The 252721-nt window shown below is 44.1% G+C and overlaps 12 protein-coding genes and 3 long non-coding RNA genes across 18 annotated transcripts; 10 read left to right on the top strand and 5 right to left on the bottom strand.

Annotated features, from left to right (window-relative positions):
- The first annotated feature begins 23504 nt into the window (after window positions 1-23504).
- On the top strand, window positions 23505-35067 carry C4H4orf54 (chromosome 4 C4orf54 homolog). Its single transcript, XM_065837587.2, has 2 exons — window positions 23505-27974; window positions 32911-35067. Exon 1 carries the CDS (start codon window positions 23571-23573, stop codon window positions 27963-27965), a length of 4395 nt encoding a protein of 1464 aa, XP_065693659.2. The 5' UTR covers window positions 23505-23570; the 3' UTR covers window positions 27966-27974; window positions 32911-35067.
- A 6423-nt stretch (window positions 35068-41490) lies between these two features.
- MTTP (microsomal triglyceride transfer protein) lies at window positions 41491-67446 on the bottom strand. Its single transcript, XM_065837768.2, has 18 exons — window positions 67292-67446; window positions 62564-62751; window positions 61847-61990; window positions 59834-59941; window positions 59235-59351; window positions 58407-58546; window positions 57504-57654; window positions 54133-54290; window positions 53079-53247; window positions 52568-52675; window positions 51388-51600; window positions 50511-50722; window positions 49774-49871; window positions 49551-49672; window positions 48607-48834; window positions 44510-44634; window positions 44053-44223; window positions 41491-43124 (listed from the first exon to the last, which is right to left on the bottom strand). Exons 1-18 carry the CDS (start codon window positions 67350-67352, stop codon window positions 42956-42958), a joined length of 2682 nt encoding a protein of 893 aa, XP_065693840.2. The 5' UTR covers window positions 67353-67446; the 3' UTR covers window positions 41491-42955.
- Window positions 67447-72294: 4848 nt separating this feature from the next.
- TRMT10A (tRNA methyltransferase 10A) lies at window positions 72295-85752 on the top strand. Of its 2 annotated transcripts, none has more exons than XM_065837003.2 (8): window positions 72295-72365; window positions 73972-74273; window positions 75289-75451; window positions 77292-77363; window positions 77830-77904; window positions 78890-79039; window positions 80220-80325; window positions 84065-85752. In XM_065837003.2, exons 2-8 carry the CDS (start codon window positions 74053-74055, stop codon window positions 84241-84243), a joined length of 966 nt encoding a protein of 321 aa, XP_065693075.2. In that variant the 5' UTR covers window positions 72295-72365; window positions 73972-74052; the 3' UTR covers window positions 84244-85752. The 2 variants fall into 2 exon arrangements, with proteins under 2 accessions (XP_065693075.2, XP_065693073.2); XM_065837001.2 differs by lacking the exon at window positions 72295-72365 and adding an exon at window positions 72377-72537.
- Window positions 79158-90385, bottom strand: LOC139827858 (uncharacterized). 2 transcript variants are annotated; one of them, XR_011738948.1, is made up of 3 exons: window positions 90087-90385; window positions 86016-89163; window positions 79158-84190 (listed from the first exon to the last, which is right to left on the bottom strand). It is a non-coding gene; the product is annotated as an uncharacterized lncRNA (long non-coding RNA). The 2 variants fall into 2 exon arrangements; XR_011738947.1 differs by having other exon boundaries at window positions 86016-89198.
- Window positions 90386-90422: 37 nt separating this feature from the next.
- Window positions 90423-103292, bottom strand: C4H4orf17 (chromosome 4 C4orf17 homolog). The gene is made up of 7 exons (XM_071808369.1): window positions 103203-103292; window positions 101542-101688; window positions 97922-98144; window positions 93971-94177; window positions 93347-93399; window positions 90946-91027; window positions 90423-90591 (listed from the first exon to the last, which is right to left on the bottom strand). The coding sequence occupies exons 1-7, from the start codon at window positions 103290-103292 to the stop codon at window positions 90431-90433; spliced, it is 963 nt and encodes a 320-aa protein (XP_071664470.1). The 3' UTR covers window positions 90423-90430.
- LOC136101138 (alcohol dehydrogenase 1) lies at window positions 102750-113402 on the top strand. The gene is made up of 10 exons (XM_065837000.2): window positions 102750-102848; window positions 103596-103677; window positions 105857-105958; window positions 106954-107092; window positions 108620-108707; window positions 108816-109035; window positions 109741-110001; window positions 110488-110623; window positions 111709-111847; window positions 113025-113402. Exons 2-10 carry the CDS (start codon window positions 103660-103662, stop codon window positions 113056-113058), a joined length of 1137 nt encoding a protein of 378 aa, XP_065693072.1. The 5' UTR covers window positions 102750-102848; window positions 103596-103659; the 3' UTR covers window positions 113059-113402.
- On the bottom strand, window positions 106092-168452 carry LOC139827857 (uncharacterized). The gene is made up of 3 exons (XR_011738946.1): window positions 168352-168452; window positions 167221-167274; window positions 106092-106406 (listed from the first exon to the last, which is right to left on the bottom strand). It is a non-coding gene; the product is annotated as an uncharacterized lncRNA (long non-coding RNA).
- Window positions 113694-120574, top strand: LOC136101137 (alcohol dehydrogenase 1-like). Its single transcript, XM_065836999.2, has 9 exons — window positions 113694-115257; window positions 115986-116087; window positions 116283-116424; window positions 116727-116814; window positions 117791-118010; window positions 118127-118387; window positions 118700-118835; window positions 119385-119523; window positions 119993-120574. Exons 1-9 carry the CDS (start codon window positions 114790-114792, stop codon window positions 120015-120017), a joined length of 1581 nt encoding a protein of 526 aa, XP_065693071.2. The 5' UTR covers window positions 113694-114789; the 3' UTR covers window positions 120018-120574.
- Window positions 130967-136306, top strand: LOC136101328 (alcohol dehydrogenase 1). Its single transcript, XM_065837380.2, has 9 exons — window positions 130967-131351; window positions 132080-132181; window positions 132377-132518; window positions 132821-132908; window positions 133882-134101; window positions 134218-134478; window positions 134791-134926; window positions 135476-135614; window positions 136084-136306. Exons 1-9 carry the CDS (start codon window positions 131334-131336, stop codon window positions 136106-136108), a joined length of 1131 nt encoding a protein of 376 aa, XP_065693452.1. The 5' UTR covers window positions 130967-131333; the 3' UTR covers window positions 136109-136306.
- On the top strand, window positions 146944-152549 carry LOC136101487 (alcohol dehydrogenase 1). The gene is made up of 9 exons (XM_065837653.2): window positions 146944-147442; window positions 148176-148277; window positions 148484-148625; window positions 148928-149015; window positions 149997-150216; window positions 150333-150593; window positions 150907-151042; window positions 151601-151739; window positions 152209-152549. The coding sequence occupies exons 1-9, from the start codon at window positions 146957-146959 to the stop codon at window positions 152231-152233; spliced, it is 1599 nt and encodes a 532-aa protein (XP_065693725.2). The 5' UTR covers window positions 146944-146956; the 3' UTR covers window positions 152234-152549.
- LOC136100974 (alcohol dehydrogenase 1-like) lies at window positions 157699-163012 on the top strand. Its single transcript, XM_065836623.2, has 9 exons — window positions 157699-158006; window positions 158741-158842; window positions 159035-159176; window positions 159515-159602; window positions 159718-159937; window positions 160052-160312; window positions 160612-160747; window positions 162064-162202; window positions 162672-163012. Exons 1-9 carry the CDS (start codon window positions 157989-157991, stop codon window positions 162694-162696), a joined length of 1131 nt encoding a protein of 376 aa, XP_065692695.2. The 5' UTR covers window positions 157699-157988; the 3' UTR covers window positions 162697-163012.
- Window positions 168453-168526: 74 nt separating the features above from the next.
- Window positions 168527-176979, top strand: LOC136100810 (alcohol dehydrogenase class-3). Its single transcript, XM_065836200.2, has 9 exons — window positions 168527-168601; window positions 170672-170773; window positions 171385-171526; window positions 171640-171727; window positions 172507-172726; window positions 173250-173510; window positions 174226-174361; window positions 175132-175270; window positions 176668-176979. Exons 1-9 carry the CDS (start codon window positions 168590-168592, stop codon window positions 176690-176692), a joined length of 1125 nt encoding a protein of 374 aa, XP_065692272.2. The 5' UTR covers window positions 168527-168589; the 3' UTR covers window positions 176693-176979.
- Window positions 176980-178951: 1972 nt separating this feature from the next.
- METAP1 (methionyl aminopeptidase 1) lies at window positions 178952-201884 on the bottom strand. 2 transcript variants are annotated; one of them, XM_065836199.2, is made up of 12 exons: window positions 201694-201884; window positions 192278-192329; window positions 190206-190318; window positions 188990-189050; window positions 187790-187881; window positions 187128-187211; window positions 185480-185618; window positions 183834-183965; window positions 182364-182507; window positions 180976-181041; window positions 180633-180810; window positions 178952-180523 (listed from the first exon to the last, which is right to left on the bottom strand). In XM_065836199.2, exons 1-11 carry the CDS (start codon window positions 201805-201807, stop codon window positions 180650-180652), a joined length of 1158 nt encoding a protein of 385 aa, XP_065692271.1. In that variant the 5' UTR covers window positions 201808-201884; the 3' UTR covers window positions 178952-180523; window positions 180633-180649. The 2 variants fall into 2 exon arrangements, with proteins under 2 accessions (XP_065692271.1, XP_065692270.1); XM_065836198.2 differs by having other exon boundaries at window positions 178952-180810; window positions 201694-201883.
- Window positions 201885-201896: 12 nt separating this feature from the next.
- LOC139827859 (uncharacterized) lies at window positions 201897-206573 on the top strand. The gene is made up of 2 exons (XR_011738949.1): window positions 201897-202086; window positions 205004-206573. It is a non-coding gene; the product is annotated as an uncharacterized lncRNA (long non-coding RNA).
- Window positions 206574-208575: 2002 nt separating this feature from the next.
- Window positions 208576-231538, top strand: EIF4E (eukaryotic translation initiation factor 4E). Its single transcript, XM_065836695.2, has 7 exons — window positions 208576-208680; window positions 217272-217378; window positions 218486-218581; window positions 220565-220628; window positions 222462-222575; window positions 225012-225151; window positions 226593-231538. Exons 1-7 carry the CDS (start codon window positions 208663-208665, stop codon window positions 226705-226707), a joined length of 654 nt encoding a protein of 217 aa, XP_065692767.1. The 5' UTR covers window positions 208576-208662; the 3' UTR covers window positions 226708-231538.
- The last annotated feature ends 21183 nt before the right edge of the window (window positions 231539-252721 follow it).

A 252721-nucleotide genomic window follows, 5' to 3' on the forward strand; every position in this document is an offset into this window, starting at 1 on the left:
AAAAGGGGCTCCCAAATCTGATCTTACCTTTCCAAATCCCATCTCACCCTTGAGAACACTAGGTAGGCTGCTGTGTCTTCACATTTCTTCTGAAAGATATAGAACTAAGTAGCCTTTCCCCCCTAGCAAGGAGAGGTGCTCGAGTGTTGCCAGAGCAGATGGGAAGAAGCTCTCCTAAACCAGCTATGTGCTTTTAAAACCCCTATTTGCATGAGAGGTTCTTCCCTGCTTGGATTTTATTTCCAAGGTCTCATTTGGGAATAGAGAATTGTAATTTATCTCTAGACAAGAAAGAAGTCAACATGCAAAGCTTTTATTTCAAATTCTCACTGATTTCACTGCTGAAAGTCCCTTTTCAGTCAGCTGAAAATACTAAACGTTATAGCTGAGAGATGCACATCCAGGAGTTTTTCTGAAGCAACCATTTCCATTTCTCTCGCATTTAAACAGGAATATGTTTCGAATAGGAACATGCCATGAATGAAACAGGAATATGCCGTCTTAAAAGCCCCGTGGGTGGATTTTGGGGTGAGAACATAGATCTCTCCCCTATTTCTGTCCCAGCCCCAGGCCTGCCAGGGCAGGGCAGTTTCTCTGTGCATGGCATTTCCCCATCTGTAAGACAGGGATGACAACGCCAACCTCATCTGCTGAGTGCTGCAGACATTTTAGAAGAAATCATTATGTGTTTATTACACTCTATATAATAATGCAAAATGCAGTGGTCGGATACTCGAATGAGGAAACTTGTGGGCTCAAGGAAAGCATAAGAAACAGGCTGTAAAAGGGGCAAGAGGATGGGGGAAATAAAAATTGGTGCTTTTAACCTCCCCGACCTCCGCTGTGCAGCAACGTGGTGCTGAGGACAGCTGAAGGAGATGCACTGAATCAGCAGTCTCTCAGCTGCTTTGGCCACTCGCCCTCCTCGCCCACCCTTCGGGCTTCCCTGGCTGTGGCTCGGTCTGTATTTATACTGCGCTCCCCAGATACTGCAGTGGCCGCTGTGGTATAAATACGGCTAGACAGCTATATATCACTCTTGTCACTGAGAGTGGCACAAATACGAGTTAGCAATGGGTTTCTGTGGTGGAAGGGAGGGTTTGGGGCTGCTTTCTGACACCGCGACTTCTTCCGTCACAGAGCTACTTCTTTAGGACTTTATGCATGCATGTACATTGAGAGGAGTTGGGAAAAACTTGTGGCAAACTGCTTTTCTTACCAACAACAGGCTGCTGGAGGGGTGGTGGTGGTGGTGGTCAGGACAAGGGGGTTCAGCAGAGGGTACCCTGCTTTTAGCTGCGGAGCCACTGGTTTTCACACTTGGTGGGTTCAGGGTATGGAGGGATTGGTAGCACAGGAAAGTTTAAATAAGTCTAAGGTGCACATTGCACGTGTGCTGAGCTTCTCATCTTATTTGGTTTCATCTTCCAGGAAAAAAAAAACACTTTTTCCATTATGATATATGTGTACAACTTGGAATAGCCTTATCAAAATGCTTGGGCTACTTTAGGAGTCTCTACATAGGAAAATATGTAAAACTTATAGTTAGAAGAGAAGAAATAATACAGGGTTCTGCTTTAAATCTCCAGAAATATCCCCAAGGGAAGTGAATATAAAACACTGGGTTTATTTTGGAGGAAAGTTTCAACATCAGACCTGTCAAACGCAAAAATTCAGGGTGTTGGTTCTTCCTTCATCAACTAAAGGTCCGACACTCTCCCCTCCAATATCACTGAGTTTCTTCAATTGGTTCTGTTAATTTAGTTGAGCAATTACACAGTACAAGCAAGGAATGAAGGCTATTTTTAGGGAGGACAATTATTTGTTGAAGAAGCTAAAATTTCTTCTGGTGCTTCAGTTATTAAGCCAAATGCAAAAGCGCAGGGGTGAATAATCCATTTGGGTTTGCACTGAGGCATCTGTGGGGGCAAGTCAGTGTGGTATTTTAATTTCTGCTCTCTGAGCTCCTTTTGGGGGGCTTTAATCAGAAAGGTAAATACTGCATGCACAAATGAAGACACTATTCTGTGAGTAATCCTGAGTATAATTTTAATATAGTTATATGGAATATAATAGAGAGTAGAGGCAGCAAATACAGTTTGTAATTTCTGTGGAGGGTATGAAAGAGACCTGAAGCTCTTCCAGGTGATTCCTAAAGTCTCACCTATTAAGCGATTGCTCTGAACTCCCTCCTTTCCACTTGGGATTGCCTCACAGCTGCCCAGCTGAGCCATGAAGGTGGCCTGCCACCTAAATTGAAAGAACAGATTTAAATTTCTGCAGGTGGGGTTAACACAAGATATCTCAACCCAGAGGAGTGGAAAAATCATTTATCCTTCTTGACATGGCTTTGTGTGACAGCTGTGGAGTTTATCAAACCTCATGAGCAGGAAGAGAAAATAAAGGACACGTACTGCAGATTGAACTCCTGAGGAAGGGGAAATACATTACCCTCTTGCTCTTGCACATAAATTGTCTTAGAAGTAACCACCTAACAGGTGCTTCAAGAGCAGCGAGAGGGTGCCAGGGTGGGATTTTCCCCATTGCATCCCACCGGTCAGCAGGGCTTGCAGGAGCCTCTCTCTTCGTCTTGCTCCCCAATAAAGGTGGCACATGTTGGCATCTACAGGAGGTTTCACTCCTGCAGCACCACAGGGTCAAGCTGGCTGAAGGAAGATGTGTTTGGAGAAAAAGAGCAGGAGGAACTGGAATCAAAAGACTTTTCAGCTCAGTCACGGTTTTACAATAGAATACATATTTTTTTCTTCTTTTTAAAAAAAAAGGTGGTAATGTTTTTACCTCTTCTAGCGACTAATTTCAGCTTCAAAAATCAGTCTTTTCCCCTACACAGAGGGCATTTTTTTTGCATTGAAGTGTTTTCTTCCAAATGTCTTCCTACTGGTTCTGTTGATTCCCTGCAGGCTTACACCTCGCCAAGACCCTGCAAACATCTCCAGCCTCGCTGGATTGCAGGTGCGGCCACTACCTTAAAAACCAGCCGTGCTTTGAACTCCTAGCAGAGCCCAGGTTTTTTGGAACCAAGTGTAAGGTGTTCTCCACCGTTCAGGTGGATTCGCAGCATAAGAAAACAAAATCAAAGCCTTTGAGTATTTCTGTGGCACTAAGAATATAGTAGTCACATCAGAGGAAGTGCAGGAGGGGAGGGTAGAAAATACTGTTCTGAACATACTCCTTTTTGAACTTCTTAATTAACTCTTTCACTGTATTTTAAATGCTTTTACCACACCCACCTGAAGTAGTAGTGAAGGAGAAAAATTGTTGAAAGAAAAAAGCAAGCAATGGCGTACTTCCTTTCTTAACTAAGCATCAGGAAAGTACTTTGTTTGTTGCTACATTAGAGTGGATAAAACATATCTGATGGTGAAACTGTTGGGTAGAAAAAATTATGTGTGATTGATTTGTGCTATTAGATACCACTGGGGAAAATCTGTCTGAGGTGAGGGGGAGAAATGATGCTCTGGAGATGTGTTTCTGTAACACCAACAGAGCAAAGACGAACAAGGGCAGCCCCAGGTGCTGAAGCAATGCACCAGTTTGGTTGGGGGGCTGGGGTGCTGGGGGTGCACGTCAGGGCAAGGGAAAGTTTGGGCATTTTCTTCCAGCATAGTACACGCACTGTCAAACTCACAAGCAAATGAGCAGGAGCCAGATGAGCTGGCAAAAGAATAATTACAGGGTAGATAGGGAGTTAAAGTGCTGAAGAAGGAATGATGGAAGGAACTAAAAACCTAGAGTGGAGAGGTGAGAGGTAGAGAGCGAAAACAAAAGTCCAGAGCCTAGTTGTAGTCCCACTAAGCACTTTGTCTCAACTATATTTGAATAGCTTTCAGTATCTGTGGGTCATGGTATAAACAACTGCTCCTCCTCAAGGTTAATGTCATTGAAAGAAAAATAAAATGGGAATTTCTAGACACATGGCAATCTGGGGTTTCCTAGTGCAACCTATATCTTAAGAAAATCAGGTGGATTTGCTTCTGGTTTTGAGTAGGGATTAGTTAACACCATTTCCAGAATGGTGGTAGAGGTTATATATTTTCATTAGATTGAGAATAAAAATCTTCATTTTAGGCTTAATTAAAATTATATAGCTCTTTAATCATAACGCTAAGCCTCTCTGGAGCAATATACAATCTGCAGTAGAGAAACTGGGCCTCCGTTGCAAATTCGTAGCTGACAAAATGATGTTGGATAAGAAAGAAGTCCCCATGTGGGTGTGCGTGTGTACTTGCATCCAAGAGGAGGAAAACGCCAGCGGGCAGGGGCGGTGGGAAGCTGTTTGAGGTACCTACAGGCATCTTGGCCTGGCTGCTGGGCAGGTAGTAAGCTGGTGGATATTTGGAACATGTTGATTTTAGAATTTGTGTGTTCCAAATGGACTGTGCCTTGGAAACACAGGGGCCACACAGAGCTGTATTGCTTGCACGGTTAGGAAGCACGACAAGGATGGCATTAGCTTAACACAACACAAAACCAGTGCCCATCTATTCCCTGTGTCACGACGAATCCCAGAATGTCAGGGGTTGGAAGGGACCTGGAAAGCTCATCCAGTTCAATCCCCCCATGGAGCAGGAACACCCAGCTGAGGTTCCACAGGAAGGTGTCCAGGCGGGTTTGAATGGCTGCAGAGAAGGAGACTCCACAACCTCCCTGGGCAGCCTGGGCCAGGCTCTGCCACCCTCACTGAGAAGAAGTTTCTTCTCAAATTTAAGTGGAACCTCTTGTGTTCCAGTTTGAACCCATTACCCCTTGTCCTGTCACTGGTTGTCACCGAGAAGAGCCTGGCTCCATCCTCCTGACACTCACCCTTTATATATTTATAACCATTAATGAGGTCACCCCTCAGTCTCCTCTTCTCCAGCTCCAGAGCCCCAGCTCCCTCAGCCTTTCCTCACACGGGAGATGCTCCACTCCCTTCAGCATCTTCGTTGCCCTGCCCTGGACCCTCTCCAGCAGTTCCCTGTCCTTCTGGAACTGAGGGGCCCAGAACTGGGCACAATATTGCAGGTGCTGCAGAAGGGCTGATCTTGGAGGAACGGCCACTTTTAGCAGACAGAAGTGATCTTCTTGTTTTTTCTCATGAGCCAATGTGCAAATGGCTTCTGTCTGTTGTTTTAAGGGCTGGAGCAAAAGGATGAAGGATTTCAGAAACGTGAAGGGGCCAGAGATGCTCAGGCTCCATCAGAAGGGTGGTGTGGAGGCCACTGACGGTGTAGGGGAGGCAAAGGGCGGACACAGGAGGTTACAATGGGAGGGGGAAAAGGAAGTTGGTGAGACCCTCCTCAGCATTTGGTACCCCAAGCATCCCCGAGCATGCTGGAGAATTCCACTGCGGGTGGGTATACGGATGCACAGCAGCACCGCCACAGAGGTCCTTGCCCTGCAAGGAGAACGTGAGGCTCGGTGTTTGGAGGAACCATCTCCCTCTGTGAGTCATTTCAACCCAACAGCTGCCATGTCTGTGTGTGCATCCATCCTCCCAGATGCCCCCGCCGCTGAGGTCCCCAAGGATGGGGCTCATGTGATATTTAGAGAGCGGCGTATCGCCTTTCCTCAGAGCTCGGGCTGGCAAGGCACAGGAGGTGATCTAGCAGAGGAATTTCAGCCTCCAAGACCTGTCTGCCCCGTGGGGGTATTTCTGTTTGCATGAACTGCCATGCAGAAGGGTAATATTCAGTGCTGGCAGATAAGTGTGTGTGTTAAAACACTCTAAGAAAGCTGAAGTCCAAAGGGGTCCCTGGAGATCGTCTAGTCCAAACTTCATCCATAAGGCTGTTGCCAACCATCTGTGCAGCTCTCAAGGGCTCTTGTATGAGTTTTTCAAAGGTTTTTGTAAGTGCAGTAATTGCATCGTAATTATCTCATTATGTAGGTATAAAAAGCAAGGGTGATGATAAAAATTGGGAGGAATGAGAAGATAAAATTACATCAGAGCTCTAAACTCTTAATCCTCAGCAACACTTGAGTTAAACCATAGCTTGGAATGCTTAACGCCAGCCTCTGATAAGTGCGGGTTTACATCTAATCTTTTGATTAAGTATTCGAAATACGTTATGTATACAAAACTAGTTATGTAGTCAGAAAGCGTATTGCCTTGATGAGTTAAATCACTCAGTCACACTGGATTTGCAGACCTTATTTTCCAAATAGTGAAGAGGATGTGGGAAAATGCTACTTTTTGTGTGTATGTGTGAGAATAGTGACAGCATAATTGCACAACCTTGCACCATGAATAACACGGTTATTTTAGGAAAGAACTGAGGGTCAAACAGCCTTTTAAGACAGGAAATGTGAGACAGTGGATAACCAGTACTGTCCATAAGACATGACACAAGAAGAGGAGAAAACATTATAAGGAAGTCTTGCAGAAACTTATTTCTTTCAGCATAACCCTTCTCTATTTTTATACACATATATTCACACATCTTTTTCTAAGAATCCTGTGTTTGCTAAGTAGTACAAGCTTTGTTGCTGATATAGGAAAAGTTGGGGTTTTGTTAATGATCCAGGAGTGAATAATGTCACACGGTTGAATGCAGATGTTAGTGCAGTGACGAGCCAGAGCCCAGCAGCTGGAGCAGAAGGGGGCTCAGCACAGTGTGGTTCTGAGAGCAGATTGGGGGGAAAAAAAGCCTCAGAAAAAATAACCTGAGCCACAACCAGACATAATTCAGACAACCCCGTGCGGACCTTTGCGCCCTTCCAGTGGCTGATCCATTACAGAGGTTAATGAGAATTGCCTGCTGCACAACTACCCCAAATTGCCACGGCAGGATTGAGCATCCATCCACCTAAATCCCCAATACTCCTGAATCCCCCCTGTTGCATTATGTGTTTTAATAGACCCTGAGGCCAGCACATCAATCCCCTTCCCTTCTGCACTATTCACCCAACAGGAGAAATGTTAAAAAATAATAATAATAATCATAATGACACTCAGAAAGCACAAAGCACTCCTCAGGGAGCCAAAAGTGCACCATGGAAAGGTGCTGAGGAGGAAAGGGTTGCACCCTCGCTCTCTCATATTCTCTCTTCCTCGTCCAGTGAGCATTTTGCTCCCTGAGAAAGCAGGTAGTTGGAGGTGTAAATTAAATTTTGGATACCTAATAGCACATCCTAGCTCACCATGTGGCAAGGAAAAATATAGCCCCAGGTTTGGGTAGCTAGCCGTTTGAGGCAGCACTGTAGTGAGCTCTGTGATGGTACCAGCAGGTAGCTCTGATTTATGTGTGACATAACCGGCGTGGTTTCTTCCCAGAGGGATATCTGGATCTAAAATTAAACATGGCACGGTTTGTGTTTTTGGCAAGATGGCACAAATACTTTTCAAATTACTCTGTTCACTAGAAAACAATTGCGCTTCGTCCTCTGACGAGCGCCAGCACCTGCTGCCTTCTGAAGTTTATTTGCAGCGTGAATCATCAGCGAGGCCTTGAAGTGCCATCGGTCCATGTTAGGCTCTGGAGACCCAGGATGCGCGAAGGGCTGGCCTTTTATGGACTCCACCTGGAAGCCCATCTTCTGCTGTAGCATCTGAATCTTTGTTTTGTTCCTCGCCCTGTGTCCCTCCCATGGGAAGGGAATAGAATCTGTATATCCAAACGATGGAGCACATGGTGCTGCCGTCGCGGTTTCAGTTCACTGAAGGGCAGTGGGAGCTTCATAGGGCTCTGCCCATCTGGGTGCTGAGGACACAGCTTTCCAGCTTGTCATCTCGCCAAGCACCAAGCAATCTTTGCCACCCTGCGGTCTGCAGAGGAAATGAATGAAACGTGATCACATCCATGCTCTAAAAGAGCAGTGAAAGGATGTTTCTGTACAAAGACATGTAAGCTTTTCTTATAGAAAATGTGGCAAAGGCTCTTCTGTCCTGCTACTTTCAAAGGATGTGTATGTGTTACATTATTCCCCAAACTGTCAGTGGCTTTACAGCCATAATCTGGTCTTTATTTCTACATGCATTTCACCATCTTAAAAAACTATTTACAACATAGAGCTGGAAGCATCATAAATGTCTCTAACCCAGAGCTGCAGAAACTTAATACACCCAAATGCCCTTTGATGTGAACAATGCTGTACAAGAGGCACTAAACGTTATTGTAGTAGCAGTTATTCAGCTAGGCTAGCCTGTTGAACGAGGGGCATGCTAAGAAATATATTGGCACTATGAGTTCCTTAGGAAAGGGAATGGAAGGCAAGTCATGATGTGGCGTGGTTTCCCAGGCTGTGGGGAGAAAAGCTGCATAAATTCCCCGTGCTTGTGTGCCTGTCTGTGGCTGTTTGCACTGGCATTGAATTCCAGGTTTCCTGTGAGTGAAGAGCACACGTGCAAGGGAGCAGGGTGTCGAGATACTAAAGTTAACACCAGATAAGCTAATTCTGGAGTCAGAAGCAACATAGCCACCACACCAAAGCCCTGTGCTGGAGGTGACTGCCTTGGCCGAGATGCAGGTGGTTACAGCCCGATACGGTCCTTGCTTCTGGGGTCTGTGCCGCTGTCCGTGTGCGAGGTATAGATATCTGTAAGGATCAAGGGGTTGGTCTCATTCTGCCCTGCCTTGCACAGTGTGGGCACGTTCTGGGTGTCCTTGCAGATGTCTCGTTACACACACTGCTCCTGTGTCCAAAGCTGGAGCTTCTCAAATAGCCCCCCAAGAGCCGTGCACACACCTTATGCTCCTGAACCGAGACAGACAGCTGCAACTCGTCTCTCTTCCCCTTTGCCACCTACGGCAGCGAGGCACGGCTGGCAAGGGTTTAGCTCTCCTTAAAATTCCCAAATGTCTTCTGCCTTGAATGAATGTGACCCATCTAGACCTTGATTAGACATCTGTTGCCCCCGATCCTCTCATGCACGGCATTTCAATGTGATTGACTTAAACCCTGAGGGCTTCGAACCTGCTCTTCCTGACGTGGATTAGTGCTGCTAAAATATGGGCACAACAGATGTCTCTTCTATCCCACAGGTGCCAATCTGCCCCTTAGGTGCCTCCAAGTGCATCTCTATATGGCATCAAGGGACTCTGCAAGGTCCCTGCAAGACACTGGCCCTGTCTTAGAGAGCTACTAAAACTACATAATTAGGCATTAGCTTGTTTAAAGTGTCATTGCACCACGTGGCATTGCAAGCACTTGTCTGTAAAAGACAAACACCTAAACGTAAGCCATAAGGTACAGCTGGGAGACAAGAAGGTGTTGGAGAAATCTGCAACAACCTGAATTCCTCCAGGATTTCCAATGAGGGTATCAGACCAGTTTGAAAAAGTTCAAATAAAGCACGTTGCCGTCCTTACCCAGCAAAAGCAAAAGGAGCCTGGCTTTGCCAAAAGTAGCCAAGCTTTTGGGCAGAGGTCACTTCTAATCCCTCAGTGGCACATGGCACCTTCTGTCTCTTTGTACTGTATGGAAAGTTTTAATGTAATTAAGCAAAGGACTCTAATTTAGGGCCAGCACAGCAGAAGGGTTGTGACTGGCTGATGAAGGGTGCTGAAGCCTCACTGGGACGTCCTAGATGGAGACATTTCATCTGCCTTCTTCTATGACCACACGAAGGACCCAAGCGTGGGACAGCAAGACCAGCCACACTCACAGCCTTGAAATGCAAAAACAGGGGTAATTACGCTAATCAGCGGAACAGGTCCTGCTGCTGTTTACAGATGCAGATGGGTCTTTCTGGATGAAATGATGGAAATGTGCAGGAAGCTTCAGAATCTGAGAAAATTGTATTTTGCCTGAACACAACATACACTATTGCAGCCTGCTGCTCAAACCAGCAGAAAAAGCTTGTTTTCTTCGAGTGGTTTAAACAAAACTGTGTTTCTTACAGGCTTAATTGAAAATTACAAAGGGAGGAACTGGGTCAGACAGATTAAAGCCCAATTTAAAATAAAATGTCCTCAGAGCTGCCTGTTTGATGCCTTCAGTCTAGGAGAACATTTGCCAGGTTTACTCCAATCATTTTCTCTCTTCACCACCTCCATCTCAGCCCCTCAGAGCGTTTTCTGGAGCTCTTCTGTGAGGTTTGGACTCTGGTTTCACAGCACCTGGCCTGGCTGAGACCCTGTCCTGAACAGAGCCTCTGTGGGCAAGGACCACACTGTGGGCAAGGACAACTCACAGCAGGGCACCCGTTCTGCTTGAAACAGCGAAGATGCTTCATTTCAGAGGTCTGCCAACTTGCCAGTTGCTCATCTAATGTGCAGAGATACTACACGATTTTGATGCGCTGCCATTCAGGTTAATAACTTTTAACAAAAAGGAACAGAAAATCGTAGACGGCGTTTTGCAGAACGCCAACTCCGCATTTCAGGCATCACAAAACTCAGAGCTATTTGGACCCTGTCTAATGACAGGATATTCTTCTTGGTGGTTATCTGTGCTGCTAGTCAGATGCAATGACAGATAAGTGAAAGCACAGGCTCTGTTCTGCTCCACGTGCTAAACTGAGAGTGGTGAAGGTATTGTAGCGGATATTTCCTCCCATCTGGCAGCTCTGAGATCATGCTCTCTATGAAGAGCTCCCTTTCCACATGGAAAGGTCACCTGAACTTCACACTTACTAGGTTGTATTAGCCAATTTTTGACATCCTTCCTGATGGCTCTGCCGCATGCCTGGCTTGAATTCCTCATCCTTCATTAGCAGCGATAATTATGTTCACTTTCACTCTTTGCTCCCAGTCACTATGAAAAACCCTTGACCCTGTAGATGCCTGGTGACTGCTCAGCCTGCACTGCTTACACCTGCGTGCAAACACGGTGCATATGCTCATCCTGAGGATTAAAGCTCTCTGAAATAACTTACTGCTTAGACAGTTCACCCTGGAAATTAGGCGTCTGTAGCACCCATAAAGAGGTCTGGGTAAAATAAATCCAACCTCAAAGATCAAGCAAATAATCTCACTTTTATACTGACTTTAATTAAACTTGCCTTGGGAGTATTTTGCAGTCAGATTCTCACTGGAATGTGCCTTATTTTCAAAGGGATACTTGGTATTTTGTACTTGGTGTGTATTTTAGTAGAACCCCACAGCTTCATTTTAACTTTGCGGTGAATCAGTGTTGTATTTCAGTTTATGGGTTATTTTTCAGTTTCAGCTTTTATTTAAAAAAATCACCTCTGATTTAATGCAATCTGAGAGTGACCACTGGAGGCTCCAAATCAGTACATCCATCTACACTGTCTTCAAAAAACCTGATTAATTTTGAATTTTCAATGCTTGGTATTGGCAATACGATTGGTTTTTAATCTAGTGCCGCTAATTTAACATGTACCGTGTCGTTATGAATTACTGACAGCTTTATGACCTTTGGCTGCTTTTACCACACTTTGATGTTTTAAATTGATACTGATCAAAGACAGACGCTGCCCACTGCATTTGGACTTAAACAGCAATTAGCCTCAATAATTCAGGGCTTTTATTTTTGAGCTTCTGCATTACAGTTTTTTCTAATGCTCCGACTTCTCTAGTGGAATTTTTTTGCAAGTAACCATTGAAGTACGTGGCTGTTTTGAAAACATCTGTTGATCTTTATACCTCTTTATGCCTCTATAAGTGGCTGGTGCAGCTATTGCATCCTCATCTTAACGCTTATGTCAGTATTAATGCGGCAAAAAATAGTGTCTGTGGATGATACCAGGTTGTTAAGGCAGAAAAATTCAGATGACTGACTTCACCTTCCTGTCTCCTACTGAGACACATTTTAGTCCTGTTCAGTTGAGAAGAGATGATGTGGATTATTGCTATGATGCACTGCATTAAAATTAGGATGAGGAAAGCTGTTAATATGTTTGATCAATACAAACCCAGCGCGGCATGTTGCCATGCTCTTTTGCTTAGAAACTTGCAATCCTCTTCTGCTTTTGGGGGGCCAGATAACGTCCATCTGGGAGGAAATCTTCATCTTGTGGCTGGTGAAGGTGCTGGGGTAGCACTGTAGGTTGTTCAGCAGGTAGAGCGAGCCTTTGATTCTGCTTTCATGCTGGTGTAAATCTGGAGAGATGCGGTAAAGTCAACAGGCCAGCTGCTCCCCTGGCCAAAATGGGAGAAGGTTCACCTTGTACTGATGTGTCAGTGGTGCCCAGTCAATGGGAAATGACCAGATGTGAGCCCAAGACCGGGTTTTATTTCTCTAATTTTGCAAACAAAAAATTGGGCAAAGTTCTTGCCAAAAGGTTGTTGCCTCCTCTCTGTGTGTTCTACTTCTAAATACTCAATCGATTGTGTGTTATTTTCAATGTTAATTTTTATTAACAAGTCTGCTATTTCGTTCTACCTCGCTGACCAGTGGTTACAGCCATAAAGTACTGACAACCGCTTTGTGTTGAAGAAGATCAGATAATCTGTATTCTGGTAGGTCAGCTGATTGGTCAGGAAAGTACAGCTTTATTCTCTTGGGCGTTATTAATATTCACATCCACATGAACAGCAGCAAGGTTATACAATTGCAGAAAAAATTGTAAAGCATTACCAGGAATATTAATAGCTCTGCTGACTTTCTTATTGCTAATGGTGGGGGGTGTTCCCCCTTAAACAAAGCCACTGTATTCAACTTAAGTCATATCCAGTATGATCTTACTAAGTGTTTGTTCACTACTTCCACTAAAATTTATAAACACGATGTCTGAAAACCAAACGTATGCAGAATGCAGTAGAGGACAAATATGTATTCATCTCTTGCAACAGGGTACTGTGACATTACTGAAATTTCAGCTACCCAACCATTTCCTGAGTAACAACGCTTGGGAACCAAATTAATTTGTTAAAAATGAGGATGTAATGGACTTCCTCCACACTCGTACCCAGAGACCCAGGTCTCTGTGAAAACCCGGTGTGACTTGTCTTCAGAGGACATTGATGCGTGTGGGGGCGAGAAAGATTCTGTACGTGTATCTATGTCTTGTCTGTTTGGCTTTTGTGCCAACTTCAAAGCCATCTGCTCTGGGGTGGAAAAGCCTGCCTAACAGACGAAGGCAGCTGCCATGAAAGTTTTAGCGTGCTGATCTCTCAGCTACTTCTCCCGTAACCTTGGATGACCATCTTTTCTAGGTAAAGAGAGAGAACATGAACCTCTGGGTTAGGATCTGATAAATCGTGCCTTTCCCCTAAACATATGTGATTAGTTATATCGCTCCTGGTAAGCAACAGACTAAATCGTGTAACTTGAGAGCCTGGCCACGTACATTGGGGATTGGCGTTGGTCTGCTCAGCTTAATCTATGGGCTATACTCTGCATCACCACACAGATCTTCTCGGGTTGCCACCATATCCCTGTAACTGTTCTTTGCTATATCTGACCAGAAAAACAACGGTGTAGCCCAAACAGGATATGTGTTAACTAGGGCTTTATCGTCAAGTGGTGCCTGTCTTTAGCCCCGATTGCTTTAAGTGCCCACCCTCTTCAACTTATTCCCGGCAGGAGGTATGGAGGTTTCAGCTGAGAGCAGTCATTTGTCCAAAAAGATCAGCATATGCTTCCTTTTATCAGCCAGCAAAAGAAAATCATTGCCCTGTGTTCTCTGCCTGCTTTATGTTCACTCCATATGATTTACTGCATGGAAAATCGAGTGGCTGGGACTTCTGGTGTACCAAAATAAGACCTTCATGGACTCCTCTTTTTCCAGCACGGAGATGAACGTGCACTAGTTGAACACATTCGAACCAGGGCTCAGGAGTTCATTCAAGCTAAATATATCGTTGCAGTGCTGTTCAAGGTGTCAGGCACTAAGCTTATATATAGATTATTTTTCCATACAAACTCACTTGAATGGTTCCCTACGCTTCACAAAACCAGCCCAAAGCACAAACTGGTTTTCATTTGCTTTCCCTTTCACCAGATAGGCTCAGCAAGACCACTGATCCCAGTTCAGGTGGAGCTACCCACCTCACAGATCTTTTTACTGGGTTTCTAGTACATCACGTATCTCTCCGAGTCCCTAAAAAAGACTTGGGGCAGCGGTCCCTCTGGAAACCCCACTTGCTTTTCCTCGTAAATGGGAAGCAAGGCAGTTCTGTTATGGCCAGATGGGGAAGTTTGTGCTGTAATACAAGCCTTTATGAACCAAAGTGACTCACCCGAAGTAAGAAGCCAATTAGTGTAGGCTGATGACAGAGTGATGGGGACTTTTGGTGGGTTGGATTCCCCCTTTGCTGGCTCTACAAGGAGCCTGTGCTCCCAGTCTGAGCAGCCTGAGTTCCTGGTGTGAAGTGAGATGAATTACAGACCAGCGAACCTGAACCCTTGGCCAGAGAGGCACTAAAGTGGAGAAGTCTCCCTGGAGTCTTTTCAGCCTTAAAAATTGGGCTGGGAGATTTCTTAGGGTATGATACCTGTTTGTTTTGAATCAGGTGATTTTGGATTTAGGGGTTGGAGAGGTGGTTGTTGTTTTTGTCTTTGTTTTCTGTTCTTCAGGTTTTGGGGAAGAGCCTTATGCTAGAAGCATTTTCTTCCATGAAAATACACACAGTAATTGTAAAGGTATAAAACTCGGAAAAAGCTTCAGCTTTCCAGTCTTCTAAAACATAGAGCAGAAGGGGAGAAACAGGTGTTGTGAAAAAAGTCTAGGCACTTCTTTCCCCCAGCCTTTTTCATATCACAAATGCTAAAACAGACAAACAAAAGCACTCTGATAAGGAGGGTGTTCTTGCATTTGACCCTTGAGGGTCTTCGCTGTTGCAGAAGTGACTGCAATGTGGTAATGAGACAAAAAATCCCACAAAGGTACCTAAAGGCGAGATGTCCCAGCCCAACTTAACCTCTCTGCTTTTGCAGGTGAATGAATGGCCAGTATCCCTGCTAATTTAAAGCTAGCTCAAGTATCTCTGTGCTACATGGTACCCTGCAGCCAGCCTCAAGCTAATACAGTTGTTACTCATGTCACTGCTTAGCAATCTTTGGTGTCATCTAGGCTTGTACTAATAGTATAGGAAAGAAACAATTATACTAGAGTGTGGCCAAATGAAATTTCCAGCTGGTTGCTTGTTCACTGAAGGTTTCAGATCTATTTATTAATTTGGGGTAAATTCAGCAAACAGTTTAAGTTGGAAAATGAGGATGGTTAGTGTTTAAATTTTCTGAAATGGATGGTCTTCTGGATTTGTTTTCTCAATCTCGATTCACAGTGAGGCTTGGAAACCATTCACAGACAGGAGGGGGAAGCCTTTCCCTCCGATTTCTCTCAACCTAGAGACTCACCCAAAGCAGAAGACGATCCGTGCTCATTTGCTTGATTCCTTGGGCACAGTGTGCTGGTGTGGGCAGAGGGGTAGGAAGCTGGGGAGATGTGGTGAGTGTCTGCGTGGCGTGGGGATCCGAATCGCAGGGATTTCAGAGAGCTGGGGATCCAAATCGTGGGGATTTCAGAGAGCTGGGGATCTGAATCGCAGGGATTTCAGAGCACTCATCGCTCCCCGGGAAGCGCTCAACACCTCGCAGGACCCAGCCCGCAGGCTCGGTGCAGAGAGTCCTCCTAAACCCAGCTGAAACACCACCCAGCAAAGGGAAATAGTAGACCTAGTCAGAGAACCTTGGACTGCTTGGAGAAAAGGGAACAAACAGTTTTTACATTGAAAATATTCCTATTATTCCTAAATCACTGTACATTAAAGGAATTGTAGGAAACAGGGAACTATATAAGCAAAACCCTAGCATAGCTATAGATAGATACTCTGCTATAACATATCTATAGCTCTGTAAAACACAGCTACTGTATGTTTTGAAGCTGAAGCTTGGAACTGCAGTTTAATGAAAATGGTATTATGCTTTGGCATGGCAAGAACTGCCTGGCTGGTGAAGGATGTGTCCAAGGGCTTCTTACAATCCTCTAGAGGCTGAATTAACTCATTGCACAAAGATTAGGACACAGTCAAAAAGAACCCAGACTGGCCGTTGACGCTGCTTTTTGAAGAAACAGTATTAAGATGAGAGAGATTATTCGTTTGCAAATGAAAAACTGCTTTTGCTCCGGTTAGATACAAAAGTGTGTGTTCTTAGTGTGCGCAGCTAAAGTTGTGGAGGTTATGTTTGTATGCATCTTTGTTAAAAGTGTACATTTGGCTATAAACCCATTTGGACAGGCTGTCCTCTTGTACTGCAACAGAGAAATGCAGTTTCCCTAAGTTAAAACTGAGTTAAAGTTTGTGTAACAACCCTTCCTATTTCTGTTTCTGAGGCTATCTATTAAGAATCAATGATTCATTAATTTTTTTGCAAAGTATAGACACTGAAAAATTCATATAACTTTTCAATTATATATACTGCAGAAAAACATGTAAAAACTTTGGAAGATAAGATTACAGGATAATGTCTCACATAAATAACCTTTTCTTACCTCAGTTGTTCAGCTGAATGTGGGAGGCTACTTACACAAGTAAGGAATTCTCATCTCAGCGAGATTTGGCAGGATCAAGGACAAAATTAAAATGAAAAAAAAAAAAAAAAGTCCAATTTAAATAAATCCCTTGCTCTAGTATTACTCGGCTTCAGCTGAGCTATCATCTTCCAACCTCATAAAACTGTCATGTCATTAGCGTTTTGGGATGGTCTCCTTATAAACCTGACCTTTACAATGGATTTTACACCTGGTGTAAAAATCTCATTCTTACTTACCCCTGCAGTTGCCTCTTGTACGGACTAAAGGGTTTGTTGGACGGGGGCTGCTTGGATTTATAACTCCTCATAACATAGCCAGCTTCTCACCTGGGATTGTTTAATCTGTAAGCTAAGCAAGAAACATATACAAAACTATGTATGTGACCTTAATTCTGGGCAGGCGCATCGCTTGTGGTTCATAATGGTGTTTATTGAGCTCCCCTATATATAGAAACCCCAGGTCGAGAGAGGTTTCGCTCCGAGGGCTGCTTGATCCTCCTTTTCATCGCCATGCGGTGGGAGGCACTTTAGCTGCCTTTTACTGTAAGCCCGGGGAGAAATACCCACAAGACGTCTGCCGCGGGAACTTCTGGGTGACCAAACATAGGCCCCGTGGCGGGGGGACGCGCATAACCAGCGGGGATCGCTTTTCACGGGGCCCCCTCGAACGCCGCGAGCAAATTAATCCCAATCCAGCGCTGGCTGCTCTCCAGAGCACGGCGATTTCACCTGACAGCCTCACCGGACCACATTTGCAATTTACTGTAAGAGAATTCATCTTTAAGAGAATTTCTACATCAAGAATCTGTTGCCAGAATCCAAAACCCCTCTACAAAGCAGGTGATTGCATAAAGAGATGGCATTATCCAATATAAAACCCAGCCTGGCTGTTTGTGTTTCTAATCCTAAAGTAAGTGAAACAATGGTGCCACTTTATGTTTTAATGTGATGGCCCCCAGGCAGTTAAAAACACAGTATTTTTAAATAGATTAAAATAATAAAAATAATTTCATGAAATCTATTAACAAAAATAATACAGTAATAAAATAATAAACTATGAAAAATAATCAAAATTCTTACATATAAATAATAAAATCTATTCTAAAATCTAATACAAAACATAATAAAAATATAACAAAATATAATCCAGTCATATTCACATTACTTCAAGAGATACTTCCTTTTTATTTCATATGCAAATACCCTGAACTATGAAGAAGACAGGGGTTGAGCCTGAACCTTTCAGCTCAAGTCTAACTCTATAAATAATCAGTTTCATGTAATTTTCATCAATGGTCATAAATCAGCTCTCTTGTCCCCCCACCAGCTTGGCTGATAACACCTCAAGGAAAGGTCATGGTTTCAGGTTTTGTGGCAATCATGTCCGCAGTTCCAATAATCAGATACATCTGTAGTTCTCAGGTTACCTGATAATACTGTACAAAGAATGGGGTCATTGCAGAAAGTTCATTTCCAAAGGCAGGCCCGTCATGGGAGACTTGAGCAGACCCAGTGACCTGTGAGAAGGTGGTCCTGGGCAAAAGGGACCTCGAGAGACCTGGGGGAAGGAGCAGCAAAGTTGGAATCAGTTGGCATAACTTCAGTTCCTGGGGAAATTGGCATAAAAGTGCAATCTGTAGGCCCTCAAAAGATAATATGTAAATAAGAGGCAATGTGAGTTGGGTGGAGTTTGTTCTTGATGAGTCCCTCTAACTTTCTTCTAAAAGAAAGCAATGGTATTTGTAGTGAATTCATGGTAGTCAACACCATTGCTTGTGTCCAGTATTCTCTTTAGGAACTGGAGGATGAATGCAAAACGTGCTCACAGTAGGGCGGGAGCTGAAGGACACGGTCATGCCAACGACAGCAGATGTTACTCAGGGGTCTATGAGCAGGACACAGTCATCCTTCCCCTGTTCTCACCAGGGGTGAGGTTCCACCTTGTGTCTCGTGGTCACTTCTTTGTGCCACACACAGAGACTTGCCAAAGAAAGTCTGAGGAGCAGTGATGGGAGATCTAGCAGGTATGTCCCACAGGTAAAGTGAATTAGGGCTATTACACCTAACGAAAAGATGGAGAGTGAGGGAAAAACACTAGTCACCCTTAAATATGCAAAAACTTGCGGCATGGAAATCATCTCTTCTTCCAACCTGTGGCAGCAAGAAGGACTCAAAAAGACCTGAGGAAGACTCTTCTGATGGTATATGGATAACTATGTACCAGGGAGGTGGCCTGGGGAACCTGTGAAGTCTCTGCAAGCAGACATTTGTCAGGACAGGCTGGAAAGGCACCTGCCAGGATGTTTATGAAGGCAATAAAGTGTTTATAAATAGTCTTATTCATTCCTGCATTCCTTATTATTCCTGCAGTTTGCATGTGCTATTGCTGTCTACATGTAACAGCCACCAGAATATTCTCTTGAATCAGTGACATTGTAGACACTGTTTAACCTGACATATGCAAAATTCAGCAAGTATTTAATTTATTTAGTCTGAGTAGCAGACTCCCCATATAAGTACACTAACTCATATTTAGACTGTATTTACAGCACGACTGAAAAGTACCAAAGAAATCTAAGCTCGTTCTGGGATTACATTCACGCCTGTTTGTTTTGGCATGAAATTTTGGGGTCTGGAAGAGAAGGATGGGTAGCGAGGGGGAGGATCTGTTTTAAAAATATATGCATCTTCTGCAGACCTTGTAAGGCGTCCAGTGGGAGCTGCTTATAGCGGGGCCGGAGGGAGCTGCGGGGTTGTGGGGGTTTTTTTGTCATTTAACAAGCACTTGAGCCACCGATTCTCACAGGGGCTCAGTTACACAGGAGCTCACTGCAGAGCATAAGGCAATGGCCAGAACATGATCCCATCTCATCCTGGAAGGAAAAGTGGCCTCCCATTCGGAGCACTGCGCCAAGGCCTTTGACTCCTGCAAGCTCAAACACTCAGGTTAAGGTCCCGAAACCCACCCAGCTCCAGAGTTTCTTTCCTTTGAAAGGCCTGACTTTCACCAAAACGGGTCTGCCAAGGAGGAACCCGCATATGGTTTACATTTGCAGGTTGAGGGTTTAGAAGAGCCCCTCAACCTCCCCAGCAGGCTCAGGGTGGAAAAGGAAAGATCCCCTGGGCTGGCGTGGTCTTCTCTGTGCGGGGAGGGATTGACCTCTTCAGGTGTTGGGTTTCACTTAGGACTTTGTCAGCCAGGCCCTTGCTGAATCCCAGAAGAGATACTGGGTTAGTGCAACCTCTGAAAACCTCATTTTGTTTCTACTTGGGCTCGTTAGAAAGTTTCCATACCATAGTGCATTCGTGGGTATTATATTTTCTTCCAGTATGTCTGGTAGCACTCAGAGATTTATAATGTGTGCTGGGCTTCGCTGTTTATTGCTAAACCACGAGTCCTATTTTACTTTACCAAAGTGGCTTTTGCCTCCCCCTTCTCAAGCACTATTCCTGAGAGCAAATCAGGGTGCTGGTTATGATTTTCATTTCTCCTTAACACACACATCTAAACTCTTGCCAGGTATTTATTTGCTTTGATTTCAAAGACAAGAAAGACAATGTCTACCACAAAGCTCACTCTCTCTGCTGAGAGAGAAACTGAATCCAGCAGTATTCAAATATTATTAAAAGGAGACTAATTGGCCAAAATTAAAGCTTCTTCCTATGACCGTATCAGTCTTCATCTCCCTCTGAACCTATAGCAAAATGAAGCCTTTTGCTGTGTGCACAGAATGCAGCAGAACCCTTCTGCTGTTTCCTTATTTTCTGCAAAAGTCATCATTTCTTTCCATGCAAAAAGCCTAACCTCTCCAGCAGCCCATTTTAGTTATTGGAACCATGTCTGTCTTCTCTGTGCAAATAATATTTCAATTTTTCTTTCTGTATCGGCCTGATTTTATTAACTTCTCTGTGATTTTTTTTTTTCCAACTTCAGTGTTTAAAAACTGTGACCCGGCACCATAAGAACTGCAATGTGTATGGTGGTGCTAATGTTTGTTAATGTAAATTAACAAATTAATAATTTCCCTTTCCCTAGTCAGAGAAAGCTCAACTAAATCCTTCCCCCCTGGTATTCCTCTACCAGTTATTCACTTTTCTGTCCATGTCCTAGGTAAAGGAAAAAACTCTTATGCCTTCTTCTGCATGGTTTCCTATGCAGACTACAGTTACCGTCTCCTTAACCTCATCCTTCAGGTCTTTATTCTGCTTTTAAGTCCTTCTTCTCAAATCCCTTTTAAATCCCACTTCCCTGCTGCTTCCTTTGAGTGATGTATTTTAAGGTGCACAGATAATGCAGTCTGTCTGAATTTTTCCCATCACCTTTACCCATCTGATCTAACCTTATGTTAGCAAAAGGCAGAATATGGTTAAACAGTGTGGTGTCATTTTTAACAGTAAGAGCTTACAAGTAGAGTCCCTGTTATGTTATGAAAGGTATTCAACATACAGACTTTATACAGTTGTCAGGACAGCTTCAGTTACACTTTGTGACAGATTTAAATGCAGAAATTGTAGACATCAGTGGTTTCAATGAGAGATACGTAACGGTGGAAAACACAAAAAAGTAACTGCTGTTAATGAATGCCTCAATGGAATATTACTAGGAGCTTAAGGATGACATGCATTTGTTACCAATTTCCAACATTATTAAGTAAAATGATACTGATCTGATTATTAATCGAACAGAGATGCTTTGCTAGAGTAGAGCAAGAAACTGCTATTTTCAAGAATGTGTGATGAGGCCACTGTTTTCCTGTGTACTTTGGTTGGGAGCAAACAGGTCTGTCACTTTTGCTGTAGGGTTTGTCTGGCAACAGTAATAGATGTAGAAAAAGAAGCATCCACACCTTTGCAAAGCTGTTGGAGAACTCCGATCTGTCACAGGCAGCTCAAGCTTTGAATACGATATATGGGGGTTATTAGGCACCTCTGAAACAGGCTCAACAAAAGCTGATACTAAGGTAGCTAAGAGGAAAGGCTGAGGAGAAGGAATTAAGGCTAAACCCCGGTGGAATTTTACACTTCGCTCTGGGCCAGACTCGCAGCAAAGCATCTCTGACGGGCTGGCACCATGTCCGGGCAGAAATTTCTGATTAAAAAAAGAGGAGGAAATCCGTCTCGTTTTTTCCCCCCTCCTCCAACACGTGTGCAGTGATTAGTAGAGCACTTAAGCTGGATATTCCAGGTTCACTGTTTTCAATGGGCGTTAGGATTTGGGTGGCTCTGTGCACCATGGTGACATCTCAGTGCCCTGGGAAATACGCTGATGTGACTGCCTAAGGCAGGCAAGGCCACTAGGGCCAGCTGTAAATGGAAAAGCAGAGAAGAGATGTGATTTTCTGTATGTATTATTTTCATCGTAAACATAAATTCCCTGTGGTGAGGATATAGATAGGATATAAACATAAATTTGAGTGCTTCCAAGGAAAAAACATCTCTGGAGTATAGCTGGAAACTAGATTGTGGAAATAAGTAAAGAGTTAAGTTTCAATGCTTGTTTTGGTGGGGATCTTGTCTGGGGATCTTGGCAGGAATATGTGGACAACTGTTACAACTTTAAAAAAAAGCACAACACTTAATTGTCGGGTTTCATGAGCAAAGATCTGATTTATTGTGTTATTAATGCAGGAAAACCAAATATTATAGAGGAGAGTATGTAATGAGAGACTTGACACCTGAGACCCTGGTTTGGTGGATCAGAGGGTGGGGGCAGCGAAAATGTGGGGTGGGGATCTTGTTTGGGAGTAGGCGTCTGGTAGAAGAGAAGAAGCACAGAAGGCAGGGATGCTGCTACTGCTGGTGCTCACAAGGTTATCCAAGTAAAATGAATTATCAGGGTTTACAATCTATCTCTGCATCCCAAGCGTTTGGAAAGGACTGTATTTGAGGATCTAATCTTCTCCCATTGCCAATTAAAACCAAGATCTCTCTTTCATAAGGCATTAGAAATACTGCCTTTTTCCAGTAATGGCCTGTTTTTTGTTATGGATACTTGGGACAGAGGCGAAATTTTAAAATGTGTGTGACACAAAACTTGGTGAAGTTGTGTTTAGGGAATGCTGGTGCCATTTATCACAGCCCCAGGGAGGACTGTACAGTTGCTGCCTGTACAGGGGGAGTAGAAGCTACGTTGAACTTGAGCTAAGGAATGATTAAGGCTGGGTAGGCCTAGTACTCCTGAGAGGTGGTGCCTAGTTTCTCATTAAAAGCATGCTGGATGTAGGACAGCCCCAGCAGCTGCAAATTTAGGCTGTTACCTCCATTGTATACCTGATTGCTGCTTCTCAACATTGGTTGCTTCTCTCTGTTTCTCCTCCTTGGTGCCTAACAGCTCAACTTTTCCTCCCGTGGCTCTGGGGCAGTGTTTGGTGTGTCTTCTTGGAGATTGCTCAGTAAAGCCCTTGGCCACCAAAGGTCAGATGTGCCATAGAAATGCCTATTAATAGGTCTTAGGTGCTGGTTATGTTTAAAACAGTGTTTCCTGGAAAAAGGCAGCTTGAGTCTGCTGGCTGGTGTTTTCTGGGCTGCAGCAAAGGCATGGGGTGCACCCCTGCACTGCACCTCTTGCGAGAGGGGACATGGGGCTGACAGGCGGTGGTTTAAGGAAGAAATAAGCTGCTTAGCCACTGCTGCGTGTAAGACAAGGGTGCATTTGGTGTAGGCAAGCCTGCATGCTCAGCCTTGTGAGCTGCCTCTTCCAGACAGTGCCGCTGGCCGGCAGCGGCGTTTTTGCGGGCAGGGACGGCTCTTCCCTTCCAAGGGGTGGCCGGGCGCCTTTATTCCAGCAAACACAGACGTTTAAAATAGGATTTTGTTCAACCGGCCGAAGTGACGCCACCTCTATGAATAGTTCGTGCCTGGGGCCGGCCAAGTGCCACCCTTCTCGGAAAAAGCCGGAGCGACCAGAGACCCTCTGCTGGGCCACTGGCCACCCCCTCCTGGCGACCAAACGGGCCCTCGCAGGCCCGGGGCTGGCTGCGGGGCGGGAGGAGCCGAGCCCAGCACGGCCCGACCCCTCCGCCCCCCGGCGGTGATGCGCGCCCGGGCCGGGCGGAGGAGGGGAGGGAAGGGGAGGGCATGGGGTAGGCGGCCCGCTGCCCCCCCGTCCCCGCAGCGCTGCCCGGCCCGGCCGGCACGTGCCTGCCCGCCCCCTCGGGCCACTGCCGCGCCCCGACGGCTCCGGCATGGACGCGCCCGCTCAGCCGCCCGCCGGCCCCCGAACCGGCCCCGAGGGCGCGGCGGCGGAACGGGGCCCGAGCCCGGAGGCGGCCATCGAGAAGGAGGAAGCGGCGTACGTGGAGATCCGTGGCTCGCCGCAGGGGCCGGAGGAGAGCAGCCAGCCCTCCGACCTGGCCCCGGCTAGTGGCGCGGAGCAAACGGCCGGTCCCGCACCGGAGAGCGGAGCCGGCGGGACCGGGGATGTTGGCGGCTCAGAGAGCGGCGGGCCGCCGGGATCAGCATCCTCGGACGGCGGGCGGGATCGCCCGCCCTCCCCGGGCGCGGCGGCGGGATGCGGCGCTGGCTCTGGCCCCGGCCCCGGCTCCCGGGGGGCAGCGGGGAGCGGCGAGCCGCCGGAGGCGGGGGGCTGCCCAGAGTCCTCCTCCTCCTCCTGCCCTTCGCCGGTGAGCAAGGCGGGCGCCTTTCCCGCAATGGGCGACCCGGTGTCGACAGAGGGCAAAACCTCCTCGTCCTCTTTCGGCTACGAAAGCGAGGAGGACGAGGACGCGAGGCGCAAGGCGGCGCCCACCGGCGCCCCCATGGGCATCCTCCCCGGCGGCGGCCGCGACGAGGCGCACTATATCAGCACGCAGGAGATCCAGCTGAGCGAGGTGGACCACGACATGGACTTTGACGCGGGGCTGGCCGCCCGCTGGGACTTCGAGGACAACAACGTGATCTATTCCTTCGTGGACTACGCCTCTTTCGGGAGCGACGAGACCCCGGGGGACACGCCGACGGAGGAGGAGGAGGAGAATAGCTGCTACCTCAGCACGACCACCAGCGACCCGAACAACCAGACGGACAGCATCGACAACACCAGCAGCACCGAGATCGTCAGCGTTACCTCCGAACACGACACCCCCGGCGGGGACAAGCGCGCCAGCTCGGGAGAAAGCCGGTCCAAGCAGCCCGGCCGCCCCGGCGGGAGCCCGGCCGCCCAGCTTCTCCTATCAATCAAAGCCTCTTCCCGGGCTATAAATGAGTCTAGCAACGTGCGCGGAAAGCAAAACACTATTTACCCTGCCAAGCATGAAGGCGACATGAGCCTCCGTGCACCCGCGGCTCCTGAACGCAATGAGAGTTTAAAACCGGACGCGGTCCGCGACCACGCGAAAAAATTCATCGCGGTCCCCGCGCGGCTGCAGACCCGGTGCGGGGCCGCCAGGGCGGGGGAGCACTCGAGCGGTGCCTCCAGCGCCGTCAGCGAGCTGGACGATGCCGACAAAGAAGTGCGAAACCTGACGGCCAGGGCTTTCCGCAGCCTGGCGTACCCGTATTTCGACACACTGCACCCCGGCTCCCGCGCCTCCTCCGCCTCCCTGCCCGACAATGCCCTGGGCATCAACCGCTGGTCCACCTACCTGGACCTCAAGTGCGGCAGCCTGGGGCCGAGAGCAGAGCCCAGCCTGCTGCGCTCCGGCCGGTCGCAGAGCAAAGCCCTCGAGTTCGTGGTCAGCAAGCTCGACGGGGAGATCGCCCACATCGAGGCGCCGCGGCGGCTGCGGGCGGGCTCCCGGGTGGTGACGCTGCTGGACCTCGGCGATGCCCCCGAGGCCGGGCAGCCCCCCGAGGCGGGTGGCAAGGAGCCGCCGGCGGCGGAAGGCGCTGGAGGGAGGTCCAGCAAGATGTCCAAGTTCGCCTCCAGCCTCCTCAAAAATGTCATCTCCAAGAAGATGCAGCTGGAGCACGAGTTCAAGATGGAGCGGGGCGAGATCATCGACACCACCTTCACGGGGCTGAGCACCGGCCGGGAGCCGGAGCCCGCCGGCGGCGGCGGCCGGGAGCGGCTGCGGGAGGGCGGCGGTGTGCAGCGGCAGAGCTCCCGGCACTCGGAAGGCGGCTCGGACAGCACCGCGGCCACGGCGGAGGAGGCGGGCGAGGGTGGCCGGTCGCCGGCCTCCAAGGCGTCGACGCCCCGCGAAGGGAGCCGCAGCCTGGACCAAGCGCTGTCGGAGGAGATGTGCGAGGTGAAGCGCAGCGCCTCAGAGGCCATCAAGGCCACCTTCCTCCGCAGCCAGAACAGCGCCTTCAGGTCCTGGAAGGAGCGGGAGGCGGAGAGGAAGGAGGAGAGGGCGCCCATCGGCAAGCTGAAGCTCTCTCCCAGGCACGACTGGCGGGCCAACCTGGGCGAGATCTCTGCCGGCAAGTCCACCAAGATGTCCCGCCTGTTCGTCCCCGCCATCCAACACACTCCTCGGGAAAAGGAGCCGGGCAAGCAGGCGACAAAGTGCTCCGCCGCCGCCCCCTCGTCCTCGCCCCCCGCCGCCAAACCCAAAGCCCCCGAGATCAAGATCAGCCTGGGCAGCCTGCAGCAGCCCCGGGACGCCGCCTTCAGCATCGCCCAGCTGCTGACACCGCAGATCGCGGGCCGGCCGCCCGAGGAGAGCAGGGGCCAGCAGCCCAAGCCGCTCAAAGCCGGCGACGGCCCCGACAAGGTGCCGCAGTTCCTGGTACGCGACGTGAGGGAGGGCAAGCACAGAGCCCAGGGGCCGCTCCACCAGGTGCGCGACGTGCGGAAGCTCATCAAGAGCTCCTACAGCTGCGACTCGGGGGATAACAGCAGCGACAAGGGCAGTGTCGCCTCCGACCAGGGCGGCTCCGAGCAGAAGCCCCGGCAGCAGCTCGTCATCGCCGGCGTTCCCAGGTCCCTCTCCCCCGTGGTCATCACCTGCCAGGCGGTCGGTCAAGCCAGCACCAAGCCCACCGAGGCGGGGGCCAAGGCGGCGGGCAGGGCACCGGCCTGTCCCCCGGAGGGCACCGTCCTGGTGCACCGCACCTCGGGGAGGCTGCCAGTGGCCACCATCGCCCCCAACAAGAGTGACCCGCGCCAGCCCGCCGTGCTGAAGATCGTCTCCAAATCCGCCGCGCCCTGGCGGCACCAGCCCCCGCCGCCGCCCGCCGAGAGGGGCCGGGGGCCCGAGGAGGACCCGCGGGAGGAGGGCAAGGCGGCGCCGGTGCAAAACGCGCTGGAGAAGCTGACGGCGGCGGTGCGGAGCATGGAGGAGCTGTATAGTTTCAACAAGCGCGAGTGGAAGCGCAAAAGCGACCCGCTGCCCATCACCGACAGCCACGTCCTCTCCCTCATCGCCAGCCAGGAGCGGGGCGTCGGGCCCCGGCCGACCCTGCCCGCCACCGCCGCCGCTCCCCCCCCGCCGCCGCCTGCGGATAAGGCGGAGGAGCCGTCGGGCAAGGGGCCAAGCAGCGAGAGGCTGCCCCGCCGCCCCTCGAACAACGCCGCCGATAAGGTCTCGGCCAAGGCGGCCGCCTTCGAGAGCCTAGCCCGGCAGCGGCAGCGTGGCCCGCCCCCCCGCACCGAGCCCGCCGCTGCCCCCCGCGCCCTCCTCACTCTCCGAGGAGCCGGAGCTGGAGCCTCCGCGCCGGCCAAGGCCGCCTCCGAGGGAGGCCTGCGGGGCCAGGCGGCGCCGCGCTCCTCCCGGCTGCCTGCGGGTGGCAGCGATGCGGAGCGCGGCCCGGACTGCGGGAACTACCTGGCCCTGCCCCTGAAGGCGGCCGCCGAGCCCGGCTCTCCCCCATCCCCGGTGCCGGTGTCGGCGGCGGCCGGCGGCGTCCGCCCCAGCCAGGTGTCGGCAGCAACGGCGGCGGCGGCGCTGTGCAGCCTGCAGCCCTTCGGTACTTCCAAGCGCCCCGGCAGCCCCGGACCCCCGCCCGGACCCCCACCCGCCGAGGAGCCACCCGCCACCGCCCCGCCGCCCGCCGAGGGTCCGCCCGCTGCTCTGTACCGCCCGCCGCTGCCCTTCGCCGCCCTGCCCGGCACCGCGCCGCCGCTCTTCTGCTTCTCGCCCTCCGTGTCCGCCGCGGCCACAGCGGCCGAGCCCTTCCCGCAGACGCAGCGGAAGGTGCTGCTGGACGTGAGCACCGGGCAGTACTACCTGGTGGACACGCCGGTGCAGCAGCCCCTTAAGCGGCGCCTCTTTGACCCTGAGACCGGACAGTACGTGGAGGTGCCAGTGCCCCAGCAGCAAGCCATTGCCTCTGTCCCGCTGCCTCTCTCGCCCCTGGCCCTCAATGCTGGAGCCTATGGCACCACATACATGCTCTATCCTGGCCTCCTTCCCGCTGCTGCCATGCTGCCCGCCAGTGCCCTGCCACGGCCGCTATCCCACCCGGGGAGCGATGCCAGTGCCCCAGCTGAGCCCAGCAGCCCCGCAGCAGCAGAGGCGGCCTTCACCGAGAGCCCCTACTACGTGGCCACCGGCAAGGGCCCACCGCCACCGGGACGCGGGGCAGCCGAGGCGAAGCCGGTCATCAGCATCACGGCACCAGCCACCGGCCCACGGATCGTCGCGCCGCCCTCCTTCGATGGCACCACCATGCGCTTCGTGGTAGAGCACCGGTGAAGAGCGTGGGTGAGTGAGTGCAGGCTGTTAGGCATGCCGGTTGCCGGTGACAGTTAAGGGCCAACCAGGTTACCTGCCAATTTAGAGCTATGCCGCAGCTTCTTCTTGAGGGGGGTAAGTAATGGGCCTGGGGGCCACAGGTGGGCCCTCACCAGGACTTAAAATATAGGTGTAAGAAATGCAAACATTACACAGACCCGTTGGTGTAGTTTGGTATCTCTTGGAGCAGGTAAATAACCCGTTTTTTTGGCTAGGAGCTGGTTTTAGTAGAAGCACATATTAGTTCCTTGTCATGCAGCCTGTATTTGCACAGCCCTGTCTCACACAATCACAGAATGTCAGGGGTTGGAAGGGACCTGGAAAGCTCATCCAGTCTGATCCCCCCACCAGAGCAGGAACACCCAGCTGAGGTTCCACAGGGAGGTGTCCAGGCGGGTTTGAATGTCTGCAGAGAAGGAGACTCCACAACCCCCCTGGGCAGCCTGGGCCAGGCTCTGCCACCCTCACTGAGAAGAAGCTTCTTCTCATATGTAAGTGGAACCTCCTCTGCTCCAGTTTGTACCCATTACCCCTAGTCCCATCATTGGTTGTCACCGAGAAGAGCCTGGCTCCATCCTCCTGACACTCACCCTTTACATATTTATAAACATTAATGAGGCCACCCCTCAGTCTTCTGCAAGCTAAAGAGCCCCAGCTCCCTCAGCCTTTTGAGTGCAGCCAGGGACCTCCTCTGGATGCACCTTGCAAGCCATGAGCCAGTTTCTCCACCTTGGCAGCACATCCCCTCATTCTCACTTCTCATCTCTTCCCTGCAAGGGAAGGTAAGCACCCATCTTTTTGCTCTGAGCCCCTGTTTCTCCTCATCCTTGGGAAGAGCAGGAGAGGGGTCTGATGGAGGCAAACCCTTATTTCGGGTACTTCTTGTTGGTGGGAAGAGGGAGCAGGTTGCCATCAGGTAGACCCTGGCGTGTTCCCCCGATGCCGTGGGGCTGTGAGCAGGGGTGTCCGCAGCTGCCTGCGCCGCAGGAGGGTTCCAGTGCAGCCTGCGGGCACCGCTGCAAATCGCGATTTTGCACGGCTGCTCCGAGCTTGGCCCGCTGCAGTCTCGCCAGTGTCTGGTTACCCAGGCTGGAGCTCAGGGCTGGCCTCCAAATTTGGGGATGTGTGTGGGGGCATTGAGTGCTTGGTCTGGAGCAAGGAGGAGGGCATGGTGCTGGGTGCATGGCATGGATCAAAGCCAGGGTGCAGAAAGTCTTGTGAAAAGTAACTAAGGAACAATGATACTTCATTTAAAAATACCTGAAATTAAGAAAGCACCTTCAGGATTGGTGTTGTGGCTCCTTTTGCCTCTTGCATTAAAACACGTCTCCTCTTTATCAAGTGCAGTGTTGCATAGAGATCTTTCATGGCTTACCAAAGACTCATGGAGTTTGTTCTTGGTGTATATCAAGAGGTGAAGAGGAACAGCAGTGACAGGTGGAGGTCTGGGTTTGTCACCAGTTTGCGCTGAGTTTAGTTCCATTGCATGCTTGAGGGTAAATATTTTCTTCCAGCGTTTGGGTTATCCTTCTTTGCTTCTGCAGTTCTTCTAATTTGCATCATCTATGAGCCATAGTAGATTATTTATTCACTGAAACCTTACTGAAATGATTTATGCACTTACTTCTTCTCTGTTTGTAAATATTTTCTCTTGAAAGTGCTATTCCTTTACCACGGATATAAATGAAGTTGTTTTCATTGACCCTTATGGAGTCACTCAGGACAGGCAAAGTACCAATTAAGTTGAGCTCTGCTATGCTACTTGAGTTGATTTTGTCAGTAAAGTCTTCAAAACAGAAGACTAAACTGAACAGTATCTAGATAAAATGGCAAAAGCTGTTTGATTTTTCCATGTGCTCTCAAGGCCAGATTCAGACTGCTAGTACAAGGAATCAGTTGTTTGTGAGATTCAGTTAGGCACTTACCCTTTTAAAAAAGGATATATCTATCTTACCTCAACTATTTAAACAAAAAGACCTATCTTCTCAATCTTATTTCACTCTTTAAGAGTGAAAACCATCGTATTTCCCGTTGTGATTTCCCCCTCATTTCCCATTTCTCTCAGCAAATCGCTCTTTCTTATTGGTGACATTAAGAACTGCATCGATGCTCTGCTTCTTTTTGCATCATGTCAGAGCTCTACTGTTGCTCACAGGTGTGAAAGCTGCCCCAAAATATTGGCGATACAGAAACTTTTATACTTTTTACTGGAGGTCATTCAGCAGTTTGAAGACTTTAATCTTTTACCATTCTTGATGCCAAGGTGCCCGTTGTCTGATATGGACAGGGGTGCCCCCTCCCTGCCGCCTCAGGCGTGCTGCAGTAGGTCCTGCAGTATATGATGGATGTGGTGCAGGGGTTTATTTCTGACCTGTTCTGAAAGTCAGTAAAATAAATCATTTTAACTGTGTGCTGCAGGATGCATTTAGCTTCTTATCAGACTTGGGTTGTTTGTATAGTTCGCAGTGGAAAATAAGGTGTATGCCAGGGGTGAATCAGATCTGCAGCCTTCTTAGAATCACAGTCATTTTGGTTGGAAGAGACCCTCAGGATCACTGAGTCCAACCATAACCCAACTCCAGCACTAACCCATGTCCCTAAGAACCTCGTCTAAATGCCTTTAAAACCCCTCCAGGGATGGTGACTCCACCACTGCCCTGGGCAGCCTGTTCCAATGCCTGACAACAGTTTCTGGGAAGAATTTTTTCCTAATATCCAATCTAAACCTCCCCTGGTGCAACTTGGGGCCATTTCCTCTTGTCCCATCACTTGTTACTTGGGAGCAGAGCCCAACCCCTCCATGCTCCAAGCTCCTTCCAGGCAGTTGCAGACAGCGATCAGGTCTCCCCTCAGCTCCTGTTCTCCAGGCTGAACAGCCCCAGCTCCCTCAGCCGCTCCTCATCGCACTTGTGCTCCAGCCCCTCACCAGCTCCGTTCCCTCCTCTGCACTCTCTCCAGCACCTCAATGTCCTTCTTGTGATGAGGGGCCCAAAATGTCCTCTTATCCTTTTCTGTCCTTGTACCTACTTAGCATTTTCATTCCTCTACACAACTTCCATGTCCCTGTGGATTTTTTCTCTTGTTATCTGCTTTTTTGTGTGTTTTCTCTTCTTTTCCTATATCTCTTATATCTTTTTCTTCCTAATTAAATGCATTTACTTGGGGTAGCTTTTTATCCCCTAAGTAGGGCTGGAATATAATTTCATATACATCAGAGGGTGAACTACTGGTCATTTTCCATTCCAACTGCTTTCAGATCAGGGTTTTTTTTGATTGCAGCAATGCTATGCAGATCCTAAAATGGATTTGAAAACAGCAAGATTTCATCACACGAGCGCGAGTTTTGAATAAAATACTGTCCTTTTCGGGTCTCATTTTCTCACTTGCCAAAATAAACGGAATGAATGGTCTTTCTTTCCACTCCTGTACTTCTTTACATACTGCACATCGGCCCCTGCTTCTCCTCTCCCAGTGCTTCTTTTTGTGGCTGGTGCTCTCTTCTGCATAATCAATGAGATCAAATGGATAAATGAGATAAAATAGACCGTATCAATTTGGGTTCTGGCAAAATCCAAGGTGTGATTTGTGTGCAATTCTTAAATTTTTGTTACGCAGCAAATATTAGGGGATGTGCACCTGTTTCTGAGAGACACCACCAGGTCGCTTTTCTCCCTCTTCTTCACTCACAGTAGCTGGTGAGCTTTTAGCAATGCTGTTCTTGCCTGCTGCTCTTCTTCCTTCACATGGAAAGCAAAAAGGATGCTAATTTTCATTTTTAGTCACCTTGCCAATCTGCCCGCATGCAAACCTGGGCAGCGCCAACCTGTAGTGAGTGGAATGACTGAAAATGTTGGGTTTCTTTAACTTTTGTATCTATTTCCACGTTATACTCTGGGGAGACTGAGGGGTGACCTCACTAATGTTTACAGATATGTAAAGGGTGAGTGTCATGAGGATGGAGCCAGGCTCTTCTCAGTGACAACCAATGATAGGACAAGGGGCAATGGGTTCAATCTGGAACACAAGAGGTTCCACTTAAATTTGAGGAGAAACTTCTTCTCAGTGAGGGTGACAGAGCCTGACATGTGTGATTCTGTGATTCTGTAATTTCTACTTTGTGTTAGGTAAAGAAATTAGAATATAACATGTAGCAAAGTCAAAAGTAACCATAATATATTGCACTGCCAGTCCTAGAAGGATGTTTTTCCTTGCTCTGTTCAAATGTGCGCCTAAATGCCACCTTAGAGCTACAGGAATAAGTGGGCCATTTATTTTTAGGTAGGATAAATCAAATATGAGCAATTCCGTCACTAAAGTATGCAAAAATACTTACTGGTTGTGTTTCTTCCTACCTGTTCAAATGCATAGCTACTTAGGAAATGTTTATAGTGCTTAACCTTTCCCCAGTGAAAGTTAAGCGTGAGCTTAATTACCCTTCTTGCTGAGGATGCTTTGCTGGGCCAGTGTTTAACGCCACAAATCTTGGAGCACGTGGTTATGGGTTGTTCTCCTTACATATGCCTTGGTAAGTGAAGTGCTCAGGTCTTTCACTTCTGGATGGATCGCTTAAATCCCAGATGGATCGCTTAAATCCCGGATGGATCGCTTTGCCCTCTTTCTACCTGTGTGCGTGGGGTTCCCCAGGAGCAGTTTGGGGTTGTAAGGCACCGCACGTTTCACACCTTAAGCAGCAAGGATCGATTCTGCTCATAAAACAAGGCTGCCCAGCCACTGACTCAGTCTTAAAAGTCCAGTGCTATTGTTTCATTCTTGGCACTAGCTTAGGAAATTAATAGCAAGAATAGTGTGATAATGAAGGAGATACTACACGTTTCCCCAGACTAATAAAGATTGCTCTCTAAGAATCTACTTTGTATTAATGATGCTTTTCTGTCTGTTTTCGCAGGGATATGGAAGAAGAATCGCACTCCTTTAATCTGAAATACACTCGGTAACTCTAAACATTCATCCTAAAAACTGCTTCTACAGCTTTTTTTCATTTCTTTTTGCTTCACCTTACAAACCAAGCGTGTAAGTTTCTCATTTTCTCCTGCACACCCCCCGGTTTTGGAGTACGCGTGCACCTCATTGTGCCAGCCACGCTGAATCACTGCTTTATTTTCCGCCAAGCTGGTTTTGTGTTGAAGCTTTGGGCATCGCCTCTGTGGTGGTGGCTGCGGTCTGTAAATCGCAGGAAAGGAGGGTCTTCCCCATCGGTTTCGGTGCCAATTTTGCCATCAGATGTCTATTTTGTACGAGATCTGTAGCGTCAGGGTTATCTTCGGTGTTTGATTCTTGGCGTGGTTCAAAACGGATCATGTAAATGTCAGGAAGCGCACTCGATTGCTTTCATTTTCCGTTTGCTTCTCTGTAGTGTGTTGAACATCACAAGTTGCCTTAACTATGGCCGTGTTTAAATACCAAAAGGCCAGAAATTGAATGTAATATTTTAAGATCCTGGTTCTAAAGGAGAGGGCAGCATTTATTTTTCTTTGAGATGGCAGACTGTTCTTCCTTATATTGCAAACATTGCTCAAAACATAATCATAGTGATTCCCATGTGAGAGGAGTTTTTCAGTGTTACAGCCCCAATTATATATAGTAATTCCTTTAGTCTGTTGTTTGGCAGGTTTATCTGAGGGCAACGTCTGTATTTTCTAAGAAAATATTTCTCTTTTGAACAAGAAAATATAAGATTATTCAAAATGCAGTGACATATACATCCAACTCTACTTAAACTGATTCTCTTGTTGCCGGCAACCGATTTGTCTCAGCAAAATAAAATTGTTATCATGACAGTAAAACTAAACTACAATAGTGTTCCCTGCCCAAAATTGCAGTTTAGTGCGACACTTTGGGCAGCCAATAAATATAAGGCCGAGCCTAAATTATTCAGCATAAAACTTAAATGCAAACCCCCGAAGTCTGTGTTTAACCATTTGCTCACAGGCAGGGTTTTCCTCGGTCTGTTCTCAAGGTTTCCAAGGAAGTTTCAGGGTTTTCCATTCGTAAAGAAAACCCCAGGTCTTCATTTCCATTAGTAACTCTCAAGATAAAGAAACCTCAGCTACAACTGTCTTGAACCATACGTGCGAGATTGTATTTCAACGCAATTTATGTGTTTACAGGCACAAATAGACGTTGTCCTCAGGATGAAATGCACTGCAGGTGTACAGATAGCGAGTGATTTATGTCTTCTCGTTTATCTTCATCGTTGTGGAAAACCAATGAAAAAATACTATTCTAACCCTTTTAAAAGAGCTCGGCTCGCTCAGCTAGAGCTTATAACATGTAAAATTAATGCTCTTCGGTTGCACAGTCTACACTTTATGTTATCAGGATTCAGGTTGAATGCCTCTTGAAGAAAACTAATGCTTCTTCACCATTTTCGTGGTTGATGAGTCTGTAGACATCACAACTGGAGTATCAGCGTTAAACAGGACGCTATTTCGGACTGCAGGACAGTGCAGGTACCAGAGTAGCTCATCCCTGTGACATACACATGTATGGTACGTACGGTATAATACTAGCATCCACGTTTAACAATGTTCCTGTCCTATCTATTCCTATATCGGTGCTCGGAGCGCAGTTTCACGTTGCAGTTTACAAGATATAGGTTTGCACACACAAACTCAGGGTTTACAGTTTCACCCGCTGTACTTGAAAGGGGAAAAAAAATGCGTAGAAAACAAGTGCCCAATGTTTCAACATTTATTTGTTGGAGGAAAAAAATGCAGGGTTTTTTTTTAAACTGCCTGTGGAGATGAAAGCAACGAAACGAGGCAATACCAACAGCTCTTTATTTGCTCAGGGGAGATTTCTTCAGTGGAACGTCAAAGTCTCATGTCAAACGGTGGTTGCTTGATTTTGTCTATTACGAACGAGCCCCCATGTTCGCATCAAGGGGTCAGTTTCAGAGCTTCACTTCACGGATCCAGCCCAGCAAAGCCTTCGTGTGCATCTCTAACTGCAAATGCCAGAGGAAGTGCAGTTTCTTTTGGGTTGTTTGGGTTTTTTTTTCTTTATTCTTTTTTCTCCTCCCTCCCTCCCTCCCTCCCTCCCTCCTTCCTCCCTCCTTTCCTCCTTCCTCCCTCCTTTCCTCCTTCCTCCCTCCTTTCCTCCCTCCCTCCCTTCCTCCTTCCTCCCTCCTTCCTCCCTCCTTTCCTCCCTCCTTTCCTCCCTCCTTTCCTCCCTCCTTTCCTCCCTCCTTTCCTCCCTCCCTCCCTCCCTCCCTTCCTCCCTCCCTCCCTCCCTCCCTTCCTCCCTCCCTCCCTCCCTCCTTTCCTCCCTCCCTTCCTCCTTCCTTCCCTCCCTCCCTCCCTCCCTCCCTCCTTCCCTCCCTCCTTCCCTCCCTCCTTCCCTCCCTCCCTCCCTCCCTCCCTCCCTCCCTCCCTTCCTTCCCTCCCTTCCTTCCCTCCCTCCCTCCCTCCCTTCCTCCCTCCCTTCCTTCCCTCCCTCCTTCCCTCCCTCCTTTCCTCCCTCCTTCCCTCCTTTCCTCCCTCCTTCCCTCCTTTCCTCCCTCCTTCCCTCCTTTCCTCCCTCCTTCCCTCCTTCCCTCCCTCCTTTCCTCCCTCCCTCCCTTCCTTTCCTCCTCCCTTCCTTTCCTCCTCCCTTCCTTTCCTCCTCCCTTCCTTTCCTCCTCCCTTCCTTTCCTCCTCCCTTCCTTTCCTCCCTCCCTCCCTTCCTTTCCTCCTCCCTTCCTTTCCTCCTCCCTTCCTTTCCTCCCTCCCTCCCTTCCTTTCCTCCTCCCTCCCTTTCCTCCTCCCTCCCTTTCCTCCTCCCTCCCTCCCCTCCTCCCTCCCTTCCTTCCTCCCTCCCTTCCTTCCTTCCTTCCTTCCTTCCTTCCTTCCTTCCTTCCTTCCTTCCTTCCTTCCTTCCTTCCTTCCTTCCTTCCTTCCTTCCTTCCTTCCTTCCTCCCTCCCTCCCTCCCTCCCTCCCTCCCTCCCTCCCTCCCTCCCTCCCTCCTTTCCTTCCTTCTTCCTTTATCTTTTTCTCTTTCTTTTCACCCATCAACACAAGGTTTTGCTGAACTTGGCCCAGAGCGCTGCCTGCCTTGCAGAGATGAGTCCCGAGTTCTTTAGTTTATACATATATATATATATGTACACACATATATATAACCAGAGCTCTGGGCTCAAGCCTAGCCGGACCCAGCAGATAGCGCCACGAAAGGTGTCCACAAAAAAAAACCCGTTCTATGGTGCTCCTCCATGTATATACCCAGCGGTGAATTTCTCCAGCTGACGGGGTGATGTGTAACCACGTATCTTGGGTCAGAGTCAAGCCCTCCGTGTCGGGGTGCACAAGCTGCTAGTATTATATGTTTCGCCATAGGGCACAAGCCTACGCCGCACTCGAGTTCCCTCCCAGCCCTGCCATTGGGTTTTGGGGTCTGCAGCAGCCAGCCCGTGCATTTGAGGTCAGGATCCACTTCAAAGTGTGAGCGGGACGGGAGTGATGCACCAATGTCGTCCTGGGCTTTCGCAGCAGGGTCGGTTTCGCTTAGTTAAATTTAATCCTTGGTTGATTCACTTGATGAATGATTTAAAATGTATTTATGGGTTGTGTGGTGGTTTGTTGTTTTTCTCTTGTCTGCAATCAAAGCTGCCTTTACTCTCTAATGTTGATGGCCAAAATGTCGTTCCTTAGGCTTATAAACTACAATTAACTTGTGGCTACCTGAACACATACACTACTTTGAAAAGGCTTGTGTTTTTTCCCCCCTTTTTCTGGTTGTTTTTTTCTCCTTTCCTTTTTCTCCCTTTTTTTTTTTAAGGGGACGGCTTATCAGTGTAAAGATATTTAAAACTGCAAATGTGAAGTAAGAATAACGATTGTTAAGAGGATGTGGGTGGTGTGTCTGATGAGAGAGCGGTGGGCTACGAGGCAAAAGGGAGAATGCCGTGAACGCATTGTGGCCATGACTGTGTGTGGGGGGAAAACTAATTAAAAAGACACATAACTGGAGAAAAATGGACTCTTGGAGCTGCTCTCAATGTAGACGACGCTGTGGCAAGCGCGGAGCCGAGGTGACCCCGCTGCGGGATGCGGGGAGACGGAAGGCAGCACTGGAATTACACTAGCAGTGTGTTGCACGTCGGGAACGCTCCGGCACGGCCACACGGGAACGGACTGTCTGACACCGCTGAGTACCAAAGGTTGTAGCTGAATAAGTTAGCATTTGTATTACGTTGAGGTTTTTTTTTCGTTTTGTTGGGGTTTTTTTTGAATGTTATGATAAATTAAAAAATGTATTTTTCAGTAAAAGACACACTGCAAGTTACGCCTGCAGTTCCCTGCTTGTCGTGTGTTTACGAACTTCCCTTCACTGTCGTGCAGAACAAGTGGTGACGTTACTTGGTTCAATGTGTTAGGCTAACAGAAGAAATCACCAGAGATCAGATCCAAAGCCCCGCAGAGTGTCCCCGAGTTTGTCCCAGTGTCGTAAGTCTCTTTCTGACCTGATCTCACTCCCTCTTAGGACAAAGGGAATTTGGGGGCATCGCTTTGTTTGACTCTCTTTCATTATAATGTTTTTTAAATGCAAAAAGAGCTCAGTTTCGGTGGACTGAGTTTGCTATATGGGTTTGGGTATCTAAAGAACTGCGTCTTTATCTGTTGTAATGTGTTCAGAGAGAGCAATCGATGGGGTGAATAACTTCTTTTCTGCTCATTCTCTATGTTATTTTCATTGTCTAATATTTTGATACAGCCAAAAATAGGATTACTTCTTTAGTGGTTAGCAGTACTTCTCGAATTATTGCTAGGAAAAACCCTTTGCTGCTTTCATGTGTTCCTTCTACCCTAATGGAGCTTGAGTACCTTTCTGATGTTAAGTCAGGTCTAAATGCTTGAAAAAGCACAAGTCAGACACCAAAAACTCACAAAATGGATTTAAAAACTGAAATATTAGTATTGCAGTTTGAAAGAACCTTTACTTCTCAGTGTTCAGTATGCAAGGGGCGCATTATAATCATCTTCCCTTTGATCACATGCCCTAGGTGCTTAAAGGAAAAGAGATTCTCACCTCATTATTTATCTGCAAGTAATACGATCTGAAGACTTCTACTGTGAATTTACAGTATCACACCAAGACTTGGTTACACTGTTCTGGATTCTTTGAAATGTGTCCTCTAGCATTGCATTTAGGACATATCATGAGTGACAATGTATAGTTAGTGATTTCTATACAGAGATACAGATTAACTGGCAGACCCCAAAGCCTTGAAAGAGGAGTGAGAATCGATGTTGAAGGGAAGAACTGGGGAAAGGGGGGAATGAACTGGGGAGAGCACAGCTATACAGGCTTAGCACTGATGTTTTCTCATGGTAGATGGACCTTTGAAGCCAAAACCTCTACAAAAGAGAGGCCGAATGTAAAGATGCTGAGACTGAACTGTAACCTTTCCCTAAGGGTCCCGCTCTTGCAGCCAGTGTTTGTCCAACAGCAAGGAGCCTCGTGCAACGTGGATCCACTGAAATGGAAAGGAGAGCGTTTCTTATGATACCGTAAATTAAACTCAGAAGTCAGGTGAAATATGTCTGGGATTTTCAAAGGCTGGGGGAGGAAATCTTATGAGCTTCTCAGTAGTCTTTAAAACATCACTGATAGAAATGATGAGACCAAAAGGAAGAAATGCAGCATTTTTTGTCAGAAGGCAAATGAGCAGCAAATGCCAGATCTAAGCAAGCTATGCAGGATGAAAGAGCACTTTTTTCTTATTTTTCTTTTTATCTTTTCTTCCTTTTCCTTGTTTCTTGTTTCTTTCTTTCTTTTTCTTTTTTTTCTCCTCCTCTTTTTCCTCCTTTTCCTTCTCCTTTTCCTTCTCCTTTTCCTTCTCCTTTTCTCCTTCTCCTTTTCTCCTTCTCCTTTTCTCCTTCTCCTTTTCTCCTTCTCCTTTTCTCCTTCTCTCCTTCTCCTTTTCTCCTTCTCTCCTTCTCCTTTTCTCCTTCTCTCCTTCTCCTTTTCTCCTTCTCTCCTTCTCTCCTTCTCCTTCTCTCCTTCTCCTTCTCTCCTTCTCCTTCTCTCCTTCTCCTTTTCTCCCCTTCCTTCTTTCCCTTTCATTTTTCTTTCTCTTCTTTCTCTTCTTTCTCTTCTTTCTCTTCTTTCTCTTCTTTCTCTTCTTTCTCTTCTTTCTCTTCCTTCTTTCTATTTTTTTTTTTTTAAAAGAGGCACCTATTTCAGAATCACTGTCATCTTGCATTGTTGCTATTGAGAACAAGTAATCCGCTTGCCAAACCCAAACCGTGTCCTTTGCCTATCCAGCGGTTTTATTTTTGAAGTCCTTACCGTCTGGTTACCAAACCAGAACCCGATGCCGCAGAACGGTGCCAGCCCCGCTCTGCCACTGCCCCGCTTTCCATTGACCTCTGGTGGACGAGTCACACAGTTTGAGTTGAAAATGGGCCTAAAAACCTTGCTCAACCAGGGCTTCTGTTGATTTTGCTATTTTGAACAAATCCTCCTGTGTTCTAAGGTGCAATTGCAGCATGTGTTACATGGGCTCGTGGCTCCTAAAATGTAGCCGTACTCAAGCACTGCAGTTCCTTCTGTGCTGTGTGGCCAGATATTCCCTCTCAGATACTCTCAATAAGTCAGAGTTGACTTTATAAGTGACTTTTTCACTGGAAATCTGGGCTGAGTATTTTACAAGTTGTTGCACGTGTGTTAACCCTAGAACATTTCACCAAGTATCGGTTAATTTTATTAAAAGAATTAAAATTATGATCTTTTTCCCACCAACAAAAGGAAGGGAGATGCTGTCAGCATGATATCAGGCTGTTCCGAGATCACGCTGATTCACACCCATGCAGCTCCAGTTTGCATTTGTTATTGGTAGGGAAGAATGCATTTACCAGCAGTTATTTATGGTCAAGTGTTACAAAAATAATGATGTTTAGTCCCCGTATCTGCTAACCTGTACTGCATGGATGGCTTAATTCACAACCTGATGAGAAGCTCTGCCTTCCACACTGTTGATCTTTATATTCCCCTGTGCTTTCTGTACCAGAATATGCTTAGGAGGGGGTGAGAAAATGAGTCCTGTAATTAGAATATTTTTTGAAGAGTATATTAAAAATACTTTTTAAAATTAGCACACCTCCAAAGTTTAAGGCAAAAGTTTAAACATCTCTTTTGCAAGTGGGTTGCTTTTTGGACTCAGCTGAATTATCACTGTACTGCTCTTTCTATGGCTTCCAATTAGAAACAACTGAGCATTTGTTTGCTCCTTTAAACTTCACGTATGAAATATTGTTTAATTGCTACCATTGCTGATTATTTAAAAGTCTGCATAATAGCCATTTTTAAAGATGTATGTTGTGTATTTCATAGATCATGGAATCACAGAATGGTTTGGGTTGGAGGGGACCTTAAAGCCCATCTCATTCCAGCCCCTCTGATTGATCCGCACTGATTTGATAAACGCTCATAGTGTTTGCTTTGGTTGTAACCCCACGTGTGTTTTCATTTCAAACGCGGGCTTAAGTGATGTATTAATTTCACCTTATTTTTAGAAGATTGTTGGTCTTGTTGTTTCCGTAGCTATGGAGCCCACGCAGGGAAGCCGTGGCCTTCCATTGCCCAGCTGTTGGACTTAACCCCTCCTGGAATCCCCATTATGTCCAGCTGCTGGGGCCACCTATCGCTTCTGAAGGAGCAACATGGGGGCTCTATTTGATTTAGTTTCCAGGGATGTTGTCAAAGCCCCAAAATTACCCTTACAAGCTGGTTGTCCCGGTTTGAAAGACCGGTTTTACGTAGTGCAGATGGGTACGTGATTTTCCTTAACAAGCTGTGCCAGGGCTTGATGAGTAAATAAAAAAGCAAATTACACAGAGCAGTATCTCTGTGAGACTTGACGTATTTATATTAAACAGACTTGTGCGTTTCATGTGAAAGAGAAGCACACGTGGTGTCGTTGGCCAGATACTTGGCAATAGCCAGATTATCTTTCATAATTGGAAAATATTTTATGTTATACTTTTTAAGAAGCGAGCACTGATGTTACATTGGTTTTATGTACCAAAGGGCCCCGTTTTACAGGTGCACATCCTGAAGGTTCTTAGATTTGCTAAACTTGAGAAGGGTAACCCTTGCAGTGGGTCTGCTGGTATCAGACGCAGATCATAAGGATACAAACTGCGCTGTCTAGAACCTTTTCATTCTGATTTTGGGTTGTGAAGTCAGAGGCCACTCTTTGTCCACCTTCTATCTCCAGAGTGTCAGATCACTACAAGAGGAGACTCCCTATTTCTAGGTGTGTGAATACTTCACTCTGACCCTATTTTTGTTACATCTTGCAGACTAGAGGAGGAGCCCAGCACAAGTAAGTGTCCGGTTCATGTTATTGGTTCCGATGTGTTGGTGAATTAAATGGTTCCTCTTGCCCCTCTCAATACCATTCCTTCCCCAACAAGAGGTTTTCCCAACACAGAAGGTAACGGACACAAACCAAGACTGAAAACAAACCAGTTTTTTCCCCGCTGTATTTTCACCTGTTTATTTATGCTTCGACTAGAAGTGTGGCAGCATTGTCAGGTAAAACAAGAAAAGTGTTTCATCCCATTGATAGTTTGATTTTTGCAGATTTCTGCGCTCTTGTTTTTTAATAACACAAAATAATTTGGAATTAGTTTATTCTTGTAATACTTTTTTTTTTTTTGCCTTGATAATCTATGAGTTTTTCCTGCCTGGTGTTTTTTAAAAACAAAACAAAACCAAACCCCACCAATTATTCCTGGCTTTTTATTTTACTTGTTTGTGACCAGCACTCACCCACCTTGTCCTATAAAAATTAAATCAGATCATGTCAGAGATCAGCTGAGCCAGGATGAGGTATATTCTTTCTTAATCTGCAATGCTGTTGTAAATGTAAAATGTATATTTTCCTTTACAGTTACTATAAAGATACCACTTGAACATGCAGAAGGGCATAAGTCATTTTAATTGGAGGACTTGTATGAGTAGTGATTATTTTTTTGCCTTGAAGTATGTGCCTAACTTACCTAGAGGAAAATGCTTGGGCTCTGCACAGGCTTTGCTAGGCTGTGCATTCGAAGCGGGTTTATTTCAGGACCTTTTCCTTTATCATGGTTCAGAATTGCCCTAGTGGGTGCTCATTTATAGAAATAGACCTGCCTTGATGACACACAAGGACACAGATTTTTGGGAGGCAACGTTGAAGAGCAACCAGTGTTGGCTTAACACTACTCTTGGTGATAACTACAGAAATTATACCATTGATTTCAATGGGAACAGAATTAAGGCAACTGTAAGTACTTCTGGAAATGTCACCCTGCGTTTTTAATGAATTGTATTTAACTGTAGCAGCTAATAAAAAACCCCAAAAGATAAATAATAAAAATAGTCACACTCTGACTGCTTAAAAAAGGGGAAAATCCTTTAAAATCATGTAAAATAAAACCTGTTTTTTTGTAAACAGGCAATACTGAGTAAGCAGGAATTCATGGTCCTGTTTAGATGTTAACTGGACTGGGATATTTGAATGAGGATTGATCATAGGCCTACAATATGCAAATACTTCAAAATACATTCATAAATAATCATTCTTTATACATCATAATTGTTCTTACTGCACGTCAAAAACCTGGACTTCTGTACTCCCCAAGAAAGAAAAACGAGGGATTATTTTTGCTTTTGGCACAAAAAAGCAAAAATAAAGAGCTGGCACCACCCTTAAGGGAGCGCGTGGAATCCTACCAAATTGGTCTTTATTTGCTTTAGCTTTATTTTTTTACAAAAGTCTTAAATATAGGTTAATATGTAAACACTGTGCACGCACTGAGAGTTTGATCCTGGCCTGTTGAAATCAATGGCAAATTTCCCATCAACCGCAGTAGTGCAAGATCAAGCTCCCCGTTCGGATGGTACATACAAGCCTCGAGTCATTGAGGGAGCCTCGGATTCAGGAAAAGCTCGGGTGCTTCTTTTAAAACCAGTTGCTGGATGAATCAGACTTTGCGCCGAAGACCTTCCTGCACATGTTGGAGTTTTCTTGATGGAGAGGGTATTCGTTACCTGCCAACAGTTCTGCTTTGCCCCTCCGCGCAGTGTAGCGTCTGCCGGACGGCAGGCTTTCGTACTTGGTCACATAGTGCCTGTAAAGACACGATGTGGGGGTCTGGGATTAACAAATGTATGCAAAATCCATACCCTGTGTATGGGACTAGAGAGAAACGCTTTACATACAGATGAGGTTACACTTCCACAATGTGTAGGTATAATCAGAAGGTAGTTTAGTATCTGCAGAATAACAGATGCTGTTTTCCAAGGATTTCCTGGAGATCCTGGAGCTCTTTAATTCCCCTCAGACTTTGCATCTTTTGGAGCAGAAAAGTCTGAACGGATATCTGGCACAGGCTCTGCAAATGTTATCACCCTTAGGTCTTAGCAAATAGGGATTAGAAGGGCCTAGTAAATCTGGCTTCTCACATGGCAATGCAATTACTGCTCTTTGCCTACCAGAAAGCATCTTTTTAACCTTATTTGCACTTTGTTTAAACCTTGTTTAGCTTTCAGGAAAGTTGGTGCCTTAATAAATTATGATAGAACATGACGGTTGCAAGAACTTTACACACCGGGTACTTTTGTTGACGTTAGTAAATAGCAGATGAAGAAAACTTTCAACTTCAGCAGGTTTATGTCTACAAACTTCCTCTTGCAAGAGGGTAAGAGAGAACTACAGCGGGCAAAGGCTCAGGTCGCCGTCAGAACTGACCATACACAAGGGGACCAGTGTCTTGCCCCTTCAGTTAGTTTACTTGCAAAACTAAATTAGAAAATTGGACTGAAGTGCACATTCAGAGCAAGTTGTGATCTTCAAAAAGGTTCTTTCTGACCCTCAGGGGTGAGGGACAGAGAAGAATGGGTTAGCAGAGAGTTTGGTGTGTGTAACAGCCTGTGCTGCGCCTGACAGTGTTAGGCTGAAATTTGTTGTTAATCTCTCATGGCTGTGAACACCACAAGTTCCAGATTCAACAGCCGGCTGGAAGGACACCTCATAAATTGTATGTTCTTATATCTTACCTGAATGGAGACTCAGCTCTGTCCATCTGCATACAGACTAGAAATGGGTACTGTGAAAACTGCACCGTGGAGATGAAGTCTAATGTCGTTTCTACTTCCAAAGTGGTTTCCATACCAGTTTTCACAAAGAAGGAATCCACCTCAGTGTTGCCAACTGTAAACATAGCTACCCTGCAAATAAATGCAGGCATTACAATTAATTCAAAGCACATTAAGAGGAAAATAAATTAGTCATACCATCCGTATATAAAAGCTGCCCTGTTCTTCAGGTAAATGTATATAAATTCAGATGAGATCAGTGGGATCTGGTATTACCCAGGTGGAAAGGAAAAGAGAAGTACAAATGTTCTCCAATGTTCGTTAACTGTTATTTAGGGTCTTTAATATTTAAATTCTTCTAATTGGGACTGCTGGGGCTCAGGAGCCTGAGCTATAGCACACGCTGGGAGTATCTCACCGGTTCTTGATGTTGGTTTTGGATTCCCTGTACCACAGGCTGAACTCCATCCCTCCCGAGATGTCGATGGCCAGGCCACCCAGGAACTCCATGCTGGCCCTCGGCCCGGACTGCAGCTGGATCTCCTGGAGCCATCAGAAAGCACAGGTAACCCCGTTACTGACCACACACCTCGGGGGTTCCCTCACCCCCCTTGCGCTGCCGTCACACCACTTGTCATTTTGCAGAAACAAAAAGGAATAGGGGGCTTTTCTGAAAGTCAGATTAAGCTCCTCACTGGAGCAATGTGGGCCAAACCCATAAGCTAATACACCTTAATTGCCACTGTGAAGTTGCATTTAGTGCATTTTACATCAACCATCAAGCGTGCTCGTAGTCTCTTGAAACCTTTGCGGCTGGACTGGAAACGCGTCATGTGGAGTCTGTTTCGGAAGTGATAATGTAGCTCAGGGTCATGGCAGCTCATTACTTTTGACACACAGCCAAGATTTTAAGGTTCGCTCAGCTTGGCAATCTAACTCACTTTATATAGTTGTCCTGCTTCCCTAAGAACTAGCGGATTACTTCATTCTTTTAAAAGAACCATTAATTTGGGGAAAGTTTATTTTTATCATGCCCCTTTTGTACGGGATGCTCCCTCCTCTTTCTCAGGGGGTTTTCTCCCTCCTCCCGAGTTTCTGTGACTGTGGTATTCTCGGCACCTGTAATGCTGCAGGCATTTGTAGGACACGTGAATAACCAATTTCCTCCCCCTTTTTGGTGTCTACGCACCTTAAAAGCACAGTGGTTCCAGCTAATGCTGTCGCAAGATTTAAGAAAGAAGCAAGCAGAGACAGTCTGGTTTCCTAATCCCTATGGCAAGGAGCAACATTTGGGGATGTTTTTACTCAAAGCCTTAAAGTTATCCTGCCGTAAGTGAAGACCTGGATAATTATGGTGGCTGTGTATGATTACTTCATCTTTTAGGGTAAAGAAACGATCTGTGAAACAATGTCTTTGGAAGAACCAACTTGGTAGTCAGTTGCTGCTGAAGAGGGCTTGAGATTTAATGTAAGAATGCAGTGGGCTGGCTGTGGTTATAAATCCAGCACGCCTGCAGCAAGTGGGGTTAAATTGTGCTCTGATTTCTTGTTTTCACTCAAGTAAAAATCATGTGTTGGAATTGTGGTCTTTCTGAAATCAAAGGGAGTGTTTCTACTGACTGCAATGAGGCAAGGAATACTTTCCTTGTTGGTCTGTTTAGGTGTGGAGGTAAAGCTTGTTTTACTTTCTTTTATTTTGCTTTTAATTGGGACTGCATTGGTGGGTAGCTGTTAACAAGCAAGAAGGTAACAGTATACGCTCTGGCAGAGACATGTACATGCAACCAGAGGAGCGGATATTTTTAGATGCATTGTCAAATTGCACCTAATAATATTAGAGTAGGCTTGGTTTCCAATGGCTGCACAGCTCAAGGATCTAAAGGCTACCTAGAACTAAGGCAGGTTGGTCACATAAACCAGCAGAGAAGCTAAGGAGCACTTGTCTTGTGTTTTACTAGCTCATCTATTTCCTTATTTAGCGCTCAGTCCTGTCCTTGGCCTGGTGTGCAAATCCAGTGCAGGCTGATGGGAGGTGTAAATCACACTGACCCAGCCTCCTCAGGAGCAGTATTTTGCTTTCCCTTCCTATTTTAAGCTTTGTGTGTCACCTGCAGTGGCAAATGTGATCTGAAAGTTCAGAATGGGTAGTTTGTCACTGTTTAAAATGCTGAAACATGCTATCAGTAAAAAGAGTTTCTTTATGTACTGCACTGACAGTACTACTGTAATGTAACACAGAGACAGCTGAACCAGGGACTTCTTTGGGAACTGGCCATCTTCCACTGGGCTCTGGCTTCCAAATGCTTTCTCTGAACTATTAATACAGTATTTGATTTCTCTGTGCTTCTGGCAGGTGTGTTGCCTAGGAGAAATATTAACACTGCTGAACTTTAATGCAGGTGATTTAGGAGTCTCCAAAACAGTTTCATGAGAGCTGTTTATTTTACAGAGGGAATTGTAACTTCTGGACAGTTATTCTTAGCCCTCAAACACCACTTTGAGAACTGGCAATGGCTGTAAAATACACTCTGATTTCAGTTTGTGGAGTTATGCAAGAAAATAGTTACACGTGGTGGGTGGGAGTTTAAGCTTTAGAAGCAATATTATTAACTTGGAAATCACTTCTTGAAAATGTGGCTGTTGTGATTACTGCAGTTGTTAATTAAAGGAAGCTATTTTCAAGGCGGGGGAGCTTCTTGGTAGATTTGACAGCACTTTGAGTGTAACTCAGCTTTGATTTCTCTGTGCAAAATGATCCTTTCAAACAGCAATAGGGGAGCAGAACTTTTCTAGTATTTAAGAATCACTTTTCTCAAAATTGGGCTGTACCAATGCAAAAATTGCAACTCAAATATTTCATAAGCTCTTTGCTGACAATTCATTTGCCCCATTTTTAAGCTCCAGTCTTGGCTTCCAAGCCATCCTTTTGGTGTTGAATCTCAGCTGCGCTGGGTGTATCTCATGTTTGGTTTTCGCCTGGTATCACAGAACGGGCACTGTTTCCCATGCCTGCTTTTCTTCTTTGACAGAAGATAAACCCACGTTTGGCTTGGTTGTCTATGCTATGAATTTGTAAAGAGGCTTAAGTTCTGGGAAAGGCCAGTGCATGCTGGCCAGGGAAAATGGAGGTAGTACTCAACTATTGAGAAGCTTGATTAATTACGGCTCTCTTGCACTGTTTTTCCTCAGTTCCAGTGTTATGCCATTCACACTTCCATTCTAACAGTGTTTTTTGGTAGAGTTTGAATCACAATTCAGTAACTTGACAAGTGAAAGCACTTCTAATGAAGCTTAACTGGGTTATGTGGAAGTGCCCAAACCGTGTTGATGTTGCTGTTGACCTGGAACATAGCAGTAAAACCATTCTTAGAAAGATGTGGTGTGTTTAAAAGGCAGCTCTGCCTAAAGCCGTGCTCAACAGCGCTTTAAACAACTGTTTGCCTTTGTGGGGTGCAGAGGTAAGAGCAAGTGCCTTTTTGGTTGTGAATACACACTTTTAGTTGCGTCCACTGCTTGAGGCCCAAGGAGCTTCACCAATTTGTACACTACATGGGAAGCCTGCTAGGCTTATATACCATTATAAAGAGGCTGAGTTGGGTTCAGGATGGGGAGAGCTGTCATGTGCAGGGAGTCTTTCTGTGTAATTTTGATCAGAGTGGATTTTCTCATCATCTGCTATTGGCATTTTCTTTTGCCAAGAATTAAAAGGGAAAAGTGAAAAGTAAAGTTCGAGCCTGCAGATGTTTCATGACCTGACTGTTGTTGTTAAACCCACAATTTCTGAGGAGATCCCTGCTTGGGAAGAACAAAAATATCAAACCAAATGCTGGCCCTGCACTTTCAGAGAGACATCTAGATTTTTATTCCTCCAATAATACATTATGTAGCTGTTTATATTTGTATATGAGTCTATATTTAAGCATAAAATTAACAGGCCATTTTGGGGTGACAGTTGCATATAAACTGCGTAATCCTCATTTTAATTCCCAGTTTTGCCTAGCAACAAACATTTGAAATTCGGAGCTCTAAGCGTTGTTGCTTGAAGGTGAGTTATCTGGGAAAGCTTGAGTGCCCTGTGATTCATTCATTCACTACCTGACAGTTATTGCCTAATTGGATATAAGGTCTCTGGACAACTTGTGAAGAAGAAAACTTGGGTGGTCACATGGGACAATACTGCATTGCAAGAAACTGTGGGAGGGAGGTCATGGCTGATAGCAATATGAGTTTTCTGTAGGAAACTCAGTTGGATTTGCCTTTATTCAGTGTTACCTAATTTTCTACAATAATATCTGTTCTCATCTTTGTTCTTGGTTACTTTTCATGTAATTTCATTCTGTTGTTTGATACCTGTGACATTCTATTGCTCCCAGAGTATGAGAAGCCTGCGTAACATTGGTCAGGCTTATCAGCATTGAAAAGAAAGAAAATAAGATATCCTACAATAATGGTGTGGGGGAGGGAGCATCTGTGGTCAAGAGACAGAAAAAGAAGCAAACAGTGTGCTATTAGTACCTGTGAGTAATCTGTCAGGAGGATAAGTCCTTTCACCACGCTAATGAGATCTCCAGTTGCTGAGAACATTTTAGACATTAAATCACCGTACCCTTCAAAAAATGTAACTGGCCTGAGCTGCACATCGAACAGAATGGCTGACATGCCAGCAAAGGAGTCCAGGTTCTCCTCGCCTTCATCGGGAGTCGCAGCTATTATGGACTCTAGACCTTGAGCTTCAATCACCACCTGAGAGGCAACAGTGATACAGAATCAATTAAAAAACTCTGCCTGATCCAGGCTGTTAACAACCCTACACATTTTCTTAATGTCTAAGAGTCTAATTTATTAAGTTGTAGATGAAAAGCATGAGGTTAAGGCTTAAGGGAACTAGGTAGAGCAGCTAGAAAAATGGAAACTAAACTAATCTCACAATGTTTTTCTTCCTTTTTGATGCAGACAGAATTTGCCCATACGCAGCTCACAATCCTGAGCCTACTTCTCCTTCAAACAAATTTTCCTTTATTCATATGACTATTTTCCACAGACATTTGGGAAGAAAACCCAAAGATGTTGCACTGTGCAGTTTTTGTCCTGCAGAAACTTAGGAGGGTTATAATATTGAAGGTATCTGCGTACATTTGATCTACTCCTTTTATTTCCATACTACGTTATACCTGAAATACAGGACTTTATTTTACAAACTTGCATAGCTTTTACTGCTTACATCAGATAAACAGGATAGGCTTTGGCCAGAGACAGAACTTGATAGATGATATGGAAATAAGCACCTGTATTTTCAGTTAGGGCAAACATTGGCTGTTGTGGATTTCTTTTTCCCATTATTGGCTTGTTCTCTGCCCAGTGCAGCAAACCTTATGGTCTTAAGCACTAGTTGAATTGATATAGAAGCTGTAAATACTGGCACATACTGGCTTAATTTTTATGTACCATGTGGCAGTTACCTGGATGGCATGAAGTTCAGAATTTCTGTCAAAAATACGGATGTTCATGTTACTTCTTCTTAAAATGCCAGAGCCTGAATAGAGGATGTCAAGGCCATATGTGGATGATACATCAGGACCACCTTAATTAAGAAAGAAAGAAGGTACCTGTGACTAAACTAGTGGATGAATCAAATGTTTGGGAACACAAACAGGGTTAAAAGGCAGTTTCATGGTTACATACGTGTAACATAACCAGAGTAGGCAGAAGAGGAGCCTGGCTTGGAGAAGCGTTCATAGTTATGAGCACGCATGTCCTTCAGAACTTGCCGAACTATTTTGCTGTGGTATTTCAAAACAAACAAACAAACAAACGAAAACACAGAGACACAAAAGCATTACAGTACTAAATGTATTACTGGTCTGTAGAAATGCTCAATTTGAGAGAGGGTGAATTTCCCAGTAGAAAAGAGGGTCTTCAAAACCCTCACGTTTTCCCACTTAAAATCTGCCCTAACCCAGAGACTTTTTTCCAGTTGCAGCTACTGCCTGGAATCATAGGTAGAAAGGCAAGCAAAGGTCTTGCTTGAAAATTAGTGGTGTTGAGAAGAGATATTTTCATTATTTTTATTCTAGTCCCATGATGTTTAAAATTTTTCTGGTTCACTGGTTCTTAAAATAGAAAAGTAAGGGCCCCACTGAGAGAATTAAAACCAACAGACGACACTTAGTGCAGTAATGCAAGTTAAATACCTAATTCTTATTTGTACCTCTGAAAATGTGACTAACTATTAAATGAATGCCATTGAAATGCAGAGGTTTATTCTGAAATAACAGCACTTAAAAGTGATACAAAAGTCAGGCGTCCTTTTATACTCTCCTTAAACTTTATAGTAGTATTTCATGAGAACCTGTGTATCCTTTGGGTTTCTGCAAAGGAGTAAGGATGAGCTGTATTTATTTATACTGAATTTAATGTACCTTGAAGGCATTTCGAACTGAAGTATATCTTGGATCATGGAGAGCATGTACTTGGTCATTTCCAGAGGCAGTTCACCTATGGAGAGCAGGATGTTTTTCACCTCCATGTGGGATGGGTTACTGTTTAGGATGACAGCAGCTGCAGCAGTTCGCACTGTCTTCTCGTGGACTTTACGACTCTGGTGGTATATCCTGTTCATTGTTTCCTTCACCTGGTCAGGAAACAGACTATTCAGTCAGCGCTCACACAGATGACTGGGCAAAGTACAGACTGGAATCTTGTTTATAATATCAGCTTAAGCAAGCTCCATAGCTAAGGCTCATACATAAGGATATATTTTCAGCACCCTGTTTTTCATGGTCCTTTCGGAATGTACAAGACATGTATATCTCAGTGACCACATGAGCAAGTTGGGTATCTGTTATGTTCTCTCTGCCACAGTCCAAATACAGCCTTCCACGCCGATTTTCACAGTGGGGCTGGAAATAAGTGGGACCACTATGATCAAAATACTGTGGCAGTGATAAGATCAAGAGTGAGATTTTCTTCACTGCCAAGGGAAGATATATATAAAAAACCCAATAAATCTTGCAATTTTAATTTTCTAGATAGTGCCTGTGGTGGCATCATGTTCCTGAGAAGGTTGTGACACATCTTTGTTACAGGTAAGTCCATGGGGACCGTGTGGCCCCAGTGACAGAACGGCCTCCAGCGTGTTCATGGCAGGACCTCACGTTCCACTGGTTTGTATGTGTGCTCTTACTCTTGGAGAAGCATCTTTAAAAAGATTGGGACTGACAAATCAACTCTATGAATTTATACTTTATATTTAATACAGTCTCTGCACTTCTTTTCTTGGGCAGTGTATTTTCTTACCTCTTTGGTGAGAAAAGAAGGGTCGTATCTCTGTAAGGCGGTGACAGCAGTAGTGCTGATGGGCCCTTCTTCTGACTCCGCATACTTCAGAAGCACTGGAATTGCTTCGGGAAGGAGGGCGTTCTTCAGTGCCAGCAGGTACATCCTCACGTTGTCACCTTTCTTTGCCTTCTCCAGTCTACTTAGAATCAATCTTTTGGCTTCTGTAACAGCCTAAACAAAATCAAGAGCATGTTTAAATGGTGATCATAAACCCACCTTTTGCCCTTGCGGAAGCAGGAGGGACAGAGCTGCGTTGCAGCATGGTTTTGTTTCAAAGAATCGTTGCATAGGGTTAGCAAAAACTGTCATTTGTAAACTGTACGTCACTGGCTTCCTTCAAGCATAACCAAAGTGGCTATAGGCACAGTGACACTTGGTCCATACATCTATCATTTGATTACTTCTCCTGCCCTGATTCAAGGACTTCAGAGGTCTTACTTGTGGAGCCAATATGTCCCCACAAAAAATGACAAGTGAAGTGTTCTTCAGTGCTTCATAACGTAACGTTATGAATGTCTGGTAATTAAGAGGGGAAGGAAAAAGGGATTCCTAATGGCCCTGTGTCTTTTCAGCAGTGTGCTGCAAGCCTGAACAGCACAGATCCAGCAAGCAGCAGTGCCTTGTCTGATCATCCTCCTCCTCTGTCACCAGTCAGTCCACGATGAAGGTGATAGCCTTCCTCCTATGCACATTTGGGGCAGAACTGAGTACTTGGACCAATGAATTTTCTTCACAGAGCTGAAATAACCTAAGGTGATTGCAGATATTAAATAGATCCTGAGTCTTTCAGTGTTTCTCTGAGGTCATGCAAAGCTTTTGGACAAGTAAGCAAAAGTCCTGCTTCTGCTGACAGATCGGGCAGTGAGAAAAAATTCTGTCAAACAAGGGAAAATGAGGAGAAATCCACATATTAAAAGTCTAGATTGAAGCCAAGATTAAAGCCTAAAGCTGACAAAGTAGATGTCATTATTATTATTAAAGAAAAATCCTAACCCTATCAAACATAGGAGTTTATGGGCTTACTTTAAAATGGGGGAATATGCTGCCTGTGTCTCGCACTCTCCCAGTAACATCAGCAGGGATCCCTCCCGTGTGTTGTGGCCCAGGACGTGGCCAGCAGCGCACAGCAGATACTCACTGGAAGCTTGCAGCCTTCTCTGTCACACAGCTTTCTGATGAGCGCTCCCATGACAATGACAATAGTTTCTCTGATTTCTTCGTTCGCGATATCACCCTTGAACTTATCCTGTTATGCAAAAGCAACGCTGTTAGTCTCTTTGTCTAAATATGACGAGCCACAGTCTGTAAGGGGCTGAATACCCTCCCTCATTTGTTGTGACCATTGGTGCATTGCAAAGGCAGCGGTGACCCCACTCAGGCTCAGCAGAGCACTGCTCTGTCATTAAATATCAAAACTGATTGCTGTTTTTCCCTTGAGTTACATTCAGCACTTCAAACAGTAGATTCATTTTGAAGCTATATCTTTTTTTAATGGTTACAGGACTTTGATAAGGCTTTTCATCCTCAAATTGTTTTGCTAACACTCAGAATGCTGTTTGTTTTCTCAGTAGTAGATTTCTCTCCCACCTTGACAGGGATGAGGCTCAAGAGTATTAAGTCCATTGTATTTATTTTGCCCTTTGACTTACAGTTAAGGATTTCAGGAGCATTTCACTGGGGTGAGAAGCAAATCCACAGGCATACAGGAATCGCTCCTGCAGGACAGAAGTGCTTGCATCCTTAAAGTCAAGAAAATCCAGTATGGCCTCGAGTGATGCTGGGGTCTGAGCGGAGGTTACAGCATCCACTATCTGCGGACTACAAAGAAATGGAAATGAACATATCGTTGTAATGAGCTAGAAAATACTGGAAAGACTTTGCTGCATACAGAAAGAAAGTAGCTAATGTGCTGAAAGATCTGTTCGTTGCAAGTAAGAGACAGAAATTATTACTCTCATTGGAAAAAACTGTGTCCCTGAATTCCTCTGCTTCAAAATGGTAAATGAACTGCAGAAATTAATCATATCCATGGATAGTAATACTCAAATTTATGTAAATATAGGACAAAAACGTATTAAAAAGCAGAACTAAACCAGAATGTCTCATAGTTTACAGGACAAGGTTGTAAATGGAAAGAAGTGTTTTATTTCTACATACACAATGGCAACTAGAGAACGGGCTTCTACACTACCTGAGTTACTCTCAGTTTTATCTCTATTGTTAACAACTGCTGTAATTTATTTGAAAGGTCCTGATTCTGAAATGCTTTCCAACTTCCAAGCCTAGGTGTGCATGTTGTTCATATCCAAACTATAATATTAGGACAATATCCAGGGATGAACTATGTACCACTTTGCTGTGTTTCCATTTGAAGGAAACAAATGGGCAAGTCAAGAACAAGTTAAAGAGGGTTTCCAAACAAGCAATGGGGATGAGAACCTTTAGGTAAGCTACAAAGCATGTTTGCCTTGCATTGCAGATACAACCTTGGTGGCTGAACAATGTGCTGCAAATATATGGCACTACAAAAAGAAACACAGCTTTACCAAAAGAAAAAAGAAAGAAAAATCCTTTTCCTGTAGACAACACTGGCTTTGCATTGCTAGGACATCACCAGAAGAACTTAATCTGTTTCCATGCAATTTGCCCTTCTGCAGCTTTAAGTAACTTAAACCTTTTGAAAGCTTGTTCATGATGACTTACAGAAGCTCTTTATTTTCACTTCTAATAATCTGCAGTATCTCCTCTTTCGTAGCTTTTCTGATGCTCTGAATAAAGGACAAAAAGCTTTTCGCCGCTTCAGCTTTGGAAAGTTTTTCGGGGTTCATATGTTCTCTGATGCTCTTCCAGTGTTCAGAAAGCTGCAGAATAATGCACATTATGTCAAATCTCTCAGATTGTGGCTTCAGTTCTCAAAATCAGACTTAATAAGTACAGGTATGTGGAGCAGCTATTGCTTAAATTAGCTGAAATCCAATAGATTGCTGATCCTTTAGTTAAGTATTATTTAATTTATGATATCCCAGCACAAATATCTTTTAAACTTTTCTATAGCTGTCTCTCTTCAAACACTTCAGTATTTTCCTACTAATGTATATTATCTTAAATGCAAACTATTTTTTAACAAAACATTATTATTTATACTGTAACTGGAATAAGGTGAATTCTCTTCTCTAGCAAATTTACTGTGCTTTTCTGGTGAATATGGTGCTTGCGTTCTGTTCTGATTTTCTCCTAAGTCAGTTTTTTTAAAGTGGGAGATGCACAATCTCCAATCCACAGTTTCATCCTGTTTTCTTAAAAGATGGTAATTTTTCAGCGGTTAGTGTGGAACAGTCATAAATGTCCCATAAGTAATTTCCATTTCTTATCCATAAACCTGCATAAGACGGGGAGGGATTTGCGATTTTTGTACCAAATGACAGGTAAGACGGTATTAGAACAGGTGTCGGCTTCTTCCTATGTTGTTGCTCTATATATTCAGCACACCACATTTTTGACCTGACTGAGCCAACGTGGTACCAAAGCACATTTATCTGTCCTTCCAGCTACACTCCCATAAGAAACTGCTGCAGGTATTCTGACCTTTTGTATCTCACTTGTCTTTGCCTCTATTATCTCAAATTATCAAGAACATTCCTTGGTGGAAACTCAGCTGTTCTTTGCAGCAGTGTTTACTGCAGTTTTCCTGAGTGGGAAATAACACTAGCACCCATTTGACCTTTTGGAAAATACTTCCCCTTTTCATGGGTTTTGTATTAGGCAATCACACTTGAACCTGCTGGCAAATAGAAGTATCATTCAGCAGTACAGAGGGCAACTTCCATCAACTGTAACAAACAATAATTAGGCAACAATGATTGAGACATACGATATTTCCTGAGGATTAATGACCAGCTGGGAGGAGCTGGTGTTCCGAGGCACAGATGGGTCTGTTAACCTCAACTGGTGATTAGTGCTTAGCACCAAGGTCAGTGTGGCTATTATAAGCTGAAATTGGATAAACATATGGGGCACTTTCTATTCCCCCTGTTGAAGTTGTGCCATAGCCTGGCAAAAATCTCTAACCTCATTAATCCTGTATTTTGCCCTGTGCAGAGCCCAGCTGGGTGGGCTTAGCTTAGAGATGAGCAAGGTGGGAGATATGAGCTGGAGCCACCTCAAGCAAAAGAGACCAAGTTGTCTTCTTTAGGGGGTGCTCCAGCCATTCCACTGGCTCAAGGAACAGCTGCCATCTCCTGTAGTGATCGTGACTTTGGAAAACAACATTCACAGCTGACTTTTGTGAGGGGCCTCATTCTCCTGAAGTGGATGTCAGGCAGTTTGGACTAAATAGCCCAAGGATTCAGGCACAGACACACGCATTTCCACATGGCAACTCAGAAACAAATCTGTCTCTCTGACAGAGAGATCAGACCTGAGGTCTTGTGGGCACGCTAGGAAAATTCAAGCCAAATCAAGAGGTCCTAAACCAAGCAGGAGTTGGTTTTGAGTGTCAGTGCCTGACAGCTGCTCTACCAACCTACAAACATTGGCTGCATGAGGCAGAACAAACCCACCTCAATTTCAGAAGGGGCAAGAAACTGTTCCTGTGGGAACCATGAGCACAAAAAGTATAAGAACCATGATCTCTGAAAAGAGCATCCGTTATGGTATCTACACACAGAAATCTAGGTCTAAATTTAAGTGTAAATGTTAGCCATAACCGCACAGGAGCTGCCATCTGTGAGGTGGGGATAGTAATGGTTATTTCAGCAAATAGCAATGGTTATTTTAGCAAATTCATAGAGATAGAGATAAGACCTGTTATGATTTTTAAAGGGTTTTGAAAATGTAAAACTGCAGGGCATAACATGTCAGCATGGCATTAATGTATATCATGATATATAAGCACCAAATGTTATGTTGCTGCTTTGGATACAGTGTTCTGTTTATAGACCCCCATCTTTTCATAGCAGTTACTGTAAAATACAGTGAGAAAGCAGGACTTCATTCTCATCGTGCCATTAGGTTTATAATGACATAGCTCAGTCCCCAGGCGGTGCTCTGGAATCATACCCTATGTTTATTATCTTGGTGTGGAAATTATAACTATTAAGACTTCTTTTTTTCTTCTTCTCTGCAGCTCAATAAGCATTAGACAAGATAAATTATTACAGTGCAATGCTACTTCCAAGTAACTACCACAAGTTCTAATATAGTAAGGTATTTCTGCTCATAAGGAGTATCTCTGGAGGATTAAAATCATGTGTGCTGAATAGAAGCCTATCTTGCTTATCAAAAACTGACACAGAATAATAATCTTTAAATTAATATTCCCATTGTCTGCTAAATTCATTCCACCATGGTAATAGCATTAAAACTGTTTGCTAACAATCACTGTAGCAATTTATATTAGTTTATGATGAATAGTATCACTAAAACAAAAGATGGTGCATTTACAGTACCAAGCTCTTAGTAGTCTTCAGATGTCTTAAATATAAAAACCAAGGTTTTGTTGTTGGTTTTGGTTTTGTTTTTTTTCCAGGGCAAAAATGAGAACAGTAGTGGACTTGGCAAGAAGACTGCGGTCCCATTTTATACTTATAAAATACCTATAAAGTATTTTAGATAAAATACGGCTTTCAGGGTCAGGCAGTAAGAAGAGGCTAGATACATTACTAAAAAATGTTTAGCCTGCCTACGGAATAGCTAACTACCTTTAATTTCTCCTCTATGACAGAATTGTTGATAAACACCAGCCAGACATCTTCAAGTCATTTCCCACTCCATCACCCAGAAGAAATAAGCTCCTAGCAACTCAAGGTTGGCCAAGATGAGCTATAACAAAAGGGTCTTGTATTTTCTAGTTGTCTTGAGAAATACGGCACTCAAACTTTGGAAGGGAGCAAAAACGTTGGTACTTTCAGAGGCAGATTTAAAACGCCCCTGTGGTGGAGCACCTTTGCATCACTACAGTGATGTTATATTGCTATGTTAGACCTCTTCTAGTGGGCTGCTTGGACAGAAACTTCCTCCACACTTGTTCTGTTCAACTAACCAGCCCGATGTCCGAGGAGCCCATGCTTACTTACCGAAGGACACTTCTTGCATTTGGATTTGACTGGCTCTGCTACCAGTGACATGGCAATGTAACTGGAGTCCAAGTTCTTCACAACGTTGGCCGCTTGCTTCTCAGCGATCAACCCTGGGCCAGCTTGTACTGACTTGAGTTCCAGTCTCTGCCTGTGTGACCATACAGGGAAGACGTGGTCAGCAAAACCAGAGAACACAGACTTATCAAAGTCTTATTTTAAAATGTTCAGAACATGGTAAGTCTATGTCTTTTTTTTAAGATAACAGAAGTATCTAATACCAGCAGAATTACTGCTAAGAGGTATGTAGTATAAAATAACTAAATAATAGACTTCCTAAAGTTTTATAGTACCTGGTAAACAGCCTTCAGTAACCATATACATTCTCAAAGGTTTCATGTATTTGTTCATAACATCTGGAAAGTGAGATTTGAATGTACAGTTTTTAAATATCATAATACTAAGGAGGTGCCTGAATCATTTATCTTGTATGAGTATCTCCAGACTTTCAGTTCATGGTTCTTTCCTTTCTGTGTAGCAGATTTTGTATTCTATACTTCTGAACTTTCATATACTAGAAATGAAGAGAAATGGAGATCCATTTGAAGTATTAAGAAGTGAAAAGACACAGAAATGGAACACCTGCAGAAGTAATGTGTTGTTTAAAATATATTGGTCAATTCCAGCTGTTTCTCTTTAATTTCTTACGAATGTCATTATTATTCGCAGTATGGTAGAGACCTTAATCAAAATTGGACTAGGTACCATATGGATACAAAAGACACCTAAATCCTTACCTGGAGAGCTTAGAGCCTTAGATCTTGATGGTATAAGACATATATTTGACCTGACTTGAACCACTAACCCTGCTACTATCAATGACAGTCAAATTACCCAACTTACTTTGAAACTATTTTGGAACTTGTTTTTCGTCGATAATTCAGAAGCAAAACAATATTTTCTTCTGCCTTAATGGATTTAATGAAACTGTCTTCCAGCACATATATTGTGGCAGATGTGGCTTTTGTACTGACATCTAAAATCTGAAAATAATTTAAAAATAAAGCAGAAAAAGGGCCGATCAATAACAACAGCATAGGAAAAGAGCTCACATCGGGGCAAAACTCATAGTGAAACAGAGCCAGATGAGGAAAGTTCCTGTGTGTTGGCAACACCTCAAGCTAAGCCTACAAACCACTTGGAAGAACATTTAGTAGTAGTGATGGACCATAAAGGGCTTTGACCTTCCAAGCAAGTCTGATAGGGCTCCATTCAGGAGTCAGCATCTCGCCCAGCGTTTATTGTGTGCATTAAATGCTGTGACCTAGGAGCTGGGAAGAAGGTGACAATTGTCACTATGGCTGTGATTGTATATAGTGTTTTCCTCAGAAAAAATAAGCAGCCTTGCATTGATTTAAAAATTCGGTACAGCCAGGATAAAAGTGCTGTAAATCTGCATAGAAATTAAAATATATTATGGATGAGACTCAAAAATGATGAGAATTGGTGTGCTGCACTTAATGCCAGCTGAGCCAAGGTGGTTTGTGCCAGAGGAGAATCCATTCTGCAGGGGTACTCCATATCAAATTTCTGCTAGTAATACTACAAAATGTACATGGAAAATTTGCTTTCTGTAATGCCAGAAAGGACCTTGGAGAAAATTAGTAATAGCTACTAAAGCTATATTTTTAAATAGGCAGAACAGATTTTGTTTTGTTACAGAAATCATACCTGGTTGTGGCTGGTAAATCCTTGTTTTTCTATTTCACAGGAGTCCAAGGCTTTTATTTTAGTCACATGATCTTGCCGCGCATGGTAAGTAGTATTGCATTTACCAGATACGTCCACCTTGGAAAAAAAAGGGTTAAGTTAGGACAATTGCTTGAATTTATCTATGGGGCCCTAGAACACCTTCAAAGATGAACCATCTTTTCCATGAGATGCCGCACTGTTTGGGCTTATTTACCAGTTGTGAAGGTATCGGTGTTTCTAACTACCTGCTTTGGATAGGCAGAGGTACTTTTCATTAGAAACTATAAAGGAAAGTAACAATGTTTGTTTAAACAAAAAAAGTCAGGAAACGCATAGCAGCAGGCGCCACACTTAAGAATTTGAGTTAAATTCCAGCTTTGCCCACGTGGACAGTTGTAAAAATTTAACAATATAACGCAGGTTAAATGGATGTGGCTAAACCATTGCTAACTTTGTGTAGATACCGGGTTTGATTTAAAACAGCCTAATCCATTGAACTGAGTTTAGGAATCAACTGACTTTAAACATCAGTACAATGAGCCTGTTTCTCTGATGACGATTATCTTGCAGCACCGTACCTCTTGGGCAGTACCGGAGTGCAGCTGTAGCTGGAAAAGGCTGGCCAGCCCTCTCTTGATGTTCTGAGTAAAAACAGGTTCATTTTGATAGGAGTAGAAGTTTTTGACCTGTAGGAATGAAAGCCAACTATGTAACAAATCTGGTTAAGTGAGAAAGGAGTCGTGAGGATACCTCCTAGAAAAACTCCCTTTATTTTTTCTTGATTGGGAAACTGAATTTGGACCTATTTAAGCAAACTGCAGGGTTTGCAGGGCCTGCCAATAACACTGCAAACATGTTTCAGGCTTTAGCTGTACCTAAATATGGTTTCAGCCCAGTGAGCATCTTTCCTGCCTGTTAATTGGAAATGGGAAACTTTACATAAATTCACAAGGGACTCATTTTTCTGCATAATCCTCAGATAATCCCTCCCCACATGCACATAGTATCTGTTGCCCTTTAATCACAGATTACAAAAACACAGAATGAATCATAGATAAATCGCAGTTAGAATGATTTAAATGACGTGTCAAACACATCACAACCTTTGTACAGGGTCAACTGTCGTGCTTGAGCCTCTCCTCTGGTAACAAGACTTTGCACCTCCACTTTGCATTCGAGGTGCTTTAAAAGTGCACTTTTTTTTCAGGAACTGTAATTACAATCAGTGTGTTATCTTGGGGTAATCCCGAAAAGTGAAATCACTGTACCAGGGATGAAAGTATCACATCACAGAGAAATCAGGAATGGAGGGTGCAGACCCTACTACCTGAGAAGCAGCTCAAGTTTTTAGTTCTACATCTCAGTCTTAGCGTGTGAACTGCTTAATGCAGTAGGAGCAGATGTATTTTGACCGTGTTCTTCTGATACCTCTGACCTCAATAGGGAAGTGTACAGTTGGGAGCCAGTGCTGTCCCGTTTCTTTTTATGTTGTGTAAAACTGATGACAAGGCTGAGTCTGAAAGCGACTGAGCCAGGTCGGGGAGCAGCTGCGGTTCAGCAGGCTGAGCTGGCGGCCAGGGTATGTGCTCAGTGCCTATTTACAGCCGGAGGGAAAGATCCTGCCGGGATAAAGTGTCACAGCTCTCACTCCGCTCCGCAGGAGAGAAAAGGGAGTGTGACCTTCAGCCTTCCTCGCTGTGCATTGCTGGGGCTGGGGACCCCGTGCAACAGGCAACGAGAGGGTGAAGAAGTGTGGAGAAGGAGGCAGAAGCAACCACGGCTCCAGCCTCGCTGCTCCCTGGCCAGAGTTGTAGGCTGAGCACAAGGGGACGAGTGAGCGGTTCTGCAGGGAAAAAGAGGGGGAGATGGATTTACTTGAATCCCTTTTGAGCAAAACTGGTGGTCAGAGCTACAGTTGGGGCCCCTGCAGTGGGATTGTGCTTTGTCGGTGTCTCAGGGCAAGCTATAAAACCCAGGCATGCACAGACACTCCTGCTCACTGTCCCTTCTCTTCTGAGTTTTGGAGACAGTTCCCAGTAGGGCAACAATACAAAATGCTGTTTCAGCATTAAGCTCATTAACTTGGGAGCACTGAAACTGTAGGTGATACTGAAGTAAATAAGCACATCAGAGAGGTGGGAAAAGCAGTCACGCTGAAGTATTTGCTAAGGGTTTAAAGTGATTAACACTGTTCCTCACAGACTCAGTATAAGCCCCCTCATGACAGACTGTATCTCCTTTTCTGCTTTCAGATCTTGGATAAAATCCCGGTGTCACTGAAGTCAACAGCACAAAACTTACACAGCAATTGTGTGCATATTTGCATCTGTACCCATAGGTTTGTGGCCAATCTGCTGTTTACATCGATCCTGGATGGTGTTCTCAACACACAAGAGTCTTGGGCTGGAAGGGTCCCTTCTACAGGTAAATTACAGTCTGCTCTAAACTATCTTATCTTGTATAGAAAGAGAAGACTCGATGGCATATCAAGAACACTGAGAGGATAGTGAGTTGGTAAATTCTCCAAGCCTGTAAGAAAAGCTTTGTCTGAGGTTTCCTCAGGGACTGAATGTTGAAAGACGGGGTCTTACTTTTCCACGAACTAATTCAAGAACCATGGGTCTCTGTAGAGCGTCCAGATATTCTTTCCCGATTATCTTCTCTGTGCTTTTTCCTTTGAAGATGTTTTTATCAGCTGGACGTTCATTCACATTTTCAACTTGAACATCTCTTATCTAGCAAAGTAAAAACAAAGAAAATGCATGTAGAGACCAGTCTAGCATGGGCCTGGATTAGGCTGGATAGACTAAATCACCTAATATATCTTTTTTTATTTCTTAATTTCTAGTTCTCATCATTAATCTTCCACAATTACTATGTCTATGTTTTCAAAAAAAACCAGCACTCACTGCTAGGAAAATAAGTGGCAGAAAAACTCACCATAAAGCTAAACAGAAAAACTGGTTTGTATTTAAAAATTACATGATTTGCAGCTAGAACCAAGGACTTCAGACAACCTGATGTAGGTGGCTGCACACCAGTTGTTTAAAGCTATAGAAGCTATACGAAGCTATTTCAAAATATAGGAGATATTCTGAAGTTCTGGCTTATGATGTTAGATATATTCTTGTGAAGTCTTATTCTACAGGGATCAGCTTATCAAGGAAGCTGGTTTTAGTTGCTGAGACTAGAGAAGAATAAAAGATTTAGATCATCTTTTGAAAACAAGTTCATTGAGATTCCATTAGCGGTTAGATAAATACAGAAAAGATTTGGCATGTTTAAAGTTATCAGATGGCATTAATTACCGTAACTTTGACCAACTGGTCACCATCATTGTCAGGATTTCTCCATAAGAGGTTGACATCCACAGCAGAAGAAATCCGGTAGCCTGCACTTTTCTGTAGTGATGCTTTCACCTGATCAACATACACTTCAGCTGAGTAGGCAAATTTATATAGCTTGTCATTATTTAAGCTGGGTCCAGTAGTGTGCCCTGTTTGGAAAGCAAAAAACCAGACTTAGTGGTTTAGAATTGACTAACTGATATAATATGTCATTTTCTCTAAAAAACACCTTCAGAAAAATTAAAATTGTAATTGCCAACAGAAGATCTATAGGTCTGCTCCTGCCACCCTTCGTTATAGAGGCTGTCCCACTACATCAGCTGGGGTTCTTTTGTTTAAGTTGACACTGATCTCTTATACTTACAATAAGAACATCCACAAAGTCCTGTGTTCGAGCTCTACGCTTAAATAAAGAGAGTCAAGTTCTTTACCTGGGTATGTTAGCATTAGAAATTAATCCAAAATTATTTGGAACTCAAACCACTGTAATTAATCATGCAATTTGTGTGCTTAGCAATTTGAAATGCACTGCTGTAATATGCTGGAGCCAACAGAAATTGTTCTCTGCACCTCTTGCATGTTTATTGGAAATCTTTCCATTGAGAGCCTTGGCCAGGGGTGACATGAATGTAATGAAGACATTGGGAAAATATTTTTTAGATTAAATAGTTAAATGCTTGTTCTTTAAATAATTGTCCCCATAGCTGTGCCTCTGCTGATTTAATTGATGTATTTTAAGGGATGTAAAAAGCCAAATTCTAGCATAAATGCAACTTGGATAGTCCATTTATGGTGCCATTTCTATCGGCACTAACAACAATTCAGAGAGACTGTTCCTTCCTTAGAGATTCAGTTGCGCTCTTGTTGGTGTAAATGCAACCAGTAGTATAAAAACAGCTAAGGAAACCAATTTCTTCTTGAATAGCCTTTAACTATTTTGTCATGAAGGGCACACATCCCTTTTCACTGCTTTCAAGGGCTTCCCACCTCTGGTGCGAGTGGCTACAAAGGTCTCTTCCACACAAGGAAAACTGATTAAGTCGGTTTGTAGAGGGAAGGGAAGGGAGGAGAAGCTGCCTGTACTCAAAGTGCTGTTACATCTGCAAAGCAAACACACACACAGTGACCTTAGGTGCTGTGTGTGAGCAGCACGGCACTGGCCTCTCACACCCCAGTGCTGCACCGCTGAATCCAATGGGAATTTCTTCATGGAGTTCAGGGTGTGTGGAGCAGAAACAAAAGCTTCACAACAGAGTTAATCTAAGAAAAGCAAAGTTCTCTCCTGTGGGAGATGCATCTCAGTCTTATGACAAGTACAGGGGGGAAAAAGAATAAGAAAAAAATCTATCGAAACATGTCAGACAGGTTCTTAAGCACGCTATAAGGTAATCAGTGTGTCCAAAGTCCCTTTCAGAGAATCAACAGGCTATCTTGATTTATGTCACGTCCCTCCATGTTTTATTTGACTCTGCTAAGTAAATTTCAAATCACTGCGCTGGTAAAAAGGAAACCCAAAATCTTCTCTTGCTTCACTCTCAGATTTTAAATCCCAGTTGGGTAGATGCGCAGTGTAGTTTGAACACAGCTGAACAGGTATATTCTGCAGTGCTCAAAGAGTCCACAAAGCCCTTTTCTTACGGTTTTGCTTGCTTCCTTCCCCCGGTCACTCGGATGTCATAGCAGTAGGTTAAGCTCAGCTTCAAAGAACCTTTCCCTGAGGAAAGCGGTGACCCCACCAAGTTCGGGCTGCAACTTGTCTGAACTGGCAAAGCTGCCCAGAACTGAGCTGACTCACGCCTCACACCAGCTTTACACCAGGTTTGGTAATCGCAGGGGAACGGCTTGTTTGCACGTGAGAGCTCAAATCTGCGACTGTTGATTGCTTTGCAGAGAGGCTGAAGCATTAATGCTGGCACGGAGTTTTCCTGGTGTTGCATGTCCTGTGTGTCTGCTTCAAAAAGCGTCACTAAGAGGCATACAACCCTTCCTTTGGGTTTACTGAGAATTTCCCAGCCATTCCCCCAATTCCCCTTACTCTTGTCGACTTTGAAGCTACATCGCCCTTGAGAGCAGAGGGTGCTCAGTGCCTGAGCCCTTCAGGGACACCCCAGTTCCTTGCAGTGCTCCCTGGTTCAAAACGTCCTTCATTTGCAGCAGAAGCGGCAGTGCTTGTGATTTGGTATTGACTGAGATTTTACAAATGCCGCCCACTAGGTGCTTTCTAAACACAGAAGGTGACACAGTTCCATCTAAAGATAAAAGGTGGGGGGAAAGCATGGCCAAGAAAAATGATCTGGGTGCTGAGAGACGTGTCTAATTAGTTAAGGTGGATGTTTGTGGTTTTGCTCCCTCTCTCTTTTCATTCAAAAGCGCCTTTCACCTATCCTTTTCCCACAGCGCAACCCATAGACCTTTTTTGTCCTTTTACAAGAATTCCTTCCCTCTTCCTCCCTTTTAGCATTTGCTTGTCCCCACAAACAGAAGAGCCATTCCCTCCTGAAGGAAACAGAGGAGCAAGTGACACAGCAGCTACTTGCAAGCGTCATGGGAGAGATTAGTAATTGCAAAGCATTTCTGGGAGCTAGAAGAACTTTAGGTTCTGAAAGCTTTCACCACTGCATACGTGGAAAATACTGCGGGAGCCACGGCAGAAGACACCTTTACTTGCAAAACTGGTGTCAGTGGATCACAATGAGAAGCAGCAGGATGAGGTGGTACTGAAGGCAATGGGGAAACCAAGAGAGGCAACTGGAGAGTGTGGTCAGTTTGAGAGGCGAGGGGGATATTGGTGGCCAAGGGACAGAGACACGGTGTCACTGCCCAGAACCAGTATTCAAAACAGCATAATTAAATTTTGTTGCCATCTTTCATGAAGAAAACACCAGTACTATTTAAAAAGGATTATTCCTGCGCCTTTCTCGTAGAAACTTTTCTTACAAAACAAAACCAACAAGCCTGCCTTTAGAAGCTCTTTCCTTTTTATTCTGGGATCCTTGCTGCCCATTTAGCCATTGCCATTTCAGCTGATGGCAAATGTCCCACTGATGGAAAAGGGAGGAAAGATGGACACAAAGTCTGCAATCGGCCATGCTCTCTTGGGGTCAGAAGTGCCTGCTTTCAAGGTGGAGTGTATGGCACATAGTTTGACTAGTAATGTTAAGTGTCTGTCATTAAGGGTAGCATGCCAAGTCTATAATTAAATCATGATACTGTATAATACAGAAGGTTACACTGCATGAGTAGAGACAGCTGTCAAGTCCTGTGCCTTTTATTAATACATATGGCATGCACAGCATGTGCGTCTCTAACTACTTGCTGGCTCTACCTTCATAAATTATATTTGCCACTGTTTCTGATACCAGATAGCTTTAAAAACCAAAACCCATCAGCTTCTTTGAAAACATTTTTCAAGCGGAACTGCAGTAGGGAAGTTTCATGTGTGCTGATCTGGCTGACTTAAAAGAAAAGAATATTCCTTCAATATTTCCCAAAGGCAGCATGGCCTGGTGGAAAGGGAAAACACGCATCCTGATCCCAGCTTTGCCACTGAGGCACTAAGTGGCATTTGGGTTAGTAATTTAGCTCTCAATCTCTCTGCACAAGAGAGAGACAAGACCTGACAGAGCTGAAGGGAGGAGTAATTAATGAGAAAATGCTTGCTCAGTACCCTGGGGATGTAAAGTGATAAGCAACTTCACATTAAGAAGGAGCTTTGCTTAATTGATATTAAGGAGAAGCTGAGAAGGGCAGACACCAGAAATGTGGCACGTTGATATCCAGCTGTAAACATTACTTGGCAGTCTCGTGAAATGCACTCACGGGCAGAGGAACTGCCTGCAAACTTCTCTGCTTTGTCACTCCTGTCCTAAGGGGGTATGGAGGTAGGGAGAAAAAGGTTCCTTCTCTGTGGTTACACAGATAGTGTCCTGGATCTCCTGTAGCAACCATGAGAGCACTTCTACAGCCTTTTTAAAGTTTCACTTAGGATGGTGTGCCCCCCTGCCTTCATCATGATTAGGACATCCTCATTAAACTAAAAACTGGGTGTATGCCTATGCTTTAAGGTTGCTGCTCCTCTAAATTTGATATCAGGTTGTACATGAAGGGCGTCTACTAAAGACACCTTTCCTTGCTTCATACACTGGCACCGCAGAAGCGAGCAGTCTCCAGATTTTATACCCTTGACCTTTGTCAGGACACCTGAGCAAAGCCCTGCTCCCAGGGATTGTGCAGACATCCAGGTTTTCATGCCTTACTGCAGAGCGAGCTCCCCATGAAATTAATGGGATGCTTGTTACTGACTCCAGTGGTAGCTGAGTCAACTGGAGAGCCCTGAGCACTTCTGGCTCTGCTCCACCAGAGCACTTTGTTGTGTTTAACTTCTGAGCATGCGAACAGTCCCTTTCAAGTCGGTGCCCCCACAGCATGTCCTGACTAAGCAAGGTGAAGATCCCAGGTCTCCTGGCTCACACCGCTGGCCCTGTACACCTGAAAACATTGTCTTCTCCATCCCCCCTGCCGACATGAATGCTGCAAGCGCTTAAATCATTGCAATTCCTAAATGTATTTTGAATTACTCAAGGATGGACGAGTAAAGATGATAATTTTTGATGCAAAATAGATCTGCGTACACACGCTGGTTATGTTTTTGCTGAGCCAAAAGCTGAACCAAGCCCGGTACAGACCTACCTTTAACAGAGGCTGAGTAGGTGGAGATGATGCAAAGGAACAGCACGGTAAGAAGAATCATGCTGGACTCCCCCGAGCTCCTGCCTGCAGCATGAAGTGTGAGGGGTGCCCGCAGAGAGAGCCGCCGGGCCGGTCACACTGTTTATCTAGATGTAGTAAAGGTCAGATTCCAAATTCCACACTCAGGTACTAAGTTCATCAAAGGACTTCCAGTTAATTATTAAGAACTAAGGTTACTGGTGGTTTCTACCCCATTTTATCGATCCCCTCGGCTTTCATTTTTGAATACGGAGCCCACATGGCCATGCTTCTGAGCGGGGGAGCCCACCTCCCGTCCTGCAGGATCAGGAGATCCTGCCACTCCTCCTCTGCCTGAATGAAAGAGCAATCGGGTCTGTTGCTGCCAGGGGCCAGATCCTGACCACTCTCTCCACTGTCTTGTTTCAACTCTGTGACCAACCCCGGAGGCAGATGCTTTTTAAGGATCTTCCTGGAAGCAGAAGTACATGGGATTTATCAGTGTCATCCCAAAAGGTGATGCTACTTTGTTACAGAGACTCATGTGCAATCAGTTCCTTCTATATTTTATCATACCAAATTAACTCTCTTGCAGCAGCCTCAGCCCCCCATGTTACATCATTGCAGTGGCAGAGGTTGAGACTGAAAAGATGAGATAAACCAGCCATTCTGTCCTACCTCGGTGAAGAATACCTGCTTGGGTCTGAGAGCAGGGCAAACCAAGCCCACCTTTTCACCCCTATTTTCCTTTTTTCTCAATGCTCGCTTCACCACCTTCCCTGAGAAGCCCATGGCTGACTAAACCAAGTGCTTCCCCATTTGATCCAAGAGTAAATCCCAAGTTATCTTGCACTAAGACTCGTGGCCACAGGGCTCTCTAGAGGACATCCTTGTCCCTCAGGTGACAGTGGGGCAGCAGGTCACGTCCCGCCCCCACATTCTTTGGGATATCCTGGGTGTCACAGCCTGCGAGTGGGCACCATCTCCCCTGGCATACGGAGCCTCCCTGGTTCTGCAAGGAGGGAGAACTTGGTCCTCCTTGTAGAGAAGGCACATCTGTGAGCCATCACCGCTCTCCTTCACTCCACTTCCAGAGGCTGTTTTAACAAGACTGTGAGCTACAAACACCCCAGCTGTTGGTCTGACATCTGGAGAAAAGCGATTGTCTTCTTCTTATAATCTTAGGACATAGGAAATTTATTTCTTCCTTGAAATAAAGGGGTTTTTTTAAAAAGGACTCTCTTAGACACTAGAATGTCAGAGGCCAGACTCCCTGTTAAGGCAAATCAGTGTATCTCTTTGGACAGCTCTGTAGTAGTGTCAGTTACAGAACTATGGATGTAACCATTACATAGAGAAAAGATGGATATACATTCCCATGTGTATATACATATGTATACCAATATACATACCCATAACAGATACTCGGTATATTCTTCAAATGAGCCTCACCTCAGTTATGGCCGGAGAAAATCAGCAGTGACTTCCTTGAAGTCAAATTACACCAATGAAAGAAATGTGCCCACCAAAGTCCATTACACGCAGAGGTTGCAGGATCAGCCCCTAACATACACCTCATGCCATGCTGGCGTTATGTACCGGGGTCAAAGTATTACTGTTGCTGCACATTCTCCAGAGTCCAAACTATAAGGCTCATATCTTTATATGACCTAATAAAACTAATGAGATTTCCTCACATCTTCTGAGGTCAACAAAGACCTCAATTTTTGACTCAAACTTTCAGCTGTATGCACCAAAGCACCCAAGTCCATTTTTGCCCTGCAGCTGGTGCCGGTGGGCCCCAGCTCCCACTGTTTGGGTGAATAAGACACCCCCATTTCTGCCATGGGGGACAGAGATGCCCAGCCAAGCTACTGCCTAAACGTGAGTTGTGTCTGTCACTCGCCCACAGAAAGTGACGTCTGTGTCCACACCTAAGCTCCACGGAGTATCTTCTATCCTCTTTCAATGCTCTGCCCCTTGACCTGCAGAGCTGCTCGTACAAAATGCTTTAATATGCAGCTTTAAGCCATGGGGTGCCAAGTTTGTTCTATTGCTGGGGGGAACTCACCATTTGGAACGACCTATCAAAATAGTGAAATGCAGTTAGGTGGCTCTTTCTCAACATTTGCGACTCCTCAGGGCTTAATTTTGCTTTGTCACCACTTGGCAGACTTCAGAAAACATTGCATTACCCTGTGTCGGCGTTTGAGGACAACACTGAGCAACGCTACTGCTTTGGAACATGCAATATAAGGAAAACAGATTTAAAAATCAAAATGCATAAGCAGTTTCTTCATTCTAAGAAAAAGCACATCTGAATATTATGTGAATTTGTTAGATGCCTTTTTACTTCTTAAAAAAAGCAACCAAACAAAGGGGCTTCTATCAGTAACTGATCTGCAGTCTTTTAATGCCCAAAGGAAAATATTCTTCCTAGGGACAGTGGTGCATTCAGACTTGTGCGATGCTGGCATGCAAGGCTAGATATTAATAGTAACGTGTGAGGTTTTAAATAGATGCTAGCAAAAGCAAATGCAAATCTAGCTATTTTAAAGGTAATGCAGGGCATAGGAACCACGAATGAAACAAAATATTACAGCAAATACTAAATACCAACAGCAGTTAAAGGTCAGTGTCTTACTATAGTGACACCACAGTTTTGTGACTTTAACATAGCTGTAGTAAACCTGAAACCAGCACTAAAACTGAAAGAGTGTGTATATCTGGAACTAATGAAACTTGAGATAAACATTGATGCAGATGAAAAGGGTATTATGGTAGCAAGCACTCGTATGTTTGCTAACTTTGTGTGCCTCATTAACCAGGGGCGAACAGATATCTACATATTTTGGCTGCCCAAAATATACTTCTCTCATATAATATAATCCCGGTCTCCAGAACTGACTCTTGTACCAGGGCAGCATTCCTACATGAAGTCATCCGAAGGCAAAAGAACATTGCCCTTCGTTGAGTATTGACACTAATGTTCAAAAAGCTAATTGGCGGTGGTCTTTAAAAAGATGAAGCGTGAAGGCGCGTACCCCTTTTTAGGGGGCAGAGGGAACACAGCATTGCTGCGGGACCTTTGGAGCTAGAAATCTGCTCTGAGCAATGTCACCACTTAAAAATACATTGCTGGCCTCTGTGTGAACTCGGTAGTGTCATCAAAACCATCTGATAAAAATAAGATTTTCTGACTTTTTCCTCCTCACCCGCCCTGCCACCACGGTGATGGCAGCTGCACAAAGGAGAAACCCACCCAAACCATGACTGACCTTCAGTGTTCAGTTTTGGGCCCCTCATCACAAGAAGGACATTGAGGTGCTGGAGAGAGTGCAGAGGAGGGAACGGAGCTGGTGAGGGGCTGGAGCACAAGTGTGATGAGGAGCGGCTGAGGGAGCTGGGGGGTTCAGCCTGAGAACAGGAGCTGAGGGGAGACCTGATCGCTGTCTGCAACTGCCTGAAAGGAGCTTGGAGCATGGAGGGGTTGGGCTCTGCTCCCAAGTGACAAGTGATGGGACAAGAGGAAATGGCCCCAAGTTGCACCAGGGGAGGTTTAGATTGGATATTAGGAAAAAAGTCTTCCCAGAAACTGTTGTCAGGCATTGGAACAGGCTGCCCAGGGCAGTGGTGGAGTCACCATCCCTGGAGGGGTTTAAAAGGCTTGTAGACGAGTTTCTTAGGGACATGGGTTAGTGCTGGAGTTGGGTTATGGTTGGACTTGCTGATCCTGAGAGTCTGTTCCAACCAAAATGACTGTGATTCTAAGAAGGCTGCAGATGTGATTCACCACTGGCATACACCTTATTTTCCACTGTAAACTATACAAACAACCCAAGTCTGATAAGAAGCTAAATGCATCCTGCAGCACACAGTTAAAATGATTTATTTTACTGACTTTCAGAACAGGTTGAGAAATAAACCCCTGCACCACATCCATCATATACTGCAGGACCTACCGCAGCAGGTCTGAGGTGGCAGGGAGGGGGCATCCCTGTCCGTATCAGAAAACGTGCATCTTGGCATCAAGAATGGTAAAAGATTAAAGTCTTCAAACTGCTGAATGACCTCCAGCAGCAAGTGTAAAAGTTTCTGCATCGCCAATATTTTTGGAGCAGCTTTCACACCTGCGAGCAACAGTAGAGCTCTGACATGATGCAAAAAGAAGCAGAGCATCGATGCAGTTCTTAATGTCACCAATAAGAAAGAGCGATTTGCCGAGAGTGTCACCAGCCCCAGAGCTACACCAGGCACTGCAGGAGAGCTGGGTGTGCGCCACGGCGGGATGAACCCCTGGGAAACAAGGGGCAAATCACACAGGGAAACATCGCAGAATGTCAGGTATTGGAAGGGACCTGGAAAGCTCATCCAGTTCAATCCCCCCATGGAGCAGGAACACCCAGATGAGGTTCCACAGGAAGGTGTCCAGGCGGGTTTGAATGTCTGCAGAGAAGGAGACTCCACAACCCCCCTGGGCAGCCTGGGCCAGGCTCTGGCACCCTCACTGTGAAGTTTTTTCTCATATTTAAGTGGAACCTCTTGTGTTCCAGTTTGAACCCATTACCCCTTGTCCTATCACTGGTTGTCACCAAGAAGAGCCTGGCTCCATCCTCATGACACTCGCCCTTTCCATATTTACAACCATTAATGAGGTCACCCCTCAGTCTCCTCCAAGCTCCAGAGCCCCAGCTCCCTCAGCCTTTCCTCACACGGGAGATGCTCCACTCCCTTCAGCATCTTTGTTTCCCTGCGCTGGACTCTCTCCAGCAGTTCCCTGTCCTTCTGGAACTCACGTGCATTTGTTACTATTGTACCTTTTTTGTGTTTTCTGTATTAGACTGGAAGCCGGTGCCGTCGGGACCGCAGCCGGCCCAGGGACCGGCGCACAGCGCAGCCGCCTCTGCCCATCGCCCGCCATTTGCATCTCGGGGCGGTGCCCGCTGGCGCCACGTGACCGCCGCCCGTTGCTCGCCGGGATTTGCAGTCGCGGCGCTGCGCACGCGCTGTGCTGCTCGTCTCGTCCCGCCCCTCCTGGCGCGTGGGGCGGCTCGCGGTACGTTACACCCCCGGTCCCCCCGGGGCGGGAAGGGACGAGGGGGCGCTCGGGTTTCCTCACAGGGAGGGGGGGGAATGGCCGCCTCCTCACACCGCTGGTCACCCCCGGCTGTCGGTGCCGCCTGCGCGGGGGTCACGGCCTTTCCTCCCCGCTCCCGTTGAGTTATGAGGTACTTCGGCGCGTGAGCAGAAATAACGCGTGTGTTTCTCTCTATATAACGTGTGTATACATAGATACGCGTGTATATATAGCTGTGTGTGTGTGTATGGATACGTGTCTATATATACACGCACAGATGTACGTACAGCAGCCGGGCTGTGCGGGGCCTGGGCCCGAGTCCCTGGGCCTTGTGTCCTGATGCCCCCACACAGGGGAATCCGGTGCGTCGGCTAAAACGCGTCTGGTTTTCCTCTGTTTTCTGTGTTTCCTGGCTTTTCTGTTACTGAAGGAGCCAGAGGATTGTTTTTTTCTGCATGTGGGCTCTGTGGATGCAGCGTCCAGAAGAGGTGAAGGGTTTGGAGGGTTGAGGGGCTGAAGTCACTGGGTTTGTTCAGCCTGGAGGAGACTGAGGTGACACCTCATGGCGGTTACAGCTTCATCACAAGGGGAGCAGGTGCCGAACTCTTCTCTTTAGTGACCAACGACAGAACCCAGGGAATGGCAGAAGATGTGCCAGGGGAGGTTTAGGTTGGGCATGAGGAAAAGGTTCTCCACCCAGAGGTGCTGGACACTGAACAGGCTCCCGGGGAGGTGTCACAGCCCCAACCTGACAGTGTTCAAGAAGAGACTGGACAACGTCCTCAGGCACACGGTGTGACCTGTGGGGTTGTCAGTGCAGGGGCAGGAGTTGGACTTGATGATTCCTGTGGGACCCTCCCAACTCAGGGCATTCCGTGATCCTCCAGTGAAGCAGTTATCTTTAGAAAACTGTGACTGTTGAGCGCAGCAGCGCTACTGCTGTGGAAAAAATACTACTTGTCATTGAAAAGGAAAGGGTATAATTGTAAGTGATTTGAATGCAGACTGCTTTGCTGAGTAACAGTTCAGTCTATCCATCTCCTGACAGTGGCCAGTGTCAGTGTTTGGCCAGTGTCTTTGATTCTCAGAAGACATAAACATTGATTTGCAGGTGTGCAGCTTACTCACACTTTTTTTCCCCCCTATGATGTCTTTAGTCACTTTATATTTCTCTAACATGCTGCCATAGCTATATTGCAAGATACCTTTTAAATTTTTTCTGTGTGTGTATTTGAGAATAGTTTGTGTACACGTAATAGTACTGCTAATGTTTTTTCTTTGATGTTTAATCCAGTATGATTTCCTACTTTTGTGCAGTTGTGTTTTCAACAAGTTTTGAATTGGAAACCGTTAAATAGCTGCAGGTGTAGCCAGCAGAGTTTTAGATGTGATCCGAATACAGGTCCTAATCTTACTAGTATTATATATATTACTGTTTGCAGAGGCACTTATCTAACTTCAAACAAAAAAAGACCATCTCTTATTTATTATTTTTTCTTTATTCAGGTTTATGGTAGATGTAGAGTGATATTTGTTCTAATTGAACTTCTTGTTAATAACACTTATGCTGTTTTGTTTCTTACAGAATTGGTGAGAGAAGAGCTTGCTTTTGAATAAATATTTATCACGTGTTAAGAAACAAGTCAGTAAACCCAGCCCAGAGCTAATGTCGTCAGAAACACCAACAGAAAGTCCAGAGGTACCAGCGGAAAATACCATGTCCCCTGAAATTCCTGATGTAGAAGAGAAGTTGAAGTCAAGTGACAACCCAGTAGAAGGACGGGAGGCCAGCTCAGACAAAGAAGAATGCCTGGAGCCCATGTCTAAGAGGCAAAGGAAGAAGCTATTGAAGCAGAAACAGTGGGAAGAACAGAAAGATCTACGCAGGTATGGTTTCCTAGGATCATGTGTGGTATTTGGTGCTAATAATAAAGATTTGTCAGCAGAATTGCACATAGGTTGCTTTAGCAAATCAAGGAAGTTGAATGAGTTTTTTTCCATGCCAGGTTTAAAGCAGTAGTCACAGGCTACTCCATCTACCTATGAAGAAGCTATAAAGGTAAGCATCCTCGCTTCATACTAGAAATGTTCCTCAACTTGAAGAGGATATGAGGAGGGATTCATACTCACACGTCTATGGCTTGTCAAAAGGCAGAAATAATGTGTGGCCTTGTTCCTTTCTGGGTGGGCTGCGCCCTCTTTCCCTGATGCTGTCAAACTTGGTGAATCTTACAAAGGCAGTGAATAAAAATAAATTATTTTGAGACATTAAATGGTGTGCTATAAGTTATGGTGACTTATAATCTGTTAAATAGTTTTGGAAGATGGTCAGCTTCTGTATCACTAGGTTGTTGAGAGAAAGCAGATCTGCAAATGGTCATGGTTTATCCTAGTCCTGTTGGACGTGAAGTGTACCTTCCAAGGCAGTGGCTGTTAAGGTGTCTTGTCTGTGAAATTTGATCTCCCACTGCCCACTTCCATCAGGGGAACAGGGAGAAGAAACAATTGCTTCAGAAGCCTTTTGAAAAACTGCAGTGAAACAGGAGGTAAATTGCCTTTCACATTCTGATACTGCAATTTTGGTGATCGTTTTGATTGCTTCTGTTATGAGACCTGACTGGGAGCACCCTTAAATCCATTAAATCCACTGTGACTCCCACTTCATTGAATTTGTGTCCGATGTCTGTCTTTCATAGGTATATACAGAACTTCACAAAGACAGGGTGTGTGTTTTGTGCTGGGACAAGCCTAGCAGAGATGCAAGCAATAGGATAAGTTTAAACTACCACAGTCGTGGGACAGACACCTTTGATCACAGAAGCTTGCATTTATGTGCCTAACATGTACCTCAGCAGATTTGGCACTGCTTTTTGAAGATTTATTTGGTTTTTTGTTTATGTAGGCAGAAACGAAAAGAAAAACGCCAGAAGAGAAAACTAGAACGTCAGTCAAAATTGGACTCCAATAACGAAGGGAATGACAGAAAGCGTATGCGAAGGGAAGTTGTTCCTAGTACACTTCGCCTCATTGTGGACTGCAGCTTTGATGACCTGATGGTGCTAAAGGTAAAAGAAACTTACCCATCACATACAAATGTGGAAGGGTTCTCCAGTGATGGTGTTGATACAATGTCAGAGCACAAAAAACAGAGAGAAACTTGCAGAGGACAATTAGTGTGTTTCAGACCGTGATGACTCCCAGACCTGCTTACGTCACTTGCTGAATTTTTTAGGATTTAGAATGTACCCTTATATAAGTTTGCCAAATATTTTGTTTATGGAGATGCTGTAAGTTGTTTGATTCCAAAACCAGGAATATAGAAAGTTTGTGCCATGCTTTCACTGTGAAGTTAGATGCACTTCTACCTCAAAATGCTTTTGCTAGAGGGGGCTGCAAATGCCACATCTAGGTACTTTCTCTTTCAAAGTGGGTTTGAGGGTCTGAACCGTGTTAGTAAGTATCTGTGGAAATGATGATTTTGATTATTATGAGGATACTGAGCTTTTTCTCTCAGTCACGTGTGAGGCAGTTGGGACAGGAGGACACTGCCCCATCTCTTTAAGATTTTAGAATGGATGAAGGAACAGGTGAGGTGATCGCAGGATAGGTAAATATGAGAAAGATCAGTGTGATACCCAGCCACTGGTCAAGATGCTTTGTGTGGTGTTTTGAGATCAAAACAGCTTTAACTCTACGAGGAAGGTACGTTAATCTGTAAGAGTGCAGCCTGTGGTTTCTGGGGCAGACCTCTCCCTTCCGTGTTGCTGTGAGCCTGTCTGCTCCTGGCAGGGACTTCGCTGCCCTGCCAGACTGCTTCAATTTGAGCTTTTGCAAAGCCTGTCTGGCCAGTTCTTGAGTGTAATGGTCTGGCTGCTTCTTGAGTCTAATGCAGAGCATGTATAGCACTGATGCAGGCTAGTGCAAAATTTTGGGGAAGCTCCAGTTGGCATTTTGGAACTTAGGTCCCTGAGGAGCCCTTCAGCAGTGCCCCAGAAGAGACCCCCTTGATAGTTTCAGAGATGCTGACTGGATGTTTCCTGCTGAGCTGCTGCTTTTGTAAAAAGTGTTTCCTTCCATGGTCAGGCAGAGCCCTTGTTAGGCCTGATGTAAAATCTGGCACTTCTGGAGGTGTTTAGGAAGGGTGAAGCGTTCTGAGTGAAGATGGTTGTGGACTTTAGCGATGGGGTTTCTCTAGTGTCTGTAAAAGCTCGCATTGCAATATTGTAGTTATAAAGCCTAGTTTAGGTTCAGTCCTTTGGAGATATAGAAACATTCTCAAAGCATTACGTGATTTGGAGCAATATAATGATGTTTCATCTTAAAATGGGAATCAGTTGTATTTACAAAACACTGCGTTTGGGTCACTGAGAATAAAGCTATGTAAATTACCTTACGAAAACTAAGTCCGCTGCACATTAAATAGTACTAGTTAACTGTTGTCCAAATTATCAGATCAAAATGCCAGAGCCAGCCACTAAATTAGTTGCATTGTTCTGGGGGTCTTCAGGTTAATTATGCATCTTTAATTTTCTTAGCATTTTCCCTGAGTATTGTCAAAGTGATAAATCTGCTTGATTTCTCAGATTAATTTTGAGGATGTTATTACATATAATTAAATCCCAAGTGATCTTTTTTGATTGATTGGTTTGTTTCCTGGAATGATGCAAATCAACCACATTCATGGAGGTGTCTAAACACACTCTTGTGGAAGACGCGTGTGTTTCCTTGTCAGCATAACACTTTGAAATGGCTGTTTCGGGGTCTGATGTCCACACTCTCTCAGTAGTCACTTTTGCCAGTTAAAAGCTTCCTTTTTCTCTCTTTAGCTTCTGACTGGCTCATGGTAAAGCATTTTGTGGTGGTCTGTCTGAAGGACTATGTAAAAACAAATTGTGTTGTATACAGGATGTTAAGAAGCTCCACAAGCAAATTCAGAGATGTTATGCAGAAAACCGCAAAGCATTTCATCCTGTGCAGGTACGTTTAAGCAAACTGAGCACTGACTGTATTCCCATGTACAAAGCATGGGAGAAAGGCAGCTGTGACCCAAGTGGTCAGAACTGTAGTAGAAAAAAAATATATTTAAGGTGCCTCTTTTTAGTAAGAAAATTACTTTTATTGTAATAGATTTATTTTTTCAACCCACGTTATAAAAATCCCCATATTTATGAAAATGTATGTATGAGTGCCAGATACTGGTGTGTCAGTAAAATACTGTTGATAGTCAGTTTATCTGTGACAGATTAAAAAAAAATGCATAAGTGCCTATTTGTCTTTTAAATGTATCACTAACTGTATAAATATGGTATTAGTACCATTTTCAAATAAAAAATAATTAAGAGTTTGTTAGTAGTTAAGAGTAGAAAAAGTCTTCTACAGAGAAGAAACAGATTGACATATTAACATTTCAGTGCTTTGTACCTGTTGTTTGTTCTTTTTGAAGTTTTACTTGACCAGCCATGGAGGACAGTTGAAAAGAAACATGAATGAAAATGACAAAGGATGGGTGAACTGGAAGGTGAATAATTTACTGTTTCTTTAAAAAGAAAAAAGAAATCATGTAAATAGTTGCCAACAAGGTCGTTAGCTGTGAAGGACCTGTGCTTTTTCCACATGGGTTTTCCTAAGACATCAGAGCAATAGCATTTTAGTAATAGCTTGGCTCTTTGTGCTTTTAATTAATTTAACTTACATAAGCCAAAATAGCTTGTCTTGAATCTAGATTTGATTTTTGCTTGAAAAACCGCACATATGCCCATTTTCACCTGATTTCATTGAATAGATTCCATTCTCTGATAGACTGAGCGAGCCTACTTGATTTAGGCAGTTCTGGCAGTTCTCTGTCGTGACAAGCGCTCTTCTTTTCTTGGGGAAGAGTAAGACTTTGAATTCATGAGGTGATTCTCTTGCATGCACCTTCATTTCCATTATGTTGCCTCTCAACACTGAAGTGTTCTTTAGAGAAGTAGCTTGGTTTATGGTCAAACTCATGTTGGTTTCCCTTGCGAGTCCCTGTTAAACCAGTATTCCAACAGCTTCAAATGAAGAGCACTTTGCGTAAATGAACTGTTCTACTTTCAGCATGTCTTGTACGGTAGCTGCTTTGCAAAAGCAGAGCATAAACCTCTTGTATCAAGCCAGTTAATCTTAACTGTTTACTTCTGGTTTCACTTTTTTTGGAAAGGTGGATTTGAAAATTATTTGGACACCTACCAGAAATGTGGTAACAATTGAATAAAATCACAGGATTTTTAAGGATTTGTAAAGTGATTTTGGGGTTTCAGAAAACTTCCTGATTTTTTATGAGTGAGTGCTGTAGAGGCTGTGGATTATTTATGCAGAGGTCAATCTGCAATATGCTTATGTACTTAAACACGAAGGAGGTGTGTTGAATGACTGCATACTGTTGGATTTATGTTTGCTAGTTCCATCTTGGGTCTGTAAAGCTTGTCCAGAAATTCATCAGTTGAATGTACCTTCTGTTGGCTACCTTTTTTTTTGAGGATATCCAAATTAGAACAGAGCACTACAGTGAGCTAATAAAGAAAGAAGACCTGGTATATCTTACCTCAGATTCCCCGGACGTTCTCAGTGAGCTTGATGAGAAGAAAGCCTATGTGATTGGAGGACTGGTGGATCACAATCACCACAAGGTAAACTGTGGATGTGTTTCTTTACAGATTATTTTTGTTTGGCACATATTTGACACTAATGCTGTTCATGTGTAAACTGACAAAAATAAATAACAAGAAAACTTATTAAAAAAATACTTCAAAAATTTTTTGAATAAATGGGAAAAAAACCCAACTTGCGGTAGCAGCGGCTTGTGTTCCCAAGTGCAGACATGCTGAACTTTTTAGGATTTTATCTTTTGATTTTAAATATAGGAATGGAATTCATAACACTGCTCAGCTTACTGAGGGCTGTATTTGCAGACAGAGGGGTTTGGTTTCTGTTCATGCACTTGTGTGTGTGTGCATGCACTTGTATGTGCACGTGCCCAAATATAGATAAAGAACAGCGCTTGAAACTTGGGTGTCCTTTTTTAATAAGTTTGCTTGGCAGGAGAACTTGGCTGAGTAACAAACATGCCTGGGGATCTGGTTCCATACCTGTACATGGGATCGTGCTGTGTGGACCTGGAATGTCATAGAGAATGCAGCTGGGAAATTAAAGCACTGTTACTGCTTTTCTTCAAAGGCCCTCCTATGTAATTTCTGGTGACACTGAAATTTCAATGTGATGCTAAAAAAAGAGATGGATCTTAAGCCTTACCAAATGGTACTTCAACGCTTAGTCCACAGTTAAAGCCTAGGGGGGAGTTAAAGCAGATCCTTTATGTAGTCATGGTATTAATTGTTTACACATTTTTAAAGGTGGGGCGTTTCATGTGGTTTTGTTTTGTTTTTTCCCATCTTGGGCACAGGACTTGCCAGGTTTAAAAAAAGCAAGCAATTTTTTTTTTTATCCTTTTCTCTCAAAAAAATATCCACTTTCTGCAATCTGAGTAACTTTGTACTTAAGCATAAATACACCTTTAAAACGGGCTCTGGCTGACACATTCTAGAGCTGCAGCTGCACGAACAAGTTTTATTTACATACTTTTTGACCATACATCACAATCTGAGGTATATCCAAAGTACGAATTTTTCCAAAGGTAGCCCTTGAAGCCCTTGTCCAACTGGGGTAAATTTCTTTTTGTAAATATCTTCTAAAGCAACATCATGGCAGCACTGGCAAGACTCTTGCCAGAAAACGATACTTGTAGTAATGTGTATGGGCTGATCTGAAATGGTCATTCTTAGTCCAATTGTTCTGCTGTCTTTCCTACAGGGAATTACTTACAAAAAAGCTGTAGAGCAGGGAATTGGTCACGCACAGCTCCCACTTGGAAACTTCGTCAAGATGAACAGTCGCAAAGTATTAGCTGTCAATCATGGTAAGTTTTAAATCACACAATAATGATGTTATTACAGAATATACCTGTGATATTCAGAATCTGAACCCTTAAAATGTGCACTGTTGTCCAGATACCTAATTATTGTTTTATTATGTTGCTATTTCTTGAATCTAGTTGCCTTTGGGATGCAGTAATTGCTCTGCCTTTTAAACATTTTAGATATGGTTGAAGGTAATGGATGGTGTCCTAGCCACTGAGAATTGCACCTCCTGTTCTGTTGGCTTGTCTCATGAGTATTTTTAGCATTCTTACCATCCTAGTCTTGTTTCCAGGCTTAATGTATAAGTGAGTAAAATGTTGGGAACTATCTCATGTATTGTCCCAGGGGAGGATAAACATATGACGTGTTTTCACCTCTTTGGACAGCTTAGTTTAGCAGTAACTACTTAGGTACCTGTAGACTCGCCTCATTTGGTATCTGCAGTACTCCATGTGTTGAGCTTTCATAACTGTATTTTTACCTGGTTTCCTGGTTCTGATTGAAGTATACAATTACTTAACCAAGTCTTGAATCCCACTCTTTTAAAACTTTTTAGTTTATTATTAGATTGTATTTTAGCGTCATTAAACAAAAATACCTGCAAAATGCAGCCTACTCAGACCTTTATGGAAATTTTTGACATGGTGTCCAAGTCTTTCTTTTGCTCCACTACAGCTTCTTTTATTTGATCTTACCTTGCTTTATTTAAAGTTTATTTTATTATGTAACTCATTGTTTGATGCTAACTTTATTTTTTTTAAATGTAATTGACTGATGAGGTATGTGTTTGCATGATAATACAGATTATTTAAATGTGGAGAATATAGTGTATCATTGGTATTAAAACGTGTCAAAACCCACGTATATGTAAGATTTTACACACTTCTAAAACTTGATATTTAAATGTTGCTTTATAAATGCAGGAATAGAACTTGTGTTATTCATCACAAGTTATGATAGCTGTAGCTTTCTGCTGGATTTTTTCTGCAGTAATCTTATACTGACCTCTAGTGTCAACATTTCTGCAGGCTGTCTTGTACATGTTTGAGCACTGGGTGTAAATTGGATCACATTGAGGCTTTCATTTATCTGCTTTATGGTCTTGCATATGTTTCTTGTGCCAGACTTTTATGCACCTGATTTCACTGCAGTTTGGCAAGATTTCATTTTGTGTGAGCTTGTCTTCCCTTGCCCTTCTAAAACACTTTCAAACTGTGTTTGAAAGGCTCTTAATAGATAGACCCTTTTCAAGGTAAAGATTATTGTAGAATAATAGAATAGTTTGGGTTGGAAGGGACCTCATCTAGTCCAACCCCATGCAATGAGCAGGGACATCTTCACCAGCTCACGTTGCTCAAAGCCCTGTCCAGCCTGGCCTGGGATGTCTCCAGGGATGGGGCATCCACCACCTCTCTGGCCAACAACCTGTTCCAGTGCTTTACCACCCTCAGTGTAAAATTGTACTATATCAGTATTTTGCTTAAGGTTTTGGGGCAGGAAAATAAAACCAACTCCACCACCACCAAAAGGAGAAGTACATTTAATATTTGTAATTAAGGCTCTGGTGTATTGTAACCCTAATAGCTTACAACCTAAACCCAAAAAGACAGCTTTCATAAGAGGTGCTACTCAGCATGAGTAAGGTGGACAGAATCAAGATGCCTCTCAGATCTCATACTACACATTTTGTGTAGGTGAGAAGGAGATTTGCACTGAGGTGTTTGTATATTGCTGTGAGTACATCCACCTCACTGCTTTGTGTAATTGCTCACCCTTTCTGTTTTGCTCTGGGTTCCCACCCTCAGCAGCAGATGAAGCTTGGAGAACACAGGATGGGCTCAACAAATGAGACTCTGGGATATGCCTGGTCCCTGTGGAACTACTTTTGATAGGTGTGAATTTGCACAGTCCTATAGAAGAAGAAACTATTTCTGAACTGCCTTGTCAGTCTTTGAAGCGCTTTAATTAAATGGGCCCTCTGGTGGTGGCAGATTGACTGCATTTTTAGCAGTGGAATTCGCTTGTTTCTTTTTACTTAATTATCTTTCTCTCTTGGGATTGAGTCTCTATATATTTCCACAGGTTGTTCGGTGGCTGCATTGCCATGTTAAAATGGCATGAGGAACACACATATGTGTGAAGTATTTGATGCTAGAAAACTGAAAAGCCATAAGGTGATGGGGTTTTTTTTAAGCTGGATCTGGCATTTTAAAACTTGGAAGATTTGAGATTCATGTAAAACACTGTATGCAAAACACAACGGCAGTGGTAGCTGAGAGAGTTTGTTTCCTGCTGTTCCGGTTTGTATCCCATGGCTGATGCTTTGTAGTGTATGTCACAGGACCATATTGCTCCAGTCCAGTCTGCAATGATGTCTACCAAGTGTTCTCGCTGCCTTTTTTTTGTCCTTGCCTAATATTTTTGTAGCTATTGCAGCCCATCTTAGACACCTTTCTTCTCCTGTGGAAGCCACTCTCCATCAGTTCTGATTCTACTGTGCAGATAAAGGAAGTTCCAAAGCAAAGGAGGAGAAATGTGCTCCTTATACTTTTGTTGTCTCTTAAGCCAGCATTTTTGCCGCAGATGCTTTCTGCAGTACCATACAGTGCTATTAATATAGTCCTTTGAGAGCTCATACCTTCACAGTACGTTTCAGGTGAATAACCTGCTTGGTGAAATGGCCAGCTCTTCAGCAGCAGTGTCACAGAGAGCAGCTGGCTGTTCAGTAAACCTGGATCCAGGAAACCTCTAGTAAAGTGACACTTCTGTAACTTGACTCTGAGCTCCATGCTGCTTCTCCCTTTCTGAGCGCCTGCCTAACCCTCTGGGAGGTTGGTTTTTTTTCCCCTCCACAGCTCCTTTGATCCTTTCTCATGTGCTGTCGCTTGGCATCAAGAACACATGTGCTGGGTGCATTCTTTGGTGCTGTTAGCACTATTCCTGTAGCCCCAAGCTTGAAAAGCCATCCTTCTGTCCTAGATTTGTCATCCAAGTCTGGCTTACAAGCTGTAGGGTCCCCTCGTGCCTTCTCTGCTGCTGTTGAGCCACAATCTGTGTTGAGAGGTGCTTTGGATAGCCTGGGATTTTTCTAAATAAGAATTTGCCAATTCATTTTGTATGTAATGCAATTTGGAGCTATTGTCAATTAGGGAAAGTTTTAGGAGCTGAAATAGGAGCAGGAAGGTGACTGGATGGTTAACATAATAGAGAAAGCAAGAGAGCGTCACAGAATTGGAGAATAATAAGGATTTTTACCATAATCTCAGATGGAAATGAAAAACAAAGCTAATTATAATAGGTTTTAGGAAGACTTTGGGCTGTCTGTATATTAGGGAAGGAGATGAAGTCATTGTTGAAATACATCCACAGCAGTATTCCCGTCCAACGTGGGAAAGCATTAGTGCCTGTACAGAAGACACTGGTGAGAGCTGAAGTACTGGGGGACATTTGTCTCTGAAAGAAGTTGATTCAAACTGGCCACTGCAGAAAAGCACTGCTGCAGTAACTGAGAGAACAGAGGGTTTGCCTGACAACCACACACTCAGTGCGCTTGGCTTTAGACCGCAGCAGTAGCAGAATTGCCTCGTCTGCTTCTGCCTGTACTTTATCGGCTTTACTCTGACGATGCCACAACTGAGTGCACGTAAACCTCTGTAAAGATGGATTTGGGGCTGTGTTCCTATCAGCAGTTCACTTCTCTCCCTGCAAGAGAGCTGATGGTCTTTCTTGATGTTGCAGTGTTTGAGATCATCCTTGCATACCTGGAGAAGAGAGACTGGAAGGAGGCCTTTTTCAGTGTCTTGCCGCAGCGGAAGGGGGCTGTTCCTTTGGGAGAAGCCAATGACCCGTCCAAACATGCTCCGTCTGGAAAGGAAGATCAAGACAATGAGTCAGACAGCAGTGAGGCTTCAGAATGAAAAGATGGGAAAGAAGAGACACACGGTTCATGGGATAAAACTGCGATGTGCAGTAGTTACACTTCAAAGACCATCTGCTGCCCTTGTGATACTGAATTGTCTCAGTGCTCAATAGTTCCATAGTTGGCCCAGAGCTGTTTGTGGACACAAAGGGTAAAGATAAATGCAGGTTTTTACCCTGAAACTTCCATATTAATAGCTTTTTTTTTTAAATAATAAATTAATGGCAAATGCAGAATTTATGTTGTTTCCCAAGGAAGCTATGTTTTTTTTTAATAAGATACCAAGTTGGGTGTATTACCCAAGAGCATTGGTAGTTACTATTTTAATGTATGCATTCTTCATTTCTGCTCTAAGGTTTCTTAAAAGCAGTTAATGACAAGCGTTCCTGTGACCTCAAAACCTGCTACTGCTAGTGCCTGTTGCAAAGTGTCCATGACACTCAAAAACAAATAAATCTGTTTTTTCTGAGCATCTCAGCAGACAGTCACAAGCAACCGAACGGCCTTTATCAGCTGAGCCACACTGATTCCTGTACCGCGTTTAGTCAGCTGGGGTCAGTAAATGAAATACGACTGTGGAGTTAAGCCAACGCTTACTTCGGCTTGAGTAGGATGGATGTCTGCACAAGTGCAAATCGTGTGCCTTGGTTGGCACGTGGTGCATGTTGAGTTGAGGTGGCACAGTCTGTTTTGATTACTCCTCGATCCTCTTAGCAAAATTTATCACACAGCCTCAGAACAATACCGGGAGGCAGGAACTCTTTCTGACAAGTCACTTGCTCAGTTTCTGTGTACCTGTTTTATCATATGATCCTCCATGTATTTTCTGCCAAATATTTTTCCTTTTAAAAAAAAAACTCATAGTCTGTCTTGGCTATTGGATGTTCTGACTCAACTTGTTTCTAACTAACTTAAGTGCTTTTGCAAGCAGTTTTGGAGCAAGTGCAGCTTTCACATAGGTTGGCTGAATAGTGTAAGAACATGTCATCATAACTAATCTTTGCTGAACTGAAATCAGAGGGCTGATCCTGTATGATTTGGCTTGTATCCATTTTTATTCCTCCCTCTGTTGCGACTGCTTTCAAATGGAAACTAGAAGTGGGATCCCTGCAGGTCCCTGAGGCCTGTAAAGGGTTGGCAACTAACTGGTTATGACGTTAGGCACTCACTGCACTTCTCTCTATACTTTCCAAGTAACTGTAGAAAAGCTGCTTCTGGTAAAAGTATGGATTGTGGTTTGTTGCTCAAGTAACGTGGGGGTTTTTTGTTAGGCTTTACAAGAACATGATTGCTTTTGTTCAAGAAACTAGATCAGCCTTCTTATAAAAGTATTGCTGTTTTGATTTCTGTAACAAAAAGTGCAGCGTAAGTATACCCACCATGTATTACACTGATTCTCTGATAGAAATGTTTAAAGCAGTGAAATTACAAGGAGTTACATCTTTACAGCTGAGGTTCTGCGTGTTAATGCACATAGCACCTATTAAACCTGAACTAAGACTCTTCAGTCTCTTTAAGGTTTTCTTAAGACTATTTCATACATGTGCCTCATTTACTCAGGATTGAGATTGCAAGAGCAGGTTGCACAGACAAACTGGGGGCTTTGGAGATGTTCTGAAAGAAGCCAAAAGCATCTTAGGGGATTGTTTTGTGCCTTAAAGCACAGCCTGAGCCTGTCTTACATCTTTTCCAGTTAAATTAGATAAACACGCACCCCCATGTGTGTGCACTTGTTTTTTCAAGTCAAACTGTTGCAAATCTAAAGCTTACCTGTCTATGGAGAAATAGAATAAAAGGATGGTCTGGTTTGTTGCTCTTGGAAGGTCCTAGTGCTAACTCCACCAGGTCACAGCAGCTTGGTGAGTAGCTGTTGCCTGTTCATCTGCGTTGCTTCTCCCAATCATCTGGTCTCAACCAGCTTGTACTCACTGCTTCCTTAACCAGTAGTCGGCATTGCTGCTGTTTATCTTTTCTGCTAACCTGATCAGGTGATACGAGGCTGAAGCGTGCCTGTTGCCACGAGCTATGTCCTCAGGATGTGATGACTGGTGGGGTTTTGATGGGCACAGCCCTCTGACTACTGCTGCAGTCCTCAGCCTTTCAATATCCTACAGTTCTGCAACCATCTAGAAAAGGCTCTTCTTGGCAGAAGTGGACTTGTACTGATGAGACTCCAAACTCTTTTCTAAGAGCTTGAGATACTTGGCTGTTCATTGGTGGAATCACCAGCACTAGACACAATCATACGAGAGTAGAGTGGTGATTTGCTTTCAGGCACAGGTGTGGAAGTTCTCAGGGAGAAATGATGGTGTGAGACACCCTGAAGGGCCATTCTTGCAATGAGTTCAGTGTAAAGTTATTGATGAAAACAGTTGAATTGGTTGGAGAACATGAAAATCACTCCAGCATCAGATCAAGTGCGAGAAACTGAAACTCATTTGTGAGAGTCTGAGAGAGTAGCTTGTGAAGGCAAGTGAGCTTGTGCAATTTGTGACACCTCCAGTCCCTGCCAGGATGCCACAGCTCATGGCAGACCCAGAAGGCAGACCTCCTGTCTTTCCAGCATCTTTTTGCAGTGAGAAAACTGAGAAATTTCACCCCAGTCCTGAAATACATACTCTGAATTTCGCCTGCTGTGTCTTTTTTTTTCCTCCCCGCCCCTGAGTGTTCCTGGTTGCCCCTGTGAAGCAGGACATGGACTTCCCGAGTAGCACCTCCTACCTCTGCAGCAGTGGACAGCTGTTCGAAAGTGGTCAAGTGACCGGGAATCTGTATCATGGCATTGGTGAGAAATTACGGGAGTGTGGCTTTCATGTTCATTTAATTGTAGTGAGGGACCTCTAGGCATCTGGCATTTGGCTTTTCAGTATTTTTAATCTATCGTGGTGCAGGGAATACATGTTAGATATTTTTTGCTGTTGTTTAATATATAACTGGTGCACGGTGGGTTGGAGAAGACAGTTCAACCCTGATTAAATTGTTTAGTCCAGGTGTGTGACGCGATTTTTTTTCTTCTGGAAGATGCTGTTAGTGTGTTTGTCCTTCCTTCCATGTCAGATAGAAACAATGTGTTTCTTTACTCACCTGCTGTGCATAAGTTATACAGTAGAGTTGATAATACTCAATGTTATTCTAGTGCTTTTTATTCTTTTTCTTAACTGCTTGCTGCAATTGTTTTAAATGCTGTACAACTACCTGAGCTCAAGTCCAGGGTGTTTTTCTGGAAGTTCTGAAAACGTACCCATATTTAGCTATAATGATAAAGCATATAACTCATACTTATTTGTGTGTTCATTGAACAGTGCAAAGATTTTACGTATTTATTAAATGGGCCAGATCTGCAGTGACAGGGTAACCTCTCTGAAGAGCAGTAAGTAAATACTTGCAGACAAATATTGGTTTTCAACCTGGGCGCTTCACAAAGCATTTAGAAATACTTGACATGGCTGCGTGCCTGTTTAAATTGGTGTGCTATCCAAACCTTCTCAGTAACGGCAGACCGATCCTAAAGACTGCAGACTCCCAGCTGTTGGGGGTAGGGACAAATGATAGTTCAGAGATGTGGCATCTAATTTCATTACAGGACATTACAAGCTGCCTCACCAGAGTGGTCTTAAGAGTTTTTCCATCTCTGCTGCACCCTGATGTGGCTGTAAAATCTGCTTCAGCTCCTCCTGCTAGAGAATCCAGATCACAGATGAAACAGGCAGGACGAAGTAAGGAGTCAGAGGACATGCACAACTTAAGCTTAGGATGAAAACTTGACTGGGCAACAGCAAAGCTGGGTTTGCCCCCCAGGTCTTGGGATACTCCTCTTCTGCAGCGGGAAATGGGAACGGAGCTGGTGGTTATTATTGTAGGCATGATTTGAAGACAGGGCTTTTGGAAATAGTACATTGAGCTCTGCTCTGAGCTAAGCTTCTCTTCCCTTAACATTGTGCTAACAGAATTTTTCTCCTTCCCCCTCAAACAACCAGAAGTTTTGAATGAGCCTGTCTGCACTGAATAGTCTTGCTCTGGAAAATAAAAGGAAGTAGGGTCGGTTTATCACCTTCCTTTGGTTTTGTGAGCATAAATTGACAGAGGTATGTTTAAAACAGATAAACCCTAATCATTCTGCTTTCACAGTTCACTCACAAGGCCTGAAAAAGGGCCAGATGCGTCTCTGTCGTTGTTGGCCTCTTTCAATGGCTTGCTGTTTGCATGGTGGTTTTAGTGTTCGTTTGGTGGTGTGCCGTCCATGTCCCGTCCCCCCCAGCATTGGATACTACAATTTGTGGTGCTTCTCTGCTAATAACGAGAGCTATGGAAGCAAATTGTAGCTTGCTGCAAGGCAGACATCTGCAGTCACTTTGCAAGCCAGATTTTGAAAATCCAAGGTCTTTTTTTCTCCCGGTGCCTCGGGCTTGACATGCATCTCTGCAGACTGTGTGTGTGTGGGCCCCTCTTTTTACCCCAGTATATCTGTGACCACACAGTCAAGTCTGCATGCAGGAGCTCTTTGTGCAGGCCTGGCTGAGTCACACAAAAAGATGAATCTGATGCCAAGAAGTGTTGCCTCTGTCCTATTTTTTTCATTTAACTCACTTCTCGTGTACCTACACAGCCTGGTTTGGTTGAATCACTTGAGGACTAAATATAAGAAGCATGAAATTATTTTCATGGAGATTCTGAACAGAAATCTTTATAATATAAGTGCTAAGATTACGTATTTATGTGAAGGGGACTGGGAGATGATTCAGTGGCTCTGAACAGGGGGCTCCAGTGGAAACGGGGTTTGTGTTGCCTCTGGGTGGCTGTGGCACAGGTGAGACTTCCGACAGACTGTGAAGCAGGATGGTCTCTTGTTTCCATATTGCTTTCTCAGTTGCGGTTCTTCCCTGGGAGCCGTGGGGCTGCTAGCACTAGACCTCTGTTTCTGTGTTGAGAGCAAAAGACACTGTTTCTCCTTTGCTGGAAAACATTTTGAAAAAGAAAGCTTTATATTATCAGGCCAAGCTTAGCATTATGTTAGACTGGTTTTGCAGCTGGGAGTATGGAAGCGCATGGACTCTAGCAAGGAAGCCTCCCTGGACACCACTTCGAAAAGCAGAGGTCGTTGCTTTGGAGGCTTCTTCTTTTTCCTTCTTGTTCTTATGTAAGATTACTCTTCACCCACACCTCCCATAGAGTTACAAACAATAGTAAATGCTGGTAGCATTAGAGCTGGCATGACTGGCTTTGTTAAAACGATAAAGTACTCTGGGACTGACTTTTGTTTCCTCTGTGTGCTTCAGAAGGGATACAAAGAGGTGACAGTGGTGTTTCTTGGGAGTACCAGTTGGTGTCTTGCCCTGACTGGGTAGAGGATGCAAAAGTGGTAGCTGAAAAAATCTGAGGCAGCCTGATTTAGCCTGCAAAGAGTGAGGGACAAATCCCAGAGTTGATCAGCAGATGGAGTTTCAGCTTGTGTATAACTTACAGGAGCAGATTCTCGTGAAGAGATTAAATCAGTACCTCTTGCTGCTATGTATGTTCTTTCTAGCAAGAGGCAGATGCAGTTGTACACATGTCCCTCCCCTTGCTGTATTTCTGAGTTGCACCAGTAAGGAGAAGATTTATATGAATGTCATATCAAGAGAAACCAATTGAGTGGCTGCAAGAATAGTGTGTCTTTGGTATCTAACTTTTAGACAACTTATTATAAATTCAGAGTTCAGATGTAGTTTGTCATATTGTCACTGAATTCTATGGTTCTAATTTGGGTCTTACTGCAAAGATAAAAGTTAGATCTTCTGAATATTCACAGTCTCTGTGCTGTTTCATTACTGTGTCTTAACATTTACAATGTCCATTACTCACAGTTTTTGTGTTTTGACTGGCCACAGATTCTCTTGTGGAAGACCTGAGTGAAAAAGAAAGAATTTCTGTCTGTACAACTAGTATAAACTGTGCACTGCAGTATACAGGACAGCACCCCCTTTTCTCAAAGAGTTTTCAAGTGCTCCTAAAACTTTGTGATGTTCCTATAATAACTACATTTGTATTGAAGAGTGTGGAGTTGTTTGTAGTGAGGAGCATTTTTTATTAAGGGTGTACATGATAAACTTCAATTACAAAGTTGCATTTTTCATGGGAGGAGAAACCAAAACTTTGTGATTATGAGGTTGAGCTTATCCCTAATCCTAGCAACCTCACTGCAGATTTTACCTGGACTGACTCCTTATCCCTTCTGGACTTCTCCGAAGAGGAGAAAAAGGCTTTTGCAGACTCGGGCTCCTCACGGTCTCTGCTGTACCTTCCTTAGAATTCAGCATGCCTTTGTCAGTTGGTTCTGAATAAATCAACCTGAATATGTCCTCTTTCTCTGAAATGTGAAGATAGTAGAAATTTTATTAAAGTTCCCACTTGCTCATCTGGATGTTTAGGGGTGAATTTGGGAGCTCCCTTATCTCAAAGGACATAAGAGAGACATCTTCCATTTGCTTTCTGCCTTCCCCCAGCAACCCAGAGCTCTAGTGTGCTGAGGTGTGAGTGACCAGTTTCTGTGTGCTGTCACCTCATGGATCAGCACAGCCACAGCTGGGCCAAGCACACTTCACTGCATCCTGTTCCTTTCACCTCAGCAACCCCACTCAGTTCAGGTCTATGAGAATTCCAGGGCTTTACACAAATGTACAAGTGTATGTGCTTTTCAGAAACCGATGCAGATGTTTGTTACCTTTTTCACTTGCAGTTGCGAACCATTTTTGGATCTTGGTAAGCGAATCTGTCTGCAAAATTTTGCTGAGTTTTCCCAGCACCTGGAAGATGTATATGATAGTTACCATGAAGGAAGAGCAGCTGATTGGTGACAGTTTACACATTTGTTATAGTTTAGCTCTGGCTGCATGAGTGTGTAGTTTTCCAGCTGTGCAAATTGCCCAGCCTAAGATGTCCCATCCATTTTGCCACAGTGTGAGCTAAGGATGCCAGTCTGCAAAAGATGATGTTGAGTTAGTGCTGTGTACACAGCACTTGAGAGATAGAGGAAGGAAATCCTAAGCAGCAGTTACTACACATAAAGCCCCTCATGTGTGACATATGATATTTGCAGGCTGTTTTTTGGAGAACAAGTTCCAGCCTGTGTGCCAGCTGCATTGCTCCCCCAGTGACGACCAATAGCAGCTCCCAGTTAGATGGAAGGAACTCAATAGGAAATGCTAAATTCAAAAGTCAGTAGATTCCAAACTGGGGCAGCAGTGGGAGGGACATCTGACCACTAAAGTCCCACACCGTCCTCAAGAGCAATAAAAATGTGTAACATTGTAGGAAGCCATATACTGTAGCACTCATGTCTTACTTTTCTTTCCTGATCCAGGTAGCTCTGGTTGGAATTCATGTTCTGGATGTGAGGACTGTAATCCAGGTTGATGAATGGACACGAAGACTGGATGTGAGATGTGATGTGGATTCCCTGTCTTATTTGCGAATTGTGCAGAGACTTGGAATTGTTTTTTCGAAAGCTTTTGCAAAGTAGAAAACAATGTGTAAAGGAATGGCTGGACTCCATTCAAGCAGCAATTAAAGGCAGTGTGAAGTATATGACTGTCATTTCAGTGGTGCCCAATGACAGGGTGAAGGGCAACGGGCATGTACTGAAGCACAGGACGTTCTGTCTGAATATGAGGAGAAACTTCTTTACTGTGAGGTGCCAGAGCCCTGGACCAGGCTGCCCAGAGAGGTTGTGGAGTCTCTGGAGACATTCAAACCCCCCTGGACACCTTCCTGTGTGACCTGCTCTGGTGACCCTGCTTTACCAGGTGGGTTGGACTGGATGATCTTCCAACCCCAACCATTCTATGATTTATTCTGTGCTTACATTAGTCACCAGCAAGGTATGCAGCAGAAAACACATCTAAAACTGTTAGTCTGTTGAAAATAACCACCTATGGGTTAATTTTTACAGCTTCTAATATGCAGTCACTGATAATAATAACAGATATCCATGGCACAATATGTAACATTGAATGAGAACGAAAGTGCTGCTGGGTAGCTACTAATAGAAATCAGATGAGGAAGGGATTAAATCTGGGCCTCTATAGTCTGTTTGTTTTTCCATTATGGGTTTGTGGTGTGCTGCTGAGCCAAGACTCTTCACTTCTCCGTGTGCAGTCTATTAAAAGCCCAGGAATCAAAACGTGATTGGCAGAAGGTTCTGTTGGTAAGTACAGAGAAAGCACAAAAGGCGGCTAACAGCTCTTAAGAAACTGCAGTTTCGTGAGTGTGGCTATACAGCAGTATCTGTCTGCTATGTAGTTATTTTACAGCCAGACTACAGTAAATACAAAGAACTGTGTTCTGCGTGTATAAGGGAACAGTAAAAATAAAGCGTGGTCTTTACTATACCCAGCGCAGGAACCAAAGAGCGACATTTAGACAGACCTCAGCTACCCAGTTGAAATAGAAAAGTTAGGAGAAAAGAGAGTCCTCATTTTTAGCATGTTTACTGTAACACTTCTTCGTAGTGCCCTCTGCTGTCCAGTACCAGCGCAGCAATACTGGTGTTCCCGTTTTCTCAAGAGGGCGCAGTGCAATACTATTTTAGCCCTCAGGTCTTGTACGGTTGCGATAGGGAAGACAAGTAGCTAGACAGCCTGCAGCTTGAGAGGTACTGCAGAAAGAATCCTCTGCTGGAATTCATGAACACAGCTGCAAAATTGGATCTAAAGCCCAGTGTGCTGCTACTGCAAAAAAGTGCCAGCAAAAGTAAAGCTGTTGGCAGTAACTAATCAAAAGAATCTTTGTGTTATGAGACAGGAGACTTCTGTGCTTATTTCTTGTATATTGTGACTTTTTCCTGAGCAGTTTGAAACAAAGTGGTTTGTTTTCCTGTTTTCATTGGGTTGGACTGTTTTTCTTGCTAACAAATCACAATGACATTACAGAGCTGCAAGTGATATGGTTACATTTTAATTATCACCCTACTTGACACGATGTCTCCTCCAGGCTCTTGTGTCCTACACAGGGGATCCTCACATTCCTCTTTTTGGTTCTGTGCTGTCCTTTGCAGCCTGAAACTGTCAATTCAGGTTAAGTGAGAGAGTGCCAAACTAAAGAGCTGTGGCTTTTTTTCCCCTTACCTTTTCAAATGAAGGGGTATTTTGAGTCATTTCAGGAACATGCACACGTCCTTCTGGAAATTAAGAGGCAAAGTGTTTTATCAAGTAGAAAAAAAAAAAACATAAGATGTACCTTATGTTACATCAGGGTGGGGGGCATATTTAATTAAAAAAATGCACAAGCTGTATTTTAGGTATCTCTAAGGGGTGTATTTCTTTTTTTTTGTTTCCTTTTACTACCTCACATAGTACAATAATGCAATTATTTGCCTAAGAGATCGGAAGAAAATCCTAGAAAGAGTATTTCATAGATATATGCTTATAGTGCTGTGTAACCACTACTGAGGAATATTTTTTATGGATGTAATAATTGCTGATAATTGTGAAATCATTAGGTGTCTAGTGAGGATATAATCTCTAAAAGCTATAAAGATGCAAGGGTAAATAGTAAGGAGAAATCTTGTAAGATGTGATGACTAACACATAGAAGGGAATAAATACTTGCGCTTTAAATATATGTTCATTGCCCTGTGTTCCCTTTATCTGGGATGACACAGTGCTCTGGCTGAGACCCAGCTGCACCTTCAGCAGCTCGGGTTCCTCTTCTTCTGCTGTATCATAGGGCAGTTTGGAGCCTGTACTCACGTGTCAGGGACTCTGGAGTGCGTAACTCCCTCTGCACAGAGCCCTCGAGCTTTGGGAGGCAGCGGTTGGCAGATGTGTTGCTTGCAGCGTTCCCAGTTAGTACACGTTCTTGGTGAGCTGCTTGCTTGGGGATGCCTGTGTCACCAGCAGATGGGTCTGCTCTTGAAAAGCTGGTTCTTACGAAACAGATCAGGGCATTGTTTATTCCTGTGCAAAAAACAAAGGATACAGTCTTTACTGCGATAAACACATGCAGTACATTTTGCAGGTCATAATACAGGGCTTATGGAATGGTGTGTAAATAGTGAATAAACTTGGCATACTTGAATAGATGGCAGAGGGCTGTGAGCAGTCTATTAGAGAGGATGGTGTGTTCAACCACGACCTGAACAGTGATGATGTTCCAGATAAAATCTGGAGAGTGGCCAGGTAAGGTGGAGCACACTCATTTAGCAATGCCCATCAGGAGATAAGTATCATTCTTTTGCCTCTCTTAAAAAACATGTGGTTTACAATAAGCGTCACAGCATTTAATGAAAAATTAGAATCCTCCTTTCTTAGCCAGGGTAAAAGAAATGTTATAAACAACCACCATTTTTTATCATTAACGTAAGTCAAATTGGATCTAACATGTCAAAGAAGCAGTGCTATTAAACAGCTGATGAGGGTTTTCAGAACCTTGATTCTTTATAGTATCTGACATAAGAAAAATATTAAGCAGAAAGTAATTACAGCTAAACATTACTTTGCTGAGAGTTCAGAGATAACCACCATATTGATCTGGCTAAGCTGTGTAAGACTTTGGTCTTTGCTGTTTGTGGTCAGCTTGTCTTTTTTACCAGGTTCTACACAAAGAGAAGGATACGAACACAAATACGTACTTTGTTTTGTATGTGTTCTACATTTTTCCTTTAGGGACATTATATATATATGAACACATAGAAAGAGTCCTGCCTTGTTCCTTCAAAGGCATCCCTTCTGAGAGGCGAGAAATTCGGTTTTATTCAGAACTGGTTTGGTCCTGCATCACCCTTCCTCCCTTATGACAAAAGTTATATCACTGATTCATCAACTACCGATCCCAACCCTGATGCAGTATCTACTTATTCTAACAGTCCCCAAAGAACTTGGTAGAGATATTTTTCCCTGCATGACCCTTCTGTGCCTTGTGCAGTGTAAATCTGGCCGTGTTTCAACAGTTCTCTTTCAGCTGCTGCCAGAAAGATGTCTTTGTGCAAACATTCAGGGTCGGCTTCTGAAACAAAAGCCCATCCCTAGCAGTACTGTTCCTTCTGCTGATGCAGACAGCATGCTGATTTTGGCTGTATTCCTTTCAGGGGCAGGCAGAGTAGTCACAGTGAGGTGTAGCACACAGCACGGTGGTTTTAAATCACCAGGTTACTCTTATTAAATGCTGCATTGTGTAATACATTGCTTCTGGAAATGTACAAGAGTTATTTTGGTGAGAGTGCAATAGAGAAAAACATAGTGACAACCCGTCTTCAGTGTTTACAGTACAGTTGTGAGCAAAGAAGAGGAAGAAATTATTTTAGCTTGAAAGAAACTATTTTAGCTTAAAATAAATCCCAAACAATTGTCTTGGTGAAAGAGTTTTAGTTGTTTCACTCGTGTTTCTCTTTGCGCTTGCCAGGGCAGTTGTCCAGGCCAAGCGCGTGGCCCCTCAATGGTTCTCACCTCTGATGTGACGGACCATCTTAGGATGGGGGTTGTTCCTGGAGTCGTAGTACATTTCCACCGAGCAGCTGGACTGAGCGTGCTGCTGGTCCTCCCACATGTTGTGCTTGAACTGAGGTTCATACACTAACTCGAAATGGGTATCTGTGTGTAACCTGCCTTACTCTCTTGTGGGGTGTCTTTCTGCAGAGCAGGTAGGCTCTTCTGCTGATTGCCTGAGGCCAAACGCTGGAGGTGAAGTAAAGAACAAGAACTCACACAGAATGAAAGGTAGTAGAAACTTCCAGTTACTGTTTTTCCTGTTATTTTTATCTCTTCCATGTACAATTTGGAGAGGCTCTAAGCACAAGAGGGTGGAAGCAAGTTACCTGCTGCTCCATTCCTAAGTAGTTAACCTTGGGCAACTAATGCTGCTTGTGGGCACTTCCCAGCTGTTTTTATTTCCTTTTCTGCTCTGGAGCTCAACTGCTCATTGTGGTGCATATCTGAGACCTTTTAGTGGTAACAGAGTATATCGAAGCAGGGGGAGTGAATTGCCTTCTGACTTGTGACAAGAAGTGCAGGGACAGGTGACAATGGCGAAGGAGACATCCAGGGCTTTTGAATTTGTCTTTACTAAGGGTTGTGTATGTAGAGAGGCAGTCCCATGTCTCTTAATATTTGGTATCTGTTACAGATTTTCGATTAGATTGAATAATAAACTGGTAGCTGATATTACCATTAACTTTTGTTCTTCCTTTCTTACAGTGGCTGTCACTACTGTTCAGAGTGTTCTGTGCCTCTGGCGCTTGCTTAGGATACTCAATACCATAATGTCTAAGACTGGGAAGAAACATCCTAAGAATGGCAATTTATTGAAGGCACCTTGCACATTTCACGCAGAGGATTTGGCTGATCTGTTTCTTGGTAATCCAGAATTAAGTACATCAAACATAAGAAATTCACCTGTATGAGCTGCTGGCTGTAAGAGCTTGGATGGGCTGAGAATGGAATAAGCGTTTGTAGCATATTATATAGCCTATGTGGAGAAAAGAGGGCTGGGGAAGGACAGGACATCTTTTGAAGCAACTCTTAATGTTCTGCAGGGTAACATTTTTATTCCGTAACTATGCCTGACCAGGGGAAAAGCTCAAGTGCACTGGCAGATTTCACAATGTGCACAGAAAGTCAACAGACACGATGAGGCTTGCCCATCTGAAAACAAAAAGGATAAATTCCAGAGTTGAAGGCCTTGTGTTAAGAACATCCAGTGCCCTGGCAAACCAGCCAAGGCATGGGCAGTGCGTGTTGTCTGTGAATTATCATATTTCAGTGCATGAGGAGGCAGAGTGGAAGCTACAGGTCATAGAAATGGTTTGTAGCTTATGGCAACCTCATGCTTTTATTTTTTTTTTCAATTTAAAATACCTGTATCTCCTGATATCTGAAGTAAAAATACACGTCTTCTGATTTTGGTTGGAGCGGATTGATTGAAAAATCGAAATCATGAAAATGGATATTTTGTGTAACATCCTGATTTCATTTGTGTTTCTCAGCCAACTTTTATGACTAGCTTTTCTAAAGCCCTATGATTTTTTTAAGTATATAGTACATACCATAAAATATTCTCTCTTTATGTTTAAGATTAAATGCATACTCAAAACAGTTTATAAAGTAACTTGTAGGGACAGAAAATACTTTATTGTTTTTCTGGGGCTTCTGATTTTCTACATAATCCTACTTATGTTTTTATGTTGCTTACCTATAAATGACGAACTATATCTAGCAGGTTTTTAACAATGACGTTCGTGCGGGAGGGTGCTCTTCTTCACTAAATTGCTTAGTGGATTTTCTTTGTTAATTTAAACTGCTTTATGAAACGTACTTGGAGAATCTCACTAAGTTATTTAGCAACCTGAAAGAATTATATACAGTCATTGCTGGTACTCTATGTTTTGGGGATGTTAGGGGTGTTACTTTACCAAAATAGCAACTTTCAACATTGTTAATATTTAAATCAATAAGGTTAAATGCAGCGATACCACAAACAATTGGACATTTGGCAGGTATTACCAGGCAGCACTGTAATTTTTATATTGTAGATAAAATCACACCAAAAACGTTACTATTGCAGTATTCAAAATACTTAAAGACTTACGAACAATGTGTACAGCAGTTATCTAGAGTAGTCTTATATCTGACCGTGCTAACGGGCTCTCGAGAAAAAAATGTAACTTGTGGTGTTTCTTGTTTTATTCCCCAGTTCTCAGTCGGTACCTGGAAAGCGCGTAAGTGTTGGTGTGACGGACAGCGAGGTCTCGCTACCTGAGGAGCTGTAGGTGATCTCCTTCTGGGCAGGACGCTGGGTCGGCAGCACCTTTTTGTTGGCTGCACAGGTAATGCTCTCCCTGTGGCAGGGACCCACGTCTTTCCGGGGGTTGGGGTCTGTAGCCGAGCGAGGGGTGGCCCAGCTGGTCTGCTCTGGTGATGCGGGGAGGCTCTAGAACTGCTCCTGTTGATATGGCCAAGCTGCACATCGCCGTGGCAGCCGCACCTTTCACCTGTTGTTAGCGGAAGGAAGAGCTTGTGTGCCTCCAGTTCATCCTTTATGTTTTTCGCACTCCCCTTTAACGTGAGAAGAATATTCTGACTTCTGTAGAGAATTAATATTTGCATATGGACACAGAAAAAATAAAAAGGCTGTGCATAGGACTATAAAATCACTTGACCTTGGGGTGTTGTGTTCAAGAAAATTCACACTTTTGGACAAGATTTTAGGGATGATTTTTTTCTAGACTACAAGTGCAGTGCTACATAGTCTCAACAGGTAAAATTGTCATCATCAAGTAGGGTTCATGGGGTTAAATGAGTAAGAGTGCAAATGCATTTTTGGGCAGGTACCGGTTAGGATCTTAAATGTAGCCATGCAATTGCTGTTTGAATTTAGTAACAGGCAGAAACTCTAGAAATCTACATTGCGATGTGGCCACTGGTTATTGCTAGAGATGGATCCAATGGTGCTTCGCCCACAAAAGTAAGATTCCTGCTATACCGAGGTTGCAACACTTTTCAGGTCTCCTTAGAAATCCTCCAAGCTTATAAGTGTTATTATATAGACTCGGTCACTACATCAGAGGGTATTTTGGGTGTCTCAGTTTCACTGCTCGTAATCCAGAAAGCCCAGCTATCAGAGATGACTTTTCTGTGAGTGTGTACCAGGATCAGTACTTTTGGTCCCACCATATCAGTTCCTTAGCTTGTGGTCTCCAGGCCAAACTATTTCAGGACATTGTACCTGCAAGTCACTGCTACTCATTTAATTTTTTGTTGGTTTTGTTGGGTTTGCAAGCCGTCTTGGGAACAAAGAGGAGGATAAAAGCTTTGACTCTGAGGTCAATACATTAAGTTTCTTGTCATGATTTTAAGGCCCTTTGCAGAAAAATGGGGCAGCCCCTCTTTTTGTACTCACTAGAAGCGGGAATATATGACATTGTCCGAAAGAAATTGGAGAAAAGCAAAAAGTGGAAGCCATGTGGGGAGGTTTTTTTGTACACGGAGGGGAAAAAAAGGAGTGTGACTGGTGTGACTCTGTCATTATGACAAAACTTACAGGTTAAGGTGCTGTTGAACGTTTTCAAGAAGAGGAGGCAGCTGACAGCAGAAGCTCTAAGAAAGGCTCCATGCAGCTGTGAGCTTCTGATCCTGCTGCCCAAAATTGGCTCTTACCATTTGCTTTGTTTTAAGGCCCATGCAGAGAAGAGGCTGTTATCACAAAGGCACAGAGGTAGCATGAAGTGTGGGCTGATTCTGAGTTGTCACACAACACCACAAAGCGTCAGGACCCCGAGGCATGTATTAAGATGTATATTTTGTTTCTTAAAGCACTTTTATCACTTCAAGAAATTCAGAGAATTCGAAAGTGACTGCAAGGTAGAAGTCTTTAATATTGCTGTTTCATTAATTTTTGAGTAAACTGTGACAATGAAATGGCTTCCTGGGGACCATGACTGTCTGCCTACAGGACAAAGTGCAAGGTGCAAACCTTGTTTTTCCAGTTAAGAAAGAGATCTTGAAGGTGCCGTTTCTAAAATTCGTAGTGCTTGAGGATAAGGTTGGAGAAACTTGAAGAGTTTCAGCATTTCTTTGATTTAAATTCAACTTTTTGTTGCTAGGGATATGTTGTGGATCCAGCACACAGCTCACGAGGTAACCATGCTGAAGATCAGAGGTTTGCTGCACTGTGGTATTGGTTCGTGTTACTGGTGAGTAGCCATTCAGTCTCCATGGAAATTTTAAAATAAACTTTGGGTAAGGACACATTTTTCTTGTGATCAGTTGCTCTGAAAGGTAGAGATGGACTTCAGTATGACTTCCAAATGTAAGGCTGACTAAACCTTGACCCATCTTTGCAATGTATAGCTTCATTTTTTCTCTTCCAAGAGGTGGCTCTATTAGCTGGAACAACAGCATCTACTACTGGCACTCCTGAAGCCAGTAAATAGTAAAATTGTGGATTCATACTCATTCTTTTTTGCTCCATTTTGACTTCAATTAGTGTAAGATGTACTTTGTTCTTCTCGTGTATTTTGTCACTTGGCTGTGATTTTTCGGAGACCTAAAAGGAAGATAAAAGGCATTATTTTAAAAAGAGGGTTTCATACTTGATTCAGTACTCTCCCTAGGCGTTATTTTCCTCTTCAAATTCTTTTAATACTTATTCTAAAGCTACAAACCTTCAGAACCAGTGTTTATCTAATTGGCAACTTCCACCCTTGGCTTTTGTTCTTCAGCTTACTAAAATGAATAAGGCATTGTTCTGTGAGCAGTTGACTGGCTGTGTGTTCTTGGAAGGCATTGGTGTTTATTTCTGAAGAACCACCTTTCACTACCAGCGCCTGTTGTCACAAACTGTCAGAAATCTGCTGAGCAGGGTCAATGTTTCACATGTCCTTTGCCCAAGTTACAGTCCCCAAGTAAAGATGACCTGGAGTTGCATGAATAGGCCCTTGTTCACTGCTCTCAGCTTTTGTGTGCAAGGTCACCAGCCATTAAAAACTCCAATGTGTTATTTCTGTTCTACCTCCATTGCTACATTTCACTGGGATCTGCCGAAGTTAATAAATAACCAGAGATAGAATATTAGTGCCACAGTTCGTTTGGACAAAGTAAGATAAAAACCTGATTAAAAAATGATGCGTCATGTTTTAATTGTGTAAGAAGGAATATGTAGCCAAGCATAAAGAAAGATTCTTTTCATGGTGAACTGCCCTAAGAGGGAAGAGGGTAGTGTCTCAGCGTCACTTCTACTTTGAAGGCCTTACTAGGAGAATTGAGAGGGTTTGTTTTAATATATATTATTTTTTTGTTGACTTTTTGTGTCACACTACTGATCTTTTAAGAGGCCCACACCTCACAAATGTTAACCTTGATAAGTTTAGTGCTATTGCCTACACTTTCCCGAGTTAAACTGGCCAATTTTGTATAATCAAACAATATATTTTGTCAGCTCGGTACTGTTAGCAACACACAGGAGAAATCACTGGTTACTTCCATCAGATAAAATCCACATGGTTAGAGGCACGGTGTCCACGTGTGAGCTTGGCCAACACAGGGTTTATCTGAGGTTCCTCTGCCTTGGATGTGCCACAAAGACTATGCAGTTCAGAAGATTTGTAAGCACAACATGTTGTATGTGCTATACCGTGAGCAGTCATAGCTTATTGGCAGCATTATCATAAACCAATACATTTATGAAATGAGTTTCCCTATGAACTTTGAGATGACTTGGCAGGTGAAATTTCTGTGTGTCTGTTACTCTGTACTCTCAAGAAGCAGCAAGAGAGATTAATTCTGACCATAAAAAGGCAAAAATATGTTGTTATACTCTAATAACGTACATTACACTGGATGATGTGATGTTTGGAGGCTGTCTTGGGCACAGCTATCACAAAATGAAGTTTTTGATTCTTGGAGAAGTCAGGAGGGGGATCAGCAGAACTGCTGCCTTGCGTTTCTGGAGGGCAGATTTTGATCTGTTCAGGAGGCTGGTTGACAGAGGCAGCTCGGAAGGGTAAAGGAGCTCAGGAAGGCTGGTCGTTCTTCAAGAAGACGTAAAGGCTCAGGAGCAGGCTGGCCCCATGTGAGGAAACATGAGACAGTGTGCTTGGGTCGCACCAACCCCCTGCAACAGAGCTGGTGAGGCGCTGGAGCACAAGTGTGATGAGGAGCGGCTGAGGGAGCTGGGTCTGTTCAGCCTGAGAACAGGAGCTGAGGGGAGACCTGATCGCTGTCTGCAACTGCCTGAAAGGAGCTTGGAGCATGGAGGGGTTGGGCTCTGCTCCCAAGTGACAAGTGATGGGACAAGAGGAAATGGCCTCAGGTTGTGCCAGGGAAAGTTTAGATTGGATATTAAGAAAAAAATTCTTCACAAAAAGGGCTGTCAGGCATTGGAACAGGCTGCCCAGGGAAGGTTTGAGTCACCATCCCTGGAGGTGGTTAAAAGGTATGTAGGCATGGCACTTAGGGACTTGGTTTAAGTGGTAGACTTGGCAGTGTTAGGTTAACGGTTGGACTCGCTCTTAAACATCTTTTCCAACCTGAATGATTCTACGGAAGGGCCTGGGGGTGATGGGGGGAGGAGCTTAATTTCAAAAGAGCAGAGCAAACTGTATGGCTGAACAGCCTGAGGTCTGCCATTGCCCAGATGGGAGACAGGTCACCATCTGTGGGCTCTGTTTGCCTTTTTCCATAGGGGAAGCCTCAGGCCAAACTCTCCTTTTTGCTCTGTGGGTCTTTGTTTTGTAGGGGCTCTTGACCTCTGTTCTTCTAGCCCTGGCCAAACACAGCTCATGTCCTTGGTAGGCTGGAGTTGTGTCTCTGAGGCCACTAGAATGCCCCATTGTCCCTGAAGTACCTGCCTGAGGTTACATTCATCTACCACGTTTCTCCCTGCTTCCTCGTCCCTGTACCCCTTCTTAAATTAATTACAGTTGTACAGGTGACACTGAGAGAATGCTATACTTAGTAATTACTAGTCAGGTTATATGCAGTATTTTATCTCTTTTTTGCTTGTTTCTGAAGGAAAAATCTGAATTTCAGAATGCTGGGCATAACTTGAAAATAGATGAGGCTTGAAATCCACAGCAAAGCCGTTCAGTGGCTCCTCCACCCAAGGCCTCGCTCCAGGACATGGTGCCAGGAGAGGGTAAGTATGTGGGCATGTGAGGGGGTTGATGGAACCAATGGGTCAGGCAATCAATCACTTGCAAATGGAGCGGGGTGTTACACATGGTAAGAAACATTCATCCTCTCGCAGCCCTTCTTGCTGACTTACTGATTTTTGTTTTCCCATCAGCACATTGTCCTTAGTCACTGTTCACTGAAAGCCATTCCAACAGGTCACTGAGTGGCCAGACTGTAAAACTAAGGATTGAGGAGCAGGTACAGCCACAGCTGGTGTAGGTTTTTTAAGCAGCTTGCACAAGAGCATGCTTTAATAGACCAGCTGAGCTCTCATCAGCATCACCAAAGTAGTTCAGCAAAGCCTTCATGTTCTCACTGTGTCCCTGCTCCTGTGAATTGAGGAGCCAGTCTCCCCTTTTCTTGCTCCTGCAGGGCCACTGGGTTTGGAGGGCAGCTTCTCGGGCATCTGGAAAGAGGGAACAGCTTCTTATGCACTTCTTAAGCACTTATGCATTCTTCCCGTGATGCTGAGGGCAACCACTGGTGAGATGCAAAAAAAAGTGGCAAAGGGCATGTCAAAGGAGCCAAGAAGACAGAAGTTCTGTAAAGACAGAGGTTCAGCAGATGGGTCACTTATTTCTAGTGCTTTGGCTGACTAAGGGGTGGGACTCTGAACTGGGAGGCCTGGTCAAAGGTCAGAGCAATGCACTTGGAGGAGGACTTCACAAGACCACCGTCCAGCTTATTGGACAGGACTTGTGCTTTGCAGCTGACTGAACTCTTGGTGCAAGAGACCAGTGGTGGCAAGATTCGTAGCTGACACACCGGTCAACATGAGCACAGCAGGCAAGGTAAGCAGAAGTTTCTATTTAAAGAGTTTATTTGTTGTAGCTGAGAAATGCGGTTTTAAATGAAGTTTCTTTGCAGGGACCCCATAAGTCCTGGTGGTGCAGCCCAGGTGAGAGTTTAGGAGGAAGCTGGTACAGAAGAGCTACTTTTACTTGCAGGCCACTGTAATCTCCTAGGAAATGGTTGTTACACTCTTCAAGGCAATAATTTATTTATTCTTCTAAACACAGAGGCAGCATAAGGTAATAGCACCAGAATAAGAATAAGCTTCCCTCAGGGTGAGCAAACTGGTTTTAATCTCTGACTGGAGAGTTTAAAACATGATTCAATGTCATAAGTGTTCAGCTCAACGTATTTATCAGCTCTATCAGTTTTCATTCTGAGATCCCACAATGTTTTAAACTATTTTTAGCTTCTTTATAATTCATATCGGGGGGGGGGGAGGGGGGAGGTCTAAAAAAAACCCCAAAACTACATAGCATTAATACTGTATTAAATTTCAGGATGTAATTGCACTGATGTTAGGATAGTCATTGAATTTTAATATGCCTATAACAAGTCTAGAGCTTAAGTTAATGAAGACCAAAAGTCAGTATACATGCAATCCAGTACTGTGCTGGGACTGAAATGAGTGTTCACTTTGTTGCTAGACAGTAAGTGACGAGAAATGTAGATTAGTTCCACTGTTGCTTCTTGCACAACCTGAGAGTTGCTGACACACACCCAGGGACATGCAAGGAGGCGGATGGACAGGAACCCAGAGATGGGCTGCAGGCCTTGTTGGAATGTGCCTTATGAAAGTACTGGGATCATTTGCTGTTACTGCCAGCTGTCTGTGCTATTCTAAAACCAAACAAAACGAGGGAAAAAAATAGTGCTTTAACTCCAAGACAAGTGCAAAATGAATCGTAGGTAAATTCGCGAAGTTCAGTCCTCCAGCCAGCCTAGGACTGAGCATGGTAAATGAAGTGTTATGATGGAACTCAGCTGCCTTGTTTTCACTGTGTTCATCTTGGAGGAATAACGTGAGCTGCCAAGCAGTTTATGTGACCAAGCAGCATAAGCTGTATGCTCTGTAGAAGGGTGTTTCTGCACTTACTCTCCCCCTGCTGCAGTAACTTGTAAGGCTGGTACAACACACGAGCAGAAGAAACGCTGTGACTCCAGTTAGTGCTCACGTGAATAGATAAACTGGGCGACAGTGTGCTGGTGGTGCGTCTGTGAGGCCCTGTTATCACTGGTAAAAGTTCACAGGCACTCAGCCATCAGAATAATATGAAGTTAACCAGTGCCTAGTTGGAGGAGAGATTTATTTGTTCTCAGCAATCCACAGTTCTTAGCTACCTTTGCTCTTACAAACACTATGTGTGCTTTGCATGTGCAAGTTGTGAAATCACTGTTATGTGGAATACAGTAGAAATACATAAGACCTTTTTTATTAAGTTTCCTTGAAATTATGGCCCTTCTTAATGAGATCTTTGGCCTGAGTTTTGAATTTTTTGCTAATCACGCTTGCATTTGACACAAGAAATGTTAAATTTAGTGCAAACCTCTCTTGAGTCTGTCTTTTTCAGTGTTGTGTTCATTCCTACGTTAGGTCTGGCTGCTGAAACTGCACTATCTCATTTCACGTGTTTAGTATTTCGTAATAGTTCTTTTCTTTGTTCCCAGTTGACAGTTTGTTGATAATTAGATGCTATTATTTCTACTTCAGCTTCAAAAGCTTTGATAGTAAGAAGTTGCTGTATTTTGGAAAATTCTATTCCTGCGCTAGGCTCTGAATTCCGTTTTTAGCGATCCTGTCAGTTCCTGACAGAGGCAGTTCTGGGCACAACCTGATAGGTGGCATCATTCAGTGGGCCATCTCCAAGATGACACAAATACACACCAGTAACCCAACAAACCAAAAATGATCTTCCAAGGAAGCTCAAAACAGAGAAGGAGCAATAAGGATCATCATGAACAAAGTCAGACATGAGCTTGGTGGTGGAAAAAAATGGGCTTACACTGTGCTTTGGGTTTGAGTTTTGGTTTGTTCATTTGGTTGGTTTGTTTGTTTGTTTTCCCTGTAATTTTCCATCTCCCTCAGACAGGAGGAGGAGTTCCACATGCACAAGTGTAAGGCTCTGTCTGTGTGGTGCTTTGCAAATACTGTTCCCTTTTCCTTTGCTCTGCTTGCAGGTTATTAAATGCAAAGCAGCAGTACTGTGGGAAGCCCATACACCATTTTCTATTGAAGAAGTGGAAGTTGCCCCACCGAAAGCACATGAAGTTCGTATAAAGGTAGTAAAAACTATTATGACTTGGATTCTATTTTGCTGTTTACCATAACTATTTCTGTTGATTTTTAGGATGCAGTTATTAAATATTTAATAGGTGAGTAGTTACTATTCAGTGAGCTCCTACAGAACAGGCTTCAAGTCCTAAATTTGATCATGAGGTTCTTTATTTAAAAGAAAAAAATTCAGGGTTGGGTTGTCCTATGAGGCAAAATTCCAGATCTCTTACAGCATGGAGCAAGAACTCCTCTTTTATTTGTTCTGAATATGTGCTAGGAAATAGCTCCCTGGGGCTCAGAGGTTCCTTTTTTACCTGGGTATTGAGCAACGATTCCATTTCAGGAACTTTCTCTGTGGAATTTAGCGGCTGTTTTCATGTTAGATCAGATTCAAGTTACGTAAGTGAGGAGAAACCACTTATGGGATTGATAACTCCATTCGTCAAGACATGCCTAAATGTTTCAAAAGAAATAGGCAAAATGTGATGTGAAATACTGTGTGTAGCCTAAATTCTAGTGTACGTAACATATACTTAATTATATAAATAATATGTAATAATTATAGTGTAGTTATATATAATAATATATCATTGTATAATGCATATTTTATATAACACTTATTATAGGATATATTGTAATAGAATCTAAATATAAGTAATATAAAATATAGAAAATATTTCTATGTTTACAAATATGTGATCGTTAAATCATATTTACATAATTTTGTAATATTTCTGAATATTACCACCTTTTTCGTTTATGTATTTATATATAAATACTAGAAATAATTTATTCTGTTCTTCATATATATTTGTATTGCTAGAACGTTGGTTCTACCAGATTATCAATAGGACTCCCTATAGAGCTCAGTAGATTTATTGTGTCCATATATGATTTTGGAGGGAAGCAAGTGACTTCTCCAAAGAGCTGATATCATTTCTTTCACATATGATGTGACACAGTTAAATGCTGACATGTTCTTGTCTTCCCTGTAAATCAGATCGTGGCCACAGGGATCTGTCGCTCTGATGACCACGTGGTAACCGGTGGACTGGTCAGGCCCTTTCCAATAATTCTTGGGCATGAAGCAGCTGGTGTTGTGGAGAGTGTTGGGGAGGGAGTGACTTTGATCAAACCAGGTATGGAATGGCACTGCACACAAGCCTTGAACTGAGTTTCCAGACTCCCATTTAAGTCAAAGATGATGGCATGCGTGAGTACTTGTATTGCAGAGGAAAATGTTGCAGCTTTGAGCTTTTTCAAGGATACCTTAAAGGGCACTGCATGCTGTTTATACCTTTCTGTATTCCCAACCTTGATTTATTGTCAGATTTTCTGTTCAATTTCTTTTGGTTTTGGTGAAAACATCTGCAGCTTGCTTTCCACCTACATAGTGCTTTTCCTACCATGGGATTAAGAATGTATATTCTTTGGTGTTAGTCATAGAAAACCAGATATTAGCTACACATTCTTTAAACACAGTTTACACAGCTGATGCCTCTCAAGAATAAGGCAGAGCAAAGCATGCTCTGTGTCTTCAGTTAGTTCACTTTAAAAGTCAGTGAAAGATGCTGATTTTCCTCCCAACTGCTGCAAGATGAGACAGGATTTCTGTATGCTTTGATGGGACCGAAAAAGTTCTAAGAGCTAAGCTATTAAGACAAAATATGCAGTGCACAGAATCTGCATAGAAATAATCAATTTTATGCAGGCAGTTTGTTACAAAACCTAAGTAGTTCACTTTTAAGACCTCCATACTTCCAAGAGTCTTTGTACTGGCAAGAACTAAGAAGTCTGTCCAAAGCAGGTTGCTGTGTATGATATGAAGAGATTTTATTCAAGATTTTTGGTTTAACTGCATTTCAGTGATCGCTCTAACTGCTTTTTCTCCTATGTCTGGGTTCATAAATCACTCTGTTGTCTAATCCTAGCTGCCACATGTTTCCTGGTGAACCACACACACATGCACGTACACACAGACACACACAACACACACAAAGTCGTATTTCTCAGATGTTGCTTAACTTACACCTTCAAGTTCTAAAAAAGGCTCTGAGAAATGCAAGGTTTCTTTAGCAGAGTGATTACTAAACCCATGTCAAAGTTGTAAGTTAACAGAGCGTGGGGGTGATGGGGTCATTTCATGTTCTGTAGGCATTTTCCAGTTTTTAGTGGAAATCAAAGATTTCTTTTGACTTTCAGCATGTCAGGGATTAGCCACATGTTAGAGCTGCCAAATCACAAATTGATCTGTATTAGGGATTACCTGTTTGGAGATTAGTAGGGATTTACGAGTCAGTTTTTATCCCAGTTTCTTTACCTGTGTATTATTATTTTCCTCTTAGGTAGAAGATGCAATAAACTGCTGATTGAGTACTTTGGGAACATCAATAGCTACCATGGTTTTATGACATAGCTCAGACTCAGTTCTATGAAAGACACCTGAAATTTTGCGTGTTGAAATTATTTGTAAGAATTTTGCCCTCCTGATGTCCTTTATAACAGAGAGAGGTGGTTTCTCTTCCAAGGGCGGCAGAAGGAGTAAAACCAGCACTGCACTGCTAGTGCATGTTTGCCTAGGGATTAAAAACACTTGCTTCATGTTTTTACCTGCATGCTTCTTGTTTACCTCTTTTAATCCTCTGTCATTACTGTTTTATTTCTAGGAGACATGGTTATTCCATTCTTTGCTCCACAGTGTGGGAAGTGCAACTCTTGCTTAAGCACCAAGGGTAATCTGTGCATTGAGAATGAGTGAGTTTTCCTGGGTTACTTACAACCCTTATTTGATTTTTATGCGTACAAAACTGATCACATTCAACAAACCTCACTTGACATTATTTCTGGTTGTCTTTCAAACAGAATTGCCTCAGGTCATGGATTAATGCCTGATGGCACCACTAGATTCACCTGTAAAGGAAAAGCAGTCCATCATTTTCTTGGTACAAGTACCTTCAGTGAATACACAGTAGTGCATGAATCTGCTGTCGCCAAAATTGATTCTGCCGCTCCTCTGGAAAAAGTTTGTCTACTTAGCTGTGGATTTTCAACTGGTTATGGGGCTGTTGTGCAGACTGCCAAGGTGAGTATTGCAGTGGGTGATTCTGGTGTCTCACAGGGTCTGTTCAGGATTGCGTGGCCTGGGAGCAGGTGGTCAGCAGGGCAGCCAGGAGATGATAGAAACTGTTGAGTTCAGGGTGGAAGGAAGACACTAGTTCTTTGCCTACTTCAGTTTCTCTGTCTCTAAGGTACTTAGAAGTCTTCAATTAAAAATCCACTAAAAATACTTATTACCATCTAGTAAGTTTTCTTTCATAGCCTTATCACCCCAAGAAAATAAATGTTACAACAGAGCTGATTTGTTTTATTGTAACTTAAGGCTAGGAATACACGGAAACCTATAAATGGAACACTCATCATTTGTAGCAATACATGAATGTGGCTTTTACATCTGGCACTGTCTCCAGTGGAATGACACTATGGATCTTAACACCACTGGAATAGAGAGCATCATAAAAAAAAATGTGTCTCTAAACCTGAAGCTGAGACGTGTGATGAAAACCTGGTCTCACAAATGTATTTTAGGGACCACTTACCTTAGTCACATGTAGGATTGTAACAGTATGGCTGGCTACTACGCTAGTACAGTGTGCATGAGCAAATTCCTTCTCAGCAGGTAATCACTCAATTACACAAAGTGGCTTAAGTGAAAACACGTTGATAATAAGAAACTGCATTGTACTTTACCTAGACTAACCGTATGCCGTGTTTCTATGGTTTATTATAGGTGGAACCAGGCTCCACCTGTGCTGTGTTTGGTGCCGGTGGAGTTGGCCTCTCTGTTGTCGTGGGCTGCAAGGCGGCTGGAGCTTCCCGCATCATTGCCGTTGATATCAACAACGAGAAACTGGCCAAGGCCAAGGAGCTGGGAGCCACTGACTGCATCAATCCCCAGGACTTCAACAAGCCTGTTCACGAAGTGTTAATTGAAATGACTGGCCATGGCGTGGACTACTCATTTGAGGTCGTCGGCCTTATCGAAACCATGGTATGAAACCAAAAGATGTGGCCAAATGAGGGGTGAGCTTGTTAGTTCTCTCTTTGCTGACCCACTGAGCACCAAGGGTGAGCAGCTGAGAACTTGGCAAAATGTCAAGCTAACTTCAAACCTGTTGAGTCCAGCTATCTGCCACTGAGAGGCAGCGATAAGGAGCATGCTCAACAATTTAGGAAAGGCAACATACTCCCCTGGCCTAACCAGGGTGGCTAAATTTCACATAGCCCACTATCTCCTTTCCAACAGTGGCTTATCTTTAATGACTAAGACAAAATGGGGCAGCGGAACAAAGCTAGGACACAGCTAACCCGTGGCAGCAGAGACAGCGTGAGTGGATACAATGGAAATTGTTTGAAGCGGTTTCGGTTACAAAAAATGAATTACAAGCTGAGCCCTGAGAGGAGAAGGAATTCAAACTTTGCTGCCCCAGGGGCAAATGTTGCATGACTCTGGGGTGTCCCTATGTTTCCAACGCAGACTGCAGCCCTGGCCTCTTGCCAAAACAACTACGGAGTCAGTGTGATGGTGGGAGTGCCCCCGGAGGGAAAAATGATCACTTTGGACCCCAGGCTCATCTTCACAGGCCGCACCTGGAGAGGATCCATCTTTGGAGGTAAGGACTTGGAAGGATGTGATTTAACTGGTTTGGGAAACCTGTAAATCATCTTGAATGAAATGGGATATATCTAAATTGATTGCTTAGCTTGTCCTATTGGAAGTAATATTAATAGCACAAGGGGGAATTAATTGTGGGAATTGTTAGTTAATGGCAAGAAAAGGAGAAAGAAAAACAGAGAGGAAGGGGGCAAAGAAGGAGGAGAGAAGAAGAGCAGAGAAAGGAAGAGATAAAAAGACAAAAAATATAGAGAAAAAGAGGGGAAAAAATGGGAGAAAGGAAATAAGAAGGGAAAATGAGAAAAAAGAGAGTGAGAAAAAGGTAAAAGAGAGAAGGGAAGGGGGGAGAAGAAGAGGTAAAATAGAGAAGAGAAAAAGCAAAGGAGAAAGATAAAAGGACAAAGGGAGTAAAAGATAAAATGAGGAAAAGCTTAGAAGGATGAGGGGACAGGAGAGAGGAAGGGAGAGAAAGAGACCAAGAGCAAAAAGGAGATTGAGAGGGATAGAAATAAAGAGGGGAAGAAAAAGAGAGAGCAGGAGAGATGGAGAGTCAGGACCCTAAAGGACGCCAGGGGTCAGACCCACTGGATTTCCACAGAGGTCAGAGCCCAGCTCAGCCCCCTGCCAGCTGCCATCCGCCCCTGATCTGTCCCTTTTCTGAGCTCTCCCAGGCAGGTGCCACACTCAGCAAGCCCAGGCTTACTCAAAACAAAGCTCAAGGCCACAGAAAACTTACATCCTACAACAGGTTTTTTCACTCACAACCAGTCCCTCTAATGTATTCAAGAGATACCTGAATGAAACAGCAGAAACAAATCAGGTTTGTGGAGCGGCATCCTGCTATTTGAGGCAGCTCTATCTAGTACCATTTGTAAGAAAAAAGCATTTACTGGGTTTGTCCAGTGTAAAATAGCTGCACTTTGTCCCTTGTTTCCTGTGGGCATTCTGTGTTACAAAGGTAAAGACAATTCATTGTGGTATACTGCTGTACAAAGATAATTTAAAAATTTAAGCTGCCGTGAGTTTTATCTATTTTCACAAGCATTTAATGTTTCATCATCCATTGTCTGTGGGTTTCTTTAGGCTGGAAGGGTAAAGATGCAGTCCCCAAACTGGTTGCTGACTACATGAAGAAAAAGTTTGTTCTGGATCCATTAATAACCCACATGCTTCCTTTCAATAAAATCAATGAAGCATTTGATCTGCTAAGGACAGGGAAGAGGTAAACATTGTTTAATTGTAAAGGTTCTATTTAAATAACCTAAAAGAGCTGTTTGGTAATGCGGAATAAGCCCCTGCCCACCTTAGCCACTGGAAAAGAGCACACAGCTGAGGGAGCCTGGCAATGCTAAGCTGTAGAGTGCCAGGGATTAGCTACATCGCATTCCAACAACCACTTTAAGAGGAGCAGCAGGACCACAGAAATAGCCTCTATTTACTGGAAGGGCGGCTCACCATTCCTCTCCTGACTTAAAGAACAGAGGCTGAGTGCAATTAGGCCTCAAGACACTGGGCAGTTTACCTTGAACTTCAGAGCTTTTCAAAAATTAAAGCACTTGGTGTATATATACAGGTAGTATTTGCGGACATGGAATTTAGCTCTCATGCATGCCTCAGGCTGTTTTCATAGGGTGTTGAAATCAGAAATACTGTTTGCCAGAGACATTTGACAAAATTAACGATATGAATAATTGAAAATTCGCCTTGGCAGAAGTGGGAAATAGATTTGTGTATCTTAGTACATGTGGGGACTACTCTTTTTGAAGGTTTTAGCTGTTTATAACTTAGTCTGGAGAATTACATTAATATTTTCTTTCCATTGTCATTTGTTAGCAGTTATTTTAGGTGCTACTTGCTCTAAATACAAAAAGTGTGTAACAGAAGAATTTAGCCGCTGAGATTTGTTCTCAGATTCTAAATTTGCAGCACACATTCATTTTCTGACTGTCCTTATTACAGGCATGCTGTAAATGTTGGTTTTAAATTTTAGCGTGACAAACAGAGAAGCACTAGTTGTGCTAAAATTGCAGCTGATCATTTTTACTAAGTGAGACACTTCAGTGTTTCAGCCCAGATTAAGCTTTACTGTTCCGAGCTTACCCTCAGAGCCATTTGTAACTGGAAAGCTGTGTCTAAGCACTCCTCCAAGGACTTCTGGATCTATATTTGGTGATTAATTGACAGCAGCCCTGGGAATCTTGAGTGAAGGCTTTGCAATCTTGCATGAATTTTGTTCTCTGCATCTGCATCATTTTGCTGCGAGCTTGGGCTGGAGAGGGGCAAGGAGGGAATGCCCTGATTGACAGCTACAGCCTAGATTTTCACATCAAACAGCAGTATTTGCTGATGTTAGCATAGGGGCTTTTTTACACTCACTAACTTGTCATTTTATATTGCAGTATTCGCAGTGTCCTGGTGTTATCGGATTCCTAATTGTTAAGCAGCAGATGGCTTAGCAGCAGTTCAAACTTAATTATCCTCCAATACAACTGATATGAAATACAAACCAAGACATTTCCAAAAGGTCTGTCACCACCACCACCCTTGAATAAAAGGATCAGACTTCAAGCACAGTGTTTATAAATGAAAAAATCTTTTCCTTCCTACTTCTTTCTCCTGATTCTTGCTTTAAATCCTCTGTATTACACTGCAATTTTCCTTTAGTAGCCAGTTATGAATTACAAGACTTGCTGCTATCACAAGTGTTATGAAGGGTTTGGATTGTTTTTGAATGGCTTTTAATATGCAATCTTTTAATAAAATAAAAACAAAGGAAACTGTTTCTTTGGGCCTTGATTACAATGAAAGCTCAACAGATTAGTGCATGCAGCTCAGCACAGAAAACCTCTAAGTCAGACCTATGAATCCATCCTCAATGATCTGAGCATTCCGTTACCTGATAGACAAGGAAATTACTGCAGAGATTAAAATTTAAGGTCACCATGCGTCTGAATTTTCTGTAAATGATATTCAAGTAAATTATAGACTTCAGTACTGGAGAAGACCTCACCACTGAATATCTTACCAAATTAACACTTCCAAGCATTTTATAGAAAACCGATGTGTTGTGATTTGTTTTTTCTTTCACTTTCTATCTCTCTCTTGGGGATGTTGTAGTCATTTTGTCAGTATGGGATTAGATCTTTTGCTAATTTACACAAGGCCATCTGATGCTTGGGAAACAATATGAGGAAATATGAGCAAGCATCAAGAAGGGTTAGTTGTTCCCATTAAAGAAAGGGAAGGTCTGGTGTGAATACAGAGTAAATGGGAAGAAACAGGCAACTGGTAACAGTTTGCACAAAGTCAAACGTAAAGTATCTTACTGCTTTCTGCACTGGTAATGTGGAAACAGGAGCAGAGACTCTTTCTATCTCAGCAAACAAGGGCAACATTGACTTATCTTTTGCAAGTTCTAATCAGAGCTGGCAGGCTCTCACATGCATGGACACTGGGTAGAAGAGGCTGGGAAATAAGGGAACCGTGTGCTACTGAAGACTTGTTTGTGTCAGCAGGAAGAGACCTTGAGGGACCGAGCTATGTTAATGATTCAACGAGACGTTTACCAAGAGTTTAGACTTTAACAGAAAAGATCCTTAAACACATGTGTGTATAATCAAATCAGTTTGCAAAGCAATTAAGACCCAAACTTCACTCATTTGCTTCTGTCGGGTTACCTTTGCAGACGCATCTGAAGATTTTTCGTGGACCATAAAATAATTCAAGTGCAGGCCGTTAGAAGACTTCTGATCTCTTTCAAGGCAGGTTGTGTGTGAACTGGATCACTACTCAAAACTGAGGGGCTTTGATTCCACTGAATTCATCTCACCCATACTAGCATGGATTCAGAAGAAACAAGAACATCATAATATCTCCATTCTCAGAGTATTCTAGCCAAATGTTTTTGGTGGAGACCAAGCTAGTTTATTGTACCTGCTAAGGTACATTTATCTCCTGACATAAACAGAAGCCAAAGAAGGCCTGTTTAAAACGCACTTTTGAAGACAGAAAGGAGTACAGAGCGGTAGAGTATCCTTCACATGCCAAATACATTTTTTTTTTTGCCAAGGCATTCACTGTTATCTGAAGGGTGGAGAACTTAACAACAGTTTTCAGACTTTCACTCCTTTCTCAATTACTTGGGTTGAACCACTGCCAGCTGAAATGCTAAACCTTGACAACAAGGACACCCGAGCAGTGCCCTGCATCTCCTCCCTCCACATCGCTCAGCCAGATTTCTCTCCTCTGTTTTGCTGCCTGTCAGGCAGGGAGGGCAGGGCATCGCCCGAGGCCAGAGCCACCAATAAAAGCCTCCCTGGAGGACTTCTGCCTGCTCCAGTGGAGAGCGGCTGCCACCCATTGCCATCTCCCTGCTGCCACCAGCTCCTGCGCTCAACACTCCCTGCGCTCCTCTGCGTCCCGCGTCGGACACAGATTAACCACAGCCCTCTGGCGACCGTTCCACACCAGGACTCCCCACGCTCCCTGCAGCTGCCCAGGCGGGCTCTGGTTCCACGGCTGGGAGATTTCGCAACACAGGGCTTTGGTCAGACAGACGGCAGCTTCCCTCCAGCCTGCTGCACAAACAGCAACAGCTCTGCTAACAGAGACCTCATGGCCACTTCGGGAAAAGTAAGGACAACTCGTCTCCCTTCTTCTTTCCTCAGAGAGCCTGTTCTTGGGGAATACTCTGCAAATGGCTCAGCCTGTGCACCTCTACTGCACACCCTCTTTCCTTTAACGCTACTCCACTAACCCCTCCAAACTCCTCCAGTCACACAGCCTTCTGCTTTCATACAACCGCACATGTCAGCACCTTCCTTACGCAGCGCCCTCCTGTTCTGCCCAGCAGCTTGGGAATGAAAACGCTGAATGATTCCATCCTGACCAACACCCTCCTGCTCAGCCCCGCTGTGTGTTTCCGCACTGGCAGGGAAATGCAGCTCTTCAGAGGTGCAGCCTTGCAGCCACTCCACTCCTGCAATTCAACTCTTTCCTTGCCAAAACCGCTTTCTAGCTGAAAGCTGAATTTTCTGAACATCAAACCAGCTCTGGGGCTTGGAGATGCCATACACAAATCACCCCTTTGGCAAGGGAAAGAATCATCCAGCTTCCAGACAGACAGGGACCATCCATAACCTGTCTTGGGGCCCTCAGTCCTTTAGCTTACCAGACCAAGAGCAAAGCTCCTAACAGGCATTTCCCTGGTACTAAAAGTGCTGCTCCTCTGGCCTGAAGATACAGCAGCACCACGCACATTGCTGTCAAATCTATGCAGTATACTTGAATCTCTTCCCTTAGGGGATATTTTCCCTGTCACCTCCCAAAGTCAGCAGCATAACCCTCTCTGTTGTTTCCAGGTCATCAGATGCAGAGCTGCTGTTGCCTGGGCTGCGGGCAAACCCCTCTCTGTTGAGGAGGTGGAGGTTGCACCTCCAAAGGCAGGTGAAGTCCGTATCAAGGTAAAAATGCATTCCATTTTTTTTTTTCCTGTCTTGTCAGAATTGCTGTTCCTGTGGGTTATACCTGTCAGGGATCTGTCCCCACCTGTAAGCCATAATAGTCCAGAGCAGCACTGTGAAAAGTCCTTCCACAAATCGGGTTAAACAGATGCCAGAGCGTTTCTAGAGCTCAACTGCTCTTTCTTCTCCAAACAGATGGTAGCCACTGGCATCTGTCGCACAGATGACCACGTTGTCGAAGGTTCCATTGCTAATGTGGAATTTCCAGTTATCCCAGGCCACGAAGGAGCTGGCATTGTGGAAAGCATTGGAGAAGGAGTGACCTCTCTGAAACCAGGTAGAACACACACACACCCAGGAGTGAGCTCTTAAAGCGGATGATGTTGCCCCGAGTTCAGAAATTCAACCACCTTGCTCCTGCATCAGTGGCTCAAAACCTGAGTGCACACTGGTTGCACTGGGCTGTCTCACGCACATTCCTGCTCTATTCCCCATGCACACAAGCGCTTCCTCAGGACAGAGAGAGCAGAGGGTTCCTGGTGCAATGCTGCCATTGGAAAGCTCTGCAGAGGCTCCAACAGGCAGCACCCCAGAGCCTGATGAGCAAGCAGCACCTAACAGGGATCTGCTTTGTTGCAGGAGACAAAGTCATCCCCCTCGGTATTCCTAATTGTGGGGAATGCACCTACTGCCTGAACCCTGAATCCAACTACTGTGTGAAGTTCCAGTGAGTCTGCTTCTCCCTCCCCTCTACTCAAATGGGGTCAGCTGTCTCTCAACCAGTCTGACACCTCCACGCGTGCTTTACTTGAGAAAAACAATTAATGACACAAAACTGGGAGGAGTGGCTGACACGCCAGAAGGCTGTGCTGCCATCCAGCGAGACCTGGAGACTTGGGTGGGGAAAGATTTAATGAAATATAACAAGGGCAAGTGTAGAGTCTTGCATCTGGGCAGTAACACCCCCAGGTTCCAGTATAAGTTGAGGAATGACCTGCTGGAGAACAGTGTAGGGGAAAGGGATCTGGGGGTCCTGGAGGCCAGCAGCGTGACCATGAGCCAGTACTATGCCCTGGTGTCCAGGAAGGCCAATGGTACCTGGGGTGTATTAGAAGGAGAGTGGTCAGTAGGTCAGAGAGGTTCTTCTGCCCCTCTGCCCTGGTGAGACCACACCTGGAATATTGTGTCCAGTTGTGGACCCTCAGTTCCAGAAGGACAGGGAACTGCTGGAGAGAGTCCAGCGAAGAGCAACAAACATGCTGAAGGGAGTGGAGCATCTTCCTTGTGAGGAAAGGCTGAGGGACCTGAGGCTCTTGAGCTTGGAGAAGAAGACATTGAGGGGTGACCTCATCATGGTTATAAATAGGGAAAGTGTGAGTGTCAGGAGGATGGAGCCAGGCTCTTCTTGGTGACAACCAATGATAGAACATGGGGTAATGGATACAAACTGGAACACAAGAGGTTCCACTTAAATAAGAGAAGAAACTTCTTCCCAGTAAGGGTGACAGAGCCTGGAACAGGCTGCCCAGGGGGTTGTGGAATCTCCTTCTCTGGACATATTCAAAACTCGCCTGGACAGCTTCCTGTGTAACCTCATCCGGGTGTCCCTACTCCAGCAGGGGGATTGAACTAGATCATCTTTTGAGGTCCTTTCCAATCCCTGACATTCTTTGATGCTGAGAAATGCATGTGCCTCCCAACAGCTTCTCAGAACCGCAGAACCTGATGCCTGACAAGACCAGCCGGTTCACTTGCAAAGGGAAACAGATTCACCACTTCGTGTGGATCAGCACCTTTGCAGAATACACCGTGACACCCGAGTACGCTGTTGCCAAGATAGATTCTGCTGCACCCCTGGACAAGGTCTGCTTGCTCGGCTGTGGGTTTTCCACCGGCTACGGGGCTGCCATCAACACTGCCAAGGTTGGTATTCAGGCATGTCGAGCATCAGCCCCATTGCTGCCCTAGCACCACCCCCAGCCCTGTGTGACAGAAACCTCCTGTTCACGCTGGAGATTCACAGGGCCTCTGTTGTGCAGGTAAAGCCAGGCTCCACCTGCGCTGTCTTTGGCCTCGGAGGAGTTGGCCTCTCTGTTGTCATGGGCTGCAAGGTGGCTGGAGCTTCCCGCATCATTGCCATTGATATTAACAAGGACAAGTTTGCCAAGGCCAAGGAGCTGGGAGCCACCGACTGCATCAATCCTCAGGACTTCAACAAGCCCATCCAGGAGGTGGTCACTGAGATGACCGGCCATGGCGTGGACTACTCCTTTGAGGCCGTTGGGCGTGTGGATACCATTGTAGGTGGCATTTCAGCACATGTCCCCTCTTCCACATCATTAATGGGCTCCCGCCAGGGCAAAGTTCAGCCCTGCAGGCAGTTCCCTGCCCGCTGCCTGCACTACAGGACACCCCTTTGCTCAGAAAGACCGCCTGTGGGCTTTGGGAGAAAATGATGTACCAATCTTAAAACAGGCACTGAGCTCAGCACGTCTGCTCTGCCAGGGAGCCAGTGTGTTCACATTACAAGGAGGGGCAGACAGTCGCACGAAAGAACACTTGTCTGACAAACTCATCAGCACGTTCTCTAATTAATTTGCCTGTCCCATTAGATTGCTGCCCTGGCCTCCTGCAATATGAACACTGGTGTCTGCGTGATGGTTGGGGTAGCGCCTTCTGATGCAGTGATTCCTGTTGATCCTCTGCTTCTGCTGACGGGGCGTACATGGAAGGGGAGTGTATTCGGAGGTAGGAAACTCAAGACAACAATTTAGATATTTCAGTCTTTTCCTTTCACAGTAATTTCCAGTTCACAGTATCACTGAATGGTTTGGTTTGGAAGGGTAATTTGAAGGTCATCTTGTCAGACCTTTCTGCTGTGCACAGGGACATCTTTCACTAAAGCAGGTTACTCAGAGCCTTGTCCAACCTGACCTTGAACGCTTCCAATGATGGCGCATCCACAACTTCTCTGGGCAACCTGATCCAGTGTCTTACTACCTTTGTCGTTAAAAATTATTTTATCCACCAGTATCATCCAGTCTTCCACAGTTTAGCCCCCTCCTCTTAAATTTGATCCACTAAAAGAAATAGGTACCATGCATCACAAGGGCGCAGCCTCAAGTATATTTTACAGGTAGGCACAGCCTGGCAGATGGGACAAGCTCGTGGTCAGCTCTAATATTCTGCTCAGAGGAGAGCTGCTACACTGTTGGCACCAGAAAACTCTACAAACATTACATTATCAGAACAGCGTTTCTCTGATGATTCATGGCGAGTGATTTCTCCTGTTTCTAGGTTTTAAGGCAAGAGATTGTATCCCCAAATTAGTTTCCAGCTATCTGGAGAAGAAATTCAACTCAGACTTGCTGATCACGCACACGCTGCCATTTGCTAAAGTGAACGAGGGATTTGAGCTGTTACGTGCAGGAAAAAGGTGAGATCCTGACCAGCACAAGTGAGGTACAGCACACACCACCTCCACCCAAAATTCAACCTGCCCAACCCCTCTGGCAGGCAGAGCACGCAATGCTCCCTTCTCAGAAAGCATCCGAGACTTTTGAGTCACAGGGCCCACTGTTTGTAAGCACAGGACAGGCAAAGGAGATCGAGGAGTGAGGGGCATCCTTGGCAACAACAGCATAAAAGCCAAAGGAAGGAGGAATGTATCTGGCAGTGGCAGCACAAGACTTTGGGGAGGGACAAGGTGCTTTAGCTCGCGAGGGGTTCCATTCAGCATGTTTGGAAGGCTGCCCCGTTGCTGCACATCACATGCAGCAGAGTTAGGACGGCGCTGGATGAGAAAGGCGCAGCCGGTCCTCAGGCACACCTGCCTGCCCCGCTGCCTGCTCCTGACCACTCCCAGACACAGCACTTGTAACTCCCCTCTTCTTTTCCGTTTTCAGTATTCGCACTGTCCTGCTCTTTTGAAGGACACAACCGTGGGAGGCCGAGCGGAGGGACCAGCACAGCAGACCTCCTCCCTCCTCAGCCAGCACCTCACTTTGTGAATGCAAACGAAGAACTGCCCAACACTGGTGCCGCTGCCAGCTCTCCCTTGCCCAGCCAAGACCCAGGAGGACACCTCTCCGAAGAAAATGCTTTTAGCAATAAAGGGCTTCAGTCAAACTTGTCCCATGCAGTGCACTCCATCAACAGAGTCCCACGGGGCAGGAGGAGCTCTTCCTCATACCACGGGCCCTTCCATCACACCCCTTGTCCCAGCAGCGAACAACTGCCTTTGCTCCCTGCACTACTGTTGCTTCCCACCTTTACCCACCTTACACATTTATGCCTACATGTCTCAGTCCCCATCTCACCTGAGTGAATGCTGCAACCTCAACCATAGTACAGCAGGGAAATGGCAGCTGCTGCTGTTCTCTGCTCTCACTCCTGGGTCCACAATAGTATTTGCTGCATGATGTTATCCTCAGGACAAAGCTGACACTCCAGCTCTTCTCAAATAAACATGAGGTTTTCATATCAAATTACTTTGCCCTACTGTCTCCTAATTCTTGCTTCTTGAATTCATGTTTGATATATTTTTAGATCTTCTCGCTTCCTCACCTCTCTGGTGTCTTTTCTCCTAATCCAGTTTTATTCTTGACAACAACATCAGAGAAATTTACAGACTAGAATCAGGAAGAGAAATTTCAAGTGCATTTATGTCCCACAATACGTAAATATAGGTGCTAGAGGTACTATACATAGACTTGCAGGCAGTAAAGAGCAAAATGCCTCCTCACATGGCAGGAGTGCAATTCTATAGGAGCTCCCAGGATCACAACCAGCCTGGCAACTCAGTTTATTGTATGCACAAAAGGAATGCAAGAATATGATCCTTACAGGTCTCTTCCGGCTTGAGATATTCTAGGATTCTATGACACCATGGATTCAAAATTAGGAAGTGCTGTAAAATTCCTATTCTCTATTTTATCACATTTGTTTTCCTTCAGCCATTCTCCTTCACTAGGGTGAATAGAATTGACTGTACATGTTTAATAGACCTTTATCAATATTTTTGTTATACCTCTTCAAAGTATACTACGTCAGGATGGATCTAACTCTCTCATTCCTTACCTCATTTGCCTTCTCCCGCTTCTATTTTGTATAAGATATTGTTGTCCCAATGGAAATTAAAGCAACATGGCACCTTAGAAAATAGTAGATTATCAGTCTTGCTAGCAAATGCAAAGCCATAGCTGCTAGGATATAATCTACTTTGTTCTTCGCAATAGAAATGCAAAGATTATCTCTGAAACCGGTGCCTGGTTACACTGAAGACATAAACTTAACGCTGAGGCATTAATAAGGCATGAATCTCTGCCTTTGCCTTTTAATTACAAATTGAAGGGTTTAAAGTACTGAAGGCAGGGGATGAGATAAGATTTGTACTTAGTCCTCCTAAGTGCATTTCAGAGTCTATTCCACAAAGCGATTTCTGACAGGAATGCAGACACCAAGGGGCCACAGCACTGACTAGGGAGACAAAGACCAAGACCTGGAGGCCTGTGTCCATCTGTACAAACATCTCAACCAACAGATCAGTTATTAAAACTTATCTGACACATGAACACATAGAGCAAGTCAGGATACGAAATATTGTTGAATGTAGATATACACTACCTGTCATTAAAAAGCTACTCATTAAATCCATGCCTGCTGACATACAAGTTTGATTTTATTTTCCCTCTATTAATCGGATAAGAAAAAAAATCCTTTCCTAAGGTGCACACAAAGCCACACAGAAACAGGATCCCAGCATCAACTCCCCCCGACATCCACATCCATTCCAAATGTTTTGCAGAGATGCCAGCTCCCCATAGCCCTTCACAACTGCGAGCAGGGAGTCAGCAGTTCCAAAATCTGTGTTGTCTTCACGTCACTGTTGGGTTTGGCACTTTGACAGAGGAGAGCAACACATGGATGTTTAAGGAAAAATAATATGACACATTTGAGAGACCTTTTCACAACCATTTTGTAGACTACAAGCTCAACAGCAGAGACTGGACAAGTCCTAAGAGGCAGGGAATACCAGTACATGTAGCACCGTTTACGTTTATGTCCTTATGTGTGAGACCAAAACATAAGCCATATGTATTAATGTTATCTAGGAGGCAACTGAATGATTACATTACCCGTCACAGTATTTGTAAAATTTGTTGTTGTAAACTTCAGACACTAGCAACCAGATGGGAAATCAGCCATACAGCATTTGTCCTCTGGAATTGCTCTCCCACTCTTGCACCATGCAGAAAACTGAATAGAAACCAAAACCAACTAAAATAAGGCTCAAAAGTTGTGTAAAGTGGGTCTGTCTGAACAGACTCAAGAATATTTTTGTTTTCAGCTAAGTATTTAACCATCAGTCCACTTTCCAAGTGGAGTGATGATTGCAAAGCACATGAAAGCAACTAATCCTGGAGAAGAACCACATCTTTGCTCCACCAAATCCAGTGAGAGAACTGACAGGGTAAGAGGCATGAAGGACACGTGAATCACCTGATATATTGCAATTGCAGCCTGTATTGAAACAGAGCATTTCGCAGAAGAAGTCTGTCCAGTTCCTCAGGGACATCATTTGATCCTGTCCTGCCCAAACCGCTGTGCAGGATCACACGACTCTGGGCTGCGTGTTGTAGTGAAAGCCTTTGCTGATTTCTTTGAGTTCAGAATGGAAATATACTAAACACATACTCATTTCTCCTAATTTCCGTTCCTTCCTTCTGTATTTGCTGTGTGATCAAAGTTGTACAAAGCCCCAAGTACAGAGAAGCCTAGCAACCACCTAGATCATCAGCAGAAGCAGAAATAACTCCTCTGTCAACAACTACTTAAGTTTTATACCTGTGAATAAGCCCTTTGCATGGACACTTGTAATGCAAACAGCTTTTCCCAGAGATGGCAGTTGCTCTGAGAAGAGAAATACCACCAGCACAGATCTGCCATTTAACTAGTGACAGGTCCGGTGCTTTTCTTCTGTTCAGCAGATATCCCTCAAAACCAGTGGATTGTTGGGGCACATCTTATACAGTATTCGGAGTACCCAGGTTATTAATATTACTGTATCAGTGTATTAGTGCCCAGTGCGGTGGCTATATTTAACTGGGACAGGTACAGAATACTCAGCAACAATTAAGCATTTGAGAGATGTTCTATATTCAATTAATTCCCCGTACTTTCCACTTCCCTGGGCAGCCTGTTCCAATGCCTGACAACCCTTTTGGTGAAGAAGTTTTTCCTAATATCCAATCTAAACCTCCCGTGGTGCAAATTGCAGCCATTTTCTCTTGTCCTTTTGCTTGTCACTTGGCAGAAGAGCCCAACCCTCCATGTTCCAGCCCTGGGGAACACCACGTGAGACTGGCCACATATGCATTTAAGAAAGTGCAGCTCACACAAAATGGAAGCATTTGCATCGAAAGGCAATAAGGGACAGTAGCTAGCACTATATTATTTGAAGCATATACAGAGCAGTAGATAACTTATCATGTAACATTTATACACATTACATGGATGTGCTCTCCTTCTTGCAAATGCTGTTGTGCTTTTAATAGATTTCCAGCACCAAGTCCCACATAATGTTACAGTACAACTGTGCAAAAACGTCCCCAGAGAACACAATTGCCACTGTGAGCAGGTCATTCTGCTAAACAGACCCTTCTTGTGCTCCTGAACATTGGACCTGTAACGCTATAATGCCTTTTGGCCTCTTTTGAGCAATTCTTATCCCAATCCGTAGCCCTTTGCACTTACGAAAAACCCTCAGCACAAAGAGCAATTACACAGCACATCATAAACACACAAAAAGTTATCAAAGATTAACAAATTCCATATTGTCTGCCAAATTACAGTAACTTTTGCACATGGACCTCACTTCACCCTGCTATAAAAGTTACCTGTAATTCTCTTAGCTACTTTTAAAGGATAAAACGATAAGGTCACAGGTAATGAGATAACACCAAAATGACTCGTTAAAAGTTTTGAGTTTTAGCACTGCCCTACCAAGAAAACACTAGAATAAAGGTCTTCTCAGTAAACAATGTTTCCCTAATACCGCGTGTGCGTCTGCACAGCCTTAATTGGATTCCTGTGACAAGTCTCAAAGAAAGTAATGAATTAGCCCTGCAGCTCTGCTTAAATATAAACACATCATAGGTTTGTGCATCTGTCACTTTGTTCAACAGCTAAAGAGTTGAGCTCTGCTCACTCTAGCATTCTAAATGGTTCCTGGTCTCAGACTAGAGCTGGTTGGATCATGAAGGTCCGCAAGGCTAAATTAGGCATGTGGAAACTTTTTTCATTACAAACACCATGAAACCCTGCACAGCAGGCCCAGGAGTGGGACGGGCAGAAGGATGAACTGGCTTTCTGGCATTTCTGACATGCTGGAGTCAAGTTCACATGTGTGACCAGGAAAAACTGATTCTCTTTGCTGGCATTTAACCATATCATATCAATTTGTAACCTCTTTGTCCATCATCTTTCTGTTCCTTTTATAGGCAGTCCTTGGCAGCAGCTCACAGTTGAGTATATGATAAATCTGGTGATTCTAGCTGGTGGCTAAATTACACACGACCGTGTGCATCCAATATTTTAACGTGTGGTATTTCTTTCATGAGCAGCAAGGAAAAGGACGCATCGCTCTTTGCAGTACTTTCCATTATTTAGTTTACCTGTTTCAGCTACAAGTCTACTTTAATAAATTGTACTGCTCAGTTTCCAAAAATAAATTAAGGGTATAAACAAGGAAACAAGGAAAAACTTTTTGCTCTAACTGGCTTTGTTTGCACAAGAACAAATAGGGTAAAGTAGTCTAGAAATCAAAAGAAGACTAATCAGATCAAACGGTTCAACAGAGTCCCACGGGGCAGGAAGAGCTCTTCCTCATGCCATGGGCAGCTCTGTCACAGCTCTTGTTTCAGCAGACAACTGCCTTTGCCCCCCTGGCGAACAGGCTGCCCAGCAGCACTTCCATGCAGCTGGAGCTGCTGCCACACCACAGGGCCACCATTGCCCAGGCAAGAGCTCAGCCACCTGCTAGGGCATGGTACAGTTGCCGGGCTGCATTGCTGAAGCCAGAGATGGGCCCAGGGGATTTGGGAGCTGGGGGTCCAGCCCCGCAACAGCAAGTGCTGCTGCTGCTGCTGCTGACCTTCCTCTTGCCCCATGAACCAGGGCTGGGACACGCAGTAGCCAGGACCAACACAAACCTCTCGGGGCAGCTCCCTGTACACTTAACCATGGGTGATACGTCACATGCGGGGTGCTCATCTTAGCCTGGTCCTCCAACAAGGTCCCTTTCATCAAGTCTCCTATAAATCACCTTATCTAACTCCTCAGTACAAAACAGCGCTGTGAGAACTAGGAGAGCCCAGGGCCCCCACCCTTGCAAAACTGGTTACACATAAGGCAAACAGACGCATCCTTAGAAACCTCCCTGATTCCTGACAAATTCTTCACTTACTATCCAACTGAAACTCAGCACAGAAAACCTCTAAGTCAGACCTATGCATCCATCCCGAATGACCTGAGCATTCCATTGCCTGATAGACAAGGAAAGTATTGTAGAGATTAAAATTTAAGGTCACCATGCGTCTGAATTTTCTGTAAATGACATTGAAGTAAATAACAGACTTCAGTACTGGAGAACGTCTCGCCACTGAATAGCTTACCAAATTAACACTTCCAGGCATTTTACTTAAAACTGATGTGTTGTGATTTGTTTTTTCTTTCACTTTGTATCTCTCTCTTGGGGATGTTGTAGTCATTTTGTCAGTATGGGATTAGATCTTTTGCTAATTTACACAAGGCCATCTGATGCTTGGGAAACAATACGAAGAAATATGAACGAGCAGCAGGAAGGGTTAGTTGTTCCCATTAAAGAAAGGGAAGGTTTGGTAACCTTTAAGTGTGAATACAGAGTAAACAGGAAGAAACAGGCAACTGGTAACAGCTTGCACGAAATCAAACATACAGCATCTTACTGCTTTCTGCACTGGTAACGTGGAAACAGGAGCAGAGGCTCTTTCTATCTCGGCAAAAATAGGCAACATTGACTTATCTTTTGCAAGTACTAATCAGAGCTGGCAGGCTCTCACGTGCATGGGAACTGGGTAGAAGAGGCTGGGAAGTAAGGGGACCTTGGGTTATTGATGGCTTGTTCGTGTCAGCAGGAAGAGACTTTGAGCAGCCCAGCCATGTTATTGATTTGTCAATAAGTTTACCAAGAGATGAGGCTTTAACAGAAAAGATCCTTAAACACGTGTGTGTATAATCAAATCACTTTGCAAAGCAATTAAGACCCAAACTTCACTCATTTGTTCCTGTCGGGTTATCTTTACGTCTGAAGATTTTTACTGGACTATAAAATGATTCTTTTCAAGTGCAGGTTGTTAGAAGACTTCTGATCTCTTAAAAGGCAGGTTGTTGTGTGAAGTGGATCACTACTCAAAACTGAGGGGGTTTAATTCCACTTTATTGATCTCGCCTGTAGTAGCACGGATTCAGCAGAAACAAGCGTAACAGTATCTCCATTCTCAGAGTATTCTAGCCAAACGTTTTTGGTGGAGACCAAGCTAGTTTATTATACCTGCTAAGGTACATTTATCTCCTGACATAAATGGAAGCCCAAGAAGGCCTGTTTAAAACGCACTTTTGAAGACAGAAAGGAGTACAGAGCGGTAAAGTATCCTTCACATGCCAAATACATTTTTTTTTTTGCCAAGGCATTCACTGTTATCTGAAGGGTGGAGAACTTAACAACAGTTTTCAGACTTTCACTCCTTTCTCAATTACTTGGGTTGAACCACTGCCAGCTGAAATGCTAAACCTTGACAACAAGGACACCCGAGCAGTGCCCTGCATCTCCTCCCTCCACATCGCTCAGCCAGATTCCTCTCCTCTGTTTTGCTGCCTGTCAGGCAGGGAGGGCAGGGCACGGTCCGAGGCCAGAGCCACCAATAAAAGCCTCCCTGGAGGACTTCTGCCTGCTCCAGTGGAGAGCGGCTGCCACCCATTGCCATCTCCCTGCTGCCACCAGCTCCTGCGCTCAACACTCCCTGCGCTCCTCTGCGTCCCGCATCGGACACAGATTAACCACAGCCCTCTGGCGACCGTTCCACACCAGGACTCCCCACGCCCCCTGCAGCTGCCCAGGAAGGCTCCTGTTCCACAGTTGGGACATTTCGCAACACAGGGCTTTGGTCAGACAGACGGCAGCTTCCCTCCAGCCAGCCTGCTGCACAAACAGCAACAGCTCTGCTAACAGAGACCTCATGGCCACTTCGGGAAAAGGAAGGACAACTCGTCTCCTTTCTTCTTTCCTCAGAGGGCCTGTTCTTGGGGAATACTCTGCAAATGGCTCAGCCTGTGCACCTCTACTGCACACCCTCTTTCCTTTAACGCTACTCCACTAACCCCTCCAAACTCCTCCAGTCACACAACCTTCTGCTTTCATACAACCGCACATGTCGGTACCTGCCTTAGGCAGTGCCTTCCTCTCCCGTTCTGCCCAGCAGCTCAGGAGTGGAAACGCTGAATTGTTCCGTCCTGACCAACACCCTCCTGCTCAGCCCCGCTGTGTGTTTCCGCACTGGCAGGGAAACACAGCTCTTCAGAGGTGCAGCCTTGCAGCCACTCCACAACAAATCAAAACAGATAATGGTCCTGCATACCACTCTGACAGACTTGCAGCCTTCCTCACCCAGTGGAAGGTACAACACCTGTTTGGAATCCCTTACAATTCTCCTGGCCAAGCAATTATTGAGCGTGTACACCGTACATTAAAAAATCTTTTGTCTGTTTTGAAAAAACAAGGGGGAATTGGTGTGAGCCCAGAAGAGGTATTGATGAAGGCATTGTATGTGCTGAACTGGCTTAATCCTAAAAGTGAAACTGAAATGGAACCGGTTGTTATGCACCATATCAAAAATGTCAAAGATTTTTCCGAAAATGTGCCTTAGGTTAGTGTGTTTAATCCGACAACACAACAATGGGGAGGTCCTATGTCACTAATAACCTGGGGAAGGGGATATGCTTGTGTTTCTACAGGTAACCACAAAAATTCATAGATCCCAGCAAAGTGGGTGAGACCTTGGCTAGCTAACAGAGAAGAAACCGATTGCAGTGATGACAAACCTTAACCTCAGACATGTTATCGCTTTAAGCAACGAATGTAGCCAATGTTGAGAATACCACTTTGTAAAATAGAGCAGCAATTAATTTTTTGTTATTGGACATGTTCACAGTTATGAAGAGTTTGATTGTATGTGTTGTTTGAACTTAAAAGTTTAAAAGATAGAAGATTTGCAGAACAAGAAAATAACAGAAGATATTGGTTTTTTTGGGGTGAATACCTTGTTTGGTTAAAAGGAATATTGAAAACAGGTCTGTTCTTGTTAATTGTAATTGTATTAACCTTAATGTTCTTACCCTGTATTTCACACTGTATTTAAAGCATGATACGACGTATTGTTAATATTAAATAAAAGAGGGGGAGATGTAGTGGTAGAGCCCCCCCTGCCCCAGGGGGATGGGGTTGTTGCCAGCCTGGCTGAGAGGTGAAGCCAGAGACAAAAGAGACTAAAGGAGCACCATTAGAAGGTAATAATGAGGGAGCAATCGCTGGACACATGCGTGCAGAGCGCGTGGACAGCACATGCAGCCTATCATGTTATTGTATGACACGAGTTACAACCAATCACATTGTTGTAAGGCGCGTGGACAGGGCAGCTTTGCTATAAAGCTAGCCCGGTCCGACAATAAAGCGAACTCTGTGAACATCATATTGGTGTGTCAGGTTCTGTGGCTCGCATGGATAAAGCAACAATGGCGCATCCACAACTTCTCTGGGCAACCTGATCCAGTGTCTTACTAGCTTTGTCGTTAAAAACTCTTTTATCCACCAGTATCATCTACTCCTTCACAGTTTAGCCCCATCCTCTTAAATTTCATGCATTACAAGAAATAGGAACCATGCATCACAAGGGTGCAGCCTCAAGTATATTTTACAAGTAGGCACAGCCTGGCAGATGGGACAAGCTCGTGGTCAGCTCTAATATTCTGCTCAGAGGAGAGCTGCTACACTGTTGGCACCAGAAAACTCTACAAACATTACATTATCAGAACAGCGTTTCTCTGATGATTCATGGTGAGTGATTTCTCCTGTTTCTAGGTTTTAAGGCAAGAGATTGTATCCCCAAATTAGTTTCCAGCTATCTGGAGAAGAAATTCAACTCAGACTTGCTGATCACGCACACGCTGCCATTTGCTAAAGTGAACGAGGGATTTGAGCTGTTACGTGCAGGAAAAAGGTGAGATCCTGACCAGCACAAGTCAGGTACAGCACACACCACCTCCACCCAAAATTCAACCTGCCCAACCCCTCTGGCAGGCAGAGCACGCAATGCTCCCTTCTCAGAAAGCATCCGAGACTTTTGAGTCACAGGGCACACTGTTTGTAAGCACAGGACAGGCAAAGGAGATCGAGGAGTGAGGGGCATCCTTGGCAACAACAGCATAAAAGCCAAAGGAAGGAGGAATGTATCTGGCAGTGGCAGCACAAGACTTTGGGGAGGGACAAGGTGCTTTAGCTCGCGAGGGGTTCCATTCAGCATGTTTGGAAGGCTGCCCCGTTGCTGCACATCACATGCAGCAGAGTTAGGACGACGCTGGATGAGAAAGGCGCAGCCGGTCCTCAGGCACACCTGCCTGCCCCGCTGCCTGCTCCTGACCACTCCCAGACACAGCACTTGTAACTCCCCTCTTCTTTTCCGTTTTCAGTATTCGCACTGTCCTGCTCTTTTGAAGGACACAACCGTGGGAGGCCGAGTGGAGGGACCAGCACAGCAGACCTCCTCCCTCCTCAGCCAGCACCTCACTTTGTGAATGCAAACGAAGAACTGCCCAACACTGGTGCCGCTGCCAGCTCTCCCTTGCCCAGCCAAGACCCAGGAGGACACCTCTCCGGAGAAAATGCTTTTAGCAATAAAGGGCTTCAGTCAAACTTGTCCCATGCAGTGCACTCCATCAACAGCGTCCCACGGGGCAGGAGGAGCTCTTCCTTGTACCATGGGCTGCTCTGTCACACCGTTTGTTTCAGCAGACAACTGCCTTTGCCCCCATGGCGAACAGGTTGCCCAGCTGCACTTCCATGCCGCTGTAGCCACTGCCACACCACAGGGCCACCACCATTGCCCAGGCAAGAGCTCCGCCACCTGCTGGGGAACAGTAGCATTTGCAGGTCTCCATCGGTCATGCCAGAGATTGGTTCAGGGGGTTTGGGCACTAGGGGTTCACACTTGCAACAGCAAGTGCTGCTGTTGCCAACACAAACTTCTTCAAACAGTCCCCTGAAAAATGGAAACCTGGGGCTGACATCGACCTAAGTGAAGAAGCAGTTCCCAAACCTGGCAGTCATGCACAAGGGGCTCATCCTAGCCTGGTCCTCCAAGAGTGTCTCAGTCATCCAGCCTCCTGCATATCACCTTGCTTCATGCCTCAGCAGAAACAGCTCCGTGAGAACCAGAAGAGCGAATCCCCTTCCAGAAGTGGCTATACAAGCGTGAAACTAATGTGTCCTTGGAAACGCAACATCCTTCCTGACACACTCTCCCCTTAATACTCAGGTGAAAATAGCTGCAATACCACAAACAGTTAATCTTCACTCCAAAATGTCATGAATGCTTGTCCACCATCACATGACTTCACTGTGTTTGTTTTCTTGCTTTAAGTTTCCGTTCTTTTGAAATCACTTGGGTTGAACCACTGCCAGCTGAAATGCTACCTCCGGACAACAAGAGGACCCAAGGGAGGCGGTGCTGCAAATCTTGTCTCTCCACATCTAACGGAAGTGACCAGAGGAGAGAAATCTCGCAGAGCTCTCTGTGCCTGTCAGGCAGGGAGGGCGGGACACGGCCCGAGGGCAGAGCCACCAATAAAAGCCTCCCTGGAGGACTTCTGCCTGCTCCAGTGGAGAGCGGCTGCCACCCATTGCCATCTCCCTGCTGCCACCAGCTCCTGCGCTCAACACTCCCTGCGCTCCTCTGCGTCCCGCGTCGGACACAGATTAACCACAGCCCTCTGGCGACCGTTCCACACCAGGACTCCCCACGCTCCCTGCAGCTGCCCAGGCAGGCTCTGGTTCCACGGCCGGGAGATTTCGCAACGCAGGGCTTTGGTCAGACAGACGGCAGCTTCCCTCCAGCCTGCTGCACAAACAGCAACAGCTCTGCTAACAGAGACCTCATGGCCACTTCGGGAAAAGTAAGGACAACTCGTCTCCCTTCTTCTTTCCTCAGAGAGCCTGTTCTTGGGGAATACTCTGCAAATGGCTCAGCCTGTGCACCTCTACTGCACACCCTCTTTCCTTTAACGCTACTCCACTAACCCCTCCAAACTCCTCCAGTCACACAACCTTCTGCTTTCATACAACCGCACATGTCAGCACCTTCCTTACGCAGCGCCCTCCTGTTCTGCCCAGCAGCTTGGGAATGAAAACGCTGAATGATTCCATCCTGACCAACACCCTCCTGCTCAGCCCCGCTGTGTGTTTCCGCACTGGCAGGGAAACGCAGCTCTTCAGAGGTGCAGCCTTGCAGCCACTCCACTCCTGCAATTCAACTCTTTCCTTGCCAAAACCGCTTTCTAGCTGAAAGCTGAATTTTCTGAACATCAAACCAGCTCTGGGGCTTGGAGATGCCATACACAAATCACCCCTTTGGCAAGGGAAAGAATCATCCAGCTTCCAGACAGACAGGGACCATCCATAACCTGTCTTGGGGCCCTCAGTCCTTTAGCTTACCAGACCAAGAGCAAAGCTCCTAACAGGCATTTCCCTGGTACTAAAAGTGCTGCTCCTCTGGCCTGAAGATACAGCAGCACCACGCACATTGCTGTCAAATCTATGCAGTATACTTGAATCTCTTCCCTTAGGGGATATTTTCCCTGTCACCTCCCAAAGTCAGCAGCATAACCCTCTCTGTTGTTTCCAGGTCATCAGATGCAGAGCTGCTGTTGCCTGGGCTGCGGGCAAACCCCTCTCTGTTGAGGAGGTGGAGGTTGCACCTCCAAAGGCAGGTGAAGTCCGTATCAAGGTAAAAATGCATTCCATTTTTTTTTTTCCTGTCTTGTCAGAATTGCTCTTCCTGTGGGTTATACCTGTCAGGGATCTGTCCCCACCTGTAAGCCATAATAGTCCAGAGCAGCACTGTGAAAAGTCCTTCCACATATCGGGTTAAACAGATGCCAGAGCGTTTCTAGAGCTCAACTGCTCTTTCTTCTCCAAACAGATGGTAGCCACTGGCATCTGTCGCACAGATGACCACGTTGTCGAAGGTTCCATTGCTAATGTGGAATTTCCAGTTATCCCAGGCCACGAAGGAGCTGGCATTGTGGAAAGCATTGGAGAAGGAGTGACCTCTCTGAAACCAGGTAGAACACACACACACCCAGGAGTGAGCTCTTAAAGCAGATGATGTTGCCCCGAGTTCAGAAATTCAACCACCTTGCTCCTGCATCAGTGGCTCAAAACCTGAGTGCACACTGGTTGCACTGGGCTGTCTCACGCGCATTCCTGCTCTATTCCCCATGCACACAAGCGCTTCCTCAGGACAGAGAGAGCAGAGGGTTCCTGGTGCAATGCTGCCATTGGAAAGCTCTGCAGAGGCTCCAACAGGCAGCACCCCAGAGCCTGATGAGCAAGCAGCACCTAACAGGGATCTGCTTTGTTGCAGGAGACAAAGTCATCCCCCTCGGTATTCCTAATTGTGGGGAATGCACCTACTGCCTGAACCCTGAATCCAACTACTGTGTGAAGTTCCAGTGAGTCTGCTTCTCCCTCCCCTCTACTCAAATGGGGTCAGCTGTCTCTCAACCAGTCTGACACCTCCACGCGTGCTTTACTTGAGAAAAACAATTAATGACACAAAACTGGGAGGAGTGGCTGACACGCCAGAAGGCTGTGCTGCCATCCAGCGAGACCTGGAGACTTGGGTGGGGAAAGATTTAATGAAATATAACAAGGGCAAGTGTAGAGTCTTGCATCTGGGCAGTAACACCCCCAGGTTCCAGTATAAGTTGAGGAATGACCTGTTGGAGAGCAGTGTAGGGGAAAGGGATCTGGGGGTCCTGGAGGCCAGCAGCGTGACCATGAGCCAGTACTATGCCCTGGTGTCCAGGAAGGCCAATGGTACCTGGGGTGTATTAGAAGGAGGGTGGTCAGTAGGTCAGAGAGGTTCTTCTGCCCCTCTGCCCTGGTGAGACCACACCTGGAATATTGTGTCCAGTTGTGGACCCTCAGTTCCAGAAGGACAGGGAACTGCTGGAGAGAGTCCAGCGAAGAGCAACAAACATGCTGAAGGGAGTGGAGCATCTTCCTTGTGAGGAAACGCTGAGGGAGCTGAGGCTCTTGAGCTTGGAGAAGAAGACATTGAGGGGTCACCTCATTCATGGTTATAAATAGGGAAAGTGTGAGTGTCAGGAGGATGGAGCCAGGCTCTTCTTGGTGACAACCAATGATAGAACATGGGGTAATGGATACAAACTGGAACACAAGAGGTTCCACTTAAATAAGAGAAGAAACTTCTTCCCAGTAAGGGTGACAGAGCCTGGAACAGGCTGCCCAGGGGGTTGTGGAATCTCCTTCTCTGGATTCAAAACTCGCCTGGACACCTTCCTGTGTAACCTCATCTGGGTGTCCCTACTCCAGCAGGGGGATTGAACTAGATCATCTTTTGAGGTCCTTTCCAATCCCTGACATTCTTTGATGCTGAGAAATGCATGTGCCTCCCAACAGCTTCTCAGAACCGCAGAACCTGATGCCTGACAAGACCAGCCGGTTCACTTGCAAAGGGAAACAGATTCACCACTTCGTGTGGATCAGCACCTTTGCAGAATACACCGTGGCACCCGAGTGCACCGTTGCCAAGATAGATTCTGCTGCACCCCTGGACAAGGTCTGCTTGCTTGGCTGTGGGTTTTCCACTGGCTACGGGGCTGCCATCAACACTGCCAAGGTTGGTATTCAGGCATGTCGAGCATCAGCCCCATTGCTGCCCTAGCACCACCCCCAGCCCTGTGTGACAGAAACCTCCTGTTCACGCTGGAGATTCACGGGGCCTCTGTTGTGCAGGTAAAGCCAGGCTCCACCTGCGCTGTCTTTGGCCTCGGAGGAGTTGGCCTCTCTGTTGTCATGGGCTGCAAGGTGGCTGGAGCTTCCCGCATCATTGCCATTGATATCAACAACGACAAGTTTGCCAAGGCCAAGGAGCTGGGAGCCACCGACTGCATCAATCCTCAGGACTTCAACAAGCCCATCCAGGAGGTGGTCACAGAGATGACCGGCCATGGCGTGGACTACTCCTTTGAGGTCATTGGGCGTGTGGATACCATGGTATGTGGCATTTCAGCACATGTCCCCTCTCCCACATCATTAATGGGCTCCCGCCAGGGCAAAGTTCAGCCCTGCAGGCAGTTCCCTGCCCACTGCCTGCACTACAGGACACCCCTTTGCTCAGAAAGACCGCCTGTGGGCTTTGGGAGAAAATGATGTACCAATCTTAAAACAGGCACTGAGCTCAGCACGTCTGCTCTGCCAGGAAGCCAGTGTGTTCACATTACAAGGAGGGGCAGACAGTCGCACGAAAGAACACTTGTCTGACAAACTCATCAGCACGTTCTCTAATTAATTTGCCTGTCCCATTAGATTGCTGCCCTGGCCTCCTGCAATATGAACACTGGTGTCTGCGTGATGGTTGGGGTAGCGCCTTCTGATGCAGTGATTCCTGTTGATCCTCTGCTTCTGCTGACGGGGCGTACATGGAAGGGGAGTGTACTCGGAGGTAGGAAACTCAAGACAACAATTTAGATATTTCAGTCTTTTCCTTTCACAGTAATTTCCAGTTCACATTATCACTGAATGGTTTGGTTTGGAAGGGTAATTTGAAGGTCATCTTGTCAGACCTTTCTGCTGTGCACAGGGACATCTTTCACTAGAGCAGGTTACTCAGAGCCTTGTCCAACCTGACCTTGAACGCTTCCAATGATGGCGCATCCACAACTTCTCTGGGCAACCTGATCCAGTGTCTTACTACCTTTGTCGTTAAAAATTATTTTATCCACCAGTATCATCCAGTCTTCCACAGTTTAGCCCCCTCCTCTTAAATTTGATCCACTAAAGGAAATAGGTACCATGCATCACAAGGGCGCAGCCTCAAGTATATTTTACAGGTAGGCACAGCCTGGCAGATGGGACAAGCTCGTGGTCAGCTCTAATATTCTGCTCAGAGGAGAGCTGCTACACTGTTGGCACCAGAAAACTCTACAAACATTACATTATCAGAACAGTGTTTCTCTGATGATTCATGGTGAGTGATTTCTCCTGTTTCTAGGTTTTAAGGCAAGAGATTGTATCCCCAAATTAGTTTCCAGCTATCTGGAGAAGAAATTCAACTCAGACTTGCTGATCACGCACACGCTGCCGTTTGCTAAAGTGAACGAGGGATTTGAGCTGTTACGTGCAGGAAAAAGGTGAGATCCTGACCAGCACAAGTCAGGTACAGCACACACCACCTCCACCCAAAATTCAACCTGCCCAACCCCTCTGGCAGGCAGAGCACGCAATGCTCCCTTCTCAGAAAGCATCCGAGACTTTTGAGTCACAGGGCCCACTGTTTGTAAGCACAGGACAGGCAAAGGAGACCGAGGAGTGAGGGGCGTCCTTGGCAACAACAGCATAAAAGCCAAAGGAAGGAGGAATGTATCTGGCAGTGGCAGCACAAGACTTTGGGGAGGGACAAGGTGCTTTAGCTCGCGAGGGGTTCCATTCAGCATGTTTGGAAGGCTGCCCCGTTGCTGCACATCACATGCAGCAGAGTTAGGACGGCGCTGGATGAGAAAGGCGCAGCCGGTCCTCAGGCACACCTGCCTGCCCCGCTGCCTGCTCCTGACCACTCCCAGACACAGCACTTGTAACTCCCCTCTTCTTTTCCGTTTTCAGTATTCGCACTGTCCTGCTCTTTTGAAGGACACAACCGTGGGAGGCCGAGCGGAGGGACCAGCACAGCAGACCTCCTCCCTCCTCAGCCAGCACCTCACTTTGTGAATGCAAACGAAGAACTGCCCAACACTGGTGCCACTGCCAGCTCTCCCTTGCCCAGCCAAGACCCAGGAGGACACCTCTCCGAAGAAAATGCTTTTAGCAATAAAGGGCTTCAGTCAAACTTGTCTCATGCAGTGCACTCCATCAACAGAGTCCCACGGGGCAGGAGGAGCTCTTCCTCATACCACACGCCCTTCCATCACACCCCTTGTCCCAGCAGCAAACAACTGCCTTTGCTCCCTGTACTACTGTTGCTTCCCACCTTTACCCACCTTACACATTTATGCCTACATGTCTCAGTCCCCATCTCACCTGAGTGAATGCTGCAACCTCAACCATAGTACAGCAGGGAAATGGCAGCTGCTGCTGTTCTCTGCTCTCACTCCTGGGTCCACAATAGTATTTGCTGCATGATGTTATCCTCAGGACAAAGCTGACACTCCAGCTCTTCTCAAATAAACATGAGGTTTTCATATCAAATTACTTTGCCCTACTGTCTCCTAATTCTTGCTTCTTGAATTCATGTTTGATATATTTTTAGATCTTCTCGCTTCCTCACCTCTCTGGTGTCTTTTCTCCTAATCCAGTTTTATTCTTGACAACAACATCAGAGAAATTTACAGACTAGAATCAGGAAGAGAAATTTCAAGTGCATTTATGTCCCACAATACGTAAATATAGGTGCTAGAGGTACTATACATAGACTTGCAGGCAGTAAAGAGCAAAACGCCTCCTCACATGGCAGGAGTGCAATTCTATAGGAGCTCCCAGGATCACAACCAGCCTGGCAACTCAGTTTATTGTATGCACAAAAGGAATCCAAGAATATGATCCTTACAGGTCTCTTCCGGCTTGAGATATTCTAGGAGTCTATGACACCATGGATTCAAACTTAGGAAGTGCTGTAAAATTCCTATTCTCTATTTTATCACATTTTTTTTTTCCTTCAGCCATTCTCCTTCACTAGGGTGAATAGAATTGACTGTACGTGTTTGATAGACCTTTATCAATATTTTTGTTATACCTCTTCAAAGTATACTACGTCAGGATGGATCTAACTCTCTCATTCCTTACCTCATTTGCCTTCTCCCGCTTCTATTTTGTATAAGATATTGTTGTCCCAATGGAAATTAAAGCAACATGGCACCTTAGAAAATAGTAGATTATCAGTCTTGCTAGCAAATGCAAAGCCATAGCTGCTAGGATATAATCTACTTTGTTCTTCGCAGTAGAAATGCAAAGATTATCTCTGAAACCGGTGCCCGGTTACACTGAAGACATAAATTTAACACTGAGGCATTAATAAGGCATGAATCTCTGCCTTTGCCTTTTAATTACAAATTGAAGGGTTTAAAGTACTGAAGGCAGGGGATGAGATAAGATTTGTACTTAGTCCTCCTAAGTGCATTTCAGAGTCTATTTCACAAAGCGATTTCTGACAGGAATGCAGACACCAAGGGGCCACAGCACTGACTAGGGAGACAAAGACCAAGACCTGGAGGCCTGTGTCCATCTGTACAAACATCTCAACCAACAGATCAGTTATTAAAACTTATCTGACACATGAACACATAGAGCAAGTCAGGATATGAAATATTGTTGAATGTAGATATACACTACCTGTCATTAAAAAGCTACTCATTAAATCCATGCCTGCTGACATACAAGTTTGAATTTATTTTCCCTCTATTAATCGGATAAGAAAAAAAATCCTTTCCTAAGGTGCACACAAAGCCGCACAGCAACAGGATCCCAGCATCAACTCCCCCCGACATCCACATCCATTCCAAATGTTTTGCAGAGATGCCAGCTCCCCATAGCCCTTCACAACTGCGAGCAGGGAGTCAGCAGTTCCGAAATCTGTGTTGTCTTCACGTCACTGTTGGGTTTGGCACTTTGACAGAGGAGAGCAACACATGGATGTTTAAGGAAAAATAATATGACACATTTGAGAGACCTTTTCACAACCATTTTGTAGACTACAAGCTCAACAGCAGAGACTGGACACGTCCTAAGAGGCAGGGAATACCAGTACATGTAGCACCGTTAACGTTTATGTCCTTATGTGTGAGACCAAAACATAAGCTATATGTATTAATGTTATCTAGGAGGCAACTGAATGATTACATTACCCGTCACAGTATTTGTAAAATTTGTTGTTGCAAACTTCAGACACTAGCAACCAGATGGGAAATCAGCCATACAGCATTTGTCCTCTGGAATTGCTCTCCCACTCTTGCACCATGCAGAAAACTGAATAGTAACCAAAACCAACTAAAATAAGGCTCAAAAGTTGTGTAAAGTGGGTCTGTCTGAACAGACTCAAGAATATTTTTGTTTTCAGCTAAGTATTTAACCATCAGTCCACTTTCCAAGTGGAGTGATGATTGCAAAGCACATGAAAGCAACTAATCCTGGAGAAGAACCACATCTTTGCTCCACCAAATCCAGTGAGAGAACTGACAGGGTAAGAGGCATGAAGGACACGTGAATCACCTGATATATTGCAATTGCAGCCTGTATTGAAACAGAGCATTTCGCAGAAGAAGTCTGTCCAGTTCCTCAGGGACATCATTTGATCCTGTCCTGCCCAAACCGCTGTGCAGGATCACACGACTCTGGGCTGCGTGTTGTAGTGAAGGCCTTTGCTGATTTCTTTGAGTTCAGAATGGAAATATACTAAACACATACTCATTTCTCCTAATTTCCGTTCCTTCCTTCTGTATTTGCTGTGTGATCAAAGTTGTACAAAGCCCCAAGTACAGAGAAGCCTAGCAACCACCTAGATCATCAGCAGAAGCAGAAATAACTCCTCTGTCAACAACTACTTAAGTTTTATACCTGTGAATAAGCCCTTTGCATGGACACTTGTAACGCAAACAGCTTTTCCCAGAGATGGCAGTTGCTCTGAGAAGAGAAATACCACCAGCACAGATCTGCCATTTAACTAGTGACAGGTCCGGTGCTTTTCTTCTGTTCAGCAGATATCCCTCAAAACCAGTGGATTGTTGGGGCACATCTTATACAGTATTCGGAGTATCCAGGTTATTAATATTACTGTATCAGTGTATTAGTGCCCAGTGTGGTGGCTATATTTAACTGGGACAGGTACAGAATACTCAGCAACAATTAAGCATTTGAGAGATGTTCTATATTCAGTTAATTCCCCGTACTTTCCACTTCCCTGGGCAGCCTGTTCCAATGCCTGACAACCCTTTTGGTGAAGAAGTTTTTCCTAATATCCAATCTAAACCTCCCGTGGTGCAAATTGCAGCCATTTTCTCTTGTCCTTTTGCTTGTCACTTGGCAGAAGAGCCCAACCCTCCATGTTCCAGCCCTGGGGAACACCACGTGAGACTGGCCACATATGCATTTAAGAAAGTGCAGCTCACACAAAATGGAAGCATTTGCATCGAAAGGCAATAAGGGACAGTAGCTAGCACTATATTATTTGAAGCATATACAGAGCAGTAGATAACTTATCATGTAACATTTATACACATTACATGGATGTGCTCTCCTTCTTGCAAATGCTGTTGTGCTTTTAATAGATTTCCAGCACCAAGTCCCACATAATGTTACAGTACAACTGTGCAAAAACGTCCCCAGAGAACACAATTGCCACTGTGAGCAGGTCATTCTGCTAAACAGACCCTTCTTGTGCTCCTGAACATTGGACCTGTAACGCTATAATGCCTTTTGGCCTCTTTTGAGCAATTCTTATCCCAATCCGTAGCCCTTTGCACTTACGAAAAACCCTCAGCACAAAGAGCAATTACACAGCACATCATAAACACACAAAAAGTTATCAAAGATTAACAAATTCCATATTGTCTGCCAAATTACAGTAACTTTTGCACATGGACCTCACTTCACCCTGCTATAAAAGTTACCTGTAATTCTCTTAGCTACTTTTAAAGGATAAAACGATAAGGTCACAGGTAATGAGATAACACCAAAATGACTCGTTAAAAGTTTTGAGTTTTAGCACTGCCCTACCAAGAAAACACTAGAATAAAGGTCTTCTCAGTAAACAATGTTTCCCTAATACCGCGTGTGCGTCTGCACAGCCTTAATTGGATTCCTGTGACAAGTCTCAAAGAAAGTAATGAATTAGCCCTGCAGCTCTGCTTAAATATAAACACATCATAGGTTTGTGCATCTGTCACTTTGTTCAACAGCTAAAGAGTTGAGCTCTGCTCACTCTAGCATTCTAAATGGTTCCTGGTCTCAGACTAGAGCTGGTTGGATCATGAAGGTCCGCAAGGCTAAATTAGGCATGTGGAAACTTTTTTCATTACAAACACCATGAAACCCTGCACAGCAGGCCCAGGAGTGGGACGGGCAGAAGGATGAACTGGCTTTCTGGCATTTCTGACATGCTGGAGTCAAGTTCACATGTGTGACCAGGAAAAACTGATTCTCTTTGCTGGCATTTAACCATATCATATCAATTTGTAACCTCTTTGTCCATCATCTTTCTGTTCCTTTTATAGGCAGTCCTTGGCAGCAGCTCACAGTTGAGTATATGATAAATCTGGTGATTCTAGCTGGTGGCTAAATTACACACGACCGTGTGCATCCAATATTTTAACGTGTGGTATTTCTTTCATGAGCAGCAAGGGAAAGGACGCATTGCTCTTTGCAGTACTTTCCATTATTTAGTTTACCTGTTTCAGCTACAAGTCTACTTTAATAAATTGTACTGCTCAGTTTCCAAAAATAAATTAAGGGTATAAACAAGGAAACAAGGAAAAACTTTTTGCTCTAACTGGCTTTGTTTGCACAAGAACAAATAGGGTAAAGTAGTCTAGAAATCAAAAGAAGACTAATCAGATCAAACGGTTCAACAGAGTCCCACGGGGCAGGAAGAGCTCTTCCTCATGCCATGGGCAGCTCTGTCACAGCTCTTGTTTCAGCAGACAACTGCCTTTGCCCCCCTGGCGAACAGGCTGCCCAGCAGCACTTCCATGCAGCTGGAGCTGCTGCCACACCACAGGGCCACCATTGCCCAGGCAAGAGCTCAGCCACCTGCTAGGGCATGGTACAGTTGCCGGGCTGCATTGGTGAAGCCAGAGATGGGCCCAGGGCATTTGGGAGCTGGGGGTCCAGCCCCGCAACAGCAAGTGCTGCTGCTGCTGCTGCTGACCTTCCTCTTGCCCCATGAACCAGGGCTGGGACACGCAGTAGCCAGGACCAACACAAACCTCTCGGGGTAGCTCCCTGTACACTTAACCATGGGTGATACGTCACATGCGGGGTGCTCATCTTAGCCTGGTCCTCCAACAAGGTCCCTTTCATCAAGTCTCCTATAAATCACCTTATCTAACTCCTCAGTACAAAACAGCGCTGTGAGAACTAGGAGAGCCCAGGGCCCCCACCCTTGCAAAACTGGTTACACATAAGGCAAACAGACGCATCCTTAGAAACCTCCCTGATTCCTGACAAATTCTTCACTTACTATCCAACTGAAACTCAGCACAGAAAACCTCTAAGTCAGACCTATGCATCCATCCCGAATGACCTGAGCATTCCATTGCCTGATAGACAAGGAAAGTATTGTAGAGATTAAAATTTAAGGTCACCATGCGTCTGAATTTTCTGTAAATGACATTGAAGTAAATAACAGACTTCAGTACTGGAGAACGTCTCGCCACTGAATAGCTTACCAAATTAACACTTCCAGGCATTTTACTTAAAACTGATGTGTTGTGATTTGTTTTTTCTTTCACTTTGTATCTCTCTCTTGGGGATGTTGTAGTCATTTTGTCAGTATGGGATTAGATCTTTTGCTAATTTACACAAGGCCATCTGATGCTTGGGAAACAATATGAAGAAATATGAACGAGCAGCAAGAAGGGTTAGTCGTTCCCATTAAAGAAAGGGAAGGTTTGGTAACCTTTAAGTGTGAATACAGAGTAAACAGGAAGAAACAGGCAACTGGTAACAGCTTGCACGAAATCAAACATACAGCATCTTACTGCTTTCTGCACTGGTAACGTGGAAACAGGAGCAGAGGCTCTTTCTATCTCGGCAAAAATAGGCAACATTGACTTATCTTTTGCAAGTACTAATCAGAGCTGGCAGGCTCTCACGTGCATGGGAACTGGGTAGAAGAGGCTGGGAAGTAAGGGGACCTTGGGCTATTGATGGCTTGTTCGTGTCAGCAGGAAGAGACTTTGAGCAGCCCAGCCATGTTATTGATTTGTCAATAAGTTTACCAAGAGATGAGGCTTTAACAGAAAAGATCCTTAAACACGTGTGTGTATAATCAAATCACTTTGCAAAGCAATTAAGACCCAAACTTCACTCATTTGTTCCTGTCGGGTTATCTTTACGTCTGAAGATTTTTACTGGACTATAAAATGATTCTTTTCAAGTGCAGGTTGTTAGAAGACTTCTGATCTCTTAAAAGGCAGGTTGTTGTGTGAAGTGGATCACTACTCAAAACTGAGGGGGTTTAATTCCACTTTATTGATCTCGCCTGTAGTAGCACGGATTCAGCAGAAACAAGCGTAACAGTATCTCCATTCTCAGAGTATTCTAGCCAAACGTTTTTGGTGGAGACCAAGCTAGTTTATTGTACCTGCTAAGGTACATTTATCTCCTGACATAAATGGAAGCCCAAGAAGGCCTGTTTAAAACGCACTTTTGAAGACAGAAAGGAGTACAGAGCGGTAAAGTATCCTTCACATGCCAAATACATTTTTTTTTTGCCAAGGCATTCACTGTTATCTGAAGGGTGGAGAACTTAACAACAGTTTTCAGACTTTCACTCCTTTCTCAATTACTTGGGTTGAACCACTGCCAGCTGAAATGCTAAACCTTGACAACAAGGACACCCGAGCAGTGCCCTGCATCTCCTCCCTCCACATCGCTCAGCCAGATTCCTCTCCTCTGTTTTGCTGCCTGTCAGGCAGGGAGGGCAGGGCACGGTCCGAGGCCAGAGCCACCAATAAAAGCCTCCCTGGAGGACTTCTGCCTGCTCCAGTGGAGAGCGGCTGCCACCCATTGCCATCTCCCTGCTGCCACCAGCTCCTGCGCTCAACACTCCCTGCGCTCCTCTGCGTCCCGCATCGGACACAGATTAACCACAGCCCTCTGGCGACCGTTCCACACCAGGACTCCCCACGCCCCCTGCAGCTGCCCAGGAAGGCTCCTGTTCCACAGTTGGGACATTTCGCAACACAGGGCTTTGGTCAGACAGACGGCAGCTTCCCTCCAGCCAGCCTGCTGCACAAACAGCAACAGCTCTGCTAACAGAGACCTCATGGCCACTCCGGGAAAAGGAAGGACAACTCGTCTCTTTCTTCTTTCCTCAGAGGGCCTGTTCTTGGGGAATACTCTGCAAATGGCTCAGCCTGTGCACCTCTACTGCACACCCTCTTTCCTTTAACGCTACTCCACTAACCCCTCCAAACTCCTCCAGTCACACAACCTTCTGCTTTCATACAACCGCACATGTCGGTACCTGCCTTAGGCAGTGCCTTCCTCTCCCGTTCTGCCCAGCAGCTCAGGAGTGGAAACGCTGAATTGTTCCGTCCTGACCAACACCCTCCTGCTCAGCCCCGCTGTGTGTTTCCGCACTGGCAGGGAAACACAGCTCTTCAGAGGTGCAGCCTTGCAGCCACTCCACAACAAATCAAAACAGATAATGGTCCTGCATACCACTCTGACAGACTTGCAGCCTTCCTCACCCAGTGGAAGGTACAACACCTGTTTGGAATCCCTTACAATTCTCCTGGCCAAGCAATTATTGAGCGTGTACACCGTACATTAAAAAATCTTTTGTCTGTTTTGAAAAAACAAGGGGGAATTGGTGTGAGCCCAGAAGAGGTATTGATGAAGGCATTGTATGTGCTGAACTGGCTTAATCCTAAAAGTGAAACTGAAATGGAACCGGTTGTTATGCACCATATCAAAAATGTCAAAGATTTTTCCGAAAATGTGCCTTAGGTTAGTGTGTTTAATCCGACAACACAACAATGGGGAGGTCCTATGTCACTAATAACCTGGGGAAGGGGATATGCTTGTGTTTCTACAGGTAACCACAAAAATTCATAGATCCCAGCAAAGTGGGTGAGACCTTGGCTAGCTAACAGAGAAGAAACCGATTGCAGTGATGACAACCCTTAACCTCAGACATGTTATCGCTTTAAGCAACGAATGTAGCCAATGTTGAGAATACCACTTTGTAAAATAGAGCAGCAATTAATTTTTTGTTATTGGACATGTTCACAGTTATGAAGAGTTTGATTGTATGTGTTGTTTGAACTTAAAAGTTTAAAAGATAGAAGATTTGCAGAACAAGAAAATAACAGAAGATATTGGTTTTTTTGGGGTGAATACCTTGTTTGGTTAAAAGGAATATTGAAAACAGGTCTGTTCTTGTTAATTGTAATTGTATTAACCTTAATGTTCTTACCCTGTATTTCACACTGTATTTAAAGCATGATACGACGTATTGTTAATATTAAATAAAAGAGGGGGAGATGTAGTGGTAGAGCCCCCCCTGCCCCAGGGGGATGGGGTTGTTGCCAGCCTGGCTGAGAGGTGAAGCCAGAGACAAAAGAGACTAAAGGAGCACCATTAGAAGGTAATAATGAGGGAGCAATCGCTGGACACATGCGTGCAGAGCGCGTGGACAGCACATGCAGCCTATCATGTTATTGTATGACACGAGTTACAACCAATCACATTGTTGTAAGGCGCGTGGACAGGGCGGCTTTGCTATAAAGCTAGCCCGGTCCGACAATAAAGCGAACTCTGTGAACATCATATTGGTGTGTCAGGTTCTGTGGCTCGCATGGATAAAGCAACAATGGCGCATCCACAACTTCTCTGGGCAACCTGATCCAGTGTCTTACTACCTTTGTCGTTAAAAACTCTTTTATCCACCAGTATCATCTACTCCTTCACAGTTTAGCCCCATCCTCTTAAATTTCATGCATTACAAGAAATAGGAACCATGCATCACAAGGGTGCAGCCTCAAGTATATTTTACAAGTAGGCACAGCCTGGCAGATGGGACAAGCTCGTGGTCAGCTCTAATATTCTGCTCAGAGGAGAGCTGCTACACTGTTGGCACCAGAAAACTCTACAAACATTACATTATCAGAACAGCGTTTCTCTGATGATTCATGGTGAGTGATTTCTCCTGTTTCTAGGTTTTAAGGCAAGAGATTGTATCCCCAAATTAGTTTCCAGCTATCTGGAGAAGAAATTCAACTCAGACTTGCTGATCACGCACACGCTGCCATTTGCTAAAGTGAACGAGGGATTTGAGCTGTTACGTGCAGGAAAAAGGTGAGATCCTGACCAGCACAAGTGAGGTACAGCACACACCACCTCCACCCAAAATTCAACCTGCCCAACCCCTCTGGCAGGCAGAGCACGCAATGCTCCCTTCTCAGAAAGCATCCGAGACTTTTGAGTCACAGGGCCCACTGTTTGTAAGCACAGGACAGGCAAAGGAGATCGAGGAGTGAGGGGCATCCTTGGCAACAACAGCATAAAAGCCAAAGGAAGGAGGAATGTATCTGGCAGTGGCAGCACAAGACTTTGGGGAGGGACAAGGTGCTTTAGCTCGCGAGGGGTTCCATTCAGCATGTTTGGAAGGCTGCCCCGTTGCTGCAGATCACATGCAGCAGAGTTAGGACAACGCTGGATGAGAAAGGCGCAGCCGGTCCTCAGGCACACCTGCCTGCCCCGCTGCCTGCTCCTGACCACTCCCAGACACAGCACTTGTAACTCCCCTCTTCTTTTCCGTTTTCAGTATTCGCACTGTCCTGCTCTTTTGAAGGACACAACCGTGGGAGGCCGAGCGGAGGGACCAGCACAGCAGACCTCCTCCCTCCTCAGCCAGCACCTCACTTTGTGAATGCAAACGAAGAACTGCCCAACACTGGTGCCGCTGCCAGCTCTCCCTTGCCCAGCCAAGACCCAGGAGGACACCTCTCCGGAGAAAATGCTTTTAGCAATAAAGGGCTTCAGTCAAACTTGTCCCATGCAGTGCACTCCATCAACAGCGTCCCACGGGGCAGGAGGAGCTCTTCCTTGTACCATGGGCTGCTCTGTCACACCGTTTGTTTCAGCAGACAACTGCCTTTGCCCCCATGGCGAACAGGTTGCCCAGCTGCACTTCCATGCCGCTGTAGCCACTGCCACACCACAGGGCCACCACCATTGCCCAGGCAAGAGCTCCGCCACCTGCTGGGGAACAGTAGCATTTGCAGGTCTCCATCGGTCATGCCAGAGATTGGTTCAGGGGGTTTGGGCACTAGGGGTTCACACTTGCAACAGCAAGTGCTGCTGTTGCCAACACAAACTTCTTCAAACAGTCCCCTGAAAAATGGAAACCTGGGGCTGACATCGACCTAAGTGAAGAAGCAGTTCCCAAACCTGGCAGTCATGCACAAGGGGCTCATCCTAGCCTGGTCCTCCAAGAGTGTCTCAGTCATCCAGCCTCCTGCATATCACCTTGCTTCATGCCTCAGCAGAAACAGCTCCGTGAGAACCAGAAGAGCGAATCCCCTTCCAGAAGTGGCTATACAAGCGTGAAACTAATGTGTCCTTGGAAACGCAACATCCTTCCTGACACACTCTCCCCTTAATACTCAGGTGAAAATAGCTGCAATACCACAAACAGTTAATCTTCACTCCAAAATGTCATGAATGCTTGTCCACCATCACATGACTTCACTGTGTTTGTTTTCTTGCTTTAAGTTTCCGTTCTTTTGAAATTACTTGGGTTGAACCACTGCCAGCTGAAATGCTACCTCCTGACAACAAGAGGACCCAAGGGAGGCGGTGCTGCAAATCTTGTCTCTCCACATCTAACGGAAGTGACCAGAGGAGAGAAATCTCGCAGAGCTCTCTGTGCCTGTCAGGCAGGGAGGGCAGGACACGGCCCGAGGGCAGAGCCACCAATAAAAGCCTCCCTGGAGGACTTCTGCCTGCTCCAGTGGAGAGCGGCTGCCACCCATTGCCATCTCCCTGCTGCCACCAGCTCCTGCGCTCAACACTCCCTGCGCTCCTCTGCGTCCCGCGTCGGACACAGATTAACCACAGCCCTCTGGCGACCGTTCCACACCAGGACTCCCCACGCTCCCTGCAGCTGCCCAGGCGGGCTCTGGTTCCACGGCCGGGAGATTTCGCAACACAGGGCTTTGGTCAGACAGACGGCAGCTTCCCTCCAGCCTGCTGCACAAACAGCAACAGCTCTGCTAACAGAGACCTCATGGCCACTTCGGGAAAAGTAAGGACAACTCGTCTCCCTTCTTCTTTCCTCAGAGAGCCTGTTCTTGGGGAATACTCTGCAAATGGCTCAGCCTGTGCACCTCTACTGCACACCCTCTTTCCTTTAACGCTACTCCACTAACCCCTCCAAACTCCTCCAGTCACACAACCTTCTGCTTTCATACAACCGCACATGTCGGTACCTGCCTTAGGCAGTGCCTTCCTCTCCCGTTCTGCCCAGCAGCTCAGGAGTGGAAACGCTGAATTGTTCCGTCCTGACCAACACCCTCCTGCTCAGCCCCGCTGTGTGTTTCCGCACTGGCAGGGAAACACAGCTCTTCAGAGGTGCAGCCTTGCAGCCACTCCACTCCTGCAATTCAACTCTTTCCTTGCCAAAACCGCTTTCTAGCTGAAAGCTGAATTTTCTGAACATCAAACCAGCTCTGGGGCTTGGAGATGCCATACACAAATCACCCCTTTGGCAAGGGAAAGAATCATCCAGCTTCCAGACAGACAGGGACCATCCATAACCTGTCTTGGGGCCCTCAGTCCTTTAGCTTACCAGACCAAGAGCAAAGCTCCTAACAGGCATTTCCCTGGTACTAAAAGTGCTGCTCCTCTGGCCTGAAGATACAGCAGCACCACGCACATTGCTGTCAAATCTATGCAGTATACTTGAATCTCTTCCCTTAGGGGATATTTTCCCTGTCACCTCCCAAAGTCAGCAGCATAACCCTCTCTGTTGTTTCCAGGTCATCAGATGCAGAGCTGCTGTTGCCTGGGCTGCGGGCAAACCCCTCTCTGTTGAGGAGGTGGAGGTTGCACCTCCAAAGGCAGGTGAAGTCCGTATCAAGGTAAAAATGCATTCCATTTTTTTTTTTCCTGTCTTGTCAGAATTGCTCTTCCTGTGGTTATTATACCTTGAAAATACCTGTCAGGGGTCTGTGTCCACCCATAAGCCTTAATGTTCCAGACTAGTACAGTGAAAAATGCTTCCATAAAACGCCTTAAACATGCCAGAGCATTTCTAGAGCTCAACTGCTCTTTCTTCTCCAAACAGATGGTAGCCACTGGCATCTGTCGCACAGATGAACACGTTATCGAAGGTTCCATTGCTAATGTGGAATTTCCAGTTATCCCAGGCCACGAAGGAGCTGGCATTGTGGAAAGCATTGGAGAAGGAGTGACCTCTCTGAAACCAGGTAGAACACACACACACCCAGGAGTGAGCTCTTAAGGCAGATGATGTTGCCCCGAGTTCAGAAATTCAACCACCCTGCTCCTGCATCAGTGGCTCAAAACCTGAGTGCACACTGGTTGCACTGGGCTGTCTCATGCACATTCCTGCTCTATTCCCCATGCACACGAGCGCTTCCCCAGGACAGAGAGAGCAGAGGGTTCCTGGTAGGATGCTGCCATTGGAAAGCTCTGCAGAGGCTCCAACAGGCAGCACCCCAGAGCCTGCTGAGCAAGCAGCACCTAACAGGGATCTGCTTTGTTGCAGGAGACAAAGTCATCCCCCTCTGTATTCCTTATTGTGGGGAATGCACCTTCTGCCTGAACCCCGAAGCCAACTACTGCGTGAAGTCCCAGTGAGTCTGCTTCTCCCTCCCCTCTACTCAAATGGGGTCAGCTGTCTCTCAACCAGTCTGACACCTCCACGCGTGCTTTACTTGAGAAAAACAAATGATGACACAAAACTGGGAGGAGTGGCTGACACGCCAGAAGGCTGTGCTGCCATCCAGCGAGACCTGGAGACTTGGGTGGGGAAAGATTTAATGAAATATAACAAGGGCAAGTATAATGTCTTGCATCTGGGCAGTGACAACCCTGGGTTCCAGTATAAGTTGAGGAATGACCTGTTGGAGAGCAGTGTAGGGGAAAGGGACCTGGGGGTCCTGGGGGACAGCAGTATGACCATGAGCCAGAACTGTGCCGTTGTGTCCAGGAAGGCCAATGGTACCTGGGGTGTATTAGAAGGAGGGTGGTCAGTAGGTCAGAGAGGTTCTCCTGCCCCTCTGCTCTGCCCTGGTGAGACCACACCTGGAATATTGTGTCCAGTTGTGGACCCTCAGTTCCAGAAGGACAGGGAACTGCTGGAGAGAGTCCAGCGAAGAGCAACAAACATGCTGAAGGGAGTGGAGCATCTCCCGTGTGAGGAAAGGCTGAGGGAGCTGGGGCTCTTGAGCTTGGAGAAGAAGACATTGAGGGGTGACCTCATTCATGGTTATAAATAGGGAAAGTGTGAGTGTCAGGAGGATGGAGCCAGGCTCCTCTTGGTGACAACCAATGATAGAACATGGGGTAATGGATACAAACTGGAACACAAGAGGTTCCACTTAAATATGAGAGGAAACTTCTTCCCAGTGAGGGTGCCAGAGCCTGGCCCAGGCTGCCCAGGGGGTTCTGGAGTCTCCTTCTCTGCAGACATTCAAACCCGCCTGGACACCTTCCTGTGGAACCTCAGCTGGGTGTCCCTGCTCCAGCAGGGGGATTGAACTAGATCATCTTTTGAGGTCCTTTCCAATCCCTAACATCCTTTGGTGCTATAAAATGCATGTGCCTCCCAACAGCTTCTTAGAACCGCAGAACCTGATGCCTGACAAGACCAGCCGGTTCACTTGCAAAGGGAAACAGATCCACCACTTCATGTGGGTCAGCACCTTTGCAGAATACACCGTGACACCCGAGTACGCTGTTGCCAAGATAGATTCTGCTGCACCCCTGGACAAGGTCTGCTTGCTCGGCTGTGGGTTTTGCACCGGCTACGGGGCTGCCATCAACACTGCCAAGGTTGGTATTCAGGCATGTCGAGCATCAGCCCCATTGCTGCCCCCGCACCCTCCCTAGCTCTGTGTGACAGAAACCTCCTGTTCACACTGGAGACTCACAAGGCCCCTGTTGTGCAGGTAAAGCCAGGCTCCACCTGCGCTGTCTTTGGCCTCGGAGGAGTTGGCCTCTCTGTTGTCATGGGCTGCAAGGTGGCTGGAGCTTCCCGCATCATTGCCATTGATATTAACAAGGACAAGTTTGCCAAGGCCAAGGAGCTGGGAGCCACCGACTGCATCAATCCTCAGGACTTCAACAAGCCCATCCAGGAGGTGATCACTGAGATGACTGGCCATGGCGTGGACTACTCCTTTGAGGTCATTGGGCGTGTGGATACCATGGTAGGTGGCATTTCAGCACTTGTCCTCTCTCTCATGTTATTCACGGGCTCCTGCCAGGGCAGAGTTCAGCCCTGCAGGCAGTTCCCTGCCTGCTGCCTGCACTACGGGACACCCCTTTGCTCAGAAACGCCACCTGTGGGCTTTGGGAGAAAATGGCATATGAGTCTTGAAATAGGCATCGAGCTCAGCATGTCTGCGCTGCCAGGGAGTCAGTGATTTCAGATTACCACGAGGGGCAGATGGCAGCACAGAAAGAACACTTTTCTGACAAACTCATCAGCGCGTTCTCTAATTAATTTGCCTGTCCCATTAGATTGCTGCCCTGGCCTCCTGCAATATGAACACTGGTGTCTGCGTGATGGTTGGGGTAGCACCCTCTGATGCAGTGATTTCTGTTGATCCTCTGCTTCTGCTGACGGGGCGTACATGGAAGGGGAGTGTACTCGGAGGTAGGAAACTCAAGACAACAATTTAGATATTTCAGTCTTTTCCTTTCACAGTAATTTCCAGTTCACAGTATCACTGAATGGTTTGGTTTGGAAGGGTAATTTGAAGGTCATCTTGTCAGACCTTTCTGCTGTGCACAGGGACATCTTTCACTAGAGCAGGTTACTCAGAGCCTTGTCCAACCTGACCTTGAACGCTTCCAATGATAGCTCATCCACAACTTCTCTGGGCAACCTGCTCCAGTGTCTTACCACCTTTCTCGTTAAAAACTCTTTTATACACCAGTATCATCTAGTCCTTCAGAGTTTAATCCCATCCTCTTAAATTTCATGCATTACAAGAAATAGGAACCATACATCACAAGGGTGCAGCCTCAAGTATATTTTACAGGTAGGCACAGCCTGGCAGATGGGACAAGCTCGGGGTCAGCTCTAATATTCTGCTCAGAGGAGAGCTGCTACACTGTTGGCACCAGAAAACAAACACCAGAAGACAAACATTACATTATCAAAACAGCATTTCTCTGACTATTCACTGCAAGTGATTTCTCCTGTTTCTAGGTTCAAAGGCAAGAAATTTTATCCCCAAATTAGTTTCCAGCTATCTGGAGAAGAAGTTCAACTCAGACTTGCTGATCACGCACACGCTGCCATTTGCTAAAGTGAACGAGGGATTTGAGCTGTTACGTGCAGGAAAAAGGTGAGATCCTGACCAGCACAAGTGAGGTACAGCACACACCACCTCCACCCAAAATTCAACCTGCCCAACCCCTCTGGCAGGCAGAGCACGCAATGCTCCCTTCTCAGAAAGCATCCGAGACTTTTGAGTCACAGGGCCCACTGTTTGTAAGCACAGGACAGGCAAAGGAGATCGAGGAGTGAGGGGCATCCTTGGCAACAACAGCATAAAAGCCAAAGGAAGGAGGAATGTATCTGGCAGTGGCAGCACAAGACTTTGGGGAGGGACAAGGTGCCTTAGCTTCCGAGTGGTTCCATTCAGCATGTTTGGAAGGCTGCCCTATTGCTGCATATCACATGCAGCAGAGTTAGGATGACGCTGAATGAGAAAGACGCAGCCGGTCCTCAGGCACACCTGCCTGCCCCGCTGCCTGCTCCTGACCACTCCCAGACACAGCACTTGTAACTCCCCTCTTCTTTTCCATTTTCAGTATTCGCACTGTCCTGCTCTTTTGAAGGACACAACCGTGGGAGGCCGAGCGGAGGGACCAGCACAGCAGACCTCCTCCCTCCTCAGCCAGCACCTCACTTTGTGAATGCAAACGAAGAACTGCCCAACACTGGTGCCGCTGCCAGCTCTCCCTTGCCCAGCCAAGACCCAGGAGGATGCCTTTCCTCCCTCCACTACTGCTGCTTCCCACCTTTACCCACTTTACACACTTATGCCCACACATCTCAGTCCCCATCTCAGCTGAGTGAATGCTGCAAACTCAACCAAGTAAGAGCTGACACTCCAGCCATTTTTAAATAAACATGAGGTTTTCTTATCAAATTACTTTGCCCCGTTGTCTCCTAATTTTCACTTCTTGAATTCATGCTTGTTGTATTTTTAGATCTTCTCGCCTCCTCACATCTCTGGTGTCTTTTCTCCTAATCTGGTTTTATTCTTGATAACAACATCAGAGAAATTTACAGACTAGAATCAGGAAGAGAAGTTTCAAATGCATTTATGTCCCACGATACATAAATGTAGGTGCTAGAGGTACTATACATAGACTTGCAGGCAGTAAAAAGCAAAACGCCTCCTCACATGGCAGGAGTGCAATTCTATAGGAGCTCCCAGGATCACAACCAGCCTGGCAACTCAGTTTATTCTATGCACAAAAGGAATGCAAGAATATGATCCTTACAGGTCTCTTCCGGCTTGAGATATTCTAGGAGTCTATGACACCATGGATTCAAAATTAGGAAGTGCTGTAAAATTCCTATTCTCTATTTTATCACATTTGTTTTCCTTCAGCCATTCTCCTTCACTAGGGTGAATAGAATTGACTGTACATGTTTAATAGACCTTTATCAATATTTTTGTTATACCTCTTCAAAGTATACTACGTCAGGATGGATCTAACTCTCTCGTTCCTTACCTCATTTGTCTTCTCCCGCTTCCATTTTGTATAAGATATTGTTGTCCCAATGGAAATTAAAGCAACAAATGCAAAGCCATAGCTGCTAGGATATAATCCACTTTGTTCTTCACAGTAGAAATGCAAAGATTATCTCTGAAACCGGTGCCCAGTTACACTGAAGATAAAAATTATAACGCTGAGGCATTAATAAGGCATGAATATCTGCCTTTGTCTTTTAATTACAAATTATTGAAGGGTTTAAAGTACTGAAGGCAGGGGATAAGATAAGATTTGTACTTAGTCCTCTTGAGTGCATTTCAGAGCCTATTTCACAAAGCCACAGCACTGACTAGGGAGACAAAGACCAAGACCTGGAGGCCTGTGTCCATCTGTACAAACATCTCAACCCACGGATCAGTTATTAAAACTTATCTGACACATGAACACATAGAGCAAGTCAGGATACGAAATATTGTTGAATACAGATATACACTACCTGTCATTAAAAAGCTACTCATTAAATCCATGCCTGCTGACATACAAGTTTGATTTTATTTTCCCTCTATTAATCAGATAAGAAAAAAAATCCTTTCCTAAGGTGCACACAAAGCCGCACAGCAACAGGATCCCAGCATCAACTCCCCCCGACATCCACATCCATTCCAAATGTTTTGCAGAGATGCCAGCTCCCCATAGCCCTTCACAACTGCGAGCAGGGAGTCAGCAGTTCCAAAATCTGTGTTGTCTTCACGTCACTGTTGGTTTGGGACTTTGACAGAGGAGAGCAACACATGGATGTTTAAGGAAAAATAATATGACACATTTGAGAGACCTTTTCACAACCATTTTGTAGACTACAAGCTCAACAGCAGAGACTGGACACGTCCTAAGAGGCAGGGAATACCAGTACATGTAGCACCGTTCACGTTTACGTCCTTATAAAATAAGTCTGCCTGAAGTCAAGCGCCCTAAGCAGGAGTCTGTAGAGCGATGCTGCATTTTTTTTCTGATCAGGACTACTTTTTTTAGTTTGCATCTTAACAGATTTTTTTTTTAATAAAAATATTCATATTAGTACATCTATCATTTTGTTCAACAGCTAAAGAGCTAGAGATCACTCTAGCATCCAATATTTTAACGCGTGGTATTTCTTTCCAGAGCAGCAAGGAAAAGGATGCATTGCTCTTTGCAGTACTTTCCATTATTTAGTTTACCTGTTTCAGCTACAAGTCTACTTTAACAAATTGTACTGCTCAGTTTCCAAAAATAAATTAAGGGTATAAACACTAAACAAGGAAAAACTTTTTGCTGTAACTGGCTTTGTTTGCACAAGAACAAATAGGGTAAAGTGGTCTAGAAATCAAAAGAAGACTAATCAGATCAAACGGTTCAACAGAATCCCACGGGGCAAGAAGAGCTCTTCCTCATGCCATGGGCAGCTCTGTCACAGCTCTTGTTTCAGCAGACAACTGCCTTTGCCCCCCTGGCGAACAGGCTGCCCAGCAGCACTTCCATGCAGCTGGAGCTGCTGCCACACCACAGGGCCACCATTGCCCAGGCAAGAGCTCAGCCACCTGCTAGGGCATGGTACAGTTGCCGGGCTGCATTGGTGAAGCCAGAGATGGGCCCAGGGCATTTGGGAGCTGGGGGTCCAGCCCCGCAACAGCAAGTGCTGCTGCTGCTGACCTTCCTCTTGCCCCATGAACCAGGGCTGGGACACGCAGTAGCCAGGACCAACACAAACCTCTCGGGGCAGCTCCCTGTACACTTAACCATGGGTGATACGTCACATGCGGGGTGCTCATCTTAGCCTGGTCCTCCAACAAGGTCCCTTTCATCAAGTCTCCTATAAATCACCTTATCTAACTCCTCAGTACAAAACAGCGCTGTGAGAACTAGGAGAGCCCAGGGCCTCCACCCTTGCAAAACTGGTTACACATGAGGCAAATGGACATGTCCTTAGAAACCTCCCTGATTCCTGACAAATTCTTCACTTACTATCCAACTGAAACTCAGCACATAAAACCTCTAAGTCAGACCTATACATCCATCCCGAATGACCTGAGCATTCCATTACCTGATAGACAAGGAAAGTATTGTAGAGATTAAAATTTAAGGTCACCATGCGTCTGAATTTTCTGTAAATGACATTGAAGTAAATAACAGACTTCAGTACTGGAGAACGTCTCGCCACTGAATAGCTTACCAAATTAACACTTCCAGGCATTTTACTTAAAACTGATGTGTTGTGATTTGTTTTTTCTTTCACTTTGTATCTCTCTCTTGGGGATGTTGTAGTCATTTTGTCAGTATGGGATTAGATCTTTTGCTAATTTACACAAGGCCATCTGATGCTTGGGAAACAATACGAAGAAATATGAACGAGCAGCAGGAAGGGTTAGTTGTTCCCATTAAAGAAAGGGAAGGTTTGGTAACCTTTAAGTGTGAATACAGAGTAAACAGGAAGAAACAGGCAACTGGTAACAGCTTGCACGAAATCAAACATACAGCATCTTACTGCTTTCTGCACTGGTAACGTGGAAACAGGAGCAGAGGCTCTTTCTATCTCGGCAAAAATAGGCAACATCGACTTATCTTTTGCAAGTACTAATCAGAGCTGGCAGGCTCTCACGTGCATGGGAACTGGGTAGAAGAGGCTGGGAAGTAAGGGGACCGTGGGCTATTGATGGCTTGTTCGTGTCAGCAGGAAGAGACTTTGAGCAGCCCAGCCATGTTATTGATTTGTCAATAAGTTTACCAAGAGATGAGGCTTTAACAGAAAAGATCCTTAAACACGTGTGTGTATAATCAAATCACTTTGCAAAGCAATTAAGACCCAAACTTCACTCATTTGTTCCTGTCGGGTTATCTTTACGTCTGAAGATTTTTACTGGACCATAAAATGATTCTTTTCAAGTGCAGGTTGTTAGAAGACTTCTGATCTCTTAAAAGGCAGGTTGTTGTGTGAAGTGGATCACTACTCAAAACTGAGGGGGTTTAATTCCACTTTATTGATCTCAACTGTAGTAGCACGGATTCAGCAGAAACAAGCGTAACAGTATCTCCATTCTCAGAGTATTCTAGCCAAATGTTTTTGGTGGAGACCAAGCTAGTTTATTGTACCTGCTAAGGTACATTTATCTCCTGACATAAACGGAAGCCAAAGAAGGCCTGTTCAAAACGCTCTTGTGAAGACAGAAAGGAGTACAGAGCGGTTCCGATATCCTCCATGTGCCAAATACGTTGTTTCACCAAGGCATTCACTGTTGTATGAAGGGTGAAGAATATTACAGCTGTAGTTCATACTGTCCCAGAATATTTCTCCCTGCAGATCCCTGTGCACACTCAGCTGAAGATTAATTTGGGTGTGTGGTTGTGCAGCTCTGGACAGAATGTTTCTGACAGATCTCCCCAGTGCCTCTGACCCCGAGGTTCTCCAAGTGGGTTCAGGGCCACACACAGCAGCTCTGCCTAACCCTTCATTTAGGAGCTTTCCTGTGAACAAGCAGGGTCTGCGCTCCCATCAGAGCACAAACTGACCCTTGGCACATGACAACACTATGAAAAATCAACAAAATCTACGAAATATCCAATAATCTCCCAAGAAACAAACTCTTTACCTGACAAAGTACAAATACTGCTTCCCCAGACTTTAAACTATGCCAGTGTCTATTGACCCTCATGTTGCGTACAACTGAGCGCTCCCATGTTCCTGCACGTGGCCATCCTCACACAGAGCCTGGGCTTGAGCAGCAGGGCTGGGGAACAGGCTGCCCAGCAGCACTTTCACACAGCTGGAGCCACTGCCACACCACAGGGCCACCATTGCCCGGGCAAGAGCTCAGCCACCTGCTGGGGAACAGTAGCATTGCAGGTCTCCATCGGTGAAGCCAGAGATGGGCTCAGGGGGTTCGGGCGCTAGGGGTTGACACTTGCAACAGCAAGTGCTGCTGCTGCTGCCAACACAAACCTCTCCAGGCAGCCCCCTGAAAAACGTAAATGTGAGGCTGACGTCTTTCTAAGTGCAGAAACAGTTCCCAAACCAGAGGTTCTCCAACAAGGTCCCACTCATCCAGTCCCTCGTATATCACCTTGCCTGATGCTTCAGCAGAAACAGCTCTGTGAGAACCAGAGGAGCCCAGGTGAGTGAACCCTCTCACAACTGGGGTTATACAAGAGTGAAACTAATGTGTCCTTGGAATCCTGACACCGCTCCTGACACATTCACCCCTAAATACCCAGGTGAAAATAGCTGCAATACTAAAGACAGTTAATCTTCACTCCAAAACAACATAAGGGCTTGTCCACCATCACATGACTTCACTGTGTTTGTTTTGTTGCTTTAATTTTCTGTCCTTTTGTAATTATCTTTGGGTGAACTGCGATCTGGTGAAATGCTACCCCAGGTAACAAGAGACTCAAGGAAGCCCGAGCAGTGCCCAGAATCTGCTGTCTCCACACCAGATGAAAGCAACCAGAGGAGAGAAATCTGGCAGAGTTCTCTGTGCCTGTCAGGCAGGGAGGGCAGGGCACGGCCCGAGGGCAGAGCCACCAATAAAAGCCTCCCTGGAGGACTTCTGCCTGCTCCAGTGGAGAGCGGCTGTCACCCATTGCCATCTCCCTGCTGCCACCAGCTCCTGAGCTCAACACTCCCTGCGCTCCTCTGCGTCCCGCATCGGACACAGATTAACCACAGCCCTCTGGCGACCGTTCCACACCAGGACTTCCCACGCTCCCTGTGGCTGCCCAGGAGGGCTCCGGTTCCACGACCGGGACATTGCGCAACACGGGGCTTTGGTCAGACAGACGGCAGCTTCCCTCCAGCCTGCTGCACAAACAGCAACAGCTCTGCTAACAGAGACCTCATGGCCACTTCAGGAAAAGTAAGGACAACTCATCTCCCTTCTTCTCTCCTCAGGGGGCCTGTTCTTGGGGAAATATTCTGCAAATGGCTCAGCCTGTGCACCTCTACTGCATACCCTCTTTCCTCTATCATTACTCCACTAACCCCTCCAAACTCTCCAATCACACAATCTTCTGCTTTCATACAACCGCACATGTTGGTACCTTCCTTAGGCAGCGCCCTCCTCTCCCATTCTGCCCAGCAGCTCAGGAGTGGAAATGCTGGATCGTTCCATCCTGACCAACACCCTCCTGCTCAGCCCCGCTGTGTGTTTCCACACTGGCAGGGAAACACAGCTCTTCAGAGGTGCAGTCTTGCAACCACTCCACTCTTGCATTCAACTGTTTCCTTGCCAAAACCACTTTCTAGCCGAAAGATCAATTTTATGAGCATCAAACCAGCTCTGGGGCTTGGAGATGCCATACACAAATCACCCCTTTGGCAAGGGAAAGAATCATCCAGCTTCCAGACAGACAGGGATCATTCCATAACCTGTCTTAGAGACCTTCAGTCCTTTATCTTACCAGACCAAGAGCAAAACTCCTAACAGGCATTTCCCTGGTACTAAAAGTGCTGCTCCTCTGGCCTGAAGATACAGCAGCACCGTGCGCATTGCGGTCAAATCTATGCAGTATACTTGAGTCTCTTCCCTTCCGGGATATTCTCCGTGTCACCTGCCAAAGTCAGCAGCATAACCCTCTCTGTTGCTTCCAGGTCATCAGATGCAGAGCTGCTGTTGCCTGGGCTGCGGGCAAACCCCTCTCTGTTGAGGAGGTGGAGGTTGCACCTCCAAAGGCAGGTGAAGTCCGTATCAAGGTAAAAATGCATTCCATTCTTTTTCCTGTCTTGTCAGAATTGCTCTTCCTGTGGGTTATACCTGTCAGGGATCTGTCCCCACCTGTAAGCCATAATACTTCAGAGCAGCACTGTGAAAAATCCTTCCACAAATCGGGTTAAACAGATACCAGAGTGTTTCTAGAGCTCAACTGCTCTTTCTTCTCCAAACAGATTGTGGCCGCTAGCATCTGTCAAACAGATGACCACGTTGCGCATGGTGGCTTTCCTAACATCGATTTCCCTGTTATCCCAGGCCACGAAGGAGCTGGCATTGTGGAAAGCATTGGAGAAGGAGTGACCTCTGTGAAACCAGGTGAAACCGCCAGAGTGACCTCTGTGTAACCACACACACACGCCCTCCCTCCCGCGGGAGTGAGCTCCTAAAGTGGATGATGTTGCCCCGAGTTCAGAAATTCAACCACCCTGCTCCTGCATCAGTGGCTCAAAACCTGAGTGCACACTGGTTGCACTGGGCTGTCTCATGCACATTCCTGCTCTATTCCGCATGCACACGAACGCTTCCTCAGGACAGAGAGAGCAGAGTGTTCCTGGTGGGATGCTGCCATTGGAAAGCTCTGCAGAGGCTCCAACAGGCAGCACCCCAGAGCCTGATGAGCAAGCAGCACCTAACAGGGATCTGCTTTGTTGCAGGAGACAAAGTCATCCCCCTCTGTATTCCTAATTGTGGGGAATGCACCTTCTGCCTGAACCCCGTAGCCAACTACTGCCTGAAGTCCCAGTGAGTCTGCTTCTCCCTCCCCTCTACTCAAATGGGGTCAGGTGTCTCTCAACCAGTCTGACACTTCCTCGTGTGCTTTACTTGATGAAAAACAAATGCATGTGTCGCCCAACAGCTTCGTAGAAACACAGAACGTGATGCCTGACAAGACCAGCCGGTTCACTTGCAAAGGGAAACAGATCCACCACTTCCTGTGGGTCAGCACCTTTGCGGAATACATCGTGACTCCTGAGTGCGCTGTTGCCAAGATAGATTCTGCTGCACCCCTGGACAAGGTCTGCTTGCTCGGCTGTGGGTTTTGCACCGGCTACGGGGCTGCCATCAACACTGCCAAGGTTGGTATTCAGGCATGTCGAGCATCAGCCCCATTGCTGCCCCCGCACCCTCCCCAGCCCTGTGACAGAAACCTCCTGTTCACGCTGGAGATTCACAGGGCCCCTGTTGTGCAGGTAAAGCCAGGCTCCACCTGCGCTGTCTTTGGCCTCGGAGGAGTTGGCCTCTCTGTTGTCATGGGCTGCAAGGTGGCTGGAGCTTCCCGCGTCATTGCCATTGATATCAACAAGGACAAGTTTGCCAAGGCCAAGGAGCTGGGAGCCACCGACTGCATCAACCCTCAGGACTTCAACAAGCCCATCCAGGAGGTGGTCACTGAGATGACTGGCCATGGCGTGGACTACTCCTTTGAGGCCGTTGGGCGTGTGGATACCATGGTAGGTGGCATTTCAGCACGTGTCCTCTCTCCCATGTCGTTCACTGACTCCTGCCGGGGCAAAGTTCAGCCCTGCAGGCAGTTCCCTGCCTGCTGCCTGCACTACAGGACACCCCTTTGCTCAGAAAGACCGCCTGCAGGCTTTGGGAGAAAATGATGTACGAGTCTTAAAAAAAGGAATGAGCTCTGCATGTCTGCTGTGATTTCAGATTACCACGAGGGGCAGATGGCAGTACAGAAGGAACGCTTTTCTGACAAACTCATCAGCGCGTTCTCTAATTAATTTGCCTGTCCCATTAGATTGCTGCCCTGGCCTCCTGCAATATGAACACTGGTGTCTGCGTGATGGTTGGGGAACTGCCTTCTGGTGGAGTGGTTCCTGTTGATCCTCTGCTTCTGCTGACGGGGCGTACATGGAAGGGCAGTGTACTCGGAGGTAGGAAACTCAAGACTACAATTTAGACATTTCAGTCATTTCCTTTCACGGTGATTTCCAATTCATAGTATCACCAAATGGTTTGGTTTGGAAGAGGCTTTTGAAGATCATGTAGTCAAACCTTTCTGCTGTGCACAGGGACATCTTTCACTAGAGCCGGTTACTCAAAGCCTTGTCCAACCTGACCTTGAATGCTTCCAGTGATGGCGCACCCACAACTTCTCTGGGTAACCTGTTCCTATGTCTCACGACCTTTGTTGTAAAAAAATTTTCATCCACCAGTATCTTCTAGTCTTTCTCTGCAGGGCTGTTCTCGATCAATTCTTTCTCCACTCTGTACTGATACTGGGGATTGCCCCAACCCTGGTGCAGGACCTTAGTGGCAAGAATGTTGTGGAGGATTGTATTAAAGGCCTTACAGAAGTCCAGGTGTATGACATCTATAGCTTTTCGATTGTCTACTGATGCAGTCGCTCCATTGTAGAAAGCCGCTAGGGCAGTCAGGCATGATTTGCCCTTGGTGAAGCATGTCACCTCCCTGTCTTCCATATGTTTCAACATATCTTCCAGGAGGATCTGTTCCATGTTCCTACTAGGCATGGAGGTGAGGCTGACTGGTCAGTAGTTGCCAGGTTCCTTCTTTCACCCTTTTTAAAAATGGGTGTGATGTTTCCCTTTCTCCAGTCACTGGGGGTTCAGTCCTGACCCTACACTATGTGTAGGAAGATCATCAATGTCCCATGAAAGCCATTCCTTGTTGCCAAACTTACGCCTTCCTATAGCACCTTGCTCTCTCCTACAAGAGGCTCTACAAGACTCTTCTGCCCTCTTCTGCTCTTTTGATTGCTTTCATCCTCAACCCTTTGTTGCACACACACCTGTTACTTGGCCTTTCAGGAGTGTCCACTCTCATACACACTCATCTTTACCACCAGCAATTGATATTGGTTTCCATTACACTGCAATTTAAGTGTTTGTGTTTTATGCCAGAGGAGGGGCTAATGCACCTCCAGGATCTTCTTGCTCCATCCAGCTATACTCTCAGACCAAAGGAGGGACACCCCTGCATTTTTAGCCCCATCCTCTTAAATTTCATGCATTACAAGAAATAGGAACCATGCATCACAAGGGTGCAGCCTCAAGTATGTTTTACAGGTAGGCACAGCCTGGCAGATGGGACAAGCTTGTGGTCAGCTCTAATATTCTGCTCAGAGGAGAGCTGCTACACTGTTGGCACCAGAAAACTCTACAAACATTAAATTATCAAAACAGCATTTCTCTGATTATTCACTGCAAGTGATTTCTCCTGTTTCTAGGTTCAAAGGCAAAAAATTTTATCCCCAAATTAGTTTCCAGCTATCTGGAGAAGAAGTTCAACTCAGACTTGCTGATCACGCACACGCTGCCATTTGCTAAAGTGAACGAGGGATTTGAGCTGTTACGTGCAGGAAAAAGGTGAGATCCTGACCAGCACAAGTCAGGTACAGCACACACCACCTCCACCCAAAATTCAACCTGCCCAACCCCTCTGGCAGGCAGAGCACGCAATGCTCCCTTCTCAGAAAGCATCCGAGACTTTTGAGTCACAGGGCCCACTGTTTGTAAGCACAGGACAGGCAAAGGAGATCGAGGAGTGAGGGGCATCCTTGGCAACAACAGCATAAAAGCCAAAGGAAGGAGGAATGTATCTGGCAGTGGCAGCACAAGACTTTGGGGAGGGACAAGGTGCCTTAGCTTTCGAGGGGTTCCATTCAGCATGTTTGGAAGGCTGCCCCGTTGCTGCACATCACATGCAGCAGAGTTAGGATGATGTGGGATGAGAAAGACGCAGCCAGTCCTCAGGCACACCTGCCTGCTTCACTGCCTGCTCCTGAACACTCCCAGACACAGCACTTGTAACTCCCCTCTTCTTTTCCATTTTCAGTATTCGCACTGTCCTGCTCTTTTGAAGGACACAACCGTGGGAGGCTGAGCAGAGGGACCAGCACAGCAGACCTCCTCTCTCCTCACCCAGCACCTCACTTCGTGAATGCAAACGAAGAACTGCCCAACACTGGTGCCGCTGCCAGCTCTCCCCTGCCCAGCCAAGACCCAGGAGGACGCCTTTCCTCCCTCCACTACTGCTGCTTCCCACCTTTACCCACCTTACACACTTATGCCCACACATCTCAGTCCCCATCTCAGCTGAGTGAATGCTGCAAACTCAACCAGGTAAAAGCTGAGACTCCAGCCCTTTTCAAATAAACATGAGGTTTTCTTATCAAATTACTTTGCCCCGTTGTCTCCTAATTTTCACTTCTTGAATTCATGCTTGTTGTATTTTTAGATCTTCTCGCCTCCTCACATCTCTGGTGTCTTTTCTCCTAATCTGGTTTTATTCTTGACAACAACATCAGAGAAATTTACAGACTAGAATCAGGAAGAGAAATTTCACATACATTTATGTCCCACAATACGTAAATGTAGGTGCTAGAGGTACTATACATAGACTTGCAGGCAGTAAAAAGCAAAACGCCTCCTCACATGGCAGGAGTGCAATTCTATAGGAGCTCCCAGGATCACAACCAGCCTGGCAACTCAGTTTATTCTATGCACAAAAGGAATGCAAGAATATGATCCTTACAGGTCTCTTCCGGCTTGAGATATTCTAGGATTCTACGACAAAAAGGATTCAAAATTAGGAAGTGCTGTAAAATTCCTATTCTCTATTTTATCACATTTGTTTTCCTTCAGCCATCCTCCTTCACTAGGGTGAATAGAATTGACTGTACATGTTTAATAGACCTTTATCAATATTTTTGTTATACCTCTTCAAAGTATACTACGTCAGGATGGATCTAACTCTCTCATTCCTTACCTCATTTGTCTTCTCCCGCTTCCATTTTGTATAAGATATTGTTGTCCCAATGGAAATTAAAGCAACAGGACACCTTAGAGAATAGTAGATTATCAGTCTTGCTAGCAAATGCAAAGCCATAGCTGCTAGGATATAATCTACTTTGTTCTTCACAGTAGAAATGCAAAGATTATCTCTGAAACCGGTGCCCAGTTACACTGAAGATAAAAATTATAACGCTGAGGCATTAATAAGGCATGAATATCTGCCTTTGTCTTTTAATTACAAATTATTGAAGGGTTTAAAGTACTGAAGGCAGGGGATAAGATAAGATTTGTACTTAGTCCTCATGAGTGCATTTCAGAGTCTATTTCACAAAGCCACAGCACTGACTAGGGAGACAAAGACCAAGACCTGGAGGCCTGTGTCCATCTGTACAAACATCTCAACCCACGGATCAGTTATTAAAACTTATCTGACACATGAACACATAGAGCAAGTCAGGATACGAAATATTGTTGAATACAGATATACACTACCTGTCATTAAAAAGCTACTCATTAAATCCATGCCTGCTGACATACAAATTTGATTTTATTTTCCCTCTATTAATCAGATAAGAAAAAAAATCCTTTCCTAAGGTTCACACAAAGCCGCACAGCAACAGGATCCCAGCATCAACTCCCCCCGACATCCACATCCATTCCAAATGTTTTGCAGAGATGCCAGCTCCCCATAGCCCTTCACAACTGCGAGCAGGGAGTCAGCAGTTCCGAAATCTGTGTTTTCTTCACGTCACTGTTGGGTTTGGGACTTTGACAGAGGAGAGCAACACATGGATGTTTAAGGAAAAATAATATGACACATTTGAGAGACCTTTTCACAACCATTTTGTAGACTACAAGCTCAACAGCAGAGACTGGACACGTCCTAAGAGGCAGGGAATACCAGTACATGTAGCACCGTTTACGTCCTTATGTGTGAGACCAAAACATAAGCTATATGTATTAATGTTATCTAGGAGGCAACTGAATGATTACATTACCCGTCACAGTATTTGTAAAATTTGTTGTTGCAAACTTCAGACACTAGCAACCAGATGGGAAATCAGCCATACAGCATTTGTCCTCTGGAATTGCTCTCCCACTCTTGCACCATGCAGAAAACTGAATAGAAACCAACACCAACTAAAATAAGACTCAAAATCTGTGTAAAATGGGTCTGTCTGAACAGACTCAAGAATATTTTTGTTTTCAGCTAAGTATTTAACCATCAGTCCACTTTCCAAGTGGAGTGATGATTGCAAAGCACATGAAAGCAACTAATCCTGGAGAAGAACCACATCTTTGCTCCACCAAATCCAGTGAGAGAACTGACAGGGTAAGAGGCATGAAGGACACGTGAATCACCTGATATATTGCAATTGCAGCCTGTATTGAAACAGAGCATTTCGCAGAAGAAGTCTGTCCAGTTCCTCAGGGACATCATTTGATCCTGTCCTGCCCAAACCGCTGTGCAGGATCACACGACTCTGGGCTGCGTGTTGTAGTGAAAGCCTTTGCTGATTCCTTTGAGGTCAGAATGGAAATATACTAAACACATACTCATTTCTCCTAATTTCCGTTCCTTCCTTCTGTATTTGCTGTGTGATCAAAGTTGTACAAAGCCCCAAGTACAGAGAAGCCTAGCAACCACCTAGATCATCAGCAGAAGCAGAAATAACTCCTCTGTCAACAACTACTTAAGTTTTATACCTGTGAATAAGCCCTTTGCATGGACACTTGTAACGCAAACAGCTTTTCCCAGAGATGGCAGTTGCTCTGAGAAGAGAAATACCACCAGCACAGATCTGCCATTTAACTAGTGACAGGTCCGGTGCTTTTCTTCTGTTCAGCAGATATCCCTCAAAACCAGTGGATTGTTGGGGCACATCTTATACAGTATTCGGAGTATCCAGGTTATTAATATTACTGTATCAGTGTATTAGTGCCCAGTGCGGTGGCTATATTTAACTGGGACAGGTACAGAATACTCAGCAACAATTAAGCATTTGAGAGATGTTCTATATTCAATTAATTCCCCGTACTTTCCACTTCCCTGGGCAGCCTGTTCCAATGCCTGACAACCCTTTTGGTGAAGAAGTTTTTCCTAATATCCAATCTAAACCTCCCGTGGTGCAAATTGCAGCCATTTTCTCTTGTCCTTTTGCTTGTCACTTGGCAGAAGAGCCCAACCCTCCATGTTCCAGCCCTGGGGAACACCACGTGAGACTGGCCACATATGCATTTAAGAAAGTGCAGCTCACACAAAATGGAAGCATTTGCATCGAAAGGCAATAAGGGACAGTAGCTAGCACTATATTATTTGAAGCATATACAGAGCAGTAGATAACTTATCATGTAACATTTATACACATTACATGGATGTGCTCTCCTTCTTGCAAATGCTGTTGTGCTTTTAATAGATTTCCAGCACCAAGTCCCACATAATGTTACAGTACAACTGTGCAAAAACGTCCCCAGAGAACACAATTGCCACTGTGAGCAGGTCATTCCGCTAAACAGACCCTTCTTGTGCTGCTGAACATTGGACCTGTAACACTATAATGCCTTTTGGCCTCTTTTGAGCAATTCTTATCCCAATCCATAGTCCTTTGAACTTCTGAAGAGCCCTCAGCACAAAGAGCAATTACACAGCACATCATGAACACACAAAAAGTTATCAAGGATTAACAAATTCCATATTGTCTGCCAAATTACAGTAACTTTTGCACATGGACCTCACTTCACCCTGCTATAAAAGTTACCCATAATTCTCTTAGCTACTTATAAAGGATAAAACGATAAGGTCACAGGTAATGAGATAACACCAAAATAACTCGTTAAAAGTTTTGAGTTTTAGTACTTCCCTACCAAGAAAACACTAGAATAAAGGTCTTCTCAGTAAACAATGTTTCCCTAATACCGCATGTGCATCTGCACAGCCTTAATTGGATTCCAGTGACAAGTCTCAAAGAAAGTAATGAATTAGCCCTGCAGCTCTGGAGTAAATATAAACACATAATAGGTTTGTGCAGGGTTGGGAAAGAAATCCCACCACACCGATGTGTTAGAAGCAAACCACCTCCTTCATCTGTACCGTCATGCAATACTAAGTTTTGCTAACTTCACAGAAACACTCATTTTTCATTTTTGAAAACAAAATCTAAACCTAGATGAAACAAAATTTGACTGCTATAAAATAAGTCTGCCTGAAGTCAATTGTATCCTGCACTTCAGCAATTATTTTGAACTGTTGCTATGTCAAGTAACAACGAGCTCTGTCACTAAAGCAGTGCCATCTGATGGTTACATGCCACTTCACTCTCTGCATACAGTTTTGTTTGGGGAAAATAAACCAGGCAATGTTTTCTCCATCCAAATTGATGTTTCTGATTAGCACATAGTACCTTCTAGAACAACACACCAAAACAAACCCCAATGTCAAAGCCACGGTAGCACTGGGATCTCTCCCCTACAGAACTTTCCCATATAAACCTGAAAGACGCATGACAAAGCATAGACAGGTCAGTCAAGAGCTCAGTGTGGATTTACTTGCATGGTACTAAGAACAGGAAGAAAGTTGCAAAAGCACTTACCATGTGTAGGGGCTTCCAGTAGCACACAGCGACACTGGAGGTGGCATCACAAAACTGCAAGGGAAGGAAAAATGAAAAAAAAACAACCACTTTAATCTCTGAAATTGGACTATGAACATTAAACAATTATTATTTATATATTTACGCTTTTATCTACCAGAATCAGTACCTGCAGTTTCCAGAATGTCAGATACTAACAAAAGTTAAGAACTGCAGAGTTTAATTAAACATAAAATGTTTGGTTTTGGAAGCACTGACAAACCAGGTGTGACCAAGAGCATGAAATTCACAAGAGAGGCTGACAGAGCTGAATGTAACCAAGGAAATGGACAAACTGTGTTTTGATTTCAACAAGGTTGTAGCGGCAGCAGTGAACACTAAGTAACTAGTAGAAAGCCTTAAGGTCATGGAACGGGCAGCCTGATCACACATCCTTTCGCTCCTTCTCAACACCTTTCACTGTATGTGACACCTGTATAGCACTTTCACTACCTGAATTACCTTCAGCTTTCCTGACCCTACAGATTCGTCATTTTCCATAAGTGATTAAGTTTTGCATTATTTTTATGTTACTTTTAAAACGCTATAGTTATTTATGTTGTGTTATTGAAGCTTATTTTTTCCCCACCTTGGTGCTAATGGCTCAACTAGCTGAGCACTGATTGAGGTGTGAAGAACACATGCTGGAGCCACAAAAACGGCCACATCGCAACGCGGCAGCATAAGAAAATGGCCAGACCCTTGTGTGCCCTCGGGTCTGCAGGGAGAACAGCGCTGCAAGGGGCTGGTAACCCCCAGCAGGAGCCCCTGCCCTGCTACCCGGGTGGGGAACGAGGGCAAGAATCACAGAATGTCCTGAGTTGGGAGGGACCCACAAGGATCCTCAAGTCCAACTCCTGTCCCTGCATTGACAACCCCACAGGTCACACCGTGTGCCTGAGGACGTTGTCCAGTCTCTTCTTGAACACTGTAAGGTTGGGGCTGTGACACCTCCCCGGAAGCCTGTTCAGTGTCCAGCACCTCTGGGTGAAGAACCTTTTCCTCATGTCCAACCTAAACCTCCCTGACACATCTTCCTGACATTCCCTGAGTCCTGTCGTTGGTCACTAAAGAGCAGAGTTCGGTGCATACCCGAGGAGGAGGCACTTCGTCCACCGCCGCCCTCCTCACCCGCCCCAACGGCCGCTTTCAACGATCACTCCAACGGTCACTCTAACGGCCGCCTCGCGCTCCACCCCGCCCCGCACGCGTCGGGGGGGGGGGGGGGGGGGGGGGCGGCAGCGCGCATGCGCTCGGGCACCGGGTGGTGGGCGGGGCGACTTCTCCCCTTCTGCCTCGCCCCTTCCGGCGACCGGCGGGACGGCGCGCAATGGCTGGCGGGGTGAGGCAGCGGCCGTGTGTGCACGGTGCTTGTTTGTTTACACGGTGTTTCTTTGTTTGCACAGCGCTTGCACGGCGCTCGCAGCCCTGCGACCACGCCGCCCGCGCTGGGCTGCTTTCCGGAGCCAGGGGCTTTTGGGCCCTCTCTGATTTCTTCGCTCCAGCTCCAAGGCTGCGGTAGCGAAGTGCGGGGTGCGGGGCGGGGGGTCGGCCTGGCGTCTCTTTACTCCCGCGCTACGCGTGTGAGGGGGCGGCAGGAATCAGTGCCGATGTTTGCACTGGGAGGCTCCCGCTGTATTTGCAGGATAAGGAGCAGAACTCCAGGCGCTGCTGCCGTGTGTTGGAACCAGCCCCCGAGCGCTTTGCTGGACCCGAGGGTTCCGCTGGTGTGCGCAGTCCCTTTGGGATGGAAGAACAGGCAGAAGACCTTGAGCTTGCACGGTTTTCTATGGGCTTTCGGTAGATGTGACTTAATAAGCTTGAAGGAAGCGAAAAACACATCATTTTGCACACAGTGCTGGGAGAGTGTTGGCTCCCGAGCGCACAGCAATTCAACAGCTGTGTTCCTGTACTAATGCATTAATAGAGGAAATGAAGAACTGGTGAAAGCTGGTTTGGTTTGTTTTATTTTCCCAGTTGTTGGCTTCAAGATTTTCAGCAAAGCAGCAGTGGAAAGCTTTGAATATCAAAAGGTCAGGAGATGGGACTTTTCCGATAGTCCAGGGGCCTTTATGGCTGTGTGAGCTGACTGTGATTTCCCAAGCCGGCCTCTTTAAAAGTGTCTCAATCATGACGTATTACTTCAAAATAGACTTCCAGATGTGTAATATTAGTTTTGGGAAGATCAGAATTTATCCCATAAGGAGACTTTTCTTTTCTCCCCTCTTTAATCCTGCGTTTAACTAAGCTTGTAGAACCTCAGATTTTAGGACTGTGCAGCGTCCTGTGCGAGAACAAGTGACTTTATGAGGGACTGATTGAAACCTGTAAATGATTCACAGAATGACGGCTCTTCTTGAGCCGTGTGCCTTGAATTTAGAGTTTCTGGCAAAATCTTTGGTACATTTAGCGATTATGGCCCAATGCCCAGGCTGTGACTCCACAATTAGTTACTGTGCTGCATTCAGTGCATTTTTATAATATTTACCCTGGGAATAAAAAGCAGGGCAAGGGGAATTCAGGGTTCTAGGTTTGTTTTCTGCTACAAAGCTTCAAGCCTTTTAGGGTTGGCAGTATTTATTTTAGTGTGTTTAAGCCAAGGGAAATGTCTGCAGTTCTGTTTCAGGTACAGCGAGGTTAACTGGTTCTGTTAAAATCTTATAGTTTATTGTACATCAGAAGTGCTACAGAAAGTCATAAACTACCCATTTTCCCGTACACACGGGTGATGAATCTGACCTGGCAAAGCTCAGCAAGTGGTCTTGGTGCTGTTATTTCTTCCAGGCAGTCACATTTTGAAGAGGCTGGCAATTGGAAATTTGTATTAATTGCCTTTCAGTGCTTCCACACAAACACCACAGCTAGTTTGAATACGCAAAATGTCATTTTCTCATATCAATATATAGTGCATGCTCTGAAATGCTTCATGCTTCCAGCTGTCATGGCTATGGCTTAGGTCTTGTTTGCATGGAAGAAAATCAGTGCAAGTCGTCTGGTGTAACTGAATTATTCCAAAATGCATGGGATGCTGTTCTGGAGTAGATTGCAAAGGGATCTGTCTTGTTTGGGACAGCTTTCCTCATCAGGCTTTATGTAGGTAAGGGCTTGGATTTGACTGCACAGCTTGTCCGAGTGTCCCACAGGAAGCTAATGCACATCACATTTGCTGAAAGCTGTTTTGTCGGTCAGAAAGCAAAACTCAAGATTATTCAATACCCTGCCCATTTTATCCTTATTTTGCTCAATAATAGAATGACATCCGAATTTCAGATCTTGGTTCACTCGTCATTTAGCTTCCTGAGAGCAAATGTAGGGCAATTAAGCTTTTGTGTTGTACTTTTGCATTTCAGATCTGGGATTCTTTCCAAGAGCCAGTAGTGTTTCTCTCATTTTCTCACTTGTTGTCTTTTAGGTGATCAAATGCAAGGCTGCAGTGGCCTGGGAGGCAGGTAAACCTCTCTCTCTTGAGGAGGTGGAGGTTGCTCCACCAAAAGCTCATGAAGTTCGTATCAAGGTAATTAAATCAATCGTTAGCTGTATGCATTGTATTTTGGGAGACTGAGTATTAAAGCTGAACAGTTCATTTACCAACTGAAGAAACGTTGAATGGATAGTGCCAGTTCATTAGTATCTCAGGTGGCTTTACAAAGGAAATTAGGGTATTTAGATCTTCTGTTTCATCAGATATTATTTGGATCTTCTGTTTATTTTATTCAGTAGCCTCTATTTGCCAGAAAGTGTACGTTAAGGTGAGTGGAAAGGGGCTCTGCATGGTGCTTAAGACTTAATCTGGATTTATGCAGTACCAAGAGTTCTGAGTGGACTCTGGTCATTATACCTTTTAGAGAACAACTTATTTAAAATGTGGGATGCCAGCCTGCATTGGGATGGTTTAGAGTACCGACGTCTGGCTTTAGGAAACCAGATGTCATCTTCTACCCGTTTCAGCATCAGAATTCAGTTGATGGAAATACGAAAAGGTATATTATCATGACTTTTCCTTTTTCAAAGTACAAAATAGTGCCTTGCCAGTTAAAGTATGTCGGCCATACCACAAGCGATTTTTCCGAGTTTTAGGCCAAAGGGAGGTGTGTAGATCTGTGCTACTATTCTGTTTCTCCACAGATAGTCGCCTCTGCTGTCTGTCACACCGATGCCTATACTTTGAGTGGAGCTGATCCCGAAGGATGTTTCCCTGTGATCTTGGGCCACGAAGGAGCAGGAATTGTGGAGAGTGTGGGGGAAGGAGTAACGAAAGTAAAGCCGGGTAAGAAGCTTTAAGTGAACACAATAAAAGCCATGAAAATTGAGTAACTTCATTTATTTTCCTAATGCCTCGTTTGTTAACTAGCCACATAATATTTTTTTCTTCTTTCTCAGGGGACACTGTTATCCCTCTATACATCCCCCAGTGTGGAGAGTGCAAGTTCTGTAAGAATCCCCATACAAATTTGTGCCAGAAGATAAGGTCTGTATGCTTTTTATTTTGACACACAGTATAGTATTTGTTCAATGTACACCTGTTCTCATTATCAAAAGTAACTGACAAGAGTTATCTTTGAAGAATAAATCTCTTAGTGCATCATTTAATGATTTGGAAAGTACACGTTTTAAGAAGCCTGTTATGCACTACTTCCCATTCTTCCTTTTCTTTTTTTCCCTTAAATAAATCTGTTTCTCTTTTTTCGTGTACGTGATGGCGTAAACTGCTAGCTTGTGTCCACAGCTTTGACAACATAAATGCTCTGACTCCATATTTAATCCATAATTAAGGGAAATACTTCAGGGAATTTAGCTCTTGGGCTCAACACCAAAGCTATCAGAGTGGCACAGAGTTATACAGAAAGCTCTTTTTTCCTTAACACCTTCCCAGCTGGATTGCCAGCTCCCATTCTGAAAAAGGTCTCCCAAAACCAAACAGAAACCTCTGCTGACTTAACTGACAGGTGCTGTGCAAGGAAAATGCCCTGAAGGAGGTGAAGATGGGAAGGTGGCAGTGGCACAGTTACTGCTGGTACCCAACATCTTGATAACCTCCATTTCTTTCAGTGCTGCTGGGGAGGAGCAAACAGCACGAAGCTTTAAGACTTCAGCATCTAATTTCTGTGAACACCTGGGTTTATTGGAATGATTAAAAAATAACGGTGCAATCACACAACTGCACCTCTGCGCTACTTAGCAGATACTGCCTGGTGAGAGTATTTAGTGCTTAAGACTCTGACTGTACTTTCCTGTCTTTGCCTTAAGAATTACTCAAGGGAAAGGCCTCATGCCTGATGGCACCAGCCGATTCACCTGCAAAGGAAAGCAGATTTACCACTTCATGGGGACCAGCACCTTCTCTGAGTACACCGTGGTGGCCGATATCTCAGTAGCCAAGATCGACGCTGCAGCACCTCTGGATAAAGTGTGTCTGCTGGGCTGTGGCGTCTCGACCGGCTACGGAGCGGCCCTGAACACCGCCAAGGTAAAGGCTGCGGTTGCCTCAGGCTTGTCCCGGCAATGGTGTGTGAGCCAAAGTACACAGACAGCTTAGGGACCAGATTAGGACTGTAAACGTGATGTACCCAATTTCCATTTATTCTTCAGCTGATGTTTAGCTAAGAATTTCTAACTTCTCCATAAAGGCCAGAGCAGGTTAGAAGAACCTGATGCCCTTTAAAGGAAATCCAGGTAGAACATTCTGCATCCCTTTTGACGCGAACCGTATATAAATTACTTTTCCAATCCCACATAATCTTGCTGCAAGTCGTGCTGATAGTTTGAAGCTCAGGCGAGACAGAGCTGTGAGTGTGCACGAGTCATGAGGAGGTGAAAGGAGTCAAGTCTTTGGGCAAAAAGAAAAGCTTAGTACCCAAAGAGCTTTTGGATTAAATTTCTGTATAGTTTCTAAGTCATAAAGTCTTGTAGCCATATATATTTGCTTCCATGTTTCCCTCATTACTGAAGGATAAATGTTCTCTGTGTTATGCATCTCTTATGACTTCTAGGTGGAAGCAGGCTCTACGTGTGCCATCTTTGGCTTAGGAGCAGTTGGGCTGGCGGTTATTATGGGCTGTAAAACCGCAGGAGCATCCCGGATCATTGGCATCGACCTGAACAAGGATAAGTTTGCCAAAGCCAAGGAGTTTGGAGCTACCGAGTGCATCAGCCCTCAAGACTTCAAGAAGCCCATCCAGGAGGTGCTGATGGAGATGACCGATGGGGGGGTCGACTACTCGTTTGAGTGCATTGGGAATGTTGGAGTTATGGTGAGTGTTTGCCTAACAATAGTATGTAAAGGGAGCGGATAGCAAACTGCCACACAGTCGTTTAGCTAAACAGCAAAATGAGCTGCTTTCTTGTTACAGAAAACACACCCTACTAATTAATTTGTTTTTTTAAACAGTAAATGGTAACTGTTGTAACTAAAATGACCAATTCACATCCAATCCTAATTATGTAGTGACAGCAGATGCTACTTTTTAGGTTGAAAATGGCACTTATAATCTACAAACTTTTTTCCCTTAATGGGAATTCTTTAAAATCCTGAGTTTTCCTACCTTGACAATTGAAAAATTGACAAAACTCACGTAAAATATATCGTGCAACAAACAGTAAAATCTCAAGGACCACAAGTACCTCCCTAATTCCTCAAGTAATGATTTTAACCTTTGGAAATGCAGAAGTAATACTGGATGTAAGGCCAGTATTCCTCACTGTCAGAAACATGGTCTATATTGTCTCTGATTGTGGTTTATCCCAACTCCAAGTGGAAGGTCAGAGTGACTTCTCTGGAAGCCAGAAAGAGCAAAATGAATCTTGTAACACCATAAGGCATCTGAACCAATGGAAAATTTAACGTAGTTTTCAGCGTATTTTTTGCTCCTTAAATACTGATGTGGGGATTCGTTAACGGGTGAAAGGAAGTGCAACCTGTGCCAGTTTAGGCAATAAAAGCTCTGCTTTGTCTTACCCGTGTTTAAGAGGGCTGCCTTGGAAGCTTGTCACAAAGGCTGGGGAGTCAGCGTGATAGTCGGAGTCGCTGGCGCTGGTCAGGAGATCTCCACGCGGCCATTCCAGCTGGTAACTGGGCGGACGTGGAAAGGGACCGCGTTTGGAGGTAACTCTCCTCTGATATGGGGGGAAAATAGTTTACTACGGGTTAAAGCTGGGAAGAACACGCTGCCTTGCTTTTGCTTGTGTTGCCTTTTAAGATAAAGACTTTCAAAAGCTGATATTCCTACAGACATTGGTGTGATATCTCACATATTTTGTAGCTTATAACCATATGCTACTCAGTACTGAAAGAGTGGTATAGAGATTGCGTTACCACCAAGTGAAGGGTCGGTTCAGTTTGGTCTGGTGAAAGGACCCGGTCTTTGGGGAGATGGGAACACCCGTAAATATATTTGTGTTGCTTAATCAATATAGCACGTTCCCAACCCCACAATTTGCTTAAAGAGCTTTAAAATAAAAAGCAACAAGTTCTTGATAGATATCGTCTGCTATCACACCAAAAACATGTCGAGACTTTTACAGCTAACAAGAACTTGGGTATTCTAATTGCTGAAGTTCATGAAAGTATCCAAACCTGATATTATTATATTGCCTTTTTTCCATGTAAAACAAAGCGTAGTTGGGTTATAAAGATACATAGAGGGGCTTTCACCTAGTGAAAGGTTAGTGCATGTACGTGTTCAGATAAGACGTGCTCTTATGTTCCTTCCTCGCTAGAGCAGGAGGGACAAACAGGACACTGATCTCGGTTGCTTTTCATATTTAGCACACGAGTGCTAAAACCTCATGCAAAGGTTGTATATTTTTCATTACTCACTGTTCTCCAAGGTGGGTGGGAAGGGGAAAAACAAACGCACGCTTTCTGTCTTTCAGGCTGGAAGAGCGTAGACAATGTACCGAAGCTGGTGAATGACTACATGGCCAAAAAGATCAAGGTTGATGAATTTGTGACTCACACTCTGCCTTTCGACAAAATTAATGAGGCTTTTGAGCTGATGCATGCAGGAAAGAGGTAATGTTTGTAATATTGAAAGGTGTAGAAGATGTTTCTTGATGAGACAGTGTCAAAATACAGGTTACCTGCCTGCTGTCATGTTTTAAAGCAGGAGGATAAAGGCTGACACGTACCACACACATTTGTTCTGAGATAAACAAATAGACTTTCCCTGAGCTTCTAGGCATGTGCCAAAACACAGGCAGAGAGTGGAAAGCAAACAACAATGTATAAGGGAAATGCACACGTATGTAAAGCTGATGAAAGGTGTAAGTCAGCGTTAGGCTTCTAACACTACTAAACCTTCTTCCTCAGAAAAACAAACGTGAGGAGACTGAAGGGGAGTTCACGTTAATACATTTTTACAAGTCATGAAGCTATTAGTCTATTTTAATTAAACAGTAGATTTCAGTATATTTTCAAACTATTTAGGATAGATTACCAACACAATCCATCACTTGGAATGATCTTTTACTGTGCTACATTTTAATTTTTTTTTTTTCTAGTTTGAACTGGAGTAGAACATTTCTATGATGGGTTTGTATTTATTGATGTGCAGCAGTTTCTGCCTTCATTAAGATAAGTGGTGGTTTGGACTGTTGGTACTGCAGCCTTAGGCCACAGCTGTATTAAAGCTTTATTAAAGTTATTAAAGAGGCTCAACTCCACTACTTGACAAGTAGTGATCACCCTACAAAGGCTGTGCCCATAATGTCTTCTGATCAGAGGATATAATGGGTGATCACTGTAAAGCCCCGTACAGATATAGGCGGGCAATGTGCTCAATGGAAAATGAGGACCAGCACTGGGAGATTTTATCTCAATCCTTACTGATGCATTGCATAAAACTTTCTCAATAGTAACTTAATCTGCTTTATGTCATGTGCATGCCTATTTTAGATAAATCAGTTAACAGTAACTGCATTTGTAGCTTTTACAATTGGAAGCATTTCATCTTTGTTAATTTCATCCAGCACTTGATCCCCTTTCCCATTTATAAACTTTGGTATCATTTCAGTGCTTTATTCCTACATGAGCACATCCGATGGAACTAATAATGAAAGGGACATAAAATTCTCCAAGAAATTAAGAGGGAATGCTGGTCAATATTAATGTTCCTGAACAATATTCTTGGCCAGCTACTGAAAAATGACATTCACATAGTTTGAAAAAGCTTCAGTTTTGACTATATCTTATTGACTATATCTTATATCTTATTGAGACTTTAAAAACTCAAAGGTAACAAGCATTACTAGCATTTTTAGACAAGATTTTTAATAAATATTATAGGCATAAGTAACTTAATTCCTTTAAGATACAGAGGTTGAGTTAAAGTGTGTCTCAGCAATTAGAAGGAGGGAAGAGGAGAAAATGAACTTACTGGTAATTTTTCTTTTTTTCTTTTCGATTTTAAGCATTCGAACTGTCCTAAATCTTTAGAGGCAAATGTGGACCTTCCAGTTGGCCAGCACCATGGTAGCCATCCTTTTATAACGGAATTTCTGATAGAGGTTAGAATCAAGCGAATGAAAACTCACTGGGACTAGGAAGACGTATTGTACAGTGAGCATTCTCAATACTAAATAATAATAAAAAAAAAAATCGGTAACCATGGAGTAGTGTTAAATAATTAGCACCGGTTGTGGAACTTCTATTTCTGTACTTGTTCTTCAAATTCAACGATGCCTAACTCAATCTACTTAATAAAAAGCTTATTTCTAAACACAGCATTGGAATTATTCAGCGTTAAGACTCTGATTGCTGCTTTACTGTTTTCCTCTAGCGATTTTACAGTAGGTGTGTACACGACAATAGCGAATGATGTGGGGTTCACCACACCGATGTGCTGCAGCTGTACTGACCGAGGGGCATGAACTCCAAGAGCATCTGAGGCTGTTGTGGGAATACAGAGGATGGGTGACCCAGACCCACCTTGAAGCTGAACACAGAGCACAGTGTGGCTGCAGGTTTTTTCTCTTAATTGTAGTTGAATTGCTCTGACTGGATGAGATTTCTTTGAATTGGAACCTGGCACCAGCGCCACAGGTCCAGAACAAACACAGGAGATGGCAGAGAACAGACTGCAGCACAGAGGCAGGAACGCTACCCACTCAGACATTTCATACCTAAAAAGTGCTTTTCAGTGAACCAAGGACACTAAGTGACAATTTTCATGTTTTAAGGGAGTCTGATCAGAACTGTTACAGAAAACTCTAAATGCAAACAGTAAGCTTATTACAAGTTCTCTCTCACCGCTAACCTTGCCCTAAGACATTGTTATACAGTTGGACAATTACATCTTTTCCATTTGTCATTGGAAAGATATCCCAAGAGCATTCTGAAAATAGTTGAGGTAGCTGAATTACTGAACAATTTGTAAACAACAAAATTAACTCATGTGAATGTCATAAGAATTCAATTTTGAGCATCTAGAAGAAATAAAAAGTGGATTTGTACCAGGAAAGTGAGGCCTCCAACACAGCAGTGAAGTGATTCTCAGTACCTTGTATCTCCAGAAACGCTGGCGGAACATTAGAGAATTCAGTAGAAAACTGTCAAGTTGTTCCAGTAAGAGTTTAACTACAAAATGGTATCAATAGAATAGTAGCTCAACATCTCAGCAAAACCACCCCCAACTGGCTCTAACATCTTTAAAATATTTATACCATAACAGCTGTTATGCACCAGCCTATATGGAGATTGTACAATCATGTTGGCTGCATCACGTTATTCCTTTTTATTTACAAAAAGCTTCCTATATGAAATGTGTATGTGCTCTACTGGCTGTCATGTAAAAGATGCAGTTTGTCCCCTCATTATGTTACTTTTATTCAGCGCTGGCTCTCAAATCTTCTCTCTTTAAACAGCACGGAAAGTTTCCACGCTCCCTTACACAATAGTAAAGGGAAAACAGATTGTTTTAGAACTAATTGCAGGATTGTGTTTTGGCAAAAGTGTATATAATTACTGAAAACTTCACTAGAAAGCAGACAGAGGTTGTTTTGTTTTGGGTTTACGTGAATAGCAAATTCTATTAAAAAAAAATCATGTCTAATATCCAGATAGCACAAGCAAAGTTACATCTAGACAGGTTGAAGAAAACAGCCTGACTAAATTTTCCGCTTGTTTAAAAATACTGGAGTAATGTGAACTCAGCATAAACAGTTTTCATGCTGTGATTTCAATTTATAGTTAGAAACGCATAGCATCATAGATTTTTTTAATAATGTACAGTGTTAAATTTGGTTGTACTGGTGCAACAACAAGAGGTATTCAAGTTGCACGTGTGCAAGTTTAAGGGCGATTTTTAACTGATTGCATCTACCAGTAGGACTTGCACTAGTGCAAACAAACCTGGCTATAATTGAGAACCCTATGTCTCATTTTGGATCACCAAAAAAATCATTTAAAAAAAGTTATTTCTGTTAAAAGCAGCCGCAGCTTTTATTTGATAGACCAAAAATGAAGTCGTCTCTCCCCCACACCCCCCATCATACACACACACACACACATATATATATAGAAAAGGCAAGACCGTTGTTCAATGAATGATATGGTGGGCAAACCTCCAGGGCAGTCATCTCAATACAGAACGTCTCATTCACCACAGGTAATGCCACTCAAATACTACAGTCTGTCTCGTTAAAATCTATACGCGCACACACACATGCATACGCACGCACACACCCTCTCAATGCATAATTTCAGGTCACTTTACTGCATCATTAAAAATAATAATAAAGGTCATGAAAACATCGCAATGGTACAGCAACAGAGGTCTGAGGCACTCAGGGCAGAGAAGACGTTTCCCGGCAAATTTGGTATTTGGTGGTACATGCGAGTCCCGTTCCATGAAGCACTAAACCCTTTCCCCCACCTAAATTCTGCAGTGCCAAGGGGAGCCAAAGGTGTGCAGCACCTCACCTGTGCTCGGGTCTGAAGTGGTGACAAATTCACTATAGACACCTCGGAAAAGGTGTATTTGATGCCCATGATTGTATGGTTTAATGTTTGTGTTGGTTTAACTATTTCTTGCATTACAGTGGCGTAAGACTAAGTCTGCAATGGTGTCTGAAAAATTTTGCATTACTATTCAGGAGAAAAAAACATGTATTTCCTCAGCAGAGAGACCAAAGATTTTGAAAAGGAAGTGGGCATGGGAAAAGAGAAGGGAGAGAGAAGAAAGGCTAATTCAGTCCGCACTTCTTCACGTGACAATTCCCAGCTCATCCTGACCCATCAACAGAAAATGAGGGGGTATATTTGCCAACGTTTCCCACTCTACCCCCAGTCTGAGGGAGAAAGATCAGTTTCCACAACTGCCCCCTCTAAGACTTTCCAAAAGCGTGAAACTCACTTAACTGAGGGGGAAAAATAACCTGTTTAAACATTTCTAAAAGAAAATGAATACAGCATTGAAGGTGTTCCATTTTCTCACACTCAGATTTGGGAGAAATATACTCATTTCACTGTAAATCTTGCAAATCCAGTCCCCACAGTTGCTGCGGATGTACCTCTAAAAAACGCCCCACAGTTAACACACAGGGATCCCCTGAATTGAACTGTGGGATCTTTTTGGTTCTCGTTTCATTCCTTTCCTTAGGTGAATCTGATACATCAGCTCCACCGAGATTTTGGAGCAAGAAGCTGCCTGCAAATGCTGCTTTTCCAAGAAGCAGCTTATTCCAGGGATCTGTGTATACAACAGAATGTATTCATTTTCCCTGTAGGAAGCCCATACTATCAAATGTCCAGCAAGAGAAACAAGTCCTGCCATTAACAGTGTGTCACGTACAGTCACAATCTCCAGAGGCCACCAGCAGAGAGGGGACAGAATTAAAGGTAAGGGAAGCCTGTTCCTGGCAACATGCACACCTCTCTCCCTTCTACCCCCTTCTCAACTGAGAAACAAAACAAGGCCCAGCCCATTAGAACAGTATCTGAAGAAGCAGGAGCGAGTCTTTGGAACCAGAAATGCTTAAAATCTCAGGTGCTGCTCACACACCACAAGAGACAGGGGAAAAAAACCTGGATCCCAAAATATCAAGTTCCAGTGGGAAAGGTTACCCACACTTTTCTAGCTAATATCATGGCAGCAACAGAATCAATTGTGGGTCTGAACAGAAGAAAGGTGCTAAAGAGAGAACTGAAGGAGAAAGAAAAATACAGCATGGGTGTTGCAGGTAGGAGAGCAGGAAATTCTTTAAATTCTTCTCTGCTTTTCCAGACATTGGGTCAGGCTCTTCAAGATATTCCTCTTATCTACAATCACTGAGAACAAAGTAAATTATGAAATCTCTCTATTCTGTACTCTTTAAAAAAATGCATAGTACAGAGATGAAAAAAATTATATATATATATATGTATCGTTTGGATCCACCTGCTCAGTCTGGGCTATCACTGGGACATGAAATGGGGACGAATACTGTCCAGCCGCCGGGTCAGGATCTCGCAGCCTGTGTCGGTGACCAGAAGCGTGTGTTCAAACTGGGCAGATCGCTTTCCATCTCTCGTCACCGCAGTCCAACCATCAGGCCACGTTTCATCTTGCCAACCACCTGAAAACAGAAATTATGACTTTTAGACTGGTTTTAAATATATCAGTTCCCCAACTGAAAAAAAACAACATCTATCAGCCATACAGAACAGAACCAGCAACTTGTTCCATCACTACTTAATAGTAAACAAGAGTTACCATTTTACTCTATCGCTAAATTGCTCACCTTCACAGATCATTGGTTCAATTGTAAATACGTGACCTGGCTTCATGACTCCAACTGCCTTATTTTCTGCAATAAAATCAACAGTCAAGTTAGAAAAAAGTGGGGGTAAATCTTAGTAAATTAATTAATCTTAATAAATGAATGAATCCTTGACCTGGAAGAATGCAGCAGGAATATTGTAAAGTCAGAGAAGTCCTTCAGAAATCACCCATTCACCTGTCTGGTTTTAATTCTATATTAAGATCTCCTATAGTTCTTTCCTTCTACCCTCCTCCGAGCCTGCAATATTTACTCGAGGAGCTTAAAATTAGTTGCTATCTTTCCAACAACTGGAGTTAAACTCCAGTTCTAGAAAAAAACTGAAGGAACATAGTACAGGAATTTCTGCGAATATATTGAATTGTCTAAATCACCTCAATGCTTTAAAAATCTCAGGCATCTAGCTGACAAAACAGCAACCAGAACATTCTTCTTTTACTTAAAGAGTCTTATCTCTGTCTCCATCATCTACTGGCATCTCTCACTCTCACCATTTATATTTAAGTTTCTGGTCTTCTGCATCTGAACAAATTTTGTCCTTTATTCCTTGTAGTTTTCATGATTTCATTACATAATTTAAAGCTTACAAAACAAGCTTTTTGCTTTCAAAAGTCCTTTCATAGTAAGGCAGAAATAAGCAGCAGCTTTCATTTATTTTTCCTAAAAGGGACTTTAGGTTCCTCAGGTCTTTCTACTTGGCTTTTGCTGGGAATCTATTTATCACTGCTTCATATTTATTCCACCCTTAGTTGTTTGCTGGCTCTTCAGCTTCTCTCCTCTGCCTCTACGGATGCTGTTTCTTAGCAAAAATTATCATGGGGACATTGCCATTTCCAAAAACCAAGGCTGGGAACCTGGTGGGGGAAGGTCGTTCCTCTGCTACACACTACAAAGAGGTTTCCATGAACACCAGATCATAAAGCTCGAATGATGGTTAAACAGCAGCATCCAGATTCAGGCACGACACCCATCCATGCCATTTATTTACATCTGGAAACAGCAGTAAGTTTTTGCTTGGACCTTCTAAGGATAAAAACATTTGCCTATTTGTGTCAGACAAAGATGTCTAAGTGACTTCATGCAAAAACATTGAGCGCTTACCCAGTAGAGATGAGCGCTAACACCAACAATTGCTGTAGGCACAGTTTGACTCAGTATAATATATTCACCTTATTTAGCTTCATGCTATCGTCCAGAGTTCAGAAGAAAGAAAAACATTTCACAAAAATGCTAACTTGATGGCTGTCAGGCAACATGCTGCTTTATTAGAGAAGCAAGAGGTAAACTGGGTGTATTCATTGCAAATCACTTCTTGCCTACAGCACGACCCACAGGGAATGAATACTCACTGGCATAATGTGGCACATTAGGGGCCGTATGGAAAAGCTTATGGATTCCGTGCCCGCAGTAGCTCCGAACCACTGAAAATCCATTCGCTTGAGCGTGTTTCTGAATGATGTTTCCCAGTTCTCGGTATCGAACACCAGGTTTTACTGCAAAATGAGAGAGATACACATGGAAACGTATAGAGTTTGCTTTCAACAAAACTAACCATCAATCACCATTCAGGCTGATGTCCCTGTAGCACTCATGGCTTCTATGGCCACCTGTTCTAGGATGTATCTTCACTCCTAGACAACATTTTTAGTGGCAATGCTGCTAAGAATTGCTAATAAGAAGAATATTCAATTCATAAGAATAATAAGAATATTCAATAAGAATGTTCACATGCAGGACTAACTTTTTGACGACCCTTCTAGGAAGCCTTAGAAGCCACAGAGTTTAAAAGAGATTCAAATGGTGTGAAAAATTCACTTTGAGTACTTGGACAAGGGAGTAATAACACCATAAAACCAGCAATGCCTCATCCATCAGCTAATGAAGGTGCACCTAAAAAGTTGATAAAGTTACGCTGAGAATTGAAATCTCATAATGAACATGAAAGTGAATTTCTGTCATAAACTATACATCAAAGCCAGGATATGAAAGATAAAACATATATAACATTTGCTATAAAATACAGCAGCAAAGATAAATCATATTCTGCTTTATCTCTGAAAAACAAGGTGGTCACTTCAGAACAGTAATCCTACATAAATAGGTCATCTATGTTCTCTCCACAGCTCAACTCTGCAGTGTTTTCTTGATCGCACAATGGATATGCAAGACATTGTTCATATGGATTTTTGCCTTTTCAGCTTGGCTAGCTATCTCTGAATTATTAACCAAACTAAGTTAATTATATTTTTTTCCATTTACTTTTGATTAAATGCAAGTTTACAGCCTTCACATACAGCACCTTAAACTTCAGCCTGTAGAGGCCACGAAGCGAGTAAATTTTATTGGGGATACTAGGAAGCCACAGGGTATTTAAGATATGGACAATACAAATATTTCCAGGGAGTTGGCAGATTTTTGTTTTCTGTGTTTGTCTAAGAACTCCGTACACTCCTTTGTGAATGAAGCTGAACATGACATTCTCTACCTCTTGTTGTATGTCCCAACGAAGCTGTCCCGAGTTCTAGCTAAGTAACAAAACTGAAGTTCTGTTGGGATTGAAGGATATGGATCTTCTTTTACTTTATCAGTTCATTGTGCAACAACATCATACGAATTACAGAAGTAAGCAGCCATACTTTGGTTTTTCAAACCACGCTCTCAAAACTACTCATATCAAGAACATCTTATTCACACAACTAATTGAAAAGGCTGTTTCTGTGTAAATATCATCACATGTGCATCAGCTCAGCATCAATTAAGTTCTCCTTGTCAACCCACATTTCAAATAAAACCAGAACATGTTAGGCCAGAGGGTTTACCTGCATCGATGGCTTGCATTAGGCACTCGTAAGTTGTTTGGACCAGCCTCCTCGCACCCTCATCGACTTCTCCGACAAAAAAAGTCTCATTCAGATCCCCATGGTAGCCATTCCGATAGACGGTAATGTCCACTGCAACCAATAGCAGACACACAGTAATATCAGTGTTGTATTTCTCACTTCTTGTCTCTTGATTTGTGAAATGTAAGATTTTGTGATACGTAAAAATGTCGTTTGGTCATCATGAAGTTTATGGTTCCTCAGGAAGAATTCCAGATGTAAACCTTTCCAGCAGAATCCATTCTCTCATGTCTATCCTATATATTCTATAGGATTAATTAATAAGATGGTGTTTCACTGGTCAACAGTTTGATTTCATTTAAAGAAATGGAAGAGAAAAAGCATCACAGCAAAGCAACAAAGGCACAGCAAGCTTATGATTGGTTTTCTAGGTAAATATAAAAACAGGAAAGAGAAGCTCTTTGCTCCATGATGATTTACCGGGTCAAGGTATCTGCTTGGAATTAATTCCAGCACTAATAAGGGGGAATTGCATTTTTAAAGGTGTGTAATGTTTTAACTCATATTTCAACTTCAGTAATTTCTGTGTGTGTTTAGAATAGTAAGCCAGACCTTTCCAAAAATCACAATGCCTAAATCCATAGAGACAACAACAGAGAGCTGTGCAAAGGCATCATCTTTGAAATTAAAGATAAAGCAGGTTGGGCCAAATGGTTACACGTAGACTACAGCTTAGAGTTACCAGCCAGACCAAACCTGACCTAGAAAGGGGCAGCAATCGTGAGACTTGTTCCAAAAAGGCCTGTACCCACAGCACTGAGCTCTAGACTTAGTAGCTGTTATTGCCTGTTAGTATATATCAAATATCTGACCATCCAAAAGGACTCCAACTCGCTTCCAGAGGCAAGCCAAACCTTAGGATATGCTGGGTGTTCACAGATAAAAGCAAACCAATGCAATAAACAAAGGTGTAAATGTTTGTACGAAACAAACGTCATTAGTTTTTACTGCCAAACCAAGAAAAAAGGAACGAGAAAACAAAAAATGGTCAGGTAATTTCTAAAAGTATCCCTCACCACCCAAGAAGATGTAAGTACCTTTGAGTACCTAGACCAAAAGGCAGCTGGTACTGTTAGGCTGGGAGATGCCAAAAATAATGGGTATGTTTTTTAACATGCACCTATACAATGCCTCACCATCAGGATCCTTTACAGTCATCAAAATTGTCATGTCCATAGCAAAATCTCAAAGGTCTAGAGCCATCTAAATAAGAATTCACACAGAACTAATCCATTTGAATAATATACATTTTATTCACTATTTATGCAGTCTGGAGCAAATGGAACCCAGCGCACAAGTGGGATACTCAGGGACTATATTAATGTACAGACCATGGCAGAAGAATTCTCAAGCTTTTAGAGTGGACCAAACATTTGAAATTGCTTTATTAAATGAATTCATTAATTTCATTATGTAAAGAGCAGAGGTTAATTGGTAAATGAGAACAAAAGCCTTTTTTAATATGCTGTTCCAATATTGTCACCTGGTAGCGAAATCTCACCTTCCTGTGTGCTTTAAGCAGATAGAAGGTAGGAATGTTGCAGGTTCATTTTGAGAGCACTTACCATTAACAATATCTCCCTCCTGCAACGGCCTCCTGTCGGGAATCCCATGACAGATGACTTCATTCACCGATGTACAGCATGACTTAGGGAAGTTATAGTAATTCAGAGGGGAAGGATAGCAGTTCCTTGCGATACAAGCCTAATCGAGAAAATACAATTTATACTTGACATTAGTAAGTTTTGTACCAAGAAAAAACATACACACAACAGTTCTACAGTAAAAATGACAGGTGGGAAAAACGTGACTCTTGATAATAAGATTCTTCAAGCACTTTTTGGCAATAGAGCATCTTGTTATGCTTTGCGTTTCTTACCAGGAAGAAAATAAAGCTACTTCAGTTTTCTTTCTATTCATTTTCATGTTCAGCTACCAATGCCAAAATATTCAGGTTTTAACCAATGCATGACTATTTATTTCGTAAAAAACCAGCCATTCTCAACTACTATTTTGAAGCACCTGGTCTAAGACCACATGTTTTTGCAAAAGACCCAAGTTGGTCAAAATAGCATTTAGCATCACTTTCACCTGGAGTTTTAAAACCTCAAGCTGCTTCTTTCACACTCTAATAAACTTTTTGTGATTTTTGCAAAGCTGACACATGCATTTTTATATACACTTATATATACATACATATACACACTATGTGACATACTGAGCAATTCTGGAAAAATAATGTTAATTTTTTTTAATTTAAAAAGGGGTATTTTTTGAAAACTGCAAAGTACCAATTAGGGATATTAAGTCAGTATCAACAATGTGCCATGCAAGCTTCCAAAAACTGCTGAGGAGGGATAACACCATTTTAACAACTAGCTGCTCATGTTGGACATCATGCACAGGCAAATAATTTAGTGTTTAATGCAGTTAAACAATCACCTCTGGTCTAATTAAACCAGAGTAAGTTCCTTACAATCTTAGCTCAACAGTTACAAATGTAGATAAACAGAACAGCAACCAGAAAGTTCTCTGACAAACTTAATTATAACAAAATCATTGCCCTCCCCACAGTGCACACGAGTCCTCAATTATTGGTTTATATATATCTTATAAAGAAGACAGCAAAGACAAAAATTACATAGTTGAAGTATCTGTGACTAATTAAGCCAGGAAAATACTTGAACATGTATTTCTGATATTTCACTGGGTTGTGGTGCTAGTTTGCCTGACTGCAAACATTTTGTTTCAATCCTTTCTCAGGCTCCTCAGTTCTGATTCCCAATCATAAATAATTAAACTTACTTCTCTGTGCATCTTAACCAACAATGCAGAGCACAAAATGTCCATGGCCTACATATGATGTTCACTATATAATGGTATCTCTGGAGCAAAAAGGGTTTATAAGAAAAAAGATTGTATCATGTTAACTGAGAAAACAGGTGAGGAAATTTGGGGGATCTGAAACTGGAAATGATGAAAGGAGCTGATACAAAGAGAGGCCATGGAATTCCTAATTTGTTCTGAATGTACAATAGAGCTGTGATGTATTTCTAACATCTGCACTACCCACTAGCTTCAAACTGGGAAACGCTTCAAAGTACAGATAAGGAACCCACGCAACAACAAAGAGAACCACACAACAACCATTCAAAAATAAAGAGAGAGAAGAAAGCTCTTACAAACACCAGAAGAACAATAAAATAACCTTACTAAATGGACAGCGTGATCGATTTCTTCAGTAGTTACACCTGCTTTCACCATCATGGCAGCAACATCCAACACTTCTCTAGCAAGCTGCAAATGAAACAAAAGTACTGATTTAAAATAAGACCAGGACTACTCCCCAGATGATCAGCAACATGTTTTCTAGCGCTACTCTAGAAAGACTCTAAGATGTCTATGGGTTCTATTACTGAGCCACCTCTGCGACATGAAAAAATACTCTGATTAAGATTTGGAGCACAAGGCTCTTTTTCAAAATTTGTTAAAGGAGGGTGGGTTTTCTTTGGCTTTATTTTTTAGTTTTCCCTTAGTACTAAACCCAGGAAAGGACAAAGTTCTATTCTCCCTTATGCACTACAAAATATATTCTTAACAGTAACAAGGTTTCAGCCACAAATTATCTCACAAGTAACAACAAAGCCAGAAAACAGGTAAATGTCACCTTTCTGCTTGCAAAGTAGTTCACTGTGAATTTGGAGTCCCGAGGAGAGAAAAAAGCAAGCAAATACCCAATTTCCCAAACTATTTTTCAGGGCTCAAAAGTGGTTTTAAAGTTTGTGCTCCCAGATGTGCTGTCACAAACTGGTAAAATCACTTTAGATTTTTAAAGAATAAAGGCGCTTTTGCTACAAAATCCAAACCCCACTTACCCTACACACTACCCGCATCCCTTCTATATCCTCAGATGACAGTATTTTTATTTGAGAGGTTCCTTTTAAAGCCTGTTCAGATTCAGACATTCCTGAAAAAGAGAGAAAACAACATGTTATATAGAGAAGAGATTGCTACACATCCAATCAAGGAACTTACTTAGCTTACCAAGGGCAATAGAATCAATGTACTTTCCTACCACCGACAAAAGTAATGAATCCAGCAACTTAGAGAATTTTCATCATGATCTAGATTAATTGGAATTCATACTGTGATGCCCACACATGCTCAGGATGCCCATTCGCTTACCGCATAAAATCATCACGTCCAGTTAGTCAAAACACAACCTTAAAAATCAGATTGATTGGAAAATCATTGTATTCAAAGAAAGGCATTTTTTTCTTTTTTCTGTTCTTGTTTTGTTTTTTAGCTCCTTTGGAGACAATAAATAGTAATAAATATCATTCCACAAGAGCCATAAAGGATTATATAAGCTGTGAATATCTCTAGCTATACTATTGCAATAATGAGCTGATGAACACATGGAAATTCTTCGTAGCAGGTTCTGTGCAAACTCAGTTTTATAGTTGAACAACCCCCTAGGACAGTATTTTGCGTTGTTTAAATATTTACAATCTGTAAAGAATAACCAAAGCATGGCTGGGGATTTAAAAATAACTCTTAACAGACTTCAGAGCAGCTTTTTTTTATTTTTAATTGAAATGCACAGCACCAATACCAATAGAAAAAGGGGGAAACACCAAAACAAACCAATAAGCAAGTAATTTTGAATGTATTCCCTCTGTGCCCAAAAATACATTGGTTTTCCTTTGGGGTTTTTGTTACTTTATGACACATTTAAACAGATACACTGATGTCACTGACTTAGCAGGAACCACCTGTCACAGCCAACTTGTTGCTGTTTGTTATGAACCACAGGACTAGGACTTATTTTTGTCCTTTCTTCCCTGAACACCTTCAAAAGATAACACATTACAAACTTTGGACTTCCAAAAAGTACTTGTAACTATTATTTTTTTAAAAAACAGTGAGTTAACATGGGGAAGAAGAGGTAAAAGTGAGAAGAACAGATAAAAGAAGTTCCATTATCTAGTATCTCCATCATGCTTTAGAGGCTTTTTCAATGAAAAGAGAAATAGAAAGCAAACATAACACTCCATAATTGTGATTTAAGTTACCTAGTGGGTGATCAGCATAATCTGGTCTCTGAATATAACTTGGCACAGGTCTTGTTGGCGTCTAAATAAATCACGGTAAAAGCTGGTTAGGTTGCCAGAATACTCATTGCAGTCACAAAAGCAGACTCACGCAGCAAATTTAAATACAGTGAAATATGGGTAATTCCACTTAGAAAAAGTTGTGAAGTATGTAAACACTACAAAACAGTTCCAGTTTTCATTTCTCAATGATTCTCCTGTTAATCTTCATTCATTTCATATTATACAACCTCTAATAGCCAACTTCACAGCTTTGCAAAAATCAAACTTTCACACATCAACAAAATGAAATTCGGTTTACAATTTTTTATCCCTGTTATACTGTAGTGTTTATTCTGCTACTTCCCAGACTGCACATGCAGTGGTTCCAAATACATCTTTCCTCTCTCTGGTTATTAGTGCCTGTTAGCAAGACTTCTCTTTCTAATCATCGCCCTGGTCATTAGCAGTTTTTATTATAGTCTCATTTGCATCAATCCTACAGCAGTCAGAAGACAAAAAAAAGCCAATGTTGGGTGATAATGCTACCAAATTACTTGGCCAGTGACAGATCCAAAACACCCTTTCTCCAGGGATGCTGACACCCGTGCTCGGGCTCCGTTAATCTGCTCCCTGATGAGGGAGAAGGTGCCACAGGGGCAGCATTTCTAGCACAGGCCAATTAGGAAAGACACATGCAGATGAAATGCCATGATTCCTGCCAAAATCTGGCTTATTCCATGTACAAACTTGTACCAGTTTAAAAATCAAGCTATTCTGAGGTTGTCTTCTAACCCCACCTTTCACAGCTGAAGATGTTACTGACCTCAGTTATTCTTCACCAGGTGATTCTTATAACCTGTTCCTTCAACCGAGCTGTTCACCAGGTTATTTCAAGCCATTTACATAAAATAATATAAGCCCATTTATTTAAATTCTAAATTATATAATTCACCAGACCGCCTGTTTCTGATGCATGTTACCTCACAGGCACCTCCTCCATTTTAAATACACCAAAAGATCAAGTTAAATAAAAAAAGAACCACAACAAGGACACATTCATACACATCCTTGCTGTCAGGTTCTGATGCTTTAAGTTTTCCTCTGCCAGCTAAAATATGGGAGGTAATCACGTCAGGACTGGTCCATTAGTTGCTACAGAACGTAGCAGCGGAGTAGAGCTGCACCTATTGCTTACCAGTGGATAGTGTGGCCTAAGTTTACCAGTATATCGATAACCAGACCACGGATTTGTGTTAACGTCACCTTCCAAGGTCCAGGAGGAAACCTCACGCTTGGCTTTTTCATCTTCTAGAAAGACAAAAGCAAAAAGAAACACAATTGCAGCGGCAAATCAGTTCTACTAAGAACTGCATGGGCCAAAAAGCGACCTAGAAGTACCCAATTCTAGATTTGACTCTTTCTGGCATTTTAGATACTGATATATGAAAGTGTAAGTAGTAGTTAATTTGTATTGCACTTGGGTTTTTCACCTTCAAAATTCACATCCTGCCAATCCTATCTTTCTTCAACAGCAAACTGGGGAATGTCAGGACAGCAGTACTGAATGCACAAAGTAAGTGTAGTAATTACTTAAGTTGGTCTTCATTTGAAACTGTGGTTCTGAAACATAATTCTATGCTTGCTTTCATTCTTGGGAAAAGGTGTATTTCTAGAGGAACACTCATTATTCCTTCAGTTAACACTCTTGGACTGCAGATAAACGCTCCTTTTCTGTGGTTTCTCTTAGCATTCAGTGACAGGAAGGGTGGGAAGGAGTGTTTCCCACTTTTAGTTCCAACACATGGACCCTGCTGCCCCCCCAGACCTGACAGAGATTCCAAGGGTGTTTACACTGAAGCAAGTAGATCATGAGCATCACCAAAAGGAAAAACATTTACTTGGAAAGAGGAGGCAAGGGTTAAGAAAGATCACAGTAGCATTAATCGTTAACTCATCATCTGTTTTCTCTTGTTTATATCTCGCAAGAACGAAAAGATGGCAAAAGGTCTGCCTCGGCAAGCCCTAATGTGAGCTCCTTAAAACCTCAGTGGCTGAGATCTGAGCCATCTGCTCACACAGCATTCAGCTTAGATGAATCACCGAGAAATAATAATTTAAAAATCTAAAGTTTTAACAAAGCGATATTTTGGATTCCCTCGAGATGCTTCAGCAGTTTGTTGTGTCGAGGTCTTGCAGGCTACCAGAGCCAAGCTGCCTCAGCAGTTGTTCAAGAAGCCAACAAGACCATGGATTTAGTGGAATCGTAAACCAAACTGCTGTCAGATAAACAACAGCATTAGAAGACTGAACCAGAGGATTTCTCGAACTACTAACAAAGACAGTTTCACGTCATGCAGGGATAAAGTAATAGGATACAGAATGCAAGTGTAAACTATCAGACCCCTTACACTGGGAAGGCAGAAAGAAGGAAAATATTTGTAATTGTGCTACTCCAACCTATTAACCACACATTTCTCATGGAAAAATGAGTTTTATTGGGCTTTAGGAAAGGAGGAAGTAAATAACTTGAGGATTTGACTTTCTGACATGCCACTTTTTAATCCCACCTCCCTTTTAAGCTGGGATAGATGAAGTTGGGTAGGAGGCAAGGGGGGCAGAGCTGGGGTCTGCCTCTCTCTTTTTGTTTGATTCATTTTAAACTCATGGACTACCCTTACTAAAGTAATGGACATTCTACCAGTCTACCAGCATTTGTGTCAGAAATAGCAGCTGTAACTAAGGCATACAGATACTCTTGTTACCTTCAACTAAGCTCAGTAAAATCCTAGCTACAATACATCCTCCTGTGAACCTTTTCCACTTGACCATCTTTTACAACATCAAACATCAAAATGCTGTAATGGAACAAGCCTGGCAGTGCCTTATAATAATGATTTATTATCCTCCTTGCCCTCTATTTCAGCATCCCTCTTTCTCTGTTCATATACAATGTGGCTCAATGAATACTTCATACAAACAGAAACGGGAATAGAAACAGATTTCTATACCACTGTCTCTGAAATTTTATATAGATCTGAGGACTACCAGGAACTGGACAAAACTTCAGGTATGCAGAATCCAGTACTCAGTATCTTGGAAAAATCCATATTGTTCTTAGCCACAAAATCACAGAACAGTTGAGATTGGAAGGGATGTCTGGAGGACATCTGGTCCAACCCCCTGCTCAAGCAGAGCCACCTAGAGCCGGCTGCACAGGACAAACAAGTTCAAAACAATATTAAAATTGTTTTAAGAAAATGTACTTACTTGCTTTCTTGTGTAATAACTTGTGAGTGGCCCAGCTTCCCTTAAAGCATTCCTAGAATGGCAAACAACAACAACAAAATGATAAATTTTTAAGTAGCATTATCCTGGACAGACATGCCATCCCCACAAAATGGAGAAGCAACTGTATTTTAAAAGAAAAGTAGAAGATTTTTTATTAATCCTTGTAGCAACTTCCGGTAAATGCTGCTGTAACTGCTCATCCCAACAATAGAAAATAATACATTCTGGTAATACATTATGAGCCAGAAGAGACAGAAAGCACAGACAGACACACCCATGGCAGTGAAACCCACTGATCTAACCCTATCTGCCAAATATTGTCCCCTTATCATTTCAATGAGTAACTAAATACCACAGTTGCTCCACGTTGGCTGAAACACTGTGCTGCTCACAGAAACACAGGATTAAGAGTTGTTCTGGTCTATCTCCATATCAGACCTTTGAGGATTGCAGGGGGTGGGATGGTCCCAGAAGGAGCCACCTTCTGCTAATTGTGCTCTTTCTGATTCCTTCCCCAGCACTCAAAAGCAACAGGCACCAATCAGCATGATCACAGGGGAACAAATTAAAGGGATTAAAAAGGGGAGAAGTGAGGGCTACTGAATGGAAATAGGAAAATTTAAAAAAAAAAAAAAAGTTGAAATGGAAATCAAGAAAAGGGTATGAAGAAGTTTGTCTTTTTCTCTTCTTCCCAAAAACAAGTAGAGCAGTTCATGCAACAAACAATGAATCAGCAAAGGGGCAGATGGAAATGGCTAGCAGCTGGAGGAGAAGAAAGAAAGAGTAAGATAAAGGAAAGACATGGAAAAAAAGAGATTTAAGTAGAAAAGCTGCAGAAGGCAGCATTAAAGGTGATCCTTTAAGGTGCTAATTAGGAAATTACTTGGTTTTGTAGCAGAAAGTCTAATTCGATGGCCATGTGCACTCAAAACAACTATTAGGAAACAGCTAATTCCCATCATTTACAATAACAGCTGAATTTCTGAAAAATAGAGGCAGGAAGCAAACCATTTTCCTTTATAAGGCAAGACAATACTAATGCTGAATCATCCTCACAAAACTACCATCCTGAGCCAACAACTGATTCAACCCAACGTATACAACACTCAACCAGCCCAAGACAACAAACAGATCTGTAAACTAAGTCCAACGTACAACATTCTACCCCTGCTTGACGGTTGCTATTGAGTAGTCCTCAGTGCCTAATCCTATACAGACACCTTCTCCCCCATTCTCTTGTTAGTCTTGCAACCAGTAGTTATCAAATTGTATCCACAAGACCATGGTGACATGGTCCACAAGTGTGCCTACGTTCAAAGAGATGGTGGGGTCCGCTGTTCCCCTCGATACCAGAAGCGGAGGTTTGTTGTCTTCTCCTGTGCCATCCCCCTGAAGCCAACATGTTCTCTGGATCAGCACTCGACACGTCATCGGGCCATGTCATGGTCTGGGCAACAAGAGGCTTCGAAACCAACACTTCAGGTTACCAGAGAGAACATCTTTTTGAACAAGCAGCAGACGGTTTTACTGTCATGCTTGTATAATCCACTGCACAGACAGACCTTTGTGCTGCACCAATATCTGTCTTCTGCTGGAGAGAAAAGGAGCAGGTTTTAACTGAGGTCTATTTCAAGAAACAACTAAAAAGCTAAAAACTCTATTTCAAGGACACCCAAAGCACCAGTATGGTTTTAATCCCCTTTTAAACACCGGGGCCCTGTTCTGAAGCAGAAGAAGGATTACATAACTAAGGACTGAGAGCAGCAACCAAGTCTGCAAATGTAGAATCCACTTCTTGGGATATAAAGGAGCATTTGGGGTATGAAGACACACATTGGTTGCTGTAATTACTGGTTCTAGCTCATTCTCTCCTTCCCCATTAAATTTTGGGGTGTGTTTTCCAATGCAAATCCTTTCTCTGACACCAACAACCTTTCCTATTTGCTGGCCCATAACCAGAAAACACCAGGCAAACACAGTGCTGCTGGCAGTACCATAATCCAACAGGCTCTATTTTGGCTTTTTATTTCCTGCAGCTGTAAACAATCCCAGAGGATCCTGCAGAAGGTTGCCGTATGTCTGACTCTTCCCAAACACGTGTCCCAGATTTTACTTGCCCTCTATTTGCAGAGGAACAGCAGCTCTGTCAGAACTACTGTAGCACAGCTCCAAACAAGCTGCTGTACACCAGGACATCCCAGACATGTAACATTTGCTGCATGCACATCAATCACCTGCCAACAAGTACACACAGCAAGGTCAAAGCATTTTTGTAGGCACAGGCTCTCACACGTGCGGTGTGCAAGCAATGAATATCTGTCTTTGGCTGACGCTTCTGGAAGATGTTGCACATCCACCTACAAGCCACATATTCCGTGTAGGATCAGTCATATGCTCCCTGTAAGCACCGGACTCACCGGGCATGCACAAACTATTTATATTCAACAACCCACTGCACAAGCACTATATTGCACACGTCTGCAGAGCTCTGCCTGGGCAATTCCAGATGGAAATACGGCAGTTGTCATCTCGCAGGGTGGAGATTCACAGCCCTGGTGACCAAGCGTGACCGATGTGCCACTGCGTATTGCAAACACCCTCACCTTCCATCCAGCAGGCTTCCTGACAAGCCATGAAATAAAGCCACTCTCTCCCTCCGTCTGGACCACTTTCTGGAGAATTTTCTGCTTTTTGCTGAGCCTTCTCTGCTGAACCTTCTCCTCTCAGCCTTCTGCTGAGACATTCACTTCAATCTTCCTATCATTCCTGCCTCTGAAGATTCTTCCATGTTCCCATGCCATATACAGATCAGGATAGAACATTTTCAATTATAAAATAAACAAAATCTGGTTAAAAAATACCCAGGGAAATAATTTTTTTCTGATATGGTTAAAAAAATCCCAAACACGTGACCTCACATGGTTATATTTGAAAACATTAATTAGCACACAGGAATAATATTAACTTGGCTTCACATTTCTTGGAAGGCTTCCTGGATTTCACTTCAAACATTACATTATTCACTAGTATGTCTGGTATTAATATCCCCACCCTTCTCACCTAAAGCATATTTCTTTTCATTGTACGTGTTTTTAATGTAGCAATCAAGACAGAATTGGAAACACTGAAGAGGACTGTACAAGAAGAGAGGTCAAATGTACGACCAAAGAAAAAGCAGAAGGCAGTGGGGTCATCCCCAATTTGTTTAGAGTAATCTTGGGTATGACTATTCTATCAGCAAGAAAAATACAATTGTTGTTTTTAGAGGGTATCAATATATTTAAACCTTAACCAACACTTCTGGCTTCAAGCCATTCTTAAGCCAGTCCCACTGATCCTGCACTTTGAGACAAGCTCAGCCCAGCAATCACCAGAACCCGTGCATTTGCCAAAAGGTAACCAAAGGCACGGTCAGTAGTACCATCTAGCAAGATTCCTCTTGAATCGCCTCGTGGAAGCCATATTATTTCTGTAAATTATTTTCACCTTATGGATTCAGCCCAATATCTACTTACTGGTTGAAATATTGACAGAATCATGCAGCATAGCAGGATTTGGTTTACAGCGGAGTACATTTTCACTATGTATGCAATGATCACTACCAACTACCTCAGGATTTTTTTTCATCACCCACTGAATGAACAAAATAAAATGAAACTCTTTGAAACAGTTATTGAGCTACTTAGCAAGGCATTTTTTTTCCTCTGATTATTGTCACCTTTACAGTAATAACAGGGAGCTTCTTATTCTTTTGGTTCACGTATCCATGCAAATCGGTTAAGAAGCAGAAAAGCACAGCCAACTTCAAATTCCAAAGGGAAAAAGGGTGCTAAACCAATCACAATTAGGATATAACTACACTGCAAACCTCTGTATAGCACAGACACAACCACACCAGCTTTGAAGAAGCTACTCAAGGTCAGGACGTTAGGCAGGCACCACAACCCAGAATCCCAGGCACATCCATTGACTCTGTTCCTGAACCGCCTTTGCAAGGTAGCAGCTCATTTAGAGTTAGTTCTGCCAACTCTGTGAGCGATTTCCAGCCTTCGGGCTGACACCGTCTTCTTCAGGCTTCCCTCCACCTCCGGGTACTCCTGCTTTACACAACCTTGCATCTTACACTGTAAAGACGCCTATCAGCAGGTGTGCAAAAACTGCCCCGCTGTGCAAGATACTGAAAGCTCCAACTCATGTCCCGCTTCCACAAAATTACCCCTCTCCAGCCACTGTGCTCCTCATTTAGAGCCACTGTGAAGAATTTCCAAAAATACTTCTACAGAAAAAAGAAAAAGGAAAAAAAAAAGAAGACAGCTGGAATGGAGACTGTGGGGACAGACTGGCTGTCTCTCTGCATGTCATTATACCTCAAACTGTAACAGGCAGGCATCTAGGAAACAGTGCCAAGCAGTACACTGTATTTAAAAAATTGCTCAGAATATTTTTAAATATAATTTGAACATTTCCTTTGGAATGTAAAATTGTCTTGGGTTTTGTCTAATGAAAACTCATTTTTAATGAAACCACCTTGAAGGTATGCAAAACAGAAGACTACTCTGGAGACATTCAAAACCTGCCTGGATGCCTTCCTGTGTAACCTCATCTGGGTGTTCCTGCTCCGGCGGGTGGATTGCACTGGATGAGCTTTCCAGCTCCCTTCCAATCCCTGACATTCTGTGATTTAGCTTAGGAAAAATATTGGGATGCCAGTGATAAATATGTTTACTACAGGACAGATTAACTGTACATTGTATCCATAAGTACAAGTACGCCAGAGAGTCCAATTGTTAATACATTTGATGTTAAAACAGGTGCCTCTTTTTAGCACGCTGTACCCTACGCTTGTCGGTGCGGTACAAGCCTACAGAGACAGCCTGAAAAAAATAGTACAAAATTCCCAAACTGGCCTAAGCAGCACACATGAACAGTCAGTTTTTCAGACAAGCCAAATATGCATTTTCAGATTTCAGATCCAAGGGAAGCCCTACAAGCAGCACCTTGGTATCAGTGAGGCTGGTTTTCTGCTTTGGCTAAAGCCTGATCTCACCCAGAGATTCTTGGGTCCCACATGGCAGAGCCCATCCTTTGAATAAGGGGCTGCATTTTGCACCTCTGCAGATTTACAGAGGTGTACAAGTGATTTTTGAGAGAAGCAAAGGAACAGCAGACCAGAGAAATTCAAATCGGATCAGCCTTTCAGTTTACCTGCCCATAGGAGTCTGAAGTTTTACTTTCAGAAAGTTATGACAGTTCAGCAGTTGCGCATCAAAAATAATCAGGCACCACAGACACAGGTACTTATGGTGATTTATAGGCAATGAAAAACATCAGCTTCCTGGGGAAAGGAATCTGTCAAAAGATCATCTAGAAGAAAGTAACTGCAGAGTGCCGCTTATACCAAAAAGAAATCCATATGTGTTACAGTTGGATCCAAGCAGCAGGTTCTCTTGCCTATTTTAGGCACAGCAAAGAACAGTAAACCTAGAATGAAATATGGCACTTAAGTCCTATGGTCTGACAGGAGATAGGACAAAAAATAGTTTCATCCAACTCCACTGCTCCCCACGCCTAACACACTGGAGGTGAAAGGAAACAGCGAAGTGGGGGACGGGACGGCACCTCTCTTCTCTTTGGGACCACAGTCTTTCATAAATCACCGTGACCAAGCCAGGACTCCTGTTCTGACAGCAATCCACAGCCCCTACATCTCAGAGAATAAAGATGCAGCACAGGCCACCGATTTTATAAAAAGCAAATGTTTCCAGTATGTGGCTAGAAATAGATATTTGTGTATTTAGCTGGGGAAATCCCGCCACACCAGCACCCAGTCCACACCACAAAAAACCTCGGACTACTCTGTTTCATCTAAGACACTTACAGAGATATAAATAGTATGAGAATGGAAGTTTTCATGAAAGCAACACAAAATTATTAATAAGAGATCAATTTACAGTAGAAGGCTCATAAAAGTGGTAACTGGAGATCTCAAGAGCAGTTACTACTTCCCCTATCTTTATCATTCAGCAGCTTGTAGAAGGCACAGAAGAAATGTAAATTGTTTGTGTATTTAAACACAAGTTATGCATACTACATATAATTTACACACAAGTGACATGTGTATGTATAAATGCAAGTTTTACAACAGTAAATTCATCTTAGTAAGCAGAACAACATGCTTGAGATGCCATGCCGGGCATCCCATGTTATTTCCACATTCAGAAGAGACTGTAATTCAGTCTAAGATGATAAACACATAAGACACTGTAGAAGTCTCTACAAAAGAGAACACAAAGCAGTGAGAGAAGGAAGCTGGCAGTAGAGTTCCTGATTTACTAGCCTAAATGAAGGTATTATTAAAGGTTAACAGCAGACAGAATCCCTCAGCAGAATATTCCCTCTCATTACACTTTGGAGTGAAAGTAAAAAAAATAATAATAACGCTGGGGTTCAGAGTTCCTCAGCTGCTAAAAGCCATCTTCACCCCATCTCCATCACCGATTCCAAACCTCCCTGCTAGGCCAGTACGTGGCTGCCTTGGCCCCCTCTCCCCACCATGAACCACAACTGTTATTCAACAGCTGTCCCCAGTTTCCAAGGTGCACAACACTCAGAAATGAAACACTGTTGGCTTAAAGGAACTTCAAAGGATGCCAAATTACTTCAGAGTAAGCATTTTCAGGGCATGTTGTTGAGACATACTCTTTTTCATGCAGAAGGGGGGAAAGCCATGCCCAGAATAATGCCCTTTCTCAATGAAAGGAGAAACACAAGTAATAAATCCACTAGGGAAATCACTGTCTCCATGCAAATCTACTCAAAAAAGTTCAATTCTCTACATGCAGTGGCAAAAAATAATAATGAATCAATCTCCTCATTACACTGAAATTCCCAATCCTATACTGCCTGCATTAGTTTTTCTTAACAAATTATATGTTACTATTTATAATCCATACACGTCGCTCCATACTAGTTACCTTTCTACAGCAGTTCACACTTTTCTATTGCTTACTCTTAGCACTGGAGAAAATAAACTCCTACAAATTCGGTTTTAGCTCTGATTGGAGTTTTGTTTGTATGAAAAAGTCACCGCAGGTTGCCAAGCAAATTAATTAGCCCAGCGTGCCTGTCAGTACGGATACTCTTACCCCTCAAAGAGACACCGGGTAGCTTGTCGCTCCCGTCCTGCCCTCAGCTCAGAGTAAGCGCCTGCACACCCATAGGTAAAACGGCTGCGTTCCTTGAATGTGGGTTGACTTTACAGCTGTGTCAAGCAGGGCCACGACAGGCAAGTGTTCTCAGCAGCATCTTCCTGAAGCACTGGTGTTCTCTGATCCTGCAGTGTGCAGCTTTGGGGAGCTAAACTAGCAGAAAATGTAATGCAACTGCTTTTTCTCTGTTAGAAAAACACTAAAAACCCCAGAAGCAGCTCACCAAAGAACCAAGGCTAGTTTAATGGAAGGGGTAGAAACATTCATCCTCCATTTAATGCCACCCTAGGTTCACTCATTATCTTATCCAATGGTTGTCAATGCATGTCATACCACAATGGAAAGAAAACCCCCAATGAGAGAACTTCAGCAAAGTTTCATAAATGCTAACCAGTCCAGTACTGTCAGCTGAAACTTGCTGGAAGTTCAGAGAACAGGCTGCCGTTAATTCCCTCCTACTGTAATACGTGTCGCCCCAAAACCTTCAAAGCACCTTTCATAGGGGGGATAACCCTACTTTACTGAGCAGGACACAGCAAGGAGAACAGCACAGCTAAGACGACTGGGATTCCCAGTTCAGTATTCTATTTTTTAGGCAGTTCAGCCCTACAAGCACATAGTCAGTTATCCAGCAGCCTAGTTTAACAAGCTAATAAATATTTCTGGTAATTTCCCTTTTACCTCACAACAGTAGCAGAAATTTCAGAAGAATGAAACATAATATATAGATAACAAGAATCTTTGCATCCTATATAAAATTAGGCAAGTTGGGGATGGGACAGAGGGGAGTGAAGACGTCACCAGAACTTCTCATATACGCTTGTTCGGTCTCTTAAATTTTTTCATCACCAACTAACACTTGTATACACTGAAGACGCATTTATGACGAGCTTTGCACCAGGCATGTCGAAACAGGTAGTAAAACGCTGAGTGAATCCTACAAACCAACTACGAGCACCGCATGTGAGCTACAGATACAGAATTGTCAGAACAATTTCAAATTGCGGTCGATCTCACTTAGCATTGACCCTCAGCATCTGGCACCAAAGACTCCGGGAAAGGTACCAGAAACCAGGCAGCGGGTGTGTGACCCGCACATGGGAAGTTTTCCCCTAGTCCTATGCAAACCGTAACCATCACTTTACGTCCTGCCTCAGGAAAAATTGTCCAATCAGTAAGTTAAACTAACTGATGTGATTGAATGGATTTGTTAAGTTTATCTACAAAACTTCAATGATTTTAGCTTGAATTACGATTCTGACACGGAAGTTCATCATTAATCTTTTAATTAAACACATACTTCCTCACTGATGTTGGCAGAAACTACACATACAAAAAGCTCGAAGTATTAGGCTATGTATTTTAAAGTTATTTAAAAGAAAACAAAACCCACTCAACAGCCAGTTTTTCCTATTTAAATTAAGGACCAAGTTACATTAGCAGGATGGTATTAAGTGAGGATAGCTGAGGCCTATTTAACAGGAGTTGATGGTTCTATGACAACTGGCCTAAACTGAATCTCCCTGTAAATAATGCAAAGTAAAGATATTTTTTTTTAAATAAGGGAAAAAGAGTAGAGCACGAGATTCCAAATAATTTCCCCCAAAAGCTTTTATTTAGTCGAAGGAAATAGAAAAACCTGTTTTCTGAGCAACAAGTTTCCCGGTGTTCATCCACGTCAAGCAACTCTGGAGCTGATGCGGACAGAGAAACGCACGGGCTGGAATTTGATGAGCACGCCTCATTCTGTCCCCCTAAGCCCTTATTTTTAAGAGGGGGAGGACAGCACCACCCAAACCTCCGGGCGGAATAAAACGTGCAGCCTCTCACGGGAGCCCCTCGGCGGCTCTGGGCCGCGGAGCCCCGCGTTACCCGCGTTCGGGGGTAACGCGGGGCTCCGCGGCCCAGAGCCGCCGAGGGGCTCCCGTCCCGCTCCCCTCAGCCGCACGGAGGGAAAAACGGTGGAACCTGGAGGCGAACGGGGCACGAAGGGCCGGGCCCGGGCGGCCGGGGGCAGGCGAGGAGCCGGTTCCGCAGCCCGGCCCCGCACACCGGTCCCATTCGCTGACTGGAAATCTCCCCATGGTCACCCCCTCCCTGTATTTCCCCTCAGCAAGGCGAGCGCTCCCGGGAGAAAAACGCGGCCGGCAGTGTGGGGACGGAAAGGAACGGGGCGGAGGGGCTCACCTGAGAGCAGAAGTAGGAGCCCTGGATACCCAGCTTGAGGCAGGTCGGACACTGCAGCTTGGCCTCGCTGCTGCAACCGGCCGTCTCGCAGACGCGCGGCTCCACCGCCGCCATGCTGCCGGGCGGCCACAGGCGCGGCGAGGCAGGGAGGGAGGGGAGGAGCCGCCGCCCGGAGGTGCCGCCGGCTGGAGCAGGCGGGGAGACGAGAGGAGACGGGGGGAGGAGGTCCTGAGAGCCGCTCCGAGCCGCTCCTCCCCTCCCTTGCTCTGCTCTGCCCGCCTTCTCTCCACGCAGCCGCCGGGGCGCGATGGCGGGAGCCGCCGGTTCCCCTCAGGACCCGTTAATCTGCAGGGAGGATTCTCACAGAGGGCGGCCCGGCGGCGGGATAACCCGGTAAGAGGAGAAGCCAAACTCCTCACCTCCCATCTTCAAGCCGCCTACCAATTAATTTATGGTTAAAATATTATTTTTTTTTTCTTTCCTGTTGCCGTTACTCAGCAAAATCCTAATTTACACGTGTTGTTTCGCTTGAAGTGTGCACCAGAGTTACCCGCACACGGCTCCATCCCCATAAAGGAGAAAGATCGTTGTGACGAGAAGCTGCTAAATTAATGTGACTGTGATTAAGTTACAAAAGACACACCCATCATTAACCAATTGACATGATAAACACTTCATGACCACCTGCAAAACAAGGAAATGTTTTTCAAGTTTTAGGTCCTTCTGCATTACAAGAGGGAGACAGAAGTCATACATTGTTTAAAGGAGAGTGCTTAATTTATATTTAACTAATCATTAGTAGATGTTTGTAAGTAAGAAACTAAGCAATTATAACTAACATCATCAGTTATTTCTTAGTATAGATGTATGTCAAAATTTTCACAAATTGTAATGCATATGTAATAATTAAGTGAATATAAGCAACACAAGAGCATCCAGTCTTTGCAGCATTTACGGAGGATGATCCCCAGTGTTCCCCAGCGCCAATAAAATGAAGAATGCTGCTTAACAGTATAATTGGTTCTGCTGTTAAGGTTATTTCTTTGCTTCAGTTGTTTTCAGCCTCTCGTCTTTTTCATCAGTGAGGCTATATTCCAAATATTTCGATCCTCTCTTTGTTATGGAGTACGCTGTTGGTCAGTGGGGCTGTCTATGTAATTTATAATAATCCTTCACTCTGTTTTTAGCTCTCGTTTGAAAGGGGGGAAAAAACCTAAACTGTCACCAATTCAATATTCAGTAAGGCAGTAACTAAAATTAGAAAAATAGGCTGTGGCATTGTCACAGGAGGGATGCTGGTTTTCTTCCTGGAAGGAGGAAGATCAGATACCAATAGTGTATAAAAATAAGTGTGACTCATACATACATTATATTTCTTCCATTTACATGGGTTGATGGTGAAAAAGGTACTACCTGTGCTTACAAAGCTAATAGTGCTTATGTCCTCTGAGTATTGATGTCAAAGCTATTGTCAATATGTCCTAAAACATCTTTAACTCCATAACAATGCACGACACTTTTTACTGGTTCATATGAAGAGGAAGCCGCTTTTCAAAAGAATGTGGAGAGATGCCTATTGAGTTGGAGAATAGCTGGGAAAGACTTCAGAGCACGTATTTGCTAGATTCAACCTTAGTGCTGGGATCTGACTCCTTGTTTAAATCTCTGTTGTCTTCCCTCCAGCTGGCAGGCATGGCCTGTGATTTCAGTCACAGCTTCACAGGATCGAATTGATTTCCTGCTTCAGTGTCATTGGCTTCGATGAAACGACACCAGTCCTTCTTCTGACCTTAGTACAGAAAATATTACCCTCGTTTCCTGGCACCCAGATAACTCCCCAGAAGGTGTGATTCAAAATCCAAACTATAACCTTCAGCATTTTCTCCAGTTGTGTTCTATTCTCTATGGTGTCCTGGCCTCACCTTTAATTAAAAATAAATAAATAATATACCTTCTAGGCTTAGACGTTAAGTGAACATTTACACTTACTAGCTCCAGAACAGAAAAGCATACAGCTGATTCTTTTGTCAGAATAAGTATATTCGTATAAAAATACTTCCCATCTCATGACAATGTAATTGGTAAAAAGTGGCTAAGCAGCCTAGCTGATAAGGGGACCAAGGTGACAGATAACAAAGTGTCTCATCCTGGTTTGTTGTGTGATAAACACCTTGACTAGCGTGGTCAAACAACCAAAGGAGTTTGATGCCATGCCATTACTGTTTCTGACAGTTCTTGCCTTCATTTTTATAGTATTGATAATACTTGCATCTGCCTGTTGTTCGTAGAAAGAGAATAATGTGAGAGTGAATTAGGATACATTTCTAGGATGCTTGTAAAATACAAAGATTACAAGTATTATTTTCTTTGAGTGAAAACAGCTACATATCGATGCGTGCAGCTCATGCTGCAACAGCATTTAGGTCCAGATTTTCAAGACAGGCAATGAATTGCCAACCAACATCATGAAATGTATTTAAAGGACACATTCAGACTGTGATTTTACATAGTCCAAATCCAAGTTGTTATTAAAGGCTTAGTTTAACCTTCTTAAAGCAAAGTGTTACTGAACAAGCAGAATCACTCATAAATGATCCACGTTGCTAGCAGGTATTGTGTACAACCCTTGGAAAATCAGTGATCCTTTTCCAAGTAACCAACAAGTGAAGCTGTCAAGCAATGCAGGACAGGCACCTTCACACACTTTAACTGCCACTTTGTGCCATTTAAAGAAGTATACTCATCAATAATAATTTAGGATAGTTTACTAAATGTTGTGTGTATTTAATTCACATATAATTTCATGTCTAACTTTACAATTCATTCCTATTTGTCTCTTTCAATATCCATACTAGGACAATGTTGGTATATGTGTGTGCTCATTTTGTGGTAGCTGACAATGACGCAGGGTAGAAAAAAGAAGAGGACTCCCAACTAGTAGAGGGGGTTCCCTGTGTTACTCCGTTTCATTTATTTGCTGCATTTCTGAAAGGCAAAATAAAAACATGCTGTTCCCTGGCTTACTTGGAGAAGCCAAGGATGCATGTATTAATTAAACAATTTTAAAATAGATGTAATTTAAAGAACAGTGAACCTCTTAATTGAGAAATTAACAAACTTGCTTACTTGTCCTCCTTGTTTGGAAAGAACACAGACCTAGATCAACCTAGAATAACTAATTGTGAGAGATTTGACCTAAGTTGTTTCTTTGGGTTTTTTTTTGTCGTTGTTGTGATGGTTTTTAGTTTTGAACAGCCCTGTATTATCATCCCCATAGTAAAACATTATTTCAAATGCTTTTGTTTTCCAGTTCGGCCTTGATTTCCTGAATTGATGAGTGAAGCGGTTCCCGCCTCCCGGAGGTCCATCCACACGTTGTCTGGTGGCACCCTCATCCTCACCAGGGAAGTTCACTGGCCTTTGCTGTGACCCCCCCTGAGCAGAGCTCTTTTTCTCCGTCAGGCTTTTCACAGCGCTGTCTGGCAGAGAAACACACACGGAGCCGCGTGAGTCACAGATTTTATAGCCCGTTCACGATCCTTGATTGATGTCAACGCTGTGTTCCCGCTGTCCTCCCAACTCCTCCGAAGCGACGTGAGGCTGGGAGCGCGTGAGCTTGGCAAATGAGGGCAGGAGGAGAGGTCAGCGGTGTCTTGTGGGTCAGGGAGCTGCTGAAAAAAAAAACCCTAGAGCATCTGGCAGCTGAGACAGCTGCTGGTTGGGAAGAAAATGGCCACTGAATTTGACATCACTTAATTAAGAGAGTGCCACAGCTCCTGTTCCCCCTCCTCGCTTTGCTTCTGTACATTGCAGCAGTGGGGGCTGAGTAATCGCACTTTCCCAGTGAAGCTCTTGGGTATAGGAGCTGTCTTCTGTTCAGGCTCATTGAAGACACAATTAAATGCCTCTTTGTTTAGCAAGAGCTGAAACAATGCAAAAATGCCACCCAGGAGCGAGACCACATGCAAATGTGCACTATTGTGGCCTGGCCAGATGGTGCAAGCACTGACTGAGATTCTCGTACGCAATGCAACAGTTACGTAGGTTGTGTGCGTGTGTGTGCATGTAAAAAAGAGAAACTGCGCAACCATCACAAGTGCACACAAAGACAAATGTCCCAAAGGTGGCCACCAAAAAAAAAAAGTAGCATGATCTTAAAAAATAGGAGTGAAAGAGAACTGTTGTACAAAAGAGTACCCAGAAGAAGAGATGTACCTGTGGTCAAAGCAAAATAGTCTTACTATGGCCAGACAAAAGAAGCCAAGACTTTATAAACGTCCTTTGAAAATGAACAGAGTTGCACTGAAGAAATACCTGCCTCAATTTTTCTTATTTAAAGAAAAATTATGTGGGATTTCAAAGTCTCTCTAATTCTGCAAGGTGAAAGAGGTTGCAATACATTGTAAGCCTCAGCATCACTCTTATACCTCCCATTGGTGACGATGCAACCTAAATGACTGAAAGGCCCAGTACAGCCTCAGTTCTTTCGTTTTGTTTTGCTTGTTCAAGCCGTGCTGCCTCTTGCAGCGTATGTATTAATACAGCGGATCAAAATTCCTGCTATGATTTAAGAACATTTCTCTCTAAATTCAGCAATGCTATTCTGGTATCCAAGAATCTTAGCATTTTCCAGTAAATGCGTATGAAGCTGGCTGTTTATCATGGGACAAGAACAAAGGAAAACAAGCTACATCATTTTAAGCAAAGTGCTGTTTTATGGAAAGCATTCCTGTTTAACCTATTAAGTTGCAAGCTTTAAAGAGAGAAACTCTGCTGCTTGTAATATTTGAAAGAATCCATGAATGTGTCTAGAAGTGATAAAAACTTTTATTCTTTACTATGGAAACACAATAAAAGTCATGAAGTTCTGCCCCAGTGAATTCAATGGGAATGTTACTGATCTCAACACAGATTTCACCCAGTTTTTGCCATCAAAGCCCAGGCCATAAAAAATAGACGTAGTAATAGTAAAATACTAACAGTGGTTTGTTTCCACCTCAGATATCATGGACAGTACTATGAGACATTAAACATTCTTTTTATTTTCAAAATCGAACGAAGGTGATCATATTCTTAACCACATAAAGCACAACTGCTGTTGTAAAAGTGTGATATCGCTGATGTGGGTGATCTGCTCCATTTCCACGATACCTCTTTGTGTTCTATCTTGATTTTCGTCTTGAAGATGATGTCACTTGCAAGGCAGCCACGTCACTGCTGACGATCTTGCTTTTGTATGTCAGTGACTAGAAGCAAAGATTACAGGAGCTCATAATCCTCTCATTGCTCTTATAAGTTGCAGGATAACTTCTGACGTTGTCTTTACGGGCTTTGTGCCTCTGTAACTCAACAACTCAAAGGAAAACACGCCAAATCACAACACGTGTAATAAGGTTTTCTGAGCTCAGATGTGCTATATTCATCTATCTTATTAAACATCATTAGTGAGCATACCTGTCTTATAGGGGACTTTATTTGGTTATCCTTGTTTTGCATAAGAAAAATGACACAGCCAAATGCTATATGACATTCAGTATCATTTGATGGTTAACACTGATTCACAGTTCTCAGTAAAATGACACTCAAAGCTAGAAAACGGAGGTCTGTACACTTGGTTCATTGAGAATAAAAACACAAAGTTAAATGCAGAAGCTGAAGATAAAATTATCAGAGAGGAAGAGGATTCTGGATGGATTATCTTTATTTATGTTAAGAGACTTAAAGGCAGGATTAAAAGAGGCAAAGAGTGCACACACACGGGTCCTGCACTTGGGTCACAACAACCCCAGGCAGCGCTACAGGCTGGGGGAAGAGCGGCTGGAAAGTGCCTGGCAGAGGGATCTGAGGGTGGTGATTGACAGCAGTTGAACATGAGCCAGTGTGTGCCCAGGTGACCAAGAGGCCACCAGCATCCTGGCTTGTATCAGGAACAGTGTGGCCAGCAGGACTAGAGAAGTGGTTGTGCCCCTGTACTCAGCGCTGGTGAGGCTGCACCTTGAATCCTGGTCAGATTTGGGCCCCTCATCACAAGGACATTGAGGTGCTGGAGAGAGTGCAGAGGAGGGAACGGAGCTGGTGAGGGGCTGGAGCACAAGTGTGATGAGGAGCGGCTGAGGGAGCTGGGGCTGTTCAGCTGAGAACAGGAGCTGAGGGGAGACCTGATCGCTGTCTGCAACTGCCTGGAAGGAGCTTGGAGCATGGAGGGGTTGGGCTCTGCTCCCAAGTAACAAGTGATGGGACAAGAGGAAATGGCCCCAAGTTGCACCACGGGAGGTTTAGATTGGATATTAGGAAAAAATTCTTCCTGGAAAGGGCTGTCAGGCATTGGAACAGGCTGCCCAGGGCAGTGGTGGAGTCACCATCCCTGGAGGGGTTTAAAGGGCGTTTAGACGAGGTTCTTAGGGACATGGGTTAGTGCTGGAGTTGGGTTGGGTTATGGTTGGACTCGATGATCCCGGGGGTCTCTTCAACAGAAAGGATTCCACATTCTAACCGCCCCGTGTGATGTGCCCGCCGGGCCCGTCTGCGGCCGATGCCGCATCTGCACGTGCTCCCGCCGCTTGTCCCGGGCACGCGCGGTTCAAACGGCCGCTCTCGCGCCGCGCCCCCAGCGCGGACAAATAGAACAGATCCGGCGCGCGGCGGAGCACGCGGCCCGCACACCGGTGCGTGCGGGAGCGCGCACGCGCCGTACGCTCCATGCACGTGCCATGCGCAGGGCCCCGCCCCTGCGCCGCTGCCCGCCTCTTCCTCCCCACGTGACGGCGCCTCGCGGGGACAGAGGTTCCCGGCTTCCCCCGCGCTCGGCGACTACAACTCCCGGCATGCACCGCCCGCACATCCCCCTCCCCCGCTCCCCAACGGCCGCCGGGCTCACGTGACCTCCAGGCGGCCAACCGGGTTCGAACCTGCGCCCTTTACCCGCCCCCTCCCCGCCCCGCGGCGCTTCTGCGATCGCATCGATCTAAGATGGCGACGGTGGAACCGGTGAGTGTTCTATTCCCCTCTCCCGCCCGTCCTCCTCACCCTCCCGCCGCCGTCGTCTCCTTCTCAAGCCGCAGCTCTCCCGGGCGAGGGGGCGGCGGGCGCTCGGCCGGGTGGCGGGCGGAGCGGCGGGGGCGCCGGGGTGAGGCGGGCGGGGAGCGCACGCACGCAGGGGCCGGGGCGGGGGAGGGGAGCGGGAGGCGCCAGCCCGCGCTGAGGGGGGGAGGCGGCCTGAGGGCAGCGCCGGCACCGCCACACGGCAGCGGGCGAGCGGGGCGGGAGCGGGGCCTGGGGCGCCCATTGTGCCGCGGCCCGGCCGCCCCCGCGGCGCTGCGGGGGGAACGCCGGGGTCGGCCGGGCCGGCCGGCGGCCGCGTGTGGCGCGGTGGGGGTGGCCATGTTGCTTTCCGCCCGGAGAGCCCGGCGGGTTCGGCGCTTCCTTGGCGGCCGGCGAGCGCCCTCCCGGCGAGCGGGCCCGGGGAGGTCCGGGTTGAACGCGGAGCAGGAGCGACTGAAACGAGAAAACAGCGGGACTGGTGAGGCTTGAGGCGTGTTGTGAACCAAACTGGCTTTTTCCGGTTATGTCATCTTTCTGGATTCAAACTGTATTTTTATCCAAGTTTTTTTGTAGTTTTCACGATAATTAAGTACTTTATTTCTTTTTCCAGATATTAAGCTCTGTTTATGCTCTGTTTTATAAACACTGTCCTAGCCTGTGCTTCTGTAAAGAACTGAAGCAGCTGGAGGTGGTCCAAGTGTAGTTGTTGTTCTAATCCCCACATGCTCGTGTGTCATGGGCAGCAGAAGACTCTGTGTTAGGGTTTCAAGGAAACAGAAACTTAAGGAAGGCTAGTTTCTTGCTGCTGCTTGCCAACTATGAATAAATAGCCAGCGTGTACTTTGGAGAAGCTTTGTAACATTTAGACAAAAGACGTTTAAGGTTGAAAAATCACATTGTTTTTAAATAAGGATTAATTTTACCTATTTGCATAAGGGACATTGATCTTCTCCTTATGACCTTCTTCCAAAAAAACCCCAAAAGACTCCACCTTTACTTACAAGGAAGAGGTTGAAATTGCTCAGCGTTTATAAATGGCTTGACTAGCAGTTCTGAACAGGAAGAATGTCCCTTGTTGAAGTAGTGACATGGACCACCGACAGCACCTTCCCATGTTCTCCAGCCACAGTGTTAAACACTTGTTTTCTCATCCCAAAGCTGATCTTTCTGAGCTGTAGCCCACATACCTGAAGATGAGAGCTTCCAGTGTTTTGTGATGACCTTAGCAGGGGCTGTGATAAATGATTTGTAATATTGATGGCCGTTGGAGATTGGAATGACTCTAACGACATGGTTTTGTGGCTTCATTGGCTGTGGTGCTGATGTAAGCCTGGCTCTGCACCATTCTCTCCATTGTTCTTATGTAAGTGTGATGTTGCCTGTTGAGGTAGATCTGGGGCTTAATTTAGGCAAAAAATAAAAAATTCCTTTTGCTGTGGAATTTCCCAGCAAGATTGATTTCCCAGCTCCAGTTCACCATGCAGTGACACATGGTTGTGCTGAGCCCGTAAGAGAGGAAGATAGGACAATGCTCACGACAGTTTAAAGTAATGCTGCTGTTCAGTGTTCTGCCGTAGCTGATGTACATTTGGTTTCAGGAAACAAACATCAGCTATGCTTGATTATTTTCAAATTGATTTAAATAATGACATTTTTGTTCATTGTCCTTTTAGGTGGCTCACACTTCTCCTGCTGAAGCTTAAAGTTAGGCTCGCGTAGTGACTGAGGCCATAGACACTTAATGTTGTGGAAAACTTGAACGTCTACAAGCCTGACAGGCTAAAGCTGTTTTTCTTGTGCTATCCAGATGGCTTCTTTTTTCAGACTATTCTAGATTAATTTGAGAGAATATGCAGGAGTGTGTCCTATTAGTGTGCTCATATTGTAACCTTTGAGGACTAAATGTCATCAGATAACATTGTGCAAAAGTCCACAAAGTCAACAACAAAACCAGTAGTAATGCTTTAGTAAACAGTAGTTTACCAAAGGTGACTTTTAAATGTAACCACATGAAGCCTGTAATTTCTAGGTGTTTATAATAATACATGTGGAAGTAACTTACATGTGAGCATCTGATCCCTCACGGTTCAAACTGGAAATGGTCATCGTGCTTCTTTTTTTCTTGATGACAGTTATCTTTATATTTGTGCAAATGCAATTCTTGTGAATTTAACTCTGCATTTTAAGAGACATTGGTGACACTTCATTGGTGTATAATTTGAAAATGCTTGTTTAAACAGCTAATCATCAATAGGCAGGACTCAAATCTTACTTTAAATGAAACAGTTATTAGCACTAAGGGGTTATGAACACAGTGGTATAGGGCATAGGAGTTCTGGAAAGTTTAAAATTACTCCAAAAATCGAAGTTAGGCTGAAAGGTATTTCTTTTGTATTGTTGGCAGATGGGTAGGATGTAAATTAAGTGCAGGCCACGTTCAACTTTAGACTTATTCTTATTACTTGGTATTTCTGCTATAATATAGTCAGGGACCTGCTATGGTTGGAATCAGTGTACTACTCAGCTGTAATGTTGTGAACACAGTTGCTTGCTCATTGCATTTTTCTGAAATGATGCATGATAAATGTATCTTGTGTGCTGGTTAGTAATTGAGAGTGTCTATCAAACTGTCTTTCTAATTGTAAATAACCTTTCTGACTGAATACAAAGCTACCTCTTTTTTACTAAGAGGAGGAAGTTGTTGGACAACTTGTGATTTTTTGGGGGGATAAACGTTTTTCTGAAAGCAATTTGAAAAAATTACATTTCGCACCGCCTATCAAATGTCAAGCTTGTTTCAAGGTAATGCATAAGAATAGCGTATGAGACTGAGTTGTGTTTAATTTACTGATACCACCTGCAGGTGTGGAGGTACATGGTAAATTTTTGATGAGAAAATGTGACCATTTGGGCAGCTTTGTTAAGATCTGTGTGAATTTTCAGGGGGTAGGGGGAAAGAATCAAATGAAGGGTGTTGGTAGAGAGATGCAGATTTTAGAAGTGAATTAATGTGAGGTGGTGTTTTTTTCCCCTCAAACAATTTTCACTTTTGAAATATTCTAAAGTCAAGGTTAAACTTAAGTTTGGATACTGTTTTTAACCCAGAACTTAAAGCAGTCAGTCACTTCTTAAAGTCCTAAAACCTGTTCATCTCTAAAACCTTCACATGATGAGGGTGCTGCACATGTGATCTAAAGATGTGTCCTGAGTAACACAGATGTCCTGTTCACTGCCTGAAAGTGACAGTTGTCCTTGATTCTTATATAGTGGATGTAAGGCAGAAATATTTTAATGATTGAGAAGGTTTTTATTTTCTAAAGGTGGAGAACAGTTGTTTAAATGAATAGTGGTCAGGTTTTTTGCGTGTTCTTGCTACTTAAAGTTTGTTACATTACTTGCTTTACAGTAATTGAACATACCAATGGTATGTCCAGGACTTTATTTTTTGATTGAAGACTGACCTCTGTACATTATACAATTTTGTTTTCAAGTCTTTTTCTGAAGAATGTGTCTTAACTTTTCAGCTGATGTAAAACTACACTGAATGGCTCAATATATTCCTTTGGGGTGGTTTTGTGTCTATTGCGTAGAAGTGCGTGGGGAGATTGGAGGTGTTACAGATGGATTTTGTCCCTTAAATCATCTGAACAGTTCTCGGTAGTCTGGGGAAGTTTCTGCTTTCTTGTCTGAGTGCCTTAGAACTAACAGAACATTAGATGTGGAATCATCTCATCCCATGGATCAATGTCATGTTTCAGTAGCAAAGACAGCAGCAGATTGGAGTGAGAAGTGTTAGCACGAGGGCGGCCTGCTTAGACCACTAGAAAAAACACGAAGATAGGGGAGTATTTTTAACATACCTCTAACTTGTTTGCTAATTCTAGCTGTAAGTTTGTGAGTTAAGTGTTGAAAATCTGATGGGTGCTTTTAAGCATATATAACCCATTTTTTTCAGAAGTCGAAAGGGCTGTACGTAAACCTGACTCTGGAGGAAATGTGGGACTACTTCAGCCTTTTGTTCCTGTCCCGTGCATGTGTCGTGCTTCTATTCTAATTCGATGTGTTGCCACTCAGTTAAAATCATGTCCCATATTTGTGTTCTAATAGTGAATGCCTTTCTAAAAAGCTATGGTGGTCTAAGTAATAATATATGTAGTTAGGGTAGTTGTTCTGTATTAGGCTTTGTTATGTCATGCCTAGAAAATTTTCTCTCCTGGTGTCTGGAAAGCTATTTAACACTGTTTAATTGGTAACAAGTGACTGCTGGTACCAGTTGTTATTACACATACTACCTGTGATTTTTACCTCTGCATATTCATTCCTCAGAATTGCATATCAGATCACTTGTTTTTTCTTACAACACATAATAGTTGCTTGTGGATGGGCATAAATCCCTTTTTTATCCAGACTATTTTGACATAAGTTGCTCCTGATTTTGTACCTTGAGTTGTTATCCTAACTGTGGTGTAGTAGTAGTTATCCTCGAGAAGCTTGAGGACCAGTAGTTGACATGCTTTTTCCCTAGACACCTCATAACTAGGTTTTCTCATTCTGTTGGAAACCCCAAACAAAAAGGTGGAAGCTCTCAAATGTAACTTATTTCAGTTTAATGCAAGAAAATTTTGGAAGCCTTTTCCACTAATTGATTCTCTTAACTTTCACCAAGAATGCATAGTAGTGCTCGGTTACGTCCTTTTGGGATGTGAATGTTGCGCGCTCTCAACCGGGCTTCCTAAACAGCTTCTGTAGACAATTAGATGATACGAACATGGTGAAACCTGGTTGAGCTCGTTGTTCTCTACAACAGACAAACCTGAAGAAGCAGTTTTTACTGTAAGTGCTATTTGCTTCCTGTCCCAGTGACACGCACACCTTCCTTTAATATGTTGGTCATTACGTGCTCTGGGGAAAGAATAATAACACCAATTAAATCTGCAAGTGTCAGAACCCAAGTAACGTGCGGATATGCACAGTCATTAAATGCTGAGTAGGCAAATGTTTCGTGGACTTCTGCAAGCTGATTCCTACATCAAAAAAAACCCCATGTGGGTAATGAATAAATGTCACTTTTAATTATGTGCTGTCTTGTGTACGAGGTGTAGGATTTGCCATATGAAGCTTTCCAGTTTATCTGGTAATACTACCCTATTTTATTACAACTATTTTAAAAGCAGCATTAGTTTAATAGTAGATGCAAAGTCAATTTTAGGTTAAAGAATGCATTAGTTATGAGCAACAGTAAAGTACTATGAAGGATTTGAAATTTAGTAGTTCAGAAACTGCTCATGGAGACAGTCTGACTTCAGGATAATAGTGTAGCAATTTCAAGGTGTGAACTGGTGAAATGTCTATAGTATCACTTTAATTCATGTTGTATTTATAGAATCTTCAAACCTGCATGCTTGTGGTTTGGGGTAGAATTTCAGTGTCTGGAAAGAGCCTGAATACAGGGAATGAACTTTGAATGCCATTTGGTGAATTTATATGCTTTGTATTTGACTAATAAATGAAAAGTGCTTTGCTATACAAATTCTTTAGATTGGTGGTCAGAATAGTGAGATAACAGTGATGAAAGGAAATGGGAGCTGATATGATTAACCAGCCAAAAATGAAAATGAGCCTTCTTCTGTTTTCCTTGATGGCAGTGGGAATTAAGCAGCAGTGAAAACAAGCTGCTTCTGACTTAGAGCAGCCAGAAAACTGTTTTGTGGTAGAATGTTCTGCTTCCAACTTTACACCTTTTCCAGGTTCATTCTGGTGTGTACAGCCATACCTGTCCTTGACAGGCAGCCTGGTGCTGGAAATAAAAACCCTCTTGTGGCTGGGTTAGTTTTTCAGTGAGTGGTGTAATCCTGGGGCAGGGGCACAACCAGGCCTTGAAGGTGAGTTGTCATGTACTTTTTGGACAGGAACTTGAAATAATAGTCAAGTCTGATTTCATTAATGCCAGGTGGCTTTCAAAATATCTCAAGGGACTTGTGGTGACTTAACTAGAACACTTGTGCTGAGTCAGATGACTTCCATTTGTCCAGAAATGGACTTGGATGTTAGTTATGTGAAGGGTGTTCTGTGTACTGGGCAGATATTGATGCTCATTGCATTTTTTTAATGGTCTAGAAGGTGCTACCTGAATCCTTTCTGTTGTCTTGTACTAGAAGCTATGAAGTGGCATAACCCTGCATGTGCTTAGTAGTTTTGTGTTAATTCTTCTGCTTGATTTATTTAGGATACTTCTGGAAGACAGACCAGGGAGACTTTAGGATTATCTCTTTATATATTGGAAGCTATTTGCTAAGCAAACATGAATGATTTCAGCAAACTGAAATGATTTTTGGAAAATACTCTGCACTTGTCGAGAGAGTCTATTTCATGTAAAAATCTTGAGTATAATAGCATTTGTAAATCTATTGTAAATACTAGATGTCACCACTGCAGAGTGTTGTGTGCAAAACCAAGCTTTACCACAAAACGCAGTGCTTTATTTACTTCCAAACATTCAACAAGATTTTTCTTGTGTGCTCATTGTATTTGCACATGTAATATTTCTAACTCTTCTAGTTAGAAGCCCTTGAAGGGGCAACACTTAAATTGTAGTTGTCTGTACTTGGCTTTTGGCAGGATAATATGAATGGTAACTTGGAGGAGGAAATATTGAAATGCTGCTTTGGTGTATTTTACAGCCTTTGTGTATTGATGATCTTAATTTGTTTTGTGGAGTTCTCGTGTGTGATTAAAGGGAAAGATGTATATTTGATCCCATCCACTTGACAATGAGTGGGGCTAACACTAGACGTTTTATTCTGGATAGAATTTGAAGCACTTACTAAGTGTTTCAAAGATCTGTTTAGCTTTTTATAGTATCCCGCTGAAGGAGATTTGACAGATTGTTCAACACTGTGGCGTTCTCAGTGTTGCCATTCAGGAATCTTCAAAAAGCATTTAGTTTTATTAAGAGGCAGGAAATTGTGCCACCTGCCCCTTGTGCTGTGTAAATCAAAGCACTGTCCTCATTGTCACTGCCACTGTTAGGCCTTTGCATCTCAGTCTTTTCGCTGTGAGCTGGGAGAATGTGAAAGCGTTCTTAAATGGGATGTAAGTTAGCTTTTAAACTGATTTTTCTTGGTAAGCTGCCAGCTAAAGCGTACTTGATTATTTTCAAGCATGCAGGTATAATTTCTCTGAAGTAAAACATAATATCATGCTTAATAATGCTAAATATATTGATAAAGAAAATCTGTATTAAGGCAGATCTTTAGGTGTTACCAGACAGGTTTGCCAGCTGGGCCTGTGAAGGTTAAACAGTATGAGTTTATCACTTCAAATCCATTCCACTTTTCAGCAGTTTTGGTGATGATAAACTGAGTAGCACAAATATCTGGAGTAAACTATTCCATTAATTAGATAACTTACCATTACTTTATCCTATGTTACTTTGTTCTATTACAACCACAAAGTTTAAATTAAGTACTACTTACTGTATTGCTACGTTTAGGAATGTCTAGAGTCTGCTGTAGTTAGTATTTGTTTAATATTACTGAAGTGCTTTTTCATTCACAGGGTCAGCAGTCCAGGCATTTTTGTGTTAGCTGTAGGGAATGAGCTCTCGTTCTCAGTCCTTGTCTGTAATACTCTAGCACAGATTGCACATCAGAAAGGGATGGTGGTAACTGGTGGGGACACTTGGCCTCACAATCAAGCTTTGTGTTCCCTGCTTTGAAGGAATGGCATTAGAATTTCAAACCTGACACAGTGGCTTCTTGAACTGAATGACAAGCTCAAGGGGATTTGCATGCAAAGGGAATATATTATTTCACTTCTTTGTGTTAGAGTATATTGGACATCTAGCACTGTCTGTAGAGATTTGAAAAAAAAATACTTGGAGTCAGTTTAATCTGTGGTAAACGTGTAATGACATGTCAGTTTGAAATTTGAGAACCGATAAGTGTTTAAATGCTGCTGTTTGGTGGCTGAAGCTGTGTTAGTAGTGATGTTTCAAACGCAAAGACTTAGGTACTGCTTTGGTTTCGAGTTGCTTGTCATAGCTTATTTCAGACCTGAGTATTGTAAGCACGTCTCCCACTTGTAATAACAGATTTTTCTAAATAAACAAGGCCTGTACATCTCTTTCCAATGATGCTTTCTCAAAGTGATTTTAAAAATAATTTTCCTTCTGAAATTATTCTGGAATTTATTTTTCAGATGTGCATATTCTAGATAACGTATTGTGTATTTCTGAAATAACTCAGAACTCCTTCAAAGTAAGACAATTTATATTAAGTAAACCATTCTGCAAACAAATGGCACGGGAAGCAAATTGCTGAAGAGCAGCATGTGAATTCCTACTGTTAGTATTTATTGTGGGACCTGTTTAAGAAAAGAGGCATGCAGATTGTGCTTCCATGATGTTATTTGGGCCCCTAATCCAAGATGAATTAGAGGAACTCTTGGCTTCAGCCTTCTGAAAGTTACTTCAAAGAACTGAATTACTTTACAAAAAATGGGGAAGGAATGTATTAACAACTCCTTTTTTCACACAGGAAACCACTCCTAACACTCAGCCTTCAGAAGAGGAGAAAACCGAGTCAGCACCCAGTCAGGAGGTTGCCAGCCCTGAGCAGTACGTTAAGCATCCACTACAAAACAGGTAAATAGTACAGAAGCATTATTGTAAGTTTGCCAAAGGTAGAAGAATGCCTGTGATTTTACAGAAGCTGAAAATCTTTGCAGATTTTCATAGTGCGCTCAGTATTTAACATTGGTAGGTAGGTGCTGCCCCAAAGTTAAACCTTTTACTTAGGTGATACCTTATTTTGGAAGTTTTGAGCAAGTGTGGAAAACCACTGCGTGTGCTTTAGTGCTGGGCTTTGTGCATCACATTGTCCCTTGTCTGTCCCATTGTCCCTTGTCTTTCTCTCAACTTCCATCCCTCTAACCACTTTGATTAAATAGATGCTGACACTCTTTTACAAGTGGCATTACTGGAAAAGAGGAAACTTTTAAAACAAAGTTTGAAATGTCAGGAAAGGTCTCAAAACAACAGATTAGCACCTGGTGACTTAAAGTACTCTACTGTGAGAAGAGAAATATACTCTTGTGCTGACCTGAGTGATTTCAAAACCACTGAAACTATCAGAATGAAAAATAAGGCTGTTTTGTTAAGTGCCTCATCAGGTCTCATGTTCTAGCACTTTAAATGATCCTTTTTAGATCCAGAAGGAGCGTTTTTGTGCAAAAGGTTCAATTTATACTGTCCTGAGATTTGTACCCAGTGGAGATAATGAAGAAAAATGGGTGGAATTTTTTTCATTTAGTCTTTTCTTTACATATGTAGATTTAAAAACTTGAAACAGTTAAAGATGGTGTGGTGGTTTTGTTGTTTGGTTGGGGGTTTTGTTTGTTTGTTTTGTGGTTTTGTTTTGTTTTTAAGCAAGATTGTTGCCATTACTAAGCTTTATGAAGCTTCCCTTTTAAAATTTATGCTCTCCTATTATTTGAGTGCTTGGGAAACTTTGTCATGCTTAACTTTGGAGTTGTATAATTAGCTTTTGTAACCTGGACAAGGAAATGACTGGAAATGGATCTGTGCTACTAGCTGGACTTGGATTTGAGAACTGAATTTCTTATGTAGCTTGTTGATGAAAACTGACTTCTTTGCTGGTAGTATTTTCAGTTTGGTTATAACAATACAAATGAGTTATTTTAAATCTACTTACGTTTCTAGATGCTATCATGTTATTTTGTTTTCCTTTAGATGGGCACTCTGGTTTTTTAAAAATGACAAGAGCAAAACCTGGCAAGCGAATCTTCGTCTTATCTCAAAGTTTGATACTGTTGAAGATTTTTGGGCGTAAGTAACGATTTTTCTGCATAATAGTCCTGGTGTATGTTTGTGATGTTTATGCCAAACAACACTCCATTAATTGCAGCTTTGAGTGTAATCTGAAATGTTTGTGAAATTGAAGGTGAGGTCTACCTCATTCTTCACAATGGTAGAATGTAATTTTCAAAGAGAAGGTGATTGAAGAAGTTTCTCATACCTTAATAGTCTTGCTGTTATTACTGCAACACTGCTCTTATTCATAGATACATGACATACATGTAGAAATGTGTTTGTTCAGTAGCTATCTCATAGTGACACAAATCTGTAAATTCTTGTAGCCAACCGATTGTTCCTTCATTGGCGCTGATTTTTGCTGTTAAGTTCTCAGACAGCTGGCTCACTTTCAGACGTTCAGGGGTACCTTATTCTGTAGCGTAGTACTTGAGAGATTTGTGCTGATTAGTGGCATCCTTTAAATAAGTTCATTAGAGGTTACAGAAGAAAATACCGTCATTCTAAATCAAAGCTCTGCAAAAGCAGTTGGGCTTGAACAGCAAGAACAAAGCCTTTTAAAGTAGGCCTGTGCTTTCCAGACACTTGCTTCAGTCAAATTCGGGTGGCTGGCTTGGAAGATTTTTGCATGCCATAATGATGAAATGTGAAGAAAATGCAAGTGACATGAAATGGATGATCAAAAAATGCATTATATATTTGACCTTTCTTAGTGTTTTGTGCTCTGTTGATTGGTAGGGTTCTGCTGGGTATGACCAGTAAGGGAGAGGAGGTGTCTTTGGAATAGTAAGGACCTATCAGTGAGTGACCCATTAGCACCTGCGGTAAAGAAATAAAGATACTTAAAATTTTCAAGTAACTATCAGTGCAGTTGCCAGGGAGGGCAATAGGATTCTGTGATTGTAACCATCTTCCCATTCCTTCTATGGGATGACCGATGGTTGAGTGAACAGTATTTTGCTGCCTTGGGGTATGTGAGATGCGGCTAAATGGTTTGAAACATGCTATAAAGTTGGTTAAGGTTTCTTTGAGCTCCTATAACCAAGATAGTCTGGGTAATCAAAAGACTGAATCTAGATGTCTGCAGTCCAAGTACAGAATCAGTCAAAAGCAGTTGAAGTTGTACCTCTATTGTGGTCAGAGTGGGAAGTAGGTGTGAAGTTCTAGGGAGAAAATGGTAAGGTAAGCTTAAAAGAAGGAAGCTGATCAATCTGTAACTGGCTTTGTAATTCCTATACCTGGTTTTTAATTGTTAGAGCATCACGGTAATTAATTTCCTTTACAGTGCTGGACCATGCTTGAATGTTAGTTAGTCTGGGACTACAGTTTGTTGTGGTATGTGCAGGCCTTTTTCTGAAGTCTGTGCAGGAAAAAAGGCATCTGTCTTGTTAGAGGAGACCGTATGTACTCCTTTTCTTCTTTCCTGCAAATTGCAAACTTTTATATTTAATTTGGAGTATATATTTTATTTTGTTGTTTCAGTCATCTGCTCTTGCCTTTTGAGCCTGTATTTCAATTTTAATTATCAGGCCCACAGCCTTCATCCCTAGAATATTGTGTTAAATAGTAACATTGACTATTTCTCCCGAAACCACTCTCTGCAGAGAGAGTAACCTTAGAAATACAAACAATTATCCTTATTCCAGGTATGTATATGTACAGAATACACATGCACAGAGAACTCGTTGACATGAAAGTTCAGCGAGTTATGTTTCTCATAGCTTTGTTAGAACTGGGTTTAAAAGCAGCATTGGTATTTCTGGAAAATACTGTTGTATAGGAATCCAGCAGGTGTTCATGAACCAGTTTCCATTCTACTTCTTTAAGCCAAGAACATTATAAGCTAATGATTTTATACTGCTGAAAATAGGGTTGCTTCTGAAATAACTTTAATGCTTTTTAATTTTTGTGTTTTATTCTGTCATGTCTTCTTCTTCTAAGAATTTTGTACTTTAAAATAATGCCCAGTTTTTAACCCTGCTTTTTTTCCTCTTATAGTTTATACAACCATATCCAGCTCTCTAGTAATTTAATGCCTGGTTGTGACTACTCGCTCTTTAAGGTATGCTTGCTAATCTTATTTTCTTCAGTTAAGGATTTTGATGGATGATTTCCTGACTAAGCAAGACACTGTCCAAATATTTCATTTCAGATATTTAGGAAAGTGGTTGGGAATGTCCTAAAGGTGTTAAATTTTTTTAGAAAGTCCCGAACATGTGCCCTCTGAAAATCAAGCTGTCACTATTTCTGAAAATGCAAATACCTGCCTTAACACACTTCAGAGCCAGTACACTTTAATCCATTCCTATATTTATCTTCATCCTATGTTTGGCATGTTCGTGCAAATAAAGTCTTAATTTTTACAATACAGAAGATTTTTCAGCTCTGTCACTTGTTGTGACATGGAGTTACTGAAATGTTTGAGTTCTGTGGGAGGCCACAATGTCCTGTTAGGTATGAGCACTGCTGACCAATGCACAGTTCTCCCATAACTAGTTTTTACACCACCAGTTATGCACTGTATTACTTACATATGAAATAGAAAATTGTGCCCAACACTGATGCTTCAAACATACCGAGGAAGCGTTCAGACTAGTGAGTAAGAAATACTAATGGAAGTACACATGAATCCTGCCTCAGCTGGAGCTCTAAATTAAATCCTAACTTCTCTGAAGTGCTTCTAACATACAGCTTCCTTTCTGGATTCAAATACCTAAATAATCACCGAAATACTGGTGCCTGGCTCCTCCTTTGCTTATAGAACCTGACTTCTGGCTGGGACTCCTCAGTAGGCTGTGGACAGAGTTTATGAACCTCGACAGCTTTAGGTGGTTATGCTTGGGTTGGGAAGATAACAATATTTTAGGTGACTGAGAAACCTTCCTAATAAACTTTGAGAAGCCCTACAGATGTTAGGATACGTGTGGATCATGCCTGTATTTTTGCATGAATCCTAAATTTGTGTATCTATTCTGTGTTTGCGTATCATCAATAATTTAATTTTTCAAATGCATGGAGCAGGCACAGAATTGGTGACTGTTGCAGGCTTCTGAGCAATCTCTTGCTGTTGCCCTTCAATCGTGACCTCCTAAGAGTTCCTCTTAAAGGTGATGAAGTAGTTTGAGCTCTGCAGCTGCCAGTGAGGGTGTTAAATTTAAAGTGAGCTAACACCACTCCATCCTGCACGTCGAACACTTAGTTTTCAGCCACAGTTCTGTGGTGTGACTGTCTTAATAGACATTTCTTAACCAAATTTCTCTGTCTAGACAGTTATGTGCTTTTTTGATGATTGACTTCACTGAAGTACAGCAGAGCTGCTGGTTACGGGAGTGGCAGCTGGTGGCTTTGGATCAGTGTGTCCAGAGTCATTTAATCCAGTGGAGGGCAATTGGTAAAGCATGAATCAAGATGCAACTTGCTTCTAAATGGCTTGTTGAGTTTTGTGGGCCTGGCAATTCAAAGCTTCTTATTCTCACCTTATGTGTGCAGGAAGTCATAGAGCCAGACTGCCAAGGGTGTCTGTTTCTTTATGCATAAGAAAAGTTCTTGGCCAACGTTGCACTGAGTCCAAGACTTAAAATAAGGACGCTAGAATGTAGCTGCTAATTTTATCTGGTTTCCTGTGGAGCAAAGTAGATGTTTGATTTCACCTGTTCCTACAGTTTTTTATGTAACGTTGTTTCTTCCGTAGAAATATAAGTTCATTAGAGAAAGTGCACTTTTTAAGCTGGTTTAGCATTTCATTATTGGTATGAGACAGTATTTGTGGACAGGTATGCATCTTAAGCTATACACTTTTTTCTTAAGTTGCTATTTCAGTTATTGCTGGCCTTTTGGTTATTCTTTAGGGAAAATACAGATCAAATCTGATTTAACTTGTGGCTGTTCTTTGCAGGATGGGATTGAACCCATGTGGGAAGATGAGAAAAACAAGCGAGGAGGACGATGGCTAATTACACTAAACAAACAGCAGAGACGAAGTGACCTTGATCGCTTCTGGCTAGAGACAGTAAGCACTATGGCCTTACAAGTTGCAAATGAAGAATCTTGCATTTGTATTTAATATTTTCAATGGTTTGTTCTTTCTGTGTGCCACACTAGACTTCCAACTTCCTGGCAGCACAGAGTCCTGTAAGTTTTTGAGAGGCTATATTTGAAATACGTTTGTGTTTTTTATAGTGATGCTGCATGTAGTTGTATTCTGTTAAATACTTATAAGGGGCAGCAGTAGAAATAATTCTACAACACAGATTAGCCTTTCCATGTGGAATGTACAGAATAGCAGTTATGCTACTGGGAAAATACTTTGTCTTGAATGTGACTCCCAAATTTAGCTGCTTAAGTGTAATGATTTGTTTTACAAATACTCATACAAGTGAATGGTTTTCAGGTTTTGGTCTTGCTGAAACAGGGAGTTTCAGCTTTGTTTTTATTTCTGTACTTAACATTAGGATAGACAAATAATAGCAGAGTCTTCCTGTGCATTATAAAATACTTTTTCCGTTGCTGTTACCTTTTGGGAATAGTTTTTTTTTTAAACGGTAGGTAGAGATTGTGGGTTGCAGTAAATGTGTTGTAGAAAAGGATGCGACTGAATGGTCTAGGAACTGGCTCAGAATAGCCTGGAAAAAGTCTGATATGGGTTTTAGGGGTGTGGAGTGCAGGCAGTACAGAGCAAACTGGTCTTACCAAACCTCTCATCCTTTTTCTTGCTGGTGTTACACGTGAGAAGGATTGCACCCTTTGCGAAGGGAGAAATGGCCTTTGGGATCAAAGTGTCCAAAATACCAGAGCTATTTGAATCTTTCTGGTCACTGTAGCAGTGACTTGAAGAAAGGATGAGGAGCATTTTTACTACTAGGTGATATGACTGCACATGAGTAAATAAGTGTCTTGCTGTGTGCATTTGGCCTCTCCCCCGAAATGCCTTCTGATTCTTGATAACCATTGCATGGGGGTTGGAAACATGTAGATAGTCCATGTAGACTAAAGACCAGAGGCTTCTGCTCTTTTGTTCAGCAGTGATGGCACAGAGCCCAAATACCCAGATGACTGGGACACGTGCTCTAAAACAGCCATGCCACTTCTAATTCCAGTAATTATTTGGAAACAACTTTCTCCAATAAAAACAAAAATCAAAACCTCTTCCTTTGTCACTCCCCTTTGGAATAAACTTTAATATAATTGAATGGTCTTTACCATTCTTAAGTGCAAATTAAACTTCCCTTGAGGACTTTTTCTTGCCCCTGTTGTGCAGTGTTCATGAAGAATGTACTTGACTGTAGTGTTTATTGAACATGTAGTCATCCTACTTGTATATACACTAAGGTGGTTGATCAATATTTTGAATGTGTGTGGTTTAAATTTTGACATTTATGGCTTTCATTACTCAGTGAATGTGTGTATATTGCAATTGGGTGGGTACTGAAAGATCTACTTTGTTCAAAAAGTTGCAGGTATTGAATTTTCAGATGTTATAAGTGATTATGGAAAATTAATATAGTGGCAGTGTATTTAATGTACTGTGCAAGTGGAGTAAACAGGGATCGATTTGGACACTAATACTTCAGTGTACAGAAGGATTTTTAATTCAGCATAGACTGGCTGAATCTGTTTTACGCACTAGAAAGTTTCAGTTTTGAGTATCTGAAAATTACTTGTTTTAAGAGTTGAAAGTGGAAGCTTTTACATAGCACTTTCCCAGTTAGCAAATGGTACAGGGATGTGACGGAACTCAGGCTGCCGTTCCTGACCTGTGCCAATTCCAAACGTCTCCATTAGAAAACTGTGGGAGAGAATCTTGTGTTACTTGCGTGTTTGGATGGTTGCACTTGTGTTACACGCTGTTCGGGATGACTGATGCCCATTTTAGAGTCTGTGGGAGATCTGAAACTTCCCGAGTGTGCTGGTAGGTAGTAACACTACACCAGATAGCACTTCATCCAAGTTGCAGACTGATCTACCTCCGACATACTTCAGAACCCAAGTTGCACCTTCCGTAGCAGACATGTTGCTGACTTAGTTCTTCCTAGAAAATGAACATAAAAACTTAAAATTTCAGATTTGTCTACCTGTGTTAAATGTGCTTTAGAAAAAAAAGAATAAATTCCTTTAATTCTTACCTGGTTTTGGATTGGGAGGATGAGGTGGGAGGTGACAATATGTACATGATCAGCAGTGTCAGAACTTGCAGCTGCTGGGACAGGGGGAGAGGTGGAAAACTCGACATAGGAGGAAGATACCTTGCTCCGACTGCCTTTGCATTCACTTGTAACATTTGGAACTTCAAGAAGACGCTGCAATAAACAGAAAATGATTGTTGTACGGCAAGTGACTATAAGCAGTAAAATGTAGTATTCTTCCAAGTTATTTGTGTACACTGTTTGCCTATGGAGCAGGATTCTGATTTCAACTGCACTTCTAATGGTTAATCTTTGTTTTGTAGCTGCTGTGCCTTATTGGGGAGTCATTTGATGACTACAGTGATGATGTATGTGGTGCTGTTGTTAATGTTAGAACTAAGGGTGATAAAATAGCAATATGGACAACTGAATGTGAAAACAGGGATGCTGTTACGCATATAGGGTAAGTAATATGATTGTCTTGAATATATGAAGTGTAATGATGCATTTAAAGCCAGCTAACTTGATATAGGAATGCACTTTAAGGTAATGCAGCCTGTGCTGACCTCTCTCCCAAGTTCAAGTAACTCGGTGCCAAATTACTTGTGTTCCGGTGTAGTTTTTTTGTCTGAGCTTATACTAGTAACTACTTTGTACTACTGCACTACCTTTGTAGTTTAGAAATAATGAAGAATCGAACACAGATCTTGGCAGAAGTTTTTCATTTCACAATGAGGCCTTGTAATTAATACCTGTAGCTAGTGGAGGTTCTGTTGCAGCATGCCAGTTTGTGAGGGTGAGAAGAAAGGCAGTGTAAATCTTAAGCTCCCAAGGATGTCCTTATATTTGAAAAAAGGTCTACAGTGACGTGCTGTGAAACTCTACAGATGTTTTCCTACACTCTTCTCTGTTTAAGTGCAAATCAAACAAAATAACGCTGAGTTTCATGGAGTATTTGACATGTGTAATAGCATGTTGTAGTCTTCATTCCAGTAAGCAACGCTAGTCATCTTAGATTATCACTCATCTGTACTACGGAAGATGCACGTTGTGCTCTGCTATGTATCAAGTATTGCTAAAGCGAGTGGATTCCTTATGCTGCAGTACTGATGCTTCAAAATCGCACGCTGTTCAATTTGGTCATTGTAGGCTGCTTTAGTATTTTCTTTGGCTTGCATAGATTATCTTCCCTCCTTAGCACATCTGTTTTAGGCCAAATTTTAACTGTCAGGCATAGTATCTTGCTACCATTTTGACTCATTGGGTGGCGCTCTTGACACTTTCCTCATTTGGGCCTTTATGAATCTGGCGGGGTCTGCCTTATATTAACAATTTTGCTGTATATCCTGTTCAGACTTGAAAGGTGTTTAACAACACGCAAACAGAACCATGTTATGCATCTTCTGCTAGTAGAGAATAACCTTCCATTAAACCTAGCAGGCATCAGAGTGAACTTTTAGCATGGTTTTAACCATTAGCTAAGGAGCTAAGATAACCCCATTACAGAACTAACTGTCAAAAAGATTTTTCAAACTGACTGACACAATGGCTAAGGTAAGTTGTTTACTACCTGCTGTCATGTTTCCATAACTCCAAAGACAATATATTAAGCTCTCTTTTTAACAGTTAAAATGAGGGTAAGCTGTGGTCCTCTAAACTGCTCCATTATGATTAGGGTAAGTTAAAAACAAACAACTTTTATGTAGTTTCGTTAAGTCTGCAGTTGAACAGGCTTATTCACTGGTTTAGTCAGAGCTTCCAGGCTAGTGCCATTAATGGCTTACATCTCACTCATACACAGCTATTTTTCATGAAGATGTCAGTGGATCTTAAAAGCAGGTGTCTTGTTACTAATTCCTTCCTAAGGGCTTTACTTAGACTGTTGTTCTGTTTCTTTTCTCCAGGAGAGTATACAAAGAAAGATTAGGACTTCCTCCAAAGATAGTGATTGGTTACCAGTCCCATGCAGACACAGCTACCAAGAGCGGCTCCACCACTAAAAATAGGTTTGTTGTTTAAGAAGACACCTTCTGAGTATTCTTTCATAGGAGACTGCGTCAAGCAATCGAGATTTGGGAGCTGAACCAAAGCCTCTTCAGAAGCAGAGTGGACTACGTTTAAATTTGATTTCCATCTAAGTGTTGCTAAGATTTGTGAGAAGTCTCATTTGCCTTTGTCTTGTACTTCCGTGTTCAATTTTTTCTATTTTGGCTGAAGTAACCATTACCGATCAGAATTTTAGTACACTTCGCCCCCTGAATCCATAAATGTTTTCCTAGCCCACTCTGTAATAGCTTGGTAGAAACATTACTATTACAAAAAAGAAAACCCACATTTGTTTATCCACAGTATTCAGAAAAGAAGTTGCATTTCTGTACCTGCAGGAAATTACTCTGTTTTACATTTGCATTGTATGCAGTAACATTTTGCTGGTTTGGAAAAGAGTATGGTGCATACAGTTTTCTAGCAATTTTTTTATACAGCATCATCTTTGCTGTAACCTATGCTGATGGCTGCTAGATTAATTTATTTGTTTTCCCTATTTGATAACATTAGTGATATTTTGATTTCAGTTGTTTTTGCTCATGTAACATTTGGTGAAGAATCTGGGAATATGACAAAGGTGGAATAAACATTAATTTTGTGCATTCTTTGGTAATTTTTTGGTTTTTTGTAACATCCAAGCTTTGCTACAAATTGATGCATTTCAGTCAAATCAGTGATCTGTTTGTGTGATTTCCTAAACATAATTGTGGATTTTTTTAATGTAACACCATAATTTACATTCCTTACTAGAAATAGTATGTTTTTGTATCTTATGCTGTATTTTAACACTTTGTATTACTTAGGTTATTTTGCTTTGGTTAAAATGGCTCAAGTAGAAAAGCGGTCCCATTCATATTAAGGCAGTGTACAAAACTGTAAATAAAATGTGTACAGTGAATTGTCTTTTAGACAACTAGATTTGTCCTTTTATTTCTCCATCTATACAGCAAGTATTTGTACTTCTTTTGACAAGGCAGTCTCTGCTGTGGCTTCTATTGTAGTGTCTTCCAAGAAGGATAAAGTCTGGAGATACAGTCTGTTGAAACTTCTAATAAATCTATTAGCTAGCACCCGAAATCAAAGTGATGTTAGATTGATGTGGCTACTGTTTTTTTCTTAGCGGTTGGACTAATTGATCATGGTTTGCATTGTTTCTCTCTTGACTTTGGTTTATGCCAGCCAAGAAATTTGAAGGTATGTAGAAATCTGTCTAGTTTCAGATAGGAACTACACTAAAAGTGCTGGAGTGACTCTAAGTATATAATTCCTATATTGAGGTACAAGTAGAGCACACTAGAGACATGGCTACAAAATAAAAGGATCTGAGGATCTAGTTTTTCCGCTGTTATGTAGGTCTTACAGCGAGATGAAAGTTGCTGTGGGAGCTCTAAGGTTGTGTGACTTGCATGACAGGGAAAATTTTGAAGGCCAGTGAGTTAGCTGCTTGTTTTGAGCACAATGTGAGAGGCTTTTATTGCTCATTTCTTGGTTTTCAGCATGTGATGTTCTTGAAGATCTTGTTAGGGCTGTATAGCCTTCAGTTAAAGGCAGATGTTTATTGGGGTGTTGATTGTAGTGCTAACTCCTTAAAGCAAGTTTAGTCACTGTGGCAGTGAAGCTTCAGTCAAATCAGGCTTTTAAATCTGCCCAGTTAAGGCACTGAAGTGTTTCTATGAGCTAAGATAGACTTGAACACTTGCACACGTACAAGAAATGTGTGTTGTAAATAGCACGTCAGGCTATACTACAAAGGCATTACATTAAATTCTGGATCATATGTCTGTTTAATAGAAACACAGTAGGCATCTAATGGTCTCTGCTGTCAGTGTTGGTCGTTAACTACAACAGCTGTTGGTGTGGAGCTGTTGGGCTGTTTGTGTGCTGGCTGCTGCGGGTGCCGCTGGAGCTGGTTGCCCTGATCCTGCAGGTGTGCAAAGCAAGTTTGGTTTGTTTAATAGGGCTGTTCTGTATCATCAGCCTCAAGCTGAGTAGTGTTTATAAAGGCTTTGATATTTCTGAATAAACACGTTGTGCTTGTGAAGATGAGTTGGTTACCTGAGTGGTGACATTGGGTTGTCTCTGTGTATGTAACTTGGGAGCACTGGGGCAAAGATCAGAAACAGGTGGTGCTGCCCTTCTGTGAAGTGTTGAGATTAAACTGAATGCTGTTGTGAGAATATAGCATTGGTTTGGTTTAATTTCCCCACAGGACTGACTAGATATTGTTCAGGGTAGCAGCATTTTGTTCGTGTAGAAAGGTGATTGATAGGGTGCTTTTTATAGTCTCAGGTTTCTGAGCCTATTTAAGCATCCAACTGACTTGCACTGTAACGTGAAAACCTCCAGTAGGTTGGTTTAGGCTCTTCACTGCTCCATTAAAAGCTGCTGTGTTTCTAGAAGACTTGAGTGAAAATGAAATTACATACTTGCTTTATCGTATATTTTCTATGCCTTTAATTCATTGCTAGAAGAAGTGACCACGAGCCTAGTTTTGTCCAACTTGTAAATCACTTTGTGCTTACTAATGTTCTGATTATACTGGTGTAGTTTGTATGATTATACTATGGGGGAAGGATGCGAGCTCTCCATTCTGCATATTAATAAAACAGTCCCAGGCTCATAAAAGGAAAAAAGGAGTCGACATTTAAATTTTAGTATCTAGTTTTGGTACAAAATATTTGGTGTCTTTTAATCTTCCAGCCAAATGGGTGGCTGTTGTCAATGTGTGGTTTTAGTCAGCCTGAGAAGACTAAACAATGAATGCCTGAAGCATCTCTTTGGAAGTGGGTTTATATGCTACAAAACCAGCAGAGTGTGGAAAGCAAGCAAAAACCTGCTGTGTTCAGGGAGGTGTAAGAACCAAAATATAGACTGGGAAGAAGGGGTAAAAGATGAGGAATATTTCTGAATTATGGACTTCCAGGGGTGCTGCAAGCCTGGGGCTGGGCAATGCTTTTTCATTGTCGCTTTATATTTGTCCTGCTGTGCTGTCACTGTCTTGTGTTTCAGGATGTCTTTAGCTCAGGAAACTTAATGTTACCCAAATTCTGTGGACTTGCGTTAGTAGCTTTTAGCAAAGCTTGGACTGAGCTCCAAACTTGCACCTGATTAATTTTTTCCTTACAGAAATGCTTAGAAAAATAACATTCTGGACTCCATGGGACCCTTACTAAATGAAAAAATCATTGCATTTCTGCCTAGTAAAGTGACATGGGTCTATCCCTTTGATGTATGTGACCTCCCTTGTTTCCAAGAAGCTTTACTCCTGAGTCTGGGCCTGATGGTTTTAAAACTAGAACTTAGGAACATCCTGCACTAAAGTACTAAATCAAATAGCTGAACCCATAGAGCTTTCAGACTGCCTAGCACTTAACTTTTTAGATGACTTTGCCCTCTTAAGAACTGTCAATGGTTTCTGCAATTTTTGTGTGTGCGAGTAGGTTTTTAGGTCGGTCTTTGTCACGATAATGTTTTTATGCACAATTTGTGCCTTTTCATATTGGGCAAGGAAACAGTTTCTGCCTGTTTCACTTGGTGTTTCATACCTGTTTATCCACACTAGACCAGGAGAGCAGCAGTAAGAAACCAGTCCTGGCTACTGAATGCCCTTGCTGGACCTCTCCATTTCAAACCTCCAGAAGCTGTTAAATCTTGATTTTTTTTTTTTTTTTTTCCAATTTTGATCTCTTTGCAGGACGCTGTAGCCGCTTGAACAGACTTTCTGCCTTGAACTCGTACCTTTTGTATTCCAGCAGAATCTGTTTGCAGGTCTCCAGCTCTGGCACTGCAGCAAAGCCTTTAAAAAGCACTTAAATTCCTCCCCCTGGGATAAAAACCTTCTGCTCTTGCCTGGTGGCTGTTGGCACTTGCCCAAAAGGCCGATGGATGCCCTTCCAGCCTTCCTGTGTTGAAATAAAGCAGGTTCTGATGTCCAGAGCTCGTTGTGAATTGTGGCTGAGCACATGATGATTGTTATGCTCCCCAGCATTCACTTGTTATATTGTGTGATGCCTTAAATATAAAACACATCCTAGCTGAATTCAGTCTGTTGGTATCAAGTTTGCCTGCTAACCAAATGTAACCCATATTATTTCCCCCAACAAGCCTGTGACAAGCGTAGCTGTGAATTTGTGGGGTTTATGACTGCCTGTGCATTTCCTATCTCCATTTTTAAATAATCCCGATACTTTTCAAGCCTTATTAAAGCACGTTTAATAAAGGGAAAAATGACACTGAGTTTAGTCACTGCTTTTTTTGGTCATGATGATACTGCGGAGAATTCCAGATGTTGCCGAACCCAGATACAGACTGTGTGTGACTCCTAATCATCTGCTTATGGGATGTTCACTTTTTTAACCTCTAGCCATGTAAGTATGACAACAGTGAAAAATGATACTTGAAACTATGTGTGAATATATCATATATAAAAGCAAAAATGACTCATCTATTTTTTCTATTTTTTGTTTCAAACTAGAAAACTTCTGTTATTTCTAAAAGGTTTCTTTGAATGACTTTCTGTAATTGTTGGATTTTTTGCTTACAATAGGTAGTTTAGATTTTTTTTTCTCTTTATGTCGTGCCTATTGATGTTATTGAGGAATTGGAGCCAACCTCATAGTCGAGGCTTGGTGTTCTTTGAAGTAAAGCTGGTTTTTGAGCCTTATCTTCCTCCGTATGTGCAGGGTAGTTATCCTAGTGCACCTCACCCCGAGCCGTACGAATACATAGCAAGTATAACGGGAAATTAGAAGGTACCACTTGATTTCTGTAGTTTGAATGAAAATAAAGCTTCTGAGGAACTGAACATCTTGTCTTCTTGACTCTGTACGGGATGTAGAGAAGTGCAAATCAAAGGTAAATGAGTGAGGTGCTGCTTTGAAATGCGTTCGCTCTTCAGTTTGGAGTTTGTTTTGAAGTTTCCCTGGACCTGGAAAATTAATCCTTGAGTTATTCTGTGAAGGCAAAGGAGACCTGGGGGTACTAATTGGCAGGAAGCTCAACATGAGCCAACAGTGTGGCCAAGAAGGCCAATGGTGTCCTGTCCTGTATCAGAAATGGCGTGGTCAGCAGGACAAGGGCAGTGATCATTGCCCTGTACTCTGCATTGGGGAGGCCACACCTGGAGTATTGTGTTCAGTTCTGGGCCCCTCAGGTCAGGAAAGAGATTGAAGTGCTGGAGCGGGTCCAGAGAAGAGCAACAAGGCTGGGGAAGGGACTTGAACACAAGCCCTATGGGGAGAGGCTGAGGGAGCTGGGCTTGTTCAGTCTGGAGAAGAGGAGGCTTAGAGGTGAGCTCAGCACTCTCTAGAACCACCTGAAGGGCAGCAATAGGACAAGGGGGCATGGGCTTCAACTCTGCCAGGGGAAATTGAGGCTGGAGATTCGAAAGCAATTCTGTGCAGAGAGAGTGGTCAGGCATTGGAATGGCTGCCCAGGGAGGTGCTGGACTCACCGGCCCTGGAGGTTTTTAAACTGAGATTGGACATGGCACTCAGTGCCATGATCTGGTCAATGGACTGGAGTTGGACCAAGGGTTGGACTGGATGATCTCTGAGGTCTTTTCCAACCCAGTCGATTCTGTGATTCTGTGAATTATCTGCAGGCTGCTGTCTGGGGGCAGGTGCATTCCAAATTGCTTGAGTGAAACATAAAAAGCTTAATCAGGCCTCTTAAGTCTGTCTTAATTCATCAGTAGAGGTGAATCTTCCCTCTGCACAAACTGGGAGCGGCGAGATGAGCTGGGGATAAAGGGCAGAACTAAGATTTTTATTTTCTCAGGTCATGAGGGTTGTTCAAAGGATTTTTTTGGGGAGAAATAAAGATTGAAGATGAACTTCAAGCCACAGCAGGTTTAGCTGAAAAGCAATGCACTTCTAACTTTTGTCGCAAGGAACTTGTGTTCCTTAAACTATTGCGAAAGTGGCACCTCTAATGCTCTACAAAGTTACTGAATGACTTTAGGACATAGAGATTTGTCTTATTTTACCTTCATTAAATGAGATTTAACAACATTTTGAGGATTGATAATAGCGGTGCACTAGGGAACTGTTTGGGGAATGTATTGCAAAGAAAGGTAGATGATTCCTTTAAGCAGCAGATGTTATTGCACTAACCCCGTCACACGGTTTTGAATGTGACACAGTCCAGGGTGAGTATTCATGTGACATTCTAGGTGCTCGGCCAGAACACGATTCATTCCGAATTGAACCCAGCTCAAACAACCTTCCCTCATTTATGCTCTTGAGGCTCCATCTGAAGTGTACAGTTTAGGGTCATCTTTGCTAAAATTACCTTGAGGCAACTCAGTCCTACTCCTCATCTTTTTTATAGGAAGGGAACAGAACTCGGGGGCTGAGCTGTTTGTGGGGGGATCTTTTGCTGGCTGCTGCTGTGCCTTGAGAGGCTTTATTTTTGCCTATTTTGTAAGGGTTTCTAAGGATTTCCCTAGCGTTGTTGAGCTGTGCTCAGTGAAAATTGTGTTGCCAACACTAAAACTTCGCGTAGTTGTGGTACAGCGTGCTGCTTAATGCACTCTAATGCTTTTTAATGCTCTTTAATGTCTCTTCCAACCCAAAATCTTCTATGAATCAGTTGTGCCCATTAATACCTACCAGCAGCAGGCAGAGAAGAGCAAAGGCTCCCAGGACTGTGCCACAGGACAGTGAAACCACCACTGAGGATCAACCCAAAATACTATTAAAATCTGTAAGTTTTGCTCTAAACATTCTAATTGCTCCTTTCTGTAGGTCTGAGCCTAAACACCTCAAAATGTCAGCCTTTCAAGGAAACATTTCAAGCCTTGCTCTGCATGTTTCAGACTCTAGGAGAGGCTTTTGCTGTGCACTTTCAGGTAGTCTTTGCTTAGTTGAAGCTGGGCTGTAAGCAATAAAAAGTCCTTTACTGGACATAAAGTTTCAAACCGTACCTTGTCATGGCATTAGGGGATGTGCCGGAGTATTCGGTGTCATCCAAATGTTCATTCCAGTGAGGAAATGTCTATTAATGATGGTGATGAAGACCAACTGAAGGCAGCTGGGCCACAGCATCTCCCTGGGCCTTGGGGAGGTGCTGAACCTGGAATTGGAGATGATAGAGATGGAAGAGGTTTTACAGCTCATCCTCAGCATGAAATCCTTTCGATATGGCAGCTGCTCGGTGGGGTGACTATTGTGCTCGTAACAGTTTTATCAGTTGCTTACCTTAATGCAACGTTTCATGTTTTTCTGATTCACCCCATGCTGTCCCCTTGCTAAAGCAGGTAGAAATTGCTTTGTGAAATGGTTTTGTTGGGCAGGGCAGTTCATATTTTCCAGGTTGTGATCTGAGCTCTCCCTTGAGCTCGAGACGATTGACTGTGACAGCCTTTGAATGGGCAGGATGCTAAATGGGAATGAGCTCACAGGTCTGTGCAGAAAAGTCCCTGTGCAACCACTGTGCTCACTCAGGAAAGGCTTTTGCTCTCTTGCCATTAATACAACGTGCTCCTCAGGTGTCAGCAGATGGCTCTCGGGTCACATCGAACTAGGAAAGGCAGATTAAAACAAGCTTCTGGGACTCCTGCCCAAGCCCATCGAGGCCTTGTGTCTGCGTGGGGAGTGCTGGGGTAGAAAATGCCACCCATGGGCTTCCCTACCTGTCTTCTATCAGTGTCCTTGTGGTATTTCACAGAGGGAGAATTCATTACAGAAGGGGAAACAATCCAGATAAGCTGCTACTTAAACCTGCTGTTTTGGTCACTTAGTGAGACCTAGTGAATTTTTTTGGCAAATATCAGTGAACACAGACAACTGAGTCCTTGTTTTCCAATAATTCCAGCCCTGTGGTTTCAAATTCACTCGGTCTGGTCTGTTCTTACCACATTGTTACCCATGCAGAAAATAGTCATTGACAGCTTAAAAATCTTAGTCTGTGGTGTTCTTTTTTTCCTTTCAGTAAAGTCTCTTTTGTGCTTTGTCATTAAGCATCGTGGGGACAGTCTGTGATTTAGATTTAGGTTGTAAAAAAGGATGGGGATAGGAGTGTGTGGATTAAGAATTTTCACAGAATGTCAGGGGTTGGGAGGGCCCTGGAAAGCTCATCCAGTGCAATCCCCCCATGGAGCAGGAACACCCAGCTGAGGTTCCACAGGAAGGTGTCCAGGCGGGTTTGAATGTCTGCAGAGAAGGAGACTCCACAACCTCCCTGGGCAGCCTGGGCCAGGCTCTGCCACCCTCACTGAGAAGTAGTTTCTTCTCATATTTAAGTGGAACCTCTTGTGTTCCAGTTTGTGTCCATTACCCCTTGTGTTACCATTGGTTGTCACCCAGAAGAGCCTGGCTCCATCCTCCTGACACTCACACTTTCCCTATTTATAACCATTAATGAGGTCACCCCTCGGTCTCCTCCAAGTTAAAGAGCCCAGCTCCCTCAGCCTTTCCTCACACAGGAGATGCTCCACTCCCTTCAGCATCTTTGTTGCCGTGCGCTGGACTCTCTCCAACAGTTCCCTGTCCTTCTGGAACTGAGGGGCCACAACTGGACACAATATTCCAGGTGTGGATCACTAGGGCAGAGCAGAGGGGCAGGAGAACCTCTCTGACCTACTGACCACCCCCTTCTAACCCACCTCAGGTACCATTGGCTTCCTGGCCACAGGGGCACAGTGCTGGCTCGTGGTCACCCTGCTGTCCCCCAGGACTCCCAGGTCCCTTTCCCTATGCTGCTCTCAGTTTTGCCCTGGATAAACCCCTCGGTGGCACAAACCTGGGGGTATTAGGAAGATGCAGCAGGATGCTATGCTCCCTCATGGAGATGGTGAGCCAGAGCATTCCTCTTCAATTCCAGCACCTTCCCTGCCTTTTGCGCATCCTCCTTTCCATGCACACACACAAAGGAGTGTTTGAGAGCCTCACCAGGTGTGTGTCTCATTCCCAGATAAGCTCTGGAAAGGCTTAACAGCTTGGCCTATTCCCACCTCCTTCCTGGCTGAAATGTTTGGATCCTAATTCAAACACTTGCATGGGCACATTTTCCAGGTGCTGACCTCTAGCTATCATCTGCCTGCAAGCAGCAATAAAATATTAATGTGGAAAATTCCAGGTGGCAAACACAGGGAGGCAGACGTTTTGCACAAGGGCAGTGGGTGGTGTGTCTCAAACAGAACCCTGCTAAATGAAAAGCACGGGCAAAGCAAGGCAGAAACCAACAGCGCCTCGCCTGTTCCCCACTGATGGTGTTGTGTTTGTCTGTGGCGTGTTTGGGATCGTGTAAAACCTTCGCTGTGTTTTCCTGTTGATATCCACCCCAGCAACAGGGACTTGAACACAACACGTTGGGAAAAATCAATAGAGTTCAGCTGCAGGGGGATGTGGTCGGAGGCAACTTCTGCACTGAGCCCTTTGGAGAGCTTGTTTCTTTTATCCATGAGACATACAAGAGGAAAATACCTGTTACAGAAAATGCTCCTGTGCCTCGTCACAGCCCAAGGAAGCAAGAAATGCCACGGTTACAGCGGCTCTCTGCAGCCGTCCTGATTAGAAAGGTAGCTCTTAAACCATGGTAGATGCTTTCAAAAACACCGATGTTGGTTTTCAGCATTCAGTTTGACGCAATTGTTGGTCTCCGTTCAGTTCAAGGGGACAAAACCATGATATTTTTGTTCCTATCTATTACTATAGGCTGTGGTATAAGTAGGAAAAATGAATTATGTGTAACAATAACACTGGGCTGACAGGAATTTTCTCTCATTAAACTCACGTTCTGTAGACTTAAATGTCACTAAAAAGGGATTACGCTTTACTTTTCCCCCTGTGGTGAAATTCAGGGCCTGTTTATCCTATGGAGACAGTTTAAAAGAGAAAAAAATCCCCCAAACACATGGGTTTCATTACCGCTAGTAGAGGTACAAAAAGATGTTTTATTACTTGAGCGTGTTCCATGCAGAAAATTGCTTTTCTGGCTCACTTGGGAGCCAGGAGCTCTGCTCTTGTCTTCCTTTGTATTCTTGACATGTGCATTTTAAACTCGGGGTTGACAGAAAAGGTGTCCTCCTATCTACCACCTTGGTTAAAATATTAACCTAACATTGTGCACTGTTTCCAACAGCGGCTGACGACAGATGATGAGAAAACAGCTTAAAAAGGAGAGATCTGTAACGTGATCTTTCCCTTGGGACACCTTGTCAACCTTTGGCAGAGAAACCTGCACCTGGACTATTGTGTTTAATAGCTACTGATTGATCTGTCTCTGTTAATTCGGTGAGTCCCTTTCTGAATGAATTTATGGTGTTGGTCTTAGGTGTTCTCACAGCAATTGAATTTCCAGCGTAGCGATGCATTGCGGGACTGCAGTTCCATCTGTATCATCTTCTGTAGCAGCTTCCTACAAACAATTCTAATGAATTTCTAACTCAGCCTGGTGACAGACACACCAGAGCTACCACTTAACAAAAGAAGGTGGAGATATTAATACTCATCTTTGCTTTAGATTTCTTTTTCCCAGCTACATTCTCTCTACCAACCCTGTTTACAGCTTAGTTTGCTTTTCCCCTTCTGTTGGGTTGTTTGGTACTGGAAACCTGGTTAACAACTTAATTTCTTTCCCCTAGGGCAATGGAAACCACGCAGTTACAGCGTGTAAATAAAAGCCTTGCCGTTTAGCGGACTGTGCCTTAAAAAGAATGGGATTACAGAAGCAGAAAAGCTGATTTTGAACTAGAAGAAGCAACTCTGATTAGCAGAAAAATAGTGCCAGCTGCCCCCTTCCAAGTCCACCTCACCTCATCAAGAGGACCAGGTTTGTTTCAAATGCAAGCCTTGGGTTTTTGACCCTGGTAATGGTTGGATCATTAAGTCCAGATTTCACTTGGCAGAGCTGTCCATAATTACCATGTGCTCTTCACTTTTCTACCGCTGTTAAGTCCTCTTTCTGTTAAAAACAAGCAAATCTAAATGGCGTATGCTTCCAAAGGAGCCTTTTCTCTCCTGCATGTGTTAGCTATTTTCAAACAGCCCCACGGGTTCTTGATTACTTCGGGAACCTTGTGACATAACAAATGAAACAGCCATAAACAAAGCCAGCTTAATTTCTTCACGTCAGGCATTTTGCCACGGAAAGCCAGCGCTGGCTGGTTCAGCTCTGTTGTCAAACAGAAGAGGTACCGGGAGAGGGAGGATTCATCACGTAAACTCGTATTTCCTTGTCAGGGCAAGGGAGCTTTAGGTGATGCTGTCTCTCTGGGCTCCACAGACCAGGGGATGCCCCAGCCTGACGGGTGTGTGTGCAGGGCAGGTTCACTTGGAGCGTGAGGAACGTTCCCATGTGGGCGGCTCTCCAGGTGAGCACACGCCTGTGTCTTCATGCCGCCTGCTTCCAGAGTTCACGCTCCCTCTTCCACGGAAAATACGCTTCACTGGCTTTCAGAGAATCACAGGATGTCCCAAGCTGGGAGGGACCCACAAGGATCATCAAGTCCAACTCCTGTCCCTGCATTGACAACCCCACAGGTCACACCGTGTGTCTCAGGACGTTGTCCAGTCTCTTCTTGAACACTGTCAGGTTGGGGCTGTGACACCTCACCGGGAGCCTGTTCAGTGTCCAGCGCCTCTGGGTGAAGAAACTTTTCCTCATGTCCAACATGAACCTCACCGGCACATCTTCTGCCATTTCAGAGAATTCCAGAATGTCAGGGGTTGGAAGGGACCTGGAAAGCTCATCCAGTGCAATCCCCCATGGAGCAGGAACACCCAGCTGAGGTTCCACAGGAAGGGGTCCAGGCGGGTTTGAATGTCTGCAGAGAAGGAGACTCCACAACCTCCCTGGGCAGCCTGGGCCAGGCTCTGACACCCTCAATGAGAAGTAGTTTCTTCTCATATTTAAGTGGAACCTCTTGTGTTCCAGTTTGAACCCATTACCCCTTGTGTTACCATTGGTTGTCACCGAGAAGAGCCTGGCTCCATCCTCCTGACACTCACCCTTTACATATTTATAACCATGAGTGAGGTCACCCCTCGGTCTCCTCCAAGAGCCCCAGCTCCCTCAGCCTTTCCTCACGTGGGAGATGCTCCACTCCCTTCAGCATCTTCGTTGCCCTGTGCTGGTCTCTCTCCAGTCCATTTCATTGGGTTCTGCAGTTGGTCACTGAAGAGAAGAGTTCGGCACCTGCGTCTCCTGCTCCCCTTGTGATGAAGCTGTAACTGCCATGAGGTGTCACCTCGGTCTCCTCCAGGCTGAATAAACCCAGTGACTTCAGCCGCTCCTCACACAGCTCCCCCTCCAAACCCTTCACCAACTTTGTAGCCTCTTCTGGACACTCTCTAGCAGCTTAACATCTTTTTTATGCTGTGTCCCCAGCCCTGCACACAGTGAACGCTCCAGGTGAGGCCAGAGCAGAGCGGGACAGTCCCCTCCCTGCCCGGCTGGCTGTGCTGTGCTGGATGCACCAGGACACGGGTCCCTCTTGGCTCCAGGGACACTGTTGGCTCATGTTCAACTCGCCATCCACCAGAACCCCAGAGCTGCTCTCCAGCATCCGTAGCTTTTAAGGTAACTACAGTAGCTCTTTGTTCTAAAGCCGACCTTCAAAGGAATAAATGCTGTCAGCCGGGTCCTGGTTTGTCTGCTCTGTGCTATATGAAGAAAGGCTGAAGTGAGAGAGACGTCTGAGGATGTCCTGATTTCCTTTTTTCTCTTCTGCTTGCTCTTTATCAATTAAGATCTTATCTGTGCTGGATGATAGAATAGCAGACCTGGAAATGTAGCACAAGTGTGAATTCACAAGAGTAAAAGTTGGATCTGCTGCAAGGGAAGGGTCCTTTTTCCTTTTCTTTGATTGTTCTCGTATAAACTAATTCACAGTGAAGCTTGCGAAAAGGAACTACTGCTAGTGATAAATAGCAATATGTACAAACCCCTCATTTTCTCAGGGGTATTCTTACTATTTTAGGGAATCTGGCCTGTTGCTGGAGCCTGAATTTCAGTTGCCTATGGTTTCCTTGTTTGAGAGTCTGTGGCTGCAAAGGAGTAAAATCCTCACCCTGGTGTAATTGCTACAATTTTCCTATGTAGAACTGATAATTTTTCTCTGCCGAACAAATGTCTTATCAGACTTTCATGTATTGTGTTGCCTCCTGTAAATTTAGTTGAGGATAGAAATACTTTCCAAACCAATTGTGGTTTATTTGTCTACAGGTTTTACCAATAAGGGAAGTTTAATTAATATCTTTCATCTTGCCTCCATAAAATTAACCTTCACACATATTTACTGTAATCTACCAATACAACTTCTCTGAGGCTCACAAAAATACCAGCCATTCCACTTAACATCTTCTTTAATATACATTGCTTTACATTCCAAGGGCAAGGGTATACAAATCTTTCAAGAAGCGATAGAAGACAAGCTCAAATAACAAAAAAGTCCAGCTATAATCTACTTTGCCTTGAGAAAAGGGGCAGGGGGGAAAGATTGTAAGATTTATGGATACACCAAGTCTGCATTGTATTTCAGTCCTCAAATTTAATTGTAGTGAATATTTGTGTTATGGACCTAGATAGGTAATGCATAGGCTGTGTTAAGTGTCTTTATCTCAGATGTAGTTTCTTAAGAGAGAGTGTAATGTAGCTGTAAACTGTGAGATGCAAAAACCAGATGTGGCCACTGCTGAGTTCTGCCCTTGCTGCTAAGGGACTCTGAGAACACATCATACACTACTTAAATGTCAGTGTTTTGTGCATGAATGAGCTTATTTTCTTCTTGCAACCAGTCAGGTTAAAATTCAGTCATGCCAGTGAAAAGTCAATGGAAAAGAGACATGAAATCACAAGATAAAAGTGTGGTTTTCCCCCCAGAAATTGTGGTATCTGTCACAGGATGGTCTCCTGCAAATATACATCTGCCATAGGAAATGGCTTCACAAAAAAGTTACATAGCAACGGGTGTTCCACGTCTTTAGGTGGGTTCACCCAAAGCGGGAAGGATGTGCTTCCTGTTCTCTGACTTTGTGGATACACATTTAGGGAAAAAAAGATATTATTAGTGTGACAGCTCACATCCTATCAAGGAGGAGCTATTTGCAATTGTGGTCCGAGTCACACTGGACTAAGCACTGCATGACGCCAATCAGGTGTTGCATCCTGTTAGTTTTTGTTAAAGATGCAGCTGGCTTGCTCTCCCACCTGCCTTGCAGTGCTTATCTTGCCTTAGATGATATAAACTAACGTCACACCTTTTCTCACAACCAAAGACAAGGCCACTTCCACGGGGGATGCGGTTCCTCCCAGTCTGTACAGCAGATAATAGATCTGATCTGCAGTATTAATTTGTGGAAGTCCAGGTTTCAAGCTTACCTGGCTGCCTGATGCCACCAGCCTTCCCTTTAGATGTGTTAGTTGGATCTGATTTGAGCTTTATTTACCACTAGGTTTGTTTTACTGTTCCGAGTAAGGGTTGGCCCCCTTGCTAGAGCAGAACATGTGGTATTCGTCAGAATGAGACAGCTTTAAGGCCACCAGATAACCCAACCAGCCTGCAAACAATTGTGTGTGCCCTGCTGATAACGATAAAGCAACCGCACTGAAGATGATTAGGAGATGCTGATGTCTGTAGGGGGGCAAGGCTCTCAGTGGCAGACTAGAACTGCTCTGGCATATGATTGCCATTAAAGAAAAGCGCTTGCAAACTTATCAACATTTATAGCATCTTTTTACTGATGATGGCACCCATCTGCAGTTTTTCCGCTGTCACTGTGTGTCATCAAGCCCCAGATGCTCATTATTTTATCCTCATCAGAATCACTGCTGTGGTTTGCAAGCCTGCAAGAGACTCTCCAAGGCTCTTTGCAAAAAACTTAATGATACCGAGCTCCTTCCAGACCAGTCTGGGTGATGCTTATCAAAGGATTACTCATTCAGATCTTGCCTGTGCAAGGCATCAGGACTGAGTGCAGCAGGATCCATGGAGCTGCTTGTTCTATTAACTCTGTTCAATCTGTATCAGAAACTGATTTTTAAGCTTTGCAGGATTAATATAAGCTTTTTCATTTAGGGATTATATACACCTATGAGGTCATGCTGGTGCCATTTTGCAGGTACTCATGCTATGTAAAAGTTGTATTATAGATCACATTTGACGGAGCTCAAGTATTTTAAGACTGTCATTCAAACTTGTATGGGACAGTTGAGTTTATCTGGTATGCATCTATAATGAAAACCCTGAGAAGAAGAGCAGAGCCCTGTTTTCTCAATACAATGATGGCAACAGAGAAGCTATGGCTTTATGTTTAGGCTTTAGGTTAAACCGGTAAGGTTTCACCCCTGCAGAGAGCTAAGGAGTGCAACAGCTACATCCTCCCAGCAAACCACGCGAATAGAAAAGCAAAGACTACAAAGCAGAAGAGGCTGAAGGGAAGATCTGGCTCTAAGGAGGACACAGCTCAGAACAGGTCAAACAGAAGCACTGAGTGTCCTACAAATATTTGCTGGATGAAGCACAGGAAGGCATAAAAGCAGCCTGAAAACTTGAGTATTTGCCATCTGCAGGAAGAGAGAAGGGAAATCAGAGTGCAGGTATTGCTCTTTCCTCTCTGGCTCTATTGGCGAAGAGCCAAGACAGGTAATTGTCGCAGACACAGCTGCTACCTTCTCCTTTCTCCAGGGGATGTGGGCAACCTTGCAGCCTCCTTGCATCGCTTTCATGTCTGTACGCCTCTGCTTCTCACACCAAATTCTTTTAGAAGATCTGAGGACTGTTACTGCCTGCCCTTGCCTTTCCCTGTGCAATTTTTGCAGCAGGAATGGATGGGTTTTGCTTGACACGACTTCCATGTCTGCTGCCTTTAAATCACCTTCAGCGGATGGGAGGCTCGAGCTGGGAGCTGCTCAGCTCCGAGCATGGACGGAGTCGTTCTGTGACCTGAAGAAGGTGGTGAACATGTTTTGCTCTCTGAGAACACCACGCATTAAGGAAGACAGAAAACAGGTGTGTGGGAGGAAGCCCTTCCTCAAACCATTAATACACCTAAAAGTGAAGAAAGAGGATTTGGTGTCAAAGTCCATCTGTTGCCCATGGTTTGATACAGCCAGCATGGTATGTATTGCTGAGCCTTTGCTCCAGCTGTCATGAGCACCTCAATGTCCACAATTGTTTGTTGTGTGAGCTGGATCGCACAGAGCTGACCATGCTGTGCTGACAGCTTTAGTGCAGCAGGATTTCAGCTTCTGGCTGCACTGGTAGTTTGAAAGCAACAGAACCAAACTGCACAGCTCTCGTCCTCTGATTCAAAATTCCTAGAGATTCTTGTCCTAGTCAACTCTTTCTTTGCCATAGAAAGGAAAACGCACATACTTTTCCCTTTATATTTAGAGCACAGGCATGGATTAGGCTTACTGAGGAACAATCAGCTTTCACTGGTTTAAAATTCACTAAAAGAGCACTAGTTTGTTTGTTGGTTTGGGGTTTTTTCCTCCCAGCTTGTGGCAGTAGGGCTCAGGAGGTGTCTGAAGGAGCTTGCTCAGGCTTTTGTGGCGGGTGAGGAGGGAACTGACCTGCAGCAAGTTCTCTCCATCGCCAGAGCCACGGTTTCATGTCCACCTGGATGGGTTTCCATGGTCTGGCCTCCCTGTCCACCTATGCCCATAAAGAAAAGTCATGTAGGTGCTCTCCCCTCCTGCACTGTGCTGACAGGGAGCTATTTATTTTGAGTTGTAATTGGAATGGGTACATTGGGGATTGTAAATCCCTGCCTGTTGCAGTCATTAAGGACACCGAGAGGATTTATTAATGACCGTATTAATGTTTACAGATATATAAAGGGTGAGTGTCAGGAGGATGGAGCCAGGCTCTTCTTGGTGACAACCAATGGTAACACAAGGGGTAATGGGTACAAACTGGAACACAAGAGGTTCCACTTAAATCTGAGAAGAAACTTCTACTCAGTGAGGGTGGCAGAGCCTGGCCCAGGCTGCCCAGGGGGGTTGTGGAGTCTCCTTCTCTGCAGACATTCAAACCCGCCTGGACACCTTCCTGTGGAACCTCAGCTGGGTGTTCCTGCTCCATGGGGGGATTGCACTGGATGAGCTTTCCAGGTCCCTTCCGATCCCTGACAGTCTGGGATTCTGTGTGATTCTGTGGTTTCGCTGCCTTAATTTCCTTCACTGTCCTAATGTGCTTCAGTGTTCTGACAGAGGATGCTGTCCCACAGCCAGACTGTTTCTCAGTCCCGCTAAAGCCCGGTACTATGGTCTCACCCTTACCCCTGGAGAGGAAACGTGTTCTTGTCGCACGACCCGACCCTTTGTCAGCGCGTCCTTTCAGCTGTTTGTGCCCATGTCCCTCTCGCTGCCCATGGGCTCTGTGTGCCAGCAAAAGGAGTCTGGAGCCTGCGTGTGCCTCAACACAGCTCGCCTGAGGGGCTGAGCATGTTTGATCTTACTTTATCTCTTTTAATTAGATTGTTCTGTTTTGATTTTCTGCTTGGATGTGGGGGGGGTGAGGGTGTTTTTTAGCACGCCTACCATCTGGAACTCTGTAGTGTAACTTTACTAGTGTGCAACTTCACCAGGCTCGTGTTACACTTGGTTTGAATTTAGTTTCTTTTATTTTTATTATTTCTTATTTTGTTGGCAGAGCAGCAGCTGAAGTTTTTGCTTTCCCACTATCGAAACAGTTGGGCCATGTGAAGTATCTTCAAATCACCTCTTAGCACTGAGCAGCAGAAGACTATTTTCCTTTCCTAGCATTAGGGGGAGCACAGCTGTTAAGAAAAAGAGACTGCATGGTAAAAATAACCAAGATGTGAACAGAAAAACAAGTTCCAAACCTTATGAGTCCAGTTTAAACCCTGCCGCTACATTATGGTCTGTTTATAACGCCCTTGCCATCAGTAACAAAGCTTCTGCAGATAGCCAAGATTGTAGGACCTTGGTCTCAGAGACATCAGGCAAAGAGAAGGAGTGGAAATGGACAGTCCTATAATTTTTCAGTCACCTAGAAAGAAGCAAATATAACTAAGTGGCATTAGCAATTGTTGAAACCTTGTCTGGCATTCCAGAGTCAACATCAAAGCTACAACAGCCATCCATGGATGCTATTACACCACCAGGACTACCTCTGAGATGTCGTGTTTTATAGGCTATCCCCTCTCGTTTTAGCTTCCAGTGGGGTAATGGCTGATTGTATGCAGGGCCTTGGCTACAGAGGAAAATATTCTTCTCTTGTTCTACGCCCTTGGCTCTTCAGATTGGTTTTGTTTCATCCTTTGGTAGGAATGTTTCCCAACAAGCTGTGTGGTAAAACCTCTTTGCCCTCAGCTAAAATCACAAAACTCCTATTACTTTGCTTGCAGCTGGGAATTCACATCAGGACTCAAAGCTCGTGGGCCTACGTAATTCCTCTGCCTGGATTCTACTTGTTCCCTCCGCTCAGGAAAAGCACCTTATTGATCAGATCTATTCAAACCCATCAGGATACTTCCTGGCTACTCTGTGAGCAAGGGCAGCAGAATCAGTCCCTGTGTGCATAAAAGATGCCAGATAATGATATTTAGCACAAATATTCTGTCAAGGATATCTTCATATCTTCAAGTCAGCACATATTTTAATCATTGAAATGGACAGACTGATTGATTGCTTGGCTGATTCCCCAAAATTCAATGCCCTAAAATAAATGTTTAAAAGTTACATAATCTTGGAGCTAGGACTCCTCTCTTCTTTGGAAGCCAGAAGTCCAAGCTGGGGTTTGCTGCTTTGTGGGAGAGCAGGGCAGATCCTCTGAGAGCCGGCAATGACGTGCAAGGCTTGGTTTGTAAAGACAGACCAAGAGGGAGCATGGTGGTTTGGTTCAGCTCCTTCCAGAGATGCCATCAGTTGGTTCTATCAGGTTCACAGGAACACGTCAGCATCCACGCATCTCAAGCCAGCTCATTCTTGCATACACACAATTACCTTCTTTAGGAACGTACCGATGTTAGTATTGATGAGAGAAGTGAAGGACAAAGTGATTAAGAAGGATGATTCCTTTCAAGAGAAGAGTCTGGGATGTCCAAAGCAGGCATGCACGGGTGGCAAGCAATGGTACTGCTAGCTATGCAATTGTATGTGTGGATCCTTCCCTGGTAGCGTGACTCAAAAGGAAGTGTCTATGAGACTCGTGGTGTTTGCAGTGCTTGCAGAAGTCAGGGGAAGAGGTGTGGGAGAGAGCTGGAAAGGGACTGAAGAAGGAAGAATCTCAGGAAGGACAAGAAAGAAAGTCAAAGAGAAAAACCTTTGCAGTTCACTCTAAGAAAGGCAAGAAGGCAACACATGCCCCAGAGTGACAGTGCTGCGAAAGCTACAACAGAAATCACCAATGGGACGGGATATTTTTCTTTTCCCCTCGTTTTTTTTTAAAAAAAACAATTTGAAAGGATGGCAGGAGCATGAGGCAAACTGTTATTTATGTAGCGGGGAAGAGACACATACGAAGACATCTGTTTTAAGGAGCTGCTTCAAAATAAACCACGGGAGTGGAGTGTGTTTGTAGAGCCCAGAGGGCAACCTGCAGAACATCAGCCTGCAGTGATGCTCCCAGCGCAGACAGCCCCGAATGCTGCAGGACTCTGTACTCACACAATCACAGAATGTCAAGGATTGGAAGGGACCTGGAAAGCTCATCCAGTGCAATCCCCCCATGGAGCAGGAACACCCAGCTGAGGTTCCACAGGAAGGTGTCCAGGCGGGTTTGAATGTCTGCAGAGAAGGAGACTCCACAACCTCCCTGGGCAGCCTGGGCCAGGCTCTGACACCCTCACTGAGTAGAAGTTTCTTCTCATATTTAAGTGGAACCTCTTGTGTTCCAGTTTGTACTCATTACCCCTTGTCTTACCATTGGTTGTCACCGAGAAGAGCCTGGCTCCATCCTCCTGACACTCACCCTTTATATATCTGTAAACATTAATGAGGTCACCCCTCAGTCTCCTCTTCTCCAAGCTCAAGAGCCTCAGCTCCCTCAGCCTTTCCTCATAAGAGAGATGCTCTACTCACCGCCAGAACACCCCACCCTGATCCCAGCGAGTGTTTTACACATCGAAGGAGGTGCTATTTCCATATTTTCTGCCCAAGAACATTGATCTGTGTTGCGCTCCCTCCTGGCTCCTTTTTCTTAAGTCAGCAGCTTTTAAATTCTGGTTTCAAGTCTTTAAAAGAAATAACGCTTTTGGTGAATATCCAAAACGTATGGTGGAGGAATGCAGATTTGGATACTACTCCATCCCAGAGATGAGGCCTCGTTCACCTGGAGGAAAGGAAAAGCAGACTGAGAGATTTTGAGGCAGAATTATCACATTTAGCATTTTGCCATAGTCTCTTACTGCTGAGTGTAAGAATGGGCAGCAAACCCAACCACTGATTTACTGAGGTGCTGTTAAAAAGTCCATTCCCAGTGGGTGAAACAGGGAAGTAAAAGAGCACAGATTTTCTGCTTGTTTTCCTTCTAAAGTCTGTGGATTCAGACAGTTCCCCAAGTGTTCTGGGGTAGGATTCAACACAACCTCTCCATGGCCAAACACTCCTTTGACCAGAACTCTGACAAAACATTCATGAGCAGTTTGCACCCTTATCTACTTTCCGGTTTTTGGTAGGATAATTAATGGCAAATACCACTTCAAAGGACGAACCAGGTATGCCCCCCTGCTTTTTTAGGTAACAGAAACATTACACGACTAGGAGCGAGAGTTTGAGATATAGTAGCTGATATCGCTTTAGTAGGAAACAGCTGTATTTCTCTTCTACCCCAGTGGCTGTCAGCAAGTAACGCTGACTGAGCTGACAAGGGAGGCTTTATCCTCTGTACTCCCTCCAGTATTGTGTTTTCTGATAAACAGCAAAGTGTCTGCCAAAATCAGTTCATGCTGCAGTAACTAATTGGAATGAAACTTTGTTTTCAGTTACTAAAATTCTCACAGCACAAAGTTATTCCGTATTTACCTGGCTATGCCTGGTATAACCACGACTGTACTTAGGCCAGTGTTTTGTAGCTGAGTTTCTGCCCTGCAGTTTCATGTATGTAAGCCAAGAAAGGGATGTGCTTTGGACAAAATTTGGTATTTCAGAAGAGTTCAGCAGCAGTCAAAACAGCCTGGAGTAAAATGTAGCAATAGGGAATTTAATATCGTGCAGTTACTCCATAAATTAACAAACACAGCGACAAGCAATTTACTTCCATCTATGTAAGTGAGGCAGTATCTTTAATCTGGCTTGTTTGAAGTAAAGCACATTTATAATTGTGTAAACAGATAATTGGCTTTATGTTTTTATTGAGGTTCAGGTCACATTGAAACTAATGGTCATTAAATGTCCAGACTGCTTAGGCAATTCCACTGGACGTCTCTTCTCCCATTCTATGTTTTTTAATCTTTCCTTGAAGTATTCCATACTTTACTATTTTGACGTCTCTTCAGGCCTTGCCAAGATGAAGCTTTTTCTATTTGTTTGTAACCACATAGAAAATACGAACCAGTCAGCTCCCAGTGAATTTGGAAGGTGTTTTATTCCAGTTTAGACTAAGCATATGGTTTTCTTTGTGTAGCTGACTGGATCATTCTAGTTCCATTTGGGACAAATTGGCTTACACCTGCCTATTTTCCTTGTCTGAAGTGGGACCTGAGTGTATAGTACCATTCTGTTGTGTGTATCCTCTGGACATGCTGTTCTGTGCTATGGAACTATGGTAAACTGCCCAAAATTTACCCCAAATCTGCTGTCCAGGTGGAAAGTGCAAGTTTGCATATCAGCATAATTTACCACTAGATGGCTGGACCTGCTCTTTGTCCAGCTCTTGGTTTTGTTGTCGGGCTTAGAGCAGAACAATGGATTTGTAAACTCTGCCCACCCCCTTTTGTGGCTTAACATTTTTAAACAGCTGATGCTTTTAGTGAATTCACCTTTACGATGAATAGTTCAAACTTTTCAAACATACTGAAAGAGATGTGGTAACATCTAAGAAAATGATGGATGTTTAGTAAGACGAAAAGGAAAGGCTCCTTACTCCTGTTATTTTTTTCCATTCCGTTCCGTTCCGTTCCATTCCATTCCATTCCATTCCATTCCATTCTGTTCCGTCCCATTGCATTCCATTCCATTCCGTTCTGTCCCATTCCGTTCCATTCCATTCCATTCCATTCCATTCCATTCCATTCCATTCCATTCCATTCCATTCCAATGCACTACAATTTTCATTGTGTCTTTTATTCCATAGGTGTGTGCATAAGCGTGACCCATTTAACAGTTCATCACTCAGGCTGGGATATTGCATATTAAAGTCCTGAGAAGTTGTGATGTAGCAGCCACATATTTTGCTCTGGTGAATTTGGTGATGTAAAATTTGTAAAACCTTCAGGTGCTGACATTTATGCGACTGTGAATTGGGATGGAAATGTCCGTCCTGAGCAGACTTAGCTTTCCTTTAAGAAGAATTATTTTGCTCACAGTCAGTCTCTTCAAAGAGATTAATACTTCTGGGTGAAAAACATCAACTCTCCTGGTGACCTCAGCCTGATATATTATACAGAACAAGGAGATCTACTCCAGAAGAGAGATGTTCTCCCACCTGAAAGCAAACAAGAGGAATAGACAAAGTCTGTATCTGTCTCTTGAAGACACCACTCTTGTGTATTTTTCCTTATCAGTCTCTTCTTCATATTTGGAGATGCATTATTTGTATTTACTGGGTCCACCTTGTGTGTTTGTACACATATCTGTATCCTTGACTTCAAAACAGTGGAGAGGTACGTTTTAAAATTAAAATAATTTCCGTTGTTTTGTTGTTGCAACACCAGCATTTTGTATTTGAGACTTGCAGGAACATGCAGGAAACATATTCCCTGCCTCCAATGTAGTATAATCTAAAATATCAGACCTGGAAATCCTGGAGCACTTTAACAGCTTTGTGAGAGGCTGAAGATGAGTGTAAAGATGGAGATACGTGGCACGGTAATATAGAGATGAATCTAGAAATAGGTCTGCGGTAGGATTTCTTTCATTTTCCAAACATTGTCTCAGGTATCAGTCGCTCACAGTTCAATTTTCTTAAAGCACTATGACCGCAAAAAAAGCTCATGGTATAACGAGAGTGGTAGAAGAACAGGAAATTAATGTGAGCTCCACCCATCCAGACTCGCAGAGAAGCGCAGTGAAGCAGAGCAAATGACAAGTCTCTGAAATAAACAGATTTGAAAGGCTCAACCCAACAAGAACATCGGTGGCTATCCTGTTCTCACCTGCAGGGAGGCTCCTGGTTTTGTTGATAGAACAGGAGAGAGTAAGATACGCTTGGAAATTTCCACTTACCGGACTTGCAAACAAGTAAATTGTATATTTTTCAGAAGTGCCTTTCTTTTGAAGGTGCCTGAAGGGTAATATGTGCAGGTTATTTATGAAGTGTGACCTCGCACTTGGAAGTAGTCCAGAAATAAAATCTGGACCCAGTTGACTTGCTCTTTGAACTCTCCAAAATACCGGAGTTCCCAAGGAAGCAGAGGAATCATGTGGATCGCTCGAGTCTTATCTTCTGCTACTGGAGCTGTCACACGGGATGCTATTGCTGAGCACACAGGGCTATCTGCCAAAGATGCAGCTTTGCCACAGGTGTGTTATTCCTCCCATGACGCTACGGGAAACAAAAAGCCCTGACAACACAGCACAGTTTTGTAATCACAGAATGGACTGGGTTGGAAAAGACCTCAGAGATCATCAAGTCCAACCCTTGGTCCAACTCCAGTCCATTCACTAGATCATGGCACTAAGTGCCATGTCCAATCTCAGTTCAAAAACCTCCAGGGCCGGTGAGTCCAGCACCTCCCTGGGCAGCCATTCCAATGCCTGACCACTCTCTGCAAAGAATTGCTTTCTAATCTCCAGCCTCAATTTCCCCTGGCAGAGTTGAAGCCCATGCCCCCTTGTCCTATTGCTGAGTGCCTGGGAGAAGAGCCCAATCCCCACCTGGCTAGAACTGCCCTTCAGGTGGTTCTAGAGAGTGCTGAGCTCACCTCTAAGCCTCCTCTTCTCCAGACTAAACAACCCCAGCTCCCTCAGCCTCTCCCCATAGCTCTTGTGTTCAAGTCCCTTCACCAGTGACTATTGACTCTAGTACTGCTATTTTATGCCTTTTGAGAATGTTTACAAAAATGTACTTTATCTACCTTGTTCCTAAGCAAGTCCACCAATATAAACTATACAGAATATTGCGGTAAAATACCTGTTTACTGGTGCTATTAAACGTGCTATGTTTGCTGTGGCAGCTCTCTTTGCGTAACATTTGAGAAATCAAAAGTGTCAATAGCAAAGGTAAAGGAAACTCTGGTATCTTTGATCCTGTTGTCAGATATGAACAGAAAGGGCGTGTACAAAGAACCAGACATCGGGTTAAACATATCAACCACCTTAATCTGGGACATTAATCAGCTCATTTGCAGAACACTCGTACAGTCCTAATAAACTGTTAGAGGCCCTGGATACGCTGACGGACAGGAGACACCGATGCCACAGCACAGATGGGCAGCCCTTTTGCCGCTCCTGTTGCTATGGGTGAGATGAGCAAGCATGTTCGTGGCAGAGGTCGGGAGGGGGCTCCCTGCAGCTGGACTGCACATCTGGGGCTCCATGCAGCTGCACTGCACATCTGGGGCTCCCTCCAGCAGGCGCTGACTCCCTTGAGCACTTCCATTGCTCTCCCAAGGGGGTTTTGGATCACCTCTCTGCTGTGAAGGTGATGACACAGAGTCCCTTCAGACCGCAGCATCTCTACAACCATCTGAATCAAAGAAACAGTGAAAAAAGTGTTGCTTATATTTAAAATGAGAGCTTGTTGCACAGTCGGCCTTTCTTATTCTGTTTTCAGCAGAATGATTTAAGGCATAATGCAGTTGGTTATCAGCTATTATTTGGTATTGCCTTAGCTTCAGATTCTGGCCTCCAACTCTGTAGATGTATAGACATCCTTAATGCTTTGTGAGTGATTCTAACAACAACGTTGTTATCAGGTTACAATGTTAGTTTGGTGCTGCAAAAGGATATATCAGCACTGAGAGCTACATTTCATATTGACAAAGCAACTCAATACTCACCAGAAAGCCACCAACCAGTGTTAGCCATAACCGTAATTAGTCAGTGCTTGCACTTGTGAATTAATTGAAAAGTTGTGTGTTATTCTTGTGGGAAGCTGAAGTCATATTCACAGTTGGGACATAGCATGCAATTCCACCCAGGCCAATATAACTCGTATCACCACTTGAGTTTGGTCCTATGAAAGTCTTCCCTCAAACTCCCTTTAAACCTAAAAAATGACCCCTCATCAATGCTCGTTCATTTCCTAAGTAGGAAACACAGTGCTTTCACGGTTGCGAAACTACCAAATAAACACAAATGGCTTTACAAGCTAGTACGATATTTAGATTGAAAAATATTCTGAGGTAGGTAATACCTCTGACTCTATAAATCTTGTTGCATGTCAGAAAGGTCTATGGCTTCCCCATGAAAAATATTGCTATCCTATGAATTTCAACTAAAATGAAGGGTCTAGGAAATAACTAGACTGAGGGACACAGGCATTGAACCTTTCTTAGACCACAACTCTTTATCTCACTAAATGTGGCACGTGATGAGATTAGCAGTGCGATAACTCATACAAGTGGAGTCTTCCATGTGCTGCTTAGCTATTTCTCATCTCCAGCACTTAGGCTTGCATTTCTTCTTCCCTGGAAAATGTCAAAGAATTCATAGATCAAAAACCAGGAGCTGACACAGAGGTGCTGGGTCTAAGAAATGATGGAATTGGGGAATCAGGATGAGAGCACTTCACTTGGTGGGAAGGAAGGATTTCAGAGCCTGCAACTATATTCAAGAAGTGAACTTCTCCAACTTCCTGCACTTAGTAGCATTAGATTTGGCCAGTCTTTGGTCAGGAGAAGTGTGTTGATATCTACATCTTACAGATAGGAAGTAGATGTAATCATTCAGATGGGACTTTTTCTCCGATGTCAGC

The sequence above is a fragment of the Patagioenas fasciata genome, chromosome 4 (genome assembly GCF_037038585.1).
Source record: "Patagioenas fasciata isolate bPatFas1 chromosome 4, bPatFas1.hap1, whole genome shotgun sequence".
In the NCBI taxonomy this organism is placed as follows: Eukaryota; Metazoa; Chordata; class Aves; order Columbiformes; family Columbidae; genus Patagioenas; species Patagioenas fasciata.

Bases quoted from the DNA above. Each gene is read 5' to 3' on its own strand.
- C4H4orf54 (XM_065837587.2), top strand. From the start codon at position 23,571: ATGGACGCGCCCGCTCAGCCGCCCGCCGGCCCCCGAACCGGCCCCGAG.
- MTTP (XM_065837768.2), bottom strand. From the start codon at position 67,352: ATGATTCTTCTTACCGTGCTGTTCCTTTGCATCATCTCCACCTACTCA. The intron at 54,291-57,503 runs GTAAGTAAGCAT...ATTATTCTGCAG, and splicing joins AATGCAAGAAGTGTCCTTCG to CTTTCTGAACACTGGAAGAG. The intron at 52,676-53,078 runs GTAAGTCAAAGG...TTTGCATAACAG, and splicing joins TGCTCCTGAAATCCTTAACT to GATAAGTTCAAGGGTGATAT.
- TRMT10A (XM_065837003.2), top strand. From the start codon at position 74,053: ATGTCGTCAGAAACACCAACAGAAAGTCCAGAGGTACCAGCGGAAAAT. The intron at 74,274-75,288 runs GTATGGTTTCCT...TTGTTTATGTAG, and splicing joins GAACAGAAAGATCTACGCAG to GCAGAAACGAAAAGAAAAAC. The intron at 80,326-84,064 runs GTAAGTTTTAAA...TTGATGTTGCAG, and splicing joins AGTATTAGCTGTCAATCATG to TGTTTGAGATCATCCTTGCA.
- C4H4orf17 (XM_071808369.1), bottom strand. From the start codon at position 103,292: ATGCCCGAGAAGCTGCCCTCCAAACCCAGTGGCCCTGCAGGAGCAAGA. The intron at 91,028-93,346 runs GTAAGGGGAAAA...TACATCTTCCAG, and splicing joins ATACCCCTTCATTTGAAAAG to GTGCTGGGAAAACTCAGCAA. The intron at 90,592-90,945 runs GTAACAAACATC...TTCACATTTCAG, and splicing joins CGCAACTGCAAGTGAAAAAG to AGAAAGAGGACATATTCAGG.
- LOC136101138 (XM_065837000.2), top strand. The intron at 108,708-108,815 runs GTGAGTTTTCCT...TCTTTCAAACAG, and splicing joins AATCTGTGCATTGAGAATGA to AATTGCCTCAGGTCATGGAT. The intron at 111,848-113,024 runs GTAAACATTGTT...TTTATATTGCAG, and splicing joins CTGCTAAGGACAGGGAAGAG to TATTCGCAGTGTCCTGGTGT.
- LOC136101137 (XM_065836999.2), top strand. From the start codon at position 114,790: ATGCTAAACCTTGACAACAAGGACACCCGAGCAGTGCCCTGCATCTCC. The intron at 115,258-115,985 runs GTAAGGACAACT...TGTTGTTTCCAG, and splicing joins TCATGGCCACTTCGGGAAAA to GTCATCAGATGCAGAGCTGC. The intron at 116,815-117,790 runs GTGAGTCTGCTT...GCCTCCCAACAG, and splicing joins AACTACTGTGTGAAGTTCCA to CTTCTCAGAACCGCAGAACC.
- LOC136101328 (XM_065837380.2), top strand. The intron at 132,182-132,376 runs GTAAAAATGCAT...TTCTCCAAACAG, and splicing joins CAGGTGAAGTCCGTATCAAG to ATGGTAGCCACTGGCATCTG. The intron at 132,519-132,820 runs GTAGAACACACA...GCTTTGTTGCAG, and splicing joins AGTGACCTCTCTGAAACCAG to GAGACAAAGTCATCCCCCTC.
- LOC136101487 (XM_065837653.2), top strand. From the start codon at position 146,957: ATGCTACCTCCTGACAACAAGAGGACCCAAGGGAGGCGGTGCTGCAAA. The intron at 148,278-148,483 runs GTAAAAATGCAT...TTCTCCAAACAG, and splicing joins CAGGTGAAGTCCGTATCAAG to ATGGTAGCCACTGGCATCTG. The intron at 150,594-150,906 runs GTAGGTGGCATT...CTGTCCCATTAG, and splicing joins TTGGGCGTGTGGATACCATG to ATTGCTGCCCTGGCCTCCTG.
- LOC136100974 (XM_065836623.2), top strand. The intron at 159,177-159,514 runs GTGAAACCGCCA...GCTTTGTTGCAG, and splicing joins AGTGACCTCTGTGAAACCAG to GAGACAAAGTCATCCCCCTC. The intron at 159,938-160,051 runs GTTGGTATTCAG...CCTGTTGTGCAG, and splicing joins CTGCCATCAACACTGCCAAG to GTAAAGCCAGGCTCCACCTG.
- LOC136100810 (XM_065836200.2), top strand. The intron at 171,527-171,639 runs GTAAGAAGCTTT...CTTCTTTCTCAG, and splicing joins AGTAACGAAAGTAAAGCCGG to GGGACACTGTTATCCCTCTA. The intron at 174,362-175,131 runs GTAACTCTCCTC...TCTGTCTTTCAG, and splicing joins GAAAGGGACCGCGTTTGGAG to GCTGGAAGAGCGTAGACAAT.
- METAP1 (XM_065836199.2), bottom strand. From the start codon at position 201,807: ATGGCGGCGGTGGAGCCGCGCGTCTGCGAGACGGCCGGTTGCAGCAGC. The intron at 187,212-187,789 runs GTAAGTGGGGTT...TTTCATTTGCAG, and splicing joins GGATGCGGGTAGTGTGTAGG to CTTGCTAGAGAAGTGTTGGA. The intron at 185,619-187,127 runs GTAAGGTTATTT...TTTCTCGATTAG, and splicing joins TCGATCACGCTGTCCATTTA to GCTTGTATCGCAAGGAACTG.
- EIF4E (XM_065836695.2), top strand. The intron at 218,582-220,564 runs GTAAGTAACGAT...TTCCTCTTATAG, and splicing joins ACTGTTGAAGATTTTTGGGC to TTTATACAACCATATCCAGC. The intron at 222,576-225,011 runs GTAAGCACTATG...TTTGTTTTGTAG, and splicing joins ATCGCTTCTGGCTAGAGACA to CTGCTGTGCCTTATTGGGGA.